Source organism: Falco biarmicus, chromosome Z, assembly GCF_023638135.1.
Source record: "Falco biarmicus isolate bFalBia1 chromosome Z, bFalBia1.pri, whole genome shotgun sequence".
NCBI lineage: Eukaryota > Metazoa > Chordata > Aves > Falconiformes > Falconidae > Falco > Falco biarmicus.
This window is the reverse complement of record NC_079311.1, coordinates 71689231-71977588: the sequence shown is the minus strand read 5'-3', so window position 1 is coordinate 71977588 and position 288358 is coordinate 71689231. Positions and strand designations below refer to the sequence as shown.

The window sequence follows — 288358 nt, the reverse complement described above, 5'->3', positions numbered from 1 at the left end:
TTACACTCTCAGAGGAGAATGATCACAACATCAAAATACTGCAACTCAGACAGTATCGAACCTGTTTGTATGTGTTAAAAATGCTCCTCTTGGACTCAAAAGCATGGCTTGGATTTGCATCATTCTGCTGTGTCTACACTGACTTGAAATCTGTTCTTATGATAGAATTCATCTCAATCATCAGGAAGACCAGTGTAGCCACCTGCCCTGAGTTAAGGATTTTAAATCAATTCTAAACTTTTTTGTTTGCAGAGCATTGCTGAGGTGGCTGCATCTTATTTTTCTAAGTAAAAGCAGCCCAACTCCATGATACTATTATTTGCTGCTGATGCAGTTCTTGAGATGTGGAAGGGTCTTCACTGCATGCCTGGAAACTAAGAATGCCAATATTGTTGTAATAATTAAATTTTCTTACACCAGGAGCCAAAATCAGCCAGCACATAAAGTGTTTTAAAACAAGGAACCTTTTCTGAAAAGCCTGGATGACAGAAGGAAGCTTTCTATGCTTTTCAAGATTGACTTCACAGAAACCTGCTCTAGTCTAGTTAGAGAATAAGAGACAGAGATTTACATCCCTCTGCCCACTTATCGCTGGGACATGTTTTTCTTCTCTCAGAGCTCTTTGGTGACCTGTGGAAATTCACGGCTGGGGAAGAATGTCTGAGCTGCATTTTGCAGAACAGAGCTTCTGCTCATAGCAGCACAACACCAGGTTGTTTTGCATTCAGTAAAATAGAAATGACAGCTCACTGCTATGAAAACAAAACAACAAAAACAAGGCTATGCTCTTAAGATATTTTGTAAGAGGCATGTGCCTCAGAGCACAAGAAATAAGCTCATACATCTTTGTTCATCACAACCCAGTGACGAAAAGGCCTTTTGCTGCAGAAGGTAGAACACTGGGGAGTTTTCTCCTTCAACTGGGAGGGAAACTGAACTCCTTTGCTGGCAGTTCAATGTTAAGAACTCAACTTTGGGAGGCTGAAAAAGTATAGTCTTTCATCTGGGCTTTCTTCAGGTATGGGCTACGAACCAATATATTGTTACCTGGAGAACTGCTGTGAGAGAGAGAGACTGCTGTTTCATGGGCTCTTTATCTTCAGAGTAATTTATGGGGAGAGGACTACTGTCTTGTTATTTGTTAAAGAAATAAGCAACCAATTCGAGAATCTATTCATTTTTTTCCAATAGTAAAATTACTTTGAAGTAAGTCCAAAATAACAGAAACGACAGTCCATAGCCTGAGTTGTATGGTATCGCCCATCCTCAGAGCACAAGCTTACCTGGAAGACCTTCTGCTTGCAGCCCTTCGTCCTGGCAGAAGGTCCTGAAGTTGTTGTGATCATCAGCTGCTGCATAAGCAAAACTTTCCAATTTAGTCTGGAGCTAATGAAAGACAGGTTGTGGGGCTTCTTGATGCAACAGAACCCTTCACTACTTGGAAGAAACAGCTCTGCTTCCCTCCCACTTGAGAAAAACATCAATCACTTTTATTTGGTGCAACGTACAATAACTAAGGTATTGCTTTCCTGACTGCTTAACAGCAAATTTTAATACGGGGCTCACCTGGGGTATATTGGAGGATTTCTCTTGGATGGAGAGGAATGTGATGCTTTTGAAGGGACACCAATGCGATCTACATGCTTATGAAAGACAGATGTCAGCATAACAGATTGATTTGGGTTTCTTTCTTCCATGCATTTTGGTTCTGCAGTGCTTAGAAATGGCAAGAAAGAGCCTACGTGTCAGGCTGTGCTGCTTCCACTCCTGACCAGACTCACTGGTCTTTATATAAAGCTTGTTAGACACGAGTTATTAAATGCCGCGTTTCCATGCAGACATTTTCAGATACAGGCCGAGTTATTGCTGATCATGGCAATGACATTTAATGTTCAGTGTGGGGAAGGTGAGAAATGTTTACTTTCTGCTTCCCAGGAGCACTAGCAGATGAGGAAATAGCTGCTACAAGGAAGATCACTTTGTATTTTGAGCCTGTTCTTCCTGTGTTGGAACAGCATTTCTGTACGTGGTGTGCAACGCAGACAAACCTGTGAACAAAAGCATCAAACAGGTAACTTCCGAACTTTGTAAGAGGCACATGCAGGGCTGTTGCCAAATTTCTGGCAAAAGTCCAGAGGGAGGTAGGGAAGAATATGACTGTTACATGAACAAATGCAATATAAGGTTTATCAGAATTGCTTGTTTGCTCTTTTTTCCTCTGATAAATTGCATTTTACTGGTTTTTGATCTCCTACTTCTGCTCCTTTTTAATTTCCTGCCCTCAGAACTTAGTCTTGGTGGTATCATTATGGGTCCAGAGAATCACAGGCCGCAAAACATCATCAGATACCTGGACAACTACCACGTGGAAGTCACATTTGTGTAAGAACCTGATGAAGAAAGAAAACCGCTGTTTTCTTCGCTGGCAGAAGAAGGGAGAGGCATTTTGTGAGTCAGGGTCAAGAATTAATAAGGACAGTAGCAGAGGGGAGAATTACAGAGGAAACCCGAGGAAGCCTGTCAAAGGAGTATCAGGCTGCAGGTGAAGGGGAGAACATACCTGCTGGTCAAACTAAAGGGCGAGAGGAAATGCACAGGTGGTGGAAGCAGGGACAGGTACCCCGGGAAGAGTATAGGGACACTGCCCAGTTGTGCTGGGATGGGGTCACTCAAGCCACAGCGCAGCTGGAGCTGAACTTGGCAAGGGAGGCACAGAATAGTTCAGAAAGGCTTCTGCAGGCACATCAGCCAGAGAAGGAACATCAAAGAAGTTGTACCCCCCCGATGAACACAACTGGCAAACTGGTAACGATGATGATGACAAGGCTGAGGAACTCAAAAACTTCTTTCACTCACACTTCACTGGCAGTCTCTCTTCCCACGCGTCTCAAGTAGATGGACCTCAAGGCAGGGAGTGGGGGAGCAAAGTCCCTCCCACTGTAAGAGAAAAACAGGTTCAAGACCCCCCTGAAGAACCTGAAAATACAGAGGTTTATGGGATCTGACAAGATGCATCCCAGAGTCCTGAGGGAATGGGCTGATGGGGTTGCCAAGCTGCTTTCCATGGTATTTGAAAGGTCCTGGCAGTCAGGTGAAGTCCCCGGAGACTGGCAAAAGGGCAGCATTGCACCCATTTTTACCAAGGGTAGACGGGAGGGCCCTGGGGATCTACTGACCTGCCAGCCTCCCCTCTGTGCCTGAGAAGGTCGTGGAACAGACTCTTCTAGAAGCTCGCTAAGACCTGTGGAGGGCAGGGAGGTGATTCAAGACAGCCAGCATGGCTTCACCAAGGGCAGGCCCTGCCTGACCAACCCGGTGGCCTTCTACGACGGAGCGACTACATCAGCCGGCAAGAGAAGAGCTCGGATGTCATCTGCTGGACTTCCGTAAGGCCTTTGACAAGGTCCCCAACAATATCCTTCTCTCTGAACTGCAGAGACGGCTTTGGTGGGTGGACTGTTTGGAAGATAAAGAATTGGCTGGATGTTGCATCCAGGAAGTAGCGGTCAATGGCTCCCTGGATGGAGATCAGTGACGAGTGGTGTCCCTCAGGGGTCTCTACTGGGAGCAGTGCTGTTTAGTATCTTCCTCGGTGTCACAGACGGGGGGATCAAGTGCACACTCAGCAGGTTTTCAGACGACACCAAGCTGAGCGGTGCAGCTGACACGCCTGAGGGACAGGATGCCATCCAGGGGGACAGGCTTGAGAAATGGGCCCATGGGAACCTCATGAGGTTCAACAAGGCCAAGTGCAAGGTCCCGCACCTGGGCTGGGACAACCCTGGCCATCAGTACAGGCTGGGGCAGCCCTGTAGGGAAGGATTGGGGGTTACTAGTGGGTGAAAAGCTGGACGTGGCCCAGCAACGCCCACTCGCAGCCCAGAAAGCCGACCGTACCCTGGGCTGCACCAAAGGCAGCGTGGCCAGCAGGGCGAGGGAGGTGACTGTGCCCCTCTGCTCCGCTCTGGTGGGACCCCACAGGGGTACTGCATCCAGCTCTGCAGCCCTCAGCGCAGGGAAGACACGGACCTGTTGGAGTGGGTCCACAGGAGGGACACAAAGATGACCAGAGGGCTGGAGCACCTCTCCCGTGAGGACAGGCTGAGAGTTGGGGTCGTTCAGCCTGGCGAAAAGAAGGCTCTGGGGAGACCTTACTGCAGCCTTTCAGTTCTTAAAGGGGGCTTATGAGAAAGCTGGGGACAGACTTTTTAGTAGGGCCTGTAGCGACAGGACGAGGAGTAATGGTTTGAAACTAAACCAGGGTAGATTCAGAGGAGATGTAAAGAAGACATTTGTTTTTACCACGAGGGTGGTGAAAAACAGTGGGACAGGTTGCCCAGAGAGATGGTGGATGCTCCATCCCTGGAAACACTGAAGGACAGGCTGTAGGGGGCTTTGAGCAACCTGATTTGGCTGAAGATGTCCCTGCTGATTGGTGTGTGTGTGTGTGTGTGTGTGTGTGTGTGTTGGACTAGCTGGCCCTCACAGGTCCCTTCCAACCCAAACCATTCCATGATTCTGTTCTATGATCTGCAGAGTTAAGAGTCCATTACCAAAAAAAAAAAAAAAAAGGATGGCAAATATGACGAAGCAGACTCCAAAACATAATTAGCATATAGAAAGCAAGCTGAATGAAGAAGGAAAATGGTATTTACCAACTTATTTCTTTTCCAAAGTATTGTCTTCTGTAGTTTGGTGCTTGTGAAGAATCTTAAGCTTTCAAATTTGAACAGGAGCATTAGCTTCTATTTCAACTCTGCAAGAGAGACTTTGATCCTGAAAAGTACGAAAATAGTAAGGTAGCTAAATTGTAAAAAAGTGGAATTTGTAGATACATACACAGCTGCATTTTGACTAGAAATCTTTACTGAGACATTACAGAAAAAACACATTTTAATTTGTTTCTAAAAGGATGGAAGATTTTAGGTCTGAATTTAATAGTGTTTTACTTGTTTGATCCTCATAGCTTCCATGACAGCAGACACCTCCCGGAGTTATTTCTTAATTTGTATTTCAAAGTTTTATTTAGAGATCAGCGGAGTAAAAGGTCTTCCTCTCAGAAAAAACATACTGAAAAGTTCCACCTGTGGCCCTAAAAAGAAAAGAATCATAGATGAAGAGAAAGTGCAAGGAAACGTCCATCTGTGGAAGCAGCAGGCTTGAGAAGAGAGTTCTCGATGATCTTATTCCCATGTATCGGAGTGGATTTTCTTACTGCTTGGGCTCCGCAGGTGCAGCTCTGCCCAGGCACCTGCTTCCGTCGTCTCCAGCAAAGTGCCAGTTTGGCTCCGACCTTGTGTCTGGGAGGGCTTTGAACTGCCTCTCTGCCCTTCAGTCATTTGCGATGCTTTGGATCAGAAGGCAGTTAAAGAAAGGATTTCCTTCACACTGTTAAAATGGAATGAACTGCTCATCTCCGTTTTCAGTTCCTTTAGCGCCGTGAGATACACTGCTTGAAGAAAGTGGATGAGCCATCTTACTCCTGCAACCCTTCCGTAAGGAATGATCCTTCTTTCATTCATATCTGAGAGCGCTGCACCACATCTCAGCATTAAGGGATACGTGATGAAAGACTGTAATGGTCCTTCAAACGTCTTCAACACCTTTTTAATAAACAGCATTCTTCCACCTCGCTCTGCATTTCCTCCCCCACAACATTTTCATCTTCAGACATCTACTGTCCAGATCTGAATCCTCTAGTTTTCTTTACAAACAAGTAAGGCCCCCTAGGCAAACAGGTACACTGTCTTGGTAACCTGTATAACTCAACTGCTAGCAAACTACCATGTTTGTTATCTCCAGTCTTGCCTGGAGAGTGTCTTTTCAAAGGATTAATGTGTTTGTGCATCGCAGCATGTCCATTAGCCCCGACTGTGATTCTGTAACTATCACCCAAAACAAAGGCTGGAGAAAGACAGTTCGAGACTGTGTGAAGGCAGTTTCATGCTTTGGACTGGCCCTCTGAAGGTTTGCCATTTTCATTTGGAGATGATCACTCCCAGTACCAAGTTTTGCACTCTGGCCATTACTGTGGGACAAGCTGAAGCAGGTTTTGGGGACTGCTAAACATACACCACTGGTTTTGATATCTCAGCCCACAGAAACTGTCAGTATTATCCTGATATATGTGTATATGTTTCTTTGAACAATGCCTCTTGATGTTTGTCATGATGCTGCTTCACTTGGAAACATACCCTTTTTTCTTTTTTTTTAATATTACAGTATTGGGTGACAGTAATTAACCACTGGAAATTAACACACTTTTGACTTCCATGAAAATTTCAGATTTCTTCACTACAAAAATAAAAATTACTGCTGTTTGGAGTCACCACACCTGCATCTCTTCAGGCTACCATAACTAACTGGTGACTAGTAAACATATGGGAAATTTTTCTACAAACATGTGGGGGCTGCCAGAACAGCTCTAACAGAACAGCACTATATAGATGAACGTGGTATTTTTCCTTACCTCAGTAAATACGTATCCTTAGTGTCTTATACCAGTGTCTGATTTTGCTAACAAAAGTCTGTGTTCCGTTTATTGCTGCCTGACTATTTGTACTTCTTTCTATCAATCACTCAAACTCTTCTAAGATTTCTCTGAACTATTGTACAAGTAAGGTGGGTTTAAAATACCAGGGTAATTTGTGTGGACACACTTGTGCAGTCATAGCGCTACACAGCAGCAACAGCACTCCATGCGTAAATCACTTTACAGCAGAAACTAATAAACTCAGTTTTGTTAGATCAGTTTATTGCAACTGTTAAGTTACAAAAATAACTTCATCCATAATGACGTTAAATACTAAATACAAAAGGTAAACCAGTTGTGCAGAGCTGTTAAAATAGAACTTTTTACATATGTATGTTTTTAGGTAAAGTAGCTGACCCAGTTGTTCTTGTTTAGGAGTGCTGGTCTACATTTACAACTGTATTTAGTTCTTGTTGACCTGAAGACATATGGAATGCAAACTACATGTTAAGGAATTGCATTTCGTCTAGGCAAGACCGAAAACAGTAAGAATTTCTGTGCTGCTTAAGAAGAACACCAATGCAAGCCTCAATCCATTTTAAGTACAACAATTATTAATGAAACCAAACACCAGTAACTGGAAGTGCACAGCAGCTGAGAATTTTTTTTCACTTCTCTTCCACATCTGCTACCATAGCCTCGACTGCATTCCAGTCCAGTTTGCTGAGGATACTTCCCGTGCTTTCAGAAACACCATCAGTGTCCACAATGCCGAGAGGAGAGAAACTCACAGGATGCAGTGCAGACGCCTACTGGAGGAAAAGAAGATGAGCTGAGTCACTGCATGTCATTCGTGAACAAGACCTCTGTGTAGGTATCACCCCACTGCTTTGAAACCTCTCCTAATCAAGTTATGTATCTGATTATTCTGCAATAAATGCAATTTATTTTCCTGTTTATGCACGCCCATTAGTGTCTGCTGCCTAGGCAGACAACACACCTACGGAGCTGTTACAAAGAACACTGATTTTCAAGGCTCAGAAGAATGACTTTGCTTTTAAAGAAAAAATGTGTTTCTGTTGAATCACCACCATTTATGTGCCTCTGCATCTATCCCACCCACACATTTTGAATAGAAAACCACATTTCAACTAATGCAGAAGAAAACAAAGTGTTAAATGGCAGGCATCAAACCATTCCTAAAATAAGCACACATTCTACCTGAAACAAGGAGTCATGAGTATCCTGAAGTATTCTTTGGATGTCATCAGGCACCGTCCAAGGACTTACTACGTCTCGATCACTCTCTTGATCAACACCTTCCGTCTGAACTGCAGCAGCAACATATGCAGGCTTTTGTTTTGACATTCTGCTGACTCTGTGCTCAGCAGCTGAGGAGAAAACAAGCCAACAACAGCACTGTAACATTTCTTGTCATTTTCTTCTGAATGTCTTGAAACTTCAGCAAGAACAGAAACTCCAAGTTCTAAGAACTGAAGCTATGTGTAAACCCATACAGAACTAGCATGTCCTGTCATCTTGAAATGCTGTGGAGTTATGGTGAGAAAATGCTGCCGGTCCTTCCAGCCTCATGCTCTGACCTGTCTTGCCAGGGCAGAACACAAAGTGGAACAGGACTACACACGGTGCCTACAGCATCCAGGTCCTGTAGTGCAGTTTCCAAAAAGGGACATTACTACTTTATTTGATAGAGGGATAAAACTATATAAATCCTGTATTTGTGGCTTTTAGAAGACATGGAACTTTAGTGAAATTCTTAGCAGTGATGGGATATACTGGAGAAACACATATGAGACAGTGACATGAAATCAGAGAAAGATCATCTTTTATTAGTTTAAAAAGAGAATGTATTTGGACAGGAGAATGACTTTCCACACATACAGAGGTGAGTGAGCAATTCAGGAAAAATGCCTATCTGCTTACTGTTGCTTCTCTCCCTTTCCCGCATTGCCAACTCCAATGAATTGACATTTGACTAGCCAAACAGAATCTCTTATTGTCCCACTAGTATAATTCTGCTGTAAGGGGGAATGGAATCAACCCACAGTATTTCTTAAGTTTCAGATTGATTCTCTCCTTAATCCTTTTCTGTCTGATCAGAAATTCTGCTCTCGTAATCAAGTCCCGCATCTGTTAAAGGATCTGACTAGGAAGAAACATTTATGTGAGGAAACTTTTGTGGATCCACACCTACACGGACAGGCATAGGAAATAAAGATCACTAGAATCTGGTTTTGTTTTTTTTAAAAAAAACTTCACTCATAAGTTTTTCCACTCTAACTTTATCACAAAATACTATCTTAAACAGATAACGTACAAAGGCATAACAAAGATAATTCCTACATTAAAGAGCTCAGAAAGTAAGCACAGAAAGATAAGGGAGAGGCACAACATTTGTGTACTGTACTGCTAACTAACTTGCTCTCTGTGGGTTTCAGCTGAAAAAGAGACTCAAGTCTTCTGTCCCTCCTGACTTCATAAGCCTGAAATTAGCATATTTGCTTCAGTAATCTCGGAACTGCCATCAGGCTAAAACCACTCTGGAGGTAAACAGAAGTACCCACTGAAAACATTTTGCCAGTTTCTAACGCAAAGGATTTTTATGTGGGGGAAAAAGGATTATTTTTATTATTCTAAACTAATGCTGTATCTCAGGCCTGTGTTCCATAAATTCTATCCAGGATGTATTCTGAAACATGTTCTCTGTGTCTTAGTTTTCCCGTGTATTATGTAGCTGAACAGCACTATGTCATTGCTGTTTGTCACTTACACTGTCTAGAATTAACAGGACAGTTTGCAGCATTTCTCATTCTTCCTCTGGAAGTACTTTTCTGCGGGAGCACAGAGGCATTTCCTGGGAAGACAAAGAAAGCACTTCCTCTGTTAGGTGCAATAGATCAAAACTGCTCAAAAGTCACTTTAAAATTTTAATCTATGAACTAGCTTCCTGGATTACACAGTACTCTTGCTATGGCAACTTGAGCTACTTTGGATTTAGAAAGCGATGGTAAGGAAAGGCAATTCTCATCACTTAACAGGCCAACGACAGCACCAGTCCTTGCAAAAGCCTCAGGACAGGAAACCTCCAGGATTATAAATTTGCCTTTCTATAGAGGTATTGAAGTTCCTCCCTCCCAAAATCTGGCAGTAACATGAAGATCATCTTCAGTGTGTGCTTTCATTCAGAAAGTTCTGCTCTTACCCCTGGACTGTGTTGAACCAAGAGCTGGCATGAGATGGTGTACTTTTTGACTGAAGCTGGGTTTGGCAGCAATTCTGCTCCTTTCTGACAGACTGGGACTGTCTGGATGACCTCTACAAGAAAAACCAGTAACAAAACCCAAATAGTTATCACTGTCTTACCACATACATTCCTCCACACAACTTGGATCTAACAGAGCTTATTTCAGACAGGGCAAAAAGGTCACAGAAGTTACCATCAGCCCACTTAGCTAAGGATCAATATCACACGTTGCTTGTGGGGTCAGTAAGCCTCACCAGAACCAGAACTGCTGGCAATCAGTGAAGACATAGTAATTTGGCTTTACAAAGAGCCAGTTTAGGTGCAAGAAAACTTAATGCTTAAAAGTTACTGCCAATCTTAAAGTGGCTTCCTGCATGATATTCCTTAGTGTTTCTGATTCTGGCAGGGCTGATATACTTAAACTGCCCTTGGACACGACCAGCAGGCTCTGTACAGCACTGACCACATTCAGTTTAATGCTCTATCCTGGAACTTTGTCTATCAAAAAGAGATGCAGAAATATTTAAGTCTGGAAGTTACAAGACTAAGTACACAGTTCCTCTTATTATTCTGGAGAACATAAAACTGTATGTAGAAGAAGAAAATGTATACTGCAATATTCACCTGGATTACATATACACACACGTGACGTTAATGCCATCAAGTAGAATAAATTTACTATTTATAACAATCAAATATCACCATCTCCTCAAAGGGCAATAAGCACCAAAGTGCAAAAGAAAGAACAAGTAAAATCCTAGGTCATGAAATAAATTAGAAAGGAAGAAAGTAAATCTAGAGTTTGCTGAACTCTTACTAGTCTATATGTGTGCACAGGAGTGGTTCTATTTGCTTCTTGCTTGTTACTAGATGCTCTTAGGATCATTAACTATGTTTCTGGCTATAGTCCAGTGGAATTGCTGTTGAGTGAAATGGGTTAGGACATTGATTACATTGATTACAGAGTTGACTTATTCTGTGCTCTGAAAAGCATTTTTAGGGATCCCTCCAAGATCTGCGCTAATGGTTATAAGAAGAGTGGTGCAAAAACTTAAGACTCCTCTGATCTAGACAAAGTGTACCTGCCAGATTCTGCCAGAACATAAAGCTTCTCTCAAGCTAATCCTATACTAACTAGCTAGAAATTGCAGACAAATTTCAAGTGTGGTAAAGACACCGATACATCACAGCAGGTGCAACGCTTAAAGCTGTTACCTTTTAGCAGATGCTATACACCTGCTGTACTCTTGAGGTGATCTTGTCCTGGACAATGGTCTACACTCATTTGCAGGTAACACCATTGCTTCAGATAACATTTCATTCATCAGAGAAAGTGCCTGGGATATTCTCACACTGTGATGTTCAGAAAACAGGGCTCTATGGAGAAATAAGATTACATATTAACTCAAGCTATCACTCATCTAATTGCAACTAGTTTGTGAGTCTTGTAAGGCTACACGGTAATCAGAAAAGAAGAATGTATTTTTACAACTTCAGAGAAGATATACTAACCCTTTTAAGATCATTAGCAAAAAGCTAAAACATTTATTAACAATGGATTTGCCAGAATAAATGATTCAATGTTGGGGTGTGTGTGAAAGATACTTGGAAAGTGAAAAATACAGTCAGAGGATGAAACATGTTCACAGTTTTCCTAAATGGTAAAGCAAACTTGATTTATTTATGCTTTTGGTTGAAATGCCATTCATATCTGAAGTTTCATAGACAAAATAGTTAAAAATACCTCTTCCTTCAGACTAGAAGATCAACATGTAAGAATACCACAAGTTACATTTACAGCAACTTACTTGTCTTTTTCTTCTTTCTTCTTCTGGAATAATTTAATGTCCTTTGAGGTAGGACTATGATGCTGTGCAAGAAAGCATAATAATCATTAACTTATTCTGTATTGTGGTTTCATTCCAATCTCTTGCTCTCAAAATGTAGACCTATTTGACTTGAAAGTTACTGTTTAAGACACTCTCCAGAATGAAAAGCAGTATGAAAGCTTATGTCCCCACCAGGAAACTCGGGTAATATTGGCTCTATAAACTGCCAGTCTCTCAAAATAAGTGAAAGTTTGCAGTCACACTTCCCATAGCTCATATGATTAAAATACTAACATTCCTATGGAGATGTCTTCACTGTCAAGCTCAAAGTCTCAGATGGCCTCATCTTCAGTTTCCTAAAAATCAGTGACATTGCTAACAGTAACTAACCTAAAAAAACATGGCAAGGTTGCACTTTGACCTGTGTTTGCGAGAGTGCAATTTGAGTTTTTTTAATGCTTTCTTCTAAAAATAAACCCACCAAAAGCTGAGATTCCTTCCATCTAATGAGTCCAGTAGAAAAACCTGTAACAAAAGCATCTAGTAGATATTCATGGGTTGGAAACACAGGAGAGGGAGAAAAGCAGGACCCGTTTTTTGTGAATCACTTCTCGCTACACATGTACAAGAGAGCAGCCAGGTTCAACTCTGGCTGTTTAAAACCAGGGGAAATAAATGTATTTCATAGATGAGATCTGTTACCCCAAAAGTGATTACAACTGAATTATCTAGTAACTGGAAACTTCTCTGTATCACATGTTTGCTGCTTGGGAGCAAAAGCAGTAGAGCTTCAGCATGGAAGAATTTACAGCACACCCTGCATTCAACTGGTGAGTAAAAAGTATAGGGATATATTTGCTATTGCTAGGTCTCATCTTCTGTAACCCTGGAGCTTCCCCTGACTCAGCAGTGTCTTTCCAGGTTCCAAAGGTATCCAGGTGACAAATGGACACTTTAAGACTTCATACTGACTACGAACTTATTTCTGAACTAATCTTGTACCTTTTTCCCTCCCTTCAGTTATTTCCAGCACAGTGCAGATCAGAAGAGATGTATCAGGCCATAAATGTGTTTTCACTAATTAAACTTAAAATTAAAAAAAATTTTGGTAGGGAAGACACTGTTTGCTGAGCCTGTATTGAAACCCGCTTTCAACAAAAAAATAAATCAGGTACTTGAGATATATGCCATATTCTAACATCTCTGCTGACCCTCTTTAATTGCATACATTTCTTTGTGTGTGAATGACAAGGATGGGTCCTCTTGGGTTCGTAAAGGATGCTGGCATCTGAACTCTGCTTTTTAAATTCAGTGGGTGTTTTTGGAAGGTGTGGGGGAAGATGGAAAAAGATGTGAACACATCTTCACAACTCCTGTAGTTACCACTCCCTGACAAAATATAGCTCTTATCAGTGAATGCTACAGTTATGTCCATTACAGTCACGGGGCTGCAATTCCCGAATCTAGAGCTGGGGGACAGGTTGCAACTGCCACGGGCAGGCAGTTGTCGTTACTGCAGCCTGTGAAGAACACTGGAGTATTCGCTTACTGATCACTTCTGACAGAACTATGGCCAGCTCCAATGAAATAAAGTTATACAAATAAAGAACCCATTAAATAGGAAAAAAATCACCAACAGCCTTTATATTATCTAACCTGAACAATCAACACTCGTACAATACATAACAGTTACTCTTCAAGATACCCATTATTCTTACCACGTTCTTTCTTAGATTGAATGGATTACGCTCCTTCTGTCGCTGTTCATCTCGTTTCTTCACATATTCTCTCATTCTTTCCTTTTGCTTTTTTTTCATCCAGGCTTGTATCTCCTTCTTCTCCTTCTCTGTTCTTTGAGAATGTCCAGCAGGAAAATCATGAACCCTGAGAGCAGATGTAAATGGGAAATAATCTAGCATATCCTTTAAATTGCAAAGAATTGCAACTACACAATACAGTAAAAATACAGCAATCTCTTTAAATTATGAGCCAGCTGAAAGCCTAAGTAACAAACAACAGGAACTTTCTTTTCTGCAAAATTTTGCTTCATAAAATCCTGGCACAAAAGTAATTTCCAAGATGTCTCCTAATTTTTTTCTTATATTTATCAACTACATTCAGGTAATAGGACCAAAGCTTTGAATGTGGACTACCTGTTATTGACTTCATAAGAAAACCACCACAGAAAAAAGTGCAAGTCATTTTGCTTTGATCTTTCATTTTTAAGTATGTATGGTTTAAGTATGTAAAAAGAAAAAAAGACTGATGAGATGCTATTATCCCTTTTGTTCCCTCCCCTCAACCTACGAGTTCCATCACAAGTCTGTCTATACAAAGTAATTTTAAAAACTCTAACAGAGCATACTAACAACAGAAAAACACAGTCAATAAGAAATGCTAACGTAACTTTACCCTCAGAGTTTTTCAGAAATATCTGCAGTAGTCTTTAACATAAGCAGCAGGGTAACAGGTATTTTCTTCACTGTCAAATTAAAACCACTGACCAAAAAATTAAATACGGTATTTTCCAAGAGAAGTGTTTCAATTTCAAATGCCTGATTTTTTGCAGACCTTTTTGAAACTTCTCTCATTTTCAAGACTGGCTGGCTCTAGTAATTCCAGAATCATCAGATATGATCATAGCAAAATGAGATAATCATAGTAGCTGCAGTTCAACTGAAAGCTTATCTATTGAAGCACTGAAAGTCCTCAAGGGATCAGAAGAACTCTGACATATTTGAATATGATTTACTTTATGGCAAAGGGAATTGTCATTATCAGAAGTATTTACAGTCACATGTGAAAACAAGGAAGTGAAATTAAGTTGTCTTTAGGTTTTTGGTCAGGCTTGATTAAACACTACTTGAATGCATTTCTGAAATTTTCAGTAATTATGAAAACATTCATATAATTGCACAACAGCTAGCAACATCTATATGTTGACATACCCATTATTAACGTGTTTGGAATTCTCGAAGGATCAGAAAGATGTTGTGATCTGTGCACCAATTTAGGTTTAAAGTTCTTAAGCTCCTTTCAAAATTCAAATACATGTTAGAACAAGTAGACCAGAGCACAACACTCTACTCTACTTGAATGAATCACTAAACCATCCTGAAACACATTATCTTAAGCTGGTGTGAACTGTTGCACCAACAGAACAGATTGTTTGGCATCCTGAACAGCTGTATTTTTGCCTTGTAAGCAAGCGGTATCACAAACAGGCATAGAAAACACCTGTCATTTCAACCTATCTCATCAAAGAGCACAGCTGATTTTATAAATAACAGTCAGGAAGGTACAGAAATCTCCAGCAGGGAGGAGAACATGACAAGCTGGAGTATGGGGCTGGAAGCTTCTGATGCTGCTTTGCCACTGATGGGAAATTTCTATTCTGCCTTTCAGAACCACTTTAGAATGCTCCAGTCCCCTTGGCTGAATTGAATCTGCTGTACATATAGAGTTCTGCTCCAGTCTATACCTGGTAGGACACGCAAGCAGGAAGGAAAGAATTTCAAAACCAAAATAATAAAAAACAATTAGCACATTTGACAATAATGGCCAGTAAAACAGTGGCTATTAAACAGTTCTAATACTAGTCACACTGACATAAACTCAAATCACATGCTTGCTTCCATTTTTACAGTGTGTGAGCTATGAGAGTAACAACCAGAGTTAAAATGATTTAGCTAATGCATAATAAAAAACAGGCAGAGATTTTCTTATCCTGTATTTTTGGAAAGCCCAGCTCTGACGGAGACATGTCACCTTCTACTACAAGATCCCTAATGATGTCAGTAACACCACTCAGACCAGTAATTTGCAGGGGATCTTCTAAAAAGCTTGAAGTTAGGCAGAGGTAAAAACAAGTCACTAATTTAAAGCAGAACATGCCTGCGAGAACAACAAGCTAAAATCCTTCCTTTCATGCTTAAAATGAGAATATTCAGGTTGTTTTACCAGAAGCCTTTGGACTGAATTTTCCACCCCCTACATCTCACTGTGTTAGTGCACACAAGCAATACCCAGACAGCGTGTGTACATGCACCACTGTCTTTAAAGTTACCATCCATCACCTTAGCTTCAGTGTCGCCATGTACACTTCAGCCAGCTTTACAGTCTCCCAGTGTGGATGGGACAGCACGAGCGAGACCTGACTAACATCAGGGGTACTGCAGCAGAGGGCTTCGAATAAACCATCCAGAAACATGGCCCCATGCAGAGCTGAACTGCCTGAGCTCCACCGGGGTGCATGAACATGGCTGGTCCAGAGGAGGCTGAGCCTGGCAGCCCAGAAGGCCAAAGCACCCACACGGCAAACCCTGTACTGCCACCCATGCTGAGGTAAGACTGTGGGATGCTCCCGTTTTTGGGAGTCCCAACTCTCAATGACCTTCTGAGCAAGAACCAGCGTTAGTGAGAGAATATTTTTACTTAAATTCTGCCCTCAATAAAAAACCCCAAGGCTCATTTAGTTTATAATTAAAAGCTAGTTTCTTCAAGTTACTCTTTTGAGTAAAAATCACCACCTACTGAAGTTTATTGCCTCATACCCATCCTCAAGGTTATGTAATTGTTCCCTATCTACTTCAGTCACAACGAGCAGCTTCACTTAAAATGCTTTAAAAATAAATGGAACCATTCAGTTTACTGCTATGCTTCAAGAAAAACTGTAACAGTGGGCAACTGAGCAGAATGACCAGGAAGAAAGGGAAGCCAGCTACTGTTTTCTACTGCACAACTGGATCCAGAAGACTAATGGCAGTTAACAGTAAAAAATCTGTATGTCAGAGCACTTTATTTAATGCATAAGATCATTCCAGTTTTGAAAGCTTCAGTCCGTTGCTTTACACTGGTCATACGGTAACACTTCAAGAACTCTTCTCTAGTTAATAGCTGACCTTAGTAGACAATTGCTAGCAGCAGTTACATGTACTTGTTCGAAAATACAGTGTTTTGCAAATCGGAGAAATAATAAATGCACACAGACAATAGCAACACCTACATTAACAGCTATTACTTGGAACTAAAAAGCAACTTTGAATGCTTCTGCAGCTTTTGCATAAAGTAACTAATAGGCACTATCAAAGTCAGCGTTAAATGTCTGAAATTCTATTAAGAAGGCTTTCCTTCAGTTTCCAAATGAATGCCTACATTTTTATGTAAGTGATAGTTCCACCTTGACAGTGCCCTTTTTAGTAGGACTTAAACAAATTTTCAACAAAACAGATGTCAAAAATACATACCTATCACTTAGGTCTCTGCATATGTGAAAGCCTGAAACAGAAACAGCCCTTGTTAATAAAAGCCTTGCACTCGCACACAAACTAATATTACATACATTGAACACCCTGTGGGATGAAATGCAGAAATATATTAACCTGAATACACTGACACTAAAAATAAATGAATATTGTACTTAATGACATGGGTTGGATTAACTGGGATCTCAACTCTCTAGAACACAGGAGGATGACAGAGATGGTAAGATAGCTTTGGGAGGAAGCTATGAGTGTACTGTGGCCCTCCACATACTTTTACTCATGTGCAATTAACTAAATAATTACAAATCAGCAAAGTGATGGGTTTCAGAAATAAACCCAAGGTTACTAATTTTCTTTCAGTAATAGTGAATTTGAGTACAATATAATGTACTTGTAAAAGAGTACAAGTATAATGCACACTGCTGAACTGTTTTCAGGGCTTTGTGATACTGTTCTGTCACGTAATGTATAAACTCATTATCAATGCACATCCATGAAGCCATTCTAAATAATGCAATCTAGAAAGACTGACAACTGACATGAGCTCACTGGCATTATGTAACATTCTGTATAACAGCAATGAGAAAGTATTACACCAGGAAGAAAAGGTTTACTTATTTTTAAAAGGAGAAAAAGAGTAAAATAAGTAATAAAGATTATACTAGAAGATGACTTTATGCCACTGGGAAAGTCAGAAGCAGAGGCTGCAGAGGCAAGGGAGTGTACTTCCAACGCAGAACAACCGGGTACAGGATACTCCAAGTTTAAGCCCTCCTTGTCATCACCTGCAGTATCTTCAAAAATCATGCCCCTTAAATAATGTTCTGATTCCATGAAAAAATAATAAGTATAGTAATTAGTGTAGGCCAATGAAAAAAAACCCAGAATGCAAAAACTATCACTCATACATATTTATTAGTGGCATATTTAGTTTATCTGTCAAACAACAACCTGAACTTAGATCAGTTGTGCCTACCTATGAAAGAGCACCCACCAAAAGCTGTGATGTATGTACTGGTCCTGTACATGTGAACAAAGACCAAATTATGAGTTGCTCTGTGTGAGGCTAATGGACATCTTAAATATTGTCTTACGTATAAATACAGATATAGTAATCATTTTGTTCTACCACTTGGCTTTGTATTTCATAAGCAGATTAGACTATGTTTTGGTATGAATGTAAAGGGGACCTTAAGCACGTACCCCTAGCATGCTCCTTCTTGGTACAGTATGGTAACTATAAGTAAAGAGGTACTATCTAGTCAATTGTTATATAAACAATAAACTACTCAATACATCAGCTCTAGCAAATAGTTAAGCTGATGCAAGCTTTTATTAAAAACGGCAGATATTACAACTAAATAGCCACCAAAGATGCATGAAAAAAGTTTCTTTATATACACAGAGAAAAACATTTGTTTATATATACAGAGAAAACCTGAGGACAAACTTCATATCCTTTCACATCAGCAAGCAAAGCACTCATAAGCAACATGTTTAGATTTTATGATACAATAGAAATACAGACTATCATCTTTAAAATCTTATACTGAAGTCCTGCATTCTGGTTCTGGAAAACATCAAAATATACAGGTATTTTCAAATGCATTTTCCTTGAAGCAGGACCTGTTAATATTCATATTTTCTACCTTTGATTTTATTTCTCTCTCTCTCTCTCTCTCATATTTTTGATTTTTTGTTCAGATTTCAGTAACAACTTTTGGGATTGTATTAAACTTCAACAGTCATTAAAAGTTAGTCAAATTTAATACTCAACTGCAAGTTTACTATCCTTCTGTTAACTGAACACATACCATCATCAATGACTCTAGCATCTTCAGAGAATGAAGGACGAGCACCAAGGTCTGAATTGGCAGCCATTTCAAAATCTTCTATTATTTTCACTAGCTATAAATGAAACCCAAAAACTAAATAACCATACATTCTTCAAGGCATCTCTGAGACTTGGACTGCAGTTATTAACGCAAAGTTTGCTATAAATATATTTTTTCCTCAGAATCTTACAAACATTTTAATGAGGTATACTGATTCAAAACCAAATAAAATAGTTCAGGAATCAAAGCAGCTTAAGTAGATTGATTTCATCTAAAGAGTTCAATCTTGTGGGCCCTTACGCTGAGAAAATACATATGAACTGTATTATTCTTGTGAACAGTTTTACTTCTATTGATCACGTTATTTTTACTTTTAGAGCAGCTGAATTTTCCACTACCTCTTATCTAAAAACCACAGAAAGATAAATATTTCCATGTTCTTCATAGGTCAGGAGTTTCCTGAAGTTCAAAACTAGAAAATGAAAACTAAAGCTGACTAACCTAGACAGAGACATTTCACTGAACATTATCTTTACAAAGAACAGGCCTCAAAACTGATTTCTAGTACCTAAGGAATTGTTATAAAAGGAATGACCAACCAGTGTGCACTGGGTAAAATAGAAATCAGGTGTTTATCTTCAGGATTTGGCCAGATATCCAGAAGTTTTAGAACCCAAATGCAGCAAAATGCCGCAAAGAGTATGCGAAGATTTTTTTTTCTCACTACAGGCTTTTAAAAATCTGGCTAGATAATCACCTTGATGAAGGATGTAAGGGATTAAATAATCCACCATACTTTAGTAACTGTGTGTAGGGGACACAACGAGGTCCTTACATTTCTGTGAATATATGGAAGGACAGGCAATGGACACTATTATTTTGAACCATTATACAAAAAGTAGATGCTGTGGAATTAATACAGTGTTACTGAATTCATTCTGTATTTAGCCAGGTCTACAGGAATTGGAAACTGACTTAGTTTTCTTGATGTGTGAAGAAGAATTTTTTCTTATCAGCTAGGTAAAATCAGAACTACTAGCTCATTTTTAGATCAGTCACTTTCAGTTTACTCTAAACTTAATAAAAAAGTCAAAGTAATGTGAAGAAATAATTGCCAGCATTCCCCATTTCACATACACCTGAAGTCAGCCACACCTGAAAATCTAGGCAACCTAAACCACATACAATATTAAGAGGTCAGTCTGTTAAATAATTGTAACTTTTTATTGTTATTTCTGTCATGACCTATAAAATAGTAATTCCTGAATTATATCAGGTGTAAGATCACCTGAATGCGCTATGTCCAAAATGCATTTATTTCCCTTTTATAGTTAGATTTATAAAGATGTTAAATGCAAGTATTTTATGAAATAAATAGAAACAAGTTCCAGAAAGTCTCATAATACTGTGCAGAGGCACAACTGCAGAAATCTTTGCCAATAAGGTATCCTGCTCAGCCTGAACTTTTGTGCTATTCCATTTTCCCAGTTACAGAGAGATTAAATATATTCTGCCCATTCACTAAGAACATCACCGTTCTGACCAGCATGTGGTCCACCATAAATAACTGTCAGCCAACAGATGCAGCATTAGATGTGAAAGAATCGTATCTTATTCCTGATCTCTCCCAACACATACTAAGCAATTTGAAAATCATCACTCCAAAATTTAAATTGTCCTTAGCTAAATGAAGTTACAGAACGAACTGTTTAGGACACAACAGTTAGCAGCAAGAACTCACCAGTTTGGTATTTCTGAAATCCTCCTCCATATTTTCTGTTATGTTCTGTAGTGTCTGTAATTGCATATCTATTTCCTGCTGCTTTGTGGAAAAGTATTCTTTGCCAATTATTTTGGATGGAAGCCCTGAAGAAGGAAAAGTTCCGTCATCTTCATGTAACATGTTCCAAGTTAAACTGTCTGCAGCAGAATTTGACTTCTTATCTTCCTTTTGCACTTGGCTTGATATATTTTTCAGATGATCATCTTGAAATAAAAAAAAAAAAAAAGTGCACTAACGTCACTGAAAAAACTGCAAACATTTAAGTAATGCAATTCATTAGGCATAGCTGTGCTATACCTGATAGTATGTTTTAGGAAGCAGGAATCATCACAGAAATCAAATGTATAAACATTTTGATGTGTAAGACTAAAATAGCAGGAGGCGAGCTGGGAAAAGGCTGCAAGTTTACTGTGGAAAAGAGTACTACAACAGAAGTCCATAGCTTTTTTTCTGACGTAAAAATGAAATGGTTTACCTTTCTTCCAAAGTGCCTCGGGTGGAACTGCATTATTAACAGAAGCTGCCGTGTGATCAAGTTTTGCAGTAGATGGAATTTCAAAGTTAGCATTTTGCTGTGCAGTAGCTGTCTCTTCTGCAGACTCAGGTATCATGGGCAAATTGTTAAGGATGTCACTGTCTTCAATGTCAATCACACTGACATACTTATGTTCACTCTAAACAAGAAAAAGACTATGATCAATTATAAAGCATTTGCATACATTGTTTATAGTACATGGTTAACTATTTCCTGTATTTACCTCTTACCACTTTGCATTGAAAGACTTTTTGTTTTGGAGACAAAATAACTACAATCTTCCCTAGGGTGTTACACAACTGTCCCATCCAGATATAAAAAACACAAATTAATGAGGTAAGACAAACAGCACACTTAAAATGTCTTTTAACCATATGTACATTGGATCACTAACCAAATCAGGTGCATCTGACAGAAAGCATGACAAAGGTCTCTCATTCACTTGAGTGGGGAATCTCAGGTTTAAATACATGTCTGGTGGTAGTATCTCAAATGCACTAGATGATTCTGTGAGAAAAGAGTAATAGTATTATATTTACAGTAAAAGCCAGGAAACATCAGACAAAACTGTCTGGAAACAGGTCTACATTCTCTAAATGATAAGGAAAGCTCTGATCAGCACTTCTTTTAAAAACTATAGACAATGTACCTTAATAGTTTTCTTCAATGTTTGCTTCTAACAATAAAGTACTAAATTATTTTTCATTTTGGTGACAAATTAGCAGAAAAATACTCAAAAGATTAAAATTAAAGCAACAAGCTGCAGTCTAAAGTGCTATTTATTTCCAGTTTGCTCCTGAATAGGTTGAAAAAAAATAACCTGCATCTTTACTTGATCCAAATAAATGACACTACTTAGCTAGACAGACCTCTCTAAGAAACTATCTGCAAGAAGTCATGTGATGCAGTAAAATAATCTTCCAAATGGAACAACACTGCTGAATTTTAAAAGAAAGGAAAAATTAGTATCCTCACTTGGTACCGCAGGGAAAATACTTAGCTACTGAATTCTTCTATGTAGTACAGTTTATCAAGGACTTATAAAATGGGGAGAAAACCCACATCAAAACAAATCTTCTTTAGCTCAAAATCAGTAACCTTCTATTCTTCGTGCTACAAACTGACCCAAAGGATGACTGATGGGAAGTAAAATTCCTACTTGAGACTGGAACACTGTTACTTGGCATATAGCTATTATGTAACTTAGCAGATGTGAAGATCAACTGTATAATCAGTTGAGTTACTACAGCTCCATTTCATGTGGAGCTGTGATCTATCTTAACATCCTACTGGTCAATCCATTTGGTGTACAGAACAGCAACTCCCCAAGAGAAAGTGGCACTAAAATCAAGCTAAAATTCACAAAGGTACCACATCATTCAGGAATACAAGAAGATAGTTACGCTACACCATGAAATATTCCAGCCAAACTTTTCATAAACAATATTACGATTATTTCACATTTGGTCTCCAGAAGTCGGACAAATTAGCATCTTCTTATCTACATCCTGCATTAAGTGACTTTGTGTACAAAATCCATGTTAACATTGTAGTATTTTTATAGACTTCCCAAACAACAAATGAAGTAGCGAAAGACTGAAGCCACACCTGACACAGGAACAGAGTTGACTGATTCATTTTTTTGGACTTCAGAAACCTCACTGCAAGCACTGATTCCAACATCCCGATATGATTTGAGCACTTGATAGGAAAAAAAACAAAACCAAAATGCATGAATTTTAAGGAAAGTAAAGACACGGATGGCATTATCTGAATGTGCGTTTCTGATTTCTCAGCTCACAATCAAAGCAAAGTTGGGGGGAAGAGGCAGGGAAACAGTTTCAGTCACATGTAAAACACTGTCTAAAATGCATTTAGATAAAGTCAAGCTAGTTAAAAGGAGCTTTTAGAAAAAGTCACAGCAGAAGTACTTACAGAAAGCATGTAGAAACTCTTACATAATTGCACCAGTAGGATTTTTATTTATAATTATTTCAACTAATACTTTGTAATTTATATTCCAGTATCTTGTGGTTTAATACTTTTTGAAACAAAATGTTACAGCATGAAAAACTCTTTTTCCATTTAAAAATTTACTCTACTTTGGAAGCTGGCCAAATATCACAATTAACAAGATTCAATACTAGAAACAGTTGGTTACTGTAGCACACAGGTAGCACTTACCTGGGTGAGTATTTGTACTTGCATCCTGCGTTTCTGCTGGTTTTTTTCCTGTAGCAGCCATGTAATGTAGATCTGCTGAAGTAGTAATTGCTTCTCCCACTGTGTCTAAAGTATGATAATACATTAAAAAAATGCAAGAATTAGAAACCTATGAAAGCCATGATATTAACTCAAAACTAAGGGCTCCAACAGATTCTTCTTTGCATTTCTCAAAATAATTTTAACCTTTCTCTAAGCATACTTCATGAATGAAGTCTGTATTCCTGCCTTATGAATATGCTACTGTATTGAAACTTACAAGGGTACACTGAACTAAAATCAAGGCTCAGTTTGGACATGTAATTTTAAAATTAAGTATTCTAGTATGCTGTACAGTAACAGTTTGTTTCATATTTTAAAAGGGAACAAATATTTATGATGTGTATACCTTTATTCATGTTTCTACAGAGCTCTGCAAGACACTATTTCTCTAAGGCCAAATTTCAGATAATGGATTGCATTTTTTCCTCTGATAGGACTAAATATTGTGCTGAATTAATGTACTAGAAAGAAACAAATCTTTCTACAGCCATGCCTTCAGTTTGAAAGCTAGAATTATTGTAAACAGTTTCTTTTAAAAAAGCATTAAATTTAATGTAATAGAATATCCAGGCAAATAATACTGGAAAAATATCTTTTAAAAACAAATAAATTGATTTAGAATTTGAAAGCATTCTTCTGATGAATCACATGAACAGAAATCACCAAGAACCATAGTTACTGAAATTCATTCAACGTACTGTTATTATTTCATGAAGTCCACTGTTCATAAACATAAACACAAGATTATCACTTATTTCTAAGAAAATTCAAAATACTTCTAAAATTTTCAGGAGAATTATTGAGTTTACAAATAATTGATATGTGATCTTACATTTGCCTGCATCTCTCCCCACACCAATCTCCTAAAAACTGACCATACCCAAGAAAGACTAAATATCTGTTGTACCTCCTGAAAGGTTTTCCTGATTCTCTGGGGAAAGATCCCGTAAGACATTATGCTGTAAAGCCCACAGACATTTGAGTTTTTAATATCTTGATGACTACAGAGGGGTTTTTTCCATTTGAAATCTAACAGACTTCCGTTCCTTGATTTATTTTATTTAGGCACTTAAAGCATTAAGAAGATTTGTACTTGCCCACTGAAATGAAAAAACCATCTTGAAGGTATGATGCAGATTTTTCTTGTTGATCCTAACATAAGGAGAAAAAGAACTATCTTAAAAAATAGTTCCAATGCCAATTAAAGGTTTTCTTGATGCTGTTAACTTTTCAACATACCTCTTTTGAGTAATGAGTTGGGAAAAAAATCACTGTAATGTACTTCTCTTACCCCCTTTCTTAATTCTTCCGATCCATCCCAACTTAATGCAATAACTATGTAAACATTCTTTCCCATATGTACCTTGGGGTGACCTGCAGTAACACAAATTCCTGATTCTTCTTCGAGTATCTCTGCCATACTATAGTTAACATCTCCCAGGTCTGGTGAGGCTCTCCAGCTGTTGTGCTAGGGAGGCAAGTCTCAAAGAAGGTATGGTATGGACCAGAAATAGAGCCTGCTGCGCTGGGTATTGTTCTAGCTTTAAATCTGGTAGTGTTCTAGCCTGAAATTTGGTACTTGCAAAGATAACCCCCAAATATGTTAAAAGATATCAAAAAGGCCCAGGCAAACAAACAGAAGTGCATAAATCAAAACCCAGCCTGACAAAGACTTCGTCTTTCCAGTTTCCTGGCGGAGCCAGAACTCAAGACCTCATACTCCCCATCCTCACAGTTACACTGTCATAATCTAGCCTCATGTGAAGACAGTAATGCCTGGGTCATTTGCCCTAGTATTACTGCTAGACTAAACCTAATTGTTTTTTTAAAAGCTATTAGCATTTGTGTATAAATTTACCTTAATGTACATACAGACAAATACTCTATCAAAACAGACAAGTTCATGTCCCAAGAAAATCAAAAGCAACCTTTGAATACTTCATAAAATTTACAGTAAATCCAAGTATATGAATGAAAGATGGATACCGTTTCTGGCCTAGAGCCTGGGAGAGATTTACATGATTGTTTTGGTTGACAGTTGCCCAATTCCTTCTTTCTTCTTAATATTTGAATAGAAAAAAGCAAAGAAAAAAATATTTTTCTATACCCCAGTCCCTGATTCAGCAACCATCACTGTATCACTGCTACTGATGATGGAGTCATCTGGGCAGAAGGACACACTTGGTTTCTGCTTTTCATCTTTGTCTTTCATTTGGTTCTTACCACGCCTTTTTTGTCTGTCAACATATTAATTACAAATCAAAAGCAAGAACTGCACTCAAATAATAAAAATACCTATGATTGTTTTCTAAGGAATATTACTATTAAGAAATAGAGACTGAAATGAAAGTGGGAAAGACAAACACAACTGTTGCATACAGACCAATTCAAAGCACTATTTTCGCCTACCAGAACTGTACACAAAATTGTTGTAGGAACCCATAAATATACTTAAGAATCACACCAAAATCTGTTAATCGTCTAATAATCTATTTACATCAAATAATATAAACTGTGTAACATGTCATAGCTGTATTTTGTGCATAATAACATAATCATTACTACATAAAATGCCTGTAGGGAATCTACAAGAAATACACCAGGAAGAAACAAGCCTGTTATCACTGAAACTTCCCAATTAACTATTTTAGTAAAAAAGTTGCAAATTTTCTTTAGTATCTGATAAATTGTATCCTACATAATTATATAAATTATATTACAAATTCTCATAGATTGTAAGACAACAATTGTCGCTTCAAGCATTTCAGCTGGTAATATCAACAGAGGTATTCTAAACTCCAGCTGCAGTTACTTATGTATCAATTTAAGATCCTAGAGTCTGTGTTTCCAGCTGCTGGACTTAAAAGCGTCATAATCAGAAGCGAGTGTTCTGTTCTAGATTCAATGACACCATTAACTCTTCCACAGAAAACACAGATCTGTGAAAAGTCAGGAATCTACTGGCATTACATGAGGACTGAACAGAGATACGCATGCAGCTTAAACAATTTTAACTGCTTGTGCAATCAATTAACAAAGAATAAACAAATTTTGAAAGTAATGAATAACATACCTAGCAAAACAAAATAAAATATTGTTTCAGCAGGAATTTTGCTAATCACTGTCTGGATTCAGAAACAAAGCCTGTATCTTGAATTACATTGGAAGAGTGTAACCCTTTCCTTCTTGAAGATTACTACCAATGGAGATGATATGTAATGAAGACAGTAGCCTATCAAGATTTTATTGTGTAAGCAGCAAAGCATTTCACAGACAGTATATATCGAACAGCCAGATTTAAACCACAGATAGAAGTATGAAAAATATTTCCCCTTTGAATCTTATCAGCCTGGTAACAGCAACAACGCCTTCATGCCCTAACACCATGCTCCTCCTGCTCTACCTTTACTAATATATGTTAATTTATTCTCCTCCAAGAGAATTAAATCTAATTCCACTTTATTTGAAGCTGCTATGGAAACTTTATTTGAAGCTGCTATGGAAACTTTATTTGAAGCTGCTATGGAAACTCCCACTGATTTCAAAGCTAGAAGTTACAGGTTACCAGTAAGTCCTTCAAAATGAAGACCCACTTTAAAAGTTTGGCTTGCCTTTTTCTATGATTCTGCACATCTCTTAGTTCAAACGGTTCAACATCAATTTTTAGTAACTGGATAGGTTCACTTTGGTCTTGTCCAAAGGAAGTACTGGGCACAGTATGACGCTGGTGGCGCTGCTCAAATGCAATGAGATCTTCAAGTGGAATGAATTTTGGTGCCTGAAAATGTTCAGAGAGAGAAAAAAGCAAAAATGAAACATTGATACAGGAAACAGAGAGAGGAAGCCCAGTCAGACTCAATGAAAAGAGCAGGTCCAGGTTGGATCTCAATTATACAAACACAACTCCTGTAGCAATATGTAGACAAAGTGAAAATGTAGAAAAGATAAATTAACAGCATCAGACCAGAATCTCAGCTAATGTGCACGTGTAAACTATTTCTGAAAGCAAACTAAAAGATATGAATTTTCTCCACACTGTACTTCATTAATATTTGCATTTTTAATGTATGTAGCTCGGGATGAAGGTAGGAACCATGCAATGTACACAAGGGCTGAAAAAGCACCTTTCAGGAAAAAACGTTCCTATTCAACTGGAAAGAGCAAGCGTATGAGTCTATGAGAACAACATTTTTCAAAACAATGTGCTCTCAACGTCTAGAAACTAATATTTTCTAACCAAGTCTTTTAGCATTCCTTTTCTGCCCCTACAAAAGAGGAGGCAGAACTTGCCAGACACAGTAAGTATTTACATATATAAATACAGGATTAATGTCACTATGCAGTTCACCAAATACTGAGCCATAGCATGAGTTTAAACTCTGCCCTGACCTCCACCCGTTAACAGTAAAGTAGTGACCATGTATCCACCAACCAACTGGCAACTGTCTGGCCAAGAGCAAAACCAGAAGTTTTGATAAAACAGGCAATTTAATAATAAACATTCTTTGTATTTCTGTAACAAATTCTATTTAAATTTCTGTAAAAACAGAACTATTTTTTTGCTATATAAATATATTATATATATAATAATAAATATATAGAACTATTTTTTGCTATGTAAATATAATCCAGAGGGAATTCCTTACATTCTTTATTAATGGACTGAATGTTGATGAACTATGGAATGTGAAATCAATCTAACGTTGTTAAGAACATTGCCAAGCTTACAGCCTACCTCATACTGGCATGCCAGTAAGAAGGTACCTTAGTTCCTGATCGCTTCTGGTAGCTGTACTGAACACTTCCAAATTCCATAGTCTGGAAACATTAATTTACTTTCGATGAGTAAGAAAACATGAAAGTTAAAAAAAAATGGTATTATAAAATCCAGTACCTTCTTTTTTTGAGGTAAATTAGCATGGAGTAGTGATAATCCTGTGTGCTGTAGTGCTTCTCTGCAGTCAGTCTCCTTTGTTGCAGGTTTAACAGGTATTAAAGTAGTAGCGGTTGGCTGACTTACAACTGGTGGACGTCTAGGTACTGGATCAACTTGCAAGTGCAACAGTGGAATACCAGCCAGGTTCTGAGTGATCAGTGCTTTCTTCATATTCCTATTTGCAGAGAATTGCTGCTGAGGTGAAACTTCTTGCTGTCCTTCATACCAACTTAGATTAAGGTGTTTGGGAGGTCCCTTATGTACCGTTTCTGCCCATCTTCTCTCTTCCTCATGCATCTGCCTTTGGATCTCAGGGTCGTGCCTACTCATGTTGACGTCTTCTTTTGCCTTACTCTTCCTTCGTATGTCTGATAACTGATGGTTCCATATGGAATCTGATGAACTCCAAGCTACTCGTGGTACTGGGGGCAGTCTAGCAAAAGCTGATGACATTTCCATTGGATGCAAAAATGCCGGTTTGAAATGATAACCTGATTCAAGCTTAAGCAAAGGAAATCCATTTGAGTAATTCAAGTTTCTTCCAATAGGGATAAGCTTTGGTGTTTCCTGGATGTCTGCAGAAGGAGCTATGAGATAAAGTGGTTTAGCAGGTACTGAAGAACGCAAATCTTCGCTGTGGCTTTCTAGCAGGCTTGAAGAAACATTCACATCCAGATGGTTCTAAATCAGAAAAGCAAACAACACAGCATTTACAAGCACCTTGAAACAGTAACCATGCACTAAATATGCATGCAAATGGCATAAATATTCCTTCTCTATAGCAATCACAAAAAAATATCTCCTAATCGTTGTGGTGCACTTCTCCCCGTTCTCTGGACTGTTTTATGACACCAGCAGCTGCCAACTAGGCCTTGGTGACTTGAGTAATGAGTCAGGCAGTTAAGCACCTCTTGACTGTACCAGTAACTCTTTTACTTGGTTAAAGCAGAGAATGGCACTGTCCATACTGCAACTTTGCTGCTTGGATGAAGCAGGGAACAGGAATGGAGACAGTTCCTGACAACCCTGGAAAACTCCTGCCCAGGTCGTAGCCTGCGTGGTAACCTGAGCCAAACAATACCATTGTTCTTGGAATTTTGAAGAATTACCAACTCAGGCTGTGGCCAGGATGGAAATTTACTGATGACTAAAGCCAATCATCTCACAGTTTTATAAAGAGCAGTCCTAAAGGAGACCCCTTTGAGCTCTCCTGGACTGCAGCAGGCTGTGACCAGCATCTCCCTCTGAGTGGGACACAACTCACAGGTTGGAAACCACTGAGTCTGAGGCACTAGGGGGCCTGTGGCAGAAAGCCTGCTCCTCCAGACTCAACCCTTCACCTGCTGAGGAATGCAAAAGGCATTAGAGGTGAGTATTTCACTGAACTTGAGGTGAACTTTTAACAGGTACACCTTTGTTATAATACGCATTGCAAGCTTGAAGTAGTAAGGTTATTTTTGAAATTTAAAACAAATTTTAGTCATTAGCTTTGATGTTAAAATCCTACAGATAATGTTGAATTGTGAACAAATTCTCTTTCTCTACCCTTTAGATACAAAGTGTTGTCCAAGTCTGACACCAACGTTGGGCCTAGCTGCACCTGAAGTCTATGGGAGTTCAAAAAGCAAGGTGGTCTATTCTGACCCTGGTGACTCAACAGCAGAATTCCCTTCCTCTTTGTATTTCTCTAGATCTAATCTGTTGTTAGGGTTTGAGACTAGGAATAGATCCAGCCACACCTAAACTCTGCGACCTTTTAGAAAGCAACAGTGTCTACTCTGAACCTTGTGGCTCAGCACAAGGGTGTCTCTGATTCTTCACCCCACTTTCTCTCTCTCTCCCATTAAATATAAACCACTGACCAAGTCTGAGACTACGACTGGATCTAGCTGCACCTAAACTCTGTTAGAGCTTACAAAGCAGGAGATTCCACTTTAAACCTTGTGATTCAATGGAAGGATCTCCTTTACCTTCCTACACCTCTGATCTTTATAAACTATTTCCAACTCGATTGTGTCTTGATTTCAATTCAGTCTGTCTCTGTGCAGTTACTCTAAGCAATAAGTAACAGAGTGAACCTTGCTGTCAAATCTTTTGCAGTTGCATTTCCTAAATTTCATATTAAACCTATTTCACTCAAACTCTTCGGTGTTAATTCTTTATGTGGCCTGACCTAAACCACCCTTTTGTGACACTACCCTAACAAGACAGAAAACATATCAGATACACAGAGCAGTCTTCATGAATGACACTTTGATATACCTACTTTTATATGGTCATTGTCGCTTTCATCTCTTAAACTATTCCTTGGTTGAAAATCAGAATTCTTTTCACCAGGTTTTTCTTTGTCTTCTTGAGCAGGCAGCTGTGTTTTCAGAAAGCCATTACCTTTGGTAGCATGTGCAGGCTGGCTTCCTTCCAGGTGAACAGATTGTTGCTGTTGCAAAATTTGTTGCACATTTGGCAGGTTGGCAAAGGATGACTGCACTATTTGCATTAAACTCATGAAGTTGATTTGCTGTAGCTGGATATACACACACAAAGTTTACACTGTAAATAACTTTAACAGGAATCTTAGCAAAAATTCTACATCTAGGCTATCTTGTAACTGTTCACTATCCTGTTAATACAGCTGAATAAACAAATCCCAAACTTCAAATAATGATTCTTGCGTATGATTATTTATTGTACTGGACTTTCTTTTAAGATACCTTACATACTTGCCACATACCTTAAATACTTGTTAAAACAAGACAAATTCCTTCACTTTTTTTGTGAAGTCTGAGTAAATGTAAGGTAACATAAAATTGTCTCTATGTACTAATGAAAAATAAATCCTAGTACAGCTGCAAAGTTATCACAGCTTCAGAATTTTTCCTGATGTAAACTATTAGAGCACAGTAAGTTATATAAACTAAAACTTTCATTATTACCTTGCTTGCTTTGGGTCTAATGCAAGAGTTAAGTCAAAAGTAAGTTTTCTGTGTTTACATGGAACTGGAAACCTCAAAAACCCCCACACAGAGAATACCTTTAAACAGTCATTATCTCTACTTTTTAAGTAACACTGAACTGTGAACACTATTCTCAATAATGAGAAGCTCTCACCTGAACTAACTTAAACATTTCATCTTGGAGCATCTGCCTCACAGTTCCTGATGTGTTTAGCTTCTCTTCTGTAGGCACTTCTTCCTTGACTTCTTGTTCCTTTGAACAAATGGAAGTATTGGAGGCAGCACTTGACACAACAGTCTGAGAAGGCTGACGATCACTTAGAGAGATCTCTCTATTACTTAAGAAGGAAAAGAACAAAATTATCAAAAACATTAACAGTTCACCTATATGAGGCTGTCTTAAATCAATCCACAAAGTTTTAAAGATATCTCCATTTTTCTAAAGCGTAATTGATTTGTAGGAATGATTTAATAATTAACACTGAACAATCTTCACTAGACAGCATGTATGATTAACTTTTTCCTAACGCTTCCTAATATACTGAAAGAAAAACAGTAGTAAAGGCACAAGTTTTATCTGAATTTTTAATCACAAGGGTATCTGAAATGGTGTCTTCACTACAGACACAGGCAGAGAACACAGATTTGACAGAAAGAGACTATGGTTAGTCATAAAACCAAACAAGTGATGGAAAATGGAGAAAGGCATTATTAGCTGAAATAAAAGAGATGGCAGATTTACATTCAGTTAAATAATTAAATGTACCTTTAAACATTTGGAATTAAAAACAACCATAAAATTTCAGATCAGAAAACAATCAAAATTAAAATAACATGTACCAGATAGCACAATATATCTTTTAGTAGGTAAAGACTACTAAGGAGATGAAGTGCTTAAATGATGAAGAGAGAGTTAGGATTTACACTAAGTTATAAAGACACTGAAGACCTTTACCTACACAGAAGAAAAGCATCACTTCTCTTGAAATCTGGTAGCTCTGAATTAACATGTTTGATTCATGTGATATTCTGGACAACATTCAAGAGTATAAGATCCTCAATGATTACAGTCCAAAAAGGTTTCAGGAAAGGCTACTTAGTACTACAGTTTGCAGGTAAAATATACCATACCTGCAAACATTTTGTAATCAAATCTACAGATCGTGTTACTTCAGACTGAAAATTTAATAGGGATAGTCCATTTTATTATATGAAATGTTATAGCTTTATCTCACCTGGGAACTTCTGCATCTTGATCTAAAGAGAATGAGTGAGAAATGGTGCTAGGAACCACCTCAGCCATGCTATAGAGAAAAAATGAGTCTTGTAAATACTACAATGATTTGTTATACTGTTTATTTTCATTTTACACACACACACACACACACACACAAATATATATACAACCTCCTGAAATAGTATTTTTATTAGTATGAGATAAAATACCTGAAAGCCACCTGATCACAGCTATACTGATCTGCATGGCTTCAATTACTGCATTACACTGCAATCTGAGCTGGCAAATATTGACATTCATGCTTTGTTTCCCTAGCAATCAGAAACTGACTCAAACAAAAACAATGAAAAGGTTCTAGGATTCAACACCAACAGCAGGCAACAAAGAGGCTAATCTGAGTTCACAAAAGAAGAGAAAATCCAATTTAAGCAATACTGTTAATACCATTACAATCTGCCTTCCTAAAAAGGAAGAGACAGCATCATAAGAAACCCTTGAGGGGCACTTCATGTGCAGTTATTTTAGCTTCTTTTGCAACAAAATCCATCATTATAAAATAGCAGAGGATTCTATGTCTTTCTGAAATCAAGCCATTTAGAAGTTTTTCACAAATATAATATATATATACACAGGAATATGTATTTATATGCCATCACAATTAATACGTTTTACTAAATATTAAAGACATTCAGACACAGCATTTCAGAGGAAAAGGTTTCATTACCACTAATTTGGTGGATTCAAGAAGAAATCTAACTGAAATAATAAAACCAGATTGCTATTTTTCTGACATTAAAACAAACGAAAAAATCTCAGAAGATTCTTCATAGTAAACATAATGAACCCCGTGTTTACAGAACATTTTCTTCACTGGAAAAACTTCAAAGAAAAACTGACCAGTAATCTATTCAAACAGATGATGTGACAATCAGGTTTATGGACTGTTTCTAAAATTTTACATTCATTGTATTATAAACACTTAAGTATTTTAAAACATAAGATTTTAAAAAGATCAGAATCAAGTACATTTCTTAACTTGTGTAAAAGCTCCTGAAAGAGGGACAAAGGAAGGTGTAACAAGGTTATCTGTTTTTATCTCACCTTCTGATCCCTAGATATCAACCTCTCTTTCTCGTACGTTGTGTAACAAAAAAATGATTAAAATTTCCTAGAATAACAGCTCTCCACTCATATTTAGCCTGAAGATGCTGCTCCTATTTCAGGTCTGGAGAAGGTACTGTGTACCTGAAAGCTTTTCCAGTTATTCTCTATCCTTGTTTCCAATATAAAATATGTCTTCCACAAACCATGCCTTTTTTACCTGATCATTACTAAAATAACCCACTCATCCACCCAGCATTTTGTTTGTGAAATGCCTGTACACATGAAATAGAAAATGACTGAAATTTTATTTCAAACTATGAAGTCCTTATAAACAACAGCAAGAACCTATTGAGATTCCACTGGATATCATAATTAACAAAACTACTTTAGATTTTTAAGCAGTGCTAAAAGAGAAATTAAAACAACAAAAAAGTCTCTCACACATTCTGTTCAGACTTTCCTTCCTTCGTTTTTTCTATCTTTTGATCTTCCTGAGGACTATCTACATCCGAAATGGAGAGCTGCTGGAATATAAAAAGATGCATCTGAACTTGTAAATTTTTGTACCCTCCTTCTGCTTCAATAAAGTATTATTAGCTGAAGGCAAACACAGTTTTGATTAATCAGCCACTTGAAAAAATCTGTCTCAAAACCAACCAACATTACATTGGAGGACAGGTACAGCTCTTAAGGAGATGACCAAATGATTCACCTGAGTATCCTCTGTTCAAAGTAATTATTTTAAGTTTTTGTTTTAAAATTCATATCCATATATATTACCCTGACACTCTGCCAATCTTGCACCTTCTAAATAAAGATGAAAACGTGGAACACAAACTAACTACAAAGAAAGAAACTGAAACAAATGCAGGGTTTCACACATGCCATAGATTCACTATAGTAAAACGTACTGTAGAACTGAAGACCACAAGACATTTTCTACTCCCATTAACAGCACTGAATCTAGAGCACTGCAGGCAAGCAAACGAATGGCGTTGCAATTCACATTTAAGCACAACAGCCCTTACCCAGTTGTAAAGAAAGGAGACTTATGACCAAAGACGATGCATGAAAAAAACAAGGCTTGTTTTCAGACAGGAGCAAAATAAACATGTTTATACATTTAATTTAAAAACAAGCAAGCATGCAAACAAGTGGGAGCGTCTTTACTTAATCACCCTGTGACAACTTCAGAGACAGCACACTTTAAAGAAAAAAAAAAAGGCTATTAATACAGCTTTCTAGTATAACAAAATACCCCTTAAAATATGGTCTATTAACCAGAAGACTCCCTGGGGTTTGTTGTTTGTTTGGGTTTTTTTAATTTACATGCTTTCATTTATGTGTGCACATATCATGTAATGGTTTGTGTTGGAATGCAGCGTCATACACCATATAGATCTAATGTGATTTTTATATATATGATTTTATACACAGACATGCACACATTTAGTTTTATAAACAATTAATCAGTTTTCAAAAGTGCTCACAGCAGATCTCACTCTACCGCTGATGAATTACTTGTGAACTTGCTTGTCAATTTAAGCAGGGAAAAAAATTCACCACTCCTAAACACTTTAGGCCATCAATTTCTCAAGCATATTGAGGAATTCAGTATATTTTTAAAAGAGTAGTCATAATAATTTGATGCTTCTATGCAAGATGGTAACTTGCCTTTCCTCTTTGATGCTCTATAGGTTTGATTTTCACAGAGCTATTGGAGCTCTTCGGAGTTTCATATGGCTCCTCAAAAAACTCTACAAAGTAAACACAATTACTGTAAATCAGGAAACTACATGGCATACAGCATCATTATGTGATTTCTGTCAACTGGTCATGTTAGTCCATTTTTTTGCCTGATGAGGAGAAAGGGCTTGAAAGATGTCTCAGCAAACAGTCTGTTATTACAAGGGATGATGCAAGCACAGAAAGAATAAATAAATAAATAAATAGATGCATGAAAAATTTAATCTGTACATACTCAGGTCTTGAAATTTTCAAATCAAATTTTACATTTTTGGAATGAAAGTAAATGACAGAAGAAATATGGTAATATACATTGTCTTATCTCTATAGCAAAAAGAAATTATTTAAGTAAAAAAGTTACCAGAAAGTCTTCAGAAAGCAATCATATGAAATTTATAATATAAAATGGATACAATAATTTCAACAGAACAATGAAAACTTATTTCCATTTTCTGATTAAATAAACAGAGTGGCATACAATCCTATACATGCAAAACACTTACTGTTTTATATGTTAGACCATAGTAAAAGGATATACCATAAAAACAAACCTCCTTCTGATGTTACATCTAACACCTTCGGAACAAATGGTCTCTCTTCATTAAGAACTTCAGTCACATGAGGTACAGAATAACTCCCACGATTTACTTCCTTCTTGCCAAAATATTTTGACTTTGTAGACATCCTGGTAATTGAAATTACAAAACGTAACTAACACAGAAATAATATAAGTATCTGACTCGGTTTAAGTAAACTGTTCATCTCAAATTGCAAGCTAGTGCATAATTGTAAAATAAATACTGCTGTGATATAATCAATGTTCATATAAATTTTCTCTCACAATTTCACTTAAACCAAGATTAATATTATTTTTTGGTATAGCTGTGACATATTAGTGACATTAATGGTACAGTCCTTCAAATAGGCTGTGTCCAGGAAAATGGAACCAACACATGTATCTAACAAAACCAGAAGGCGTAAACTGCACCATGACTTCAAAATCATCTGGTTAAGATTACATTTATGTCCCTCACAGAAACTTCTGCCACTGAAAAAAACCATAATCTCGTCAGAGAAGACACAGAATACTAATACCAAAGATCTTTCATTTCTTTAGTGCAGCAGCAGATGAAGAGAAATATCAGAATTAACTTCAGGTTAAGTAATCTCCATCTTCAGAACTGTGTAAGATACTAACAAATAAAATATTTACTGCCTTTTCCATCTATTTTTCTGACATGCAGATTATATGAACATAGCTAGATTACAGATCCAGGGAAAAATAAACTAATGTTGTGAACTCTCAACACAAAGAAAATGACACTAAAGAGAGTGGAAGTTACCTGAATTCTTTGAGACAATCATGATATCAATTATATCCAAACTCTAGATTCCACTTCCACATCACTAAGTTTATAAACAACCATGTACAATTCACTTCACATGCTACAGCTACATTGTCTTCTACCCAGTGATATGTCTGCTGATGGAGAACATTTGATATGCTTCATGCAGCTGTAAACAGTATGCACAAGTTTGATTTTGCACTCAAAATTAAACACATACATAACACAGAGTAACAGAACACTTCAAACTGACATGCTGCTTACCTAAGGGATTATGACCAACTAGATTTCTTAGGTTAAAAAAAAAAAAAAAAAAAATTACCCCAAACCAGTTTCACAAAGATCATCATAGGCTTGTACACTCTGGACATCAGGAGGAAGACTGGCCACTGTGGAAGAGCCTTCATCCATACTACTGTCTTTCTCTGTCCTAGACTGGGCTTCTGACAGAGATGCAAGTTCTTTCAGATATTGATTATCCGGACTCTATTAATAATAATGATAATAATAATGATAATGAAAAATCACTAGTTAAAAAAGATACCTGTTTAAAAAAAAACCCAATGATTTAATCTAGTATTTTTATGGTTAACTTCATATTCTTTGTTATAGAGCTGAAAAATTCTGTATTTACAGTTGCCTGTGGAATCTGAGTTTTCCCTTTTTGTATTAAGTGAAGCAAATGTCCTCTGAATTATCCAAAGGAAACATAAGACAGATTTGTCAACATCAATTGAGCATCAACTGTCAAAGACACTATGTGACAATATAGTCTATACAAAGATACACAGTAAGATCTGGCCTTAATCATACATAAAACAAACCTCTGAAATTATCACTGAAGACAGTATGAGAGGTAAAAGCCATACATAATCATGCAGTTAGATGGATGTACAAAATTTGGGCAGTAAGTTGAAAGTAAAATACAGGTGGGACTTGTCAGGAATCAGAAAATACAAACCAAAGCCAAGACAACATCTGTTTTGATCTGGGAGAAAATCTCAAAGAAAACCCACAACACCCTCCCCTGAGAGCCTTTCATGTAGACTTAATTGTCTTTTTTTAGTGATCCAGCTGTCCCTAAATATAAAACAAAGCAATATTAATCAGGTTCTTCTGGCAAATCTCTTTTTATATTAGCATACTCTCTAACTCTGTGTAATAGTGCTAGATAGAAATTCAAAATTCACTTTTCATCAATCGTTAACCAGTTAAACACTCCAGTCAGACTATGTATGCACTGTCCTGAAAGACCAATGAATCCAATTCAAGTCTCCCCAGAGAAACTATTTCTTTTTGTCTTGTTTTTCCATACTCTATCTCCACTACTAGGTTTCTTCAAAGATGATGTCTAAAACTAGACACAGCATACAAACTTGTAGGAATTTTCTCAAGTAATGTGGCATTAGGACTTCCAAAGTGAACTTTCATGTCCAATCAAAGTTTTCCTACAGACAGAATTCCAGTACTCCTGGAATGCTTCTCTTTTCCAAGCAATCCTTAAAGAAAAGACTAGTAATCAGTATTCCAGGTTTTACTGAGAACAGCACTATGAGGTAAAAGACATGATTTTCTTTACTGGCATAATTAACTCATACAATTCATTGACACCCCCATCCTCTTTCTTACCTTACATTTTATGCTCTGTGCTTGAGATTCGTCTCTGTATAACTGTTCTAACAGCCACAAAGAAGTAAGGACAGCAGCTGATGAGGTTTTCACATGTATCACTGGAAAAATCTCTTCTAAGGAATCTTGTTCATTGGAACCAAAAAGCTGTCTTTTATCAGACCATCTGATCATCCACTCAAGCAATTTTGCAATATTGCTCAACTTACCTATCAATTCTATAGCTAATTCTTCTCCCAGTGCAATACCAACTGTATCAACAGGTTTGTAAATGTATTTAGAAGTTGCCTGAGTTTGCAGGCTAGAAAAAGTATGGTTAGGAAAGGTCTGGCTTGCTGGTGCAACAGTGACTCCTTGATTGTCACTCTGAGTTCTGTAAATTGACTTGTGTTTTAAACCAAATAATCCTTCATTAAGTCCTTTGATTAGGTCACACATAGAAGGTTTTGTTGTCTGCACAATGGCTGGATTTTCCAAAATATTTTGGTTTTCATTATTGACAGACACTGTTTCAGGATCACAAGATGCCAGGGTGACAGTATAGCAAGACCCTGCTCTAAACACACTTTGGCTTCTAGTTTTGCCTTGTCGACGCTTTAGTGTTGTATGAACATCAAAAAAGAGAGAGTTTAATTCATGCTCTCGAAGAAGTCCAGAATAGCTAGTAAGAAATGGAATTCCAAGGTCACTGTACTTTATCAAGTCTCTCTCAAGAATATAACTCAAAAAGAGCTCTAAAAAAATAACGTATTCATCATCATCACGTTCAAATTCCCACGCACCAACAACAGGCAAATTACATGGATTATGCATCTCTTTTCCAAATACTTTGTCTTTATGTTTTGTTTTCCAGTTAAGAGCTTTTATCTTGTGTGTGGTATTTTTGCTGCCTATTTCCCCTTGTCTTTGATGTTCATTATCCCTGGAAGACAACAAACGTAAGTACAGTTAACACCAAAATCCATTTAAAGAACAATTACATGAAAAAATTATAAATGCAACATGGTGAGAGGACAAGGGGTAATGGTTTTAAACTGAATGAGGGTAGATTTAGATTACAGATTAGGAGGAAAGTCTTTACTGTGAGGGTGGTGAGGCACTGGCACAGGTTGCCCAGAGAAGCTGTGGATGCCCCATCCCTGGCAGTGTCCAAGGCCAGGCTGGATGGGGCTTTGAGCAACCTGGGCTGGTGGAAGGTGTCCCTGCCTGTGGCAGGGGTTTGGAACTGTATCACCTTTAAGGTTCCTTCCAACCCAAATCATTCTATGACTCTTTATCTATTGTTAAAAATGGGAAACTAACAAACCCCTAAGTTACATCAATACAATGTTAACGTGACAAATTAATCAAATGCAAAATCCATAGTTTTTACATAGACAGCAACTCAGAAGTATCCTATATGAATGTGGTCATAACTGATTATTTACACTTCAATAACATATTAGTCACATAATAACTGATGAAACATTGGTATTTGGTATTTCTAAGATTTGATAAATTTGTAATTCCTCATTTGATAAATGTAATTCCTCCTCATTTGACAACTATCCTGTTTGGTGAAAAGATCACTTGAACATTAGCAGACAACTTTTTTCTTTTTCTTTTTTTCATGGAAAGCTTTTTCCTGTATTTTTTTCATACCTCTGCAGTGAAGGTGTTTGACCTCTTGTTTCTTCAAACAAAGCATCAGAAAGTGTATCTGCTGTGTCAGCGTCACTATATACCTGTGGATTCCCAAGATCAGTAAGTGTGCTTCTGCTTAGACTAGTGCCTAATGAGAATCTGTCATAACAGTGTTCCTCATCATCTGCTGTTCCCTCTTCTGCTGCCTCCCAAATATTAATTTCTATAGGGCCTATGTTCCTTATTACACGTCTCAAGGCCTTCATTCTCACTTTTTCAGCAGCCTCTATAACAACAGACATCATTTCTTCACCTTCAGGACCTATCAAAAGAAACCCAAGAGATTTTAAATGCGAACTTCTCAGTTTTCAACTATTCTCTCAAATTGAGACATGAATAAACTTCGAATCATCCTAAAATATAGCCATTTAGAAATACAGAGAGAAACTGCGATAAAGAAACACCACCAACCTGGAAGTCATGATACTCTGTTACTGGTATAAATGTATCAGAAAGAAAATACAAAATTTGCCACAAAACTCTGTCAAAAGTTATTTAACTGAAACCTATACTAATCGCTTTACATGCAGTATGAAAGATGGCATTGTCACAAGTTAGCACGTTGGGTAAAAACAAAGTTCATTTAATATTTCCTGAAGAAGGATGCACATTACCTTTAATAATACTGTGTCTGAGTCGCTGCTGAAGTCCATGATATTTATCTCTTAGCGGAACTCTTACATCTTCAGGATTAGGAAATGCTTTTACAAAAATCTCTGCCACCTGCACAAAATAAAGTTATCTTTTCAAGTAGCTAACATGCATGTAACACGTATACTTTCCAACAGAACTTGCACCACCAGAAAGTCTGCCTAGTAGGGTTTACAAGGAGAAGAAGTATTTGTGATTATCTCTATTGGTTTTTGTTCTAGTTTTAATGCCTTTTACCTTTTTCATTGGTGGTAATTCTCCAAGCAGACTCAAAATTACATCTTGAACTAATTCTTCAACATTCATGAACCTGCAGAAAGGAAGCATTCGACAAGCCCACTCCACTGCCTGCAGACAATGCTCAACTGCAGAGGCATCATGTTCATTCTTCTTCAGATCCTAAAAAAACCACTTTGCTATAGAAACATTAATCGATATGAACGATATATTTCAGCCAAATTATTCACACATTGCAAATTGTAATGATGCTTCCCTAGTAACAAAAAGTAAGTATCTCTTAACTGCCAAACAGAGAAGTATACGATGCCAGGAGACAGATCAGGGTTGTGATGGACCGTAACTTATAACAACAACAACAACATTAAAAAAAAAAAGACCAGCTCAGGAAATAATTCCATTAACACTCTGCTGAAGAGTCTGTTTGCAGTCATTTAGAGTAAAACTTAAAAGATTTCACTAACTGGCTGTAACTAGGTGAAGCAAATTAATTTTGCTGTGACTTAAGGTGATCAAAAAGTCTTTCTTGGGAACAAGACATTTAAGCCAGCCTAGAGGCTTTTAGGATGGACCAGAGCATTTTGAAACAGTCAATGGTTTCTATCTCATTTGTCACTGTCACACAAAGCACAGAAAAATCAAAACATTCTACTATTTTAAACAGAGCCATCCTGTTTATTTGAAGCTTGGTATTTCTGGTGAAGAGGAATTTTGGACTTGTTTTTAAAAGGAAGCAACCTTTGCTAAGGACAGGTGAATTGCTAGGATAGATAGGACAAAAATTAACATCTGTATTGTTACAGAATGCATGACAAGTAACATACTATTAGTTTCTTTTTCTTCCTTGCCCTCTGACATCAATTGATGAGGATTTAAGTAGAACACTATGATTAGATTTTAGTTATTTTTCATTATTCTTTCTTAAAAACATGTGTATTTAATGCACACACACAAAAATATATTTGGTGCACTAAATATACATTGCTCAGGTAACACCTATATTATCTTTATCTGATTGGAAAAAAAAAAAAAGTAAATACTTAGGTAGACAACAAGTGTAGAAACTATTGCTCTTCTGGCAGTATCTCTTCAATTATCTCAGTTAAATACCAAGCAAAAGCTCAACAGAAATACTATTAGCAAGATGTAGTTCACATGGACAGCCCTATTCTGTAGCATCCGGTACTTACTGCACATTATAGCACTGTGCTGATTTTGTCCTATTAAGCAAGTAACAGTTCTCACAGCAATACACAGCAGGCCTTTAGAATTCTTCTTATAGCTTTATGCAGTTAAAATGTATCTTTACTGTATCAGTAATATAATTACCTTATGACTAATATTTTCCCTTGCAGTTTGGTACCGCCTACAGTTGTCAGATAATCTTTCACGAACATGAAACATCCAACATAATGCGCATAGCTCTCTGAACCAACCTACAACACAAACATGCAACATGGAGAGATTCTATTTAATATAAATTAAATAGAATGCCTTGAGATTTTTAGCTAGAAAAAATGAAGTAACATTATGGTAACAGTGGTTAAAGGAAAAAATTACTCATTCTTGAGTTTTCAACAGTGTTCTGCAGCTAGAGCTCTTTTAGTCCCACTTAGTGTTTACATTCTTTAACATCTGACAAGTCCGTAACACACACAACAACCCAGCACAGCAACTTTCAGATTAAGAGTTTCGGTCGTGGAAAAGGTGGAAAGGGGACGTGTTTATGCACACACAGCAGTATACTATTTCAAGCTAATAAGAGTTTCTTTGTATCTGTGGATTCTCATATGTGTTCTTTTCTCCAGCTCTACATTTTTGTATTTTATTTCATACAGACCTAAAATTTTACAGGTAATATCATCAAACTGACAGTTTCCAGAAGATGTAGATCCACAGAAAACAGTGCGGAAACTGGAGTAACGAAGCAAATTCTCTGGGAATGGACTCAGTGAAGGAAGAGATCCTTTCATTCGAATCTACAGATAATAAAGAGATAAAAAATCAAAATGGAAATAAAAATCAGTTAAAAGTTTCATATGTATCACTACTAAATGTACAGCCTCACAGTTATTACCAGAATACTGCCAAGATCAGCAAAATTCTCTTAAGCTTGCTTTCCATTTTCTTCAAATCAGTGTTCTGAAAATTCATGAAAAGGAGTATGTTTGATAAGCTAAAAATGCTTTTGTTTACATGGTACTTATGATACTCATGATTACCATGAAATACAAGAGCAACAAAATATAGGAACAAGTAAGATCCCAATTAAGAAACCAGTTTAATCCAACATAGTCCAGGCAGCTGTCAACCAAGGCAGACTATTTTTCTTCCCTGTTTCAGTTGGTATTATCACCTCCCATGCCAGCATTAAGCATGTGACCATGCAATGAGCAAAGAGAAGGCAGTATCTGTCAGTCAGACCAGTCCCTGATCTGGACCACTGCATGACTGCTGGTGCAGGGGGGTTGAAGGAAGGCACCATCACCCCCCCCCCCTTCTGTAGCAAGTCAACCTTCTTTAAGTGGCTGTGTAACAATGACCTAAAAAAAGCCTAAGTTTACATAAAATATATTAATTACTATATTCATAGCTTGGTTCTGTGCAAACAAAATGCATGAGTAGAACGAGATCTTGAAAGTCCTGTGCTCTGTGCACTAAGATGACCACTTTACCTGAAGTGAGCATCACATTCTGGGTTACATGTTCAACCCAAAGTGATCTGGAACACAGTTCTGGTTAACAGCTATAGCTCCCATTCGAAACCAGCTTGTTTCTTTCAAGTGGAGAAAGAAATGAGTTTGTATGTTATTAAGCGGGGACAGAAAGACACATGGAAGAAGACACTTTATGAAGTGGAACCCTATGTCTTTTAAGTTTCGGTTTCTAAAAAGAACAGAACACACAGTGTAAACCTAGAAGATGACATTTAAAAAACCGGACATCAAAGTCCAGATGAAAGTAAATGCTTCTGCAATGCAACTGTGACTTTGTCAGTAACACTTACAACTGGTAATCAAGTTACAAAAAAAATAAGTTAAATGCTTACTTTTTGCATAACTTTTCTTGCCCTCTTCAGTTGTGCAATATACCACTGTGCTGCAGGGCAGGAAAAACGAGCAGCCCGGAAGAGCAAAATAATTCGCTGAAGAACTCCTGACACTTTCTGACGACTTTCTCTCTCAATTTTTAAAAGAATGTCGTTGCAGTCTTCCTGAAAAATGCAAATTCCAAGACAAAAAGAAGTCCCAAAATTACAAAGGACATATAAAATAAGGAATCTAACCTAAATGTTGTTTCTGCTCCTAAGAATAATTCCCTTCTTCTTTAGAGCTTAGATCCTTTATAGAAAAAACAGAGGCACACATACTTTCTTATCATAATGATGCTACTTAAGTAGAGCTTACGAACTTAAGAATGGACATGGAAAAAACAGACAGAAAAGTGAGCTGAAATGAAACCAGAGTAAAGATCATCATTATTTCATAAATACATTCAAACAAGGATCCAAGAAACTTCCATCATGCACACTTACTTCACTGAGGTAAGCTGGCTGAGGACAGTATAATGGTGGTGCTGGAAGATAAAGCCCATCTGGAACTAAACCATACAATTTTCTACTAAGATCCTTGGCAGAATACATCAAAAGCTGAAATGGTTCTGAGAGAATATCAGTATCTGTCATAACAGCTGCTTTCAGTAGCTCCTGTATTGAACTATAAAGAACATGTGCATCTTCCTCTTCAATGGGATCTATATAATATTAAACAGAAACCAATAAAACAATTGACTCAATACAAGGCCTTTGTTCTGAAATTATGAGACTCCGCTCTCAGAATTTGCATTAGTCTATTGCAATCTACACAATCTGTACCTGCTTTAAGAATTCTCTCATTGCAAAATAGTATTAAGTATCATTAAGGGGAAAGCTATTGCCTTTCTAGATTGAGAACTGAACTTTTCAGCCATGCATTTGCTTGGCATAACATTCTGGCAAATCATTCTCATAAGGCAGGTATAATCTAGTTATACTGTTGATAATGACTATAAAAACTGTTCTATAAGTGAGCATGATGATCAAGGAAAATGTATTTGTTTGAGCTCTTTTACATATTATTGCATTTTTTCCTCAAGTCCTAGAAGTAGCAGGGCCTTTAACATACATGAGTTGGTTCCTGAAATTCACATAGTATTGTACTGATCTACTTCCATTTCTATTCCTCCTGCTTGCCTTGAAATATGTGTGCCAGATCTTTACACTACGTATCACCCTTACAGATTGTTATACGCAGCATATATATGTGTGTATGTCTGTTTGAAATAAAATCCTTGTAAATGAGTACAAAAGAGCAATTTACACAATGTTTGGGATATGGCTTAGATAAAAGATTAATTAACATCCACCTACTGACAGAAACCTGAAATGTGGTTTCTAAACACATAAAAAGAGGCTGAGGCACAGAGACAGTGCCAGTAAACTTTCTGTAAAATGTAAACAAGGACAGGATCTAGCCAACTGGGGGAACTTCAACAGTGAAGTATTTAGTTATGAAATAAAGCGCCTGTATAAGCACATACAAAGGAGCACAGAGGCAAAAGCAGGTGGGGGAACCTGAGTAATACCTAGAAAGTGCATTTAAAGGTAGCTTAAAACCAGACGAAAGATGAAATCGCCACTTGACAGGAGGGAGAATCAAGCTTCAGCAGCCACACTCCTCGGGCTGAGTGAGTTAACATTCAGGCTCTCTCTCGCGAGTCCGAGAGACTTGGATCATGTCCATAAATGGGTCATCTCCACAGGCCCAGAGATATGCAACAGCAAATTATGTACTCAGAGAAATGAACGCCCTTGTCCAGGCTTTTCCCAGGAGAGCCATTAGCCCCAGTGTCCACATCGAAACCCATCAAGATGAGCCAATGGGAGCAGCTCTCCAGTACTTTTTGGCTTGATATGGGTTACTGTCAAGAAGGATAGGACATACTGTAAGATGCAGAGGAAAAGCTTTCTGGGATTGCGCGAGGCTCATTACATCATCTTTCAGAAAGAAACCAAAGGTATGGCATGGAGCCGTGGCAGCCTCACCTTCATCAGGCCCTGTCAGTATGTTTATTTTCCTGGGTGAGGGACTCTGTATTGCGTGTGCCTGTACCAGCAAGTGGAGGAGGACCACAGGCTAGAAAGCCTGTGTGTCTGGGGTGCCAGCAACTGCAGAGACTGAAGTTCAGTCAAATCAAGTGCCAGCAACTGGAGTGGAACAATGGGTTAAGAAATGCCCATGTATCCACAGTGCCAGCAACCAGAGGAAGTGAGGGAGGCTACGTATGTGAACATGTGAGTGCTAGCAAGTATCAAGTCAGGCAAGTGCCCTGGGAGCTAGGGGTCTGTGCACCTCTCGCTTGAAAGGGTGAAACCACTGGAGCTGAAAGTGGCTGGAGGGACGAGTGAAGATGTGGCACACTGCTGGAGAGACAACTGTATCTCTCTAAGGGCAAGACAAGGTGATCTGGATACTGTAGGGACCAAGAGAGTCATGACCACCTGCAAGAAAGACAGTGTACACACCGGTATGTGTGTCTCTAAGGTTAAGGGCACCTGGAAAGGCTGAGAATCCCAGACCAGCCAGCTACTGGATAAACTGTATTTTTAAGGCCAGCTACTGCGAGATGCATAGGCAGTGCGTGCATAGGGGGAAGAGGGTATCTATGAGTGGGTTTCTACCAGAAAAGGGAGTTGGGCTGGGGCTTCGGGGACTCATATATGTAGATGCCAGCAACCTGGGAGACTCAATTACTGGGGCTAAGCCCAGCTACTGAAGGTATCTACATTTTACATATATGCATCTATATGCAGACCTTCATCCTGACCAGCAAAAGAGGGAAACGGGATGGGATTGCTGGTGCTGTTTGTGTGAGTGCTGAGTATATGCATAGGTGTTGATCGGTCTGGCCAACTGTACACAGGTGTTGTGTATGGGTGTTTGTGTATGTGGCTATATATTCTCAAGCCTTGCTCGCTGTTGGAACTAGGAGCATGGAGCTGTCAGGCTATGAGAAAACACTCCCTCCCCCTTAACAGAAAGGAAACGCAAAAATTAAACACCATCATGTAACAAATGTTAAGTATGATGATACTGTCCATACTGTTAACACATTCGCATTTGCTTCAGGATATTTTTGTTTTGTTTTGCTTGAATGAAGCTTCAGTTTTCTTCCAAACTGAAATTATTATCAAATATCATCAACTAAGATTTTGGCTGATACGCATGAAGACAACAAGACTGATAATACAGTCCATTTTTAGAATGATCAAAGCCAAAGCCAAACCCCTATAAAATTAAAGTATTTGAATACAATATAACAGTAATGCACATGCTGGAGAAGATGAAGTAATTGTTTCTTTTTAAATACATAACAGTGTGTAACACAGAATATGCAGTAAAATAACAGAAAAATAAGCATAATTATTTATAATTTTATGTACCTGTAAACTGCTTGTATTTATTACATCCTGATGTTTCAGAAGTAACTGGCTGTCCTAACAAAGACTGTAACTTTTCAGGAAAAGTCTGCATTGGTGATAAGTTTAATGGCAAGTGACACTCTGTGTTTTTCAGTCTGAAAGAGTAATAAGAAACTGTTCATTAATAACAAAGTAAAACCCACAGATAATCTATTGAAGCTCTGTTAAATGAATATCTAAACCAAAATAATTAATCTAAGCATGTTAGGTCCTACATCTACTAGGAGGCTGGGAATACAAATTTTTGAGGCTAAGGATATGCCTTCTTATAATGAACTTCATGCAAATAACATCAGTAATAAAATACAGTATACTAATTCCAAGCTCAAATTTACCTTGACAATTCATCAGAATTCTGACAATACATCTGGTAGGCCATACCAATTGAAACAGACAGTTTCCAGTTCCCAAGTCTGCGTGTTAACCACACAGCCTCTGGAATGAGTCCACCAATAAAGAACAAATCAAGAGCATATCCAGCTGTCCACACAGATGAAAGGTTCTGGTCCCGGACAGCTCTGGCAACCAAACAGTGTTGCAGTGGAATAATACGAGCAGATAAGCCTGTGACAAAAAAACCAAATTTAAATAAATATGCATGCTATCAGATTAATAATCTAGAACTCACACATTCACACTGCTTTTGGATTAATTTCAGTGTACAACTGCTCTTTATTAGAGGCACACTATGGGGTTTAACTGCAGCAGACAGATGCAGCTCGTGCTATGATACCACAGTAACGTCAGAGTAGACTATTTTTCTGCTTAATGATGTGTGACATGCAAGCATGGGCAAAATGTGGGTTATTTGTACTTTAAAGATTTAATCACTCTCATGGAACGTTTGCAAGTATGCGACATATGCTTAGGATATTGTAGAGGATACACCTGAGATAAATGGGTATTCTTAAGAGTTTTCCTAGGGTACCCATGGTGTGTTGTACTCACTGTGTACTCACTTCTCCAAGAAAGAATACGTTACTTTAAGGGAGTGTATCAAGACAAATTGAAGATATGTTTAGTATCTTCTTGTTTCTTAGGGTTTAGATTTGTTTTCCAAGGTTTTACTTCCTGGTTTTCATGGAGAGGTGCTGATCAACATTACCTCTAAGGACTTAATTGCTTCTCTTGCAGTTTCTGTTTACTGTTGACGCAACAGCATTCTTTACGGAAATAATCGCAGTAATCCAGTTTGTGTGATGCAACTTTTCCTAGACTGTCTCACCACGTGCATGGGTATTTGACTAATGCAAGTATTAAAATAAAGGTCTTATTTTTGCTAGTTTTATCCAAAAAATTGTCCAATTAAAACATCCAAAAGACTGTAAAAAAGAAGTATGTACCAGTGCATGTTATAGCACAGAAACACTAAAAATAGTCAATGCATCCATCATACAATCAACACAGAACCCTCTGGGTTGTGAGGGACCTTAAAGATCACCTGGTTCCAACCCCCCCGGCACGGGCAGGGACACCTTCCACCAGACTAGGGCTGCTCAAAGCCCCATCCAGCCTGGCCTTGGACACTGCCAGGGATGGGGCATCCACAGCTTCTCTGGGCAGTCTGTGCCAGTGTCTCACCACCCTCCTCCTCATCTCTCATGATGCCTGGAAAGATACTCTGGAATATCACTTTCAAATCAACTCCTAAATAATCTCCTGTCACAAATTATTTTGTTACTCCCCTAACACTAAGTCTCTTAATTTCCTCCTAATCTGTAATCTAAATCTACCCTCATTCAGTTTAATACCATTACCCCTTGTCCTCTCACTATAGGCCCTATTAAAAAGTCAGTCCACATCTTTCTTACAAGCCCCTTTAGGTACTAGAAGGCTGCTAGAAGGTCTTCCTGGAGCCTTCTCTTCTCCAGGCTGAACAACCTCAACTCTCTCAGCCGTCTTCACAGGATGGGTGCTCCAGCCCCCTGATAGTCTTTGTGGCCCTCCTCTGGACCTGCTCTAACAGGTCCATGTCCTTTTCATGCTGGGGGCTCCAGAGCTGAACACAGTACTCCAGGGGGGTCTCACCAGAGGGCAGCACGGGGGCACAATCGCCTCCCTCATCCTGCTGGCCATGCTTCTTTTGATGCAGCCCAGGATGCAGTTGGCTTTCTGGGCTGTAAGCACATGTTGTCAGCCCACATGGAGCTTTTTTGTCTAGCAGCACCCTCAAGTCCTTCTCCTCAGGGCTGCTCTCAATCCATTCCCTGTCCAGCCTGTATTTGTGCTTGGGACTGCCCTGACCCAGATGCGGGACCTTGCTCTTGGCCTACTTCAACTTCATGAAACTCACACAGGCCCACCTCCCAAGCCTGTCAAGCTCCCTCTGGATTGCATCCCTTCCCTCTAGCGTGTCGACCACGCCACACAGCTTGGTGTCATTAAACTTGCCGAGGGTGGACTCAGTCCCACTGTCCGTGTTGCCAACAGAGATGGTGAACAGCACCAGTCCCAGTATGGACCCCTGAGGAATGCCAGTCATCACCCGTCTCCACTTGGCATTGAGCTGTCAACCACGAAACTTTCTTGAGTGCGACCACCCAGCCAATTCCTTACCCACCCATCAAATCCACGTCTCTCCAGTTTAGAGACAAGGATGTTGTGCAGGACAGTGTCAAAAGATTCGCACAAGTCCAAGCAGATGACATTACTCGCTGTTCCCTCATCCATCAACACTGTATCCCCATCACAGAAGACCACCGAACTTCTCAGGCACAACTTTACCTTAGTGAAGACATGTTGGCTGTCACCAATCACCTCCTTATTTTCCATGTCTCTTAACATAGTGTCCAGGAGGATCTGCCCCATGATCTTGTCAGGCACTAAGGCAAGACTGACAGGCCTGTAGTTTCCTAGGTCTTCCTTATTCCCCTTTTAAAATACAGTGGTTATGTTTCCCCTTTTCCAGTCCACGGTAACTTCACCAGACTGTCATGACTTTTCAAATATAATGGATAGCAGCTTAACCACTTCATCTGCCAGTTCCCTCAGAACCCACAGATGCATCTCAACAGGTCCCATGGACGTGTGCACCTTCACATTCCTTAGATGGTCTCGAACCTGATCTTCTCCTATAGCTGGCAGCTCTTCATCCTCCCAGTCCCTGCCTTTGCCTTCTGCAACTTGGGTGGTGTGGCTGGAGCACTTGCGAGTAAAGACCAAGGCACAAAAGTCACAGAGTACCTAAGCTTTCTGCATGTCCCAGGTAACCAGCTCTCCTGTTTCCTTCCAAAGAGGACCCATGTTTTTCGTATTCTTCCTTTTATTCTGTCAGGGCTTTAGCTTTCCTAACCTGATCTCTGGCTGCTTGGACAGTTTCTCTGTATTCTTCCCAGGCTACCTGGCCTTGTTTCCACGCTCTGTAGGGCTTCCTTTTTGTGTCTTGTCCAGGAGTTCCTTCTTCATACACGCAGGCCTCCTGGTGGTTTTGCCCAACTTCATCTTTGTTGGGACACACGACTGTTGAGCTTGGAGGGAGTGATCCTTGGATATTAACCAGCTTTCTTGGGCGCCTCTTTCCTCTAGGGCTCTATCCCATGGTTGCTCTACCAAGCAGATCCCTCAAGAAGAAAAAGTCTGCTCTCCTGAAGTCCAGGGTAATGGTCTTGCTGTACACCCTCCTTGCTGTCCTAAGAATTTTGAACTCCATTTCATGGTCACTACAGCCAAGGTTGCCCTTGAGCTTCACATTCCCCACCAACCCCTCCTTGTTAATGAGAACAAGGTCCAGCACAGCACCTCTCTTCATTGGCTCCTCTATCACTCTGAAAAGGAAGTTATCAGTGCATTCCAAGAACTTCCTGGATTGCCTATGCCCTGTTGTGTCGCCCCTCCAACAAATGTCAGGGTGAATGAAGTCCCCCATGACAGCCAGGGCTTGTGAATGTGAGGTGGCTCCTATTTGCCTACAGAAGGCTTTATCTGCTTGGTCTTCCCAGTCAGGTGGCCTGCAGCAGAATCCCACTATAATGGCACCTGTCCCTGCTGTCCCTTTAATCCTGATGCATCCCACCATGTCTCCATGATGCCAGCTAGATTATAGCTTTGCAGGCATGCACACATCTAACTCTTGCTTCTTTCCCATGCTACCTGTACTTGCATAGAGGCATTTAAGCCAGGCCCCTCAATCAATCTGGCTTACTGGCTGAAGCAGCTGGAATTCCCTTGTACTGCTTTTCAGGTGCTTTCCCACTGCTCTGCCATTCCTTTCTGGGCTATGGGCACCTCTTGCTGGCACTGACACCATACTGGCAGGAGTGGGATACATTGAGGTTCCTCTCCCCTGACCACTTTACTTTAAAAGCCCTTTTCACCAGCTTGGCCAGCCTTTGATCACAGACGCTCTTCCCCTCCTCTATCAGATGAGCCTCATCAGCCGCCAGCAGAGTTTCACAAAGTGAGTCCCATGGTCTAAGTAGCCCAACTCGTGGCTGTGGCAGCAGTCCCACAACCTTGATTTGTCAGATTCAGCTGGTCCTTTCTAACCCTTTTCCTTTGACTGGGAGGACTGATAAAAAACAATCCGTGCTCCAGAGTCTCTTACTGCTGCTCCCAGGGCTCTTTAATCCTTCTTGATGTCCCTCAGACTGCTTCTGGCTGTATCGCTGGTGCCCACGTGAAACAACAGCAGCAGATAATAGTCAGTGGACTGTACGAGGCTTGGTAGTCTCTTGATAACATCCCTGATATGAGCCCCTGGTAAGGAGCACACCCTTTAGAGGGAGCATCATGATGATAAATAGGTGCCTCCGTACCTCTCAGAAGTCAGTCACCTACTGCTATCACCCATTGCTTTTTCTTAGTTGCACTGGTTGTTATATGACAGACATATTGGGCTGCCTTACTGAGTTTCAGCATTAATCCTGATGTGCAAGGTTTCTCCTCTTCAGTTGGCAGAGCACCAAAATTGTTCTCCAAGGGCACTTCAGGCTTCAGACATAACCTCTTCCCTCCTGCAGGTCCCTGCTGTTACAACCTTCCATTATGCATTATTGGTACCCCTATCTTTCTGTGTGCACCAGTGGGAGTTTTTGGCGGTCTGGCCAGGGCCTGTGGGTCCACTGCAGACTGTGCTTGAACCAGCTATTCAACTCCTCCTTAGCCTCCCTGACGCCATATAGCCTTCTCACCGTCTCCTGCAGCTCAGCCACCTGCAACTGAAGGTCCTCTACTAGGCAGATCTTTTGCAGGCAGGTCTGCTGCCTGTCCCTGCCCCAAGAGAAAGGTCCAGGCACTTCCTGCAGCCTAAGGTCTGCACTGCGACCTCACCCTTCAGCAGCCCAGCATAGATAGTGCAGACCCCCACAGCCAGGGATGCAGTCTTGGTGCTCAGACCAGTGCCCACGATTCTGCCATGAGGGTCAGGTAGGATGAGCGTCCTTGACCTGTACAATAGACACAGCAGTGCCCAGCTCCTGGGTTACATGGACTTCAGGTCTCTCCACTCAGCCAGTGGAACACCCCTCCTTCAAGGTAGCACATTTCTGCACAACCTGCTGCACCACACCATTTGCCCACTCTGTCTGCTGGCACTCCTGGTCACCAGCGCTCCCCAGGGCTGCCCTTTGTGGACATGGGGGTGGTGGTCACCGTTACCCCTGGCCCTGCCCAGGCTTCATTAGCTGCTCTTGTGCAAACTGCTGGCTCCTGGTGGATGCCCTGGGGTCTCCCCGGCTCACAAAGCCCTCCCTGCATGCTGTGGTCCCTGCTCCACTGTGGAACGTGCCTGCAGTGGAGCTAATGGCCTCGGCGAGTATTCAAATGCACTGCAGAAAATATCATCAATCACAACGTGTTGATACTGTAGAGAAATATCTGGCATCATCATATCAACTTACTAGTAAAGTACTTGTAATACATCCAAGTAAATCTTCATTCCTGTGGACATTAAATCACGTTGGAGAATCAATTCTGAAACCAAAAATTTCCTAACAAGGGAACTCCTTAAATAGAATCTCTTGCAGAAGATACATAAACCACCCACTGCAATAAATAATACTCAGAAAAATGCTGAAAAGCATTAAAATAACAAGTACTACTTGGGTTCAACAAAAAACCAACTTGACATTCCTGCTTGTTCTGATGGTACAGTCTCTGAAGCATTTTGGCTTCCAAGAGCTCGACTGTCAGCTAAGCAAAAAATGCTTTTCTCTGACTTTTGCGTTTGGTCACACCATATCCAGATCCACCTCAATTACTTGTTAAGCACTGCTCTTCTCTCACTTTTGGGAGGATCACAAGTCTGTCAGAGCTACATCTTTAGGCAAAAGTAGTGCAAGAACCATGAAATTATAATGTTGCTTAATTCAGGTGAAAAAAATACAGCACCCTTCTACCTGAATATCAGATTTATATCACTAAACTCAAAGTGTGGTAAAAATTAAAAAAAATTCCAGGGGAAAAAAAGACGTATTGGAAGGCAGTCCTGAAGGGCAAAGGAGTCCAAGAAAGTCGGCCATTCTTCAAGAAGGAAATACTAAAGGTGCAGGAGCAGGCTCTCCCCACATGCCAAAAGACAAGCTGGCAGGGAAGACCAGCCTGGCTGTACAGAGAGCTTTGGCTCGAAGGCTGGAAAAAAAGGAGAGTTTCTGGCCTTTGGAAGAAGGGGCAGGCAACTATCAAGGACTAGAAGGATGTCGTGAGGTTATGCAGGGAGAAAATTAAAAGGGCCTAAGCCCAACTAGAACTTAATCTGGCTACTGTCATAGAAGACAACTAAAAAACCCCATGTTTCTATAAATACACTAACAACAAAGGGAGGGTGAAGGAGAATCTCCATCCTTTATTGGATGTAGGGAGAAACATCGCAACCAAGGATGAGGGGAAAAGGCTGAGGTACTTAATGCCTTCTTTCCCTCGGTCTTTAACAGTAAGGCCGGTTGTACTCAGAGTACCCAGCCATCTGAGCTGGATGACAGGGAGCAGAATTAAGCCCCCATAATCCAAGGGGAAATGGTCAGCCACCTGCTACACCACTTAGACACACACAGCTCTCTGGGGCTGGGTGGCATCCAGCCAATGGTACTGAAGCAGCTGGTGGAAGCGCTCACCAAGCCACTTCCCATCATTTATCAGCAGTCCTTGCTAACCGGGGAGGTGCCAGTGCAGGTGAGCAAACGTGACACCCACCTACAAGACCAGTTGGAAGGAGGATCTGGGGAACGACAGACATGTCAGCCTGACCTCAGTGCCAACAAAATATCTGGAAAAATGGAGTTACTGTATCTTTATAGTTAATGATGCTGAAACCATAGATCAGTAAGTTAAAGCATAACAGACAGCACTCATACGTAAAAAACAGTAAAAGTCAAGTACAGTCAATTAAACTGCTTTTAGAGACAATACCTTGTTTAATGTGAAGTGGATGCAGAACGTCAACATTATGTGGGGGAAAGATATACAACACCCGATTTGTGAAATAAGCGGCCATGAATCGTGCCATGGATCGAATCACAGCCATAGCAGTTTCAGTATGAACATCTGTGACCATCCATAGTTCATGCTGAAAATACTTGGTATCTAAAAAAAACCCAACAGGTATCAGATTAAAACATATGAGGAAGATTATTTAAATACGTATGCTATAATTGTTTAATCACAGCGTATGAAACATTTTTCAAAACAAGCAAACTATGGTATTACTTAATCTCTTGACAGACTTTCAGAACCTACAGAGCTTAATCTTTTACACTAAGTACAAAGTATATTAAAACACTTTTATATTAGGTTTTTAATGACTGCAGACAGACCTCTAGTATCAAAATTTAGATCAGCATCAAGCCAGGAAAAATATTTAAATTTGGAAATTTAGATTTCACACTGACTTAGTAGGAAAAAAAAAAGTTACAAGCACCTGCAAAAATTACCACTGTCAATTTAGGACTGGTGAAGAATCTAAAATTCACTATTTTATAAGAAAATGTTAAACCAATTTAAAACAAAATCACACGATTTCCCCCTTGTTCTTCTTCTCCACAGACTTTCATTAATCAAATTTCAATCAAGAACATTTAACAGCCCATGCTTTCACTATTAATTATACAATGAAAGCTGTCTAAATACTTACTCCAATAAGTAAAGTTGAAAGAACATCTGAGGATCAGAAAAAGCCACTGAAAACAGATTTCAGTCCAGTGTAAAGAGAAAAGCATCCTGTCAAGTGTGTGTGTGATGGCACAGGAATTAAGATACTAGGTTATTAAAACAGTTTAAGTGTACCTTATCACACTTCTATGCAATATAAACATACCAGAAAATTTTTCCATCTGACTCACTGAGAGCTGTGATCGCCGCAGAATCTCTCCTACCAGATGATCACAGAGTCCCTGAGCCTCACACAAGTTATATTGATACAGATGGCAAAATAATATTGCAAGGTAGTATCTACTCTGAAGAAAACATATTCTTTTTCCTCCTGCATTAAAAGAGAAAAGAAGTCCAGCTGGAAAAGAAACAGTAAGCACAAACCAGACATGCAGGTCTGAAAGTACTACTTCCTCCATCTCAAGAAACTTATCTATGTACACACATACTCTGAGAAGGAGCAGAAATCAGGAGCAGCTATTTTAGGACATATAATCCTCCTACAGCCCCTAATTTACTAGTGAATTAATACTCGTCACAGAAGTTTTCCTTCTAGACATATGTCAATAGCGTATAACTGTTAAGACACGAAGACAGGACAGCTGAAGGGAGCCTAGCCTTCCAAGAAGAGATGTCTAAATCACAATGACGTTCCAACCAAGCTTCCAATATCCTGTATTCTTTATACATGAGATATTCCTCATCATCTACTTAGACTTGCGCGAATCTTTTGACACTGTCCTGCACAACATCCCTGTCTCTAAACTGGAGAGACGTGGATTTGATGGGTGGGTAAGGAATTGGCTGGGTGGTCGCACTCAAGAGAGTTTCGTGGTTGACAGCTCAATGCCAAGTGGAGACAGGTGATGACTGGCATTCCTCAGGGGTCCATACTGGGACTGGTGCTGTTCACCATCTCTGTTGGCAACACGGACAGTGGGACTGAGTTCACCCTCGGCAAGTTTGATGACACCAAGCTGTGTGGCGTGGTCGACACGCTAGAGGGAAGGGATGCAATCCAGAGGGAGCTTGACAGGCTTGGGAGGTGGGCCTGTGTGAGTTTCATGAAGTTGAAGTAGGCCAAGAGCAAGGTCCCGCATCTGGGTCAGGGCAGTCCCAAGCACAAATACAGGCTGGACAGGGAATGGATTGAGAGCAGCCCTGAGGAGAAGGACTTGAGGGTGCTGCTAGACAAAAAAGCTCCATGTGGGCTGACAACATGTGCTTACAGCCCAGAAAGCCAACTGCATCCTGGGCTGCATCAAAAGAAGCATGGCCAGCAGGATGAGGGAGGCGATTGTGCCCCCGTGCTGCCCTCTGGTGAGACCCCCCTGGAGTACTGTGTTCAGCTCTGGAGCCCCCAGCATGAAAAGGACATGGACCTGTTAGAGCAGGTCCAGAGGAGGGCCACAAAGACTATCAGGGGGCTGGAGCACCCATCCTGTGAAGACGGCTGAGAGAGTTGAGGTTGTTCAGCCTGGAGAAGAGAAGGCTCCAGGAAGACCTTCTAGCAGCCTTCTAGTACCTAAAGGGGCTTGTAAGAAAGATGTGGACTGACTTTTTAATAGGGCCTATAGTGAGAGGACAAGGGGTAATGGTATTAAACTGAATGAGGGTAGATTTAGATTACAGATTAGGAGGAAAGTCTTTACTGTGAGGGTGGTGAGGCACTGGAACAGGTTGCCCAGAGCAGCTGTGGATGCCCCATCCCTGGCAGTGTCCAAGGCCAGGCTGGATGGGGCTTTGAGCAGCCCTAGTCTGGTGGAAGGTGTCCCTGCCTGTGCCGGGGGGGTTGGAACCAGGTGATCTTTAAGGTCTCTTCCAAATCAAACCATTATATGAGTCTACGGTAGTAACCAGCAAAATATTTTCTCATGATGCCTGGAAAGATACTCTGGAATATCTCTTTCAAATCAACTCCTAAATAAACTCCTGCCACAAATTATTTTGTTACTCCCCTAACACTAAGTCTCTTAATTTTATAGCTAGTAAAAGAATAGGGGTTTGGTCATCTATTTTTCACTGTCTCTTTCTTGCTAGGTAATACACCTAGAGCTTTTCTGTACCAAGTACTTCATAATCGCAACGAAACACGTATTGAAATAGAAATGCACAGAATTTTCTCAGGGAGCAACATACTAAGTTTTGACCTAGCTTTATTCAAGTCCCAGCTCACTTTCAAATATGCATCCTTTATGCATCTTACCTCCTTTTTCTGAAGAGCGAACAGAGCAACAAGTAACTACATCAAGCAATTACCCAACTTACCCCCTCCACCCCCAAAAAGAGGTTTCTATCCCTTACCTTTTGCCTTTATTTCACAGAGAGATCTTTTCCAAATGTCCACAGACTCTCTGTATGAGCCTAAAAGGAACTTCTCCTCACCTGTAAAAGTCACATATGTTAACAAATTAAAAGTTCTACATAGTTTTGTATATGCAAACACACACAGAATTACTTTAGTATTACAGATATATGAAAAGCAGAGTAATACACCCATCTCCAGCAAATTTCTGTTCTCAGAGCCAACTCTAAAGATCTGAGCATCTGAGAGAAGATGACTTTGAATACCCCTGCCTTTTTTAATTGCTAGATTATTAAATGAAAAAATTGGTTCAGCTTACCATATTGTTTTAGATGACACAAAGTTATAAATGTTAATTATAATTGGAAAATTCAGTATTCAAACCCCACAATGATTTATTAATTTATTAACGGGGAAAAGCATTTTCTTTTAACTGTTTTCATATTTCCTAAGATGTGGAAGACGTTTTTTCATTGTAAAAAGTAGTTATCAGATTATTTAGCAAGTTATATATTCTCTTCCAGTGTAAAAGCACTTTCAAACAACAGGTCTGCGGACCACTACACATTTAACATCCTTAAATGTCACCTCTCCATCACTATTCCCATTGTGATTTTTAATCCATTTTTCACTTCTTAAATGCTTTGACAGGAAGATGAAAGAGCACAGGTCCTGGGCAATGAAGGAGGAAAAATTATAAAATAAAAATAGCGATACCACAGAAGAAAAGACATGGTCAAATCTGCCACTCAATCCTGCTTATCAGCAGCTAGCCAGTTCAGGTATTGGCTTGGCCCATAAGCATATATGTTACTCTGGTTTATCCATAAACTGTGCCATATCTGATTTGTAAATTGCATGTAAATAAAAAACATAAAGAATGGATGGAACGCAAGGGTGGGAAGCTGCATGTATTTTTAGGATGAAGAAGACACAAAGGAGCTATGTATTGTATGGAGTGATGTAGGAAGAGAAGCTGGAAGTATCATTTAAGGAAGAGAGATCAAAAATATGGAGAGGAAACAGATTTGTGGCGGGAGACATAAAGGGGAACCTGGGCTTATTAGTATGGAAGGTGAAACAACAACAGACTGTTGGACAGTAATGTGTAGGAAATTACACTACAACCATATACTGTTTGCAAAATAAGTATGCTATAAATCTATTAGGTTACACTAGATTGGATGCTTAGTTGCAGCTGACTACATTCATGTATATGACATGCTCATGCCCACAGTGATCACATGGAGTGAACTCTTACAACAGTAAGAGACACACTGTGATGCCTATCTACTTCAGAGGAAATACACAGTACAAATGAGTACTAATTCAGATCCTGCACTCAGATTCTCTAGGACGTGATTCAAAGCAAACTGATATCAATAGTCTTTTTTTTATTTAGCTCAACAAACTCTGAAGATTGTAATACAATCTACAGATATATTGGGACATGAAGTATTTATGAAAGTTCTGATCAAAAATTGTGTGAAAAGTCCCATTGTTAACTTTTTAAAAATCTGGTGGTCAGTTACAGATTGTCATTAAATTGGACCTAATTTTCCTAGTATTCAGTTAATCATGCAACAACCTAACATTTGTAGTTCTTTCCAAAGTACCAACCAGATACAGAATTAATCTTCAGATGTTGTTCTAAGGTCACTCCTGATGACTGGAGGGTTGCTTGTATATGACTTAAAAGTGATGAGACAACAGAGTCTTCTTCTTCATTCCTGTTCACTTTTCTGTTCAGCTGCACCTGATACCAAACCACCTTCTTATACAACAATCGCCATAGTACAATCAGCCTGTAGGTCAAGAAGCGTATTAAGAAAATCATCAAAATTAACTAAGTTACTTACATTGATGGCTTATTTTCTTAAATTTTACATTATGTATATGAAACCTAAAGTATATTTTATGTCACCAACTACTTTCTTGCCTTCAATGAAGGGAAAAAACCAAAACACTTTTTGCCTTTGTTTTTGGTATTTGACCAATATACATCGATTCTTCTGAATCTGCATAAACACAGCTACCTACTTCAAGTACCCAAATGCACCCAAAATGAATCCTTTGCTGTGTAAACAATGGGGAAATGAAACAGCCTAGATAAACCTCAAAACAGGCATCAGTGTCTCCACAAACAAGACTGATTAAAAATACAATGAAAGTGCAACACAGAAAAGCAAAGACAGGGAAACAGAAGACTGCAGAACATGTTTTTAGGGCTGCAAGTCCCCTGCTGCCCAGCACAGAATTATTAGATGTACCACCTCAGATACATACTAAGCTTGCCGATACAAGCCAATATACACTGCCAGTGGTTTGAAAAAGCTTGCACAGAACTGCAACATATCTGCATCTTCTCTAGCACAAATGCTTCAATTAATATACAGAGTCAGTCATATTCACAGTACTCAGTACCTGGAGCACAATTAATCAAAATCATGGATTATCATCTCAGAAACAACGGAAATTTACCTATCAAATTTGCAGTGAACACAGAATCGTATTGAAGAAATGTTTTACTGCAGTAAGATTAAACTTGTGAGTTATAATACTGTTTTGCTTCTGAATCTCTGGAAAGGAACGGCTTACTCATATGATTAACACACTTAGATTCGAGTTCTGCAGTAGAGAAATACCCCAGTGATAATAATATACTTTTGCCACAGTTAAGATAGCACACTTCAGTTTAAGCTTCTTTCAAGTTTACAGGTATATCTTCAAAGAAGAAATAGCTCTGATAGTTTAGTACATTTCCACAGACCGAGGTTTTTCTTATTGCTCCAGGACACTATATCCATAAACTAGTGCGAACTTGTCTGACTACATTGACATTGTACATATTTTGCATATGAGCAGCCTCTTGGCTCCACAGAGTTTGGAACTTCTGCACAGGAAGGAGCATAACAGGCAAGATGCAGTAAAAGCTTCTTAAGCTGCAATACCTGGATTAGTGCTGCACGACAAAACTGAACTCTGTTCAACAATAGGTCTGCTCCCTAATCTGCATGTTTTAATAGGTTATCATGTTTCTCCATGGAGCATGACATGGAAAAGAGGCAAAAAGATGCAATTACTGTGTAACTGAACAAAATTGTTGTTCCAACATACAAAATCACACAATCATTTAGGTTGGAAAGTACCTTTGAGATCATCAAGTCCAATCATTAACCTCACACTGCCAAATCCACCCCTGAACCATGTCCCTAAGCACCACATCTACACATCTTTTCAATACCTCCAGGAACAATGACTTAACCACTTCCCTGAGCAGCCTGTTCCAGTGCTTGACAACACCTTCCATGAAGAAATTTTTCCTAATATCCAACCTAAACCTCCCTGGGCGCAACCTCAGGCTGTTTCCTCTTGTTCTGTCACTAGTTGAATGGGAGAAGACTGACACCCATCTGGCTACAATTGACTTTCAGGTAGCTGTAGAAGACAATTAAAGTCTCCCCTGAACCTCCTTTTCTCCAGACTAGACAACCCCGGTTCCCCCAGCCGCTCATTAGACTTGTGCTCCAGAGCTGTCACCAGCGCCGCTGCCAGTCTCTGGACACACTCCAGCCCCCAACGTCTTTCCTGCAGTGAGGGGCCCAACACTGAACACAGGATTTGAGGTGGGCCCTCACCAGTGCCCAGTACTGGGGGACAATCACTTCCCTTGTCCCGCTGGCCACACACTTTTGGATACCAGCCAGGATGCTGCTAGCCTCCTTGGCCACACAGGGGGCTCATGCCCAGCCGGCTGCCGACCAGCCCCCCCAGGCCCTTTCCCCCCAGGCAGTTCCCAGCCCCCTGCCCCCAGCCCGCAGCGCTGCAGGGGCTGGTGTGACCCACGGGCAGGACCCGGCACTGAGCCTGATTGAACCTCACACAACTGGCCTGGGCCCACCGACCCAGCCTGCCCAGACCCCCTGCAGAGCCTCCTGCCCTCCCGCAGATCAATGCTCCCCTGCAACTTGGTGTCGCCCACAAACTTACTGATGGGGCACTTGATCCCCTCATCCACATCATTCATAAAGATATTAAACAGAACTGGCCGCAAAAATGAGCCCTGGGGAGCACCACTTGTAACAGGCCACCAAGTGCACTTAACTCCATTCACTATCGCTCTTTGGGCTCTGCCGTCCAGCCAGTCTTTTATGCGAAGCATAAACCTGTCCAAGCCATAAGCAGCCAGTTTCTCCAGGAAAATGCTGCAGGAAACGTTAAGAATGGTTTTACTAAATTCTAGGTAGACAACATCCACAGCCTTTCCCTCATCCACCAAGCACTTAACCGTGTCATAGAAGATGAGTTTGTCAAGCAGGATCTGACTTTGGTAAGCCCATGCTGACTGGGTCCGATTGCCTAGTTGTCCTGTATATGTATTTTTTTTTTCCCATGCAAAGATCATTCATACCTTTTTTCTGTTTTTGCATCATGGTTTACTGCTTGAGGAGGCTCTCTAAGCAGGGATTTCAGTGAGCTGAATTGCTGAGTAGTACTCTCATCAAGAACCAGGAAAATAGGCATAGTGAGGGAATCAAGTTTAACAAGACCATCACCATTAGGAGATGCAAAAAAATTCTCATACTGTAGTATGCACAGGCTGCTTAGAGTGTGAGAAACCATCTTCAAGAGACAGAAGCATGCCAAAAGGTTTTCTGAGAACAATTGATCTTGTTGCTGTATAAGCATCAGTTTTAAAGTTTGTAATGTCAGCTTTGCCACATGCCCAGTCAGACTGGCTCTTGAATGCCAGTTCAAGACAGTTAAGCACTGCTGAAAATATTTCAGGACACAATGCATCCAGTGAGTATTCTTCACACACTTGTTTAAAGATAGACCCTGGTTTAGCAAGGAACATTTCACAAACTGAATAATGTTGAAAAAATGGATAATGCAATTCACTGTGTAATTCAGCAATGTATCTTTCTCTTCTGTATTTTTTGAAATCCCTATCTGCCATGCAGCAAAGAGGTTTTTCTGTATGGAATATAGTTCCAGGGATAATACATCTTTCTCTTCAGTACTGTCTTTTGCATGGACAGTATCAAACATTGACGCAAATTCCAAGTGGCCTTGACCAGCTTTACCAACAAGTGAATGGATTCTTTGGCTACAGAAGCTGGCAGGGCTACTGCAAAACTGCTTTTCATCATCTGATTCTTCTTCATAATCCTAAATCAGAAAAAAACAATTAACAGTTTAATTCAAGTCTGTTGAAAGAAAGCATAGTCTGCAAGGAATCATCATTTAGTCAGTCTCACAAATGAAATCTTTATGTTTAACTTGCTTAATTTCTAGTAAGTTTAATACACAGCAGTTTCATCTAGATCTTGAACAAAATGTGGCTATTTGGAATTTTTATGCAGACAGAAATTTAATTACCTAAGAACAACAAAAAAAATTACACTGTAAACACAGCGGTATTCTTTATACTACAAAGTAAAACCCTATCCTCTATGAAGCCCAGAGTGTGAGGAAGAGTTTTTGCCAGATACCTGCAAGATATAAAAGCTATTCAATAAAACCTCAAAAACCTCGAAGAACAAATCAAAAACCAAAAGCATGAAATAAAGCTGGGAAATGCTGCACAGTAACTTTGACCACAGAGCCATTCTTCCAAATGAGGTGTACAAATCTTGGACATGATGGAAGAATACTCTAAAATTGAGGATAAATATTTTATTTACTAAGGATATTACTGTACTTATTGATATACTTTAAAGCCCTAGTATATTTAGTACTGTAATGTTATGTTTTATTATACAGTGAAGCTAAAGTATTAAACTACAATAAACTGATGTATATGCAGACTAGTATGTATTTTTCGAAGTTATTGCAGTGCTGAAAAATAAAAATAAAAAATCAAGCATCGGTTGATAAAAACAACAGCATTCCTCATATCTATGAAGAAAACCAGAATTTAACCCATATTGAATTACTTTAAATATATATGTAGTAAGAGCAAATATACCTATATTATCTTAAAAAAATTCTTTACATTTAGAATAACTTAAAATTAAATAATATGCATAATTGGAAGTGGAAAAAAGCTATTAAGTACCAGTAAATCCATGTTTTTCTCACTCATTTCTGTTGTGTTTTCTTCCAGGAATTTCGGAATGGTGGAAAAGATGGAACTTTGGTTTTGTGCATCTTTTAGAAGACTAGCTTTTAAAGACAACAGTGATCGTAAACACAGAGGTCTCCTTTTAGGCTAAAAGAAATAACAATCACATTACCTGTCTTTAGCAAGACTGAACCAGACACTTTCTACACAAAATAAGGAAACTGGTCTCTTCTGTAAAAAGCTTCAGTTAAAATTCTCAGACAGAAAGGGAGAACAAGTCAGCACGCATATGTTGCACTGAAACAAACTATCATTTGATCATGCTTCAAAAATGCAGAATTTTCTCAGCACTAAATTTCATTTTGCTTCACTCTGTAAGAATCTGCTTTCTTGATCCCTGAAATGATCCTACAAGTTTGCCAGTATGCAAGGCTTTCTTGCACTCTTACTAGTAACGGATCTCTTTAAATTCTCAAATCCTTGGCGACTCTTCCTGTTTATGCATGACTACCGTAACACACTTCTCCAAAAATCCAAAACCAAACTGAATCGGAAGAGAAGTTGTATTTCATCAGCAAACAGAAAACTTCTGAACTTAATATCTATTATATCTTATTTGGTTGGATATAGTTACAGGACCTCTTCTTTCAATGGTTTCCCTTCTCCCAGACTTTGCTAAGTTTAGAAGTGACAGAAAAATAAGCAAAAACGCTTTAAGCAAGCTTTAATTGACAACCTCAATTAAGGACCTAGAGATGCATGGAGACATGCACACAGCACCACTGCGATTGTTGCTGACTGCTCTAAAACACCACAGCAGCCCAAGATGAAGAGCTTTTACAGAATCTTTTCTGCATCATTCTGAAAAGATTAGCTAGTCAGAGTAGCATAATACCTGTCAGTGCTCTGAACCAACTCTATTGAAACAGAAATCCCAATTTCTTTTACAGTTCCAGAAAGAATGTATCATGACAATTAAGACTTTACTAAATTTTACTGAAATGTCACCCAGTTATCAAAGGTACAGAATTTCAGAGAAAACTGTATTCATTGTTTTCCAGATCCACTGTATTCTCAAAACAACCTTATAATTCAAAGGAATTATACAAATACCACAATGAACTACACTGAGTTCAAAACATTTCAAAAATTACATGTTTTTATACACGAAGTCTTTCACTTAAGGCCTACAAAATAATTCATAACCCTACCTTGAAGTTCAGCAAATTCTGACGGATATTTTCAAGGCGCTGGGTTGAGTCAAGCAAAAGGGATCTTATAAATCCTGATGATGAAAAGTTGTTAGGTAATCTAAGCACTGTTATCATGTATCCATCAGAGACGACAAGGTACGGTAATCTTGAATGTGAAGCAACAGAGAATCTCTGTCTTGTAAGGTCACTTTCAGAAGCTGAAGAACCAAGAGACTGACTAGAGTCCTGACAAACAGAGTGCTGCTGTCTAAAATAAAGATACATCCAAAGATAAGAAACAACCATCATATGTAACAATCATGAAGAGAATAGAGAGGAAATAATTTATGAACATTTAATACCACTCACACTACTGTACCAATAGGTCCATTCAGAATTCTACAGAAGTGCCTGTATTTTTGCAGGATGAGCAGTCTGGGCAACACTATTTACACTCATAAGATGCCAGCATTTTGCTTCAATTGCAACTTTTTTAATTCAAAGAAAAAAACAGCTTTCAGTATTATTTCATTAATAAATATTAAATGTACCTTTTCACAATTTAACTCTAAGTGTACCACACATGCTTATCTAGCTCTTACTGTGTATGACAAGTGTTTGAAGATGAAATTCTAGAGTAGCTTCTAATAAAGTCATGTATGAAAACAAAAAAATCCCTCAAGATCTGAATCTTATTAGTTCAGACATTCAACAGAAATATTTTTATATCAACACACAAGTCTTCTCTTCAAAAAAAGAGTTCTTAAAGTCTTTTCTCATAAAGAAATCACTCCTTATGGAGCTCCAGAAAGCAGTGTTGTGCATTTATTCTAATGTTAGCCCCACAATACTTTTAAATAATGTGTAAAATTCATGTGGGTTTTTTTGATTTCTTACTAGCCCAAAAGTTAGTAATTATCTGAAAAAGAAGTAGCTGCATACATTTATTAAATAATCACAATTAAGGTATTTTAATATATTTTAGTGTTTGATTTTTCAACCAGACTTTGTAAGGAGGTATTATAATGCTTTGAATGTTTTAATGAGGTGTTATATTAACACACTATCCAACTGTAGTCACTCGAAATTAACATGTATACTTAAAAAAATACTAAAGTTTAGATTCTGTATTATTTTCTCTAGTTATTCAGACTGTGTTACTCCTTGTAACTTTCAATTAATGCTAAAAAAATGTTGATCAGAGATCCTTCTATTCCTGCATGCGCTCAGCAGGGTAATTTCAAATCTAGATCTGAAGTACCCCCCAAACAAATACTTTAAAAAGCTAACTAGCTTCTGTCTGTGCAACTATGTTATTTACAAGATCTGATATGGAAATGTGACATAAGAGTTCTATAGGTAAAATTCAACAGGGAGCAGAGTAATATCGCTTAATACTACCAGGTTAAAATAACCTGCACTCTCAGCACTTCTGTAAGTTTAATTTCTTCTTAAATCATGAAAACATGCTATTTTTAATTGCTACTAAATTAAATTTTTTAAAAAAATCACTTAATGTATTCTTATATTGTCACACTGCCAACTTTTATCACGAGAAACCAATTAAAAGAAACACAATTACGAATGACAACCAGACACATGAAAAACAACAGAGTGCATTTGAAAGATTAATTTTATGTAAAATTGTAAAAAAAATATTAGAAAATAAGATATGATCATATTACAAAGAACGTATAAACATTTTCAAACCCCTTTACCTGTATGTTATTAGTGGATGAAATGGAATAAACTCTGCTGGTCCAAATTCTACAGAGCAGCCAGAAGTAATCAAGGTCAGCAATTCACCCGTACATGTCAACAAAATCAAAGATCCACGTTTTAACATACAAGCCAAGAAAAGGCTATCCGGAGTCCAACTCATATCGCCAACCCAGTAAGATCTAAATTGGGCAGGAAAAATATTTTTCTGTCAAATTCCTCTATGAACAGGTCAGAATAGCTAAAAACAAACAAAGATCAACCTTCCACCTGTCCCCCAACAAAAAACCAAAAAATCCACAACAGCAGCAGAAACATCAATTACTGACCTGATAAACTTGGATGGGACCATGCTATTCTTGCTACTACAACCTTTAAGGCTACCCGAAACAGTTACAAAATTCAACGTGTTTAAAAACAAAATCTGAGTTGCCTAGAAAGAAAAAGTAAATGCAAAGAAAATATAAGTTTGTATCAGAATGTCATTATTGTAAAAACCAATTTCTATTAGCGAATTACACATTATATTTGACATACTGGAAACATTATTGTACATTAAAGTGACATTACTATTTAGAAAATTGATTGATTTCTGTATCTATTTCTACATTTGAAAAATAATTCTATATTATTACATAATATATAATTCAATATTCTGTTTAATGTAACTTTTTCTAAAACCCTCAAAATAATATAAGATCACTCTTCTCCAGTCTCGTTGGTGGGTAACAACTGGAGCTTTGAAGGACTGTATCATCCCATCCTGGTACTCATTTCCTGTCATCATTAGCACTAAAAACTGCATCAAGATTTGGCCTCGATTTGTTAGGAGTAACATTATGAAGCTGGAACTTAACCTCCAATACAGGTCAGGTTGAGGACTGATGGAGAATTATCCAGATTCTTTGCAGACACAATGCAGTAACGGGAATTAATTTATTATTGTATCTTGGAGATTAGAAATGACAGAGGAGCTTACATGGATTTCTTAACTAAACAACAGTATTCAAAAAATTACAAGTTGTGGCAGTGTTTTTTAGCTATGGATATCAACATGAAAATAATCACATGTACCAACAAGAAAGTTGAAAAATCACTCCTAAAAATGTGTCATTAAATCCTTGTTACCACTTCATTTAAACTGAACTATTAGCATAAATCACGTACTATCATTCATACCTTTGGATCCATTTGATTAACAGCTACTGCAAGCAGAAGTCCATCTCTTGCAAATGCACACAGCAAAGCTCCTCTTGACTTTACAGACACACAATGAGGAACTAAATTAACAAGAGAACAAGTCTGCTGTACCCAATGGATTTGGTATGGCAAAGAACTGAGCACCAGAAAGAGAGACAAGAAAAACACAAGGTTACCCAGTTATGCTGAATGGGATGATTCATCTACAGTAAAGAACCATGCAAGATAAGAATATATAAAGCATGAACAATAAAAAATAATAATCTATTTTTCTTCAAAAACTACAAAAAATTTATATTTACACGAGTTTAGAAATTATATCTGAGCACTGAGAACTATTTTTATGGGACAGGAACTTGGGCTACATGTATAGAACATACAAATAAATATAGATGCATTCCATACAATTAAGGCACTTGCACTTTAGCCAGGAAAAGCTTCCTCAGTATAATGTCATCCAACACAGCGATGCTCAAAATTTGAAAATGAAAATCAACAGTACACAGCTCTGAAAAATGAAGTTGTGGATGCTCTATCATGTAAGTGTCCAAGGTCAGGTTGGATTTGGCTTCCAGGAACCCAATCTAGTGAAAATTGTTCCTCCCCATGGCAAGGGGATTGGACTAGATGATCTTTAAAAGGTCCCTTCCAACCCAAACCATTCTATGATCCCCAAAAGATTCAAAACATGAGAAAAACCACATGAAAGATTCCATTTAGAAGCATGCCACCTACACAACAAAAAACCCAACCCATTAACATGAAAAAATGAATTAAACAATAGTAAACAATGAAACTCAGCAGCAGTTGGCATAAAGAAATCATGAGTTACATGGCTGAGAAATATGGTTACAATTTCAAGATGCAAGTACTATGGTGTATATATACGCACATCTACACTGGGAATGTTATGTTCTGTTTCACTTGCGTCACAGAAAGGCACTACTGTGCTACTGACAAACTGAGCAAAGAGTGACGCTGCTTAGTAGGGCAAAGAGGACGCTACTACTAAGTCAGTATCAAAAGGGCATCATGTAACAAAAGCAGTTGTACCACAGCAAGCATAAATTTTAGCAAGTAACTCAAGTTATTTCCACGGAAGACATATTCATTTAAACTCACAAATATGTGTATCTCACTTAGGAAGAGGAATGGACTACACAGATACTCAGGATGATTATTCAATTGTGTTTTTAAGTGGTTGTATCAGTGTAACTATTTCAGTAAATGGTCCCAACCCAGATAAAGAAACACACACAACACACTCTTGCACATTCTAGGCGTAAAGAGATGAAAAGGGGAGTAGAAAACATAAAATATACAAATACGCATAATATAAAAGAAAAAGTGGTAATCAGGACATTTATGACTGTACAGTATGCAGTAGTAATGTAAGAAAAAGAAAGAAACTCTATTAGCATGATACAAAAAACTCCCTGACACTATCACTGTGTGTATGTACATGGGTTTGCATACACATGAGTGTTAAACACACTAATTAGGTCTAAGTTAATATTCAAGTATGGAATATATAGATGAACGTTATTACATTAACCACATTTAAATACTTGAAAATTACCACGTATGCTAATATATGAGCCACGTATGCTAATATATGAGCCACGTATGCTAATATATGAGCCACGTATGCATGTATGTGGCATACCATGAACACACATATGCAAACATATGTAGATGTTTGTAACCATAGATTTAACTGGATATCAATGCAGATATGTTCAATTCTAATTCTGAATCCCTGTTCTGCAGCGCTTCATAATGAATTTTTCCTCAACTAATGTGACTTCATATTTTTGAACTTACCTAACATATTTAAAGCTATTTTCATGCCATCGAAGAATCAAAAATGTGAGGACCAAACATTCTCCAGAGTAAAACACAAAAGAGCACAAACAGCAATCACCCAGTATCTGTGGAAAAAAAAACAAACCACAACCAAAAACAGAACAAACCCCAAAACCTGGTTAGACACAATTTTCTCTTTAATTATTTATATATTTAGATCAGTAGCTATCACAATTCAGATTAAATAAAGTAATGGTGTAATTCAGAATTTAAAGGCTGAAAAGGGTATTACTGGACGAGAAAAACTTCGATCTGATTCAGTATGGCTATTCTCATACTGTCACTAATCTAATACAAACTGAACTACTAAGCCTACAAATATCACCGAGAAGCAGCCACTGCTCCCAAACTTCACTGTAGCCTGTGGGGCTTTAACTTACTTAAGAGGCTAAATGGTTGCTTTAGGGCTTTTTTTTTTTTACCTCATTTTGTATGAAAGCAGCATGGACTCCAATTTCTTTTTCTTCAGTAGAAGGCAACAAGACTGATTCATCAGGCAAAACTTGAGTCCAACGCCCAGCAGAAGAATTTTTATATGAGGATGCGTCTTCATGCTCTGTGCTTTCCCACAAAAAGACACATGCTGTAGGAGTTGTTAATAGTGCCTTTCTGCCATCTCCAGATACGTACAAGTACAATCTCATTAAACACTCTAGGGAAAAAAAAACCAACACACACAACAATGCACCAGACAGTCTGCGCTCCTCTGTTACATTTAGATGTTAAAAACCATAGAGGAAGGAAATTTCTTCTCCATCAGAAAAAATTCAAGCTGTCACCTTAACTATTTCTCATTTCCAGCATCATCTCTGATAGGAGACCTTAGGCAGCAGTAATGTCTGATGGGACACACATTTTTATGCATTTTATGACTTATCTTTCCCACAGGACTCAAGCATCAAGAGTTGTTTCCCTGAGATCATCTTTCTTGGAATTCAACTTTGACAAAAACTACTACTAAATGCCTAAGTGCTCTACTGTTATCTTCAGCTCCTAAATGTGCTGATCTTCCCTGAAATGAAAGAATTGCTCGTATAATACTTCAGTTTACAACTTGGTATCAGTGAGGTTACATTCAATATGTGACAACATTTGATAAAGTTTGCAAATACTTGCCTTTACGTTCCCTTGTTAGCATTTGTCATAAAAACCTACCTACAGAATAAACTTCAAATTACACATATAGAGTTTATATCAAAGGTACATCTAAGGTATTGATAACCTAGTAAGGAAATTTTTTCTACAGTTAAAAATTAACCATTAAAATATAAAATACTTACTGTATTTAAAAATTGATTACTATTTAAAGATCACCAAATGCAAAAAACTGTACCGTTCAAGTGACAGAGGACATCTGTCAAAGCCCAGCTAGTACACAAACTATATGAATGCAAACCAATGTGAGAATATAGCTTTAAACTTGTGCAAGAACACTTAGCAAATGGAAAGCCACTTTTGCTCTATCTCATTTTTCAAAGGACTAATTGAAAAAAACTTACCTTGTGCTGCTGCAACTACCTTCTTAGACTCTTCGATTGCTGGCACAATTTTCAAGCAGTCCTGATCTTTATTCCACAGAAACAGCTCTCCTGTTGTAAGCATTCCTGCCAACCAAGCACCTGTGTGCATTGGGGGACAGATGTTTTGAAGGTTATTATTGTGAAGTACCTAAAATTACTTCCCTTACATCACAGCCACAATTGTAAAGCTGATAGTGAGCTGACAGGTCCTTTAGACAGTCTACCTTTCTAAAGTGTTACAACTACAAATAAAAACACATAAATTGATAAAACACAAGATATTATACTTAACAATTTCTTGATGTTGTTAAAACAACTACATTTTTCAACAATGACTGCAGCCGAGGAATCTTCTTCCTTGTCTTCCCAGATGCCAGGTTAATTTCATTTATACGTTTATCATCTAGAAGAAAAACAGCCTCTTTTTCCTGTTGAGGAAATGAAAAACACATTGCATTTTTTTAAATGTTACTTTCTATGTAAGTTTGCAAAATAATGCAGAGGTAAAAAACATCAGGGAAAAATAATTAATGAAAAAACAACCTGCAATTATTATTAACTTCATTATTTGGTATGTTTCCAATACAATACAGCATAATATCTAGCATCAGCCTACACTGATGATTACTTTGGTTCACAGGTATCAAACTGATTTTACAATCACTATTAAAAAGTTCTTCAAAGTATATCTCAACTGACTACCTACCAAATGACAACACAGCAACAGATTAGACATGGGTTATCTCATGTTGTAGGGTTTAATTTAGTAAGATTTTTGCCAGTGACTTCAGCAGAAGGAAATGGCTTTAAATGGTTACCTACTACGTAAAGTCAAACCACATATTGGCAAAAAACCTGTTTCATTTTATCAAAAAAGCTTAAGAAAGCATGTGTTTCAACAGATGCAGGGAAAACCGGGAAAAAATTTTTGTTCACTGTTTCCAACAATGTACTGTAAAAAAAAGTTATGAAGAACTAGAACCATCAAAACAATGATTTCATATAAGGGGGGGAAGAAACATGACACAAGACTCTCCATTGTTTATCTGAGAGGTTTTGAACCTCCAGCCTCAACTCAGTAAGATACAAACCCAAGCCATTTATACCTCGATATTTGTTAAGTACATTCAAAATCACTTTTTTTTTTACCCTCCCTTCTTGTAAAAAGAAACATGAAGTATTATATTATTTAAAAAACTACTCTTTTCAGAATTTTGTTTAAATATAAGTGCGTTACATTCACCTGTCCAATCCATGAGATGCGAGGCCATGGCTTGCTTTGCTTGATACACGTAGAGATGAGGACATCCAACTTAACCTCCATTCTTAATAAACCTCTAGGTAACCATTATAAAGAAAAGCAAATGGTGGCTTTTTTTCACATATGTGTGGAGAATCTGAAGAAACTAAAAAAAAAGACAAGAAACCTTTATTATTTGGGGGGTGGAAGCTGATGGGGAAACTAGACACAAACTCCCAACTACAGCAGCTTCCTGCTGAACACAAACAGAGCTGACGCTGACCTGTATTTCCAAACTAAAGCAGCTACTTTCGTTCACGTAGCTCACGGGCTATTTGCTGTTCCGCCATGCATATCACCTGCTTGTTCCTGGAGTTGAGGAGGAGCCACAACACAAAGCACCTCGCTAAAAGCTCTAACAAGAACGCAGAAAGCGAGGAAAACCTCCTGCAGCCGCCTATGCGCCAGAGACCAGGAACCCGGGCAAACCACCCGCTGCGCAGGCTGGTCGGGCGGGCCGCCGGCGCTCCGGGCCCGGGCCCAGTGCGGGGGAGGGGTAGAGGGGGTTCCCCGCCTGGAGCCGCCGTGAGCGCGGGACGAGGCGCTGCGCTCCACCGCGGGGCTCAGCGCCGGCCGCCGGGCTGCGGCCTCACGGCTCGGGGTCTGCCCAGGGCGCAGCACGGCGCCCGACGGGCAGCCGAGCACGGGCAAGCCGCCTGCCGCTGCGCGGGGCGCACCCCCGTCCCCGCTCCGGCCGCCACCCGCGAAGGTCCCACCGCCGATACTGCCTGCGTCAGGGCAGAGGCAGCCCCTCAGGCCGTCTCCGGCCCGCAGGACACAGACAAAGGCAGACAGCTACACCCAGACCGACGCTCACCACAACCGGCAGTCAGGGCGCTGACGGGCCTCCGCGCCGCCCCGCTCCCACCGGCGCCGCCCCGCGCGCGCTCAGCCCGGGGCTACCCCGCCGCCCCCTGCCGCCGGCCCGGCGGGGCGCGGGCAGCGCAGTGCGCAGGCGCGGCGGCGAGCCCCGCCCCACAGCGTGCGTCAGCCCCGCGACCGCCGGGGCGTGGCTCTGGGGGGCGCTCCGCACGGCGGGAGCGGGCGCGGGAGCGTGGGCCCCGGTGTCCCCGCCGGGCCCCGCGTGCGGCTGGGGCCCCGCCTGCGAGCTGCCGGGCAGGCGGGCACGGAGACGTGCCGAGCGCCTCCCGCCGTGGGGGGGCCGGGCACCACGCGTGGCCCCCGGCGACAGCACGGTTGCGCATGGGAGAATTTGCCATCAGAGACGGAGGGGCTGCGCGACCGCAGGGGACACGGCTATAGGAAGCCAGCGCGTCCTATCAAATACAGGAATTTAGGTGAAATACAAGAAGTAGGGGGTGCAGATAGTCCTTGTTTTGTCACTTGGATGAAATGCTGTTGATTCGCTTATTGTTCCCTCAAACTGGCTCATGTTCCTCAACCACTTCAGAGTAAGTCCCTTTCTACCTTCCTTTAACTACATTCTTGATTGAGAGGGAGTAACACTGGCTCAGAAAGAAAAAAAAACCCAAAACACAAAACCAACAAACCGGCAAGTCATCATCCAATTGCTGATAATCCTATTAATGAGAAGTGGCTCACTTTCATGTTGGACAGTTACTTTACTTGTCACCGTTTGTTTCTGCTGCTGCCTTAATCCACCCATTCCTCTCCTCTGATCTCACGTTTCACATCCCTCCAAATTTAAATCGGGAAACAGAACCTACGCCTTCTCCATCCAAGAGCAGAGCAAGTGCTGCGAGAAGAAAAGGCAACGTCTACACCCAAGTTTCCTGCGTATCAGCAGACCGTGGCTTTCCGCCAAGTGCTGTGCGGGTCGGTTTCCACATGCAGGGACAGACAGTGCGCTGCCTGCAGAGCTGCTGAAGCTGTGCCAAGCCGGGACCCGGGAAATGCAGCAGCTGTCCCCATCGGGACAAGTAAGACTTCTGACTCCATCCCTACACGACCACCAGGGAACCCCAACGACCCAAAGATTCAAGTGCAACGGGGGTGGAGTTATTAAAGTCACCTCTGGGAATATTGTAAATAAGTATGAGGAAATAATGAATATATATGTGGCTGATGCAACCTTGACGGTTTAAGTAGACAATGATGCTTGAACTCGTTTGGCTTTAGCCTCTGGCTAGAGTCATGTGCCCAGCGCTGCGGTTTTTGCTCTTTGACTTTCCGTCACAATAGATTTCTGAACCTGCTTTTCGTGAGTCAGGTATTTATAACACCTGCCATCACCTGAAAGGGTTAAGGCCCAAGAACAAAGAAAATGTCTTAAAGAACCATACCTGAACAAAACACACTGTGAGTTAAAGAGGTAAAAGATAAAGTTACAAGAGAATGGCAACTGTGGAAGACCCCACCGCCACCCAGAGACCACCAGGAAAGACAATTATCCATGCGGAACAGACACTTGCATATGTTAATGAGTTCCAGGAAATCTCACGTAAATATATGTAACTTCATGGTATATAGCCTCTGAAAGTTTTGTAGTGGAAAAGCCCCAGTGCAACGCCAGCGCTGCTAATAAGAGTACCTGCTTAGCAGCATTGTTAAAGTGCTGTTGAGTCACATTTCTGTTTCACATCTGGAAAATATCAAAGATAACTCTTTATACACTTTGAAATCCTCTTACTTTGAAAAACCGGTAATATTGCCAGTCATTCTATTGACAGGGTGGGGGGAGAAAAAAAGATGAGCTTAAACTCAAGTCTGTGACTTGTGCCTGTTCCAAATTCTTCAGTCATTCCTCCAGCTTTGAAAATGGAAATCTACTTACCTAGATCACAGAGTATGTCTCAACACAACATACTTCTGTAGAAATGGTAACATTTAGAAATAAAAGCTAATACATCAGGCAAGACTTGGGACACTACTTGTATGGTGTATGAAGAGAACTGTACTAACAAGACCAGGGTAAATATACATGGCATCCGTGTTGTGCAACATAGCTATCAGCACAAAACAACTTGTAATCTCTAAAGCTAGTATACTTTATACGGTGATTTAAAGAATCACTTCACCAATATACGAGCAAGCAGAGGTGATCTTTATTTGGCAGCGCTGGGTGCATGGAGGATCGCTCCACCTAAGTCATGCACACCGAGGGCACCTTTTAGCCTCCTCTTTATACAAGTCACTCATGTCTATTCATTAACTTTCCAATAAATCATTTACATATTCATTACAATTCCAGGAACATATCCGTTGCCTGGACAATTAGCACATTCCCTATGTTACCCATTCAAGGATTTAGTACATCCTCAAGTTAACCATAAGGGTCTCTTTAGACAAACATGACCACATTGTTCTTTAAATAAATCGTATATGGCCCATTTTTCAATGGAAAAGATGCAAATCTTTTTCTCAGGACATACAGTAATTCTTCTATTTAAATAAATCTGTGAGGAAGTATCAACACTGACAAGAGAAAAGCCAGTATTAAGATTTCAGCTCTATTTTGATCTAACAAGAGGTAAGAAAAAAAGATATTTATTTTACTTTATGTATTACTTCACTGGATGCATTCTCCCGCTTAAAATCACCAGAATGTACCTGGCAGTTCACAGGGAAAGAAATTTAATGACTGCGCTTTAAACAAAACTTTAGAGCACAGTAATTGGCTCTGGTAGTAAAGGCTCTATGTAGAAAACTTGCATGTAAATGTCTTAATCCACACTTATTTTCTTCTGTCTTTTGAACACCTGTGATGTGTATGAACTACTCATTCTCCTTGGAAAAAAACCCCTGAAACATCTATCTACTCTGTAGGCCTAAGATATTTGCTTCTTTCCCTCACTAAAAATCTCTCCAAATGCTTTGATCATTTACTTGCACGAAGAAGTTATTTAAGAAAGACTAAAGACCAGCATGAACTGGTAATTTCTTGTGCACATTATATAGACTTTATGTTGCACATAATGCATAGCAGTAAAACAGAGACAAAACAAATTTCCTTGTAGGATGAGATTTAAAAAATCTTAAGCAGCATGCATACAGGATGATGCATAGGCTTTGGTCCTTTTAAGGAATAGACACAATTTGGTGCTTGTGTGCGTGTAATGAAAGTATAGACGAAAGTCACTTTCTGACATCTTTATTTGTTTTTAAATTGTACAAAATTTTTTTAAAATAGAATAGGGAATAAAAATTGATGGTATTTCATTTGCAATACAAATTAGATTTCTAGTTTCTGCATTTTCATCCCAAACATTCTATACCAGGCTGTGTTTAAAGTGACAGTGATGTGACAGTCATGAAATAATGATTATCTGCTACCGAAAGACCTGGCAACAATTCACGCAGAGTTGTAACTGCATCAATGCTTCCCCATATGACCACATTATCACCTGACGCCATACAGATATGCTTTTATCATCACCTTGCCTTCTTCAGTTGTCATTCCTCGTTTTGATACTTGGAAAACTACTATCAAGTAGATTTTACATCCTACTTTTCCCCCATTACTTAATTAAAAAAAATATATATATTTTCCAAATATTTTTAATCCTCAAGGGAAAGATCACAATGTATTTCATTTCAACAGAGTGAAAAAAAACTTTCTATCTGTAGTATTTAAAGAAATTCTATTAATCACATTTACCTTCTACAATTTGTAGATAGCTTTAGAATAACACAAATACAGGCCACACAATTTCTAACTACAGCACAAGATAAAACTTTCCCTGTATTTCTTTCTGAGGATCTGAACTTCTATTTCATAGCACATTTTATCTGACCTAATGATTCTGTTATTGGTGAAGCCGTTCTAATTTAGCCTGCAGTGACTTAAAATTCCCAACAGCAGTCTGCACCATTAGCGTCGGGCTCATAGACTGAAGTTCAACCAGGTAGCAACTAATGGCATCCAAGCAAACATTTGTGAATCGTTGCCTGTAAAGAAAACAGAATAATAACAAGTTCTGTTTTGTTTCTGTGTATTTGAATTAATCTGAAATAGAAAGCAAGCATTCTTTGTGTTTTAAAAGAATAACGTATCAGCAAGACATGTCAGCTACTTTTAAGTATTTACTTACTTATTAGAAAGATTGATTTTTGAAATCTAATGTTTGTGACTAAGGCCTAATAGGAAAACAAATTAATAATTACTATTTATCTGATATTTAAAACAAACAATAAAACATTATATAGTTAATAGCAATGTGGAATATTTAAATATGTAGATATCAATTTAGATACTAATACAATCAATGTTTAAGTTATTAATTTAGATAGATATTTAAATATCTAAAATAGTATCAAATCACAATGATTTAGGTATTAATATGTAAGTACATATTAAAATTAGATAACATTTGCTATAGTTCTAGTTAAGATTATTTAATTCAGCCAACTGCAAATGAACAAAGAAATGAGAAAAGATAGATGTAAACTCTGTATGCGAAAAGGGGATATTTACACGTATTATTTTCAAGAGAACCTGAAAAATTTATGGTGAGAAGAGTTATTAAGGCTTTGCCTAGTTCTGCTTGTTGTTTCTGAGAAAAGACTGTTCTGACTGAAGTTTACAGAGTCTATTCACAAAAGCTGCCAAAGCTAGAGATCCCATAATATGCAGGCAACTTGAACAAGTACATCGCTATTAGCTAGAATCTTTTCCCTAAACTCTTTCCTGTTGCAGACTAAGCTGAATTTTAGTCTTGGAGTAATTCATCACTAACCTCTTAAAAACAGTTTGGGAAGATCTATCCTCACGTTTAGTCTTGTCTTTTCCAGAATACCAAGAACTCAGTGCTTCTAGCCTTTCTCCATTAAACAATACACCATTTAACCCACAAAATGCCTGATTCTCATTTTTCTCCACTTTTCCCAGATTGCCTCAAATTTGTCTGTACTACTCCTTAAAGTATGCTGCCAAAATTTAAATAATAATCCTCTCAGTTTCTCCTGAATCTTCAGGAGAAATTATCTTTACTTAAGTAGTTTATGGGGAGGACCCCACAAGCTTCTACCAACTGGTTTTGAATGAGGAGTCTCATCATCACTGCTAGTAAAGAAATACTAAATTCACACAAAAGAAAAGCAAAGCCTTGAGGATTGCTGAATTGCAGTGCTTTAGGACATTTTATATCTTTTCACTATTTATTAGGACATAGTTGCCTTTCTTACCTCCAAAGTACTTTGCTTGGATCATGTACATATCCTGATAATAATACATAAATGGCCTCTAAAAGGTGTAAAGGCTTTTTCATTCTATTCCAATATGGGTCCTAAAAAAAAATAATTCCAAAGTATATTAAGGAGACAAATATTAAGGAGACATGAAAAATAAAAAGTATGTGTGTGTATACGCACACAAGTTGCCAGCTTTGGTCATTATTTATTCATTGTAACAAAAACTTAAATAAATGAGAATTCTATTTTAATCTGTACTGAGTCTGTATTTAAGTAGCATTTTGACTTTTAAGTGCTAAAACATGCATTAATTTAACTGTTTTCCATTACCTAACAACCTGTAAAGTAATAGATTTTAGTTCTGAACCCCTTACACTGTAAGGAATCTGGGTAAAAAGAAACAAGTCAATTCTCTTTGTTTTAATTCTGTTTAAGTCTGTTGTATAAACCAAAAGTTAAAAACAAGTCTTCTTATTCTTTATGCCTACTGTATCAATAGATTAGACAAGATGCAGTGAAGTAACAAATACTAATCATTAACAGGAAACAAAATTAATGTATTCGAGAGATGCTGTTCCTTCTGCAACATAGCAATTCTAATCCTATTTAATCCTAAATAAGTTTTAGATGAAGTAAAAGGATTAACAATTTTCCTCATGTTTCCCCCAGGGGAAAAAACCCACAGCATTAAGAGCCTTTAAGTAGAAAAAGAGAACAAAAACTATGAAGTTGATATTTTGATATATCGCACCTTACATGATGTTTCCCACTAAAGACAGACCTTGACAGTAGTTGGAAACAAAGTTTTTATTTTGTTTTTATTTTCCTTACCCGTGCTTTAAACAAGTGGTCATAGACTTCAAGCAGCCTTGGCAATGGCACTCCAATTTCTTGCATGGTATGTGTTACAAAACCTACATACCAGTTCAAAGTGCAGACATGTTGCTCTAGAACCTGCACTAAAAAATCTGGAGGACAAAAATAATGGGATGTTTAGATTCCAAATTGTTAATGGAAGTCTAACAAAGAAAGGCATTTAAAAGTGATTATTTACTCCAATGTTAGTTTTCCATCTTCCACACAGTGAGTACCTTTCTTCTGTGAAGCACATCTAACAGTTTCCCCAGTCTGCACTGTGGGAAGGTTACGTAAAATGTAACTACTTCCAAAGATGGTATTAAGCTACTAACAATGCATGACTGATTACTTACACTGAGTACTTTATTACAGTTCTGCCACAGAACTATGCTGTTAAGAAAAAGTTCATTAACTTCTGTTTCAGCACAAAAGTACACACTAGTATTTCATTTGCTAGAATAGCCAGCAACTATTCTGCATCTTTTATCATGTTTAAATGTCAGTGACAATAAGCAATGTATTGTTCAGCACTAAATGTTCTTTTACAATATTTCAGTATTGTTAAAAGATCATTTAGTGCTGAACAATGTATTTTCCACGTTTTTATGTAATACCACGTTGTCAAAACATGTGAGCATCTCAAAGAGGCTCCAAAAATTATCTAGAGGTCTCCTGAATGATGTTGTTAAGAGTTTGCCCCTGATGACAGTAGCAGATACTTCAAAAGACAGCAGATAAACGTGGTTGCTTAATTTTTTTTAATGTATAAATACACATTTTTTTATTTTGATAAAAACTTCATTACTTTCCAAAATGGGATCTGCACAGCTATCCAAAGATAACTGTTGCTGCCTTCTAAGCTTTATTTACTTCCCAATCAGCGTGAAAAACTGTAAACGGGTTAAATCCCTAGCAAAATTCTAAGAAAAACTGTACTTGTAAAAACTGTAATGGTTTCATAATCGTAACAGTTATACTGTGTTTATAAAGCTAAATGCCAATAGGAATTCTATTTCTACTTTTTGTGTAACTACCTCCCCTCAATCCCTTGTCAAAGTTACTGTAATAATAAGCAACTATCACAAAGCTTTTGTTCCTCATTTCTTGGACAAAACTGAAAAGCACTACTGAGCTACCCTCAAGATCAACTCCACCACTACTGACTGTCGAAATTATTTGTGACTGTTTTTGCTGTAGCTGAAGCAACAGATTACTACAGTAATTATGTATCACAAAATTATCATTATTTTTTCCTTTTGGTTTTTTCTTTTTGGAAGATATTTCTTAGGTTAAAACTTTTTAAGAGGCTAAAAGAAATCTAAGACCCATTTGTATACACAGGCTAAACAACTTGCCTAAAGGAAAGTAACGGGGTGTGCCAGCATATATCTTCCCAAGCAATACCATCTTCAGACTAAGCGCTTGCATTCTGTCAGCAGGGCTCAGAGACACAGTATTGCTCAACTCTGAAAGTGAAAAGAAATCATTTAGCGGTGACTCCAGAAAAAAAGTTGGACATTTACATACAACGACACTGAGGTACTTAAATTTACTTCAAATTTACCAACATCAAAATCTTAAGCTATTGTCAATGCAAAATCAGCACATGGAAGTTAAAATACCACTTTCTCTGGTGTGTGTACACATATATTCACACATCATTTTATGTTTCCTTGAAGTTCCATGCAAATCTACAAAAAAACACTGAAAAAAAGCCCAACCACAAAAACACAAACTCAAAACCCCACCACCAAACACAAGATATCCATAAAAAACCCCTACTACTACACATAGCTTTTCCCTCAAATTACTGGCAATGTTGTTTTGCACAATGGTGTCCTCAAGCACAAAACCCATGAAAAAGAAAAAAACAAATGGGAAGAGAGAGAGAATTACCAACTCAGGGTAAAGAGTGAGGCAGATTATCACAGCTGAGCGGCTAGGCTTGCTGTTCTGTGCCTACTGCTCTGCTTCTCTCAAAGTGGATAAAACCCTGACACTTCCACTCCTGTCGACATTATAAAAATGCAGGACTCTGACGTTTGCTTAATCTTTGTTATTATAAGTTTAACAATTTTATTATAATTTCCTAATAGTGAAACCTTCAGACAAAATTTTGCAGATATTTCACAGTGTCCATATAAGATGGCATCTAAGAACAAGAAGGGATGAAATGACTTCTTAAACGTTATTGGGAATGTGATTATTGAAGCCATACATGCAATATATTCCAAGGTATATGTAAAAATATTACTTTTTGTCCTTTAGGCATACAAGCCTAGCATTAATGAATTACTAGTTAGCTCTGCTTACCAAATACATTACAGAATAGTCCAGCAAAGATGCATCTCAGTTGGACGGCATATCAGTAGAAGCACACAGTCAGTCCTAAAACCTATTTTCCTGTAGTTCTAGCTTGTACCACTCCTAGTCCATTAAGACCTACCTTTCTCAATGATTTCTTGCCAGAGAGTCTGCACCAAGATAGGATCAGAGTGACCCGCACAATGTATAATTGCAAGCTTACACTCCGCAAGCCTAAAAGGGTCAGCAAATTCTCCATACAGCTGGAAGAAAAATTACCAGGCTTTACATTTCACACAAATAAATAAACAAAAAGGAAATTTTTATAATCAGCTTTTCTTTATTTTGTATGGTAGATTTTGGATTAGTAAATTACTCTTTTTACCACCTTTAGTTTTACTTATTAAATACAATCCTCAATTTTATATAAAATTATAATTAATACCGTTAATTTTCTAACCATTGTCCCAAGAAATGAAGCAATCTAAGAGGCTTAATAAAGAAGACAAACACATGGAAGAAATTAAGAGTTCTACAGACTGAAGGAATATTGAAAGTACAGAGAAGGACAGTCTAGGATAACAGACATTCTCAGACCAGGAATGCCAAACTGTCTCTCTATTACCTTCCCTAGTCAGCGTAGGGTTAGTCTTTGCAAAACTTTTTTCCCCAAAAATGTGATAAATTGACCTTTAATACATAGAGATTTTATTCACCTTGGTTATATCCATCAGCTCAGCATCAAGCTGGGAGATTGCATCTTGTGCTGAAGAATGATGGGAATACTGCTGTTGTAAAGTTTCTTGTATTTGAAGCTGTATCCTTGCAACCTTGTTTAAGAATAATAAAAGTATTTCAAGATTGGATTAATTTAATCAAAGCTTAAAATACACACAGAGTTAACTTCTTTAAATGTCAAAATGTTACTGCCTTACACCTCAAGAGTCTCCTATGAACTACATTACCATGCCACATTGGGAAAAAAGCACAGAAAACTGTTTCTAAATAACTGGTAATAGAATTATCATGTGCCAATGAGACAAAGTGAAATAATACATTTAGAGTGTAGCTTAGATTAATGTTTTTTCTTACTTCCATCTTCTCTTCTAGTTCATGTAGGAATTCACCATCTGCAGCTATAGAGGATACGGCAGTGGAACTTTTGGCACTCAAAATGGCACGTGCAATGTATTCAAGACGCTGCTGAAGAGAAATTTCTGTGCTGCAAAACAAATATTCAAAATAAAATGAGTACCTACTATAATTATTTGAGGGTTAATTATATTCTAACTAGACTCTGAGAATTACTAAGTGACTTCTGATTTTACTACATTGTGCAGGACATTATCGAACCATAAAACCCCATCTCTGTTGCAGGATCAGTTCAAGGGTACTTCTCATTCCACTCTCAATTACCCTATCTCATTATAAAATTCTGTAAAAAAAATGACTGCTTGATATGTGGTACTTATAACAGGATATACACTGCAAGCTACTGTATAATATATAAAATAAACATAAAATTTCTTTCCACTAACATCCTGAATTAAAAGCTAATATATTCCAATCATTTAAAAATCTTTTAGCAAACATCCTTGGGCATTGGCCTTTTCTTAAAATACCTACACATAAGGTCTTGATTTTAGTTTGGTTTTTCCCCAATTTTCTTGATACATGCAACAGATCACACATGATCCATACCTATGCAGGTCAGCCAACTTAGCCAAGATTCTGGCAGCGTTACTAAAATTTCTGTTCTTTTCAAAGTATCTCCACAGTAAATCCATATAACGGACTTTATTTTGGTCAATCTTGGTCATCCGCACAAGGTAGGGTTCCAAAAAGGGGGCAGTAACCTGCAGAAGTCATAAAGATAACATTTATATTCTTGCTTTCTTCTCTTTTTTAAAGCATCAGCATTATTCGAATTAACTTTTCCAGTTCAGTGGAATTCTCCAACAAATTACTCTGTTGTACAGTGATAAGCTCACCTGTAACAGTTTGTCTGCCAAGTCCACTTGTATCAACCAGTTATATAGTGCAATACTGAAGAGTTCATCTGTTGAACGCTGAGCCAGCTTCAGCATTTGTTCAAACTAAGGGAAGAGAAGGCCAAAGCTCTTACTCCAGAAGCAGTTACCTTACATCAAGCACTGAATACATGTGACAATACTTAGGTTCACGTTATTTGCATGTCATCGTTTCTATGAACACTTTGTACATAAAGAAGCCAAGTGACTTTCATATACTTTGCTAAACAATTCCATAATAATTTTTTAAAAATAATAAATTCTACACCACTTCAAATCACACTGATTTCTGGAGTGCAGTCATGATTTTTTTGTGAGTTTCTTACATGGTGCCCTGCTTCTTCATTGCTCAGCATGTTGGGGTCAGATGACAACACTGGAGGACCTGGCTTTTTGGGTACACTGGGAGACTGAGGAGCAGCTTTACTTTGATTCACCAACTCTTGAAGGGTGTCAGTGATACACTTGTAGCTGTTCAATCTGTAAATGGAGCAAATGGAAATAAGTCTTACAATTTTCATTGCAACCATCTATGAAATACTGTACTCTTCTCAAACGTTGTTATTGTGTGCCTTTGTAAACACAATTGCTAAAATTTTAAAAAGGTCACAGATTATTGTCAGCTAGTTGCTACAATCTTGATTGCTCTCCATCACCGTTCTCACAAATACTTCTGTAACTTTCAGATCCCAGTGTTTTCTGCAACTATCAGTTTACGCTCTGTTCCAGATTAAGTTGATGCCATATTAACGACAACCAAGGAGAGCATGCTGAACAAAAACATCTGTATTGTGTCCCCTATTATAAAATACTTGTCATTACCCTGCATACCTTCCTCAAAATTTAGTCACTTGAAATAAAGTACCCCATATAATGGTCATAAATTATCCTGAAAACTTGCCTCTCTTGAAAAGCTTGCAGTCCAACAACATCCTCTTCTGGTTCTCCATTTTTATAGAAATGAAGGCCAAGGCCTTGTGGATCTTTCTTCTCAGCAGCTGTGAGAGAGAGTTCTACCACTCCCTCATAGAAACGCACTAGAAAAAAACCCAATAGATAGATGTTCATTGTTGTATTAAATCTATAACAGAACGGTAAAGTGACATCAACATTTCCCATTTTATCAAGCAAGAAAAAATAAACCCTATTCACTCTGGTCTTGATCGTATAAAGGTTTCCGTCTAACCCGTGGGGATTATATGCAAGTTTGAAGTTACATGTTTGTACAGAGGCTGAAAATCTTGACTATTACAACAGTTGTATCTACCTTTAAGTTATATACTAGCTTCTGTTGCACAAAACCGGATTCAGAACTATGTTTCAAACAACGTATTTGGTATACAGGTATACAACCTTTCCTGCAACAGTATAGTTATTTACCCTCTGCCTACACACAGCCCAACAATTTTCCTGAAAGCATTTTTAACATGTATATGAAACAAATGGGCACTGCAACGTGAAACAAGTGGATAGGAATATTTTACTATAGAAATAGGGTTTTTTTTGATTGGTTGGTGAAATCTAGAAAGGCTTTAAACAAGAATGAGTTGATATACATTAATTGTAAGAGTTACTAAGAAACCACATATGGTGAAACACTACAAAATTAGTTGAAAGTGAGTAAACAAAACAAAAAAAAGAAGATGGCACAGAAGGATGCTAGAGAAATAATTTACGAGAACACGATCAGTGATTGCCTCTTACCTTGCCTATATTGCGCACAAACATTAGCAAGGTCTACTTGATTGCTGATCTTCTGGTACTCTTTCAGCGACTCTCTTAGCATCTTCTCTTTTTCTTGTTTGCTTTGAGCCTGCCGAGACCGCTGAAGCAGTTCATTTGCCTAAAGACAAATGATGGGAAAATGGAAATACTTCACATGAACACATCACATCACAAACAGTTTATGGATATTGTTAATGAGTTACTCCAAATTTCTAAACTGACACAGTAGAAACATCATCCTCTGAAAAAGTTTCTCAACACTTGGTAACACAAAGTTTCCAGCAGAAAGATCGCATACGAACAGTAGCAAGAAGGGCTTAAGACTTTAACAACCAGCTAGTTCCCCATCCTCCCCTCACCAGTTACTTTTTTTTAAAGCTATCTGAAGAGCTTCACAGACTGAAGTTCTTAAAACACAATTATGTTTCCACAAGTTCCATGAAACTAGGCAACAGACAGAAAACAAGACTATGCCGAGGAAGAACATGTTTTATCAACATCAAGATTACAGTTTTATTGGACATCACATTGGAGGTAGAGATCCTATGAACATTACAAATAACTGCAAATGCTTCAAACCAGAGCTCACATAATCTTCAGCATTAATCAACTACAAGATAACAAATATGTTCGCAACCTGCCTTTGTTAGTTCCTGAGCTCCTGAAAACTACTTGAGCATAATGACTCATACGCTGCCCAACTTATCTCCTCATTTGAACATGCTCTGATGTTGCGTTTTGGTGCTGTAGAGTCTGGCAGCGAGCTTACCTTGGAACACACAGCATCATCAGTGCTATAAAGAAGAGGACAGATATCTTGCAAATGGGCAATGATGCCATCCACAGCAGCATTATCTCTGATGTAACAGTTAATGAGAGAAGCAATAAGTGCTCCAGTCAGCTCTCTGTCTCTAATGACCAAGTCTTTAAAAGCAGTAATCTTTAGCTGTTCTTGAAGTTCCTGAAAATAGACAGAATTTAAGTGGTTCGCCAAAGCTTTTACTTTATCCTGCTTAGAAATGTCACAATGCTACAGCAGCAAAATTAACTGTTTTCAGCAAATAAAAATATACAGAACTCCAATGACTAAAGTGCACAGTACAGAAATACGTTATTTAAAATAAACATTATATAGCAAAATGGAAATAATAAAGAAAGGCCTATCAATGAAGGCACTAGACCCTTGGGTGCCAAACGACAGTGAGAACTTAGCAGACTGCTGCTGCCATCTTTACCATGGTCACTTTTGTTTCAGATTGCTGTAAATGAGAATGGAATTAGCAGTTCCCCTTCACAGGACACTGTCAGAATGCACACCCTATAAAATGACTATGTTAGTTTTTAGTAAGGGGAACTATCTGAGTACTGTCACAGATGAAAAAAATTACAGATGCATAAAAAGGAGGAATTTTAAAAGTTTGATGTCTGCACTCTTATGTTTTTTATATTAAATTACATTGAATGTTATTGATTTTAAAAAAATTAGGAATATTTGCTTACATAGTTGCCAGTATAGTCTATGTAGTGTCTATGAATGATCACTAACAGCATGAAAATACTATTAATAAAAACTCTGAAACTACTGAAGACAGAGGAAAAGGTTCTGTTTGTTAAAAAGTTCCTTAACTTCTTATCCAACACAAGAGAAAAGCTGCCTGTGTTAGAAATCATGCTAACTCTCCAAAGCAATGGTGTGAAGAGCTCCAGCTTCTGTGCATTTGTAAAGTTTAAAAAATTGTTCTTATTATCAACAAAGAACACGATTTGCCAAACCATCTATTTTCCTATGAAGTACTAGGACAGAATGCCTAGTATTCAAATCAATAGCTTCTTCAAGGGCTAGATGCAAATTCAACATTAGTAAAGGGTACACAGCAGTAGGATCCATACTTCCGTAAGTTTCCTTCTTTACAAACAGAGGCTGAAAGAACTGGAATCATTTAGCCGGGAGAACACAAGCCTCAGCAGGGAGCAGTGTGTGGGATCTTACTAATATTTATGGGCAGGTGTAAACAAGGCAGAGCCAGACTATTCTCAGTGGTGCCTAGTAATGGGACACAATGCAATGGCCAAAAGGTGAAGCAAAGGAAATTACACCTAAACATAAGAATAATTCTATTATTCTAAAGGTGGTTGAACAATGAAATGGGTTGTCCAGAGAGGCTGTGGAGTCTCCACTTTTGGAGATATTAAAAATCTTACTGGACATGGCCCTGTGCTGGCCACTCTAGCTGACCCTACTTTGAGCAGGGTGGGAGCAGATAATCTCTAAAGGTCCTTTCCAGCCTCAGCTGTTCTGTGATACATTCTGGACTCTTTAATTTACAAAAACGTGCAGGGGTTTGCAATTCTACAACCCTACTGCTCTCCACTTAAACATTTAACACCACCAAGGCAAGGTTTGAGTTCCTCTTGGCTGGACAACAACCGTCTATTCTTTTCAGCACAATTTGCAGAATGTGTTTAAAGTGACAACACAGTACTTTATAAAACAAGACTCATTATTGTCAATAAAAGTAAAATAAAATCTATTGTTAGTGACACTTCCAAACTGCTAAAATTAGTTGATGAAGTCAATACTACTTCTTACTTTCTTAAAAATAAATACTTGCAACCTGAATAAAAAACCATGTGTGGTTTAAAATTCATTATATGTTTCTTGCTGAATTAAAGTAATACTCCTTTAGGAATATTTAGGTAGCAAAAGAAATTCAGATGTTAAATACAAACAAAATTAAGATCGTATGATTCAGATCGTACCTTCTGAAGCTCGCCTACAACAACACTGAATTGGTGCTCACACAGCAACTTCCATAGAGCCAATGCCTGGCAAGTTTTGTGAACAAGTTGCTGGATGCCTTGAAGTGAGGTTTTCTCAGTTAGCTGTGCCTCAGCTGTTAATGCAAAAATACTGACAATAAGTAACTGTTCTATGTGTTTCAAATTAGCATGTAAGTTTTTGAGGTGTTAAAATAACAATCTCCTTAAATATCTTTTTTTTTTCCCTCTTCCATTCTTGATTAATGCTGTCTAGATCTCTTTGGAGAAAAGTGCCATGTTAACATTTCCCCCAAAACAAATACCATCTGTTAACATTTATTTCAAACTGTGCAAAAGGGAGCAGTACTTTCTGAAAAAGAAGTATAGCTTCATCTGAGTGCACTGGATTTACCTATCAGTCTTAAAATTTTTGCTTATTTTTTGTAAACAGTTACTATAAATGTATTTATGATGAACATAAAAGAAGTACAATTAAAACCATACATATTCACTTTGTTTGACTGCCTGTATTTGCTTTTAGAAAGAACAATTGTAGTTACAGCTTCAGTCAACACTATCTAAACTATCTTTAAAGGAGCAACTACTCTGAAAACTATAACATTTAAATCTGGTAAGATGTATTATATTCACTGAAAGAATAATATGGACTTACTTATTGCATGGGTGAAAGATAACTAACAATTTATGCCTTTACTTTTGAGTGCTTACAGTTCAGAAATGAAGCAGCAATTACATTGGGTCATTCAGCAATACAAAAGGTTTATGGGTTTTGAAATGCATGCAAAAACAATTATTAAATGTCTATCAAATTCTACATAATGACTTTAAAAAAATATTTACATTCACACTATTTAAACTGAGCACTACAGAAATTAACTAGAAATTAAAACCCAGGATCACATACCATAGTCAATTCTGTATACACATCAGCAACATTTCCCAACTGGCCTGCAAATGCTGGACAAGAGCTACACTATAGGAGGACATGAATTCAAATGGGCTGTGTGTCAGGCCTCTATCTCTAAACAAAGTTTTTAGACATTTCAGTGACTGTAACTTTGGGAACTTGCGTTACAGTATTTCTTCTTGACAGGACAACACACTCACTTGTCTTGCAAATGAGTTGCTTAAAAACTGTTATCTTAAAAACATAAACAGATGTGCAGCTACAAAGTATCGTAATGAGGAGATGAAACAATCTTATGAAATATGGAGAACATCAGGAAGAAAAAAAAAAAGAAAAAAAAATTGACACATGTATGCAAAGAAACCTCTGGTTCAAGATTATCTGAATGGGGAAAATAGGATAAAGAGGACCCGTATCTACACATAACTGAAATTTCACTCTTTGTATGAGAGAATTTAAAAGTGCATGAAGGTTCAAACACTTTTATTTTAACTTAATAAATTGAGACATACAACTTGTGTTTTGCAGTGGTTCAGTACTACTAGATGTTACCATTCTGAAACCCAGATTCTCTTCACAGAGAGAGATTCACCTTTGTGGATCGCTCTGATTAGTTGCAATACTAAAGCTTTCAATTTCCATTAAAGGTAACATGCAGCATGTAGCAAATGAAGTCTCTTGCCAGTCAGCCTAAAGGCTGGAATGTTTCTCTACCTAGATCTAAATTTTCATTCTGGGTATATATTTCATATCTAGTACAGTTGTATGTAAATGATTTTTCACATCAACATCACTGCAGAGGCACTGCTCCTGATGGAACAGTACAATATGGTATGGAAGCAAAAGCAAGGTGCTAGCAAAGCTATTTTCCAAACTACAGTGCTGCTTGTGAAGAACTTACTACGAAGTATGGCATGTTGATTAACGTCAAATCTGTATGGAAAAAGGGCATTTTTATTCAGCAGTTTTAACAAGAAAAGCGAGAAAGGCAACATCCAAATGCACCATTCCCTGATACTTCCAGTTCAGAAGTAATTACATACCATGATATTTCCTCTGGAGTTCTTGCTGGACTTGCTGAGAACTTCCACCATCAGGCCGCATGAAACCCAGTAGCCGCTGTTGCAGATTGGCTGGTGTGCTGAAACTGCAATTCCAAAACAAAGAGAAATGCTAATGATTACAAATACTGTACCTTTTGAAGATTAAATATAACATAACCCCCAATTGCTGAAGATGGAGACCATACATAAACTTCAACTCAACACAGATACACATGGTATAGTTTTTCAAAAGCTGGACCTTAAATGCTACTAGTAAATTTAACAGAATTAATACTACCTTGGGTTTCCGAGGGCTCCTGCTGTAGCAAATTGTGAATTTCTATACAGAAATTCTTGTAAACCTTTTAGTTCTTGTAGGACACATTCCAGCACATGGGATGCAACGCTGCTTTCTAACTGAAAAAGAAAGCACACTTCTTTACAGAAAGCTTAGTTTCCAAAACTTTACATTTTTAAGCTCATGCCACTAAAAAGACAAAGACAAAGAGGGTACAACAAACAAATAGCGTAACAGTAATGCTATCACTAGAACACAACATTTTTATACCACAGTCATTGAGGGAGGGGGCACACATGTGAAGAGGCAGTAGTCTTCTGAAGATACATGGTACTCAAGACGCTACTTTCTTTGTCCCGCTGATAACCACATCAGCTCTGTTTTACTATTACCAACTCTGAACTAACACAATGACCGATATGGCTAAGGCACAGAATAAAACCGCCAGAGTCTTCCAGAGTCTCCCAGTAACCTTACAACTGGAGGAAGAAAGCTCATGTAGCAGTTAATTTGCATTGCTGAAATGACTCAGTTCAGGATTATAACATCCATAGTAAGAAAAGATTTTATCTTCATCATGGACAAAAAGTGAAACACCAAGATGTTAGTCAGGAAGATGCTGGAATTCTTTTTGTGTTCTTACATAACTGCAATCTTTATCCTAACTCACTAAAGCATTTAATTTTTAGGCTTTGTCTGGAGGGGGTATGGAGAAATAAAGGAAGTACAATCACTAAACATGGCCATTGCCAATTAACTGGCCATTGCCAATTAACAGCAGAGATCAAGTTTCAGTTATGCTTCTTAGAAAGTAACATTCAAAATAGTAGCTTAGAAAGATTTTAAACCTACAATGACTCTTCAGTTAAAAGTGCAGCACTTAAGAAAACATTCAAATTACAATGATGGTTATTTTCCTTAACAGTTTGTAATTGGGAACAGAACTACGACAGGGCTTAAAATATATACCATAAGGAACTTTTAAAAATACAAAATAATCTTTCACATACTGCAACAACTTCTCGATTGCCACTTTTGAAAACTCTCTCCACAACTATACTGCCATCCCAAATATTTCTGCAACACAAAAGAGTACTGTGTTAAAAGCCAAGTAATTTAAACAAGCATTTTGCAAGTCTTCTATGTATAATTTCTTAAGACAGACATGGTAATGCTTTTTACTTCAAGGTCTAAAATAAGGATTTAATTTGGATGAAAATTAAAATTCAAAAAAGTTACCCTTATACATTTCTGAATGGTACAGATATAATTAATTAACAAAATTTCAAATTTAAAAAAACTTCAAGTTAAGTTTGACACTCTCAAATACTTTAAATATAAGCCAGTATTATTCTCTGGAAATACAGTTTAGGCAAACAAGTACCATAACAAAAATTTATTTCCTAACCAGCAAGCAGACACATAACCAACATATAAAGAGCTCTGTTCTTGCTTTGGGCGTTTAGTAACACAGGATTCAACATTCAAGTAACAGAATTCTCTTTACTCTTGCTTCATTGCTCTGAGTATTCGGTTTAAAGTTTCTTAACAGAAAAGACATCAAGCCAGGACTTTCATCCTGTAAGTCTTTCTGCATTACTGTTTCATCCTTTAATAGGAGTTTGAAATACACAGCTCACAAATTTGAGAAATAAAACCACAGTTTTCAGAGTTGAGTATATATACTTGATTGCTTAGACACTGATCTCACAACTTTCCTGTCCCAGCCATTCACTGAAAGTATTATTATTAATAGACTTGTAAAGAGAACATATTAATGGTTACTTCATAAACACAGTATAAAAGTGCACCTTACTAATTCCAAATTTAAATGCTATTAAGATACAATTTGCCACCCACAAGCATCAGGGAAAGAAAAACTATGAAAAAACGAGTGACAGAATCTTTTTAAACAAACACCTCACCCTATAATCCGACCAAAGTATATGCAGATGCCATTGTGTCTTCCAGAAAATACTATCTCAGGACCCATCATTCCACTAATGGATGTACCAGGGTGGGACGTGGAATTCCCAGAAGGAAGTATGGGAGGTAACATACTAGGATGTTGTAAACCTAGGGTAAAATTAGGTAAATATTACTCATTTGAATGCAAATAAAAAAGCCTACTTGGAAAAAAATTCTCCATTTCTCCAACAAAGGAAAAGGCGGCAATACCTTGCCCAGGTGTTATTAAAAAGCTAACATTAGGATATGGACTATCAACTGTCAAGGAGGTACCTAAAGGGAAAAGAAATAAAGATAAGTTTGTTAAAAACAAAAGCCCCAAACCAAATTATAATCCATAAAATTGATGTGTGAAAGTAGCAAAGTTTTTAGATCAAGTACTTTAAAGTTAAAACCATTCCAACAGCTTTTATATATCATTAAATACCAAACTGCACTCATTTCTTATCAACTCAACACTCTAAGTGAACGAAATGGATACCCATCTTTCAAAACTGGTTATTAAAAATTTTTTTCCCCAGCATACACATGTTATTTATTGCACACCACCTGTTCCCTGCATTCAATATAATACTGTCCATATACTTTTTCTTTTTCTTCACCTTCTGACTGCTCCCGTTCCTGACACAGACCTGCTTTCAAATCACTCACAGTCATTTACATCTTTTCAAAGTATATTAATTTTACCTTCAAAGCACTAAACTGAAGCAGCTGGTATTAACTCTTGATTTTTACATAAGGCAGTTGGACAAACACTACAGCAACGCTGTTAACTTGAAACATTCAGTCTGAGACTATCCACAGCCTCAGATACAGCTGTGAATACCCAACCCTTCCACAAATTAATACCCAAGACCCCAAAACACGAGGAATGTGTGTGGTCATCTGCAAAGATCTCCATGTACCATCAGCATGTAGGATGATGTATCACAGAAAGGGCAAGAAAACTGGGACTTTAAAAATGTGGCTTTTATCAAAGAATCAGTCCTTGCCTTATTCACTACAGTTCTCTCAGTTGGACAAGAGAAAATAGCACAAAGGACAACAAATTCCTTCACTCAACAGTACCAACGCACTGTATTGGCAAGCAAAGCACAAACTTGCAGAGGAATAGCATGTGAATGCCAGACTAGACTTCTAACAGAGAGAAAAAAGGGAACCAAGGTAATGGTCCCTGGCCTTGTAATGCTAACACTTTCACATGCGAAATTTCAAGGTGTTCTAATCAATTTCTGTCAGCACTGTCTGACCCACCACATGGGACATCCACAGTATCAGCATCTTCATTTCACATGAGAGTTCTCTACCCTTTGTGCAAATGGAGTAATAGCAGAAGAATCTTCCACCTGAACATGTCACTGAAGCAAAATTGAAACACATGCTTTGATACTAGGTTTCAGTGATTCACAGAGGCATATGTGACAGCAAATGATAATAATATCCACACATTCAGACTTGGGAAAAATACTTTTGCTTCTAAAAAGAGTCATTTCACTGATTACAAAGCTTCCTGTCCTCTCTCCCACACCTTACTTTAATTCTCAGTCTGATCCTAGCATTTGTCTTCCCCATAGCTGCTGTCCTCTTCAGCTCAGACTTAATTTTACATTCTTATGCCTTGCCTCAGCTCCTGCCCACATTGCTTTCCAAGGCTGCTGGTGTGGAACAATCGCAATGTCACTGATGCATTAAAAACCACTCTTCTTCAGTGTTTTAACATGAGTTAAGAATTCTGAGAAAGAGGGTTGACCGATTTTCCAAAAGTTCATCCCAGTTCAGCATGCCTTTCTCCACTACTTATGAATTTGGATCTATGTCAAAAACAGTACTGAAATGGAATTTCTTTGCATCCCAGGTAAGGGAAGTTTCTCCCCAAGTCTGATGTGTAAAATTGAATGCCACATGCCAGATTAACCAACTTTTTTTTTTTTTTTTTTTTAAATAATTAAATAATTCAGAGTTCCATATTCATCATCACGAATTTCTTTTTAAAAAACCCTTAAGATCTGGAATTGAGTAACACATGTTAAAGGACAATTTCCTGAGGCAACTGTAGTTGTGAGTGAACCTGAGTAACACAGAGAGGCCTCTACTCCGATAAGCATCAAGTTCTGAGAAACAGTAGGCACTGTTCTCATTTGCAGGTGGCACTGATGAGCTAAGCAGAAACCAAGTGTGGAAGCAAGAGCTTTTACAGGGAGAAATCATTCCAAACAATAAACCCTTTTCTTGTTCAGAATTTTTTTTTTCTTTTCATAAGCAGCATCTGCAGAGGCACTACAATGACACTCTAAGAAGATACTCTGCTATAGCCACACAACAACTAACTCATCTTTGTAAAGTCTGAACTATAGTATTGGTAAGTTGTTCCCTGGCTGCTCATGTGGCTTTGGCAGCAACAAATGTATACCTTCTCCACATCATCTTAATAGACTATATGCAACACCCAGATCACATTACCCTCTCAATAAATCAAAAAATCACTCGAGAAATGGAAGAAACTCTGTAATAAATTAGCCAGTGAGTGGAAAATCAAGGACCATTTCTGACAGTAAGAACACCAGTACTTGTGGGAAGACAAAATACAACATATTAAAGGAAAAAAACCCAACAACTGACAACTTGTCCAAAACCATTAAATGCTTGCTACTTACTGGGAGAAACAGGAGAACCCAAAACAGGTCCAATGTTGCTTGGAAGAGGCAGAGCAGACGGAAATCTCATTTGTGCTTCTCCACCATACCTAAAATTTACAAAGACAAAAAGACACTTCATAGATAGTCCATTTAATTTTCATGTCTTTTGGAATTAACAGCAATTTCAGGGTTCTTTTAAAATGGTGAATAAAAACCCTCACATAACTTGTCAGAAATACTTGTGACTGATCAGCATTTTTCACAGAAGGGAAGAAAACTAATGGAATACGTGTCATATGAAAAGCATAAACATATGTAATTGTAAAGATAAGTTAGATGAACAAGTTGGTTTTTTTTTGGTGTTTTGAGCTCTACAGTGATATGATGTGATCAGGCTTTAAGGAGAAATTTACGAAATCTCAAAATCAGGTTTACACTTTAGTGTCTTTTTTAAGGTTTGCTTCTATAGGAAAGTGGAAAGAAGGACACAACTGAGATGACCCACACTTGTTCTTCTATTGTCCACAAGTAATTTCTCTCCATCTCTCGTTTGTAGTGCTACATGAGCACATTGCTACATCTTCCCTTGCAAACACCCTTCCCTCAAGAGTTATCCACCAGAGTTGTCATCCACATTTTCTCTGATCTTGTAATGCGGTTGTTTAACAAAGAGTTAACTACTCACAGCCTTCTGAGAATAGCTGACTGGATCTAACACCTGCACTAGTTTTGGAAACTGACAAGCAAGCTTTTGGGAACGTAACACTTGAACTCTAATGCAAACATAAAAATCTGCCCATTCTAGCATCACTCACAACAGCTGTATCTTACCAAAACCTTTTTTTCCTCCAGGCTGCATGCCCTGTGAGGACAGCCAAGAGACCCACAATAAACCAATTTGTTTCAGGCAGCTGATTAAAATATACATATATGCACCATACCAAAGATATGTAGTACTTAAAATACACAGATGACGAATTAATCCTCCAGCAGAGCAGAAGCCCGTACTTCCTCACTCAATTTGTAGTGGAATAAATTACAACAACAACCACCACCCAACGCCCCCCCAAAAAACCAAAACCAAACCAAACCATCAACATCTGTGACTAAAAGCCATCAGCTAAACAGCATAAACCCATTTGAATATCAATTTCCTTGGCACAATGGTGAACAGTATAAATAACTGCAATATGTTCAGAAAAAAAAAAAAACTCGAAACAAAACAAAAATAAACCCAAAATGCCCACAAAAGTTAAAAAGATTGTGTATTCTTTTTCCAGCTGTCTGAGCTAGTATAAAGATATTACTACACACCACACTTTAATGAGCTGGGATACTGTGAAATACAGATAAGTGCATTTCAAGCAGATTAAACTACATTTTCAATAGCCTCCTTTACATGTAAAGTACAAATATCCAACAGGGGAACTATCAACCAGCACAGGAAGCTTCCTTTGTTGATTAGCCCTAAATTAATGCAAAAGCATATTCTACCAGGTTTAACAGCCTATGCTCATTTTAAAACAATGCTCACTCAGGAAGTAGGTTGAAAAGCCTCTAAAATTATTTATTGGCTGTAGTGATCCTGAACATAATATTCAGAACAACTTACAGATTTGAAACATACCTGAAGAACGCTCGAGTAGCCCAGGCAGATACTTCTCTATCACACGCAGCATTAGAACAGGCCAAGATAAGGCAAGTGGCACAGGCCTGATCCTCCTAGAGCATATTTTGTGATTAGTGTGGCAGCTTACATCAAATCGGTAAGAAAAATATAGAAGTTATAATGCTCAGTAACAAAACAGTAAGTACTTTCTGCACCATTTCGTTCAAGAATGCAAGGAAATTGGCTTTTCCCAATTATAGACAGGAAGTGAATCACAGTGAGGTATCCCACTATAGCAGGCAAGCCTGTTATATACAGTTTTTGTAAACTCAATGCAATTACTGGTAGGAAGAAAATCTCCATGTCTGTCAGCTAAGTATGACTAAGATTCATACAATTTCTACAGAAACATAAAGATTGAAGAAAAATAATCATCATGTTTTGCATATTCTAATGGCATGTTAAAATACCACTATGTCCTATCAAAGCCCAAGAGAACAGATTACAGTGAACATTCACTACAGCTACTAATCAGTAGTCAAATTAAAATGGCAATCTACAATAGCTTCCTTCCTGCTTGTTTGTTATTTACCTTAAACAAAAAAATTGACCAATTACAGACATTTTTACTGGCATTCAAAATGTAAAATCCTCTTGTAGTGGCAAGTATTTTTTAAGAAATTTCTTTCCCTGCTCTAGATGAACTCCTTTTCTAAACCAAGAACTTCATTATACTTCTACATACAAGCATAAGAATTTCAGGATAAGTGAATTAAACTTCAGTTTTTAGATATCATAATGTAAGAAATTATTTCTTATACAATCTTGTTTTATGTCAATAATACAGGAGGAACAGCTAACACTTAACTACGGGTTTACAGCAACAACAAAAAGATGCTAAAGAAAGCAATTAGATTTACATAAATATTGTAAATCTTCAGTTTTTCACAACCTGTGAAAAGTTCTTACCTGATGCAACTTGAAAAATCTTTCAATCTCTTCTCCATCTCCACCTACATTGCTAACAAGCAGATGCCGCAGCTGATCAACAGGTCTGAGTTTATGAAACATAAAGCTCCCCTAAAAGTAATTCAAAGTAAATTAGAATAAAAGTGTCTTTACTTTGGCCATCACAACACCCCCTCCCCACAATGCTTATCTTTAGCATTCTAAATTTTTCTCCATGGCACTACTGGATCAAAGTACAATGTGAATGGTGCATAAAGGCCACTTCCCATTCACATGGAGAAAATACTCTAGAAAGCCTAGGAAAGGCAGGAAAAATACTGCAGTGGCTATAAACTCTCCATAAACTAAGTTAATTTTGCTGTTCTCAGCCTAACACGAAAAATACAATACCAACATATAGCAAGTATATAAAAAACAGAATTATTTATTTATCTTACAAATCCTCAAAACTGCCTGGAAAAAAAACTTTCAGAATCAAGGGCATGGTAAGACTTTACACTCTATCGTCTAGCCTGCATCCATACTAACTAATGGAGAGGGTCCGATTAGTGCCTTTACCAAAACAGCTGCCATTAAACAAATGCAGGCTGAATGTAGAGGTTGCAAAACATTAATGATTAAATTAGTTTTTTAATTGGCTATTGGTTAAGGTATTAAGTGCCCTAAAATATTGCTAAATGTAATCCAAAAAGAAATAGGGAAGTTAATATCTTTCTTCTTTTTGTGGATTTTGTTTATTAAAAACCTTTCAAAAAACTGTTTTGGGATGACAAAGAAGAAATTATTTATTCAAATTTAAATTGCCAACAGTATTTATAGAATAATCAGGGTTGGAAGGGACCTCTGGAGATCATCTAGTCCAATCCCCAGCTAAAGCAGGTTCACCTAGAGCAGGCCGTACAGACTCACAACCAGGCAGGTTTTGAAAGTCTCCAGAGAGGTGGACTCCATGACCTCTCTGGGCAGCCTGTTCCAATGCCCTTACAACCTCAAGGTAAAGAAGTTCTTCCTCTTCTTACTCACACTGTATTTTCTGGGCAGCCAATGTCTGTTTCATATAATCATGAGTATAACCAAGGTTAAAATAACTTCTCACATCATTTGTCTCTACAAGGGTCTCTGAAGACCAAAAAAACCTATTAATATACTGTACAAGACAAGCTGGCCCAATAGCTTTGAGTAAATTTAAAATACCTACATATGGTTTCAGCAATCATATTCATTATTCCTTTTTATGTTCACAATATAATCCTTAAAACATATCCAAAACGAATAAACATTTACAGGTTTAGATCAGTCTTCCAACTCTTCTGATTTCCTATATTAAGAGAAGCAATACTCACCTGGGCTGAAAGCAGAACAAACTTCTTAGGTGGCAGCATGTGTTGCTGCACAACAACAGGTGAATCAGTTACTGGAATAGTATCTTTGTTTAACGGTGTTACTATCTTCTGAACTTTAAATTCATCAATAGCAGAAAGAGCCCAGGAATGTCCATCAACACGGGTGGTCATCTGAGCAACAGGACAGATATTATCCAAAGTTTCATTACAGACATGGATTTTGTACATCCATGGTGATATTATACTATTCACCATTTCATATTACACAGAATAGAATCTATTCTTGACACCAGAAAACTCAATAAGCAAGCTCTTGTCTTGTCTAACAGAAGGTTACCACCAAATTTAGTTGTATATATACCACTGCTTCTGGGAGATGGGATAACATATTGCTTCTGTTGGGGGACAGGGATAGTGTTTTGTATTTAAATGTAAAACAACTTGCTAAGTGGGATCCTTTAATGCTGCTACAATATAAACAACAATCTGCTATCCGTATCAGAACTAAGTACCAAAGCAGCTGTCAAGAATTTAAATTATTTCTTAAAGAACCAAAAAAACGCTGCAACTGAATCATAAAGGTTTACAAGACTTCCACAGCTGGCAGCAGTACTTCAAATATAACTCAAGAAGAAACAAATGATAGTGAAGACATTCCAGAAAACTATGTATATATGCTAACAAGGAAGAACTGCTGCTCAAGAAAGTTGCAGTTTTGTTAGGGAAACCTAGCTTCCTATTACTGTCAAATGCCTTGGAAAAAAAAAAAGAGGTTAGCACTTGGATACTTATGTGTAAATTTTTGCACTTAAGGGAAAGGATGTGGAATAATTATAAAGCTCCTTTGTGGGTTATTAAAACAGCAAATAAATCAAAACCTGACTTGGAAACTTATAACTTAAATAGCCTCTCCATTCACTCCAACTCTACCACTGCTCCTCCAATAATACTACTTTTGATATAGCACTCCTCTACTTCAGTAGAATACTTCGGACTTCCTTCAGAGGTGGAATACATGAAATTGTCTCCCCGAACTGACACATAAGGCAACTCCAAACCCCTCTTAAAAACTCACTTAGAAACAATTAGGAAAAAGAAAATGAGAAAAAGTGAAATAATGAAGAGAGTATATTCATGCCTGAAATTTAATGAAGACATGGCATATCAGTTTACAGAAACCCAGAGTCTCTAGTGCCTATATTTTAAACAATCTTTGCCAAATTTTATCCTCAGACGCCACCACTGTTGACTGTGGACCATGTCTTTCTGTGCTTGTGCACAATATGCAGAATGCTATAGACAACAGTATTTTCAAATATGTTAATTAGAAGTCAAATCCCAGAAGTCCAGGCAATTGCTTTTGATACACAGGTTGCAGCAAGCTAGAAAGTATGGCTGAACAAGGAATTCCTAATAGATCAATTCACAGTCATTGACAAAACTGCCTAGTATTTTTTTTCTTTGAAGCACATTGATCAGTAGCTTTGTAAGCATTTCCAAACTCCACGTGGAAGTTTTCTGTGAACTACTTGTTTCTTGCAGATAATACTACTGAAGTATCTGTTACCAGAAAGGAGGAAGTAATATCTAGATTCCATCAAAACTGTGTAAAAGTTAGCTTTAGTACCTGTGTTTCCATCATTGGCTTTTGAAAAGGGAAAGAATCGTGATTGATACACCACAGGATGTCATTATCTTCATTTTCTGAAGCTGTCATCAGCAGAACACCTAGCAAGAATAGTAATATTAAGTTTGCATTAGAAGCGATAATCATGCATTAGATACAAATTCACTAATTAATTCCTTATTTAGTAAAAATTAATCTTTCCTTATTTAGTAAAAATTAATCTTTACAGTTCAAACAGCAAATACTATTTCCTGAGTCTTTATGTCATAGGGTTCTTCAGGTTACTTCTAACGCCATTTGCCATCCACTCCAAAAAGTACAAACATAAAAAAGCCTAAAATGGAGAGAACATGCCTCAGCAATGAGATGTTTAAACAGATGATGGATGAAAAAAGATCCAGAAATTACTTCAAGGACAAAAATCAGTATGCATGACTAAAAGGGTCAGCAACACAGAGATATTTGCCCCTGTACTTCTGCAGCACTTTTAAAAATTAATCTTACAGTCAGAAGTGGCATAAAGCTGGAACCATCTGGCAGCTGTTTGGTATCTTACATGTTATCAGTAGGCAAATAAAAGTAAAAAACCCCAGTCAGTCCACACTAAACTGAGAAGCACTAAATATTTAATAACCCTGTTATATCCCCTGCTTTCAAGAACTAAGCCCACATGACTAGAGCCATGTAGGTGAATTTGAACACATTACATCTATTTCATGGGGAGATCTGAAGAAAAAGTGATCAACACATGAACAGAGGTGTCTGCCTGAACACTACACCTTGCAGAACAACTGATTTCTGAAAAATATCACAACTTTCCACTTCCAAAACCTTTCCCATTAAGATACAGAAGCCATGCTTAGTTCTCAGTTATTCCCACCGCTTCAATGTAAAAACAACGTGATGGTGACTGTCACAAAGAGAAAAGAAAAAAATCAGTCTCATCTGAGCGATGTTCTGCTGCTTACCTTTACTATAAAGAGCTCTATGAACCTTTGCAGGCTTCTCCACATTAGAAAAAGCTGAAAATCCAGGTGGCAAACGGACATGAACCAAGGTTAACATGGAGGGACGAGCTGCTGGGTGCTTAAATTGCGAAGTACTGAAATATAGTCGGACACCTGCACAAAAGATAAAAAAGGCCAAATTTTGCTAAACACTGCAGATGCCATTTATCAGTTTAAATGCCTGGGGAATTAGCACTGCTTTCTTACCTGCATGTGTGATGGCTAGTAGTTGACAGTCTATAGATTCAGAATTTTCAATCACTGCTATCTGAACAATAGGCTTAAACACAGAACGATCTATTGTTCTAAAAAAACAAAACAAAAAACCACACACACTCTCAACCCAAGGAAATGAGCAAACAAACAACAATCTTCAAAAACATAACGTGAAAATACTGGTCTTAAAGGAAGCCCCTTACATTATTATTGTTATAAATATACCTGGCAATGCTCCCAGCAGCAGAAACTATAGCATTTTGCGACAGAGAAGTAACTCTGGTCATCCCTTGTCCATCTTGTCCCAGATCATAAACCTGCAATTCAATAATACAGCTTAGTGATTTAAACTTAAATTAATTAATACAGTCTCACCTATCAAGCAGCTACTCAAAACTATTTTTATTTCAACCTCACGTTTCCAGATAATTGAGGAGAGGATCAAAAGGCTACTCTTTCCTCAGAAGAAAGTATTTAGGTCTTCAGCAAACTTTGTTACAAAAAGATGAACTGGAATAATATCCTGATATATCTATGGAGAATGCCCAAGTACTCAAAAAAAACTTAAAAAGTTATATACACATTAGTAACATGGCCAATGGTCATTAGAAGAAATCACATACTTGCAGCACTCCTTTTTCTGAGCGGGTGTATAAGATATTTCGAGAGTTGTCAACGGCGATTTGAACTAACGGATCTGGGGAGGGGGCAAAAAAGGGGAGAATCAGGAAATCAACAATGGATTTTGTGAAAACAAGTTGAAAAGAGAATATTTATAAAACATTTAATTGTAAGCTAACAAAAGCTGCAGAAGTCTCACACAGTACAACTACCGGAATTGATTTAAAATGGCAATCAATTTCATACAATTATTACTTTAAAAAAAAAAAAAAAAAAAAAAAAGCAAATCATCGTGTAATTATTCCAAATTTTTCACTAAACAGTGGAACAGTGTAAAATTGTTTACTTAAAGATTCCACTGTGTGCAGTGCTCCCACTAAGGACATACTCATTTCATACTACAGAACACTAACTTTAGTCATAAATGCCAAACTTTCCAGGCTTTTGGTATCTATATCCTGAACCAGACACACAAGCAAGTGACCTGGTTTTTATAATCATCAACCACGCCAAGTTTCACTGACAAGTAACTAAATGCTCTGAATGAAGACACTATTCACTTTGACTTCTTGGTAGTATTAATTTAAAAGTTTTCATGAAATTATTGCGTAGGTCTTTAACATCAGTACTTACCATCCTCTGAGAACGTGAACTGTAGCAATGAAGGAATAAGGAAAGACAGTGCACTCTTTGAATGATTAATTTTTCTGCAGCGCTGGCTAAACCAGCCTGCTTCAGCCTACAATATAAAAGAAATACAGCTTTGAAACAATGAAACAAAACCAAAACTAAACTAGGAGTTGTATTAAAAAAAACCATCATTAACAGGATTTTAGGACAGGCGTAAAAACAGGACAAGCATAAAAACAAATAAAAATCGATATACATACCATGGATTTAATTGAAAAGTATGTATTAATCATTTGAAACTAACAGGTGATCATTAAAAAGGAAATTTTACATAAAAAAGGTGCAGGATGTCACAATTTTAGTTTTATTTTTGAAGTTGTCCAAATCTGCATTGCCGTTCCTCATATTATTACTGCATCTTCAAAGAAAACGCATCTACACTAACATGTCAGAGCTGTTATACAATCAAGCCATGCAACATAATTATGGCAGAAAAAACCAGAGCAATACCTGACATGTTTTAGAACCCTCAGTCCTGAGATCCCACAACCATAAAACAATGAAAAATGCCGGTGTGTAAAACTTATAGTCACCTGATATGCTACTTCATATAAGCATCCATCTCTTCCAGCCAAAAAGATACGCCCGTTATCAGTGGATGTTATTGCCAGAACGTAAGTGTTGTCAGTAGGGAGCGAATACAGAGGATCTGGTAGCAGCTGCATTCCGCTAGACATACTGTCATTAAGTGATCCAGTACCTTGGATAAATAAATAAATAAATAAATAAATAGTCTTTAGTTTTTAAGTGGTTCCAATAAATAGTACAGGCACAAGCTGAGCAGCATTTCAGAAAACAGGAAAAATTACACATTTCATAGTTACTAGTCACATTCTGGAATAGCTATTCTCCAAAATAAACACACAGTAACAAATCTTCTGTTTTAAAAAAAATTAATTCTCTATATAAGTTTCTCAGCCTACATATCGCTGTCTCCTCTAAATGACAAGAGAACTAAACCACTGATTTATATTTTTCTTCTTTCACATATAGTACAGAAAGAGAGCAAAAAATTGTAATCCTCTCACTTTCTCCAAACAATTCTGTATTTTCTCTGTTAATATGTATGACATGAAAAAATGGTATCAGGTTCTCAATTTCTGTGGTTGTAATACAAATGCCCATCAGGTTAATGAACTGTATGCGCCACTTCCAAGATTCATGTCCATCTCTTCTCTCCCTCTCCAACATCCAGTTTAATTAACAGGAACACCTATTTCAAAAGGTCTTTTTATGTTAAACAGATGAGTAACACAACTCAATGCTCCTATGGGAGTCCCAGATATAGCAAATAAAACCTGTTTCCCTGTCTGTAACGATTTCAAAATTAGCAAAGTGCTTAGCACACGGTCTTGATTTATTTTTTTTTTAATATAATTTTTAATGGCTACAAATAAAACAGCTACATGTATTTGTTACTGCACAACTGAGAATCAGGCGAGAAGAATTACCTGTTTGCATATTAGAACAACTGAGCCCTAAAATCACAATATCCACCGGGGTAGCCATAACAAGTAAGTGCCGTACATGAGGCTGGAAGATACCTAAATAAAGGGAGAATATATAAAAATTTAGTTTGCAGCCAGCCTCTCAGATCAAAATGATGTATCCAATGCATCCACTGAAAAAACACATTGACTGATTAGATTAAATAGCTATATTTAAGACCTAACGATTTGTGAAACTCTAGAATTAGAAAGGACTATCAGTCACCAATTCAGCTTCTGGTTCGTGAAATACAGTATGTTTAAAATGACATTTTTCTTATAAATGTGGTTCTCTTAAATTCAACCCTATTTAAGCCTATTCAACACTGACTTCAATGTTATCTAAGCAGCAGCTACCAGAAGAACTGGGAAAGCTAGAAACCAGGACCTCGTGGAAATTATAACTTGAACGCATAAATTTATAATCAGTACAGATGTTAAGAGTACGATATGGCAAAAAAATGCAAGTTTATCAGTGTAAATTATTATTAAACCATACTGGGGGTTTTTTGGCTTGAAATTAATTTTACAGTGTTTCTGAAAACGAAACAAACAATGTATCTTGTGTATACATATGTAGACACAAACCACAAATTTTCACATATGCATATATAAAAAAAACATATATAGAAGGTTCAGTAACTGCCTCATTTTAGACACTTTCATATTCCTTACCTTCCTTTGGCTTTACAAGGCCCACTGCAAGAATAGTTTCACTAAGGCCATCAAAATAAGCTAGATCTCCCCTGTGAACAAACAAAAACCAAACCAAAACCTGCATAAAACTTGTCATGTAATATCACGTAACAACAAAGTAAAAATCAGATTCTGTATATTTAAAAATTATTAATGCTTATTTTAACACTCTGAAGCCATCTACATCTTTTGCTTTGGGTGAAAGCAGGTCCAGCAGAAAGGAATGACAGAGAAGTTTCAAGGCAAAACTATACAGGCAATCATTTGAGCTGTTTGGAGCTGCTGTAGCCGAGTTTCAAACCTGAAACCCAGGTGAAGTATTTTGTATTTCTGTATTTTGTTTATTCATAAAGTCTGCTCTGAATTACACAATGCAGCATCTGCAATGCTGATTAACATCAAGAGGGAGGATATCACATGATTATTTTTTCCCATTAAAACAATCTAAAGCAAGAATTCCCAACCACCTCCACAGCACCTTACGATTAACATCATGCAGTTGTTTTATTTGGGAATGTATTTAATGCACACACAATGTAAGTGTACGGGTAGGAGCTATGTAAGCCACATCTGAACTTTAATCTTTTTAGGAAATGCAACAATATGTATAAAGCAATTCTTACTATATAGGCAAATAAAGAAGCAAACCTGCAAATTATAAATGTGTCACCGCTATTTGAAAATAAATAAGCTAGGCAGGAAAGCTTAAACCACAACACTTCAAAGTACTAATGTTGTATTACTTAGCATTGCGGGAATGAGCAACCACTGTATATGCATCAGCATACCTACTAACTCTTAAAATAATCCTTAAATACTTACCATTCAAAAATTTTAGTAAAAGCTAAAATGAATCAAAAGTTAAAACCAAATAGCACACCTCTGTGCTACCAGTAAACAAACTCCCAGTACTGCAATCACTTAATTATGATATAGTACCAATAAATATTGTCAGGAACATGTTCTCTACATACCCATCTTCATAGTTCCACATAAAAATGTCACTGTCGATGGTCAGCCAAGCTCTGCTGATTTCTGGAAATACTCCCATCATACAATTGCACTGCATATCTGAAGCACTGCTGATGTAAGGACTAAATGCATTTCAGCTAGCAAAGGCAACATACCCTTTGGAGCATTTAAAAAAACCCACAACAATATTGCTTTATATACAATAGTACACAAACTTTTAAAGTTCTTCATACAGAAACTACTTCCACCAGCAACTCTACACAAATGGACCTTTTTACTACCTGAAGTGTTATGAAGTGAACGGAAGTACTGGGACTCTGACAGAAAGATCGGGGAAGAAGATTATAGAAGAAAGAAGTTAATTTCTAATACTATTACTTGCATAACCTAACATAATTTTTCATAAGGATACGTCCAAACTGCTCCACTAGCTCTGGGGGAAGTGGGACTCTGCGGACTGAGCTGATTTCTGGAAGATTAGGTATTGACAGTAAACCTGGTCCTTGCAAAGGATAATCCATATCTGACATACCAGAAACAGTAGGACTACCTGCAGGCAAAAACAAGAAAGATTAGACTTCTTACAACAATGAGAAGGGTATAAAAAAGGTTTATATTGTCTTTCTCTATCTTTACCTGACTGTTTCCTAATCTGTTAAATCTAAATCAGAATAACTGCATTTCCCATTTTACTTTAGATGAATAATACAGGCCTTCAGACTAACAGAAAGTTTTGGAACTGCAGAGACTCTATAAGCATATAGCTACCACTACTCACAAGATGTGTGAACTAAGGTTTCTGTAGGAACAGGACCAGTCTCAAACCAGGCATGAGCAAACAGATATGCAAACAAACTCTTAGAGTAACTCATCTGGACCCCAGCCTACTCTACACCTCATTTTTTCTGTGATACTTTCCAGCCCTATTTTTCTGACCAGATGTTAAATATACCACATAAACAAGCCAGGAGCATATTCCTTCACATAGTGTCAGGATTTAACCCCAGCTGATAACTAAGGACCACACAGCCGCTCACTCACCACCACCCCAGACCCAGAGGGACAGGAAGGAAGGTAAAACTCAAGGGCTGAGATAAGAACAAATGAATAACTGAAATAAAAGAATAACAACAACAACTACTACAGTTCTAATGAAAAGGAGGGAGAAGGGGAGAGGAACAAAATCCAAAGGAAAGGGAGAAAAGGAAGTAAGTGATGCACAATACAACTGCTCACCATCCGCTCACAGATGCCCAGCCAGTCCCTAAGACAACAATGAGCAAGCTGCGGCCAGCTCTCCCCTGTTTATATACTCAGTATGACACTCTATGGTATGGAATAACTATCTGGCTACTTTAGGTCAGCTGCCCTGGCTGTGTCCCCTCCCAATTTACTTATCTCCTCAAACCCTCTTGCTGACAGAGCGTGAGAAACTTCAGCAAAAACTAAAACCATCAGTGTATTATCAATGTTGTTCCCACACCAAATCCAAACAACAGAACTGACCCATCTACTAAGAAAATTTACTCTATCCCAGCTGAAACCAGGACACTTAGAAAAGCTGATCTTTACTGCCAGCACCAAGTTAAAATACCCATATAGAACCATTCTTTTATGCAAGGTATGAGGCTGCTAGGGCAGTAACACCTTGGCCATGCACATAGTAGAATAACAGAAAACAGATAGCCTTTACTTCAATCCTGACATGCCCTGGGTATATATTAACTAGGTCACCTACAGCTCCAGAGTGCCTTCTCACAGACCACTGTGCCAGATAATTGGCACTAATGCAGTAGGAAATGCTGTCTTGATGTTTTAAGGAGAAAAAAACAAATGTTTGAGAACAGGTATACCTTACATCTTAACTATATCTGAAATACATGACATACAGTTATGCATAAATGAAAGCCACTCCAACAGATTCTCAGGCTGCTTATAAGTTAGGGATGGTACTGGGCACTTAAGTGACCCTAAGAGCATTTCTGCAAGAGACTTCCTAACAGAAAACGACCCATTTTTTTCACTTTTTGGAAGGAGATGGACCAGTTAATCCAGCAGTGCTCCCTCTATTGCCAGAAAAATGATTTACTATGAAAAAAACGAGGGAAAAACCAAAGTGTAAATATCTATATTGAAAAAACAATAAAGAATTTGAAAAACAGAGGACATGAGTTAAATCCCTACAGTTAGTGAAGCATGGCCTTGGGAGAAGGAATAGATACCATAAACATGTCAAGCTCTGGCACAACATAAGCTCCAGGAGAACCAAACGGTTAATGAGACTAAATAGAAAATTACTGGAACTATGTGTGAACTATCCTAACTAAAATTCTAATTAGCATATTAAAAGATCCACCCTCAGCAGAGAGCCTCCAACTAACAACCCCCCCTCCCCACAGAACAATCGCGGTGAAAAAAACCCACACACTGTCTTTAAATGGAGACTAATGAGAACCAGTGAGAATTCAGTATGACTAAACTAGTTGTAAACAACTGTTCAAAGTGCATAAAAACTTTTAGCACGTGTTAAGAGGTGTGCTGGCTTTGTGGATTTACCACCTAACAGCCGTCTCTGCGCAGACACGCAATAACCAAACAGCTCGACTCTATGCGGATCGGCTCTTGCCCACCGGCTGAAGAACCCAGATTTGGGGTAACACTACACGGAGATCCCACACCCGCCGCTTTCACCCACCGCACACTGCGTGCGCTACACGCCCCCCAAGCCTGAGAAACCGTCAGTCAGCCCTGCCACCGCCCCCGCGAAGGCAAGGGCAGCAGGCGCTGTCCCCGCTGTCCCCGGGGGCTTCTCGGGGCGGCAGCCAAGGGGCGGGGGTCGTGCCCGGCGGGCAGCCCGCCGAAAGGCCCCATACGCGGTGCCTGGCCGGCCCAGGCCACCCTGCAGAACGTCGCAGACACCGGGGCAACTGAAACGACAAAGGACCGGAGACAGTGAGCCACCGAGTGCTCCTCACCAGGCGCCGGCACCGCCAGCAGCTCGGACAGGTCCGGGTAGCAGCGATCGTCCTGGATCTGCCGGTCGATGATGCGGCCCGCGACCTCCAGCGCCTCCTGCGCGATGGGCGCCGCGGCGCTCATGGAGGCGGGCATGGCGAAGGCGATGGCGGCGGCGGGACCCGGGACCCGGGCCGGCGGGCGGCTCCGCGCTTAGCAACAGGGCACGAGCTCACCACCCGCCGCCTCGCCACCCGCCAAATCCCGGCAGGCTTTGCGCACGTGACGCAGTTCCGCGCCGACCACGGCGGGAAGTGGGCGGGGGCAGCCCTCGCGCCCGCTCGGCCTGTGGGAGGGGCGGGCCCCGGCGGCCGGCGGTGCCTCACCGAGGAGCCCTGAGGCGCGGTGGTCCGCCGTGCAATCCCTGTGGGCTCCGCGCGGGCCTGGCATTGTGACGGCCCACAAAGCGTGGAACACAAAGCTGCTCCCGAGGGGAGCAGCGGGAGGCAGTTCCACTCAGTGGGGTGTGGCCCTGGGCAGCTCCCTGCCTGCTCCGGTGTTCCGCGGGCACTGTGGCTCTTGGGCGGGCTCCCCCGTGACGGCCCAGTACAATGATATTTCATACTACAAGCGTGATGGGGTATTGTGGCAAGACTTGATACATCAGAGTTACTCAAGCCTACACAGATTTTGCATATACTAACATAAACCAAAACCTGAGGTGACTTCCCTTCAAAGGAACGTGGAGCTAAGGTGTGTAAGTTGTCTTTGCACTGCTCTGACCTGGTGTGTCTGGTATTTTTCTAGAATTTGGAATGACACATCAATGTGACTGTAGTAGATTGTTAATTTACCAAGCCTGGGCCTCTAAAGTGGTGTCTGCCTTGGACAGCATGGGAATTCCCAAACTGTTGTAGGAGGTCCAGGGGCTGCGTGAAATTCAGATTTCAGGGAATGGGTCTTGTTTGTAAATTCTGTTTGTGCCCTGGCTGCACTGACCTTCTGCTCCTGGATCAGTCAAGTGCCTATTCTGGAAAGCTTCATCTATTGGAGAGGCACCTGGCATAAGAGAGGAAATTTGCCCTGGCTCTGCTTTCCAAATGGGCAACATGAAGTTAAGCCCCAAACACCACAGGGTTTACATGGTAAACCAGGAAATTCTCCCTGTACCTTCTCAAGGTTTAGAAGCTGGTGTCCAGTCACCAGTGGGGTTCCCTGGGGCTCAATTTTAGGGCCGCTACTCTTGACATTTTTATGAATTATCTGGGTGAAATGGCATAGTGAAAGTAGTTAATTTCAAAGGGAATAGCACAGCAAAGGTAGTTAGTTAAACTTCAGGAAGTAACCAATCTTGTTGGGGTAGGGGTGAGGGGGCATGACTTCAGGTCAGGTAACTTCCATTAAGATATAAACGATTGAGAGACCTTGCAACTGGATGTGCATCCGGGTATGAAAACATAGAAGCAAGACCAGCACAAACTGACCTATGTGATTGACACAACAAAAGGTGGTAAGTACACTCGAAGGAAGACTACTGACTTCATCATGAAGACCCTCATACGCGACCCCCAAGGAGGAGAACATGTAAATGATTTCTCACTATCCTATCCCCACTTGCTCTTGGAAATCTTATGCATATGGTAATCATCATGTATAAAGTACAAAATTGTAACTGAGAAGGTGTGCAAGTTAGGAGGAGTGATCCCCCTTACACCCGGTGCCATAATAAACATACTTGCTTTATGACTCCTTGTGAGTTGCAGAATTTATTTCCGTGTGTTATGGATGCAGGAATCAAATGTGCCTTCAGTAATTTTGCTGATGATTCTAAACTGGGAGGAGCTGTGGACTCCCTGGAGGGTGTGCAGGCATTACAGATATGGATAGATCAGGGAGCTGGACATTCACCAACCGTATGAAATTTAACAAGAGCAAGCGCCAGATTCTCCAGCTGGGAGAGGGAAATCCTGGTTATGCATACAGCTTGGGGGACGAGAAGCTGGAGAGCAGACCCGTGGAAAGGGATCTGGGGTCTGGGCTGATGGCACTCTGCGCTGCACTGGTGTGGCCCCACGGCAAGCGCTGCGTGCGGTTTGGGCGCCCCGGTGTCCGAAGGACATGGAGCTGCTCGGGTGTGCCCAGAGGAGGGTGAACCGAGATGGCAAAACGCCTCCCGGGCAAAAGGCATCGGAGGAGCGGCTGAGGGCACCCGGCTGGGTCAGCGGGGAGAAGGCTGAGGGGGGCCTCATGGCAGCTGCGCCTCCCCAGGGCCGGCGGCGGAGGGGGAGCCGGGATCCCTCTCTGGCGGCAGCAGCCGGCACCCGGGGGTTCAGACTGCACGTTAGGAAAAGGGTCTTCACTGGCAGGTGGCCGCCCGCCGGGGAAAGTGGTCGCGGCACCAGGCCTGTCAGAGCTCAAGGAGCGCCCGCGCAGCGCTCGGTCACACGGCTTAGCTTCAGGCGCTCCTGCGAGGAGCGGGGGCTTGGACTTGATGATCCCGATGGGACCCTTCCAACTGGAGATACTGCGTGACTCTGTGAAGATTTAGCCGAGGCCTTCCAGCAGCGGCGGCAGACCGCACGCCGCGGCCGCGCGGAGCCTGGGGACGCGCCACGCAGCCGCAGCGGGCCGGAGGGCAGTGCTGGCGGCTGGGCCTCCCCCTGCGCCTTGGCCGCGCCCCGCCGCTTCCTGCCGGCGCCTGTTGTGGTTCCGGGGCAGCCGCAGCATGGAGCCGGCGGCGGAGGGCGGTGAGCGGCGGGGTACGGCGGACCCGTCCCAGCACCTCCCGCACCCCCGGCTGACTCCTTGGTTTTCTTTCCCCTCTCCTTGTAGATGCTGAGATGGTGGGGGGAACCGACCCGGAGCTGGCGGCCACCATGGGCTTCTCCGGCTTCGGTGCGTTGCGGCGCGGCCCGGGGGGTGCGACGCAGCCGGCTGAGCGGCGCGGGGGGCGGTTGCTGGGGGCTGGCGGCCCTCGGTGGGGAGCCCCGGGAGGGAGGCTGGCTGTTGGAGCTGGGAACGGAGCGGTCGCACCTGTCGGCCCCCTGGCCTGCAAGCGGCCGCAGTGCCTGTGGCCGGGGCGGATCTGCATTAGTCTCCTTTTTCTCCATTTTCAGGGAAGAAAGCCCGGACTTTCGATCTGGAAGCCATGTTTGAGCAAACGAGAAGAACTGCCGTGGAGAGGAGCAGGAAGGTCTTGGGTAAGAAATGCAAGCGTTGTCATCTAGGGCATTTTAAAACGTGATTTGTTTTTCTGTCTTTGGGTGACGTTTAAAGTGTCTCAGACTAGTTGTCTAGAGAACAAAAACCGAATGCAGTCCTAAACAGTTTGAGACTTGATAAATAGTAGATTATTGATTTATGTATGTTGTTTGAATGTGTAAGAGCAGTGTGCATGTGCAGGGCTTCTGTTGTGAGGCATACGGGGTCGTGGGTGAGTTTTCAGTATGATGGTTTGAGAGCGGGACGTGGAGGGAGCAGTATCTTTTGCTGCCAGTATCCAAGCAAACATTATTCCCAGATGAGGTCCTTGGGAGACACTCATGTATGTTCAGGAAATACCTTTGCCCACCCAAATATCCATGCTTTCTCTCTCCTTTTGAACAGTTTGTGAAGAATGGGTTTTGTTTTTGTTTTTTTTCATGTGGTGTCATCATGGTAGAGCAGCTTCTATTCTACTAGATTACACTTAAACTGCAACACCTTAGAGAGCAAATAATGAAGTTAGTAGACTTGAAGTGCCTTAGCATGAAGAAAGGAATTCTATGTGAAAGAATGAGATAATTACAATGTTGGTTGTTTTTATTATTTTGATTCTATATAGAACCGCAAGAACAGATCTCTGTGGAGGCTCATGGACTTTGTGGACACTATGAAATTCTAATATACAAAGGATTCCAAAAGTTGATATGGAGCATTTTTTTTGTTGTCTGAATCTAAACACAGCACTATGTTTCCATGTTGGAAACCTTTACATGTTTGATACTGGTTCAGATTGAGCTGTCATTCCCTATGAGATCATTTGCTTACACCGTGTTTTAGTTTAGGAGGGAAATCCAGTAAGCGATTACAAAAACACTGATAGTTTTAAGTTGATACATCTTGAACTGTATCTTGAACGTGTCCCCTCCCTTGCCCCGCCCTTCCCACTTCCCCTGTGCTCCATGCCCCTCCAGCCCCCCCAAGGTTTCTAGACTTACCCATAGAGGAAACACAACACATTTTGTTGTTTCTAAGGCTTATAGTTTTAACAAAAATGACAAAGCTTTCAACATACTTCAGCTGCTTAACTTACAAGCAAGTATTGATGTTCATAATACAGTAATAAAAGAGGTGGATGTTTTACAGCTTTTTGTGGGGGAGTAATGTTTGTCTTCGGGCTTCTTAATACACACTGCTGACTTTCAGCTTTTTGGAGTATCTATGATAACTTTTGAAAATGTCTTTGCCACTACCCAAAGTAGATAAAAACAATGGAGATCAAAATACATTTCCCGTATCTTTCTTCAGAGGAAAATGTTTCCTAGCTTTACTGCAAAGCATGTTTTTCTTTTAGTTTAGCTAACAAACAGTGAACAAAAAAAGGAAGTAATGTCTTGTGTAGAGAGAAAGTAACTTGTCTGCTTAATTGAAGTTATTCAAGTACTTCTAGAAATACAGTAGCTGTATCTGTTAACCTGTCATAATCTCACTATTCTTATTTGAAATGGAAAGTTCTGTTTACTTTAATTTTGTTGCAGTGTTCCACAGGGATTCTTTTTCAGTAAGTGAAGTGGGAATAAACTTAATATAAACAACTTTTTGTATTTATTTTCCATATATCATATTTAGAGTTCAGTTATTTACACCTGTGTATACTTATGTACAAATTTAGTTCCCTGCACTATGAGAACTTTCAGGAACGCTCTGAAATGATCATACTGAAGTACCAGCATCCTTATATGATCAAATTATCTTTGACATTGTGTACAAATTAACAACTAGAATGTGTATGCATTGTCCTGGTGACGTTTTGTTTTTCAGAGTGATCATTGCAATAGCAGTGGAAATTTAGTTTGTATGGAAAAGTGATTTATTTTCAAGTGAAATCCTTTATTTGCTGTTACCTTTTCAAATATTTCATATAGATCCGAAAATGAAGAAAATTGTTTTACTGTCCTCAGCAATGCTGTAATTTTATTATTTTCTAAATTTCTTTATTATTTGTTATTTCTGTGATCTCTGTATTCAGAGGCTCGTGCCAAAGAGAAGGAAGACCAGGCTGAAAAAGAGTTTAGAAGTCCATACACTGATTCATCAGCTTCAGTATCTAGTGCAACAGGAGCTGGGTCCACATTAACCGAAAGGTACTTAGATGTGGTGGGAGATTCCAAGTAACAGCTTTCTTATCTGAAGAGGGTTTTTTTGGTTGGTTTTTTATTTTTTTAAGACCATGAGTGTCACTTAACTTGTGTGAACATGTCTGTGTTGTCCAAAGTATTTAAGTGGAAATACTGATTATCTTTTTATCTGTGCTTTCTGAAATATGTGCCAATATTTATAAATATAGACATTATATATATTTAATAGCTAATTTTGCAGTCTCCTCCCTATCCTGTTCGGTGTACTTTAAAAAAAAAAACAACCCAAATTATTTGTGGATTTTTTGGAAAATATTAGGGCAAAGGTAATGACTACAGGTGCTTACTTAACGAGCAGATATTGTACAGGTGGGAACATACAATATACTTGTTTGCGCCTGCTGAAAACAAAAGCAAAGTAGGTGGAGAGCCTCTGTGGGTACATTGTGTAAAACAGTGGTGGGATTGAGGGAGTATTTTGTTTTGACTTCAGTATGAAACTTACTTTCAAATTTACCAGCCTTTTTTTGTTATTGACAAACAATAAGTGCTACTGCTTGGACAGCTTGAATTCTGAAATGCTGGGGTATCAAAAGTAGCTGAAGGTAATGGGGGCCACGCAACTGTGTTGCATGGCAGGAAGTGCACTGTTAACTTTTAAGTTTTTGTACCTATGGAAGTCTAATAACCCATAGAAGACTAGTAGACCTATATATATGTATCTTATGGGCTGATAAGTGTCTATATGTGTTAGGTTATAATAGACTTGTGTTGCAAAATCTACTTTTCACCTGTTGCTCTATGGAAAAGTCAAATGACCTGTGCACTGTCACTAAAGTAACCAATCACACAATATACTACCCTATAGATCCTATGTTATGTCTTGTGCATAAGGGAAGAATAGTCTGTGCTCCTATTTGCTTTTGATGATCATAGATATCTATCTGGTGAAATAATGATGGATCACAAAAATTCAAATGTAGTGGGATTGTGTACTGTATATGGATGACTTCAATATAAGGAATCAAAACAAATGGTGAGGTGGAGAGTAGTCAGCTGATAAAGAGCCTTGCCCTAATCATTGCATTTCACTAATGAACTTGCAGAAGAGAACTCTGGTGACTTTGGATAAAGGAAGATAACAAATACCTTTCAGTATTCTGAGTTATTAGGCAGGCTGTGGCAACTCACCAGAGCTCTGCTGATACTAAGTTTTCTTGGTTTTTCTTTTTTGTTTTTACCAAGAACTGAGAAGGGAGGGCATGACATGAAAAGTTCTCTGGGAAGTTTTAAGTTTCCTTGTAAAATGTGATATATAGCTTAGCACTTACTGCTAAAAACAGGAAGCTAGTGAAGGAGACATGCCATTGTGACTCAGAGCAGCAGTCCTACAACAGAGAATTTAAGTCTGAAATATAGGACTCTCAGTAGCTCTTTTTATAAGGTGGATTTTAGTTACTATAAACTGATCTAATATATGTAGCTTGTTCTGTTCTCTGAGAATGACAGCAGTTTCTTGAATATTGCCTCTCTAAAATTCCAAGTATTTTCAGTTAGAACCTTCTAGTTAGAACAGCTACTGATTCTTTCTGCTTTTGAGCTGCTTTGCTGTAGATAAATGTTTACAGTAGTTACAGTATTTATGTATATAATAATAATAATAATAATAATGCTTTGTGAAATGAAAGCATCCACTAGTATATAAGAAAGGAAAACCTGAGAAAAACAGAATGGGTGATATGAGGAGAGTAAACACAAGGAGCAGATTTGCTCACATACTTGCACAACTCTCAGACTGTTTTTTGTTATTTCCCCTGTCTGTGTGCCATCCGTGCTATAACGCAGCTTGCTTTTTTTCCCCTCTTATGGCTTGTTTCACTTACTGCGGAGGTAATGAGGGAGAGCAAAAACCAGTTTCTTACACTTCTCTAAATCCTGGAAAGAGGCTGATGAACTGATTCATTCTTTATGGCCTCTGGTAGAGTAAGACTGTAAGGCTGAAAGTTGAAGGAAAAACCACTTGTTTTGTCTTTCTGTCAGCACCACTCCTGGTTGCTGTCAGAAAGGCAGATGGTTTTTTTGGTTTGGCTGCACTGGGATGTTCTAACATTTGTCTTTCTTTCAGTCAGGGTAGACAATACTAGTAGCTGGAGCACTTGGCTGTCCCTGCCAAGCTTGGAGTTTGGTGAAGAATAGCACGGCAATTCTGGCCATTTCATTTGCAGAGTGATTACACTGCCTCTCAGAATACTGAAATGCTTGATTTGATTGATTTATCCTTCCTAGCAAATGAGGGGGGTTGATAAGGATAGCAATTTGGAAGGAAGCTAGGTATTGTTCTTGGGCATCTGTAGAAAGATCTGAAAATCTGGGACTCCAGGCCTCCTTGAATCATTATGTTGTATACATTTTCTCACTGGCAGCTACAGTGTATATTTGGTTCCATTCCAAAACTAATTAAGTAGTTCAGCTTTTAGGGAAACGATAGTCTGGGAATGCATATTAGCTCTTGAAACACAACTCTTCTGCACATAGTATTGTAAGGTTAGTTCTGTGGATACCTAGCCTGAAGAACTTTGAAGGTCCCAACCCCTTCCTCACATGCTGTAAAAGCTTCCTTTTGATAAAAGAGTACTGATTGCCCCTTTGCTTTAGAGTAAGAGAGGCTCTTTTCATGTGAGTTAGATTTGTTAGATAATCATATCCCGATCTAGGTCTTTAAAATGTCTGTCATCATGTAGAACAGTTTTTTTGTAGAGGTAACATCTTTTATTAGGGCAATAAATATAGCTGGAAAAGTTAGACAAGCTTTCATGCATGCAAACCCTTCTCACTGCTGTAACATCTAAGGACTTAATTGGTGTTGCCATTAGATCGTTTTGATTTCTTTCTAAAATAGAATTTCCGTTGCTTACGTAATACAAATATTTACTGTGTAACCTACTGCCTGCTTGGTGTACAGCTGATTTGGGGGGCAGAGTGGGGCTGTATTCTCCGTCACAGTTACGTAGTTTAGAACATATGCGCTTGGTCCTTTATCATGTTCTTAAACTTGTGTGTTTTCCTTACAGATTTTAAGTGATAACCTAAACTTTAAAATAAAAACCAGTATCTCTGTAGTCTTCTTATTTTTCCTGTGTTAAAACTACATTTTGCGGTCTGCTCACTCAAAACCTCACATGCATGCTCTTAAAATTTAAGCTCTCAAACCACGTTTCACAATTTGAGCTTTTCTCCCTGAATTTGAAGGAGCATCTGTTTCCGGTTGCAAGGTATCACAGTAATGATACACTGTATCTAGTCAAAAGGCAAAGTTTTCTGCTTATGGCTTTTAGACCTTCTGCCAGTTAGAATACTGCCTACTTGATAATTAGCAGCAGAGGGAACACATTTATTTTGAATAAACTGAACATGGACTAAATAGCTCTACTTACTTATCAGAAATTTTCCAATGCCAAAAATGTGTTCACGCGACTGATTTGGGCAAAAGTGCTGTGCTTTCTGTCTCTAGTTGTGAGCCTGCATGGTTACTGTTTTGAGTTCCACCCAGCCAACAGAGGTGCAGAGTATCTGCACAAACTGCGACTTGAAGCAGAACCTTGAAAATGCTCTGTAACAATGTATTCTGTTGTCTTCTAAGCAATATCAAACTCCATACTAGTGAGGTGGTACTGTTGTCTTTGCAATCTAAATTTTCCTGTTTTATTTTGTCCAGTTTTTTTAACTGTCACTATGGTATTCCTGTTTTTTAAAGATTTGTTTATGCTTTCAAGATGACAGTGGGCCTATGCTCTATTAATATAAGGTAGTTTACATTTTGCTGCTAATTTCAATGTTCACAAATCTACAACAGTGCTCAGTATCTTTTATCTGAAAATTCCTATGAAAGTGCTGATGTTCTTGAAATAGTAATTTTTCAAATCTTACCATGCAGAGGGACGGCCTGTAATGAAAGTGAAGATAGCTCAGATGAAGGGTTAATTGGGCCTTCCATGCAATCCCAGACTTCTCAAGGTCCAGCTGAGGATCCTGATGATGATGATGAAGATGATGATGAATTCATTGGGCCACCACTTCCGCCTGGGTTCAAGGATAGTGATGATGATACTGATGATGATACGGAAGAGGATGATAATGTAAGTCTTTTGTTCCTCTTTAGTGTTTTAATGTTTGGAGTAAACTATAATTTGTAAGTGTGCTCTTTCTTTTATGATTTAAATTGCAGGTGAAGTATGACTGTTGTTTGAAACGCAGGTTTTTTTCTGTTTTTTCGCCTCTAATGATTATTCAACAAATTCAAATAATTGTTTTAATTTAAAAATATCAGTGTTTTTAAAAAATGTATGCATGTGAATCTCAAGGGAAATTAATCATCAATTAGTATATATAGTTTACTTGGTTTTTGTTTTCACACTATAAAAGACCTATATAAATAAATATTTTATATAAATGTTTTATATGGTTTGTATCCCAATGATGTGTAGATTTTTTTTTTACAATAAAGATGAGATGGAGGTGGGCTTGAATCCAGGGAGAACAGTTGTACCAAAACCGAGAAAATGGACTGTGGTGAGAGCTTTTTTTTTCTTTTTTTTGTTTTTTTTGTTTTGGTTTTTTTCTAAATCTAAAAAGTGCCAGGCCAGTTTGTCAGAGTGAGTATAGGTTGTCTTTTCTATCTATGTTAAAAGCAAGAAAAACCCTAGCAGCTTAACTTGGGTTTTACAGATACTCAGTCAGCAAATCTGTTCGTTTGGTTGAAAGTTTAACAGTTTGATGTTCATTCTGCAAAATTCCCTGGACTGAATATTTTGTGGCAGTGGATTTTGTATGATGGTTTCCTTGTTGTTTTGTAGCAACAATGATAGAGGTCCTGTAAGTACAGCCTTACCTTATGCTGTTTTGAACCATTTGGTAGCAGAAAAAAACCTGTGTCCTGTTATGCAAATATAAACCTAATCCTAAGAAACAAATTCCCAGGGGTCTCAAGGGTTTCTTTTAAATTCTTCTTCAGTTTTAGCTAGGTGTTCATTTGTTGTTTTCCTATAAAATGTCTTGCTTTTCATCTTGTGACCTTTAAAACATGAGTTTAGACTACTCAAAATAAGGAAGAGGAATTTCTTAAGCAATAATATAACTGATTTTTAGAGTGAGCCTAATCTTGTGTGATTATGATTTGTTTGTTTGGGTTTTTTTGTTTTTTGGTGTGGTTTTTTTCAGGAGATAAGTGTTGGGAAATTTTGCTGCCTTAGGGTTTTTTATGACTTCATCTGATCTGCTTGATTCACTGTTGCCTGTGGATTTCTTTAATTGTCAAATTGTACATTTTGGCTCTGTGTCTCCAGTGATCTCACGTGTATCCCACACGTAAGAGGGGACACTAGCCCTTCTGTCTTAGGGATATAAATAGTGATAAATCTCAAACTTTGAGAATGTTGTGAACCTTATAGTTAACTTATGACTTATTATTGATCTGTGTCAGGAATTCTCTTACCTTTTAGCTGTTATGCACTGTGGAGTGAGTCCATATTCCTGAGGTCATAGACTGAGCAGGTTTCAGTTGCTGTGGATCATGTCATATTGAAGTCACTGCTGCTTTTTGGCCAGTTTTTGTCTGTTCACCTGTCTCAGGTCTGCTTGTTTGTACATCTCCGACTCATAGTGAAATCTTAAAATACAGTGCTTTGTCAAGAAATTCTATCAAACATGAATCTCTCCAACAGATAATCAGAATAATCCTGTCTTGAACAGTAGTTCGGTATATTGATGCTGAAGGGAATGTTTGATCTTGTTCAAACATTTATTTTGTCTATAAATTTCAACCTATTTCGGTATCATCCAGAGTGTTGGTGTGTACACAGTTTGTGGTGAACCTGGATGCCTGTCCTTCTGGAAAAAACACAATATATTATACAAAGAACAACTTCTGAAAGTACCTATTAATAACTCCTAACTGTGCATGTATGTAATAGGAAATGGTAAACCTCAAAAAATGTATGCTTGTTCTGCACAGGTGTGTTTTTCTTTCTTTGGGGTCTCATCAGAATGCCCTTCTAAATCACAGCTCTACCTAGCGGTCCACATTTCTCTTCCCAGAAAAAGCCCAATCTTTTGCTCTGCTGTCAGCACTCCTGAGGCTTGTAACATAGCTTGTAACTATGGCACTGAATAATTGAAGCCACACGGAGAGAAACAACCAGGCTTGGGAATCAAGTCCTGCCAGGTATTTTTCATCTTTGGGAGAGTAAAAGTTCTCAAAGATACTCTTAAGGATTTCAGTGTATGTAACACTAAAATAAAACAGTGTAAACTTGAAATCATGTTATATCCTGGCAACTACATCCAAGGTTAAGCGTCATGTCTGCTAATATTTCATAGAAGTGTTGTGCAAATCTTTGCATCAGAAAGTTGTAGCTATTCATCCTCATATTTCCTACACAGACTTTATTTTTCTTTGCTTTGCTGCTACATTATGTCCTTATTTTCCTAAAAAATGTAGGTTTGAAAACACCAGAATTACAGGCAGCAGTTATCTTGGGGGTAAGAAAGAAAAAGTCACATTTCTGTGGAATGCCTTCCTGTCAGGGTCTTAAGGAATTAAAATTCCTAAACTGAGTATTTCCAGATTGTTCTTCCTAATATTTACAAAATTTTGAAGGTGTTGGAAAATCATAGAGAATTTTGCTTATGAACAGCACTTATCAGATTGGCTAAGTAATTGTGGTTCATCTTGTATACCTAATTTTTTTCTTGTAAGTCACACCAGAAATTACTTGGTTTTTCTTTTGCTTGTGAGAATTGATACAGGTAGCTTGTGGTTTAACAGTTTTGTTCTGAGGCTGGATTAAAGTTTGGGAAAATGTTTCACTTGGTTCCGTGCTCTGCTTAGCAAAAAGCATTCTATTTTTAGCATTCTGAAGTAAAGTATATATGTGTACACACTTTTCAAGTAAGTGTGTTGGCAATGGTCTTGCCTACTCACACTGAATTAGCAAAATTAATTGTTTGCATCAAAGTTTCACCACACGGGTCAAGTAAGCTATAATGGTAATACACTAAATAGTCAATTGGTGTCCCTTGACATCTCTTTTGTTTAGTAATTTTATTAGGTTCATGTTAACCAAGAGTCCTATACATACTACTGTTCTAGTATACGGTATAATCCTCTTTTGTGTCAGTGGTGAGTATGGTATGGATTCCTAAATGTAATGATGTTCAAACTATAGATTATTGCTATTGTAACAGACTCCTTCATTTATTTATATTTATGGAATGAAAGAGCTTTTGTAGGAGAAAGTGACCAAATGGCGAACACTCGTTTACATAGCATAGCAGTGTGGGAGAACAGTATTGTTTAATAATTAGGAAATTGCAGGAAGATGTATAACATCTCTTAAGTGGTAAAACTATGTATTTTTGGAGACAATACGTAGGTTTCACAGGACAGGGTAAGGGTTTTAGTCGTAGAACTTATTAAGAGGAGAGGGGGTTATCAGCAACATAATAGAAAATATCTATTTCTTTTTAACCTTTCAGTGCTATAGTGTGCTGTGTACCTATTTTCTATTGTTCTCCATCAAAGATGGCTGCACCTTATTAAGGCTGTGTGCATTGAAAAGTGTAAAATGCAGTCTATTACACATATAAGTTATTTCGAAAAAGCAACTGGATTGTTGCTTCAACTTGATGTCTGTCATGTGACAATGATATACAGATTTTTGGTTTTTTTAAAATTTATATATAATTGCTTGCATGCCTGTCAGTTTTATGGATTCTGAGCACTGAATATGTTTTATTTTCATTATCCCTCCAAAGAGCGGCGGGCATCTTGTTTAGCAAAACTCTTGCTTTAGTTCTGTAAACTTCTCTAGAATGCCAAAGGGAAAACAATGTGCACAAACAGCAGATTTTTACTTCAGCCTGTCTTTCTCAGTAGTCGTGTTGTTAGCTGGTTGACTGTTTTAATTTCTAGCAAGATGGTGGTATTGATTTTTTTTATTTATATGTTTTTGAATAATGATACAACTGGCTCAATGGAGTGGAATTACTGGAAACTGTAGTTAAAAGACCCCAATGAAAAGTTTCAGACAGAAAGGTAACTTGCAGACTGGTGTGATTTAAGTTTGTCTGAACTTAAGACAATAGTTACAAAACAGTCTAGAATAGATTTGGTTGAGAATAAGCAGAGCAGCAGAAATACGAGACTTCTGGGTTTTCAGTCTAAACAGTTAATTTATAACCGGGAAGATTCTGTGTCAGTGTGGATGCCAGAGGCCTTTGGGGTCTAGAGCCTCCTGTTACTGTTGCTCATGAACACAGTTATTTTCTTTCCTGTGAAGGGAATCAGGAAGCAGCTGTGCTTTCCTGATTTCCTGTTGATCGATTGGTGATCACAGTGTGATCCTGTGAGCCCCAAGGAAGGCAGGTGTTGCAATTACAAGAACTCCATGATTCCTTTTTCTTGCTTGTACATCAGGCTGTGGTTGGTACGCATGGGGGCAGAACTGGGAGAGGAGAAACGGAAAGCTCCATTGAAAAATTCTTTTGTTTTGTTTCCAGATGTACTGTGAGAGTGTCTCCCTTCTGTTAGCATATTTTGCTGCTGAAGTAACTCTAAAACACAAACATCTATATTTCTGACCATGAAGGAAATACTTTTTTCTTGGTTATGTATGAGTTGCAGTTCTGTAATCTGAAGTCTTGAGAACTTTGTATAGCAGATGAAATGCATCAAAATGCTGGCTTTGCCATGGTACCTTGCTACAGTCTCTCAAGCCTGACTTTAGATGTGATTTTTAGTATAGGAGCATTGTTTTTCCATCCCTGGTTGTTCAGTTGGTTTTGCTTTCTTGTGAGAGACTGTCATTTGTCACAATTGCTTGCAATGAGGTTAGCATCTTTTGAGTCGAGGATTGCCTAGCTCATATTGGGTCTTTTGCTGATAATTATTTACTGAATAATTGTCAGGTAGAAGGGGTAGCTGTGGTTATTATCTTTGATGGGAATTTTTCATACTTCATTGGCATCTTTACAGGAAATAGAATAACAGCAGTTAGTTGCTGAATGTTTTTAATCAGCACTATTAGTTTACGCATTACATGTTTCTGTAATTTACATTTCCATGTGCTACAAAATGAACATAAATTTTTGACAAGAAACGTAGATATTGCATTACGTAGAATCTGACTTGAGTTACTTTTTTCTCTGAATTTATGTAAGTTCGGTTTATATACTGAAGTCTTTGTAATAGTTGTTGTAAAGCGTTTTTCTGTGTTTAAATTCTGTGGTAATACTGATGGTAGTTACCTTTAAAATATAATAACTTAATTTAGTAAAATTTATGCCAGAAGTGTTGGTTCTTAGCAAGGCACAATATGCTTATAAGTACTTACATAGATACTTTGCAGTGCTTGTTTTGTAGTAGTGTAAGGAATACTGCTGTATTGAGTATATTTTAAGGACAGTACCTACTGTCATTAATTCAGGGTATCAATTCCCTCTGATATTTTCCTGTCATTATAGTTTTCCTTTTTACATGAAAGACTTGCATTAATTTGGGGAGTAAGGAAAATAAGAGTTGTCTATCTGAGTTGTGATCTGTGCTTTTCTGTAGTGCTCTTTGTCCTAATGGTGTAAAAACCTTGTTGGATTTCCAGTGCTGTTTTTTTTCCACAGTTGTAAACTGCGAGGGGGAGTGAGGAGGCAGTGTCTCTTGTAGTCTGAAGCTTTTCAGGTTTGTTTTTTATCCCAAAAAGTACGCCTTTGTGGAAAACTTCAAGAAAATCTTTGTTTCCAAGCAGGGATGTTTTAAAAGAGAAAATGGCTTGTTTTTCAGAAAGCGGATTCTTAACAAGGGCAGTATTTAATGTGGTAAATTTTGAGGTTGGGAGATGCGTAGTCTTTTCCAACTTTTTTGCCTTGGGAGGATGGTCTGGGTGCTTGTGCAACCAAAACAAAATCTGGTTGGAGGGGGACAGGACTCTAGTCAAAGCAGTCATGTCAGAGCTGGTAGGTGGACAGCTTCAAATCTAGGACATAAGCATTTTTCAAGGTAATGGATGACACCTATTAAAATACATTAGTAAGAGTGTATTTATTAATGTTCTTTTCTACATGTCATTAGAAAATGTGCTGAGATCTTTAATATAACTTAATGGAGTCCTAGTGTCTTGTGACACTTTTCCTCACTTGAAGCAACAGGTGTAGGAGTGGTTGTTGGAAGAATTTGCCAGATGCACTTGCAAGGCTTTATCTTCTGTCTGGACCTTAGCTGCAGTTAGTTCTCTACTCTAAAGAAGAATCGTTTCTCCTTGCAGTTCCAAAGGGATACTAATCATGTTGTAATTATGTCCCTGAAACAAGTACAGCCTTGGGCCTCCTCAAGGCTGTACTCAGATTTTGGCATATTTCCAAAATGATAGTGTAGCCATATTCCAAGTTTTAAAATTATTTTGAGACACTTATTAAATTTTTGCAGAAGCTTAACAGGACATACCAGGAACACTCGTTTGCACAGAAAGGAAGGAAGCCATTTCATGATGATATACATGGAGAATTCAAGTAGACTGTAATTGCTTCAATTAGAATTTGGCTATGGTACCAGGCTAAAAATCATGCTGGTGTAAAAATAAATAAATGTTATGGGAATTTGTAGTTGTATTAAGGAGTTACAACATTTTAGGCTAAGGATTGTCTATCCTGGTAACTGCTGAATCTTACTTACCCAGTCATGTTTCATCTTGTCTAAAAAAGAAAAAGTGAAGTAAGCTGAACAAAGCAATTTTTGTGTGTGCAATAGTGACAGAAAAGTATGGGTTTGAGCGTCAGAGGCATTACTTTTGAACTACTTCCGGTCATTGATTGGTTGATGAAAAATAAGTAGCAATTACCATTGCTTTACATTTCCTTTTGTGTTACCTTCCCAAATAATCAGGAGGAAAATACTTTTGTCATATATATGCATAGTATGTTCTTAAGTCATGACAATATTTCTGCTGTAAAAATCAGGAAAATATATCTTGTATTAAACTTGGAACAAGTAATAGAATTTTTGTTAAGGATCATTGATGTTGTTACTGGTGTTGCAAAGACTGAGAAAGATTATCTCAAAAGCAAGTTTGAAAGGATTTTCAAGCTTCGCAAAAATTGAAAGAAAACAAAATCAACTCCTAAATTTTGTATAACGAAGTTCAATGTGAGAGAATCAGTTAGAAGCTGGAAGGGGATGAATACTTAACATAAGAGACTTGAGAGCATCATATGGACAATGTAGAAGAGGAAGCTAACAGGGTAATTCCCTTAGGGAATGTTTGCCTTTCATAAAAAGGCATGGGGAACTTGCTCCTCTCCTCTCCAACCTGATGCTCCAGGGTTTGTGGTTTGCAGTTGCACCCAGAGAAAATGAATGTATTTACACTATCTATTTATCAATCCTGCAGAGCATGGTAAGGCCAAGACTTCTCTGCTATATATCACACCATGCTTTTTTGGTGACATGATATCGTTTTAATTAGTAATATGAGAAGTTTTAGAATGTTCCCTCTACATATGGATACTTAATCCTATGAGTTTGTTTCTAGAAATAATTTGTGAGTGTATCAGTAGGCATATATACGTATGTATATGTAGAAGAACGGCTGCAGAAGCGTGGCCTTAGAATCTCTGAAGATCTGCACAATCCAGGCCTGGTATTAGAATAGGCCTGTAATCAGAATTGTACTGAAGTTGCTGTGCGGAAGTTAACAAGAAAGGTAGCCTTGAGCTATTCTTGAATCCTGAGACCAAGTAATTATGTTGTGCCAACAGGCCGTGGCTGTAACAAGCTACAGCTGCTGGGAAAGCAGGTGCAGGACCAAGAAAGATGGGGACCCGTATGGGAAAATAGGGAGTAGCAAACTACAAGGCTGAAGCACAGCAACTCAATTAGCTACATGGATAGAATGCTTATTTTAGTCATGATAATTAGGGGTGTGAGAACCGCGCGTGTTTAAAGACTACTAACTAATTATATTTCTGCTTTACGAATATGCATGTGTATCAGTTCTATATAAGTAGTGTTAGAAACTAATAAAGTTGAGCAAGATGCATAACTCATATTGAGCGTCTTCTTGACTCCAGTGAACCCTTCTTCCAACATGTATATACATGTTTTACTGCAAGGTACTTACAAATTTGAGAGGTGACTTTAGTAATATTGAATAAAATGTGATATAGAACATACTTATTGTTACTACTGTCCTTTGAAACAAAGATTAGAGATCTTCTTATGTCTTGTTTTTTCTAGTTCCTTTAGAGATGCTTTATCAGGTCAGCCTGATGTGATGGAGCCTGTGGAAAGCTGCTTTAGGAGCTGCAGGTACAGATTCTGTATTTGGAATGAGAACTGCTAAGAGTGATGCAAAGCGATCTTCATCTCTGAGCCAAATACACTGTGGCTGTGGAGCTCCCACGCTTGAATTGTGGGGTCTTCATGCTTGTCTGTCCTGAGACCCCTTGGTTTCTTTAGAGCCAGAAGATCTTATGGAAGCTATGCCCTCTACTGTTCTTAGAGGGAGAGTGGATTTTTGTTGTTTTTCTGCCAGGTATGTCTGAGGCATGGATAACTTTGAGGCTGTACAATTCTGTGACCTAACTCGTAAGAAAAAAAATTCTAACTCTTTCTAAGCACATACTCAATGTGTGTATCTCAGTCACAAGATGGTACTTTCAATACAGTGTTATTTAATAAGAATTTGTAGTAGGAAATGTTAGGAAATACCATGCATGCAATGGTTTATGAACAGGGGTCCTCAAACTGTTTAAACAGGGGCCTGTTTAACAGGGGCGGATGCAGTGGCAGGCAGCCATCTGCGGCTGCTTGGTTTCCCCCCCAACCCCCGGCGGGGGGGTGTCTGTAAATACGGGGTGTGGGATTGAGGACCCTGGGGGGACGTATCTAGCCTGCGGGCCGTAGTTTGAGGACCCCTGGTTTATGAACATCTGATCCTAAATACTACTTTCTTTACTTCCAGTAGAAGTTGGGATCTTTAGAGGTGAAGAGACTGAGATTAATTTGTTCTTTGAGAACCTGAAATGCTTACACAGTCAAAAGAAAGTGGTAACTAGTTACCTTCTTACATGATGCTTTTTTTGGCAATTGCAACACATTTCAAATGGAATTTCATAAGCACAAATAGCATATTGTCTCTATCAGTGTTAGAATACATAAAATATTTCTAGATTTGGAAAGGGAGCTAACAGTGACACGAAAATTATTCAACACTGTTGGTATCAGTATGGAATATATAAATGGAAGACAGCAGGTTTTCTTCGTATCTATCAAGTGAATGTTATCTTTTTCAAAAAGCTGTTTATGCTCTAAACAGAACAATGAGAAAACCAGGTATAGAGAACTGTTGCTTGAATGAAGAGGAAGATAAAGTGGATGATAACAAGTATATGAAATATTTATGGTGGGGATGATAAAATAATTTAAAGGGCTATATTTGAAGGAAGAGTGTAGGTGACATGCAGTTATATTTCCTTTCCAAAACAAGTCTTCACAGGATTTTTGATTAACAAAAGATTTATGTTAAACTGTTGGAACTTCAGGCTGCTCCAATGGTATCCTTGGAGAGCAATTTTGTTGACTTTTGGAATGTCTCCTGTTTGTTTGAAAGATGGCTTTGGATTTTTATGAATGTGAGACTACCACATGTAATGTTTTACAACTGCTGCAATGGTATCTCTTATTTGCAGGTGGGCACTTAGTAGTATATAGGGACTGTATGTACCTGTTGCTAACACTGTCCAGATTGCACAACAATCATAGTGAACTTCCTTCCTTTACTGCTGCTTATCTTTTTTTGGATTTTAATACCAACACAATTATTTTCTTATTAAAATCTTGAATAGTATTTTGCTGAGTTACCTTGTCTGCTATTTATAATTGTTTGTTCTACACATCGTTGTAACTAAGGATTGATAAATGTTCATAGAACCAAATGTTATGGGTGTATGTTACAATTTTTTCCTGAAGTCTTTTCAAAAACCAAAAGGATCACCTTCTCTAAAGGAACTGAAGAATCATAAAGAATCATTCATATGAATTTTTCTTAACCATCCCTTTTCACGTTCCAGTCCTGAGGATATTAAATCTTTAAATCTCCCAGTTGAATTCCAGTGAGCGTACTTGTTGCTTTTTTGTAAACTATTTATTGCTTTATTCTACTAGAGGTATTTTAATTTTGAAAATTACCAATGTTAGATCTGGTTTTTGTAGAAAAACTTTTTGAAATGTCTCAAAGAATACCTACTTAATGAAAGGTAAGATAGAAGGAAAGGTAAGATAGAAGAAAAGTGAAAAAGAAGCCTTTATTAAGATCTTATATCTATTTCTATGAGGACCCTAATGTAGTTTAAAAATTCGGGTGAGTTAGATGTAGTGTTTTGTTTTCAAGTAAAACTTATGTAAAGTAAAAGTTATTTTTGTATCACAAGCATCATGTTGCAAGAATAGCAAAAAGGCAGTAAATAATGTAACCTTTACTTCCCCCCCACCAAATATAATAGTTTAGACAGGCCCTTTTTGCATTAGGAATAAGGAGCTTTCTGTTCAGTTTTCTAAAACAGGGCTTAATGCAAATAGCTAATGAATAGCTGTCTTGTGCAGCTCAGGTTCATTATTTAAGGTTGGAGGATGAGGTTCTTTTCCATGTAAATGCTTGTCTTGACTATAGTGGGATTACAGGCATAGATTTCCAGTTTTGTAAGCAGGTCCGAGTATGCATCATCAGTGTAACTACCAACATTGTATATTTGCTTTTACGCTGTAGATGAGACAGAAGACAGAGACAAAACGTAATTTGCTACTTGGAGAGAGATGATTTGACTTCCATGTTTATTTCCAGGCTTAACGAATTTACTAGTAAGTGTTCAGTAAATCAAATGTTTGATATTCTGCAGCAAAATGTCCTTTCAGGCTGCAAACAGGAGCTCATGGAACTGAGCAGTTTGTGAGGGCAGTGATGGACTCCCAAAATAAACGCTCTGCATTCTGGGCAGCTTGGGACAGCACTGAGCTCTGCACAGGCTAGCCTCCAAGGGAGGTGCTGCAGGGACATGGGCAGGTTGGTTGTTCTCTGCTGTTTTGTCTGCATTGGAGTTTATGCATGGGTTACCTAGCTGACACACAAGTGTGAGTTTGTCCACATGAGGTGCAGCCAGTGTTTAACTTAAAAATATTTCCTTTTTCTTTGATACACCTCAACCCAAATATTGACTGCTAACATCAGTTGGTTTTGTTGGGTTTTTTTCTTTTTTAACTTCGCCAAAATTGCACTAGGGGGCAGTGAAAACATCTTAGATGTACCAGCTTTCCTGGAACTTCTGTTTGGTCTTGCGTATTTTCTGCAGCTCTCTTTAGCAACCAGCTTGGAGCTAGTTTTTAGAGCAAATAGTACTATGTAAAGATTTTGATTGGGTTTACTTAGATGCATGGAATTCATTCCAGTAAGCGCATGTACATTCTCGTGTGGTGAAACACAAGGTCTTAAATAAGGGTTGGACTCAATCACGGTGGCCCTTTTACAGTACAGAGGCCTATAGGTCATCTTTCATATAATAATGGGTGTGAATGCTGAAAATAAATTCTGAAAGATCTATAGAAATTAAAATAGAACTTATTTTTCTATGTATGACTAAAATTTTTGTCATGGAAAAAAGTTTTGAAGAGTTAAAATAATTCAAATCATATCTGGAATGAAAGCAGAAGCTAGAGTTCTCACTAATATGTGAGTTGTTTGCATGGAAATGCTAGAAAGTTTAGCTTGGTTTTTTTAAGTCAAGGATTTCACAAATAATATAGATGATACTTCCCTATCACTTACTGTATGGTATGTGTTTGTAGATTAATTCAGGTGTCAGAAAGAGCTGAGAACCTTTATTAGAGATGCAATGTCCTATGAATTATGCTATTTTTTATATTAGTGGCTGCCTCTTCTAACTTGAGTTAGCTGTTCTGTTCCTATCAGGTGGTATAGCTAAACCATAGGTCTTAATACTTATTTAAAGAGGGAAACAAAGAAAAATTAAAATACTTCTTGGTGTTACAGTTTTGGTTTTTTTTCCCCTCCTGTTAAAAAAATGGGATTGTCAGCTTTGGAACATCAGTTATTAATTGGAGGATGGAGAAGTTACATATATGCATCAGCTTACATCTTTAAAAGGAGTTGGAAATAGACCTGAATTTTTAACAAGAGACTTCCCATGTCAAATTTCTTTTTATTTCAATTTATTAAACAAAGCATGAAAGATCTATTGATTGAGTTAGACCATACACATTCTGCATATTGAAGTACTTCATTCTTTAGACCTTTCCTTGTAATAGAAAGAAAAATCTGTGCTGTCACCAAAATGTAGTCGGTCTCTGTGATAACAAGCACATATGTAATGTCGTGTGTGTGACTTTGTATTGATCACATGTAAAATGCATCAGGCCCACAGACTACATCTTATCTAGTGCTACATTAGAAAACAGAGGAACATGGGCCGGGCAAGGGCACCCTTATTTTCCAAAGTTTAACCAGGTGACTAAGACTTTTTCATCATATTCAGTTTTACCTGTTGTGTCTTGTGAAAAACAATTATAATGCTGATTCTCCAGAGTTTCAGAGCAAGCAAAATCTTGTCACAGGACAAATGCAAGCACAGTAAAAAGGAGTCTGTAGGCAGTACGCTTCTGCTGTGTTCCGTGACTTGTTATTTTCTTATTAGTCAAAGTTAATTAGAAGGACTTAAAGCCTCCTTGACCCCTCAGTGTAGAACTGTGCTGGTTCATGCCTGTTTTGAAATAGCAGAAGTTAAAGTAATAAAAGACTTCAGCTTTCTTGGAAAATGCAGAGGTTGCCGGCTTATTTTGCTGTTAGTCATTGCCTCCAAAGACAGCCGCCAAAAATGGGTGACGTGTTTTCTGGGTGTTATTGAGCCTTCATTGCAGGGTCTACTTGGAAGTCTGCCTTTACTGCAGGTTGAATAAATGTCTTGCTTGCAGATACTGCGGTTGTACTACACATGTGTAGGCAAAGGAAATTTTGTAAAATTGCTGGGTTGACAGGACCGAAAGAGCCAAATTAAGAGTAAAATATCAGATTTCATTCAAAAAATAAACTATAAATGTGATGACTGATGCAGGCAGTTCAGTTGAAAAGGCAAATCATGTCAGCGTTAGTCTTTGAGATGAATTTGTCATATTTTGAAAGGTGTACTTTCATTCTTCATATTTTGAATATTCTAAGTAGAAGGGGAAACCAGTGATTAATTCTTAAACTTTTGAACTACATCTGAATGGCAACAATTATGGCACTTGAAACAATTCTTCAGCCAATTTTTAGACTAGAGTCTTTCAGCATTTTGCTCAAGATACAATGTAATGTAGATCTATATATATATCAAGAACTTGCTAGGCTTCACTTAAAATATAGATGGAGTTGAGAGGAATCATGGCTGTTAGGATAATTACTGTTTCTTTCTCAGGTCAATAGTTTAACAAGTTTTGTGCATCAACTGGATTTATAGAGATTTATCTGCCTTTTCTGTCCAACCTATTACTTAAGATGTCTTGGAACACTGCTTCTCTGCAAAGAAAGCAAACTTAACATACCAGGCTGTAACCACATCTGTAGAGATCAGCTGGCTTTCGGTGCTACCAGATTGATAACCTTTTTCAGTACAAAGAGTCAGTTAATGTTTCTTTGCAAAGAGAATGTCATGACATAATGGCTTTTGTCTTAAATACAAAAATAAACACACTTTTCAGTGATATTCCTTTTTCAAATACATTCATTGTATTATCACCTTTTTCTGCCAAGTATGGAACATACCAGGAATGGAAATTTAGAAGAAAAAATAAGCTTAATCACCCTCAGTGTCTGCAAACTGCACGTACCTATTTCACAAGACCTCTGTGATACAGAATGCCAGATGATTTTAAAGATAACCCTTTCTTATTCTACAGTTTTAAGTCTTGGTCTTTGAGCATTCTGTATCTTAAGATCATCTAAAAAGTACATATGTTTTTAAATCCATTAACTTTTCCTGTGGAAAATACTAAAATTCTGGACAAGATGTAAACTAGTTGCTTTTTTATATCACTTATGTATTCTTTGTATGTTTACTTTTCCTCAGGTTTTCCCTACGTCATTTAGGTGATATATGTTGGTGTGCAGGTGCACGAGGTGAAATGTTGGGTCATGTAGAAGTGTGCAGTAGTTTTGTGACTGATTTCAGTGGATAGAAATGTGTGTATTATCCAAAATTAAATTATAGAAATAATGATGCCAGAGTAAACCTCTCAGTATACCTCAGTAGAAAACAGTGTAAAAATTCTGGCATGGATCTTTTCTGTCAATGATATAGTAACTTGTTTTAATGATTTCATTTGTTTTAGCCTGGAATTTATTACCTTTCTTTTCACAGTCAGAGTTGTTCTGTTCTGTGATTAAATGGTGCCTTACGTGGCCGTTTCTTTGGTGAGGGCAGCCAGTTGTTTTGGGGCTTTTGAGGTTGGTTTTGTTTTTTCTTTGCAACAGACCTGTGGTATGTCATAATCGGTATTTCTTCCTACAGTGCCTTGTAGGTATCAGGCATCCTGGTGGTCTTCTGTGTCCCCCTCGTGTTTGTATCCCTACCTCTGCTGTCATATTTCAGTGCTATCTCTACCATGTCACATTTCTCCTTTTCGAAAAGGAATCTCTGACAAATAGGTTTTTAAAATATCAGATAAATGCTTATATTTTTATTGTTATAGTGCAAGCTTGTAAGTAATAGTAATAAAGTTTCTGCATTTAACAGATACAATTTTAATTAGTACTAGGCTTAGTCCAGTTGCTGTCTATAAAATACTTTTTATAGGGAAGACAATTACAATATATTGAATAGGCAGTGAATTTTTGAGAAAGCTCAATGGTAGTTTTATGTGATTTTCCAAAGTCTTATAGTGCATATAAGAAACTGCAATCAGTGTTTGAATGCAGAATGAACGGTAGTCAACTAATTCACTGCATTTTCAGCAAAAATATTAACTCCCCAGAGTAAGATGAATGTCACTACATCTAAATTAGTTATAACTATACTATTTATAATGCTATTTTAAATTAGCATCTGCCCAAATCATACGATAGTTATGAAAACTAGTTCTGTCCTGTCAAAAAATAATAGTTGTCAGCTGTAGTCTAATTCTGTGTAGTTTAATGCAATTTGCATTAGCTCACCTCTTGGGAGTTGTGTCATACTATACGAAGTAATGGAAGCTGCAACCCTGTCTGATGCTTTTAGGGAGTAACCTCATGATGGACTCTGCGACCAAGTTGAAGTGGGTAGCTCATAGAAATTACCTAACCTCTCTGGCTGATTCAGGAGAAAATTCTGTGTCTGTCTGCATCTTAAAGTACTGTATACAGTTAGATTTGTGATAGCAGACCTTGCATAATACAGATCACACACAACAGTTAAATGATACAGAAGTGAATTAGGCAAGTAAGAATCAATAATATGAAAAAAAAAAATTAACAGTACAGTGAGTCAGTGGGGTAAGAGCAGTGAGTGTGTGGATCTTGTGCTGTTTGTGAGGAAGTGTCAGAAGAAGAGTTGGTATTACTTTTAAGCATTAGTCTGAAACGTATGGAGAGAAAAAATAATGACAACGCAGGACTGCAAAGATTCATGTTTCCTTCTGGTGGTTATGTATGTATCAAACCTACTTGCTTTCTGAGTATAGTAAGGAGGCAACCGCTGGCACTTCCTGTTTGTTCACCTTTTTGGAATAGTAGTTAGTGATACAATTTTTCTTTGGTGCATTTTAAACCTAATGTATATATAAGGAAGAAAGTATCTTTTAAGCTATGTTTTCTCTGATGGTTGCATAACCGTTAGTGCAGTTGGCTCGCTTTCAGAACTGATTTGAGTAGGAGAAGTTGCTAATAACTGATTTTGGTTCAAAGCTGTTTTATGTATTGCAGTTTTTGCAGTTAAATTAAATTGCGAGGGATTGAGGCACAGTTAATCTAAAAGAAAGATTCTTGGTAGTTTTAGGCTTTCTTTGTTAGGATATATGCCTTGCAGGCCAGGAGCCAATATAAAAATCCAAACACCTAAGCGTGCAGAATATTTTTATTTGAAATAAGATGAGTAAATAATATTTAATTTATCATCAATCTGTAACTATGCATCACTCATCAAAGAAAACAACCTAGCTCCGTATTTCTTAGGCATTTTGAAAACACTGTGTGGTAACTGCTGATAATACACTGCCTGACTTAGCTCTGTGCCATTCTTTTTGCTGAAAAGGCATGGAGGAGAAGCTCGGAGGCACACTGACAATAATCTCTCAGCTTGGCACTTTTACAGTGAGAAGGGCTTCCTGTGTAAACGTTAGGCTTAACATATGATACCTTGTTGTAATTACAAGTTCTGAGGAGGTCATCTCACGTCTTTCACTGGGGTAGATAGGTTAAATTGCATGCAGTTCACAATGTGGCTTATGGGTTATTTGAGTTCTTCAAGTTCTTTAAGTGCAAGTTTGTAAACAAGCCTATCACTTGAACAGTAATTGTCACCTCAGAGCAGATATCTAAGCTTTTTAAAAGAAAAATCTAGTCTTAGCCGGAACTCCCCCATTCCCCTATAGTGCAAAATGTTGACAGTGCAATGTGTATCTACCCTGTGCCTCTCAGTATTAATAGATACTTTTAAGGTCTTGATACCCACAGCCAACTGCAAAAATCTATTTATATGCATTTGCTCACTCTTGCTAGTTTGTTGCCTCACCTGTGTTCCACGCTGTGAGGATTTGAGAGTACATAAAGAGCTTATGGTAGGGTTTAATAATTTTTGTACATGTTTGTGTGAAACTGCTGACTGTGTTTTAAGAGGAGGATTCTTTTGCTTTCTCTGTTTTGTTATTTTGGTATTACTCTGAAATTCCAGGGGCAAGTGGTTCACAGGTAGGAGTGGGTTACCATCACTGTCAGGGTTTTCCCATTTTAATAATTGCCCTATACAGTGGGCTCTGAAATAATTGGTTTGTGAAGGGAGACTTCACCTAAATAGAGTATTCTGGGAGGTGTTTCTCCCTGTCTGTAGTGGATTGTCAGGATCTCATGAGAGGAACCTGAAGACAAGAGGATGCCATCATTCTCTATTCAGAGGTCCATTTTTGCTGTCTCAGATTGGATATTACCTGTGGTAGCCAGGTGAAGTGAGAATCCAGAGTGTCTGAATGTATGATACAGAAGTCAAGGTGAAATTAAAAAGCAAACACATAAAGAAAAGTGCCTTCAAGTGATCTGCACTTTGCACTTTATCTGTAAACAGAGTAATGGTGCTGAAATACTAAAGCATATCACTTCAAGGATCATGGACCAAGGTGGATATCAAACACGAGGCCAATGTGAAGAATTCAGGCCTACAGAACAAAATGTGAGTTAAATTCTGCCCAAGCTCAGCAAACTATGCAAAATTAGGAATCCTTGTTTTGGCTTCCGTATTAGTTGTCTGGAAAATGTCCGTGGCAGGGAATTTGAACAAATCTGAGCAAAAATTCTTGGACTGCATTTGATTCAGATTACTTTATGGGTTATACATTCCTTCCCACCACTTCAGCTTTTCCTGTGGAAAGTCAGTAAGTGTTTATAAGCTCTGCTTCTCTCATGCTCATTTTTGGCTTATTTTATACCTTTGTTTCTCTTTTGATAGAGTAGAAAGTTGGACCTATGCATTACAGGGGAAGGTCTGCTGGAGTTTTTTTTTTTAGCTTGCTTATTTATGGAAGCAGTAGTTACAGAATCATGCATTCCCTGGTAACGTCACCAGTCAGTCAACAGGAGATATGAAATACCACAGATCTATTTTCTCAACAATTGCAAGATTTCACTTCTAATATGAGCATATGAGCATTACACAGAAAGCTCTTTTTCTGGTGTGGGCTTTTTTTTGGTTTGTTTGTTTTAAATTTGTTAAATGAGCTTGTAAGTGACTTAGGGTACCTCAAAGTATGACCTATCTGAGGGATGAAATACCTTTCAGGGGGAGAAGCGTGAGAAATGGGCCCATGGGAACCTCATGAGGTTTAACAAGGCCAAGTGCAAGGTCCCGCACCTGGGCTGGGGCAACCCTGGCCATCAGTACAGGCTGGGGGATGAAGGGATTGAGAGCAGCCCTGTAGGGAAGGATTGGGGGTTACTAGTGGGTGAAAAGCTGGACGTGGCCCAGCAATGCCCACTCGCAGCCCAGAAAGCCGACTGTACCCTGGGCTGCACCAAAGGCAGCGTGGCCAGCAGGGCGAGGGAGGTGACTGTGCCCCTCTGCTCCGCTCTGGTGGGACCCCACAGGGGTACTGCATCCAGCTCTGCAGCCCTCAGCGCAGGGAAGACACGGACCTGTTGGAGTGGGTCCACAGGAGGGACACAAAGATGATCAGAGGGCTGGAGCACCTCTCCCGTGAGGACAGGCTGAGAGTTGGGGTCGTTCAGCCTGGAGAAAAGAAGGCTCTGGGGAGACCTTACTGCAGCCTTTCAGTTCATGTAGACACGCAAGCAGTTGTCTTACTGAAAATCATGTAGTAGATAGGCAGTCTGAAATCTGGAGTTCCTTCTATCTATGGACTATGTTTTTCTTTCTTGACTCCAAAAGTAAGTAATCACAGAACGTAATTTGAACATCCAAAATTGTCAAATTTGTACTATGTAAGTGTGTATTAAAAATACATTAACTGTCATGACCAAGTTGAACATGAATGTTGCTGTTAATCCATCTCAGCTAGATTAACAAGGTTACTATGTTCATGAGTAATAGTGCCTTAATTTGAATCATATAATCAGAACTGAAATTTTAGGTTGTAAAAGGAAGACTTTTTTGGTAGTTTAAGTAATCTTTGTATAGTATGGAGTAGATCCTTGTGGAGAAAGTCAGTAAGCCTATAGAATAATTAAGGAAAGATCCTCATAGAATGTATCTAATGTTCTGCATTTTCTAACAGTTACTGAATAACAGAAATATACAAGCTCTTAGCATAATATCAGTAAAAAATCTGTGAAATTAGGCATTTCAGTAAGTATGATGTTCTTCAGTTTTTGTCGTCTTTCTCCATGCACCCAGCTGAAATTTTGTGTATTGTCTAGACAATGGATCTTTATCTTAGCCTGAGTAAAAAAGTGAAAGCCTTGCTTCTGTATGCTTTTATACCTCAGACCCCTTGAGGAATGACTATAATAAGTGTTGGATTTGATGTGGGCATCATTCCACTGCAAAATGTGTTGAGGTCTTTCCTCTGTTCTTGTATAATCCACAGCTGAGCAGTACTGAATAGTAGTTGTTTAATTGCTGTGTAGAAATCAGCAGTACTCTGTTTAGTTGTAATAATTTGGAATTTTCAGACTACATCACAGTTGTAGATGTCAGGTTTTTGATATGGTTTGCTGAAGGGGTCTCAACATTTGTAGATACTATAGTAAGACATACATAATGCATATAAAATAAGCATGTTTTATAATGCTTGGGAACAATTTAAAAATTATGGGGTTTATGATTAAAAGTGAAACCAAGATGTTCATGCTGGCTGTAGTTTTTAACCTAGTGTTTGCTGTTTGCCCTGCACATTTTGAAAATTAATTTGTTGTGTCATTGGGTATTACAACAGTTTTAACAGTATGAGATACATCATCTAGCCATAACACACTACCTTCTTTTGGCGTAAGCTTTAGTTAAAGGAATATACCTGAGTGAAGAGTGGATAAAGGTGTGTTTTTTCCAAGCATGGACCTCATGTGTACAATATAAATGTATCTTTTCCTCTTTCCAGATGCATAGTTAAAGTCACGTTACATAAAATTGTGCTGCTATAAGACAGCTTAAATGTTAATGTTTTGAAGGTAATTTATGGGTGGCATGGGAGAATTAGTAATCGAAACAGTAATAGAATTGGAACCAGCTGTGGGAGCTAGATAGGAAATTGTCCTTCCTTCCTGCAGTAACTTAGACATGCTGTAATTTTTAACCCCCACCTGCCCTACCTTCACCCTGTGGTTGTAGATCATCTTTGCATGACTAGCTGATGAATTCCACCCCCTTCACAGTTTTAATTTCTTATCCTAATTAGACAACTAGAATATTTGTCACTAAGTGGGATGGTATGCGTAACTTTGTGTCTCTCAAGATCCTGGAGTAAACATTTGAGTGAACACCTTTTTACAATCACAGTTGGTGAACTGTTGAAAAGTGTAGTCTGTGGACAACTCTCTCTAGAGATGTGATTGTTTAGTTTTGCTGACTGTAGTGTGTTTGCTAAGAATAACAAGATCCCTTAGGAATTTGAGTAAAACCTTGTAGCAGATTCCTTACAATAAATATTATTTATTCAAATTTTTCAGATGAGGAAACTGGGATATGTGGGAATGAAATAAATTGCACAAAGTCAAAGGTTAAGGCTTGGTCTACACCAATGGTGTATTGCTTTAATTTTGGTCATTAGAACGTGTACAATTTAACAAAGATAGCTCACTAACAAGGTTTCATTCTTATACTGGTATAGAGGTTCTTGTATTGCCTTGATGTTTATCAAATTCTATGCTAACATGATCACTAGTCTTAAAGTGATCATCAGGCTCTTTTGACAAGAGGAAAAATGCATTTTATTTCAGTTGTAGTAATCTTCATGTCTGTTTTAGACATCAATGCCAAATATTGAACCTCTGTTGGTTGCATTGGTTTTTCAAGTTTTGATGAGTCCAAAATTAAGAGTATAGCGTTGCTGATGGACTTAATTCCACTGCTTATGGAACTTGCAGACGAAACAGTAATACCTACTCTGCTGCATATATTGTTTTAATGTATGTCCATAGATGTGTGTGTAACTACAACTGCCTTTTGCCGTGTGCGTGACAAAGGCTAAATAGTATCACTGACCTTTAAACTATGTAAAGGGGAGGCATTTTTTTGCAAAAAATGTTAAACTTTGTACATGTATTGGTTTCTAAATTCTAAAATGCTTCATAAATAATTTTATTTAAGACAGAAGGTAAGTGTGGAGAAGAGTAAAGCTATTTTAATGACCGAAAACCAATGAGAGTGTTGTAATTATCAAAAGGTAGGATACTGCTTCTGGAATTCTTAGTGCAACCTTAGTTTTCATGATTTCTCTTGGAAGAGAGAGCATTCTTCCTGTGTCTCTTTCACACTTCTCTTTTTCCCCTGGAGTTTTGCAAAAGGTGATGATGATGAAGTATCTGTGTAGTTTAGATAAAGGATGTTTTACAGGGAATTTAATATAAATAATTAAGGGAACTGGATAGGAGCTGAAAGTGGTGCATTAATGAAAGTTAGGTTCAGTTTGGTCCTGCACCATGTGTTGTGTTCTTGGATTCATTCATTTGTGTCTTTTAGGCCGTATTCCCTCTGGTAGAAGTTCCACATGGAATCTGTGTGGTACAGAAATTCTTATCAAGCTGGATGTGAAATAGATGGATGCATAAGTGAGGCCTATTTGGGTCTGAACTAAGTATTTGGCACTTAAACTCCAAAGAGTTGAAAGTTCGCAATTATTTTTCCTTTCTGATTTCAGAATTAAGCTATTCTTTGGTTACCTGCCAGGCTGAGCAGAACTTTCAGAGCAAAGGTGTTGCATGTTTCTTTTTTTTTTTCTCATTGTCAGCTAATATGTGGTTGTGTGTGTTATTTTACTGTTCCAGAGTAAATAGAAGTTTTCCTCTACGTTAAAATGAAATACTCTTATTCAGCTCTAAAGAATAACCTTAAAGGATATGCCTGACTGAAAATGTTTGTGATTTTTTTCATTGTAGGTAGTAATTTTGTATATCCTGCTGCTCTAGTAAAACTGTGTCTTGATTGAGTGTGGGTGCTTTTTGGTGGTATGTGGCAGTTGTGCATACTGTTTTAGCACATATGAAGTATTAATATTTATACACATTTGAAACTGAGATGATAAAGATTAAATAGGTAGGTAGTTATGTGAGCAGAATGTAAGATACCTGAAATATCACCAAAACGGTCAGTTTAAGTAAATAGGTGTCTCGGAAACTGCGAAGGAAACATGAATGAGTGCAGGCAATTTTAGATTTAAATCAGTTTTATCAGTGATTACAACTTGCTTTAGAAAAGCCTCAAGAGAATTTCTGTGGTATAAATTGTGAGAACAATTCCCAGGTCATAAATATTAATATGAACTATGACTTCATAAATTAAGGGCTTGTTATAAATTCAGAAATTATCTGAATGAGATTTTAGAATTTAGGTGAAAAATAGTAACCTCCTGAAATCTGTCTAAAACTGTCTCCTGGGAGACAGATCAGATAGGCCTTTTGCTGTACTTTAGCAGTATGATGTTTATATCCAAAAAAGATATTGGGAAACCATGTTGAGACTTCTTATTGCAGTACCTTTTCTAGATTGTTAAGCTATTGGAGTCTTTTCAAAAGGGGGGCATGCTGGTTAAGTGGCTTGAAAGGGAAGAGGTGTAATTCATGTTACCTGTTGTGTCTGGGAACAGTCTCTGAATTACCATTTGACCCATCATCTAATAAAGTATGTTGTATTTGACCTGTAATAACATTACAAATTTATTATTTTTAGGCAGTCATGTGTTGGAATGAAGATTTAATCTAAGGTCTTTTCCCTTGCTGGTTAAACCTGACAAAACACTCTGGTTCAGATCATAAGAAAAAATTTCATGAGGCTGTGAATTAGATGATGTTGAGAGAAGCTAGACACAGTACCGTATCTGTATTGAATAAATAAATTTACTTCTTGTAGGCATTGGAAAGGAAGTTCATCTACTTAAGCACCTCCTTAATTCTTGAATGTACCCTGGAGTAATGTAATTTAGCTCAATAAAGGAAAGAGTAACATCTCCGTAGTCTTCCTGTACTTGAAATCAAGACAAAAGTTCTGTGCTGTTTTGAGTGTTAGCCAAAATAAAGGTAACACTTTTATTGGGATAGATAGTATTTTGTAGGGCCCTTGCAATATTTGTTAATTTTGTATGTTTTCTGCATTTGTCATATTATCAATGTTTTTCCATGAGTAACAGGTATTGTGAGTGTTCCAAAGGAATATCAGCCAAGGTGATTCATATCAGTGTTTGCATGTATCCTCCTGTTTTCCATAATACTTCCCTTTTTCTTTATCTTCTTTTGGCAAAAACTTTAGAACATGCACATGTAGGCCCTGATTCCTCCAACCTAGTGAAGGCATCTAGGTTAGGAGTTTAGTTGCCTAGCACTCCCTGAATAATTCATGAAGAGGAGAGGTCTCCATATGATTTAGTTTTTTCATACACTGATTCTTCTGGAGGTATTTGTCTCTTTTTAAAGGCTGTATAGGAAATCTGAAGTAAGTGTTTTCCATATTTAGATGCATCACATTGAGAAACTCAGATTATATGAATATGGGCCAAACTGAGTTTAATAACATGCAAGTTTGCTTCAGAATACATCTGTCAACTCTAACATCTAAAAGAGAGGAAATTAAAAGTTGTTGAAATGTCCTTTCAAAACTGGATGCTTCCTTCTGCCTGCAAGTTGGTGGATAATGCGCCCCTGTAAGTACAAAAACTTTTCTATTTTTTGTTGCTGTAAAACAGCATCTTACCCATCACCTACATTGTGGTTTTTCATACTCTATCTTTCTGTGCGTGTAGTGTTGTGTAACCTTAGTGTATATCTTAGATACTTATTTTTCAGTGTGAGTTATGGAGGAAAGTAACAAAAAATCATGACTTGGAAAACCTGCCCATTTTACAAGTAATACGGTTTTAATCAGTGCATGAGGAGTAACTTGTGGAACAAAACATGAACATCAGTGTGTGTTTACAAAACAAGTTTAAAAAGGAACAGAAAAAAATCAATTGAAACTCTTATTACTGTCTTGAGCTTTCAGTGCCGTCATGGAAAATTCAGCTGGGTGCCTAACAGCTTAAAACGTTTTTCAAGTTTGAACAGAGGAATGAGGCATGTTTTCTTCCAGATCTGTGAAATACTCCCCTCCCCACACCCTTTTATCTTTCTTCTAGTAGTGTTTTAAATTCAATATTGAAGAATGGAACAAGATTCAGTTATCTCTGTTCATCATCATAGAACAGTCGCTTGATTTCATTTACTTACATGGATGCAACAACTATCAAAACTGGTTGTGAGGTAGGAAGGAAAAATGCATTTTTGTGGCTCTGAACTTAACTGCAATAACATAGAGGTTGTGCCAAGTGTCACCCTATGAAGTCTGATGGACTTCTGCAGCTTCTTTCCCATTGGAAGAGAACCATTCTGGCGATAACTTGAGAGAGACTACTTGGACCTGTAAAACTGAACACATTAGATACAGAAATTGGCAAACAACAACAAGCATGACTTGCTTTTTTATTGTAACTTATAAAATAAAAATAGTTTATAGCCTTCTGCTATTGGTAGTAGCATACTTTTGTGCCTACATACTGCAGCAGCTGGACTGGGTTTCTGTGGTGCTGTTCTAGCTGCACAATTCAGTGCTTTTCTGGGGTATTTTATCTGTCTAAACTGAGGAGCTTGTAGTGGTGTAACTCTGCTTTGGGAATTATTATGTCAGAAATTGCATCTTTTCTGTTGTGATTGTTAATGGCTTGTCTGCTGATTTGTTTTATTATTAAAATCTCCTACAAGCTTTTTCTTTCAATATGTTGCATAATTTACAGCATGGACATTTTTATTAGGATACACTACATTTCTCCTTTTAACTACTGTCACTCCCGAGTACTCTTTTTTTTTTTTTCTTTCTTTTTTTTTTTTTTTTTTTTTTAAACCACGCTTATTACTTTGAACTCTTTGTTGGAGAAGAATGATGCGGAAAATTGTTACTGTCTGGTCTCAAGGAAGATTTTAGCAGTATGTCAGTCTGTGTGCTAATGTCTAAAACAAAAGCCTTTCAAAGGCTCTCAGATTTTCCTGCTCCCCCCAACCTCACCCCCTAACAGTGTGGTGTTTGCTTTTCCATGCAATACAGTGATTTTGGTGGGGAAGAGAGGAGGCTTTAAAAAAATCATAAAAGTAAACATGAACGTGACATATTTAAACAAAATGCTTGAAAATAGAAATTTCTTTTTCCTTAATTTACAGAAGGCCTGGGATTTGAATGATTAAAACATGTTTTTCTGCAGGGAGTCCTTCATTTGAGTGTTTGAATTGCTGAAGTTTTAAGTAGGTGAAGGTAATTCTATCACCATTAGGTGCTAGGGTTTGTTGTCCCCCTCCCACCAGCTATTCCTGACATTCGTTAGGAACCCAGTCATTCCATCTGTCTTCTAGTAAGGCAGCAATAATATGTGTCAGACCACCTCTGTTAAATCTGTTCTGTGAAACCTGCAGTTTCACCAGAAACTGAGAAGTCTCTGTGAAGTGAAGTTCTTGCCACCTTCTCTTCCCTCCTGCCTGTGAACAGACAGAGTCTTCCACGTTGAGTGCATGAAACGAGACCCAAAAGATCAGTGTGTGAGTGTTCATGCTTGCAGCAGAAGACATTTTTTAGTCTTCTAGGACATAAGGTATTTAAAGTAAGAAGCAGCCAAGCCAACTTCAGCCTCTTCTGCTCAAGAGAGGGGAAGTGCTTACCTTTAGTTTAACCACTTGTACTTTTGCATAGTTTTTCTTTGTGCTGTACCATAGCTCTGCTCCCACAAGTGAGAAGTCTCTTCAAGTCTCCAGCAAGTCAGCATTCTGGGAAAGCTCTAAGAACACAGGAGCTATCCAGAAAAGGAAGGTAGCATTTTCTTCCAGGGCAATGAATGAAATCCTCAAGGAAGGCAAGAGCCTCTATACTGGAATCTAGGGACAATTGCAAGCACAGAGGGAAAAAATAGTATTGTTTCCTCTGTTAAATTGTAGTCTTGTGTGGGTGCCCAGGAAAGCTCCCATTTAAGGGCCTGGTGTGTAAAAATAAATGTGAGATCATCAGAATATGTCATTGTGGAACTTTTTCATAATCTTTGCTTTTCTACGTTTCAGTCTGTGAATGGATCTAATGGTCATTCTGAAATGACTTCTGGGTGGTCAGTCTGTTAGAAAGGCTAACAGATGGCAAAGACTGAAGTATTTTTTAGTTGTAAATGCCTCTCTCTGATACTGTTTTGGGGTTTTTTTATTACTTTTATAGGACCTAACATTCTCCCCAAGCCAAATCTTCGGTTTACCAGCCCTTTCTTTTCCCAGCTCTTGTATCTCTCTGTCTTCTGCCAAGTCCCAGTGATGATTATCGCCCATGTTCACAATCCCATGGATACTGAAGGATATTTTACAGAATGTAGAAATCCAGTTTTTTAACCATTTTTCCCTTCTTGGGTCTATTCTTTCACGTGTCTGGTTTGACCTGCATCATTGGTTTGTTTGATTTTATTTATTTATTTTATTTTATTTTTTTTTTTGGTTTTGTCTTTGGTTTTTCTCAAGAGGTCTTGGGAGACTCTGACCTAGCTTCAGCCTTTGGTTTCTAGTGGCATTATTTTCTGAGCATTACTTGAGGGTAAGGAAGCTCCCAAAAGGAACAAGAGAAAACCAAACCCACAGTATTTAGGGGCAGTGGCGCAGTGACTAGAAGAGTGTTGTCAGGCACAGGAACTTAACAGTCAGCTAGGGCTGGAATTCCATGAAAAAACATAACTGCAAACTGCAGATGTGATTTCTGACTTACAGTGTCCCTTTGCAGAAATTAAAAAAGGTAAGACTTTCCATTTTTGAGAAAAACTACAAACTCCTAGTATGCATTATTTCAGATTTAATATATATTAATCTTTGTAAGCCAGAGAGTTGTGAATTTTTGTAAAAATCATAGAAGGTATGTCAACACCAAAACGGTTTTCCTTTGTTTTTGCTGAAAGAGTACTCTAACATACTGTCTTTTCCTCATACAGTTTAAGAAGAAGGGGGGTAGGGGAAAGAAAAACCAACAAAATCCTGTGAAGTTTTAATCTCACATAGTTACAATACAAATTTTCTAGACCAGCATTATTGAAATATTAAAATCAATTTGTGTAAACTTAACAGCTGAAATCCAAGCAACAACCGGGAAGACCTGGAAGTGCTGGTACACTTTGGGCAAACTACCTTTATGGTTTTTCAGACTTACGCTAATATTCCGGTATACATAGGATCCTGTTGTTTAAAGCTGACATAAAATGTATTAACTATATTTTCCTGTGAGAGCACGAAAAAGTATTTTATGGCATTCCTTATTCTTTGGAATGTAATAAAAGTGGTAGTTACATCTGATTTTTCTGTGAGCATATAGGCATCTGTTGTAGCAGGTTAGAGTATTTATAGCATATTCAGTCATTTAGGAAGTTCATGCTTATTCTATTTTAATAACTCACCTTGGGTTTTTTGTAAATGTTTTGCTGATTGGAATATGTTATGCCAAGATCTGTTCCTGGACGTTATCAACTTAATTTTTTGTTTTGAATAGTCTAAACAGTTACTTTAACTGTCAGGCATCCCCTGGACACTGCAGAGTGTAGCACTGCTAGCACTCACCAAATGTCCAGATTTTGGGCTCAGGCTGCTTGATTTATCAGGTGGCAGAATATATTCCTATCTGCTGTTCTCCATTAAAGATAAGTAGCCAAAGCAGTGTTCAACATGAGTGTGCTGTAAGCAAAAATGTTTTCTATGAGTGGTTCACTCTTTCATTGAAGAGGGATTTTAGTATTGTCACCTGGAGGAGCTAGCAATTAAACTCATGTAAGTTTGTTCTAGCACATTTTTTTAATTCTTTTTTTTTTTTTTTTTTTTTTTGTTTAAATTATTGGAAGAACTCTTAAAGTAATTAAGATACTCTTTCAAAATTAAATCCACTGCTGATGCAGTACAGACACACAATACCTACCTTTGTGGTAAGGTACGTGAAATGAGCAACCGTGTAATGCTCCAGTAAGTGGACTGGAATATAAAATAAGCAGCCTTGCAGTGATTAAGGTAACAATGAGCAAAATGCTGTTTCTCCTTACAGCAACAAATTGTTTCTGTGAAAGCTTTTGAAGAAGTAGTATATCTTTTGTTATGGGTGGTGGCAGTATGAATCTTGGAAGATGTCTGTTTCTTTTCATGTCTCTGCTTCTATGGAATGTACTTTGATGGCAAGTACAGGTAGCGGCTGTTGAGTAGTTTTTTGCATCTGGAGAACAGCAAATACCAATTTATAGCACAGGGATTCATGAGACATGGGAAACTTAATTTGTATTAAAGTTATACCTTTGTCCAGATGCTTTATAGCGTCAATTGAACAATAAACTCATTTTCATAATCACAGCTTCAGTTGGCAATTTTGGGTTACACCTGCTTCTCAGCTTGTAAACTACTGAGTCTGTGGGAGTGTCTGTTAATACCATGTGGGCTATAGCTTTGACAATGTCATGTATAGATATTTGTAAACCTTTACTGTTACGGTATGGTGGTTTGACATTGGCTGGCTGCGAGGTGCCCAGCAAGCTGCTCTATCACTTCCTTCCTTGGTAACACAGTGGGAGAGAAAATAAGATGGAAAAACCCCCTCATGGGTCAAGATGAAGGCAGTTTAGTAAAGCAAAAGCAAAGGCTGCAGGAAAACAAAAGATTTATTCTCTACTTCCCATCAGCAGGCAATGTCCAGCCGCTTGCCAGGAAGCAGGGCTTCAGTACATGGTAGTGGTGGCTGCGGAAGACAAACATTATAATAACGAATGCCCCCCCCGCCCGCTTCTCCTCTTTTCTCTTAGCTTTTTATTGCTGAGCAGATGTCATATGGTAGGGAATATCCCTTCAGTCAGTTTGGGTCAGCTGTCCTGGCTGTGTCCTCTCCCAAGATTTTGCCCACCCCCAGCCTACTGGTGAGGGAGCAATGTTGGAAGAGACTTGGATATATGTATTGGATATGTATTAAATCTGAATGTTGGAAGGCCTTGCTGCTGGAGCACTGCTCAGCAGTAGCTGAAACACTGGTGTGTTATCAGCACCTTTCTAGCTGCCAATACAAAGCACAGCACTATGGGGGCTGCTGTGGGGAAAAGTAACTTCATGTCAGCCAGACCCAATACATATATTTTCAGACTTACCATGGACCATAGTCCTATAAATATTTTCTGGCTTAGGTGCATATATGATTTTCATGCTAATACTCAAGCTCCCCTTGAAACACCTGTGGCTATTGAGGGTGTGCATACTGTGTGAATGTGAAAGCACTGGTCATGAGTCTTCTGCTGGCTTATCTCTGTATATACATGTGTGAAAAGGGAAAGAAATGATACGTTTGTTTTGGGAGTTGTTGTTAGCTATTAGTAGAGCTGTTAGTGGCAAGAATTCATTTTAGAGGGGTTTGGTTTGGCTAAATCAAAGGTAATGAAGTTTTTTGAGTTTTATCAGAGAAATAAAGCTGGTAAAACTGCATGATAAAATGAGTATGAAGGAAAATCAGCCTGATGTTATAGGGACTTTTTGTGGCAAGCATGGAAAAAAAGGGAAGGAAATGGCAGAGGTGGATAAGGAAAGAGGTATAACATAAAATATAAAGTGTGCCTAAAAATTATTTTTAAATCATACTTAAGCAACAGAAAATTATAACAAAGATATCAAGCATCAAAAATATAATTATGTCTGTGTTAGGAAACTTCAGGTAGTACTAGACAAATCAGCATTTTGAGGAGAACGATTCGTATGACCTTTGTAGAACCTTGCCGCTGCCTATATATGCTATCTAAGCACATTCCATAAAAAATGGAAGTGCGAAAAGGAAACAAACATCTTCCAAGATTTGTACTGCCATCACCCATAACAAAAGATAGGCTACTTCTGTGAATCAAAGTAAAACTTGAGTACTTCCAATACATTTCTTTCTATGTAAGTTAACTCTTTTCATATTTGTGTTACAAATGTTAGTGTGATGTGGTAGATTTTTTTGGTTTTTAGACCTTTGACCTGTATGTTGTTATCAAATGAAATTCCCTGAATTACATTAACTATGTTATGGCTGCCATTGATGTGGCAGCTGTGAAGACCCATGAAAGCTGGAGATAATGGCACAAGTGGAAGTCAGTCCACAGTCTTAATAAACTACATAGGTAACAGTTCCTGTAGTGAATTTCTGTATTTTTTCATTAATTTTGTTAACTTCATAGGGTCCTTTTATTTGAAAAGACATTGTATAATAACAATGGATTGACTAAATCAGAAATCTAGATTGTCAGATATTGGCGATTGAGAAGCAAAGAAAATTTTGATGTTTGCTAAAGAGGAAAACGAAGAAATCTTTCCCTGTTTGTGTTCTTTGTTAAGGTAGTCTCATAATTTTTTAACAATTATTCCTCATCTTTTTAGGGGTATATCCATGAAAATAAAAATCTGGAATCACTCTTTTTTGTGACTTCCCTGTGCTTTCTCCTTCTTAGGTTACGGCTGGTGTGAGGGAAACCTTTCTTTCTTTAATATATACTGTGGTATTGGGTGCGTGTTTGTTTTGTTTGTTTCTGTCATAGTACTATTTTCTTTCTTTTTTTTTTTTTTTTTTCTAGAACCCTGTAAAGAAAATTCCAGATTCTCATGAAATTACACTCCAACATGGGACAAAAACAGTAAGTGATAATACATTTTCAACACTATTTGTTTTTCTAGAACTGAGCCAGTCTATGAAATAAGTTAACAAATACATACTGTCAACGAAAGTTCATGAAGCTAATTCTTTCTCTTAATGTATTATTTTAGTCTAGCTCTTTTCTTAATTACAATTGAGTGTGTTTTAGGACTGCCTCTTCACTTCCTTGTAATAACCAAAACATGGCTTGGCTCTATTTGACTCAATTGTGGTCTTGTTTTCTTCTTCCTTTTTGTTAAATATACTCTTTGCCATTGTTGGAGGAGATCTTCTAGGTTAGCCCTTTCTAGTCTAGACATAGGTCTAGTTGAGAACTTTATTTGGTCATGGATTTCAAAGAGAATGTTATTGCTGAAACTTCTAAGACTTCTTTGTAGCTGAATACAGGTCTCCTTCATTCTCCTTGAACCTCTAAGTGGCTTTTATATATCATTCTTAATTTCTTGAAACCTTGTTCTTCCTTGTCTTTGTATCTTTTCTAGGTTTCACCTCCCATATTGCTCCTTAACTTTCTTTTAAAGAACCACTGTCCAACTCTGAGCTATCATTTCTTTGTTCTAAATATTTTTATTTTTAAGTAACCTCAACTTCCAACACAAGTTCAACTGCTTCTATGTGCTGCTTGATTGAAGATCTTCTTTTATGGAATTTGTTTTCTGGCCATGAATAACCCTGACTCTCTCCCCAGATCCTTTCCCCCTATTCCTTGGCCATTAAAAAAAATACTGCTGTTGTTTATCCTCTTCAGTTTGGGCCATGACTTAGGCTTCAATGAAAAAATAATAATAGAATGTCTTTTTTTTTAATTTATTTTTTTTATTAATATATCCCTGTCATCTAGTTAATAGAATTCTCTACTCACAGCATTCCTCAGAATTTATTTTTTGGGGTGTGGGGGGGGTGTGGAGTGGGTGGAAAGAAAGGGAAGAAAAATGAAACAAAAAATTATTTGAGAAAAATGCTTCTAATGAGGATTTAAGCAATCTAAGTAAATGTATAATTTTCATTTAGTGGGTTTCTAAGAAAACTCGTGGATTTGTTTTATGTTTATGTAATTAACATAACCATACACTTAATCTAATATTCAATAATATTAAGTAATTATTTTTATTTATAAACTTGTTAAATCACACACATATATAAAAATAAAACATTAAACCAATAATTTGAGTTTTAAAATTTGAATTTTTAATAACTAATTTCTTTATGAGACATTTTAAAGGAATTTTCTGGAGGTTTAGACTTAACAGTAAATATTGAAATTTTTTATAAGTTTTCAGAAATAATTATATTTTTGTGTTTATTCATTAATCTGACATTAAACTTTGTGGTTTGTCTTGAGGTATGAAGAGGTGATAAGGCTTACCCATTTGTTTTATCATAGTGCTAAACATACATAGAGGGAGGAGGAGGAAGAAGCAACAAGTGTGTTATGTGAATATATATATATATATGAAAATATATAGACATGAAAAAGGAAAATATTCTCTTAAGACCTGTAAAAGATGCATTGTATTACACTAGAGTGGATTTTTTGCTCACAGTGCACATAACTTTGCATAGTAATTTGTATGCATACTAGGATTTGCATACTAGTGCACTAATGCAAACCAGTTTTCCATTTTACATGCGACAGTAATTGCTTCTGCAGTATGTTTCTTGAATACATTTCCTAACAAACTTTATGTAAATGTTTTGAGTTATTTTTCTCTGTTAAAGCAGTAAGTCTTTTGATGGCTTCTTAAAGCATAAGCTCGTGTTCTTTCCAGCTAAAAGGGTTTGTAAAGTGGAAGTTGCAGTTTTGGAAGACTTCTGGGGTATTTTGAATGCATGAGAATGCAGCTGTCGTCACCTAGAGAAGAGGTGAATTATTATGTGGGTATATATAGCACAGTTGGATTAGACTGGATGCAGTGAAAGAAATATATAATTGGAAAATACCCAACTATTCTGTAGAAGGACAATCTTTTTGTTTTGTGTTGGAATAATGAACCTACTTAACATGTCATTACACACATAGAAGGATGGGAGCAACTTCATATCTTGATATCAGAGTTTCACCCTGGTGTTTTAAAATAGTCTTCTCATTATGTTCATACAATGTACTGTAGCAGCTAAACTTATGTATCCCATCTGTACCTCTTCAATCTAATGAATGTTGGTTTGATGATGACTGTATTCCTGTGCAGCTGAAAAATCCCAAAAAAGATTTCCCAAACTGGAGACTCTTTCCAGAAACCTGATTAATTTCCTGGTTGCCTTGCTTATACATTGTAATAGGAATTGCTGTTCCCAATGAAACTTCAGGGTTATGTTTCGTTTTTTAATCCTGGCTCTTTAGAAGCATAGGTGGGTATGAGAAACAGTACATAGTCAGGGGTATTCTGAACAGTGTGCTCTCGAATGTCTCATCACAGCTGCTCCTTCCTGTAGTAGTTACTGTAGAACACTTGAGTCTATAAATGAATGGATGATTAATCTGGAGATGCCCATTTTTTCTGCATGTTAGAAATCATGAATTAAATGAATGGCTTTCAGAATTTGCGTTTAAATGGTAAAAGGGGCATTTTTTTGGAAACACATAAGAGGTTGCACTGGTTTCATTTGAAAATCAAGTATGTCACAGTGGCATAATCACTGCGCCAAGTTCCATTCATTCCTAGTAACAGCACAAAGCAGCACATTTAAAATTTGATTCAGGGAAATGAAAAGAAAAATGTTGATTCTTATGAGTAACACTGTAAATTAGATTTTTTTTTGAGGGGTACTGGATTAGGACATCTGATGATCCTTTGCATTCTTTAGAAGAATGACATTTTAGACCTTGTCTAAATGATAGGAATTCTGCAAGTGAAAGCTCTAAATTAGAGCAAAACAATTAGATTAAGGAGGAGTCAGTTGCCTGGTGAACACCACATCATTTCGACAGCATCTTGCTTTTCTTAAAAGTATCCTTTTCAGCCTGTTGGCTGTAGGATGACACTGTATGTTTGAAATACCCGTATGTTGAGTTATCAACATGCGGAGCAGCGTAAGCCTTAAGGAGAGGACAACTGGTAAATCAGAATTTGATTAGATAAGGAATACCTAAATGAACCTTCTCTACATGAAACTAGAAAAAGAAAACTCAAAAGAAGACCATGTTCTTTCATATAAGAAAACCTCATTTTTGGCAAAACGAATTGTTCATCTTAAAGTTTAAGAATAAATTCCATTAATGACTGGTGTTTTTATTGAGAAAAAGGTAGATTATGCTTTCAGCTGGGCATGGGAAAGGGAGTATCTCATGCTAAATTCCATTTTTTAAACTGTTTTGTTTGGGAACTGTTCAACAGTTTACATAAGTTTTAAAAGTCTCCATAACAGTGTATATGCTAAAGCTTTAAAAAAAGTACAGCAGTAGACTGATACATCTTTGAGACAAGTGTTTTTTGGTGGTACTTCTGTGTGTCTACATTAAATCATAGTGAGTGTCGGTACTTTTCGTGTACACAGGTAAAGAAGATACATACAGGTGAGCATAATTATGTGCAAGTTATTGTAATTTTTGTGCATTAAAATCTGGAATTTTTAGTATAGGTTTAGGCATCTGAAAGTAATTGGCTTGTTCCCTCTCCTTCTTTCCCCTGTCCCCCAAGAAATTCAATGTTGATACCCTTTGGCCATGACATTATTCTCAGGTGTTACCTTTCAGTCAGAGATGAAAGCTTTTCTTTTTTATTCTGTGTACAGGTTTTTCATTTGGTTGTTTTTCTCCCCATGATTTTCTGTAAGTTTGAATGTTCTTGGTGGTGGAGTATAAGATTATTTTTTTTTCCTTCAGAATCTTCTGGCTCATCTCTTCAAATCCCTTTCCAGGCACTTTCTAGAACTTTTAAGAAAATTACTATTATTATTATCATCATCACTTTATTTTCATGTGTTGAAGACTGTCTTCCTTGTTGTGAAAGGGTTTCTGAATCTGGTTATCCCGTATATGGGAATGACCTTGTTTTTTGTCTAGTGGTTAAAAGTCATCCTCTCATGAAGCATGAATTTCATATGAGTTTTATCTTCTCGTGAAAACTTGTTCAGTCATTTTTATGTTTCCGGTTGGGTGTATTTTTGAGTAATTCTAAAAACACTCTTGTTTTACTGTTTTTGACATCACTTTTCAACATTATCTCATGTTGATGACTTAATTTTTGAGAGTTAATCCCTTTACTTGATTTACAAATTAATTTAGTACATTGTTTAGCTAACTTTGTATTATTAACACTTGGGAAGAAATCATTTCGAAGGTTAAGTGAAAGGATGTTTAACCCAAGAGATGCTTTCTGTTACTGTCATTTCTTGATATGGTGATTGGAACACTACTGTAATAAAAATATTCAAATAGAGAATTAAAATAAGATTTTCACATAAAATACCATTTTAATCAAACTTTGATTTGAGGATAACAAACGAGAGTAGTGAGCATTAAATGTTCTTTCCTCAAAGAAAGCATTTCTGCATAGCTTTAAGCAGCTAGTTTAGTATATAAAACATAAAGGTTTTGGTAAGGTTTTTTTGAGCTTTAGTTAAAATACTATCTTTTTTCAAACTTGTGGGGTTTTTTTATATTTTTTCTTTTTTTTTTCGAAGAGAGATTTAACTAAACAACGTATATACACACATGAACTTCTTGAATAAACTAATGCAGTCTTAAGCTGATGGATGTTAGATGCCATTTCAGTATCTTGCTAGAAATATTATTTGTGCTTTTGAGAAAAATCTAAGCCACAGTTTTCTTCATAGAAATGAAACATGACCAAATTCTGCAATGAAATGGTTAGAAAGCAAACACTGTAAACTTAACTTTTCTCAGCTCTCTTCAGCAGTCTATTCAATTTCCACTTCCATTTCTCCTACTCTTTCCAAAGTGGTCAGGTATTATACAATATAGTGAAAATTAAAAAACAAAATAGCACTGATGTATTTTAGGAAGAAACTAGTGCACTGAATTCCTTTTTTTTTTTTTTTTTTTTATTATCTTTAGTTCTTCAGGTGTCACCAAAATATGAAATACTACTAAAGGCGGAAAAAAAAATCTTGTATCATCTTAAATTTTCTTTTTTTTCTTTTTTTTTTTTCCCTCTGTATAGGTTTCTGCTTTGGGGCTGGATCCTTCTGGTGCCCGTTTGATAACTGGTGGATATGACTATGATGTTAAATTTTGGGATTTTGCTGGAATGGATGCCTCTCTCCAAGCTTTTCGATCGCTCCAGCCTTGTGAATGGTAGGCATGAGGGCTGCCTTTTTCACCTGACTGTCCTGTGTTACAGTCCTGGTAGAATGCACGGAAAAGCCTCGTAAAAGCCTTTTGTATCCATTTGTACTTTTTGTGGTAAATGGAATGTGAACATGTCTGCTTATGTCTTTTCATGCTTTTTCCAATGACTTGCATATTTTCCCCTTTTAGAAAGCTGAAGATTAATTTGCAGATGTAACTGTTAGTAGTATATCAGCAAATGGATTATGAAACTCTCAAAAGAGACAGGCTGACTTTCAAAGTTGTAATTGAAATTAGTAGAATACACTTCTTGTACTCTGCTTATATAAAAGTTAGTGAAGAAGAGAACAAATGTGAAACAGTTGATCCCTTTGTGCAGAGCCTCTGTAGTTGCTGCCAGTATTTCTGAGGGGGGGTTGTTTTCTATTTTTCTTTAAGTCCTCTGTTTCTGGGAGCACTGGACCTTTGATTGCATTGATAATTGAATAGCAACATAGTGTGCGTTAAAAATAAGTGTAAGTCTAGTCTTTTTTTAAAGAAAAAAGCAATATATTTATATATGAATTTTTATATATATATGTAAATTAAAAATTATAGAAAGCAATTTTTAGAGAGTGTTTTCCATACTATTCATACTGTTCACTGGTAATTCAACAAGTTCATTTACTTACTCCAGAGAAGTGGAATACGGAATTCCTTCAAAAGGAGTGCATGTCTCATGCACAGCAAACTTTCAGATAAACACATTCATAAATCAATAACACATCTAGCAAGGTACTTTCTGATATCTAACTAATGTGATGCACTTTATAAGATACTTTGGTATACTTTAAAAAGGGATTGAAATTTATTATGCTCAGTACGTAGTCCTTAGAATGTGTACTTTTAGTCATTATTGTCTGACAAATCTACAACTGAATTTTGGTCAGTTTGGAAGGTTAGAATGTGTATGATTGCAGATGTGCCAAGAGTCTAGATGATGAAAAACAAAAGCAATGAAAAAGCAAAATAGAAAGGGATTCTACTGATCTAAACTGTTAAAATCAGGAAAATGAAAAGTGGGCTTTGATTTGTAATGCAGTTCTAATCTGTTTGACAGACTTACCTCGTTATAATAAACCAATGAATGGCACATTTAATTTGAAAACATGACTTGGCAGATATGCTACTTTGAAGTAAATAGATAGAATTATGCAAATGTGAAGTCACATTCAGACTTTCCTGCCATGAATTTCATTTACCCAATTAGTAGGATACAATTTGTATTTTCCTCTCCTCTGTCATAACTGAACAGTAAGAAAGATCTGACAGTATTTAATGGTATAAGACATAATATAAACCCACAAATACAATGTACATTAACATACCATTTCAAGCAAAACCATTTGCAATATATTTGTAACCTCCTTTTGGCAAAAAATGATGGTAAAATACGAGTTTAATTGTTAACTGGGATAACAAGCATATCATATTATCCCTGATACTGTTCGTATAATGTGTTATAAGTATCTCATAAGTATTTTTATATGAATGTTCTTGGTGGAATGTACATTCTTGTGATTTGAGTATGTTGGAGTCTAAAATACATACAAATAGAAATATAAAATAACATTAAAAATAGTATTGACTGGTGAAAATTTGGGAATTTTACTTCTTGAAAGTCTCATGTACTAGTTTAGGGGTTTAAAAAATATATTATTTAAATACTCCTTCTGTATCTTTTTGTAAACATAAAACTGTAACTATAGCTGTGTCTGGTAAAAAGATCCATAGTCAAGAAAAAGTTATTTCATGCTGACATTGAGGCATGCTAGTGAGCACTATGTGGAATATTTTGTAACTTATTATACCCAGGTGTATATGTATCCTTTTTTTTTGCACAATGGAATATATTGCAAGGACTATTAGCATTCACAGACCTTAATTTCAAAGAATTCTGGGGAGTTCTGGTATGGAAGCTTTAGGTGTTAGCAGAAATCCAGCTCTAGAGCCATAAACTTAATTTCATTTTAAGAGTAAAAAAGCCTGAGAACAATTCCATATCATCCATACTCCATTTTGTAGCATAATACTAGGTTACTCTGTTTGTCCTTGGATGTGGGATGTAAGGGGAGGGGGGAAAAAACCTGACAACAAACTGTCATCTTCAAACTGCACCTTAGTGTTTAAGGAGAAGGCGATGGTAAGGTGCATTTGTGTCACGTGTGTAGAAATGGCGTGTCATGATTCTACCCATGTATGTAGCTTTTTTCTGCAGGTCCTGGCAAGAAAGTACAATGAACATTTGGCAGCTTTAAACAAAAATTACTTGGATTAATGCTATTAAAGAGAGCTGGTTTTCTGTTTCCTAAGACTTGTGCTTTAATATTAATAAGAACCAAAAATGCCTTCTTCAAGAACTGCCCCTGCAGAGCCTCACTTTTGGTCGCACTCCAATAAAAATCCGAGAAGCTGTAACTTCTGGGGCTTGGAGCTTATAGAACCAATTTTTGGGCATGATTTTAAAAGTCATACTGCACAATCGCTAAGTTTGTTGGTTCCCCCCACCCCTTCATTTAACAGAAAGGTTGCAGAAATATCTCAGACAAATTTTTCCGCATGACTGATTTGATGAATTATTAGTTCTGTTCCCATTGTGTTAGGTGCTGTAAAATCAGGTGCTCTTCCATGTTAGAAGAACTTTGAATCTAAGATGAATAAAAAGTTTGTTCAAACATACTGATATAAAACTACAAAGAAGCAGTGAGATGATACTGGTCAAATTATGAACAGTGACATCTTAACAGTGTTAATGTCTGTAGTTTTAATTTTGGTACTTCAGTGCTTGAAAAAGTTATCTCTGAAGACTCTGTGGGTCTTCACATACTGTGGATTCTGTCAGAAATCAGATTTTAGTTCTGGGCAATCTCTGATTATATCTAGTGGCCAAGTCCTCTGGATGCATAAGGCATGCATCAAGGAAAAATACTTAAACATGGGTTTTTTGGTTCTTACATTTGAACAATGAAAAGTGCAAAACATGATTCTGTGCTTTGGAGTTCTGTTAGGTATTTTCCTTTGAGAATTTCAGCATTAGAGTGTAAGATATGTTCATTAGCTAAGTACTTGATTCTGCATGCAGTACTCAAGTGGGGCTCAGGAATATGTTGAGCTTTGTGCAAATTGTGATACAGCAGGAGCACTCAGAAGTACAACTGGGGAAGATTTTTTTTAAAGGTATGCTTGTTAGTCAAAAGCTGAATCAAATGGCTTCTTTAGTCTAGGTTTATCAACTGTCTGCAGAGAATATTCTGGACTTAACTGCTTCTCCTGTGGTTTTTTTTTAAATTTTTTCAGTGTTTCCTGTGAGCTTAATGTGACTGGCCTTTCCTGCTTCTAAGCAAGCATTCATTTTTGCTCTGGAAGGTCAGGATGCTTTTTCAGACGTTGCCTGTGATCTGTTTTGGAAATTCCCGGATTTAGAGTGTCTCCTTTCTAGTAAAAATCAGAGTTTATAATACTTCAGCCAATTTGGCTGCTGGTTTGTGTTACATAATAGGGTGCTTGGAGCAGTTTTTGCCTTTTGAATCATCACGTAAACAGCTTTGCCAAACTTTTTTTGAATGAGAAACTTATGCTTAGTTTACATTACTATGATCAATGCAGAACTTCTAAAATACATATTACAATGTTCTCTGTGTTTTGTGTAGTAACTCACCGTTTTAAGGACAGTTTTAACAGATTATAGTTACTGCTGAGTCAGTGAAGAAGTCACTGTCATGTAAGTTAGCAATTTAACGTTACACATCTTACAAGTTGCATAGTCAGTTTTGTTGATCATTTGAGTGTTCATTTTACTGATCTGATATCATGTTAAAAGTAGTTTCCTTGAAGCTACTAGGATTTGAACATACATAGTTATGTTCTTCACCAAAATTAACATACTCCTTTGAGGGCAATTTGGATGTCATGGGAACCCGAATCTAGCTGGCAGATGTCTTCCAGCCCTTAATTTGGGGTTAAGTTAGCTACAGAGCTGAAGCATTAATATTAAGTAATGTTACCGTGCACATTCTGTTAGTGAGCCAAGATATAAATTCTGGCAGGTGGGGAGTGCATAGACTGCTTGCATTCTTTGCCATCCGTGCAATGGAGTATAGCCAGGTAGGGGATCCAAAGGGATATCTGCTTCAGGTACAGCAACTACAGCGAACTTTGTTCATCGAGCAGAATGCTGAGAGAAGATGCTGAAGCTGGAAATGGAATTCTCACCCATCAGTCATCTTCCCACTTTCAGTTAATAATTTTTTGTCATCTTGGTATTATTCCATGATTCCATAGAAGACATACCTTTACAGCAAAAGAGCAATCATCAAAGACATAGTTGACTAGACAGATTGTTATCTACTGTTATGTTTCCAGGGTTGATGGTGTATTCAATTTTCAGATTCTGATGAAACTGTAGCCCTGAACATAGAAAAAGAATTAAGAATGCAGACATATGACTGATTTTCTGGTGTACAATGTACAGTGGAGTTTTATGTAGGACTACAGCATCTTTTTGTAGTAATTTATAGATTACTGTAAATTTGCATGTTTTTGAGAAGATGAAAAAGAATTTTCAGCCCTGAGGAGCTGAATCTGACACACAGTTTTTAACTTGGCTTTATAAAAGCATTCTTAAAGTTAAATATGTTGGCCAGAAATGACATTTTGGTGCCAACTTTGTAAATAATATTGCTCCATGTGCTGTTTGATTGAAGAAAAAAAATGTGACATGCACACACATACAGGAATAAAAAGCTTTAATCCATTAATATCAGATTATCTTTTTCCCCACCTTTTTGATATAGGAATATATATAGGTTTATGTCTGCAATATGTTTTCTCACCATTGACACTTTTGTTTTAGTGTAGGCTTACAGGAACTGAAGTTAATTGAAACGTATTTTTTCTTTTTCTTACTTTTTTCTTTTTAGTCACCAAATCAAATCTTTACAGTATAGCAGCACGGGAGATGTCATTCTTGTTGTCTCTGGTAACTCTCAGGCAAAAGTTCTTGACAGAGATGGATTCCCAGTAATGGAATGCATAAAAGGAGACCAATACATTGTGGATATGACAAACACAAAGGTAAATTCAGAAATTAATTGAATGCCAGAAGACTGACAATAGAGCACAAGGCTGATGGGGAGCGGCTGGGGGAACTGGGGGGGGTCAGCCTGGAGAGGAGGCGGCTCGGGGGCACCTTGTGGCTCCCTGCAGCTGCCTGACAGGAGGGTGTGGGCAGGGGGGTCGGTCTCTTCTCCCAGGTGACAAGTGACAGGGCAAGAGGAAATGGCCTCAAGTTGCATCAGGGGACATTAAGATCAGATATTAGGAAAAGTTTCTTCACTGAAAAGGGTTGTCAAGCACTGGAACAGGCTGCCCAGGGATGTGGTAGAATCACCATCCCTGTGTTCAAAAACTGTGTATATGTGGTGCTTGGAGGCATGGTTTAGTGGTGGACTTGGTAGTCCTGGGTTAATGGTTGGACTTGATGTAAAGGCTTTTTCCAACCTAAATGATTCTGTGATTCTATGAATATAGAGTATTTTTGATCTTAATGAGAAGCCTCATAAAATTCAGTAAGGGAAAGTGCGAAGTGCTGTCTCTGGGATGTGATAGTCCCATTTATTACATGCTAGAAGTTGTGGGACCTTCATCCATGGATGGCCATAGATTTCATTCAAGGCCAGCTAGACAAAGCCATGGCTGACCTGATCTGGTGTTGGCTATAGTCTGCCTTTAAGTGGGAGGGTGACCTAGGTAAACTCAGAGTTCTCTTCCAGCTATCATTTCTATGGTGCTACAACAAATCCATCTATTTAAAAGCATATCTTTTAAAAATTGTCAGCTTCTCCCATACCCTTGTCCATCTAACAAAAAAATACTAGAAACTATTGATCTGGTCTATTATCTTGCTTTCTTCTACCCTCCATTTGTTTGCTGATACAATTTACCTCTTTTAGTGTAGTGCTTTGAACTTGTTACTGTTACACTCACGGCATGGAAGTAAGGCTAATAAGCAACTTGCAGATTTTTAATGGTAGTTAAAAATGCAAATGGGAAGGGCCGGTTCATAGTTTTGAAGTGTTTCAACAACTGTTGATTGGGTCCATATTTTGACAAGCTATGAGACAAGGATTCTGTTTACACAGATAATTTAAATTAAAATCAGTTTTTTTAAAATAGCTTAAGCCTAAAAAGTAATGATGATCTACTGCTCAAACTGATGATAAAATTGATTTATTTGTTCATGGTGAAGTGTATTGCCAAATAACTATGATAAATGCTGTTTTGCCTAAAGTTGTCAGATGACTATTTCTTCTGGCTAGTGATATGTATATAAAACCATCAAATAGTAACATCTGCTTTAGTTCTTGTTTACTTCAAAGTGATTCAGATTTTCTTTCTCTCCTGAACTTCTAGAATTCCAGTGTATTGTGGTCCAGCAGTCAAAATGCTGAAGTGTTTGTTGTTTTGTCCCATGAACTTTTCAGTATTGCTCACTGTATTTGTGCTTAAAGCAAACTGAAGTAATTCTACCGTTGCAGGAATAGTTTCCAAATTTCTCTTTGAATATAGTTAATGAGCATGTGCCTATACTTCAATGAAGTAAACCCAACTGGACAAAGACGTTTTATATTCATAGTCACCGTAGTGGCAATAGCTTACTTTGGATAAAATCCTTACCTTATTTTTTTTCCATCCTAAAGAAACAGGGCTGGCTACTCAGTTTGCAACTTCCAATCTTTTATGAGAAACTCAGTTTATTAAGTGGTTAAATCCATCTTGACTCTCAAATTCTGTTTCCTCAGTTTTCTTCAACATGGTCTTTGGCTGGTGTAGTTTGGCATTGAGTATATTTATTGTGTTACCCTGATAATTCTTGTTATTTCTGTTATTTCATGTAGCTTGGAACAATTTGCATGACACCATGTTGATGCCTCTTGTTTCAACCTTTCTCTGCATTACAGCTCTACAAAGAGGTTAAGTGGAAGTATGATTCCGTGCCATTTTCTGAAAGAAAAATGAAAAAAAGAATGGCAGGGGTTTATAATTTGAAAATGAAAACAAGCAAGGATTAAATGCATTTATAGTACATAAAATCTTTTATATCATTGTGATGTCAGTCAGCCGTTGCTGTGGTCAGAAGGGTCTGATTTGGCTTTCAGCTTTTATGTGATTTCACTGGAAGGTTTTGGAATAAAATTCATAAAATGTTGTAAGACCTTTGTGTTTGTTTTCTTAGGGTCATACAGCAATGCTCAATTCAGGCTGCTGGCATCCAAAAATAAAAGAAGAATTTTTGACGTGTTCTAATGATGGGTAAGTATTGAGCTCTATCTTTGTCAGGGCTTTTTGAAAGGCTTGTTTGTTTTGTGTTTCAGTATTGTGCCCTAATTTGCTTTAAATATCATCCTTTTAAATCTTGAGCAAGCGCTCAGGACAGTGTCAGGCAAAAATGCTGTTTCATCTCTAGATAATTAATGTATAATTTAGTTTTGTAATTTAAAATTTTAATGATATTTCGTGGAAATTATTGGTTAAATATGTTTTTACAAAGATTCTTTGACAAAATTTTACTTTGCCCGTTATATCTTCGAAGTAGAATAATTGCTGTGGAAAGACTCAAATGTAGCTGAGTTCACGGGGAAGATAGGGTATTTCAACTGGAAGCTTCAAGTTTTATGTTAAGTGTAATTGAATACTGATGGATATTGTTTGACAAGTGTCAAAGATTGTTAGAAAAGATTTTGTAGCTTCAGTCTTGATCTTTGTGGTTGCAGATGAACTGCAAAATGTCACTGTGGCAATTGCATGAATTACTAAAGTTAGTGCAGATGTCAGTAGCGAGATCACGAATGATTTCTGAATTATGTTTTAAATACACAATCTCCCTTACTCCAGGGTAACAGTGAGCAGGAAGACTAAATTGCCCCACTAATGTATCTGAAGTGTGGTCTGTGGTAAACGGAAGACTCCAATTATTGAATCACTTTAAAAGTGTGTGTGTGTGTTCCCTAAAGGAACTGACTTACTGGTTAACAAACAGGTACATGGAAAACAATTATTTTAATAGGAAAGATCACAATTTCTGATAAGACTGTAGCAGAAGAAAAAAACCCTTAAAATACTACAGTGTGCTTTATGGAGCAGTTCAGCTGCAAAAATGTGTGCAAGAAGCCAGCTATATATATTTTCCAGCTTGTAGGCACAATGGTTTTATATCCATAGTAGAAATATTTTTTAAATGGTAGAAAAGATGCTTTAAAAAAATTGTTGCTTTTTTGAATGTAGTTAAACATTAGTACAGCTTCTTGGTTAGGTTCAATAGTTTGTAGATAGTGAAAAACAAATCAAGGTATTACAAATCATGAAGATTGTCTAATTATGTGCTAAGAAAGTGTGTGTGTGTGTGTATATATATATATACACACACCAAATATTTGGGATATATATATATATACACCAAATATGGATTGAGTTGATCGATCCTTGATGCTTGTGTTGCTGTGAGCTGAAATGGTCAAGTAAGTGAAATCCAGATAAACACTACTATAAATGGCTACATAATTGCATTTTCAAGGACTATGTGGCTGACATTACAGGAAAATTTCATTTTCTTTCATGCTAGTGACAGGTCTTTCCAGGATTTGGACACATTGTGTCAAAAGAAACAATTTGGGTTGCTTAATTTGCAAACAGATCTAAAATGATAATGACAATATTCCCTCTGTGAAATTTAGTAACAGAAACCATAAAGTCTCCAAAGTTTAATCCGTAATTCATCTTAAGACTGGAGCTGTAAACTCAAATAGAATAGAATATTTCAGCTGGAAGGGACGCACAGCGGTCACCTAGTCCAGCCGCCTGACACCGCTTCAGGGCTGACCAAGGGTTAAAGCTCGTTACTAAGGGCATTGGCCAAATGCCTCTGAAGCACTGACAGGCCTGGGGCATCGCCCACCGCCCCAGGAAGCCTGTTGCAGTGTCTGACCACCCTCTCGGTGAAGAAGTGCTTCCTGACGTCCAGTCTGAGCCTCCCCTGGCGCAGCTTTGAACCCTTCCCGCGTGTCCGTCAGCGGATCCCAGGCAAAGGGATCAGCACCTCCCTCCCCACGCCCCCTCCCCAGGAAGCTGCAGAGAGCAGCGAGGTCGCCCCTCAGCCCCCTTTGCTCCAAACCAGACGAGCCCAGAGCCTCAGCCGCCCCGCGCAGGCCATGCCTTCCCGCCCTCCCACCAGCGCTGTTGCCCTCCTCTGGGCGCCTTCGAGGACCTTCACACCCTTCTGAAATGGCGGGGCCCAGCACCGCGCACAGCACCCGGGGTGAGGCCGCACCGGCGCTGGATGCGGTGGGACGTCGCCCCTTCTGAGCGGCGGGGTGGGCTGCCTTTGGTGCCCCCGGGATGCGGTTTGTCCCTCGGCTGCCCGGGCACTGCTGGCTCATATCGAGCCTGCTGAACTAAGTAGGAATCTGAGTAGGAAAGGTCATCTGATTATGCTAGTGTCTAATGAGCTCAGTAAACTTAATACAAAGAGATAAATAGAAGTGGTGTTTTCATTAGTTATGTTGTGTAAAGGTTTGTTAGTGGGTAGCACATCTCTGAAAATGTATGTTTCAGTAGTAAATGATAGCAGTTGTTGGTATTGTGCAATATTGGGTGAAATTTCTGACTTCTTTTTGGGGGTGTGTCTTGCTATTGTTTTTATAATGTTGAAGAATACTCAAGTGGAAATGTGGCTTTAAATAATGGAAAGTGCTGTCTAGTGATTTTTTTGAATGAGAGAAAATAACTGCCATAACATCCTCTATTACGGTAATTTCAGAGAGTATTTTGCCTTAACTGATTTGTGGTTAAAGGACACAGGTTTTTTTGAATTTCAAGCAAAAGCTATTTACAAATTCTGTTTTTACCAAGCATTCCAGAAACTAGGAATTTTGTATTTTGTTCTGATTATTTTACATCTTGCATTGAATGAGTTTATGAATGTGAATACACGTTAAAACTGTCTATCTATCTGCCTGACCCTTATGTGATGAAGAACTGTATTTCATTGATTTGTAAAGCTGGCTTTTTTTGAGTCTGTAGATTTGCACTTAAATACCTGCAGAAATATGAATCCATTGAAGAGTTTATGTGAAAACTTGGTTTATGTTGCATGCAAAGCAAACAAAACAACTATAACAGAAATTGAACTCTGAAGATGGTGGCCTTATCAGGTCAGACCAAAAGACTGGCAGTTTTTCGTCTAGAAAGAGGAGGTCTAAATGGGGTATAAACATATAATCAAAAGGTTTCAAAATGATCAGGACAGGAGATGAGCTGAATGTAGAATGAACGCTGTTTGCTAAACCCTGTTATACTAAGAGGCATTTGTTGAAAGTGGCTGAAGTTAAGTTTAAAACTAGTAAAAGAAAATACTTCTTTCTGGGTAGTATCCAAATATGTTCTGGGATGTGTTGTCACAGGAGGTTGTAGAGGCAGATTTAAAAAGTGATGACAAAAATTAATGTGTTGTGTTATTATTGCTGTGATCAAAGACTGATTACAGGGCTAAATGAATCTATGGTCAGACTTAGTAGCCTGTTTCTTATATTTTTATATGTTCTTCAGTAACAATTATTAATCTTGTGATATAATGCTTTTGCAGTGGTTTTATATTTAGAGTTGGTGTAGTTTTCATGTGACTAGGTTAACTGCTGGTAAAGTCTTTCTCAAAGAAGATGTAAGAGGAGATTGCAACTTCAGGTTGATATGTTGAAAGCAGGAGTTTTCATGATGCATAATGAGGTTAGAAAGCAAAATTTGCACGTAGACTTGTGGAGTTAAACACATTTAAAATATATTTTAAATCAATGCTTTTAAAATATTTAAAATACATATTTCTTTTTCTTTTCATGCTAATCTGCTGTAACTCAAATTCATCCTTGGGGATGGTCATTATGAGCACCTGACAGTTTCTTCTGATACCAAATAATTAAGCCTGTAGTAGTATCCTGAACTGAAAAGTAATTAAAATGAAGGCTCTTAATATTACTATTGTAAAAGAAGTATTTTGAGAGGTGGTCTGTTTATTGTGATTTATTCATGGCATTCAAATTTGCTCGACATTTTAAAAAATGATAATCCTCTAAGTAGGTTTGGACTATAATGTATTCTAATCTGTGGTTATTAGGCTAGTTGTAAATTTACTACTTCAGACTGCAGATATATGGGTTACCAGCAGGGAGTCTCAGCGTGTTTTGTATGACTGGTCAAGGACACAATCTTGAACTTGGAAAAGACTACATAGGAAGAAGACACAGTTCCATCTAACTCCTATACGAGACAAACAGAAGTTGGTTAGCTTACACACCGTAATGAGCCAGACTTCAGAGCCAGCAGTTACAGAATAAGTCTGAAAACTCCTCTTGTTAACTTGTCTTAAGTACATGTCCGCTTATGTGACTGTTAGTGAATGCATACAGCTTACAGTAGTTTACTTCTTTTTGTTTTCATTGAAAATATTCCAGATGATAGGTTGTTAAGACACGTAATACCATATTGTTTCTTCTTTTATCTTATAGTAAGTTTAAAAAAACCCTTTAAAAAGAATAGCTTTATTATTATTCAGTTAGAGATGAATAATAATTCTGTTGTGCTTTTACAGATTGTTCAAGCTTTATTAGCTTTTAATTGCAGAAGGAAGTAAGAAATTTGTCAGTTCTGTAAGTAATCTGGTGATTCACCTTAAGAGAATGGATGAATAACACTAACCTAGAGATTTAGCTAAGGAGTTTTTTACTTGAATGCATTTTTTCAAGTAAGTTAAATCTTGTGCATATATTCGTAACTATGAAATGTTGATTTTAGCTTTCCAGCATTTCAAGTGATTAGAATAAAATTGTATCAGAAGAAAAGATAGACATAAAAACTTCAGTTGTCTTCTCTATGGAACTGCAGTAATTCTGTCTTTAAAAGTTTGCCTTACAGATATGATTATTTCAATTTTTGCTAGTTTGGCTGTTGTTAATTCATACCTACCTTTCACTGTGTTTAAAGCATACATACAAAGCTGTTTACAGTATTGGTATTAATGATACAAACTTTCTTCATGCTCAGGCTGTCTTTTAATTTATGGCAGTTCATTTATGTTACCTAGAACTTTAAATACCCCACAGCTATTCCTGAAAGATCAGTCTCTTTTAATTGCATGTACTGGGTGCCATTCTAGATAATTCTTAGATACAATGTGATCAACAACATCTCTGTGCTTTTTGTAATGCCTTTACCACATTTTTCAGGCTTTTTTGGAACATATGCTTAAGGCAAGGATCTGTCAATATGTCAGCAGTGTGTTTAGCATGTCTGCAGAACTGCAGTGAAGTTTATAGTAACAGAAATACCAACATTAATGCATTGCCTAAAAGGGAAAGAAAATTTTGAAAATGAGAAAGACTTTAAAAATTATTCTGCTCTCTGGAAATATACCTAACAGTGAACTAAAAAAAATACCCAGTGTTCTAAGAGATAACTAACTCCTTGTTTATATCATTCCAAAATATCAGTTGACTTCTATGTTAAAACAAAGGAGGAAGAGGAAACGGATAATATTGTTTTCATTATTTGGATGTTTTCTTATCACAAATGTGATAGGTAGTGCTTTATGAATAAGCAAGAGACCTCAAGGATATTAAATGTTCCAGCAACAGGTGTTCTATTTCCCTACTGTCATATATTTTTACCTCCTAGGAGTAGAATTGCAGCCAAACTTGAAATTTAGCAGTCCTGAACTTTATGATTTGTTGTTGCAGCTAGGGCTGTGGTTGATTAACAGCAGGTTAGCCGTAGAAAATTCTTCTCACAAGTCTTCCCTCTCTCACTTTCTATTAAGTTATGTTCATACTCTTTAAAAAGGTATCATAGAGAATATTGACTGCCATCACCAAGTGATATCTCTAGGAAGTTCTTCAGGGATAAATTGTGCTTCATCTTAGATCTATCTACATTTAAAAAGGTGGAGTTATTTCAGCAAAGTAGCTTCAAATCTTCAGAAATAAAACTGAGCATTTAAGGTACAATTTAATCCTTAGACTTTTGTCAGATGCATTGTTTAAATATGAAGCTACTCTGCTCCATGGTATAGGGTGTTAAACGGCTTTTTAAAATCATATACTGCTGCTTAGTAAATGTTCTCTGTGTCTTAATGAAAAAGAAGACAGATTTCTGCCACTTGTGTGAATTAGAGTGATGACCATAGAGTGTTCAGAAAGGAAAAGTGAATACATTCTTAAAATCCTACTTTTCAAGTTTAAAACTATTAACTCTTTTGCAATGGTAGCTTAACTACCTTTTTTAATGGAACAGTTGACAGTAAGCCTAATTACATTTCCAATTATGGTTTGTAATTTCAAGCTTGCAGAATATAATTTGTGAAGGACAAGTGCTATGGATAGTTCTGTGTAACTTCCATCTGAAGTTTACAAGCAGTGCTGTTTAGAAGTTTTTTCTCTTTGGGACACCTAGACACTACTTGTGGTGGGTTTTGAAATGATACATCTTAGTGAACAGTGCTGTTTCACGATCACTTTTATCTCTGGTGCCTTTCACTTTTCATATATTAACCAATTCCATTCTACTAACCAGGTTCACATCTAGAATAGCTGCTGTCCTGTCTCCCTCCCATTAGCTGCCTTGTTTCTAGGTCTATGTATGTGTCAGCTGTCAGTATAGGACTTCTCCTTCATGACCAGTGGTTTCTGGCAAGTGTTCCTTTAGGCCCAGAACTGCATAAAGGCTTGATAGCTTGACAGAAAAGGGATTTGAGCAAGATCTGGACTTTGCTCAAGATGACCAGCCGTCAGTTTTCCTGCCTATAGATCAATCAATTGCTTTTCCTTCCACAATGGCATTCTGCTTGTCTGGCAAGCTCCTTCAGCGAAAATTATTCTGTTTTCATTCAGTTGATGAGGTCTGTGCAGCATAAGTTTTAGAGCCAAGTCACCTACTACAGTTCACATACTTGCTCCTTATAAATATATTTTCCCCCTGCCATGGTAGTATGTTCTAAGGAGAGCATAATATTAGTATCTTCAGCCTGCTTGACCATGCACTGTGAAGGACAGCTCTGCTAGCTGTGCAACGGGGATTACTTGGCATTTCTCCTGGATTTATAGAATCTAATCTTTAGATTACATACTGTCTGCTCACTCTAGGTTGATAGCCTCTTAGCCTAAGATAATTAGGCTTTAAGTGAATGCAACCCTGGAGTTTGTCTGAACTCTGTTGAGGCCTGGAATAGCTTGGTTGACAGCTTAAGAACTGAACCTATAATTTTACTTTTTTTGAATGTTTTAAGTGTCAGTGATGCTGTGCATATGAAGACATAGATGAGAGCAGAATCTGGACTTGTGCAGTTCAGTGTTAAGTGTAGTTGTATTGTCTTGCTGTTACACAGAATTTGTAGATTTTGTGAATAATGTATTTGAATAAATATGACAATTAAATTTGTTATATATACTGACATTTTTTAAAAGCACCAAACAAACTACAATACTGAAGAAAGTTTTTGGATAAATATTATTAGTCTTAAAGCCTTCAGTGTGTTAAACATTTTATGTGTAATAAATACAGTTAACACTGATCAGTCTGCAGCTTAGAAGACTGCTGACAGCATTAAGATAGCAATGCCAAGGCTACTACTAAGATGTTTGTATAATCGTTCATTAGAACCTAAGCTTCAACAATACATTTGTCTTCACAAATTTGAAGACTAGTTTGCAAATTATACTTGAAAATAATTACTAATATTTTACCTTCATCTAGGGTAACATTTAAAAATCTTTGTTTAATTGCAAAGTCTTAGGCTTGTGCTTTTGTGCAGTTTCCAGATTTGGTTCTTAAAACAAGATGCATGCTTTGGAGTATAGAACCTGCATTGGGGTCCAAAGCTATTACTCCCCGAAGAGGTCTCCCTGAATTAAATCTAGTTGCATCATACAGCTTTATAGGGTAGGGAATGCAGGTAATACAGAGTGAAACAACTGAATTTGCCAGCGGTATAGTATTGCTTGGAATTCAGTTCTAGGAAAAAAAGGGATTCTTGCCAAGTAGTTTCAAGCACGTAGGTATGTAGGTGTATGTACAGATGCATATTTACTTCATTCCGTATGAAGATGAAATTCTGAAGTTTGAAAATTGTTTCTTCAGGATTTTTATGAGACAGTTTTCCTCCAAGACAGTATGGCAGTTTATGCAAAATTTCAGAGTTAATTTAGAACATAAAAGAATACAATTCTGTTCAGTGATGTATTTTTAGTCATACCAAGGTGAAGTTGTTTTTTATTATGGCAAGAAACTTGAAAATTCTTTTTTTTGCCAGATGAAAATATACATTAAATTTTTTTTTGTTTATTTGGCAAGCACAGGATTTAAATATTCACAGTACTCCAGTGCTTTCTGGACAGTTTCCTTTTAGAACTCTGCAGTGAGCAGAGCAAGAAGGGGCAGCCTTTTCAAAGGAAGTTTGCCTTCGCTAGTCAGTCACAATGTTCTTACCTTAGCTTGGGAAGGTGGTAGTTTCAATGCATATATTTGCTTCTCTCGTCCCAGAACACTTAGTGTTTCACTTCTCACCTGTATTGTGTACAACTTGTGTTATATGGATAAGCTGTCCTTGGGACTTGTTCCCTAACCCCTTTCTGTCAAAATGAGACAGACTGGAAAAACTGTTTAATTGTTACATCTTTCTTGGTCTTGGCTCACTTTGACTGAGATGGGTTAGAGTACTTCTGAGCAGCCCCGTTAGCAGATCTGAGGGGTAAGTAACTTCTGGCAGGATAGAAGTGATGGGAGAGTGGAAGTTTTAACATTTCCATCAGCTCAGCTTGGTATCAGATAGGGAAGAAGACTAAAACTGTTAGGAAACTTCCCATTGTTCAGGGTTGTACCCACATTGTTGAGGAGACACTTCCATTGTGTCCATGTAGAACATAACTTTGTTCTACAAGTATCTCTCACTCTGGCAATTTCCTCTCCTGTCTTCTCCCATGAAGAATTGATTACGTCTTTTATTATGAGGAAGAGATTTCATTTTCATGTAAGTATTCACTGGTTATTTTAGCCTATAACTCAATTTAAAGGACCATTTTCTCATAAGATACGCATCTAATGTAAGTGACCAGAATTCTCCAGTTATTCTAATAATAATGGGAAGTACAATAGTACTTAGTAAACTAAACTCAAATGTTTTTGTTTGATAATGAGAAAGTAAAGTAGGGTAGACAATTTATTTTGGCACATTTGCTTATGAAGATAAAATATGTATTCTGTCTAAGAAAATAAAAATAAATTGCTATGATTAATGTTCAGATCTGATTCTGTATTAAAGTTGTGCAGTAATGACTGATGATAGTTATTACCGTATAGATCAAAATTCTGGGAAAATATTTTGCTATGATTTTTTTGACATTTGCAATTACAGGTAATTTCATTGTTTGTAATGAAATTTAAAATTGTTCCTCTTATCAGGGTACTCGTGTTATATAAATATATGTTATAGTTAAAATCCCAGTGATAAATTACTTGTTTAGCGCCTAAGACATGTATGTTTAGTGGCTTTTGTTTTTCATGAAATGAATTGGAATAGCCTGAAGTTACATTTCTCAGCTGGGAATCTTTTCGAAGTTATATGGTTTCACTGGATGATGGTTGCTCTGGAAGTTCTTTCAGTTCAGAAAATTCTGTTTAATACTGATAAATCCCATTTTGCAAGTGGGATAGAATATCATGGAAATGCTCTATGGGTTTTTGTGAAAGAAGCTTCTCTCTCTTTATTAATCAAACATTTTATACATTTTTATATAGTATCCATTAGTACATTATAAGCAGTAAATTACAACCTAAAATATATTGAGATTTTTTCTGTTACTTCAATTGAGTTTTGTTTGTGACTTTTAAAGGATTTATCTATAAATACATGTGAGATGTTTGCTGTATATCAGTTGGACTGGCTAATAGGAAGAGATCTTCAAACTGGTTATCTGCAGTAATCAAAACAACATGTTTCTAATATATTTTCATAAGATTGGACTATTGCCTCAACTTATATTTTTATAAATTATTTTAATTAAAGCATATTTTATCAGAGAAATTATGAATCTATTTCTGGTAAAACCTGAACGCTACATATTAGTCATTGATAGTGAAAGCAGATTGGTTGGTGAACTGGGTGAAGACAACAGTATTGTGAGGTCGTACATGGAGAAGAGTATTTTCAAAATTAGACCCGTTTCCTGGAAGTTATGTAGGGTTAATTGTATATAAGCTTTTAGTATGAAGCTATGGAAGAGGAGATATGTATCTCTTAAAAATCCATACACACAGAAATCAACTTTTACTAATGATATTTGTAAAGGATAGGATGTTAATGTTTTGTTTCAGCAGTTACCATTGAGTCTGCAGTTGAGTTGTGTCTAGTTCCAATGACAGCAGGCTAAAAAGGATGTTGAAAGAGTGAAAAGGAAAACATCTGAGAAGAATCCTGAAACTTCACTTAACAGAGACCTCGAGGAGCTGAAAATGCTTCAGTTAATTGAATAGGAGATTAAGAGACTTGGCCGTAGAAAGGAAGTAACTGAAACAGACATAAATGTCTGACAGATGAAATTTCTTTGAATTGTTAGACATAACTAGATCCAGTCATCGGAAGCTAGCGAGGTTTGAATAGGTGAGATACAGTTTTTGTCAACAGAGGGGTTATGTGACTGTGGAAGGAAGTAGCGCAGTAAATTCTTCCAACATTTTAGCCTTCACATAGGAATTGGCAGATGAAATTTCTCTTTTAATCATCAAACAAACCAGTGAGCTCCAAAAGCGCCAGGTAATAAGTCTGAGATTAGAATGGCATATGGATTTCTTGGTGACAAAAACTGATCAACTCGTAAATGTGTCATAGTTGTGGGTAAAGGTTTGGGGCTTGAGCGGTGAATGTCTTGTTTCTCAACTTTTTGAGGCTAGGAAGAAGTCAATACATAGTCCTTCTGAGGCTAGCAGAACCGTCCATGTGGAACTTCTAGTGGGAAATGGATCTAATTTTTTTCTGTTAGCATGTTAATTAGATACTTTTTTCTTTAGTTGCATGTTATGTCTTCAGAATCAATCAGCCTTCACAGTGTTATCAACCAATTCCTCACTGAGTCTTTACCTGATCTTTTCCCCCGCCACACTCCCTTTCTGTCTCTGAATCATTCCCCAGTAGATTGTTTTACAGCCCCTTTATGGCAATAATTTTAAATTTAAAGCTAATTTTATCATTCAAGTATTTGCTAATAAAGCTTTATATTAAATGTATTTCTCTTGAGAGCAATTAGTTTGGTTTTGGAAATGTTTCATCTCTTTGTTGAAATGTTTCCAGACCTATGATTTGTGAAATCTGTTTGCTAGGACAGAAAACATGTGATCAATATTCAAGACTTTAGTTCATTAGTGGTGGTGGAAACTTCTGGTCAGCTAATCTCTACAATTAAGATCTACATTCATTGGTGTCTGTATGATTTAGAACCTGCTGGCAAACATTTCAGTCTCCTGAGACTTAACTATTGGTGAGATAAGATTCAGATCTTTCATCATCACACAATTACTAGACCATATGCATGCCTACCTTCAAAATAAATAATTCACCTATACCTTTTTGTAGCTTCCTTCTGTTGTGTGATTCGCAGTGAGTTAAATGGATAGCAGAATAACAAGGACTGAAGAGTTTCAGAGAAGAAAAAATGTCTTCCCGTTTTTTGGTAGTACACACTTAATCTTTAAAAATTAATTATACTATCAGCATGTTTATTTTAAGTCCTAGCAAATAGTTGAACTTCAAACTGAATTGGTTTGAGTTAAAATCTGGTGTTAGAGCTTTTTCAGGGGGTGATTGTTTTTATAAAAAAAGACTTATTTTTTCATTCCAATCAGAATAATTCTGAAAAATAGACTTAATTACTTGCCTGGAAGTTTATATTTCATCCCAATGTGTGCCTGTCTGCAGCATGAACTGCTTTTCCTTTGGAACTTTTTTCTTAATTTTTTAAGGACACTGAATATAGTGCTAATATAAAAATACTTTTTTTGTAGTGGGTTTTTTTGGACTATCAAAATTGCCATTGAAATACAATGTGGAATACATGTTTCCAGTTTTTTCATGCAGAGAGACAACCTCAGAGAAACAGAGCGGATACATCCAGTCCATGGCAAGGATTTGTTTGCTCTGGAAACTTTACCATAGTAAACAGAGAATGTCTGATATATTTTACTTAGCTCATGTTCATTTACATGAAGTTTAGCCATGAAGTAGCAACTCCCTCACTGACTCTAAAATGGCTATTTTTTAAATCCAGGGCCCATGCTTAGAAGGATATAGATGACATTAATAGTTTCCTGAGCACTGTACATGAAAAGTTACAATGTTCTTCTTTAGTTTCACAGGTTCTGATGTTTTGGGGAACATCCATGCAGTTTTAAAGTAGCTGTTCCACATGCAAAGTCTCTTTTTTTTGCCCTCTGCTGAAGTTGAGCACCATTGTAACAGAATTGGTGGAATGAGTGATGTGAACATTACCCATCTGCTTTGGTAGAAAGTTAGTGGCTTGGTTTAAAGAACATCCTCATCAGGTTACATTCAAATTAGTGATTTAGCAATGAAGCAGCTGGATGATAACACCTTTGACAATGCCAAGTAGATTTTTAAGGTTTCCAAAACCATTAGAGATGTGGTAGATATGCCCATTTTGTTTGGAAATGCATTTAATTATATGGAATATAACTTAAAAAGTGTTCCATGTATATTCAGTACTGTAGTATAGGAAGACTATGGTAGTGAGCCTTAGAATTTTTATTTCTTGTAATGACTGTTTGTGAATTGGAAGTTAAATAAGGCACTCACAAACTGTTGCAGAAAATATTATCTAGAATAAAGTATAAAATGTATGCGACTAATGCTACATTCATAAATTCAAAAGCAGGAGGGAAGTTAGAGGTACATAAAGTAACTAATTTTTTTTGCTTCAAAGAAACCAGATGTTTGTGTGCATGTACGCAAGTAAGCACATAGAATAAGGAACTGATAGTTTGATACCTGGTCCTGAGATAAAATATATTTTAAATTTTTTTTTTTATTATTTCCTCTATCAGTTACAGAGATTTTAGCTCTATATCTCAATTTTCACCTGTGTAAAATATAATACTTTTGCTTCCACACAAACCGGTTTAACCAGTATTTTATATACTCTGTGTACTATAGAGTTATTGCTTCAATACCTACATTGAAATACCAGGCAGATTATCTAAAAATTTGTTCTCAAGAGTTGCATGAAGTAAAAATGAAGCAGAATTGCATTTATGAAAATCAAATTATGCAGGAGGATTTGTGTATCTACCTTACTTGTCCTCACATAATTCATATTTTATTTCTTATTTCAACCATAGTAATTCAGCTGTTTCAAATAATGAGGCTTAGGAATTACATGTCAATTATAGGTGACTTTTCTTTCTCCTGTCTCTGGAACAGCATGAGTTCCCATCCTTTGGCATAGGAGCATGGTATCTTGCAGAAGAGGGAGCACTGGGGTTGTACAGGGGTAAAGTTCTGTTGCTTTTGTGAAAGTCTCCCCTAATTAGTCAAAATTACGTGTCTTTGGAAAAATCACCTCTGGGGACTTGTTCTTTATATGAGTGCTTTCATCAAGAAATTGCTGCTGTCTCGCTTGTGTACGTAATTTGCACTGCACTGGCATAGCAGTTTGCTTTTCATCTTGACATGTGTAAAGGTGTGAAGTCTACTCCAGATATGTGAGGATGACTTTTCCTGGACTAACTTACCTATTTATAAATGTATATGCAGTGCAGAGCTGATTAAGAGAGCACAGCAAATGAGCAGGCCTGGTTGAGAGGAGTTTGAGTGATGACTGTGCTAACCCTTGCTGAAAGCTGTATGTTTACAAAAGGGTTAGTAAAGCTATTTTTGTCTTTATAAACTATGTATGTTTATATTAATATTTTTCTGAAGTTTTTCTTGATTAAAATGTTAGCTGCTCCAATAAAAAAATACAGACAGTTGTAAGAGATTGCACTTGGAGGGTTTTATAACTGGTATTTTTACTGCGTAACTTCATTTTTAAAGGGTTTGTACACTTTCAGGTAGATTATATTAAGAACTAAAAATTTAAAACAGAAGAAAAACTTGGTGCAATGCAAGGAAAATGGGGGACCAAAGCATGCTAAATTGTGCCAGTTATTTTTCCTCATTTATTTAAGCAAGTCTTGCTATTATATTACACGTGGCTCTCTGGAAGTGAGTATGGCATGCGCTTTGTCCCTAGACTCTAAGGAATGGTTTTAATTTTAAAATCCAGATGTATTTATGCACATAGACAGGAACAAAACTCTACTGTCCACATAGCATGGTTGAAGTGAAATTGATTAATAAGTGTTTTTTACACTGCACCTCATATAAACAAAAACTTTTTCTGAAGACTCGGTGTTCAGTTAAGCATTGTGCTTTGATCTTCCAATTTTGTTTTGGGGTTCTGCACGTATATGGAGTCTCATATATTGATTCCAAGACTAGATCAGTTTGTTTTTCTGAAATAACTTCAGAATTTAATGTCATCTACAGCTTCCAAGTTTATTCCATATGGAATAGGGGAGGCTCATTCTGTTTGTCAGTGTAAGACAGAGAAACTCGCACAGGAGAATCTGAGTTATACACCCAGTGGTGATGGATCAAGAATTAAGAATTTTAGTTCCTTCACAGTCATTTGAACTACACATATATGCACATGTATCTGGTCTGTGTATAAATGCAGTGATTTTAGTAAGCATGTGAAGTTGTTCATGGTGTTTATGTGCAAACAGTAGATGTGACATGAAAATGTACTTTTTATTTTTCTCCATTTGGAAATGGAAGTGTTCTTGTAAATTTAGTTTACAACTTAAATTGATTTCACCAAAGCCTGAAAGTGTCTGTTAAACTTACAGTTCTCACATGGACTTCTCTGCAGCTACTGTACATACTTTCAAACAAGGTGGTTCAGCTTTTTCAGTGGTAGGAACTGGATGGTAACTTAGGAATGCCTATCATGGGCTGTGTAAAATCAGCAGTAGCTTTTGGATTTAAACGGCTGGTTGTAGCTATGTGCAAGAGGAGGTTTTAACATCTCATGCACTTCTAAAATCTCTATTACCTTTCCACAAAATTGAGGGTGCCAGGAGTGATGAAATTTGGTGGTCCCAGTCTGAATTTGGCCCTTTACACTTCTGACCCATTTACATCTGTTTATTGATGGCTCTCTTGCTTCAAGAGAAAACACATTTGGATTTTAAATGTAAAAGTATACAAAAATTAAAAACTATTTCAGAAATTACTTATTTTTATAAGAGCTTCCTCAGTGCCTTTTGTTCTGTTTGGAAGGAACTAAACATACAAAGTGTCCTGAACATGCTTTTCACTGAGAGCTTCCAGTTGAGTAGAAGCTGGCAAATGCTGCTATTTCAAGAAGGGTAAAAAGGAAGACCCTGGTAATTACAGGCCTGTCAGTCTCACTTCAGTGCCTGGTAAAAATATGGGGAAGGTTATTTTGGGTGTTACTTGAGAGACAACACAGTCATTGGTCATAACCAGCACGGGTTCATGAGAGGGAAGTCCTGTTTGTTTCCTTTTATGACAAGGCTGACCAAGAAAAGCCAGTAAATGTGGAGGGTTTTTTATTTTTATCAAAGCTTTTGATACTTCCTTTCACAGCAACCTTCTGGACAAAATGCCCAGCACACAGCTAGGCAAGTCCATAATGTGTTGGGTGAGCCATTGGCTGGTGGGTTGGGCTCTAAGAGTTACAATAAATGGGTTACATCAGGCCGGTGGCCAGTCATCAGTGGGGTTCCCTGGAGATCATTTTTAGGGCCAGCGCTCTTTAACATTTTTATAAGTGATCTTGATGCAGGAATCAAATGTGCCTTAAGTAATTTTGCCAATGATTCTAAACTGGGAGGAGATGTGGACTCCTTGGAGGGTGTGCAGGCATTACAGATATGGATAGATCAGGGAGCTGGACATTCACCAACCAGCTTTATGCTGGTTATATATGAAATTTAACAAGAGCAAGCACCAGATTCTCCAGCTGGGAGAGGGAAATCCTGGTTATGCATACAGCTTGGGGGATGAGAAGCTGGAGAGCAGACCCGTGGAAAGGGATCTGGGGTCTGGGCTGATGGCACTCTGCGCTGCACTGGTGTGGCCCCACGGCAAGCGCTGCGTGCGGTTTGGGCGCCCCGGTGTCCGAAGGACATGGAGCTGCTCGGGTGTGCCCAGAGGAGGGTGAACCGAGATGGCAAAACGCCTCCCGGGCAAAAGGCATCGGAGGAGCGGCTGAGGGCAGCCGGCTGGGTCAGCGGGGAGAAGGCTGAGGGGGGCCTCATGGCAGCTGCGCCTCCCCAGGGCCGGCGGCGGAGGGGGAGCCGGGATCCCTCTCTGGCGGCAGCGGCCGGCACCCGGGGGTTCAGACTGCACGTTAGGAAAAGGGTCTTCACTGGCAGGTGGCCGCCCGCCGGGGAAAGTGGTCGCGGCAGCAGGCCTGTCAGAGCTCAAGGAGCGCCCGCGCAGCGCTCGGTCACACGGCTTAGCTTCAGGCGCTCCTGCGAGGAGCGGGGGCTTGGACTTGATGATCCTGTTTCCAACTGGAAATATTCTGTGATTCTGATGAAACAAAAATTATTAATTTTGCTGATTCCCCAGGTAAAAAAGGAAGGCTAGAGCTGGGCATTTAAACACATTTAAAGAGTAGCAGCATTATTGAGGAGACATCCGTGAGTTCTAGCTGGAAAAGAGTTGAGAATTTCCCTACTAATTGATTGACCTGTGTAGGAGCGCTTTCAGCTGTGAGTTAAACCTTGATTACTGTGGAGTATCTGAATAGGTGTGGGAATAGGTGCTTGTGAACTACTTGTGAATGCAGAAGGGAGTGGAGAAGTAAGACGTGCTGTTTACAACATGTAGGAGCAATGGACGTGAGTTGCCCCCATTTGAGCTTCTGCAGTTTTGCCAGTATCCATCTCCCAGTAGCTCATGAAGTCAGTGATATTGATGCTATTTGTCTTTATTGTGATTTTGGACTTAGTTCTAGTTTTACTAGCTTTTGAGCAGTTTTATGTTGGTTCATAGAATTTTACCTGTAAGTAGTGTGTGTCTCTGCCAAGAATACTCATATGCTCAAAATGCATTTTAAAGCACCCTTTCAAGTTATCTGGAGTAACAGAATAATTTGTTGAAGAGGATACCTGAAGGTCATCTTTTTCGATTGCCTGCTTAGTGCAAGGCTGACTTAGATCAGGTTGCTCAAGTAACAGCAGGCTGTGCAGTGAACTAAAAGGTGGATTTCTGAGCAGACTGAAATTCCAGGGCTTAAAGACCAGAGCACTACAAAGTAATGTGCTCAGACTGGAGATGCTTGATTTTTTTATTGCATTGGTTTATGAAACAAGTCACTTCTCTGGTCTTTTTTATTTCAAAGGAAAAACAGATTGTTAAAAATATTTCCTTAGTTGTTTGTGTCCTGCCTTTACTGTATTTAAATCTACAAATTTTTCAACTCCAGGAAAACAATATTTTCCCGTGTGGAGAACATAACCGATAAGGGAGCATAAATCCCTTAGTTTTCATATTCAGAAATAGTGGAATTGAATACTACTTTGTCCACTAACCTTTTGCTTTAGACTTTTAACCTTAGACAAAAGTCAGAGAGGAATATAGGAGCTTCTTCAGTAGCAGCAATATTATGATGTGAGCAGACCATAGTGACAAGTATGTAAAAAAATTATTCTCTGCGTGGTTATCTAGACAGATACAGGACTGCGTCAGGACTCTTTGGAGACCTCAGGCTAAGAACTGTATTTGTTCTTTCCAAAACATGCTTCCTCTGTGAAGTTTTGGGGGAGAAGTGTCTTACACTTTGATGTGTATTCCAGAAAATACGATAAATACATACATTTGTATGTACTTACACTTCATGCGCTGCAGTTTAGCTTGGTATTTATAAGCCTTTCATAAGTTTTTTTAATGGAGATTGTACTACAACATAACAAATTTTGTTTCTTAATTCAGAAATGCAAAGTAAAGCTCACTTTTAAAAATTTCTGTAAACCAAAGTGCGTAGTTAAAATGTACAGCTGAATCAAACTTTGAATTATTTAGAATAAATTTTAAAATCAAAATACGTTTAAGATTTACAATTTTCTCTCTTATGTTACTTATGTGTGTTAGATTGTTTTTGATAGCTAATGGAACTGCAGAAAAATAGCTGTAAGTGAGATTTGAGAAGGCAGCAAAAATGGTTAAAACTAATTGTCATGCATATAGGATCAGCTGAGGTGTTGCTTCACAGAACTTTTAATTGCTTGACTACAGTTTAATTCCAGTTGATTTTTCACTGGTTTAATGGAAAGTTCTGCTGAGTGTTAGTTCCAATCTAAGTTATTTATTGGAGCGTAGAAGAATCTGAGATCCAAATGAGCCTTAACTATTTTATACCCATGACTAATAAGCTTTTTAGAAAGGATCCTGTTTTCTTAGTGATTTACTCTTCCTGCTTTTGCAGTATCATGCAAGGCTGCTTTTGAGTTATTTCAGTTCATGCAGGTGACAGTAACTTGAACTGTTGAGATGTCCTTTACCAGAAGTCTTCCCCTTTGATCTTAATCAGATGTACCCCACAGGGAGGTTGATTACATCCCACTCTTATCTTTACTAAGTTGGAGGTGAGGTCTCAGTTGGTTGCCTTCCCACACCACTTGGAAAATGACACAAAATTGCACCTCCTTTTATTGTCACAGCTTTCAGAAGTAAATCACATAAATATTTGTAATTGACTTAATGTTCTGTATAGAAATAATAATATTAAAGTTAGATGTGCTGGAATAGTATATGAAGGACTTCTTGTGTGCAAAGTGCTACATAGTCTCAGGAAAATACCACTGATTGTTTTTTTTTAAATAGCACACATTGACATAGACTTCAAACTGTTACTAATTCAAAAGCATATTGACTTTTCACAGAACTCAATATGCTTCATTAAAGGTGACAGTTCTCGAACCTACTCTATAAATGGTTTTCAAAAGACTTGCTTTAGATACTTTGCTGATTTGAACTGGAGAAATAATTTGCTTTGCAGACATCCATGACTGCCAACATAATGACTGATGCAAAGAAAAACAACCTCTTTCTTCAGTCAGATTTGTATATGAAGACTTCATCCACAAGAAACAAAGCAAATTAGCTGTCAGTGCCACTGAAAAAGCAATTCAAAACTACTGTGCTTTATTTTCTCTTAATGCAGTTTCATTGCCCAAATGCTTATTACTAATGCAGTCAAATATATTCAGTAGTTGAGAGAAATATAGAAGGAAATACTTTAATATTTAAGGGAATACTGAGGGAGAAAGGCCTGTCGGGATTTGGGCACGGTGCACATGTGTTTTGCCTATGGAAAAAAGGTTTGGGTTTTTTTCCATAGGCCTACATTGGCCTGTGGAAGAGGTTTTGTCAGATAGACTGAATCCATTGTAACTACTTTGACTTAAACGTCAGAAGTTCTTCAGGGAAGAAACCATTGCAACCACACGTTTAAAACACCTGAATTATTTTTTATTAACCTATGAGGCCTGAAACTGCCCTTTTCAGTACAGTATATGCGTTTAATTTGAGGACTATTCTGTTAGTCTGAAGAGGCCTTTTTCTGTATCACTCTTTTGGGCATCTAAACAGTGTTCTGGGCTATGTTTGTGGGTTTTTGTTGTTATTTTGTGGGGATTTTTTAATGCCTCTGTGATTTGCCTTCCCATTTATTTTCTGTAGAATTTTAATGTATTTATGATAGTGCTCAGTGCAGTACATTTTCCTCTCAATAATATCTGAAGCTTTACTTAACATTATTTTCTTTGTATGTAATTTATTCTTGTGCATCGGTTCTTGAGGCTGTTTGGTTTGGTGGGAGGGTTTTGTTTGCCCCCCCCCGCCCCCTTCCCTCCACCTCTCTTACTCTTTCTGGTTGTATGGACTCACTTTTTTTAGATTTATTCTGTTTTTCTGTGTTCTGAGCAGCACTGAATGTAACATGTATGTGGAATCTTACTCCTCCTTCCTTAGAAGTATGCACTTTTACTAGCATAATAATTGTGTGCCTGCATACCCTTCATTACTGCTTTCTGTCCAGCAGTTAGCTTTTTCGGTCTTCCGTAATTAATATGTTTTTCACTTCCACATTCCTTCTTGTATGTTCATTCCAATAATACTACCTTTCCTATCTCTTCTTCTGAGGTTGTAAGATTCCTCCCACAAAGCCTTCTGCTTTACTTATGTTCAGACGATTTAGTTTTGATGTGAGGAAAATTCTGAGCATTAGTAACTACACTGGAACTTTCCAATAACTGTTAATGGAAAAGACATATACCAATGTTGTTGGTTTGGGGTTTTGTAGCAAAATTTTCTGTCATTTACTTTACTTTTGTTGTTCTACCTTTCTGTATATGACTTATATTTTCATATGTTATACTGTCTTCCACGATAATGATTACATTCCAAGTAGATTGCTGGTATCCTCATTCATTAGTAAACATGATCTATTATATGTAGTGTGTTTTTTAGCTGGTTTTAATTATGTAAGAACACTTGATTTACAGATAATTAATTATTTCAAGACCTATACATTTAGCAAAACAAATTATATATAAAAACCCAAATGTATTCTTTAGATATGATAAGAGCAAGTGTAGTTTTAAGTTCGAGGGTCTTTTTGAAAATCTGAAGAAGGCATACATAAAAATCTTACTAAAAAGACAAAAATGTCCTGTAAAACTTTTAGGTCTCAGGTGAAACGCTGGTTTGAATTAAAGCATTCAGAATCTTTGAAGTTAAAGACTGGAGAAAGTAAGGTATTTATCTGAATCTTGCATTGGGCAGTATAGTTCGGTGGGAATTCACAAGAGGAAAAAAATTCTAGAGCAGAATCTTGGAATTTCTTTTATGATCCATTTTGAAATCTTCCCATTTGTGTGTCTGGATGCTCTTTCTTGTGCTTTGAGTTAACAGCTGTTGTTGATAGTTGATAAATGTCAACTTTTACAATCTATGATTATTTTTTTTCCTGTGTTCTATTTTGTCATTTATCCTCTGCCAGTGTGATGTGCAGAATATGTCTGCTATAATCTTTGACTTTGAGAATGATGGGATTTTCAAGTTTGTCATTTTGATCAGCTGATTTGGAAGTACTTTGGGGGAATTTTTCAGATTTTGAAAGAATTAACAATGCACTGAAAAAAACCTTGTGCAAAATTCCACAGAATACTTTTTTCCCATCACTTTGTACAGGCCCTTAGAACGGAATAGCTGAAATAGATTGTGTAAGTCATGTGCAAGATCATGTACGAGATCTGCTTATTTAAAAGAATTATTGAAGAAACAGCCTTTTCACATTAGGTTGCTTTTTATATTAGTTGTGTTTCCATCTCTGCTTATATTCTCCATGAGTACTCTTGCTGTAATGCAGAAACTGAAGCAAGGAAAAGATGCATAGATGATCCCCTTGTTCATCACTGCATGGTCAAGGGCCTAACTAATTGTACATATTGAAGAGATTATTTTTTACTATTGATAACGTTGAGGAAGGAAGGGTCTGGATGGCTGGATGTCTTAAGCAAATATTTCTAAATCTGGGTTCTGCTTGGATGGTATGTGTCAGTACTGAATTGGTAAGGTTTGTAGTATGTTGATTAGCAGCTTATTTCTAGAAAGTTTGTTGCTACTTTCAAGTTCTTAATCCTTTTGAAGAGTGCCTTTGTGTATGGTTAGCCTGATCAGTAGTTTAATCTGAGTAAACAAAAATTACTCAGTCTGGAAAGCCTTGTGAGCTTTGCATTTCAGTACAAATAGACTTCTTATGCCATGAATAAGAAGTTTTGTTGTCAAGTATGCTAATGTAATGTAAAGACAAGTCTTTACAACTGTCATTTTAACCTGAAAGGCGTTATATAGACATATTGGTGGGTGACTTTTTATGTCTGAATGCATCTGTTTGGCCAGTTCCTCAGCCAGAAGTGATTGTATGTCATAACTTGCTAGCATTTGCTGCTGCTGCTGCTGTGTTTCTGTCATGAACATGCTACAAAGCTTACTTGAAAGCAGTCATGCCAAATCTGGCATGACATTATCGCTGTTATATTTTGTTCCTTGCTTTTATTCTTCTTACTCAGTCAGTCTCTTTCCATCTGTATCTTTTCCCTGACCTCCATTAAGAGTTCTGGTTCCTTAACCCAGTTAATACTCCTTCTTAGTTCTTTTCTGTCTTCTTTTCTAATTTAGTTTTTCTCCATGTTGTGGATATTGGCCAGCAGCAGGATTTTTACTTAGTAATTCAGAAAGTGTCCATGCTCTGTCAGACATGCTTATGTGTCATTTCAGTTTTGAGTTGGTTGCTCTTTTAATACATTTGGACTGGATAACAGGTGTAGTTCCGTGCCCGAATCTATTCCGTGCTCCCTTCCCCCCAGTAATTATAACTCAGCTGTAATTACCCAAATGGTGGTAATTTCTTCTATTGAAAAATGGCTATCAATTTCATTTGGAAATGTGGAAAAATACTGTTGCAGAGTTGCTTCAACCCATTTGCTTCATACCACATAAAAATGAATTTTGATGTTTTTGTTTCTTACTCTGGTAAAATGTTTTATCTGTTAAAGTTTTTGTTAGTTTTTTACATTTAGGGATTATTTAAGTAACAAAGAAGCTGAAGAATTGTGAATTACTAACTTGTATCTATTTTTGGCATTCCTTCCATAGTTATAATTTTACTTATGTTGGACGTGTCTTTTTATGTATTCTGGTTTAAATTATTTTAACTCTGTTCAGATGCTGGGAGTAGGTAGCTTATTTAGAAGTTTTTCTGCCAAACAAATATGGAAAGTTGCTCTGCATTTCTCCATCTGTTTGTGTGTACAATTTTTTTCAGTATCTGGCAGGTGATTCAACCTTCATTTGGACCCATGTGCTCAAAAGAAGAAGCCTATAACTTCTGCTGGAAGGGGGCAAAGAGAATATAGTAATGAAAGTTTTGTTGCTGACATAGTCTTGTACCCCCATATGCACGGAGTGCATCTCTAAGAGAACTTTTCGGCTTTTTCTTATGAATCCTCTTTACATATTCTGCTTTAGATAATTTTTGTCCATATTATACAAGCATCTTAATTTCATTCCTGTGTAGGTATGGTTGTTTAATCTCATAAAAAAGGATGAAAAAATCTTACTTTAAGTTCGGTTGATTTTTTTATAAAGAGGCTTAATTTAATGCTTTTAAAAATGTGTTTTCTATTGCTGATAAGATGACTTGGAATTCTGTGCTCTGACAATAAATTCCATTGCAGCAGTATTTTTACAATTTTAAAGTATGTTACAGCTTTCCAAGGTAGCCTTTTTGGGCAACCTTATATTAGAAAGGTAGGCATTATATAATGTATTACAAAGATAAGCTTTATAGTAGAATTACTAGATATTAAGCCTGGTCTGTACTTTTGGCATTAATTTATGCTGTTGCTTTTTTGTGTTTTAAGTGTGATAAGAATAGACTTAATTATTAAGAGTAGACTTAATGTATTTATTCTATATTGAATGCCAGTAACATTCAGTATTGTGCAAGAGAGTTTTACAGCCAAGTAGAAACAGGAGATGGGACAGGCAGAGGAGCTTAGTGGAATCTGACAGGTCAGGTTTTTAATGTTTGGATTTTTTCACTCCTTGAATTTCAGCAGGTTGTATTAGAATAGTATCAGAATGGACAGTGGCTTGCTGAATCAAGACTTTGAGAAATTTTCTGTGCTTGCAGACTGGGAAATGCAGCTACATAAATACCTCTAATAATTTGTGTAATACAGCAGCATTATCAATAGTAAATTTTATTTAAAATTTTGACTTAGCAATAACATCATAAGGACATTGGAAAAAAGGGGAGAAAAAAAGAAAAAACATTTGTGGTGGAAAAAACCCAAAAACGCCCCCCACCCCCCAGTCGCAGTAATTAAATTAGTTGTTTGTTATGCGTCATTTAACTTCAGTGGTCAGGAAAATATCCACATTACCTTTCCAAAAGAACATTCCCATCCTTTTCTAAGTTGCTTTGAATTGCTCTTGGCAAATATAAGTACTTTACAAAATCTGTTTTGCAGATGTGCAATTCACCATTTAAGAAGTTTAAATTTAAACTTTTGTATGTGGAGCCTTTTTTGTGGAAGTTTTCTTTGAAAATAAATTTATGAAAGAGAAGTTAAAAATATTTATGTGGCTGTGTGTATCATTCAGTACATTAAAATCTGATGTGATGAAAGAATGACATTGTATGTTGTAGGGACAGTTTAAAAAAAATCCCTATGTGTTGTTCTTACTAAACAAACTTTAAGCATAGTTTCTTTTCAGGTGGAGAAGTGCTGCATTCAGGAAATGTTTTCCTTTTGTTTTCAGTGGAGTTCAAAAATATCTTGGTTATACCTATCAACAGATAATTACTAGTATTATATTTCTGCTAAATGCTGCAGCATAATGTGTAAAACAGTGTTATTCATTCACCCCACAATTAGTTAGGCCTACGGAGATACTCTTAGTCAGAGGCTTTTTTGACAAAAATGAATCTTCTGGAATTGATCTGATTGATCCAGGGGTTAATTTTTTTGTTTCAACACGAACAACACTAGATTGGACCCAGAGTAGGTTAGGAATTGAAAATGGGACTTGTGTAATGCAGTTTCAATTATTTTTTTGTAATGTCTGAGGAGGAGGAAGAATCATTAAATGGTACAAAATTCTCTGTAGAAAACCGGAAGCATAATTCCAAATTATGCTCTCAGAGTTCATTGTGATATTGTACATTGAGTGTCAGTAGCAGAAGCGGAGAGAAAATACAAAAGCAGCCTTAGTTAGCATTTGTTTGCCATATTGCCAGTTTAAAGATATATTCCCTGTTGGTAGAATGTTTGGGTTTTGTGCTTCCTTTCTTGTTTACCCCTTTCCTTCTGACTAGAATGTGAGGAGTTAAAAAAAAAAAATTATATATATGTGTATATATATATATATATAAAAGTTTTAGGTGTTGTGAGGGAAAGTGCCTGGAAAAAGGCCTCAATTAAGTTTTGAGTGTAAACAGCAAAGACAATGGGTGGAGGGTGTGTGTGTGTGTGGGAAGCATCGAAGTGCCTGCTGGAAGAAAAGACAAGATGTTTGTGTGGTTATTGATGGAGCATGGAGTGCAGAAGGGGAATGTCAGAACAAATTAGTCTGTGTCATACTCGGTGTGATGAAGGCCCTTAGGACAGGGTAGTGAAAGTATCTGTCTGAGGTCCTTCAGTGAAGGTACAGAGCACACATAGTTTCTAGATGACTCCTAGTGTTTTGCTTGGTGGTGATTCAGTCAGAAACCACGGGCCGACTGATTCATGTGGTAAACTGAAATTTTGTCCATGGTATTATGAGATGTGTTTGCAATATGGTGTCCATTTTTTAATGAAAAATTGAAATGTCCCCATAAAGAATAAAAATATTTAAAAGATCTGAGGTGAAAGAAGAGATTCAAGACCTCAGTCATAGCTTAAGACTTAAGGGCTGTCTGGGGATGATTAGTCAGATGGTAAGTAATATATAGACGATTTCTTATAAAATATTTAGTAGAAAAGTTTTTCAGTTAGATCCAATAGAGCAAGACAACAGCAAACATACATTTAGTTTAGGACATTAAGAAAACATTGAGGGGATGTTAAGCACACAGTATAGGTTATGTGGGCATTTTTATCAGGGCTTGTAATTCATGTGAGGGAGTGTGGCCAACTGCAGCAGAAGCAGCAGCTCAAGAAACTTGGATTTTTCACCTGGCCTGCTAAAACTAGAGTTGATTTAGGGCTTTTTATTTAAAAAAAATGTTACTTCCTTCTCTGCAGTTGAAAGGTAAAATGAATAAGAAGGTTTGAACATGCTCTATAGTGTTGTGAAGTAATAGAGGTTTTGACAGGATATTGAGCCCTAAGAAGAGGTGACTGAAGACTTCAAAAAAGTTTTTTATGTGCCAGCAGAAATGAAGAATTAGGGTGATGAAGGATTCTCAGAGATTGTTTTTGGAATTGCAGCTGAGATGCTTGAGGCATCTTAGATAAAAAGGCAAACAGGGGGGACACAGGCTTTAAACTTCCATGCACTTAGCCATGTTACTAAGTACACCGTCTGAGAAGTGTGTATGCCAAGGCAGTCACGGGAAACTTGCGCTGTAGGAGAGGAAGCAGGAGACGGCTGTCGCAAAAGGAGGAAGAGAAGCTGGAGGCACAGTTGATTCAAATAAGAATCTGGAAGGATTTAATATTATGGGGGGAAAGGACTGAAAAACCCCCTCAAAATTTGACTAAATATCAGAATGGGAGCAAGTGTCAATATGTCTGTAGAAAGGTAGGAGACTGAGATGGTTATAGACAGCGTATGGACAGGAAAAGGGGAATCTCTGAGTCACATAATGGTTAAGGATGGAAGTAACCTCTGAAGATCGTCTAATCCAACCATCCTGTTCAAAGAAGGATCACCTAGGCACCTAGCACATGGCCATTTCCAGACAGGTTTTGAGTAACTGAGAAGGGCAACTCCATAACCTCACTGGGCAACCTGTTCCATAAAGCAGCATGGTTTTATTTACGTGACTGTAGAAAATGCATCATAATCTAATGTTTCATTTAAAATGAGAAAAGAACCAAAACCCCCAACAAAAACCCAAACCAGCCATCAGAACACCTGAATGTTTTATGCTAGAGCTTGAAATAGAGCAGTGAAGTGATGTGATGCCTTACAGATCAGAGATGTGAAGATTTTTAAAAATGAGACTGATTTTTTTTTTTACTTTATTTTGGACAGCTGGTGATTCATTCAGTTACTGATTTTGCATTACTATCATTAAATGTCTGATTAAATAACTCCTATGAGCTATTTCCAGCTCATTTTCTTGTGTGTTTTATCTTAGAATTATATATGTATGTCAGCTCTGTAGCCTGTCTGGTCTTGTAGCTCTGATGGAAGTTCCTAATGTTGTGCTCTGGTGTCTTGTCTTGTTCTGGAAAAATGGCAGCCGTTGTAAAAGAGGTATTTGCTTTGCTAGAGGCTAGTGAATTACATGCTGTTGGATCATAGGCAATGTTTGTATAGTCTAAACAAATGAGGTTGTCTTGAGAACTTAGCGGTTTTTTTCTTTCCAAATTAATGATCATCCTTCCTTTGCCAAATCCTGAAACTCTTTTCTGCATTAGATGCCAAAAGAGTTTTGAATTTTATCTGGAAAGTACTCAACATATTAAATGGACAGAAAACATTTGTATCTAAGACAGTTTAAAGAGTCCACCTGTATCTCAGTGTTTTAGTTCTCTCTCATTTGGATGTTTTTGTGTCTCTAAGAAACACTGAAGAGCCAGGCAGATATTTTTTTTCCATTAAAAAGAAAAAAGGAGGAATTTATTTTGCTAATAATGTGGGAAAAACTCAACTTGAAAAAACAGTATTACATAAGTGAGCTTTTGTGAAGGAACACTTTTACAACAGAACTCCTAAGACCTTCAGGATTACTGAAAGAGAGGTACAATAATGCAATTAATTCTTCAGACTTTATTTTAAAAAGGCACTTCAAAGAATAATTAGCTAGTCTGCAATACTGCCAGTTAAGAGCAGGTTTGTCTGTTGTGATGTCAGAACAATTAAGACAGTCTGCTGTGTTAATGAATTTTTATAAATGTTCATGCCTGTTTCCTGAAGTATTCATTCTTGTAAAGGATGGAATACTTTCATCTTCCTGATTTCCAGTGACAGTGGAGACTATGGAGTACCTGCATATTAACCTTCGGTTGTTTGTCTAGTTGTAAATAATTTTAGGTATTTACGCAAGAGCTTGGGAAGAACAGATTTTATTATTTTTTTAATTTATTTTTTTAACCTTCACACATATACTAGTGAATATGATGAGTCTTACTTGGAAAGTTACCATGTTAGTTTCATGACTGCCATTCGATACCTTAAAGGCTGTTTTGCCTTTACAACTTCATTTGAACAATATTATGTGCCATTTGTGCTGAAAAAGGTGTTTGAATGTGTCATAAGAAAAATTGTTTTACATGTATTAACTTTATCTAAAACAACTCTTTATTTAAACTTTTTTCCAGAACTGTGAGGACATGGGATGTTAACAATGAAAAAAAGCACAAAAACGTATTTAAACCACGATCAGTTCAAGGTAAACGGGTGATCCCTACAACTTGCACATACAGCAGAGATGGTAAACTTATTGCAGCTGGCTGTCAAGATGGCTCCATCCAGATCTGGGATAGGAATATGAGTGTAAGTCAAGTATCTGATAACAATATATGCTTCTAATAGATCAAGCGCTGAATGCTGAAGCTGATAAAATCAGTTTGTTATTTCTATACTTATATTTTACACACACCCCCACACCCCCTCCGCGCAAACTAAATAACTCATAGGCAAAATTTAATATTTTTTTCTGCCTCTCTACAACTGATCATTCAGCGTGCTGCTAATTCAGTTCAAAACACTGAGGAAATTCTTAGATGTTGTTGTTTGGGTTTTTTTTAAAAAAAAGTTGGCCACATACCTGTATTTAGAATATTGTTCATTTAGGATGTGGTGCTTGTGAAAAAATTTGTAATTGCTGGTTGGTTCTTATGTAATTAAAAAATGTATGCTTCCATATTTCATTTGACATATTGAATACATTAAGCAGTAAGTCATGAAACTTCATACTGAAATCAGTTATCCATCCAGATAATAAGCAGAGGAGAGCATCCAAGTGGGTGAGGATAAGTGTAATGCTACACATTAAATGCCAAATGATGTTACATTGTCCAACGTGAAAACTAATACTGAGGCAGATTTGAAAAAATTATCTAAATGCAGTGTGGTCAGAAAGAGGCAGAATGGGAACTATTTCAAATTTTTTGAAATTATGGAATATACTCTTAATTTCTTTTGTTCATGTTGAACCTAAAAGTGAATTTCAACTAGTTATGATCCTGACAAAGAATATGTGCAATTCTTGCTACTACTTTATAATTTGAAGTTTACAGCAATCAGGGCTCCCTATTGCTTAGTGTAGTATATTTTACAAAAGAGTCCAATGCCAAGAGTTTGCAATGTTGAGTGCAAATTCACCAGGCAAAGCTTTACTGCTTTTAAAATTAATCATCCTAATAATCATACGTATTTTCTTTATGCCCATCTTACACAAAGAATTGATGTCCAATCCTTTTCACTTCAGTGCTTCAATGGGATAAGTACTTATGGCGTGCATAGGAGAAGATGAGGTTAGGGTCAATTCTTTTGGAAACTAAAGTGAGATTACAGAGGAAATGGGAGGGGTGTGGGGCAGGGCGGAAGGGTCCTTTGAGTCAAGCTGACATCATAAATCTTTGAAAGCTGTACAATTCCAATAGGATAGCTTTGGGGAAATAATACTGAACTAATACAAGTTACGTTAGTCTGTTCAACCTCATCAAAACATTTGATTTTAAAAAGAAAAACAGGCAATTTAGGGAACTTTTCATGAAGATTGAATAAAATTTTATTGCTGGAGGCAAGAGGAAATCTATAGATATAAAAGGAGAAGAAAGCCTGTTGATCATATTGAAAGTACAGCCTGTATTTTGGGATTGTCATCTATTTTTATTTCTGTTTTTATTTCCACTATAAACTCAGTAAAACTTCCTAATGGCATGAAGCATGAGAATTCATCCGAAGTGTAAACTTATTCTAACAGAATAATAAATTTTTCAGAGGCTGGCTTTCATCACCTGTGTATGTTGTTTATTTTAACATATACAGTATTGAAATATTAAGCTTTCTGGTGTAGTTTCAACAATAGTGCTCTTGGTAGTCTGCTTTTTCATGTGCTTTTCCTTTTGAAGTTTTGTATGTCTATAAGATGACATATTGCAATGCTGATTGAATGCAGTTTAAGGCGATTATGAGTAATTTAAAGATATGTCCTGTGCATCTTACGCAGTTTCCAACTCATGACCCCTGTATAACAACACAAGACTAAAGTGATTTCCTGGTGGAAATGAAGTTGGTAGTGTCCTTGAATTTGCAATTTTAAAGCCTGAAGAATTTTTGTCTTTGCTTTTGTTGGTGTCATTAAGAAATACACATGATTTTTGTGTAAAGGAGCAGTGCAAATCGTTTTTAGTGGCATTTTTATTTAAAACTGCTGCTACCCTTAGGCAATCTCTGTGTATAGTTAAAACCAGGCATTTCAAAAGGTATCTTGATGAAATAATTTAAAAAAGAAAAAGCCTTCATCTTGCATTTGGAGGTTGAGGAGGGATAAGAACAAAAAATTAAAAAAGGAACATGTGTTCAAAGTAGGATTTAGAAAGGGGAGGGTGGGCTTGACACGTGCATGGGAATCATGAAGGCATATACTGGCCTGACAGGATGCAGAGATGCTTGCCAAGGTGAACAAAAAAATGCTAAGTCATGACAAAGCAGTGCAGTTCTGGGGATATGATCTGTAGGTGACACAGGAAGATGGGTAAAGCTGTGGAGAATCAAGATGTGAGGGTAAAGCTGCCTAAAGAAATATACAGTAGTTATATTAACTTCCGATTTGTGAACAAGAAATTTTTTAATTCCCATCCAGCAAGTATTATTTGACTTCGTTGAAACAAGCATAGATCTATATACACAGGTTTTGCTGTACTACAGTACACCTCTGTTTCAAGTCAAAATAAAGAGAGCATTTGTGGTTAACTGTAGAAGGCCGTATTGCATCTGTAACAAAAATCACTACTGCTAGAAAGCAGAAAATGTTGCTGTAATTTCTTATGCTTGATCAGTTAGGAATGATTCTGGCATCATTATTTTACACAATGAATTTGGCACATATGCAGCAGGAAGGAGGACTGATTCAGGAAGGTGTTTGAAGTTAACTGTAACTTAGTTGACTGCCAGAGCTGATCCAATAAGGGCCTGTTTTGACTGTGTGAATTCGTATTTGCATTTAAGCAATAATATAAATGACATTTCAACCCTGTTGAATGCCTGTACTGCTGTTCCTGCATGTGATGGTAACGGCACAAAGCCAGTGGCTCACACTACGTACTACTGTAGTCCCTGTTATCCGGGTGTCTGTGAAGGCTTTTAGACACATTTATGTTTGACAGTAAAAATCCCTGTCAAACCCATCCCACTTCACAGAGGGGGAAGTTTCTCTTTGCTTCAGTGGTAATGTAAAGCCCCTGCTATCCTGCAGGAGAAGGGTTATGAACACAGCAGTACCAAGTGCAGAAGTGGGTACCGCGATAGGAAAGAGGGTCTGGTAATGCCCTTTCCTAGAGCAAAAGGGGCACTTGCCAGACAGAGGCTGCCATGCAGGTAGGAAGCCACTCTTTGGGGGTTCACTAAGACTGTACCACTTCACAAGGTGGCAGAAGCTCCCTGACGAAGCTCCCATGTCCCTATAGCCACAGTTTCTTACTGCTGATTATAGTTTTATTATTCTCTGCTCCATATGACTTGCTAACTTTACACCTGGCATAAGTATGATTCTTACAGTGTCTGTCAAAGGACAAACAAGTTGAAAATCAACTTGTGTGGTGATGTCCCGATCACCACTGTGGTGTCACTTGTTTGCTGCCTGTTAGTGTAGGACTTGGTCCACAATGGTGTGACTTAATAATTCTTTGAGAATTTTTTTTTATTCAAAGGGAAACAAGATATTTTCTATGCCATGTTTTGTCACTGCTGCTGAAGTCAAGGTAGTAGTTTGTAGTAAGTTAGCGTTGAGTTAGTTGTTTTCTCCAAGCCACTTAGAGCCACCTCAGTACCTGCTTTTTTTTTCAGTTTCTGTTGTGCCTAGGGAGTGATTCTGGTGTGTGATCAGTTCCCTTCTTTAGTTCTGACTAGTAATGCACACCATGAGTGTTTCATTCAGTTTTCTGCCTCCACTGTTTTTTTGGTGCAGTTCCAGATCTCCCAGCTGTATGTAGTGAGAGGAAAAACACTTCTGTAACTTTTGGATTAAGACTTTCTTTTGTCTTCATGACGCTGAGACTCTAATGTGCTAATGCTGAAATTAGCCAAATGCATTCTGCCTTTGCCTTGCCTTCCTCCAGACTTCCTCAGCACAATTGTGATCCATTAAAATCACCTGCCTCAGAGGATTTTTTTTGTTTTGTCAAAAATCTGTGTTATTTTCTCACGTATGTTATTTTGTCAGTGCATGGTTTTTCTTTAAGGTTCACATACATGTGCATTTACAGTGAACATTAGCAGAACAATCTGTCAGCGTGTTTCAAATATCAGGAACACTGTCAGCTTGGCTTCAAAGGACATAAAAAATAACTTCCTTCAAACTTCCAATGAATAGTGGAAACACTAGCGTGAAATAGTTGATCATTACATAGCATATTAAAACTCTCTCAATTTAAATGTTCTTAGATGTGTTTAAGTGTCTGGCAAATATGGAGAGTTGGAGAACATTAGTGCTCAAAATAAGACAAGACCTTGAAAACTATTGATGCACAGGACACTGCAGTAAACCCACTGGATTTACTTGCAGTTCAAAAAGGTTAAAATTCCTCGTCTTGCCTGTGATTGCCCATTCATAGTTTTTGCAAGACCAATAGTAATACATATTGCTAAACAAGCTGATCTGTGGAGCTAGTTTTTAGTATGAAGAATGAAGTGTGTCTTGCCATCAGTAAACCTCTGTCCTGCCCAGTTTTCATGTGTAGAAATGGGAGTATCTCATTCATAGAGATATGGAAAGACTGAAGTAATTTTTGTAAAGACTGTTGGTACACTTGATGTGTAGGTTAAATATGTATTGTGAGTTAAAATTGACAGAAATCTTTTAATGGACAAAAAAAGCTCCCCTCATTTTTCACACTAAACAGGAAAAGATCAAGATGTTTTCCATTGATTACAAATGGGATTTATTAAGGTGAAAAAGCTAAACTTCTTAGCCATTCTAGTCTTTCAAACCACCTGGTGAGGCTATCTGTTATGTGGTTGGTTTTTTTTTTTTTCTCCAGCTTTTCCTGGGTGCATTCAGGCCAGGACTGCATCAACATCATTTCTGCATGTGGCAACCTGAATATTTTTTTTTTTTCACACTTCTTTTCACATATTTTATGCTATATCATTGCAGCTGAAGTCCAAATATTTTGATAAGGATGTTGGGGAGGCAGAGCTTGTAAGGAGTGGTGATGTCTTTTCAACACCTTTAAGAAAACAGCTTGTACCCTCAAAATCTTGTCTGTGGTTGTTGTTTTTTTTAATGTGTGTTTTGTTTTGTTTTTTGGGGTTTTTTGTAGCTAAATCTTGTATTTAAATTGGGTCTATTTATAAACCTGGAGTAATTTTTATAAGCTTTTACCTAACTAATGCCTGAATTGTAAGTAGCAAAGAATTAGCTTTGGTAGATATATCTGTAATAACTGTATCTTTTTACGTAGTATAAATATGAGAAGGGAAGATGCAATGATTTATGGTTCTTAATTTAATTCGCATTAAACACAAGTTGATTCAGTGCTCAGGGAAGATTTTTAAAAGCTAGCAATTAACTTCCATTTTTTTACTTTCTTGGTTCATAAAAGACCTAGTGGTATGCTTAACTCCATTTTTCAGCGATTTCCTGCTCAAAGGTTAGCATCTTGTACAGTGTTTCTGAACTACTTATTAAAGCTTTGCTAGTGTTTTCTTTTTTCCTTGTCTTAAAACCTTAGCTGGATTGTAAATTGCTAGAATAATTTATCTATTTAGATCAGTTTTAAATTACTTAGCTAAAGCTCAAAGTGATTTTACAGAACTTAAAATGCACAGTAATAATGACATCCAACACTATATTAATATACTGCCCACATGTATATCCCCAGAAGTGGTGTGATGAAGCGGTAATCCCAGTAACCTGTTTTCCACATGCCCTTAAGCCACCCTGGCTTCAAAATATAAGGGGAGGAAAAGTGGGATGTCGCAATATGCACTGAAATTAAGCAGATCTAAGCTCTGTACATTTTAATTAGAAATACTCATGTTAAAAGTATTTTCCAAATAATTGCATGATTTATAGATGTAAGATGTATACATTTCTATATAAATATAATGTAATACATTTCTATATTTAGTGATTGTTTACTTTGAGAGGGTTTTTGTAAGCTTTAGTTTTGTGGCATACAGTATGAAGTTTTCAGGTAGGGTTTTCAGAGATGAAAAGTTTTACAATAATTGGAGCCATTTTGTATAAATACTGAACAGCTAAGGACAGAGATTTAGATAATGCAAAAAGGTCATGTAAGATACTTTTTTGGGGGGGTCTAAATAGGGTGACTTTTGTTTTGGAATGGGAATCCAAGCTCAGATCTTACTTGGAATTTTTTTTGGTAAACTTTATTTTGCTGTTTTTGATGCTGCCAAGCGAGAGTGATGAGAACTAGTAGTAAGACCTGAGACTTGCTGTAAATATTTTCTCCATTAATTGGAAGGCCTTTTGAGGGGATTTAAACCCATACTTTGGGAAGTTGAGACTGTTGGAGCTTTACAGTTACAGGATGCTTTTTGCATATGCTGACATGCAAAAGACAGCTCTCAGTAATAAATTCTTGAAGTGTATTTATGTCTGCTTAAAGAAAGCTTTACTAGTGTGCGTATGCCTTTGTAGATACAGTACTTACCAGGCAAAGATCATAGTGTGTCTTTGGCCTCTGGTCTACCATGGCATTCCAGGATTATGCTTTTTTCACACCAGCTAGATTTTATTCATTATTTTGGCCGTGGAATATTCACTTGTCTATTTGGATATTTTGTCTTGGTTTTGCTTATATAGAATTTGGGGTTTATACTGATACCTTCACAGCATTAAAATTATTCTGGTGAAATGTCAATATTTAATAGAAACAATTTACAGCAACTATTCTTAAATTTGCTGAGTATCACTATTACAGCTAAACAGCAGGGAAATCTTCCAGTTTCCCCCAAGTATGTAACATGCTTTGTGCTTTGAAGAGGGCAGTCTGGCTACATCTGGACATTTCTTATATAAATACAAGATGAAGGAAATCCAAATATACTATATTCCCCTTTCAAACTTAAGGTAAGTTTTCCATATCCATAATATCCCACCCTTTCATTCCATATGTGTATGTGCCAGACCTCTGCTCCAGAAACTGGAAATCACACACAAGCTTGCCAGCAGCAAATATTAACAGATTCGTATATTATTCCTCTTTGTATATGTCTCGTTTAGCCAGTACATCGCTATCTATACCCTGAAGCTAGCTGCACTAAAGAATCTGACAATCATATGCTAAGATAAAATGTGCCCTGTTGTATTTCTAAGTGCATTTCTCTCTTATGTAATAAACAGTTTATAGTTAAGAACTATCTAGATGTTTGCACTATCTAATATAGTGATGAAAGGCAATTCTAAATCTTGCAGTCTGTCACACCCTGGTGAAAAGAGCATAAAGGATTTTACTTTGCATTCATGTATGGTTAACGAAAAAGGCTTATCCCACAAGGATTATATATCTTTCTGTGATTTACTATTTAGAAAAAGAACAGTAAAGGTTACAGAAATCATTTTAAAATGACAATTTGAGGAGAAAATCATAGGCATTGTAGCAACATGATTGGCTTTATTAATATTGCAGTGTTACAGAAATAGATAAAATGGTGAAAAATACTGAAAGAGAAATAGAAGAGCCTTTTTGAGCTAGCATTGTTACTTTAGAGGAAGTTTTCCTTTTATGCAGAGGCAAAAAGTTAAGAAGTACAGATACTAAGTTTAGTTCTAACAAGAGGTGAGCACCAGAGTGGTCTGACTTATCAGAAGAATAGTTTTTAGATACTGTAGTCTATTCACTGCTCAAGCAAGCTGAACACTTCATTGGTCTAGAGCCTGATAGGTTTTGTAAATTACAGACAGAATTTGTTTTAGTACTTGGTGTGTGTATTGGGAAGCTAACTTTACATCCAGATGCTTCTTACTGTGCACACTGGTATGTCACTATTTCTTGAAGTTAGTGAGGAGAGGAATAGCCAGTTTATACTGTGAATTTTGTAAAACAGTGAAAAGTGTATTTCTGTACAACTCTTGGTCATTAGGCTTGTTTTATTAGAGAAGTCTAAAATGCTCATATTTTTAAATACTTACAAAGGAAAGCTGTTACAGCTTCATCAAGTGGATTTATTTAAGGACAAAAAGGGTAGGAAATAATGACTTCTGATCTGTGGAGCATAGTGAGTGAAGATGAGGTACTTTCTGTCTGCATAGGCTTGCTCTGTCTCTTGTCTTAATTTATGGGCCCTTTGCCCCCTTCCAGCTTCATATTTGCATGTTTCTCTTGCAGACTTCACTTTTCTCACCAATTCATAACTTCTAGAAAGCTTTCTATTTTGGGGTATTCATAAAGAATAATGTGAAGTGAATTTTAGAAAATAGTGTCCCAAGAGCTAGCTGGATTGTTTTTTTAGGTTCAGGTCTTTTTTAATTGAAAAGGAAATTAAAAGTAGGGGGGGTAAATGAAATCATCATTTCAGACAATATAAATCTCAAAAGTAAAAAAAAAAATGATTGGGATTTTTTCGACTTCTGAAATAAATTAAGAAGGGAAATATAAAATATTTCTCATTACTACTGTATGGTAAACTTTGCTTTACTTTTTTATTTTTTCTGTTTTCATTTTAAATATTACCAATTTTCTGACCCTTCCAGAAGTCTAATGTAAAAATGGGTAACAATTCTTTCTGTTGAAGAGTTGTGGGATTTTCATGTATTCTTGTGTCACTGACCACTATCAGGAAGTGGATACTGGCCTAGGAAACCAGTAGTTTAATGTTGTGCAGTGCTTGTGCGTAATCTTTTCCATAATTGTTTAATGTAGAAGAAATAAACTTGCCAGAGAGAAACAGAGAGAGTAGTATTTTAATTTTTTTAGTTCATTTGAATGATTTGTTTTGATATGTGATCAGTTTTATGACATGAAGAAATATACTGATATTTTAATACAAAGGTATTCCCCATGAATCTGTTAGAAATAGAGAAGCTAAAAAAAAAAAATTATAGTGAAGCATAGCTTTTGTGTGTAACATTAGGTTACGTGCATTTGACTCAGAGGAAGCCTGATGAAGAACAAACTATTTCTGCATAAAGAACAATTGTTTCATGACTGTGTCCATTAAATGGTGCAATTCTGTGAGGATGCAGTTCTAGATCTGAAATAGCTGGCCATACTGCACTACAGACTGCCCTCAGTTTCTAAAGAATATCTTGTAAGTTTAGTTAAAGTTAATTATAGAAAGTTTGCATGGCATTTCTAGAAAATTCATTATCAGATTATAAATCAGTTATTTTTGTGTCCATGTTTATCAATGAGAAGATAAACTGCACTACTACACCATCTTTTGGCAGCAGGTACAGAATTAAACTAACCACATGAAATTAAAAGTATAGTTTTTGTAAGACAGCCTTCAGTTAGCAAGTTTCTTTCAACTCTAGATATAAAGCTCATAATTAAAACCTGATTGAATATATGTGAGGATTTCTTTATGAATAAGTAAAACTTCTTCCAGTGCAAAATATTTAAAAGTAAAGAGTTTTTTTCATGATCTCCCTGTTTCCTAAGGTTTGTTTTCAACAGATGTTAGTGCTAAACAGTTAGCAGAGAGAGTGGTGAAATAGGTGAACCATTGTCCAGCTGTGTTTTATTTAATGTATGACTGCAGTGATACTACACAGACTGAAATCAGATACATCCGTGGAACAGCTGCCTTCCTTGAATCAAGTTCTAAATTTCTCATGAGATAGAGAACTAGATTTGGAGTCGGATATGACTACCTATATATTTCACACGTTATGCATAAATGCATATATAGTATGTCTCTATGTGTCTTAAGTATGCCCGCAAACTTATGAAATTCTAGTTTAATTGAATATCTGAATTTTGTGTAATAATTCTAAGATCTAGTAATGTAAACAAGGTAGTCTTGGGTAATTCAATTTATGTAATTTTCTTTCAGGTTAAGCAAATGTGTGGAGTTTTAAGAAAATGCCTTTATGGCATTCACTTTTTACTGTGCTTACATGTCACTTCCAGATTTGGCTTGTGACTGTTTTGTGCTCAAAGCAGTCACCTGTAATCAGCACTAATAATTTTCAGTGTAATGCGTTTTATTGAGGCTGGGATAGGATGGCCACGTTGGAAAGTACTGTGCTATTTTACAAACAGAGTGAAACATTTTGAAAATTTCCAGTTTATTGTATAATCATAGACCACTTTTTTAATGGATGCTAAGAGCTCCTGATGAATGTAGCTGCCGTGATCAGCAGGTACCCTGGTAAGAGCACATAAGTGGCACTGTGTGCTCACTCCCGGACCTGTTTCATTGGCCTCACCAGTATTCAGGTCTGTGGTAGCGTTTGGAGAGCAGCTTGAGTCCCAACACAGAATTGAGGCTGTATGCAGACTTCATCTTGTGGAGGTCACCAGAGTATACTGCTGCAGAGTATACCTTTACAGAGGCTGTTTCACTAGTGCTTGCAAAAGCACAACTAGTACAGGTAGTATGTTCCTGCCCTTGTAATGGGGGCACCAGCTTATATTCAAGACCACCTTCAAGAGCCTGCGTGATTTTTTCAGAAGTAGGGACACCTGTTCTAGTCAGCGGAAAGCATTGCATTGCCAGCCATTGGCTTGTCACTTGTTGCAAATGCCTGGTTGGTTTTGATATTTGATGTGCCAGACTGGGTAGGTGTTGACAGGGTGTAGGAATGGTTTCTGTACTCCAGACAGGTCACTGTGTTTTCTTGACTGTTGCATTGAGGTAGCAGAACAAGGCAGAGCTGTGTGTCTGCATGTATAAAACAAACTTCAGTTTTGATTATTTCCCTTCCAGAAAACAAATGTGGTTATGTCAGAAAATGAATGCTTTAGTGTCAAGTTGTTAAGAGGTTAAATAATAATAAACAATAAACAATAGCAAGGCAGTGTGCAGACTCATTTGCTATTTGTCTCCTTTTTTTTGGTGTAATTTTTAAATGATAGTTTACTGTGTGTCCATATGTGTTAAGGAAAAGGGAGCAGTGGTTTGTTGGTTTGACTTTGTTTTATTTTATGAGGAAAACACAGATGTGCTTGAGGATTAAGTGAATGATCTGTAGTTGCTATTATTGGAAGAATATATATTTAAGTCATTGGTAAAGTACAGCTGTTAAAGATGACAAAATGAGGCAACGGTGGACCCTAAAAGTAAAGAACCATTATCAAGGAAACAAAGAGGGAAAAGACATCAAGGTAATAATGCTGGCAATGGGTTATTGATTGGATTTATTACAGTGTGTTTTATAATATGTGACAGAAAGGAGATGACACATTGTGATACACAAACCAACATTTTTCTTACGGTGAATGGTTAAAAGAGGTTAGGTGTTCCAGGGAAATTGAGGAGTGATGGCATCCAGGTAAGAAAATCAGAAACAGCTTTCATCGTGTTGAATTTAAGTTGCCAGTGGAACATTCACAAAGTGATGTCAAGATGAGCTAAGATGTTGAGCAGACAGAGAATGATGCATCTTTTCTTGGAAGGTAGTTTAATGGCATGAAAAGATGGGTAGTCATGGTTCTGAATAAGGTTCTTAAAACTATATTTTAGAGTGACAAGCTGAGTGACCAAGGGGATTGAGTAATAGTAAATAGCTAGTGAAACGGAGGCAGAGAGTATCACACACTGGAGGAATACTAAAGAAGGGAGCCAGCACGCAGAAGGTTTACTTCTATATCTCCAGTATCTTCAGGAGGTACTGGACCTCATAAAACAATGAAGAAGGGGAGCAGAAAATTGGGACTTTTTTTCCAAGGCTGGTTGGGGTAGTAGTGTTGTTGGATTTGTCAGGGATAAATCTGTTGAGACTCAGGAGGGGATTTAAGTGGGATTGACAAGGAATGAAGATGGAGGAGAAGGATGAAAAGGCCAAAGTGTGAAAAAGAGTAATGGAGAGAGAAAAGAAACCTGGAGCTATCTGGTGAAAACTGGATAATCCAAATGAGATTTTTTGAGATACAACTTTCACAAAGAGCAATCCATGTTATCTCCGTATGCTCTGAAGATACCACTGCTGATGGAGAATAAATACAAAGTTGCCAGGGACGAGTGTGAAATATTGTGCTGAAACAAAACTAGAAGGCTAGGGTGAGAAAATGGAAGGAATTTTTTTGTTGAATGGGGAAGATTTTTGTGCATGCTAGTGGTGAAACAGAATTGTAGTGAGGAGGGGGTGCTACAGATCGTCATAAAAAAGTGGGAAAAGGAAGTGAAAAGACAGTTTTGACGGAACATTAACAGTTGAGGAGAAGGCTAATTGCCAGAAAAAGATTCTGTACTCCTCAGAGACAAATTGGTGTGAAGATTCTGCAGCCTGTTTGAGGGAATCTTGGATATTAATTAGGACATTTTACATTACTATAGCTTTAATAATCAGATTATTATTTATATGAAATGAGACATAAGGGATTAAGTCATCTAAGGATGTTAATTCCAAACAAAGGAATTTTCTCATATTTAAGCAGTAATCTGGTTTTAGTATCTATTAAAAAAGAAAAGTAATTTCAGAAGTGATCCGTGTTTGAAATCTGTTCAGGAATCTCACTGTGGAATAGCCAGCCATATTTTTCTAAAAGATGTTACAAGTTTTTTCAGTCTACCTAATGATTAGGTACTTGACTACTGGTCTGTAGGCTAGCTTGGAAACTTGATACTACAGGGTGTTGTGCAGTGTGGGTGGATAAATGTACAGTGTTTTTTAAAGTGGAAACTTTCATTTTCAAGTCACTTAAATATTAGTGTCAGAAATCATATATAATTATACCAGAGCCTTATCTTGCAGAAACAGTGAAATCTTGGTTTGAAATTTAACTGACTTTACAAAGTATCTTTAATCATGAAAGATCATAAGCATTTTTTTGAGGTTGTAGTTGATGCTACCACAAAACCTGAACTCCAGAGTTATGTAAGACAGTATGTTGTTCTGACCTAAGTGCTGGATGAATTCAAATGCTCTATTTAGCTGTAATTTGTTGTATTTGAACAAAACCACATTTTGGCACAAGAGCTTTTAACAGCTGTATATTGTACACATGGAAACAGTGATTAACACTCTTAATATTTTACTTGTAAAAGCTGTACATTTGCTATCTGTAACTTGGGGTTTACAGATTCTGAAGCTAAGTGGGAACTTACTACTTTTCCCTGTGGAACACTGTGTTCAGTTAGTATAAACTACTTACAGGAAACAATTGTTGAAAATTTTTTTGCGCTTTGCCAGTGTTTTGGTTACAAATATGTAGGGTTTTTTATTTGCTTGCTTATTTAGCTAGCCAGTTGTATTAAAGAACTTTGAGGAAAAAAAGCAACATCAAAGAAGTAATCGTGAAACTGAGATAGGAATATTGCTCGAAGAGAAAGTTTGCTTGAGTTTCCGTTGTTTCCCCTGCCAGCTTCTTACTTTTACATCTTACTCATACATAACTCTGGAGCCTAATCCTGAAGTTGATGAACTCATCAGGTGAAATTCTGAGCTAAAGGTAATTGAAATTGAGGGTATTAGCATCTCTGTGTCTGGAAGATTAATAGCAGCATATCTTTGGTTATTAAAAAAATGCATATCCCCCCCCCCCCAGTCTGCAAGTGCCAGGTGACCTGTAACAGACGTTTTCTTTAACTTCTGAAAGCCAGCTTCTCTGAACAGCTTACTTTGCTGCATGATAATGGCATTTTTTCCTTTCCAGTGCTTTAAAAAAATTTTCAAATATGTTTAGTCCTTGAAAATCAGTGTTAAGTATATTGAGCTAATAGTCTCAGCCAGTTTATGCAACATTGTAAACCACTGAGGCTCTACGTTAAGAATGCTGATATTGTCACCAAAATACTTTGTGGCAAAATACCACTTACCCTTTTAAACTTCAGTTTTCCACCCAAATAAATAAAATCAAATCCTTTTTAAAAATCAAAATTAAAAAGATATTATTTTAATTAATAAGCAGAGAAAATGGAGCACAATGGCTCGCAATACATTTTTGTTGGAAAAATCAAATAATGTATAAGAAATAATAGCTCATTATATGTTACAGGAAGTTCAGTGAAAGTGACTCTTCATTTCTTACAGAAATAGACCCATCTTGTTGGAATATACATGTCCTAGCTCCTTTTTTGAACAAGTAAATTTATTATACAGCCATCTTAGATAACTTACTGCAAACTACACCTTTTTTGGCTCAAGTGTTACTGAACCAGAATTATTAGCTTTATGTGAATTTCTATATATTTTGGTTATATTTCACTATTCACACTGTATCTCTGTAAGATCAATAAAATGGGTCTTAAGCTGAACTTAACTGAAGACTGAAAGGATAAGAGAAATTACATTGAATTATGGTAGGAATAACTTTGCGGTAGTTGCTTTTTAAAGACATATAACTTCTTTATAATTTTTCTGTTTATATTTTTGCTTGTTTATTACCAAGAGGGAAAAGGGTACTTCTAATTGATATGAAGCATCTGATGTTTGCATAGGTGAATTTGAAGCAATCTGTGGACTTTCAGTGGGATTCCAGTATATCTTAACTAAACTTCTAATGAAATTTTTACAGAATAACATTGATCAAATGTCATTCTTTTCTGGAAGGCAAAGGAACCTCCAGCAGCTGGGCAAGTCTAAATGATTATTTGTGAAAAAGTCAAAATTATGGGGTTTTTTTGTTTGTTTGTTTACAGAAGCCATATTTATGATAGTAAAAAGGAAAATCATACTTTTGCTAGGTTAGCACAGTATGGGTTAGAGAAGTTATGAAAAGATACAAAGGAGCATGTCTTTTACATCTTCGTACAGTTTTCTCATGCAGTGTAAAAAATCCCCAAAGGAAGTCAACTGTGAATAGTTTCCAAAAGCTACTTTTATTAGTAATATTTATTGTTTTTGTGGCCAAGATAGATTATTTTTTCAAATGCAAAGTTTGATAGTGCAGCCAAACATTCAGCTGGGGTTTCATTTTCAAACCATTAGGCAAATATTTAGCAATGCTTTTAAGAAGCCATCTTTCTAAAACAGTTTCCTAAAATCTTTCTTGATGAATTAAACAAGAAATTGTTTCTGTTATTGTTCATATTCTTAGAAATTGAATGCTGTAAGTGGTGAATGAAACATGGGCAGATAAGAAAGACTTTCTTACCACTCTACAGCGGCTGAGAGACATCTCTAAGGCAAGCCAGCCTGCTTGCTTCCTATTTTTTTTTGTCTAAAACCATGTAGAGTCCATTGTATCAGGTGCTTGGCCTCATTGCCTTCTGTGTAAATGCTAAGAGATTTTTTTTCAGTTAAGTGCAATTTTATCAATTGCAATTAACGAAATGCTAAATCATTTTTCACCATGAGTGACTGTACTGCTGTATGGCTTCTCTCCTAAGCATGCTATTTTACATAACAGCCCAACTTTTTTGGCTATGCATTTCACACTTGTGTTTTTCTTTTTGTTCATACTTCCATGATAGAATGCATGATTTGTTGCAAGGGGTTGAAGATTTTATAAACTTCAAAAATAGTTACAGAGCTGTTATCTCTCTCCCCCCCCCCTCCTTCTTTTTCTGGTTATATAGGTTTTTCATCTCAATACAGTTGCTCAAGTAAAATTGCAGAGTATTAAAAAGAAAAACCACAACAAAAAAGCGCCAAGTCTCTTATCTGGTCAGTAATTGCAAATAACTAGGAAAACTTCTTTATGAAATGCATGTGAAAGATGATTGGACGGTATTGAACCACTGCTGTGTATGAGAGATAAAAAAATCCCAAAGACTTGCCTCCCTTAGAATATCATACCTCCAACCAGAAAAAGGTCTTAGTGGTCTTAGTTGTAACAGATGAGAATATAATGGGCATGTAGCACAGTTAAATACAATTGCCAATTAGATGTTCTGTTTATAGCAAATAAAGTTAGGTTACTGTATTCATAATTGGTTAATTAGGATTGAGAGAACGGGAAGAGTGTTTAAGGTCTGCTAATGATACATGTAGATGTCACTGAGCTAGAAAATCACAGAGGAGAGCAAATCCTATAACAGTGTAATCATGTAAATACTAAAACCTCAAATTTCACAAGTTAATCTTGTTTTGCATCAGTATGGTCATTACTGAAACAGCATCCAGTTCTGCACGACGGGAAGTGGTATTGAAGAGCTGTCACATAAATTGAAAGCCCAAGGATCATGTTCACAGAGACTTAAGGAAAGCATCTGATACAGTGTACAACTGCCTACTCGGGGAAAAAAACCCTGACAATTCCTGAATTCAGCTGGCATATGTAGAGCTGATAATTTGTAAGTGATATACTAAACCCAGAAAGTACAGTTATATTTCTTTTCTGGATTATAATTGAGAGGGAAGCATATATGCTTCCTTCAGTAGATATGACCAAAAGGGGGCTGGGAAAATAGCCACTTGGAGAGTGTCTGCTGCCCTGAGAACCTGTCTGTCTTGTCAGCTGTGATCACAGCTCCAAGATTGCTGTCTGTCTCTGGTGGGATCACTGGCAACAAAGACACAAACAGCAAGAAGGTTTCTGGTTTGTTTTCTTCTTGCAGCTTTGTAGCTCATGCCTTTGTCACCTTGAGACTGGCCTATGATAATATGTTATATTGGAAGGCTTTTATGTTTGTTAAAAATTATCATTTTTGCAGTTGAATGTCGTCAGTGTCAGCTAAGTTATTTTGCTGAGAGTATCTTAGTTGGGTGAAACCACCAGTTTAAATCTTAAATGGCCGTATATGGCTTGGGACTTGCCCGTCTGGCATCTCTGCCCAGCTAGTCCTGCCTGTCTGCCTCACATTTGAAACAAGCGTAAATCCTGATTTCCAGCTCTCTGAAGGAGTGTTGCAAACATTCCTTGATGTGAAAGCAGGGGAACAGCTGGTAGGTAAGCATGGGAGGCATCTCTAGAGCTGAGCTCCCCTGTTCACAATACACCTTTCTTGTGCTGGAGCAAACTGGAGTAGATTGCACATTGCTAGTGGCACACTCAGTGTTGGATAGAGTTCCTTTTGGTGTAGACACGATTGTGGTCGAATGGTTGACTGTATTCACACTAATAAATGAGCAAAATTTTGTTATGCATCTGCAGTACAGGGAAAGACTGATATAGCAGTCTTTGTGATCTCACTTTCCCCAAGGCCTTCCTTAATTTATTGCCTCTGCTTTTAAAAAGAATCTTGAAGATGTCAGGAACGAGAAGGAAAAAGAATGTCGTGGCTGGGACATTTGTTATTTCGTTAAAAGATGGTTGGGAAGCATTATAACCTTGGGAAAGCGTGGGCTTAACTGTGGAATATGGTATCCTAGAAACAATGTGGAAAGTTCCACAATTTCATTAGTTAAGCTTTTAGTTGTTTTTCTCAGGAAAAGCATCTCAGGTCCAAGGACGTGGCTTGGATTTGTGTGGTGAACAAAAGGACTAGTTCTGTCGTCGTCTTTTCTAAGAACATGTTTTATTTAGGATTCTGGAGAAGGAGAGCGGTTGTATGATGCAGAACTCTAACCATGAGGCTCTGTTGTTGGTCATTCATTTGTGATAAACACTTCATGTGGCCGATGTCATCACTTCCCATATTGGTCCTCTGCAGTCCACCCAGATTTTAAGGATATTCATTACTGATGCTCCAGTCATGTACACTACTTTTTTTTTTTTTTTTTTTGTAACCTCTTCCAAATCTTTTCTCTGGCTTCCTTTTATCCTCTGGTTCTCATCCCCTCTGTGAAGACTGCGGTGATATTGCAAACCTTGACATTTATCTGTTATCCTAGTTTTTTTGCTACATGCAATTGTGTCCTTTCTCACATGTGCTTTGTGTTTTCTGCCTGTCATCTCGTATTGCACACAAGTCAAGTCAGCTGTAACTGCTTAACAAAAATATATGTGCTAATACAAAGTTAGAAAGAAAGTGCTTACATTGCTGGAGTTACTTGCTAGAAAGCCTTCAAACAATTTGCAGAAGATAAGAGTGTGTTACTGCAGAATTTGCTGAAATAACCTTGAAAAAAAATTAAGGACTGATGAACTTGTGAGATTTTTTTTTTATAGTGTATGACTAGTACTCCATAATAGCAGGCACCTCAGAAACAAAAGGAGAGGGTTAATGAGGGAGAAATGTAGATACACTTTGCCCTAATTATTTGTGTATCTTTATCTAGTGTTACAGTGCTCTCTTCCTTCCCCTCCTGAATCAAATGTTTGAATTGTGTACGTTTATTATATTGTTTCATGTCTTTCCAGCAAGAAACATTCTGATAACAATTTTTTTTGCTAATGATTTGTTAGCAAGATTAGACATCTGTTAAAAATGTTCAGAGGCCAGAGGCCAAATACATTATTTTCTTTGAAAACTGCAATGAACATTTGCCGGTGTATGTAAAAACTCCTTGTTCAACCTTCTATCATTTTTAGAGCAACCTTCAATCATTTTAGAATATTTGATTTAGTATTACAATTCAGGGTTATATGCTTTGCTGAATAATATATGGAGGGCAGGCTTGCAGAGCTCAAAGTTAGGAAAACAATCTTTTCACTGGTAAACTGAGCAAATTTATTTTTAAAGACAAACAGAATTCCTGATGCAATCTTCCTGTCTCTTTCAGATGAGTCTTGTCTTACATGAAATCCTAAGGCATTGAAGCTGGATAGGGAGGTTGGGCTAAATTTTTTCTCATGTGTTCTTTTTTTGTGATTGAGGGGCAAATAATGTCTGAGTCTTAGATATCTGTATGTTGCTCCTTTTTTTTTTTTCATGGAACAGTTGAAAAAGGGTAAGAACTGGTTGAAGTATAGGTACTTCATTGAGAAGGCTCCGTAGTGGGTGATGTAATTAAGGTGAACTGTTTAATTCCTGAAAGATACAGTTTAGGTTTGATTAATGGTTTCATAAATTCATGCTAAATCAAATTAGCATATTTGACTATAGGAAAATAAGAAAACTGCTTAAATATTTTGTGATTTACCATCTATCTACATGTACATAGATGTTTGGGGTTTTTATGGGTAAAACACAAAAGAAAAGGCATTGGTTGGACCCCAAATATTTTTATTTATTTTAATGCAAATCAAAACAAAAGGAAGGAATTTCAGATTGATTGAGGATGAAATGAAAGAAAACAAAAAACCACCCTTGCGTTAAGTTGGACATCAAAATAAAAAACCTCTCATTTTAATACATGTATGTCAGTGTGACGTTGCCAGGGGGGCATGGGAGTATTGAGTAGACTAGTGTTGTGGAGCCCAAATGAAGTTTTTCTGATTTATTTGATATGGCTAAATACCACACTGCAATCTTTTAGTAATTTTTGAGGTGTTTTTGCAAGCGTCCATAGTATTTCTTAGGTAGAAAATACATCATGTTACTTGCTTGCTGGTGTTTAACAAATATTAGAGAAAATTTTCTGATAGCCAATTCACATTTTGTCCTTTATATGTTGCCACATAGTTGGAAAATTTTATGTAATAGGATGCATAAAGTATGTTTCTGAACACTTATAAACACCCCCACCACAGACATACATTTGTAAACTTCAGTCTGTTCATAGAGTTTCTTCAGGATACGCACAATAGGCTAGAAGTGGCAGTAATTTCGAAACAAGTACTATGGCTGAATGTAGGCTGTTACATTCTATCCCCCAATACTCCTTTGTTGAAGAGTCATTTGTGGACGGAACAGCTTCTGTGACTCCTCTCAAAACTCGACTAAATCAGCACACCAAAATAAACTTGCAATCGTCATTAATGTCATCACACAAAGATTCTTTAGCTTTTGGACCACATTTAGAACAAATATTTGAAAGGTTAAACAACATTAATTACTTTACTAGCTTGGATCTTTTGCATACAAAATAGCCTATTAAAAGAGTCTTAATAAGGTGCGTAGTCAAAAATTAGAAGATACGGTAACATGAGGACTCCTGTGCAAGCTTAATTCCATCCATATGTTTGCGTTTCAGGATCACATCCTCCTTTTTCATTCTGTAGAACTCTATCTCTTTTAATGTATAGATTGGAGAGTAATCACTAAGCAGCTGCTCAGTGTTTTGTCCTCTTACTGTTGAGGGTGTGATTCCAGATCTGACTTACTGCATGCTGTTCAAACTCTCCTCTGAAAATATATGCTTCTATGTGTATTTTTGCATTTTGTTCATCACTACGGTAAATAAAGGAATTTAAGGCCACTGATTTGTCTTTTCCCCCTCTGTATAAGGAATAGCGTATTTCAATCCTTGTTTTACAGGTGGAAAGCTGAGATACTGTTGCATAGGCAACCTTTACTTTTCGAATGCTTTATTTCACAGCTGTAGGAACTGGTTTTATGTTAGGAAAAGAGGGCAAATGAGAACTGTAATTTCCTAAGTGTTAAAAAGGAGTTAACCAAATTCCTTCATCTCTGTTGCTCTCTTTTTCTCATTTCTTCTGTTTTCCCTTACTGTTTATGAAAGGCATCTTGGTATCTTAGCTGAGAACTTTGGTTTGGTTGGGAAGAAGGAAAGCTTGATTTTACAAACGTGCTAAAATTTAATTTGAGGTTACTTCCTTTTTAATAGAATTCTTAGGGATTTTACTAAATAGCAACTAATAAGAAGTCAGCTCTATACAAGAACAAAACTTTAACCTGAAAGTAATTTCTGCCTCTCTCTAGGATTATTGGCAAAATAGAAATAATTAAAAATAAACAAACCTCCTTCCCCAACTGGAATTTTATTGCAGCTAAATGGAACACAAACCTCAGAATATTTGAACTTTATTGTATTATATAAGCCATGTATTTTGCCAAGGATTAAGTTTGGAAAAAGTAAGTTCTTACAATCCTTCTTTTAAGTCCTTTCCCCAAAGTATGTGTGTTGTATTTTTGTATTTTTTTCTAAGTATAAGCCTGCCTACAGGAGTGTTGAGAACTGTCTTAAAATGTTTTTTTTATCTTAACCAGGTGTAACTACCTTTATTCAGTGTTAGTCAGAGTTTTCCAATAGCGCTGATGATGTGTAAATGCGGACTGTGTAATTAAACCTATGAAAAAGTAAATTTTTTCATTCAAGCTATTATTGTGAAAGCCTATTCTGAAAGATGTATGACATTTTTTAAAAGGCTGTAGAAATATTTAGCGTATGTGCCTGCTAAAAATGCAGGGGGTTCTGTTTAAATTTAGGAATAGCCTCAGAGTACACAAAATGCTATAAAGCAATCTTCATCCCATCTTGAAACAAGAAAATTTTCTGATGTTTTATTTGTTTGACAAACAGGTACACACAAAGTTCCACTGCAGGCAAGCCCATGCTCCAGGCACTGACACTTCATGCTTGACATTTTCTTATGATGGTACTGTCCTTGCCAGCCGGGGAGGTAGGTGACTGAAAGAACCCTTTGATGTGTTCCATGTAAGGCAATTTTAAATTTACTAAGTTAAATGGTTTGGGAAACAAGCCATTTAAATCTTATCATCGTTAAAAGTAATTGGTTTTGATGTTGGTAAGATAGTAAAATCAGATACTAGTGATTTAAACCTGAAATGTTTCACAATTGACATGTTCTATTTTGATACACCATGCCATACTGTGTTCCTGAAAGCACATTTTAGAGCAATTAAGGAAAACTTTGCTGTTTATATTATACAGTTCCTGATCTGTCATCTTTTCTAGCATTAATAATATACCAAAAGGAAATCACTACCTTAAGTAAAAATAAAACAAGACCAGTTTCTTTACTTAGTTCTTTCTGGGAAGATTACTGCCCCTCAGTAACAGTATCTCGGTTCTGGAGTTAGTAATTCTTCAAGCAGCTTTCTTATGCAATGTCTGTTTCTGTTCTAATTGGAATTTTTATCTAACTTACATTACAAACATCAAGAGGTGATGACTGGAAGTGAGTGGCCAAGATGTGCTGGAATGGCAAAAAAATTTGAGATGTCTACACGACAGGAAAAAAACACTTGTGTTTTTAAACTTCAGATAAACTTTTATTAAAAAGTCTTAGATAACAGAACAAGTCTGGAGAAGGCAGATACATTTGAAAACACACTGACTCCAGTATTGAGTGTATGGGATAGGATGATGTCTGCCTGAAACAGCTTTTCTTACAGAGATTTGTCTACCCAATATTTTGCAGGCAGGTGCAAGCACACAATCCAAGCTGTTGGATGGAAACCAGCTGTAACCAGAAGCCTATATGCATAATGTGTATGCATTAGCATGGCCCCAAGGCCAAATAAACAGGCTGAGGGAGAGGAGGTATATGTTAATGTCAGCTAACATTGTGCCTAACATATGTACAGGACATCTGGTCAGTTTAGTAGATAGACAAAATGAGATCATGTATACAAAATACCAGGATAGAGGTATTCATAGATGGCAGAAGCTCTGAAGCAGGGGATATACTTCCAGGCTAAGGGCTGTAGCTTGCAAATGCTTTGTGTCCTCCCCCTGATGAGTAGAATGACACTGGTGGCTTTTACAGCAATACGCAGCTGCTGTTGGATGCTGCCTCTCCAGTTATTTTGTATGTCTTGCTACATTTCTAAGATTCCAAATATTTTGTTCCCCAGATCACATCTTTCAGAGTAAGATGATGGTAGTCTTGTCCTTGACAGCGCTAGGCTTACTAGGGCAAGCTAATGGCACTTGGATTGTTTTTTAATTACTGTTCAGGTTCTGGGGTCCAGAGTTCTATTGGAGAGTTCATTGTACTCATCATGAATGAGCATTAAGGGGTTGAGGTAAAAACTCTTAACCTTGCTGGTCCTTACTGAACCAGACATTTACTGTGTCAGAACCTTCTCCTGCTTGGAAAATAGGTGAACTATCTGTCTTTCTGTTGTGGGCTAAGTGAAATGCCGCATCTGTCTGCCAGTGGTGTTGCCCCTGAAAAACTCACCCAGACATACTTTATAAGATTTAAAGGGAAACCTCCGTGTGCTTTTAAATATCAACAGCAAACAAGGTTAGTACTTACATGAGGAATATTGACTAGTGCTATCTTGAAACCTCCATTTATGTAAATTCTCTTATGTTTCACATTTATGAATATAGATCACAGAAATAACCTTTGCTTATTTTCATTGCGTATGGCACTTGTGGTTGCCTGCTCTTCCTCATCTGTCTCCATATTTTGTGTTGTGTTGTGTTTAACAAACTTTCACTTCTGTTTTATCTATCACACTGTGCTCTAAGCTATATAAAATGTAGATTGATTGTTTGCAGAATGTAAGACTGTACAGAAATTTGGCCCTTTAGTGTGGATAAAAATGCTACCTTTGTCAGTGTATTAAAAGAAAAAAAAAAGCTCTGTGTGTGCTGTGCTAGAGAATAAGGAGGATTCATACCTTATTTTGACTTGTTTGGTTAGTGCTTTAATAGGAGTATTGCTTTGGATCTGTACCAACAAAAGCAGATGTGGATCTAGAATTCATAGATTAACACACCTGCCAAGTGCTGAGGATCAAAGAGCTGATAGTTGTTTGGGGCATGGGGACTTTTCATTGAATGAAAGCCTAATGGATTCTCCTGCATCTGATGTAGGTTCTTTGTTGGATATGAGAGAGATGAGGCAGGGCTCAGCTGTAAGCACAGGGGAAAATGAAAAGTGAAAGACCTTTTTTATGTGAGTTCCCAGTCTTACTCTTCTTGGGTATTAGGTAGTAACTTGACAGAAACTTAAGAAAGTGATATTTTTGCATACTTGTAACCATAAAAGTAACTTTTTCTAAAATACAGTGAAGATAGTATTTGGGGAATGTTTTCTTTGTTTAACAGTGAAGAGGTAAGCATTATGACTGGACTTGGGTTCTGTTACAAAAACCTAAAAAAGCTTTTTTTGACTCTTGGTACGTACAGAATTTATGGAGTTAGGTTTTGCCATAATATGAAGCAATTACTTCATTAATTCCATGGCTCTCATGACAACTAGTAGTTTGATAGTTCATTTATTTTCTGTGGTATGAAGTGTGCAGACTCAGTGTCATTGTAATCAGTAAACTTATATAGAAAAATTAGATAGCTTATGCAGATGTATGCTTTCTTTTGATTTCAAGAGGCTTTTTTTGTGCGTTTTCTACTTTTAGTTGTATTTATCTTCTCACAATGCTCTTGAGGAAAAATAAAACGGTTAATTTTGAATTTGTTTTACAAAGTAGAAACACCTTGTGTACCATTTCCTGTTTACTCAAGGATTATGCAGCAGCATGTATAGTCACTTTCTATTTTGTGTAGAGTAATAATATATTGCTCTTTACGGTAAATATAAACATTAGCATTTCAAAGATCAAGTGGTTTTACATCTCAGGAGCTGAATGCTGATGTTAATTTCAAACAATGCCAAAAAAGCATTAATTAAAGTGAAACATGGTGGGATAACTCTCATGACTGGAGTGCTGCAAGGTCTGGCTACAAACTCTTCAGAAGGGACAGGCAAAAGGAACAAGAGGCAGTGGGGTAGCCCTGTGTGTCGGGGAGTGTTTTTACTGCCTAGAGCTGAATGATGGTGACAGTACGGTTGAGTGTTTATGGGTAAGAATTAAGGGGAAGGCCAAAAAGGCAGATGTTGTGGAGGGTGTCTATTATAGACCACACAACCAGGATGAAGAGACAGACAAAACATTCTACAAGCAGCTGGGAGAAGTCTCAAGATCACTAGCCCATGTCCTCATGGGGGACTTCAACCTATGACGTCTGCTGGAAATACAGCACAGCAGAGACGAAACAGTCTGGAGGATCCTGGAGGGTGTGGAAGAGACCTTCCTGACACAGCTGGTCAGTGAGCCAGCCAGGGGAGATGCCCTGCTGGGTCTGCTGGTTACAAACAGGGAAGGACTGGTGGGTGAAGTGGTGGTCAGAGGATGTCTTGGGCATGGAGATCATGAAATGACAGAACTTTCAGTTCTTTGAGAAGTAAGGAGGGGGTCAGCAGAAGTGCTGCCTTGGACTTCTGGAGGGCCGAAGTCTTTGGCCTGTTTAGGAGGCTGGTTGACAGAGCCCCTTGGGAGACAGTTCTGAAGGGCCAAGGGGTCCAGGAGGGCTGGGCGGTCTTCCAGAAGGAAGTCCTAAAGGCTCAGGAGCAGCCTGTCCCCATGTGCCAAAAGATAAACCAGGAGGAAAGACCAGCCTGGCTGAGCAGAGAGCTTTAGCTGGAACTCAGGGGGAAAAAGCAGAGTTTTCCACCTTTGGAAGAAGGGGCAGGCAACGCCGGAGGGCTATAGCGGTGTCGTGAGGTTATGCAGGGGGAAGGTGGAGAGGAGAAAGCCCAGCTAGAACTCAGGCTGGCCACTGCTGTAAAAGATGACAAAAAAGAGTTTTTATGATTATAGTAGAAACAGAAGGGGGGCCAAGGATAATCTCCATCCTTTATTGGATGCCATAGGGGGAACACTGCCACAAAGGATGAGGAAAAGGCTGAGGTGCTTAATGCTTTTTTGCCTCGGTCTTTTACAGCAAGCCCAGCTTCCCTCTGGGTACTGAGCCCCTGAGCTGGAAGACAGGGTGAGGAGGAGCAGAATGAAGTCCCCACAGTCCAGGAGGAAACGGTCAGTGACCTGCTGCTCCACTGAGACACACCAGTCTGTGGGGCTGGATGGGATCCACCCGAGGGCACTGAGGGAGCTGGTGGGGCCAAGCCACGCTCCATCATATATCAACAGTGCTGGCTAAGTGAGGAGGTCTCAGAAGACTGGAGGTCAGCCAACGTGACACCAGTCTTGTAGGTACAAGAAGGGCAGGAAGGAGGATCCAGGCAGCTACAGGCCTGCCAGCCTGACCTCGGTGCCAGGGAAGGTTATGGAGCACATCATCCTGGCTGCCATCCCGTGGCACATGCAGGACAACCAGGGGATCAGGCCCAGCCAGCATGGGGTTATGAAAGGCGGATGGACCTGATCTCCTTCTACAAGACGATGACCCACCAAGTGGATGAGGGAAAGGCTGTGGATGTTGTCTACCTGGATGTTAGTAAAGCCTTTGACACCATCTCCCACAGCATCCTCCTGGAGACACGGCCTGCTCGTGGCTTGGGTGGGTGTGCTCTGTGCTGGGTTAAGAGCCGGCTGAGTCCAGAGCGTGGTGGGGAATGGAGTTACATCCAGCTGGTGGCCAGGGCCCAGTATTGGGGCCAGTCCTGTTTCATATCTTTACCAACGATCTGGGTGAGGGGACCGAGTGCCCCCTCAGTGAGTTCACAGGTGACCCCCAGCTGGGGGGAGCGTTGATCTGCGGGAGGGCAGGAGGCTCTGCAGGGGGGTCTGGGCAGGCTGGAGCGATGGGCCCAGGCCAGTTGTGTGAGGTTCAACCAGGCTGAGTGCCGGGTCCTGCCCGTGGGTCACACCAGCCCCCGCAGTGCTGCGGGCTGGGGGCAGGGGGCTGGGAACTGCCTGGGGGGAAAGGGCCTGGGGGGGCTGGTCGGCAGCCGGCTGGGCATGAGCCCCCCGTGTGCCCAGGTGGCCAAGGAGGCCAGCAGCATCCTGGCTGGTGCCGGGAACAGCGTGGCCAGCAGGGCCAGGGCAGTGCTGTCCCCCTGCACTGGGCACTGGCGAGGCCGCCCCTCGACTCCTGTGTTCAGGTTGGGCCCCTCACTGCCAGGGGGACGCGGAGGGGCTGCAGCGTGTCCAGAGACGGGCAGGGGGCTGGTGCCGGGGCTGGGGCACAAGGCTGGTGGGGAGCGGCTGGGGGAACTGGGGGGGGTCAGCCTGGAGAGGAGGCGGCTCGGGGGCACCTTGTGGCTCCCTGCAGCTGCCTGACAGGAGGGTGTAGGCAGGGGGGTCGGTCTCTTCTCCCAGGTGACAAGTGACAGGGCAAGAGGAGACGGCCTCAAGTTATGTCAGGGGAGGTTTAGACTAGACATTAGGAAATACTCTGTCATAGAAAGGGGTGGTCAAGCACTGGAACAGGCTGCTCAGGTATGTGGTAGAATCACCATCCCTGGAAGTATTTTAAAAATGTGTAGATGTGGTGCTTAGTGACATGTTTTAGTGATGGACTTGGTAGTCTTGGGTTAACAATTGGACCTAATGATCTCAAAGGTCTTTTCCAAGCTAAATGGTTCTGTGATTAGCTTTAATAGGCATAGTCAACTATGTGTAGCATTGGGAGCTGAAGGGGAGTTCTCAAAGTACCTTTCTTCCAGTATCCTTCACTTCCATATGTTCAAGGAAGGTGATGCCCTTAAATATTTGGCCAGGCTGGTATGGGTGCACGTGGTGATGAGAGCTCTTCCAAGCCTAAGAGTAGAATCCCCAGTTTGTAACTTCCCTCCCAAGGCCTTTGGCTCAGTGTGAGTGTGGTCCCAACCTATGGTGCCTCCAAAGGTCATTCTTTAGCTGTTGCTGCTCCTCTTGCAGATCCACTGCAGAATGCAGAAGCATATAAATTGTTCTCTCAGGTGCCTTTTCTCACAGAAAGTAGTGATGGTAGGTAGTAGAAGCTTCGCAGAAAGTATTAGATTTCATAAACGTATTCTGGTGCTTACTCGTGGTAAGCCTTTTTATACTGTGCCATTGCTATGTTGTATTTTCTTTTTTAAATTCTCAATTCCTATGTTTCTTTGCATTCACTAGCGATCTTTGTGAATTTCTGTGCTTGAGCTTTGCTTTCATGACAGGACTTCCTCTTTAAAATAGGAGCTTCCTGCGGTGTGTTGCTGACTAGGTTTTTTGAGCGTCTGGCAGGACTTCTGCTTCTTTGGGGGCTATTTGCGTCCATGTACTTGTCTATTGAAAAGAAAAAAAATTAGATAAAGTCTTTGTAGTATCAGTGCATTTGCCTTATTTTGAATAAAAACTTTGAAAATGCCTATTCTGGCTCACCAAAGACTTTTTCTAGGACCTAATTGTTACTTCTTGATAAATCCTGTGCTCCAGTATCATTGGCATAATGGTGTCTGACCTGATAGTATCAGACTAGAGCCTGTTCATTGGTATTCTTTTAAAATGGTGAAGAATAGAGTTTGAAATGCTACTAAAAATACTATAAAAGCTTTAAATAATCGTGCCATGCTTTGGAGAAGTCTGCCATCAAGAAAAATACTGAGTGATTTTAGTGGCCTATTTTGAATGCTTCATTCTGAGCTGCACAACTTCTGTTTATATGTTTTTGTTTAACTATTTTTGTCCATGTATGAAGTAATTAAAAATAGATCAGTATTGTTATAGCTTTTGTAAAGAAGCCTCTTAAGCATTGATGGAAGGATGCTACTGGAAAAAATCCCTGATGTTGTGGAAAGTTAATGTGTCTGTTTTCTTAGTGACAGTGGTTTCAACTCCAAACACAGATTAGATTCAGGAACCAATATCATATTTGAAATACAGAAATTTAATTAGAAAAAGTGAATTTGGTCAAAAACTTAAGGATGATAAGTGTTTCACAGTGTTGGAGAAGTCATTCCACTATCATTTCTCCCTTTCCAAATACATAACCATCTATTTCTGCACAATGTAAGACAGTGTTGATTTGAAATCAACCACAACTTTTTGAGTCCTTCTAGAGTATTCTTACTTTTTAAACCACCATATTACATTTTTTTATTGGCAGAAGAGCTATAGCTGAATGTCTGCATCTCCTGCTAAAGCCTGGCAGGACTACAGCTTGAAGATCACGTCAAGGCTCGTTCCACTGGGAACAGAACAGCCTTGGCTGCTAGCCTTAGATATGTCCCTATCTAGGAGATTTGCAGAGTGGCCAAATGGTATCCTTTGCACACATTTATAGAGGGCTGGTGCTTTAGATGCAACATCTCACCGGTAAGTGTTTTTTGTTAGGGTTGGGAGAGAAAAGAGAGGGTTCATATTGCAAGACCAAATGCTTTGAAGTGATTGGGATGGAGTCTACTGGGAAACAATAGGAAAACGGATATTCCCAAAATAGGGACTCAGTATTTTTCTTCCTTGTCACTTTTAGCTTCCCAATGAACAGAAATATACTCTGCTGTAGACATCATTTATCCACTTCTTTAAAATATTTTGTACTACAGAGTTATCCTGGTCTTTAATATAAACATACATGATGTACGAGGCCACACACTACTGCTTTTCCTGTAAAGGGTATTGCTGACCTTGATTTCTTTTGTTACAGCATGTTACTTTTTTTTTTCTTTTAAGCATTTTATTTCCAAGGCCTCCTTTAAGCTCTTGATCTCAAAGGACAGAATACTTCTAGACAGCAAAATTTGCTTCCCTGTAAGGTTTATGCTTTGGAAAGGAAGCAGGTCTGTAGATTACCAGTCGCTTGCCTACTTTTCCTCCTAGGTCAGGAGGATTTTGTAATTTTTTTGTCTGAAATTAATCTCTGGATATATTTAGAGAGAGAATTGTTGTTTAAAAGTCCTTCTTTTCACCCTTGAAAGCACTGAGGAACTAATGTCAAATGCAAGGAGATGTCTAGGTGCCTGAGTGAGGTGCTTCAAAGCTCAAATTCTGTAGTTTGTCTCATGCTGGAAATGCGTATCCCAAGGGATGATCAGCAGAGATGTAGATCTCTCCAGGAATAACTAATGAATCATCCCCCTCCCCTCTCTGCTTCTCACTTTGTTAAAATGTCATAACTTTTCAGAAAGGAATAAACAGCCTGACTTTTACTGGCCTGCAGTCATACCGTGTTTATCAAACACAGACAAGAATTGCTATAAATACCTTGCTGTAACCTTGATTTTGGCTTTTATGGCCAAAGGTGGTGTGGAGGGCTGTGAAATAGTTTTGTTATAGCAAGTGTGGGTTCCGTTGCTTCCCTTCTCCCTCTTCCCCAAGGATTTCTGTCTCATTCCAGGGCCTGTTCTCTGTACTGAGACTACAGTTTGTTGCTGTTTGCCTGCTGAGGAAGGGGGAAAACTTCATGTGCCTTCCATTCTTCCTGATCGTTTTTTTCAGGGCAGGTAGAAATCAGACACATAAAACTTGTATAGTTTTTGATCTAGATCATCCATGGTAACATTTTAATTTCTTAAACATTCAATTTACGCTTAGTAGCAAAGCACGGATGCTCACAAACACAGAATAAATAAGTGTTTGGGGAATCGGATTTTACTGTGCATAACTGTTTTTTGGTAGGAGGGGTTGCCATGATGGAGCTGAGCTATGAAGGAGATGTTTCTGATCTATTGGAACGTGGCATGTGGAACTTGAATCCTTGTACTTTCATAGTTAGTTAGAGCCAAAAAGCTTCCAAACCATCACTGCTTTGAATGCTTCTGCCATATAATTCTGCTCTTTTTGTGTCTGAATTGGAGGATGAAATTTTCTGCGCATGTCTAAATTCTTGAGTTAAATTCATTATTGCTAAATTTTGTCCCTTTTGTGTTATAGGAGATGATACTTTGAAGATATGGGATATTAGACAATTTAAAAAGCCTCTTAATTCAGCAGAAAGACTGCCCAGCTTCTTTCCAATGTAAGTCCTCTTTAAATTTATTCCAGCTATAGAAACAGCAGTAGTTATGCTGAGCGGGAGTCTGCCGAAGTTCTCCTCAGTTCTCACTAGGTCCACTACTGTGCAGAAAGGACTGCGCAGGGAGGACTGTGCAATGACAATTCATGGCTATTTTAGGATTCCTCATTGCTTTAAAAAATGTCATATTTTTTGTGATAATTCATAGCTACCTTTGCTTGGGTTTTATGCATTTTTCAGTCTCATGTGTCTTATGTCCAAGTAGATTAGCAACTTTTCAGGAGGAGGCCAGTTTGTTGCCTTATGTTTTTATAATGAGATATATAAGGAATCCTCATTCTTACTTGGTCTATGATTAATAAAAGCTGTATTGAAAAGTAGATGTAACATGAAGGTGCATGGTATGAATTCAAGTTACGATGTTAGAAGTGCTGATGACTCGTATTTGATATTAAAATAGTGTATTGTACTGAATAGTGCTGGGTATTGTATGTAGTATTTTTATTGATACTACCTGCATTTCTATAGCAGTAGCACAGCCAAATTCAACTTTAAGGACAAAGTAAGGTCTTTGAGCTGTCCATGAGCTGCCTTTCTATCTTGACTGCTATTGGTAGCATAGAGTAAAAGTAAACAAACATTTTTGGCCACTGTGTAAACAAACTGCCTTGTATCATTGAAGAATGTATCATCAGCAAAAAGAGATTTCATGATTGATTTTTTTTTTTTTTTTTTTACTCTAATGTTGATAACCAGATTTGAAAATACTTTTTTTGGTTTGTTTCTCATGTTGAAAAGTTTACAAGGCTTTTGAGTGGAGGAGAATTTAATTGGGAGGAGGATTTTTATTGGATCTGTCAGTTTTGCACATTCTGTGCACAGCTGTAATTACATGTGAACTATCTCTGATAACTGTAGTAACAAATGACAGCTGACACAAGATTTTTTTGTTTGTAAAGCTTTGTCTTGAAAGAATTAACAAATAGAAGGGATTCCTTTTCAGGATGCCATTTATGTGTAAGTTCCTTATACATTAATTATTGATGTACTCAGTGTGATAATTTTTCTTCAACAGGACAGATTGTTGTTTCAGCCCAGATGATAAAATACTCGTAACAGGCACTTCTGTTAAGAAAGGTGGTGGCAGTGGGAAGCTTTTTTTTTTTTATCGGGAGACATTCCAGAAGTTGTATGAGATAGAAGTTACAGATGCGGTATGTATTTTAGTTTTATTTTTTCAGCTATTCAAAACATGAATGAGAACATATTCGTATGCTTTTTTCTCCCTTTTACCGGAAATTACCTACTAACACTACTTTAATATTTGTACCGCATATTTAAGACATAGAGGTAGAGTGGCCTGAATAGGTGCTATTCACCTTTCAATTAAAAAAAATAAAAGAAAGTCTGGGGACAAGGTGTTTTAAGTACTAAGAGATTCATGCTTTGGTATTACCATTGCATTTCTTAGGCATTTCTGTGAACCTTTCTAGATCTGTGAAGTGAGGCACAAGTCCTAAAATTCTTACCCATTACATACACCAATTTCATGATGAAATGCCATATTAGATGACAGAACTCCTACTCGTTCCTGAATGTAGACTTGTGGTTACTATGGTATGTATTTCAATGGACTCTAGCTTGTGTAAATGCAACAATTTCATGGCAAAAGGAAGGCGTCATTAGGAATCCCTCAATCAAAAATGCCATTCTCACCAGCAATATAAAAACCTAAAATTGTGAATCTGTAATACAGAAGAGTTCGTGTATGGATTGAACTGCTTACTTTTTCCCTTCTTCAGAATGAAAAAGCTTAATATCATAGTTGAAAAAAGGTCCTTTCACTCTTGTGGAGTACCCAAGTAAGCTTATAGATTGTAACAAACAGGAGTGGGAGAAAGTCAAACAGAATAGCCATTGCTTAAGCATGGTTATGTATGCTCAGGTCCCGTTAGTTGTTGCAGTCTGTTGGATAGCCATTTTGTTGCTTAGTTTCAGGATACTGTTTTCTCCTTCTGCACTTTTCTTAACCTGGCACAGCAGTCTTTCCTAGCGCAGCAGACCAAAACCCCTTGTGCTAGAGATCATTTGTACAGAATTTATATTTGTATTTACTTTTCTTTTCAAATCCCATTTTGTCTTCTAATTCACCCTAAAGCAAAATCTGCCAATGGATTCATTTGCTATATCCATAATTTCTGTGGCAGCAGTCATGTAAATTAAAAATGCAGAATTCATTTCAAAGCAGAAAGCATGTGTTTTTTCTGGAGGGGGGAAAAAATCCCCTTCTTTTTATTTGAAACATATATTCTAAATACATTTTCTGTGGCCTTAGAAATTTTATTTTGTACGAAAAAGTTTCTCCAGTGATAGCATAGTTCAGATTTAATTTTTTTTTCCTATGTAACATACCAAACCTCAATCTGACTCATAAAGATTACTAGTAGGTTTTTAATTTCTGATGCAAGTATTATACCAAGTATACATAACCTTTTTCTGAGTCAAAGCATGAATGCCTCAGTACCTCCTCTGAAACTTAATGACATAGGAAAGGAATACAGCTACATAAGATAAAGTGTGACTATATAAAATAAAGTGCAGATTGTTGGCAGGAGCTCTTCTATCCTTGGGCTCAGGAAAAAAACAGCTTAGCAATTCCATTCACATTGCATTTGGATTCCTTAGAGCTAAGTGTCTAGATGTGGTCATGAATGCATCCCCATGTAGTGGCGGTGAAGTTAGTGACAGTGTACAGAAACTTCACCTAAGCTTTAAGACTGCAGGAATGAGAAGCTTGTCAATGGTGGATCCTGTATTTCTGTAAGAAATTAAATGGTGATAATTTTTCGCACCACCCTACTTGTTCTGTGTTCAAAGGAAACAAAATTTTCATTTGCTAACTTTGTCTCCTGGGAAAACAGTTATTTAATTCTATGAAATAGAGGGTATATTACATACTGCTGAGGTGGATGATGATACAGGAGAGTCCAGAAAAGATTGTTTTGCTATCAGTTTTTCTGAGAACTGAGAGGTAAATTTCTGTTCTTCTGCTTTAAAATGCAAGACAGACATGGAGCTGAGAACAAACAGTAGGAAATTGTTGGAAAAACAAAATTAGGGGTCAATAAGCGACTTCACTGGGGCCACTCATGTTGTAAAATTTTAAGTATGTGTACAAATCTCAGCAGGTTCAGAACTTTATACTATAAATTTATATAGGTGCTGATATTTATATGATACTTTTTAAGACTGTAGTAAATTACTTTTGTCTGTAGAGTTTTAGTGCTGCTGTTTTTCTTCATTTGTAGTTACAAAATTTACGACTTTCATTCTCCTTCTTTGTATATAATGGATCAAATGAAAATAATGGAAGTATTAGGTGAAGAACTGAGACTTACAAATGCTGATCTTATGACATAATTTTCAGTTAGTCAGCACTAATAATGTCTCTACAATCAGTCTGTCTAGCTTCCAGCTTCAACACTACACATGTTAAAAAAAGTTAAATATATGAACCTGAATCTAAAAGAAGAAAAATTACTCTACGTGGTGTTATAGAATAAAAGCAGTATATATTTTTTCAAGATCTTTATGTTGATTGTATCTTTTGGCTTTTTCATTAGTGTTACTTTCTTGTTCTCAAATTGCAGTATTTGATGAAATATGAATGCGTAAAGGAATGCTGAAAACATGAATTTTCAAGAAGCTGGCTTGTATTTTGTAAGCAGTACATGCTCTTTTTTGGAAAGATCATTTGCCTATAGATCGGTAAATTAATATCTTGTGTGTAGTATGTCAAAGCATTTTTTTCAGCAGTGCAGCAATTACTTTGTATGGACTACTTTGCTAGTTTCCGTTTTTTCATTATACTCCCTCAAAAATTCAGATAGCAGTTAGCGTAGTTAAAGATAAACAAGTAGCGTTCTCTTAAGGCTTCAGTTTGTCTTCTATAACTAAATATCATACTTTACTTTTTACGTGTTTTCTAGTGCTTAAGTATGTAATTTCAATGTTTCTAATTTTGGGGGGTTTGGGCATTGCATAGGTGAAGGTACAGTATGCTATGTGTAACAAAAGCACAAACACACCACTATCTGTCTCTGCAAAGAGCTTGATGTGCTGTTGTTCCTCATGGAAGTAATTTTAGTGATTTCAGTTGTATTTAGTCCAAATTGCTAAAGAAGAAGAGCATCATTAATTTCAAGTGTAAAATGAAAACAATAAAACTTTTTGAGGGCAATTGTATACCGGTTTAGTGGTAGGACATATATAATCATAATAACAGAAAAATCTACTGTCAAGATTTTGACAGTAGATTTGACAAAAATCTACTAATGTGTCACTTTTTTTTTTAATTTCACAAGGATTTTCTTAAAGGAAGTGCTGGTAAGCTTAGAAAATTGAAAAACACTAAAGAGCAGTAAACTTTATCTTAAACCTCCTTGGTAAATAGCCAGTGCAGCTGGCCTGTGAATGAACCTAGTGGGTAATGGGAAAATATTTAATGGGAATGTTTGACCAAAGCTGTGTCTGGCATTCCTTTCCATCATACCACACAAACCTTTTTTCACCTTTTCTTTCAAGTTTTCATGGGAAAACACATTACTGTTTCAGAGCTGCTGGAGTGAGACCTTGTAGTTTTGCTAATAGGCTAACAGTCTGATTAGTTTGTGCTGTTGTGGCTGGATATGGAATATTAATTTGTTTTTCTTTTCATGTATTGGTCTTTTTTTTTGTCACAGTCTGCAGCTAAGCTAGTGACTGTATTGTTGCGTCCACTACTGAATGCCATCCCACCATGCAGGCATTGAGACTTCTGTAGAACTCAGGCTTCTTGGATAAATAGCAATATGTTCTGAAGGAAAAGTAAAGAAATGACAGAAGTAGTACAGACCATGGGCTTCATCTTTGGCCTGTAGCCGTGTGCGGCAGGACGAGGTGTTTACAGGGCAAATACATAACGATGCTTCTCTGACTATCCTGTTCTGCCACTGGTGATCTGTAACTTAGAGAGATCTCGATGCAGACACAGGAATTTCACAATTGATAGCATTCAGTGGATTTTTCTTCCGTGAGTTTGTCAAGGAGTGAAATTGCCCATGTTGCAGGTTACTGGCAGGGTCATTGACTTCAGATTAGATCAAAACTCAGGTGGGAGTTCCTGCCTCTTCCACTCTTATAAGGAAGATGATGCTGGACATGTAGTACTTCAGTTTTGTTCTGGTTCAGTGTGTACAGGTGTGACTGGAAATTATGAGGACTTTGTATTCTGACCATAGTTATGTATGCTAATCTGTACAGAATTCCTCGCTTCTTAACAGGAACTGAACTTTAAAAAATCCTGGTTTGCATGTGCAGCTTTTTCGTAGTTCTCTAGTCTGTTCTATCTTGACAGCATTATCTGTGAGAAGTTGTTTTGCTCTCACCTCAAATATCCACAAGAAAATATTTATATTAAGCTTTCTCAGTTTGAGCATTTGAGGCTTACTTAATCTGAAAGATCTGTAATTGGATGCAGAATGTTTCCTTACTCCATTTAGATGGATGGGGAGACTTAAACAGATGTCAGGAAATAAAATGGCCAGAAGAGGGGTACAATGTGTATGCACAGAAACTTGGAGGACATTCCTCTTTCCTTTCCTCAGGTAGTGTGACAGGAAGGAAGACCTGTAGCTACTTTGTGGTGAGGTCTCACCTTTTGGGATGTCTGTAACTGCACGCTCTTTGTGGAATTGAAGGGAGGTTTCACTGTCAAATGCAAGTCAGGGAGGGTTTATTGTTAATTCTTGGTTTGGTTATGCAAGTACAAGATCTTCATGGGAACCAGTTATAAATACCTAGTGTATGGGAAACAGAGTTGGGTACACAACATTTCTCCCAGTGTCAGTTTAATTTGAAAAAGCTGTGGATAGCCACTTGAATCACTCATATGTCTGTCATTCGTTTGGCTAGTTCAAACAGATGACCCAGTAGTTATCCTTACTACAGACAAGATTGATTTTGGCAGCAGTAGAGCAGTCGTTTTCCCCATACGAAAAGAAGTAGTACACCCTGTTACTGCCAAGCAAGAGTGGGCACTGGAAAAGGAGAAAAAAAAAAAAAAAAAGTTGTACAATTACAGAAATAGCTATTTTTAAATGAAAATGTAAGTAATAACTTGATTTAAAAATAAGCCAAGATGAAGAGGTTGTGTACATTATAAAATGAGATGTGCAGGTTTTTAAAATATCCCACAGGTTTTTGTAGATAAGCAACAATCCAAAATCATAGTGTGATGATTGTTTTGGGAAACCTGTTTCTGTTAGGAGGATTCTTCAGTATTTTCTTAGCTTCTTAAATATAAGCAAAAGTTAAATTATTAAATACTTATGAAAAGTTCCTCTAAGGGATGTTTCAGGAAGGTCTTCTGAGACAAGCTATAAATAAAGCTCCTTTTTAGATTAAAGAGTGAAAAGGAAAGACTGAATAAGGAATATGAAACTTCCAGCATCCTTTATGCACAGTTGATATAAGATTGCAGTATTTCTTCCTTTGACCTCAAACAAAATCATTTACTATTTATAAGATGCAGTAATATAGTAAAGGGCTTTTCCACTGTGGCCCATTTTACTAAGATTTAAAGCTTTTGAATTTAAGAAAAATTAATTCTTTTGACTTCTGGAAGAGATCATCATGCTACTTCTGGGATTTTCCTTTTAAGCCATTTATTTTATTTGAAAGGCAAATCCACCTTTTCCACAATAAGGAGGTAAATATATTTAAGGTCTGGTAAATTTTTGAGCCAATTAAAGTAAAAAAAATAAAATAAAAATCTAGTATAAAAGGTGAATCACAGAAATGTGTTTTCTTTTAGAGTGAGGTAGCTTGTCTATTTTTGCTCTGCTTTCCTGTATGTAAAGATGATGTGCTCCATCCCTTCGTATATCCTGCAGCAGCACATACTTTGTTTTAGGGAAGCTGTCACTAGAGTTTTGAGGTATGAGAGAAAAATAAACTGCAGGTTTCCTCACTGTAATTGGTGTGTGTATGTGAAGGTTGTCTGCCTTAATTTTGTGGTATATTGTCATGAAAGTGTGGCTCTAATTTTAACAGAGCAGGTGCTTGAAAATGCCCTAACTTCCAACTACAAGGAAAACAGGTTGCCACCTTGATCAAGTTACTTTTTCTAGTCATCAGAAAAGGAAAGTGCTGTTCAGTGTCTCAGTTCCCTTCTAAAAGTATATTTTGTAGGTGTACCTTGGAAGGTAAGTGATACAGCATTGCTATCCATATGTTCTATATTGAGATCCTGCTTTAAATTACTGGCCCCTGAAAATGTTTTTAGGATGTTTCTTTTCTTACATAGAAAATTTAAAATTTTATCCATTTCTGGTCCCTTTTATATGGAATGTTTCCACGCATTTTCTAAGTCATGCTTCACAAGGGAAAAACATTATTGTTGTTTCCTCTACTGCTGTATTCTCATGAGTATTTTAAATCTAATGCTAGCAGATCACTGCATTGTAGATATTCCCTAACCTACCACCTTATTTATTGTAGTTGGCTCTTTTCCTTGGAAGAGCTCCAGGGGGAATCTCAAACCTGAAGATGTTTGCAATTGAGGTTTAAAGTAGATTTTTTTAATATAATATCAGTTATTTTTATGGTGTGAGCAGCCTTTTTTTTTTGGATCAGAGCATGTATAGTATCAACATACGTGTGTTAACCATCTTTGTGGTCAAAAGAAGAAACAAGGTGGAAGCAAAGTAGTAGCATTTGTTGTTCAGTTATGCACACATTTGGAAATGGCATAGTTCTATATCTGTGTTGTTGTTTTTTTAAATAAAAATAAAGCAGTTTTTCTAAGAGTTACTCAGTCTTCATTTTTTTCATGGTGCATCCAGGAGGCAGACCAGCCTTTCCCAGATATAGCTTATGTGCCTGCATATGCAGCTTATGCTGCAGCCCAGCACCATGAGATTTTAAGTATATTCTGAGGCATTTTCCTCTCTTCTAATGAGCAGTTTATGCATTTTTGCTGGGATGTATTTCATAAGCAGTTGCCGAAAAGTTTTCAGTCCATGAAGACTGAAGGCAATTTCAAACATGTCCACGAAGACCTGTAAAAAGACTAGATTTGTATCCCCTGGGCAGCAGTCTAAGTACCTGAAGTTTCTAAATGGTTTCACACCTTCTTTTTTAAAATAGAAGAGCTTGAAAGCCACTCACTGCCTTAATATCTTCCCTAATTACAGTACTTGTTAAAAAGCAGCAGTTAGCCAAAGAAGGATGGGCAACAGTCACTGAAAGATTTTGTTGTAGTAGAAAGCTGTCTTTAGCTGTGAGCATCCAAATGTTTTAATGTTTTATTTAAAGACATAGAAATCCTTTGAAGTAGGTGTGTTTTTTTCTGAAATAACTGTATGTTTCCCTTCTCTTCTGGGAAGATCTATCACTGAAGTCAGATGGACTTAACATTGTGCAAGTTGCAGAACTATAGAAGATTAAGCTGGAAGGCATGCTGAGATTTTATCCCTCAGTCCAACACAAGCTTGAAATTGCTTACCCCTCTCAAGTATAAACTGATAAAACTATAGGCTTAGGTTAACACGTAATGTTAATTTGAAGCGTAATCACTGTTTCTTAAAAAAAAAAACCAAACTAATAAGCAGTTAGGTTTCAGAAGTGTTACTTAGTATGTTGTAAGCCCCTCTGTTTTTAGAAGATACTGTACTGCTCAAGCAGTTCTTCACCGTGAATATGTAGGGTTTTACAGGATGAATAAATTAGTTGCATGCACATTTGCACTGATTTTGACACAGTTTTCCCAGCGATGTTGTAATTTGTAAAACTTACAATTAAGATAAATACTCAGTTCCATCAGAAAAGCCCCATTTGGCCACTCTGTGGTGACCTGTCCTTAGAGACCCTGACCGCAGACAGAATGTCGTTTTACATGTTTGCTATCTTCCCTGCTGACATGCCACTTATCTGGCCGTCTGGACAGCCAAGTGCAGCAAATCCAAGCAGCGCTGTTCAAACAGAACACGCTGTCATGACCACTGAAGCAAAGCTTGCATATAGGAAAGAGAGAAGGTTTGTTTTTCTTTTCCTAACAGAAAATATTTTCTTAGAGCACCAGCTCTTGCTGTCACTTTTTTATTGTATAGCTTCAGAACAGATTCTGAAAGAATTATTTATTAGATTGTGGGTTATGGAAGGGGTAAGCAATAAGGGTGAACATAGGCTGTATTTGTTTCTGGTTTATCCCCATTCAGTTTTTAAGTATCTCCAGAGCTATATCTGATCTTTCAAGCCGAGATTCAAAAGATTTGTTGGACAGTTTTAGGAGTTTGTATCTGCTGTATTCTTTCTGCACTAAGAGTATTTAATTTGGCTTCCAGGATCCTTTATCCTTGAAATGGAGAGTTTTATGTTAGTAGCAAAACATGCTGTACTGTAGATCCTCGTTAGTCTTCTGGTTTTCTAACATAGTTATTTTGGCCATTGTAGACTGCAGGGATTCACCTGACCAAATATAGATGTCTACAGCTGATCCAGCCACCCTAGGCTCCTTTTCTAATCAAGAGAGAAAAATAAACACTTCCAGACTGTGATTTTTATCTCATCCTAAAATAGATATCTGAAATAGGTTAGATGAAGGCCACTGTAAAATGCTTATTTCTCTCTGTTAGCTATGAAGGGAGGTGAAAATCTGTAGGCATTTAGAGAGTAGATGTCTAAAAATTAGAGGTGTAGACAAGTTTGGTGAAGTCAGTCCCACCTGACCTCCATTGGTGTTCATTCTCTCCTGGTAAAGCAGGGGGACATTTCATCTCTTGTGCTCTGACCCTGCCAGTAGCAAAGTCGGATACAATGGGTTACGTTTGCGCTCACATCTATTGATTGAAGGATTTATGACTGTAGGCAATTTACAGGAGGATAGCCTGCCACTCTATGAAAGGATTGTCCTAGCTGAGAGTGCAGTCTACCCTCTCTTGCTTGAACCTGATTTCCAAACATGACTGTCAAAACATCAGCAACTTCAGTTTAGGATTACAGAACTTTATCTACATTTTAACAAACTTTTTTTTAAAATTGGTGGAAACATTGTTACATGAAGGAAACATCAAAACCCCATGAATTCTTGCTTCAACAGTTAAGAGATATGTGAAAGCCTAGGATTAGCATGTTTGCTTTCCATTTTCAGTATTTATCTGGAATTAGCAGTATGTTTGTTTGTTTGTTTGTTTTCTAGTGGTAATTTGCAAGGAAATCGCTACTGCTTTTTCCAGTTTACAAATGGGATGTTGGCTGCACACTCACCACAGAGATAGTATGAGTATTAGCTGAATGTCAGCATCATTCAGGAGAGATTTCCACCCTTTCAGCGTTAGGTAGACATGGAAGTAGATAGATACATCTTACCCATTTGCCAGATTGTTTGTCTGTACTTTTGTATAACAATTTTTCTGAATATCCACGGGAGCAGATAGTAATTCGGTGAACTTAGCCTAAAAGTCTGATAGCTGCAGGTAACTGAATAATCAATTCTGCATTTTGGAGCAAATATATAAGCAGGCTGAGAGTTCAGAACTACCAGAGGAGAGTGAAAGGCTGTACCTAAAGTAGAGAAAGAAAAACTGAAAAAGTTTATTCCAACGGTGCATAACTAATATAAGAAGCATGTTTTTCTTCCCTGCAGGGCAGGAGAAGCTTTACTAATGAACTTGAAAAAGCTGATACATGATCATGTATTTCCGATACTTCACATGAAATCTTCATTTTTGAAGACACATGCATGGTATTTAACCTTAAACTTCCCTGTCTTTAGGGAAAAGGGATTGTTTCCAAAGAAAACAATGCCTGATTGAGCAGCAGTAACACTTCCTGAAGGAGGGAAAAGAAATTAAAACATGATTTTATAGTACAGCCCCTGTAACTTACTTTTCATTTTGCAGTAGCAAGGAAAGAATATAGTCCCATTGACCTAAGTGCTGCAGAAGTGTAAGCTGATTCTTATTTATGTCAAAAATATGTAAGTCCTTAGAATTATTTGTAAAATTATGAAACTTGATATCATGCCATTCTTGTGGTGAATTATGACCTCTATATTCCATTAAATCAGTATATGTGTACACACATACAGGTCTGCTTATTAGATGTTTACTAACTTGTCTATCATCTTGGGGTTTGTATACATGCAAAGGTAGTTACATTTTGTTGGTTATTTGTCAAAGTTCTGACTGAAATGCAAAAAAAAAAAAAAGAAATCAATGGTTTTGTACAGCTTCAGCTCACAGACATGTAAAATGTTAGTATAGGAATATGAAAAGGCAGTGATGGAGGGAAGCCTTCATTTTTCCCTAGTGCTCTTGCAGCAGAGTGAAAGAGGACAGAGGTGAATAATACTTTCAAGAGTAAAAGATTTCTGTGCCACAAATAATTCTGATCTTTTCTTGCTGACCTTGTAAAATGCCCTCTCTGCATTGTTTTCTCCTGTCAGTGTGTGACCCAAGTGCTCTGGACAGTTTCAGTTGAGGTAATTAGGTTTTGCTTGCTGAGAAATCTGCTTCAGTTATTCTTCAGTTTGCCTGTTAAACATAGGGGTATATTTCTAGGCCAGAATAAATTCCCTCTCTGTGTTACAGAAAATCAAGTTTCAGGCTTCAGTTTCTCATTTAGAGGCACTGCTGTTAAATGCCATCAAAACACTGTTATGTACATAGTACCAGCAAAGTCATGTGTGTAGTTGCCTGGTGACCTAACCCAGATGGAGAATAACCTCACAGAAAAATTGGTGTAGTTTACTGTTTACCTGAAGCAGCAGCTCTGCTAACATGATACAAAGGGAAGCACACAGATGAGAACAGGCTGTTAGGGGTGAGACTATTTATGAACCACCCCAGAGCTGCACATGAGCTGGGACTGCATGTTTCAGAAGAAATGCAGGTGGAATAGCACACAAGGGAATAGCAATATCATCACTTTCGCCTGCCACCTTTCTACATATTTATGAGTTTTGTGGTTTAAGATTACCACATATTGTTAAGCTTTTAAGTTATTATAGGTTAAAATTTCTAAACCTGAAATTTATTTTGGAAGAACTGGGAGTCTGAAGTGAGTATAGTGCTTATTTAAAAATAAAAATTATGTATTTTTTGTGTAACTCATTTTCTATTTAAAACAATAGTATAGCAACTTTAGAAACCTTTATGGCTAGTTTTAAGAAAAATCAGTAATATGTTCTCATTTTATTAGGCAGTTGTTTAAGAAGACAAATATTTTCATCCAGACTGCAAAAAAAGTTGTCTTTAAAATTGTGTAGGTAATTTTTAATTGACTTTAAGTCAGTATTACAAGACAATCTGTTACCTGAAAATAATTACAAAGGCCTGCTGTCAATAACATCGACTGAATCTGTTCTAACCTCTTTCACAGTGAAAATAAAGAAGGTAAATTTGGAGTGTTTCTGTTAACATTTTTAATACTTTCCCTGCCTAACTACAAAAATATTTTCAGTCTTTTCCCAGTGTTTCCTAATGCAGGCTACTGTGTTTGTATATGCAATAGACATTGCCAAAGGCTTTTCAGATTGATTTCATTTGAAGAACTTAACGCTTTTGCAACGGCTAAAGTACCAAACAGCTTTTAAATCATTACTAATAATTGTCTTTTGTAAGTGCAGTGTTTTCAGATCTCACAGTAGCAAAGCTGACCACATCAGTTTCATGGATAAAATTATTTTCAGGGTTTTTATGACAGGCTTCCGGGACTTCATGCTCCAAAGATACACCGTCCAAAACATCCAGCCGTTACTTTGAAATATTTTTTTCAAATATTCAAGATGTTTGTTTATGTGATGATACATTCTGCATTTTATGATTCTTGTTTGTGATAATAAGATGTTATTTTCTGTTTGCAAAGCTGAGATGTGACCTGGAAATTTTTGGATTTCAGAATCAACATAAATTTGTCTTGTTTCAGCTTTAAATGTTACAAGAAACAGGTTAAGTCTGTATTGAATGTTTGAATCTAGAATTAGTTAATGGAAGGTTTTTGTTACTGTTCTGGTGTTCCTATTTGCTGAGTCTTGAAGCTGTCATCCACAGGATTTCCTTACAACCAGAACATAGGTTGGTCAAGTCTTTTGTGCTAGGCTTCCATAAAGCTGTGTTAGGCAATTTAGTTTCCTGCTCTTTTGCTGCTTTTACCAGGCATGAAACCACCTGGGTAAGTGGAGTGAGACCTTGCAGCTTGCTTTTAACTGCTGAGGTTACTGCTTCCAGCCTGAGCTCCTGTCTCAGGGGCAATTAGGACTGAAGTACCACCTTGCTTGTGTTGGGTTTCATTGTAGAGCACAACCTTAAAATAAAACAAGTTATTCTTAAAAAATGATTGTGGAATGGCAAATCCCCTTTCCAGCTCAGATAAACAAAGTTGGCAGCAAGTGGCCCAGGGGCATTTGCATCAAGCAAAAGTGTTTCGCGCAAATCAAGGGAGGAAGTTATTCTCCTCTACATAACCCTGGTGAGACACGTATGTAGTGCTGGGTCCAGTTCTGATCTCCCAGTACAAGAGAGAGAAAAACATACTAGAGTAAGTGCAGTGAAGGACTGCAAAGGTGATTAAAGGCTTAGAGTATCAGGTGCAGGAGGAAAGGCCGAGAGAGCTAGGATTGCTCAGCCTGGAGAAGAGGAGACACATGGGGGATGGATTGGTATGTGTAAATTCTTGAAGGGGGACAGGAGGGTGAAGCAGCTAAAGCAAAGCTTGGTGGTGCCCAGTGACAGGACAAGAGGGAATAGGCACAAACCTAATTACAGTCAATTCCACTTAAACCCCAAACCATTTTCTTATGTTTGTGGGATGTGTTTTGGATTGGTTTTGTTTGGGTTTTTTTGTTGTTGTTGTTTATGGGTTTTTTTGGGGGGGTTCATTTTTTTTTTATTATTTTATTTTGGGGATGGTCATATATTGAAACAGGTTGCCCAGGGAGGCTGTAGATTTCTCCATCCTTGGAAATACTCAAAACCAAACTGGACAATGTCCTCAGCTACCTGAGTGGTTGACCATACTCAGAGCAGGGGGTTTGAATTAGATGGTCTTCAGAGCTTTCTTCCACCTGCAGCCTACCTGTGCATAGGTAGGCCAAGCCAAGAAAACCCTGCTTTTCCTGCTATTAACACACTTTTTTGCCTGCAGAGCTGGGATGTAGGACCTTCTGTTAGCTGGAATTTGATGTTTAGCATTTCCAGTGATAAAAGTGTCTACCTGTGTAGATTATTCTAAGTGTAAACAGTAGGGAACTTAGAGGCACTGAAGGATAAATACTCGTTAAGAATTAAATATTTTTGTATGATAAAGATTTTCCTTTTCCTCTCTCTGTTAATCTTAAGACCAGGTCTACAATAGTCCCTTTGTTGTATAGTTGTTTAACATTTTTACTTCTTTAAGACTATATGATTGGGGAAAATTATTTGGACTTAGTTCAAGAATTCGGTATTTTGGTCTTTTTACAGTATTGTCCATTTCTAAAATAATCTGAAAATTGCATAAGTAGCTTTTATTATTCCTTATAAAGTAGGTTTATATGCTAGTGGATTAATAAAATTGCTTGCATGTTCAGAGCTTATATTTGTTTAGTTTCTAACAAATTCTGTTTCTGGGGATGTTTTATGGTTTCGGAAGATTTAGAGGGCTGTGTTTAATGGCAGTTTCTTTTGCCTGCTCTGGAGCCTGTGCCATGGTGGTTTTAAGTGTGCTCTGTGTGTTTGACAAGTTAGAAACTTAGCAATCCCCATCAGTGCTGAGACACACTGTCTCAGGCTTTGTTTTTGTTGGCTCGTATCCAGTACCATGCTATAAAACACATTTACTTGACAGTAGAAAGTGGAGAACCACGTTAACTACAAAGTTTAAAAAGGCTGGCTAAACACATGCAATAAATACTAATAAAAGAAAAGGCCACCCACCTTTGACCTTCATATTAGCTTTGTGTGTTTTACAGTTACTGTAGCATTTTGAGCATTACATAATCGTATATAACAATCTTTTTATTTAAATCAAAAACATCATTAACAACCCTGTGTGGGTTATTCTGGTTGGTTGTGGCAGGGATCGTGGACACAAGGCATTATCAGAATTCTAGGTTGTACTTGAGTTACCTTTACAAAGGCTGTTGTCCTTCGGTTGTCTCATGGTAAGCATGCTGGGTTTATTTGTGCCTGAAAGTAGATGGGAAGGTATAATGTCTGTATTTCCATGTAGAAGGAGGATGTTTTACAGAAGAACCTTCTAAAGAATGGTCAGTTGATTCATGTAAACACCTCACTCAATTTTTCTTGAACAAGAACACAGAGCAGAAAGAGAGTCATCCATCATCTTGTAGTAAAATGAAGTTCTGATTCATGATGGCTGAATGGGCTTCAGAATTTTTTCAATACTTTTTTTATGTTGTGTGCCTCATTCAGAAAACAGGGGTTTGGACCAAACCAGAAATAGTACGGACTGTGAAATGGGAAGTGATTCAGGAGTCACTAGAGCTAATACATAACCATTCTCTTCCAGATTAGATGGTTCTCATCTCCCAGGCTATAGGGCTATATTACATCTCTAATTATATTCTAGCTTTGCTGTATTTCTATTTTTAAGACATTAGTGGTTCCCATTTTGCAAATTTCATATGCTGTATTATGTTAACAAAAAAAATAAAGGTACCTATATGGATACTTCAATGATAGATGAATGATAGTGGTTGAATATTGAGCAATCAATTCACTTTGAGAGGAGTCTATTCCTGGCTTTTGAGAAAGAAGTAGTAGTAAGCTTGGGGCGGGGGAGGGCTAGAAAAATTAGCATTGTTCAGTGAAATACTGATGGAATGATGCATCCTGCTAACTCTGGATACATTTGTTACCTAGGTGACACAAACACTGTTAAAACCTGTCTTCAGTCTCAAACAGTATCCCATTAAAGAATTACTCTCTCTAAAAAATAGGCACTTTTCCCTCCCCAGTTAGTCAGATAACACAAACCCAAAACCTGTATAGTTTAAGATGAGTTGTCCTTCGTGGCAGATTGTGCCGCTGTGGCCGTCGGGAGTCAGAAGCTTGAGGCTTACAGTTTCTGTGTTGGCCTGCTGAATCAGACTGGAAACAGTCATCACATGGAGGTTCTAAGTCACACGGAGAACCACACTGCGTGTGTGTAAAAGAACAGTACTCTTAATGTCTGAAAATGAGCTTCCCTACTGACCAGTCGTGTGACAGAGCTGTGAGACATTGTCTTCAAATACCAAGTTCTTCTGTGTGTTGTGGGCAAAAAAGAACCAAGAGTGAAAATCCACCACTCTTCCCTTTCTGCAGTCAGCAAGTGAAAGGTCAACACTGTGTGAGAAGGGAAAACCGGATAAAGTGAAGAACAGGGTGGAAGAATTAAGAATTAAAAATAAAAATGCAAAAGTCATGAAGGCCCACATTGCTACATCTGAAGCATTTAATTGTTCTCCTTCAAATCCCTCTTTAACTTCCCATTTCCATAATGCCCATGAAGACCTTGGCACAGTTAGCTTGTGGAAACCACTGGTAACCACACTGCCAGCAATTTGTAATTCCTTTCCTGCCTACATCCGTGTGTTGTCACTCCTTTTATATTGTATTCTGCAGTGAAGAGGAACTTATATTTATTCACATACACACATACTCGTTTGTGTGCTTAAGCTTGTTCCTGCTGCAGTGTGACTCCGATCCACCATTTGGCAACACAAATATCAGTTCTAAGATCTAGATGAGTAAGCAACTAACTATCAATATGTTGCTTTATTTCAGAGTGTTGTGCGTTGCCTTTGGCATCCCAAGCTGAACCAGATCATGGTTGGTACAGGAAATGGTTTGGCCAAAGTCTACTATGATCCTGTCAAAAGTCAGAGGTACGTAATCATGATTAATGATTTAAGAACGTTTTTTTTCCCCTCAAATTCAGTCTGATTCTGTGGTTCTATGATTATGCTAAGAAATGAGAAAACTGCTTTAGAAATATTTGTTTTGCAGAGTTTTACTTATTTAATAACAGTAGAAAAGAAAAAGCAGCAACTTCGTTTCTGAAAAGCAGTGCATTTTCCTTTGGGCTTTTCACGGTGCAGTATGTTGACTGTTCTACCTGAACTTACAAACACTGTCATTTTTTCATTGCATGAAGTCTGCAGTAAGAATAGCCAACTTTTCATCAGGTTTCTTGGAGGCTGCTGATGTGGTGCTATTGAAAGGATATTTATTGTATTTAGTAATTTTTTTTATGTCTGTCTTTTTTTTTACCGCCCTGAAGTAGAAATCTTGTTCACAAGCATTAAACTGCAGCATCTGCATAGTAATACTGGAAGACCCAATCTGAGAGGGTGCAGACCAAGGAAGTACATTCCCATCTTTCTGCTAGTCTTCTCCCCCATCCCCACCTATCATGTGCGGATTTTGCCTGTACATCTAATGGAAAGATGGTAGTGATCCAGAAGGTGACTTGTCCGCATGGAATGAAAGAAGAGGACTTAACTAGTCTATAAACACTTCTTTTCCAATTAATTTGCTTTTACCATCTGGGTTGGCTGGAGAACTGGGGCATACTTACTTCCTGTCAGCAGGGGAGATATGTATACTTTTATCTATACTGAGTGGTATGAATAAGGTGTTCTTCCCCTATATGGGCTCATCTTTGTTTAACTGGCATCCAAACCCACTGTGTTACAGTTCAGTTTTTGGATACTTACTGTGACCTGGACACTTGGATGTGAAGATAAAACCTGGTTTACAAGATAATCACAAATAAGTTTTATTTTTCTGGTCTTTGTCAATTTAGAGAACAAGAAAGATGGTCATCATTGTTTGGACCCCTCTCCAGAGGACAGCCTGACTCTCCTAGGCACAGACTGCAAGAGCCCTATAGCAGTCTTGCTGCAGCCAGGCTTATGCCGTCTCCCCGCTGCAGTGTTACAGACACCTCTGGTTAGATCACCTCTGCTGCTTAGGGAGAGTGCTAGAAGCAAATCATTGCCCATGTTTGGAGAGGAGCACTTTCAGTGTGCGCACCACAAGTACCGTGGACAAATGAAGTGTGAAAGGAGTCTTTCACCTGTATTTCTGCATGTCATATAAACTGCTCTGGAACTAGAAACACTAATCTCTACCCTCATTCACATGTGCGTCGACAGGCAAAGATACACACGTTCATGAATATTTAAAGTGCTGTATAATTTTGTTGAGACTGTTTTGAATAAAAACTGGTTTCTGCTTGTTATAAACAGACCAACTGAACTGCTGTGTGTTTCTTCCTAGGGGAGCAAAATTATGCGTGGTCAAAACAAAACGAAAAGAGCGACAAGCAGAAACCCTTACACAGGATTACATTATAACACGTAAGGAATTTAAACATATCTTTATACCAGCATCCTTAGCTCTTTCTCAGGTTTGAAATTACAGATCATTTAGCTTTTTCCCCTCTATTTTTGGGGTTTTTTTTTCCCCTCTAAAAAGTCGCAGCCTTTCATTAAATATTGATCATTGGTGTAAGATGTTAGTGCTTCATACAGTTTTTTCATAGTCTTGCACAACCAGAAAGTCATATACTCTGTATGCTGTGTGAAGTTCTTAATAATGGTTGGTTTCTAATTTCTGATGCGCCTAAAAGCCTGAAACAGCTGCCTTGGAAAACAGGAGAAGGAAGAAGGAAATAGAAGTTTTAAATCCTGATAATTTGGCCAGATTGTCTCAGTTATGGGTATTATTCCAACATTTATTAATCTCATAATTTAAGAAAGAACATGATTGTAACTTCATGCGCAGAAATGTTACGTTTTGGATCATTGAGGGGATTACACGCCTTGCTGTTTCAGATCCAAAGATGCATCTAGGGTTTTGTCATGCTCGTGGAGTATTAGAAAGCTGTAGAAACATCGAAAGTTCAGAAGAGAGCAACTGATTGGTCGTAATGCTAATGTTAAGAACTGGATGACAGGGGAATAAATTAAATACGCATAAACTGTGCAAACAGTATTTCAGATGAAAGGCTCCTGCCTCAAGGAACCCTGGAAATCTGGCTGCTTTCATCTTTGACAAATTCAGCAGAAAGAAGCTCTCTAAAATACATCTCAGTAAACCACTGTGTGGATACAGAAGAACTGGGGGACTGCTTCTGCCAGCTTCTCCATTGCAAGGAAGAATCTTTCTAATTAAAACCTTAAATAGAAAATGGAATTTTAAAGATTTCTTTTTCTCCAAACTGTGACCCTTCAGCCCACGCACTTCCAATGTTCCGTGAACCACGACAGCGCAGCACCAGGAAACAGCTGGAGAAGGACAGGCTGGACCCCATGAAGTCTCACAAACCTGAACCTCCAGTAGCAGGGCCAGGTAATCTAGCAATAATCATTTCAGAATGTCATATGCTAAAGGGGCCGCCATTCTTGGGTTCTATAGTTCAGATTTGCATTCAAACTTCTTTGGGTGGCAGCTTATGGGCAGTGTCCAGTGTTGTAAGACATGGGTGTTTGATTGGAGTGCCTGCCTGGAATAAATTAATAATCACAGTTACTTTAAGTTATATAATCAGTAAAACACTTAAGTGAATGCCGCTCTAAATTAGACTCTTCCTATAGTATTAACTTCTTTGTATCAGGTCACCACTGCAGACACAATGCAATTTTTCTCTTGTTTATTTCTTACATATTTTTCTCTAAATTTTTTTTTTTTTTTTTTTTTTTTTTTTTTGCTAAAGGTCGTGGTGGGCGTGTTGGAACTCATGGAGGTACCTTGTCATCATATATAGTCAAGAATATTGCACTGGATAAGACAGATGATAGCAACCCTCGAGAGGCTATTTTACGTCACGCAAAGGAAGCGGAGGAGAATCCATACTGGGTTGCTCCAGCCTATGCTAAGTAAGGAAACAATTAAAAATACAAGTAATATTTTTGGAGGCCAGTGGGAGTTTGGTAAAAACAGAAGACACGCATTCTTAATGGTATACTTTTCATTTTCTGGGTTGCTGCCACAAATAAGTGAACCAAGAATATACAATACTCTTTTTATGAAGATAACAGTTTCCAGGAGGTTAAATTGTTGAAATTTGACATTTCCAATTTTAAAATAGACCTGTCAGTACTAGAAAATTATTTTAAAACTTTCTAAGTTGCTTAGAGTTTAAAATCTTCTCCATATCAATGTCTGAAATGGCAATATACTTTTTAATAAGGTACTCTTCCATTGACAGACTGAGATGGTAAGTTTTCCAATATGCCCTCTAATTCTGACTGATTCTTAGGTTAAACCTTCAAGATATTTACTTGGTGTTATGACAGCGTATTTTAGATGATTTCCCAAATGTCGTAAGTTTTTATTTGAACTTTTCCTACACAAAGATTGGAGTACCTGCTTGAATTAACTTGGCGTTAAAGGTGTAGCAATATCAAAAATAGCACTAATAAAATCTGGTGCTAAAAATTCAAACTAAGGAAGTAAGTGTGCAGTTGTTGTTACATAAATTAAAGAGCCTCTTCAAGATTATGGTAGTAAAATCTTGGTAATCCCACAGATGGTAACTTAATCAGTTTAGATTGCATGTGTGTGTGTGGTATTTGTGTGCATGTGTTACAATGAAAATTGTGCAATATTATTCTAGCATGGTTTCTACCAAAGATATTTTTTCTAAAAATAAGTACAATTTAAACCATTAAATAAATACATTCAGAGTATTACTAAAATAAATACTAAATAAATGCATTTCATACTAATGAACAGAAACTACCACTTCAAAAGTTACTAAAATTTTCATTTTGTTATCTTCATTAGTGTTCTTATATCACACTATGATCTATCTAGTATAAGTACCATTTTCAACATGCATAAAGAAAAGATTTTGAAGAGATGAAATAGTCTGCACAGAACAGCCAGTAATGAACTATTTTTTCATGTTTACAGCCAAGTGTTTTATCTCCTAGGCTGTACATTTGTTAGTACTTTACTGACTGTACTTCTTTATTAGTGCTTAGCTCTTCAGTGAAACAATCGCCACTTCTTTCCAGAAAAACAAAATATATTGAGAATCATAGCTGTTTCTAGTGTTGACACTTCTTTTCTGACTTGACCCATGTGTTCACAAAGGTAACTGAATGGCTGTTCCAAAGCACCTTGGGAATGTCAATGACCCAACCTGCCTTTGGGTGGGTAGTTAAAAGTATGGCATTTGATGTTGTACATCAAACCAATGCATTATACAGTATCACCCTTGGTACCAAAGAAAGAATATTTGAAAGCCTGATTCTGTAGCAGTTGTTGTAATGAATATGCTAAATACTGATTTTAAATGTTTGAGAGTTAATGTTTGCTAGAGATTAACTTTGCCAGAAGTTAACTTTGAATGTGTAGGCACCTGCAGTTCCGTATCTCAGATAAAACCATTCTCAAAAGTAAATACAATCACACATTCCTTCAGGTAGGTAGATACCTCCATATATTTTTGGCTTTGTAACTTCATTGATTGTATATTAAGTTTCATCCCTGACACCTGCAATGTAGTAGACATGAAAGTTTTAAAACATAGCTGTATTACAGAAGGCTTACTGTATCAGGTGGGCAGATCTCATTACAGTTTCTTGTTAAAGATGTAGCTGCAGGCGAAGAAGAGAGCTGGCTGAGAAGTGGGGAGGATGCAAGTCCAGACTGCTATTAACTTACACAACAGATGGTGATACGTATATGGGGGAATTGGATTGCAGCCAACAGCATGCTGCCTTGATGGTTTTGTCAGCTGATAAATCTCATGCCAGTGAAACTGCCGTTATCCTTGCTTTAAAATCTTGACTTGCACTCTATACAAAAAGCATTTTAAAAATTACAATTATTATTAGGTAAGACACTGAAATGCAAAACTTTATTACCGTGTTATTTTCTTAATTTTCAGAAATAGAGTTCTATATTAACAGCTGCAGACCAGTGGCAGTCACAGGTTTCATTAGCTGCTTGCCTGCACACACAGATAATGTAGAAAGCTGTGTTACTTATATCTGACTTTACAGGGCATGTATGCTTACCCTGTATATAAAGCATCTTACAAATATTCTTACTGATGCATATTTAATAAAATAGACAAATTACAAGTCATTGTTAAAAATTATCATGTAATACTGGATTGTAAGTATGTCCCTGGTGGCCCTGTTAAAATCAGGGGTTTGTAATAGCACGCAGTATACAAACCTAGGGAAACTGGCTGCTTTAGCTATGGCATAAGATACACTGTAAAGTTAGGAAAGGTGATATTCTGATACGTGCTTAAAATTGCATACTGTCTTGAGACCTAAAAAACATACATCCAATACATTTCATTTTTTTGAAGTGTTTATTCTTTTTACTACTTTGTTTCTCTGGTTTCGTTTTCTCCACATTTCTTGTAGTAAATTTTCACTTAAGTATAGTATAAAACTATCCACTTGATACATCCTTGTTTGACAAGGCTTTTGGTTTTGTGTTGTCTAGCAGATGGTTATTCACTTAGAGTTTTTCATTCTCCTTCGTAAGAAAATGTCACAGGAAACTAGTTTTTTTAATTTTCTTCAGTGAGTTATTAAAGAAATTTAGACTGAGAAGGCTAAGAAACACTGGTGTTTTGGTTGATCAGAGTTTTCATAACTCGGATTGTGATGACTGAGTTAGAGTTTGTTTGGTCCTGTTTCATGCTGATTAGGTCATTCTAGATCAGATAACTGATTTCATGCTTTTTAAATTGTATTTTAACTTCATTAATTCTTATAAGAAATACCTGCAACATGACTTCTGCTGTTAGTCTGTACATTGTATGTGAGAACATTTTCTTTTTGTTGGAGTTAGAGGTACCTAATTTATTCTTGAACCCAAACAGTAATTTGAAAAAAAATTTCAAGTTTGTTATCATTAGCCTGGCCTTTCTGTTCCTCCTAAAAATTGAGCCAGAAAAGGAGGGGGACATATATAAGAAGGAAAAAGATGGGTGAAAAAACAGATGCCGCTGAAAAGCATACTGGGGATGACAAGTGGTACATGCTGAATCAGGAGATGACATATCACAGAAGCCCAATGTGAATAAAGTGTCAAAAAAGATGTGATCAACACAGCAGAAAAGTCATAATGGATGGGGATAAAGAAAAGATCTTCAGATTTTTCAGGAAAAAGCTTGTTAGAGACCTTGGCAAGAGCCATTCCAGTAGAGTGAAAGGAAAAGGAAGGACTTGAAGATTTCAAGTAAAGAACTACAGGAAAGGAACTTTAGGCATCAGTTGTAAATGTTTGAAAATTACATTCTTTTTGAGCTGTTTGTTTTAACACAGCTGTACAGAGGTACTATAACGTCTTGAGACGTCCTTCTGAAGGATCAGCAGGAATTACTAAACATCATAGCTGAGGGCCTAATTGGGCCCAGATGTAGCTCCCTTCTGTACCGTGGAGAAGGTGAGGGTGACATTTCCCTCCCCACCAAGGGAGACCAGAGTTCTTAGAAAATACCTTTCAGTTCAGTGGTGTTGCCCCTGTTTTGCTGCCTTTGTCATGGTGTGTCACAGGCAAAAGGGAATGTCTTGCCGCAGCAACCTCTAGCTGTGCTGTGTTCACTGAACTTTTTCTCGATGGCAGCACCAGTGTCTGAGGTGTTACTCATGGGGTGCCTTGGGTATATTTAGTTGAAGAGACAAGAGTGAACAGAATGTTTTGTAACAGTGATTTTGTTGGCACTTGTTGGTATACTTAAGCTAAATCTTTTTTGGAAATCGGTAATTTTGAGGTGGAAGCCCCTGAGATTCAGAGAAGGGTCAGGATGGCTGGTGGAGTAAGGAATACAAAGGGGCCTGATGCTGGAAACCTTCACTTTTCAGTCTGAAAGTAGCCTTTATGACATTATTCTGGTTTCTAAGCATGCTTGAAAGTTGTCTTTTTTTTTTTTTTGTTATTTTGTTTCAGTGCAATATAAACACAAATTTCAAAAGTTACTGCAACATGAGTCACATGCTGTGATATGCAGTTCTCATCTGCAGCTGGTTTAGCTGTAGCAGTATTTTTTTTAGCTGCTAGTCTATGAACTTCAGATGTCAATGAGCTGCCTTTATTGGATCCCTGAAAGGTAACTAAGAAAAGCAACCCATAGCAGGAGAGATTATGGTCACTCTAAAGCAGTCTGTATGGTCCCTGGAAATTTTTTTAGGGGTCTGCATATCTGAATACGTTGAAAACCACTGGAGCAGGGAAGCACGCAGTATGAATAAATCATGTTTGTTTTCTCATCTTTGTTTGCAGCCTGTTACTGTAACCCACAACAGGAATGCATTTGTTGGGTGTGTGAGATACTGGTTTCAGCGGACAGTCATGTGGAAACACATGGAGCATAGAATAATTTAGGTAGGAAGGGACCTCTGGAGGTCATCTAGTCCAACCTCCTGCTTAAATCATGTTCACTTAGATCAGGTTGCTCAGGTCCAATCAAGTTCAGGTTGCCCAGCCAAGTTTGCATGTCCTCAAGGATGACAATTCCACAACACCTCTCTGGGCAGCCTGTTCCAGCAGTCTGGTTGGCAGGCATAGTATGTCCTTGCTAAATCCATGTTGGCTGTTCCCTGTCACCTTGTCCCTCATGTGCCTGGAAATGCCTACTGTGGGGATTTGTTCTGTAGCCTTCCCAGGGGCTGAGATTAGGTGGACCATGCTGTAGTTCCTCAAATCTTCCTTTTGCCCTTTGTAAAGAAGATGATGTTTGCCTTTTCTAATCATTGAGAACCTCTGCCAGTCACCATGACCTCTCAAAGATGGTAGAGTGCCCTTGCAATGACATTGGCCAGCTCCCTCAGCACCTTTGGATTCATCCCATCTGATCTTATGGGTTTGCGTATATCCAATAGGCTACGTAGTCCCTGTCTCTGGTGATATATCACTGCCTCCCCAAGACTGCTGGTAGTGTAGAGATCCTCAGAGAACTGAGGGCAGACCTTCTCAGGGAAGACAGAGCCAAAAAAAGCACCAAGTATCTTGACGTTTTCCATATCCGACATTAATGGGTTACCTGCCACATTGGGCACATATTCCTTAGCATTCTTTTGGCTGTCAGTGTAGCTGTAGAAGCCCTTAGCGTTACCTTTCACATTTCTTTCCAGTTCCAACTCCAGCTGAGCTTTGACTTTCGTAACTCCATTCCTGTATGTTCATGTAATGCTTCTGTTCCCCTTGGCTAAGACTGTCCCAGCTTCCTCTGTCTCTGTGCTTCCTTTTTGGGGTTCGGGTTTTACCTCAGTCAGGAGGTCCCTGTACAGCCATCCTAGGCTTCTGCCAGACTTCACTTTCTGTGCACGGGATGGAATGTGCTTTGAGGAGGTTGTCCTCAAAGATCAACCGTCTGTCCTGGGCCCCTTTGGCCACCATGACAGACTCCCATGGAGACTCTCCCAAACAAACTGAAATCAACCCTCGAAGTCAAGGATGATAAAATTGACAAAGCTGATAGAGAAAAGAACACAGATTTCCATATGTATTATTTAGCCTTCAGAAATAAAAACAAAGTAGTAAACCTGTTTTGATTATTTTTGCATAAATATTCATTATGCAGCAAACTCCTACTACAAGCAGCCTCTAGTACAGTTACTAAGCAGAACAATTTGTATTTAAATGATCACTGCTAATAATGCTATGAAAAAACGTTTTCTATGCTTATGCCTTTAAAGTGATCAGGCATATGACTCACCCACCCTAGGTGCCCCAGTTTCTGCTGTGTCGCTTGTAGAGGTGAAACAGTTTACATTTCATCCAAGCTGAGGCTACTGTCATTTTGCGGTAATTTAAAAAAACTACATAGCATATCAGGGCACTGCTAGATTATGCTACAGTTTCTTTTTCTTCTCCCCCGACCCCCAGCTTTACTGGACTCAATAGCATACTTAATAATAGCTGTGGTCTGCAGCTTTTCTCTGTGCCACTCCTATCCTGGAAAATACTGAGTTTCTGCTAGCTGTTTCACAGATTAAGGCATTCTTCTTGGTTGGAAGTTCCTAACCAAAACTATGATAGTTGCAGGTTACAGGATCAGAAGTGATAGGTTTACTCTTGGTTAGTTGTGCTTTACTAATGAGCATCTTAATACTGACCTGATGTGATCCTGTATGGCATTTACATACCTTTCGTTTATTGTGATAAAAGATACATTGTTAAAATGAGCTAAATAAACTTCCATCAATGTGTTTTGAAAAAGGAGAATATTCCATACATCCCACCTCTTCAGCAGCTAACAAAATCCAGTATTTTGGCCAATAAAGCCTTCATCCCTGGTGTCTGGCTTTGGATTGAATGTTGATTCTTTTATTTATTTATTTATTTTTGAATTCTTCTTTAGTGGTTGGTTAAGTAGAGTTTGTGTAACTATTTTTTGATGAAATTTTTAAGTTGAAATTTTTTTCTTAACCTTGGTTCCACTTTCCATGGAGAGCAAAATGACTCCTCTGACTTCAGTAGTGAAAGTCCTTGTCTGGGTACAAGGTCTGCTTAGGTGTAATGAGATGTATAGCCTGTACTCAGGGACCATGTACCAATAGAGCAGGACCGTCTGGGGAACACCTTAGTATACGCCTTACTTCCATGGCATATTTTGAGGATGGAGGAGAAGGCAGGCTGACAGAAAGATTCTGCCTATAAGGGACGTTGTCATTGACTAGTTTTGGTGACTTTAATCTGTTTTGTGCCACATATTTAACAAATGGAGAATCCTGCTGTTTTATAGCTGATGGCACGCCATTACTCTTCAAAGTCCGTGACAGCACTGAATTGTGCCTATTGTGTTAAGTAGGGCAGATGTAATTTTGTTAAGGTGTTTGCATTTTGTAGAGTCTGCCAAATAACAGTTGTTACAATAATAGTGCTTCATGTCCATAGCCTGCCACATTAATGATATGATGACTGCCTTGGTTGTGTTGTACTTTGTCACATCAGTTGTGATGAGAAGTCAAGCACAGCCAGCGTCAGAAGTCTAGTAAGTTCAGCTCTGCAGTGGTTGTGCTGAGAATCAGGTTGGAAAAGGGAACTATGCAGTGATTATAGTGTAAAGCAGGGGAACTGAATATCCAAACAGTTTATTGAAATGCTACTTGATGCTATGTTCATTTAAAAAGTAATCAATAATTATTTTTATAAAGTTTAAGTGTTATTTAAAATACAAGTAAACAGTGGAGGAATAGATAACCATCAAGCTTGACTGAGGATACACTGTATTCCCATATGAAGATCATTATGGTTTTTATGTTACGGTAGTGCTGGCTAAAGTCTCTGAAGGAGAAGCTGTTTTTTTCATGCATAGGCTAAGTCAGAAACCTGGCTTAGCTATTCTGTTTTCACTTACTGGCTGCTTTCATACCATAGTGTGTCAAAATGGAGGTTTCTTTTTTTTAAAATAATGGAATGAGAAGACCTGTGGCTCCATTTTTCTAGCATTGTATTATATTGATTTGTTCCTCTCTTCTGTCTTAATTTTATTCATGGAATACACAGATAATGATTGCAAGCTGATGAGGAAATATTACTTGCAAAAGATATGTATTTATCATTGGACTTTGCCTAAGAGCTGCAAGTTGCTTCAGCTCTTGCAAGGTTAGTTAGTAGATTTATGTTAAAAATGAAAAACAGGCAAGTCTGGAATGCTCTTTTTTTAAGTATAGAAAGGATGTACTTTGTTTCCATTGCATGTCTAATATAATTTCTGATAAAGAATTGTACTCTGACCATTATTTTGATCTTTTTAAATGTTTTCTAGAACGCAACCAAAAACAGTTTTCGCAGAAGTGGAACCGGAAGATGATGAAACAGACAAGCCAGAGTGGAAAAAACGTAAAATTTGAAAAAATTTGTTTTAAGAAAAATTTTAGAGCATTTGAAACAAAGTGCAGCATTTATTTCTTTATTTCGGGTGGTGAATCAAATTTTGAAAGCAAAAATTATTTCAGTTCACAAAACTTGCTGCAGTGTGAAAAGAGATTGTTGTATTACACTGGATCGTAATCAGACATCAGAATTTTGTAGGAAGGAATGACTTGGGCAAAGCACTCTTTATGTCAGTATTTAGCTTTGTGATTTAAGTGAAAAATATCTCTTTATAAATAGAACTCTAGTGAATTCATTACATTGCTTTATGTTTTTTTAATTACTGCCACTTTTTCAAATGCTGTGTCATTACAGTGTTCAATGATTTTAAGTATACAAATAAAATAGTACAGTTTCTCAGAGTGCTTTTTTTTTTCCTGGTTATTTTGTAACAAATTGCTCCCTTCGTTACAAGTGTAACAAAGTTCACACTTCTATTTAGATGAATTAATGTGGAATAATCCAGCTTAGTTAATTTGTGTGTTCACACAAGTTCTAATTTAGTTCCTACTTCTGTGTGAATTTTAAAAAACATATTTTCTGTCCTTATTGGAACGATAGATTTCCTTTTAAGTATGTGTAGTATTTCACAGTATTATTTTATACAACTTTCAGTTTTCAGTAATGTGAAATTGGAATGGACAATTGCTTTTCTTGGTTTAATAATAATATCATCTGTATTGCCTAGTTGGTGCAGAATTTTATTCAGGCTTCCTATCCTGATTAGTTTGTATTGTTAAGTGTTAGGATAGAACAAAGCTGTGTATTTATTACTAGTTCTTTGTATCTACTCACTTTTTTGTATGCCTGAATTATGTATATCCTACCTCACACTCTGAAGACTAATACTAACCTTTTAGAAAGTGGTTTCTTAAATTGAGAGGTTTTGTTGTTTAACACAAAATTGCAATTCTGGATGTCATAAAGTGAAGGACAAATCTAAAATTAATGTCCTTTAGAGAAGGAGAAAGGAACCAAAGTTAGTTTTAGGCATTTATATTGTGATTATAATTATAAATAATATGCTAAGTATTGTGATTATAATAAAATACAATATAGCAAGCACTCTGCATTTCCGCTAAGACTAGAGAGTGATAAACATCATAAACAATCAAGCTTTCTTAATTATGAATGGATTCTGAAGGCATATTTTAAGGCTATATTTAGCAAAGCACTTAGGCACCTTCCTAACCTCAAGTGTGTGGTCCTGATAGCAGAGCTTAGATATTTTTTTAAGCGTTTTTCTGCATCACTATTTCGTTTTATGATTTCCCTTTCCAAGCTTATCTACCTTTTTCAGTTACCATTTTTATATACTTTAGGCAAAATCAAGCCTGACTTCGAAAGGTGTAATGGGCATTGGCATAATATTCCCATGATAAAAGATTTCCACTGCTTTCACTCAGTTTAGTCCTTTGATAAGAGTGGAACCTCACTAAATAATCCAAAATTTGTCTTTGCCCCTTGCAAACATATTTTAGTATATACCTACATAGAATAGCAAATCCATGCTTAATTTACAATTGTAGCTAAAATAAGTGGAATGAAGTATTCAATAGCTAGGTGGATGGTAAATGGTGGAGAAAAAGAAGCACTAGATGAAGAGCAGCAGTTGGTAACAAGACCTGCTAAAAGCCTCTCTGAGCGATGCCTCCCTCAGCAAATAAACATTAAATGGCATTGATTCATTAAGGTTATTTTTTGTCTTTTTTTTGTCCAAATAATGACTGCAAAATAAAGTATTTTCAAATAAATTTCTATAAAATCTTGAATACCATTTTAAAAAGATTATGATGTCCTTGGTTTTAGGCTGAATATTAACAGTTTATAATTTCTAATTAATTTTCTTTAAGCTTTAGGAGAGCTTCTCCTTTTATATTATTTATTCATATCAGCTAGACCTTCTTTCCCAGTTCTTACAGAACCCATTCTTCTAAGTGAACTGCACACAAGGTCTGTTACAATTTCTCTAAGAGTTCATCATTGTTACTTAGTGATTAATTGTCTTGAAGACAATGACTGTTTCAGCAGCCTAGAATTCAAAACAGTACATATTGAAAAGATTTTAAACTAACTTAAATTGTACATATACTTTCTCATGGATGAGTTTGTTTGCATTAGTCCTTACACTGGATTTTCAGGTATGTTCACCAACAACACAAATCATACCACATTTTTAAAAGCAGTTTTTAATTAGAACAGCTCAATGGTAAGGGTTAATCCGGTCAGGAAAGACATATGAACTTGTCTCCAATAAAAACATACAAACATACTCCATGGCTTGACCATGCTTTGGACAGCAAACTCTGGCCCAGCCCTTTGAATTGTCCACAGAAAAATCTTAACATTATCAAATACTTGTTATGAAAGATGGAACTCTACATGCAAACTGGAATTTAGAAATTACACTTTTTGTTAATTTCTTATGAACCTAATTTTCTTTTAAACTTCAGGAAGGACCTAGGTTTTAGTAATTGCCAAGTTGTAATCTTGGTCCTCCATGTGTCAATGTTTAGTGTTAATGTGGCCAGAGTCCAGATGGGCTTTTGTTTCATATTTCTGAAACTAGGTGGGCTACTTCTGTTTGCTTACTTCCTTCTTTCAGAGGTGCTACAAGCATCACTAGCATTTTGGCATGCACAATGGCTCCATGGTGCTTTGTCCAAACCTGGATTTTTCTCTCCATGTTCTGTGCAGCTTTTAGATCTTTATTTATGGCAATTTATGGTCTTTTGTCCTTTGTGCTAATGATGAGTTAAGACCAGCTGTCAAGTACTACATGCCTACCCATAGGACCAAAGCCTTTCCTGCCAGGGCGTTGCAGCTCACCAGCTAGTGGTCAGCCTTGTTTTGCATTCCTTGTTTGTGTTGCTGCCATTGGTACAGAGGTCTTAATTTGACTCTCTAGTCCTCTTGTCCTATCCTCATTATTCCTTTGTTCTATCTGGTTTCTTAAGTCTTCTGCAACAGGTGAGAGGATTGCTGGGGCTGTCTTTAAGTCCTGGCGCTATTCCTCTGGCTGTTTGCAACTACTTTATGATTAAGCTCCTCTCTGGTCTACTTCCTATGACCTATAATTTACTGAAAATACTTCTGCCTCTGTTTTTTGTGATTGATAGCAAGAATTCTGAATCTGTGCCCAGAAGCCCCCAGTCTTTGGCTTCTTGCTTATAATTATATGCCTAGTTTGATGTTCTTTGTCACGTCTGCATTTTCTCTGTTGAGTTGTAGAAAAATATGTATTACAGGAAGAGAAACCATGAATTCAGAAGCCTCTACTGTTCAGTCTCTGCTGGACCCTGAGGAGTGTTTTGCAGTGCATGGCATTGCTGAGCCAAAGTGCCATCTTCTTGGTTAGATCTTTATCTTTCGTTTCTTTGACCTCTGATGCCTTTGGGGGTGTCCAGCTGTCCAGCTTGAGACGTTTGTAGTTTACATGCTCTTTTAATACTGAATCATTGGAATTTTGATGTGGCCTGTTAGTCACAATAGTTTTGCAAAATCCCTCTTCTATTTCCTTGTCATGTTAAATGCCTGTATGGCCTCCTATCCTGGCTCTCAGCAATGGGAAGTTACTGAAGGCTCTACAGTTACTTTCGTTAAAAATCAGCAGGCTTTAACAATCATCTGACTTCTTAGGCTAGGATTTTGTGACGTTCTGTACCCTGTTGTTGATCCCTGAGCTCTTCTCATCTGCTGATCTGTTTCTTGAGTACATGTGAATGAAGAGTTGGATAGTTGGCTAGCAGACATGTCCTTGTGTTTGCCTGTCATTGAAGCATAGACTCATCTAATTGCATCATTTAAAAATCTGCTAGGATTTTTGGCTAATCCCATTTAAACACAATTTGGTATACAATATGCTCTTCATCCATCCTCTGGGACTCCAGCATCTAATTGCTTCATGCAGTCTGGATAGCTCTGAAACACAAGATATTTCTCTGTCTGTAGCGCATCATTCTCATTGAAATTTTTTTTGGTTTTCAAAGCTTCCCATCCTACATGCAAGGGTATTGGAGCATGCTGACAGTCTCCGACTTTGGCAGCAGTGTCTTACACTCAGATCAGATTGTGGGAATCTCCATAACCTATGTGTTGCTTGAGTGCTTTGGCAATAGTTTGTGATTTTTTTTTTTTAATGGCTGATGATCAGACAGTATGTTCATCTTGTACTCTGAGAGATAACTCAAAAGAAGGCAGATCCAGAAATCATAGCCAGTAAGTCTCTCTTTCTTTTTTATAACCTTAGCTATCACGCAGGGCTGTTGTATGTCAGGGCTAGTACTCAAGATTTTTCTTACTCCTTCAAAGAAGTATTCCTGTGGGCTCTGGCCTTCTTCCTTGCTGTATCATGAAATAGTAGACGCAACAGATGAATACCTGCAGCAGATAAACTGGGTTAGATAGGTCCTTGAGAAGGTATGTCATACATCCTTGACTCAAGTTACAAGTATACCTGAACCAGGTCTGGCATGTATATTGGATCAGCTCTTTAAACACTCCCATGGCAGACACTGCACAATCTCCCTAAACAATTTGTTCCAATGCTTCATTCCTCTTAGCAGTAGAAAATTTTTTGTAATCTTTAAGAAAAACATTCTTGCACCAATGTAAGCCCACTATTTCCTATCCTGTTCCCAGAAACCTTGCAAGTCAAGTTATGACATTCCCCTTTGCAGCAGCAGTTTATTATGTTTGAATTTTATTATCTCAGTCTCCTCTTATTCTTTCAGTTTTATGGTGTATGTTTTCTGGTATATCATTTATTTGCTTTTCTCTGCCTTGTTCTGATAGTCCACACTTCTTTAAGTATACTGCCCGCAATGTATTCAGTGTTTCAGATGAAGCTACATTTTTAGTGCTGATAAGTAAACAGGGAAAATATTTGCATGTCTCAGTAATCACTTTTTTCTGCGCAGTCTGGCATTACAGGTTTGTGTTCAGGTCCTAATCCCCCTCACACACAATCCAGAACATCCACTGCAAAGCTGCTGCCCAGCCAATTTACTGTCCTGTGGTTATGTGTTATTAAGTATTGGATTTTGTCCATTGTACTGAGTTTCATTGCGTCTTCTCAAAATGTATCAACATTTTGTTCAGATTATTTTGAATTTTTTCTTGGCCCCAAAGTGCCTGCAGCTTTTTACAGCTTCTAGTTGTCAGCAGATGTAAAGAATGTATTCTTCGTTCATTCAGCTAAGCCGCTATTGAGGTTCATGGTTAGTGGCAAATCCGTCAGGTTTCCCATATGTATGGGAGGGGAATGTTTCATACAGTATTAACTTTCTTAAGGCTTCATAAGTTTCTGGTTAATATACTCAGAAATTTTCGGAAAAACAGTTGTCTTTTCCTAGAAATTGCTGGATTCCCTTGATGTCCTTTGATTTCAGGATTTTTTTAAATGGCTCTCTCCCTTTGTGTCCAGCAGGAATTCTTCTGACATTAATAGTGTTAGATGTGGGTAGACCTCAAGACCTCCTTGTGTTCAGCATTTCAATACTCCACATTCTAAACATATTTCCAGCTTGTCCCAGTTAGAAGTTTTGATCCTGGATTGTCACTTTAATTTGCTCTCTACAAAAAATGTTATCTGGTATAATCTGTGAATTAGCAGTAGGGCTAGAGCACACCTATAGGTGAACAAATGGTCTGGTCTGTGCTAGGGTTGAATTACTACGTTCACACCTGCCAAGAGCTGTGGTAGTGCAGTGAGGTCTGTGGTTGCCTTGCTTGTGGTGACTGTGTTGCCTACACATTGACTTCCTGAAACTCCAAGCATGATGAAAGCAGAGATATTTCTTGTTCCACAGCTTTCCTGTTCGCCATCTGCTCTTCCACTGGCCTGGGGAACATTTTACTGAAAGTCAGGATCTTTAGGCATTTTTCTAGCCCATTACTAATGCTTGTCAAGATCACTGGGACTACACTGCAACTGTTTTGAGAACATAGGAGTGTACGTGACACTTAGCTTGCAGGTGTTAGGTGACAGTGTGCAGGTTTCCATAGTGCTCAAATGCTAAGGAACTTTGAGCTTGTTGGAGATCTTCTCTGAAAGTATCTGTCTTCAGGCACTGCCTGTGCTTTTGCATGCCACTTACCACGCAGTCAGTATCTCTGTTTCTCACATCCTCAGGGGCACTGTTATCACTAGACTGGAAATTATCTCTTGCTGTTTCTCCTTGATTTCTGCCAAGTATGCACCTGACTGTGAAACCTGTGCTTCTGCTCCATACCTGTCCTGTGTTACCTGGCTTGACTCTGTGGATCTGTTGTGCAGCCCAGGAGGCCCTTTAATACCGCGTTGCCATGGTTAGCAATAGCCAAGGTGCTGTATTAAGCTGAGAGGCCACAGGACTTGCCTAGGTTTGGACCTGCCTTGGGCTGCCTGGAGCTTTGAGCTTCTTGAGCTGCTGACAGCCAGGTGACCACTGCTTCAGTCATTTAAGGCTTTGCTTAGCTTTGTACCACGATGAGGAAACTCATCGTTCGTGGCTTTGTAACTGGTAAGTAGTAATTCCATGTGGTGGTTCTGTGTTGAATGAACTCTTGATGACCCTAGAACTCAAATGCGGCGTAGAGGCAGGGTGTGATAGCGGAGGCTTTCAGGGTGTGGGCACAGGGCTGTTTCAGCAGCCATGGGACTAATAGGAACTCTCCAGTGGTAATTACTAGTCATTCAGAGAACACAAGTTTGGGAGCTGGATAAGCTGTGTTTAGGGATAGCAAAGAGGAAAAACAAGTATCTAACAAATACAAAGCAGCCCATATATAGTAAATCTGACCATAACATGGAACTACGGAGCACCGAAGAAAGAGCAAGGGATTAGTATGTCTTGCAAATGATATAAAAATAACCTCATGCAGATTCTAGAGTGAGGAGGAAGAACCCCACCCCATCAACATCTGTCTCCTGGCAAAGAGCTAGAGATGCTAACAACTTGTCACAACACCCGTCTCCCCCGTTGCCCCTCAGACAAGCCATCAGCTGAAGACCCAGGTACCTACTAGGGATTGTGTGTGTGACAGTTTTAACTGTATTGTTGCGCAGACTTCGTCTGTAGTAGCAGTAGTATTTATTGTTGGTAGTGTTGTATATACGCATGATTCTTCATCCCACATAAACTGCACAAGTGCTGCCGTTCTATGACAGTTAGGGATTACCCTTTTCCTGTATTATTCACTTCCCTTCTCACTTGGCAGCATCTCTCTAGTGCAGTGAAACCTAAGTTTGCAATGGTTACGCAAGCAAAGGACTGTCAAACTTAGGAGTCTGCGTATGAATCTAATAAAAGACATCATTTAGCAAGTAAACCTCATTTCTGGTCAGCATGATGTTTTAGCAAGTAAACCTCAGATCTGGTCAGCGTGATGTGTGGCATCAGCAAGGGGGCCACTCTGTGATGAAGTTGTCGTATAGTTTGCTGTTGGATCTTCATTTTAAATTACCTGACTAAGCAGAGGCAAACATCAGGAATATTCCAAATACACAGGGCAGCATCTTCAAAATAGCCTTTGTAAGTAATAGTATCAACATTTGTAAGGGTTTTTTTATGGCTTTTTCCACTAAGATCTCCGTGATGATTCAAAGAATAGTTTCAATGTATCTTGATATGTGTTTTAAGTGGTGGAATTAATAGTGGAAGCATACATTTATTGTAACAGTTTTGGGATGATATGGCGTTTCCCATTTGTTACAGTACTACCACTATAATTACAAAGTACCTATAGCTATGTACCGTAGGTTGCTAGTACATTGCAGAACTGGGGTAAACTGTGTTGTTATTGTAATGATTCAGACAAATTTAATTTAATCCTTAAAAGCACAATGTAGCAATCAAAGGGAAACCAGAAGCAATCCAGACCAAGAAACTAAGGCCCGGTGATACAGGAATTTTCACCTGAAGATGTTATACGAACATGAGCTCTTGAAGAAGATGATGAAACAAGTCATGGTAAATAATAGGGCACGGAGATGAGTAGGAGGTGATTGGTGGGATGCTGTAAGGATAGGAAGCTTATGTCCGGTTTTATGTAACATCATTTTAAACTATCCCCTTCGAGGTCATTAAACAGAATGTTAACGAAATTAACAGATGATGCAGATGAATACTGCAAACACCATTGAAAAAAGAGAAGCAGGAAATAACGAGGAGCCACCCTGACAAATGCAACATAATACATCTGGAAAACAATAATTCAAAATGCAGATTATTTTTTCCTCTGTGGTGGGATGACTGTCAGCTACACTGGAGCTGGTGGATGGCAGTTTGTGTTTCCTCTGACAAGGCAGACAAAAAAAAACGCACATGGAGCGTTTGCCAAAAGGATTGCTCTCGACTTGAGCAGCTTGAGTGACACCCAGACTGGGAATGTAGCATGTTCTGTCTCTCAGCCACTGAGGAGTACAGAAGTGGTTGGGATGGCTCTCATCTGAAAATCAGCTTGGTAGGTACAGGGTGGAGTGGTCTCCTTTTGGGAACACCATATGTGTACTACAAGTCAAAAGTGTTCTTTTATATTTGCAGTCTTGCATATTCAGCTATCTCTCCAAGAGACAAACTCTTGTCTCCTGGCAGCTTTAAAAATCTTTCTCTCTCCTCCTTGTAACTGCAGTTCTTTGCATCCTTAAAATCCTAGAGTTTTCAAGGGAAGTTGCAGGAGGATAGGAGACTTCTTACAGTGCTCTTTCTACTTTGGAAATTTTCACATTTCAGGAAGCAGTTCTGCTGATCTCTTCCCAGTCATGCTGTTATCCGTACAGATGTACTTCAAGTGCTCGGTTCTGGTGTTTTTCATGAGTATTGGAATTGTTGGTACAGACATTTTTCCCTTGTAAAAACAACCTTTTAACAGTCTGGTATTTGATGTGTCCTGTCCCCTCCCTGTAAACAGTATACAGAGATGTCAAGAAAATATGATAATGAAAAAAATAAGCCTAATATTGGGCTTGCTAGCCCGTTATAAATTGTCCTTATGTAGTAAGGTGGAAAATACTTCCTGGTTTGTTAATTTACTAAAGAGCCCATGCTTAACTTCCAGATCCATGTCCTTGTAAAATTTAGTGATTGGACAATGCCAGGCACAGGAGGCTCCTGATTCACAGGAGGCTTTCCCTCATCCTGCAGTGACACCACTACAGGTGACTGCCACAAGGCAGATTATCCTTGAATGCTAAGGACTGTGCCCCTCCCCATGGCAGGGGCGTTGGACCAAACCGTTCTATGATTCTGTGATTGCACAGAAGATTATTCTGGAAGGAGGTTCTGTGTAACACTGACAAAAAATACATGGCAAACCCTGATGGTTCAAACTGTAATCTTGCAGATTAATAGGTCACGTGCTGGAGTAACTGAGATCAGCTTTGTCTTTAATGTGACATATGTGTACATATATTGATCCTTTTATTGATGTGGACATGCTATGTAGGGAGTGATGCTCAAGAAGTAAGATGCTATGTATCTCAATGGTGCATTAATTGTGTGGATGAGCAGTTATCTTGGAGGGTATTTACCTTAATTAAGGCATTATCTGGGGTGAAATGTGGAGGATCAGAGAAACTGAAGTTGGCCATGTAATCAATGAGAGGCATAGCCAATGAAGGAACAAGTGGAAGAATCTGCAGTAAGTATTTAATCTGAGACACATGAGTCTCCCTCACCCCAGCTGGGGTACTCTTAGGCAAAACATTGATATTAACCCTTTGCAGAATGGAACAATGTACTGGAGTAGCCCACGGAGCCACAAAACAGAAAAATAAAAATAAACAAACAAAAGTAGTTAAGACTGACATAGTGTTGAAAATTTATGTTCTTGGTGAGACTTTTCCCCAGGGCTGAGGCACCCATTTTTAGTTATCCTCAGGTCTGAAGTTTAGGCTTGTGTGATCCTATGGCACTGATGCTGTTTTAGGAAACCTTTGCAGGGTTTCTGGAGTGAGACTGGCAGATGGGCACCCCAGGCCACTTGTGAGATGAAGATCATGCACACCCATGCATCACAGCCCATGGTCATAAAAAATTAATGAGTCAACTTTCGAAAGTTCCATAATGTTTTCCAAAAACATTGTAAAATCATCCTGTAATGCAATAAAGATTCCAGGAGAAGGTTTCAGTGGAGATGACAGCTGTCACATTGCCAAATGCAGTGAGAGATTTTGCTGTTCACAAGGTTGAGGCTCTATAAAATGTCCATTTGTAGGATTATTTTGTTAATTTTTACCAGCTTTTAATTCATGTTTACTCTAAAAAAAATAAAAGGGAAGCTTTAGTTCTGGATATAAGAGAAGTATCACAGTGGTATATATTTTACTTTTAACCACTTGTTTTACTGTCCATCATAGTGTCCTACTCCAGCATACAACAGAGTTTTAACAGTTCTGTAGGAGAACTTGTTAAATGTTCTTCTTTTTCTTTGAGGGGAAAAAAAAGTAACTTGGCAGCAAGTTCTAGAGAGTATCCCTGCTCCCCACCTTTGCTTTTTGCTGTGCTACAAGAATCCTTGTTCAAGTGATTCTGTTAGGTGTTTCTCAAACTTGCTACCAGGGGTGGTATCATCTGCTCTAAATGGGAAAAACAACTATTACTGCCAGATAGAAGAAACAGAAATACAAGATGAGGAGAGTTAAGTCAGATTAGTGGCAGATCTAGGAATATAGTCCAGCTATTTCAGCATCCCTTTGGTGCTATTTGCCAGCATCTCTCTGCTGCAGGGGAATCTGTAAGACACCTTTTCCAGCCAGGGAAATGCTCCTGTCGTGTGGCTGTAATCTAACTTGTGGGACGGTGCCTGCAACTGGATTATGAACAGCGCTGTGGAACTGCATCAGCAGCAGTTTGGTTGTCACGGAAAGCTGTTGTGGGCATATCACTGGAAATTCAGGTTGAAACGGCTCATTTGGAAACGCACCCTGATTGACAACATTGCTTAATTCTGCTTTGTGCTCGCCTGCCTTCGCTCAGCTCCTTAACTCTCTCCTCCTGGTGTGCCATTCTCTGTGCATGGCTGAGGAACTTTCTGCTTCCTTCAGGGAGCGAAGGTGCTGCGCTGGCTTTCTGTAACTCAGGCTCAGCGTTGATGATGTTTATTACTTAATCATGCTGCACTGCCTGGGAGCCAGCTTGTTTTTTATTTAAAAATTACTGGAAGCTCAAACATAAGTCCTGCTGCCTGCAGGAATGAATGCAGGGGCTGCAATCTGGCAGTGCTGGGCAGAACTAAACCTTGCTATTTTGCTTACACTGTTTATAAATGTCTAGACAAACAGACAGGACTCCAGCCGGACAGCTAGACTGTCTTCCTGGTCCCAAGGCGCAATCAACATTCCTGCTTGATTTGTTGAGCGTTCCTGTGTGGTTGGACTTTGGTTTCAATTTTAATCTGTTGATTAAATGTGATTTTTTTGCAGGGAGTTTTACAGTCAGTTCTTACGACATGAAGAATTTTTATTGTTAATTACCATGGTATCATTAGGTAGGTGTAGACTACAGTAGATGCTTGGAGGAGAAAGCTGTGCACAACTTGTTGCCCTTTGCAGCAGAAACATTCAGCTCCCAACATTAACATGATTTGTTTGACTCCTACCAACACCACAATCAAAAATACTGTGCCAGTGGCACGGAGCAAAACTGAGCTCAAGACCCAGCATCTCTGCTAATGGAAATGAATGCTAAAGAGCTGCTGTTACTTAAACCAGCAGAGGATGTTGCCTTGGGTTTAGCATGTTTGTTTTTCCAGAAATTGTCAGAAAGACACTAGTTTTGTTTTAACTAGACAGAAAGCCAGACCAGAGTTCTGTCTGCAGATTGCAGTGCTGCAAAGTGGAAGAAGTGAGTCTGCGCCAGTGCAGTATGAGCATATCTCAGAGGTGAGCTAGTGGATTACACAAGGGACAGGGACCAGGTGCCAGTTCTCCTGGCTGGAGAACAGCTCTGGGCAGCAGCAAGGGAGAATGTGCTGAGGGAGAAAGTCAAATGTCCAGTACGGTGTTGGGGGGATTAGCAGAACTGTGGTTTTGGGGATCTAATACGAGTCTCTTTTTTACATGTAATCTTCTGTATGCTCCTTAATAAAGTCCCTTGATACAAGCACTGTAGGTAATCTTGTATCTTTCTGTAATTGTGAAGAAGTCTGTCAACCTCTTTTCAGTAAGTTTCTACAGGCACAGGAACTTCTTTTTCTAACAGCAATTAGCAATTAGAACTCTGAGATTTAGTGTGTTAATTCATTTAGATAAAGCCACCATAGAAATACGCAGGTTTTTAAAGCTACGATTCTCATTGCTGGAGCATAGTTATGTAAAAATATCAGACAAAAAGCTGAAGAAAGGTAAATTCATCAAACAGGACCATTGGATTGGCTTTGCATGTGGTGCCATCTGCAAAGCTTGCATGTGCGGTGTGCGTAATGTGCAGCATATCTGCAAGATGTGCACAGTGCCTGGGCGCAGATGTCACGTGGAATTCCTGCAGTGAAAGCTGTGCTTTCTCACTTCTTTTTCAAAAGTGGAACATCCATCTGAGGACTTCCCAACACCACTGCTAGCACATCTAAGCTACCACATTTAATTTGTATTTGGAGTTTGTACCTATGAATGGCACCAAGTAAGAGTGTGTCTGCTGTTAATCGATGGTAGGGAACAGGGTTTGCAGATGCTGCTGTCATACGTGTAGCAAAAAGAAGTCCTTGCCCAAAAATATTTCTGGTTTAAAAAGTATTTTCATAGATACTTTGTAAAACTACAAGAAACAGCTACTTTTAGCAATCCAGGTGCCTTTACTTGAGCATGTGGGTGTCTGGTGCTTGAATTAAGGCTTGTATCACCTTGATGTTTTCTTAGGGCTGTTCTCATCGTCAGTCATAAAACCCAGAAGTCCTGTGCCATAAGCAGCATTACAACTGTGATGGCCAGCTAACGATGTGTCAAGGCAATCAGGAGCAGCAGAAGTCTTGAACATATTTTGAAGAGACGGTTTGCTTAAGGGAAAATGACACCTTGAAAATTCTGTAAGGAAATAATTTTGAACCAGGAAAATAAAATAACCTTGGAAAAAGCATCTGGATATTAGACAGTTACTCAGAGCTCGTAATACACTGTGGTACTGTATGTAGCTCGCTCAGTAGCTAAAATTAGGTGATTATGTAAGGAGACCACAGCGTACATCTGAATAGCTACTGTATTGGGTTAATGATGTCACTCATCGTTATTGAGTCTTTAGCTATTCTATGGCTGGGCCAGGGGGCAGCGTGAATTCAGGAGTCATGAAATCATAGCCAAGTTAAACTTCAGTGAAGTAAACACAACAGAGCTTTTACAAGGGAAAGCAAAACAACTCTCAACAAAAGGTCTCCCGTCATGACTCCCAGGTGACATTGCCGCCAGCTGTTATTCCTTGCAAACCTTCAGGAAAGCAAGTTTATAGCTTTTAACAGAAATGGTGCAATGAAGCTATCAGTTTGCAATTGGTTTGGAGAGATCAAATGGCCTGTTGATTGTAACGTTTTGATGGTTGGCTGTGAAACTGGTTCTGTTTGCATCGAGGTCCTATCACTAAGATAATTTATGAGCTCTGTACTGTACACACTGTTGATATGTATAAATAAATACGTGTATGCCAAAGGTAAAGTAAGGATTAAATTTTATCCACACATAGTAATACGCCTTAATTTTCACATCAGATACAACCCAAATCAAACATTCTATCATATTTTTCGTAACAGTTTATTTGCTCACCTATGTTATGTGTTGTAGCTTTTTCACACATGTCAGTGGTATATATGCCATATATTTCTCCACCTACTTGCCAAGCCTTTTTTTGAATAGTTGCCAATTTTATGTTGGAGAAGACTGGGGAGGACCATCAAATAAAGGCATGGATGCAAAGACAGCTAGGTGAGTTTCCTCAAATATTGTATGGCTAAGCAACTCTGAGCCATGTCAGCAGTTACTCAGTGTCACGGCTCTGGTGCCTTCATTGGGAACATCCTGTTTAGATGAGCTTTGGGGCTGCCCTCTAAAGTTTCTCTGTGTGTTTTCTCTTCCAGTGACCTCAAGTGCTAGTATCACAGGCTCTGGCAGACAAAGCTTCTACAACAAAGAAACCTGGAAGTAAATGAAAGCCTGTTTATTTCTCAAAAGGTGCCCAGACTTGTGGAGTCACAGGGCTTTAAAATGCCAGAAGTAATTGCTTTGGGGCTAACTCGGTGATCAGTGATGAGGGTCCACCCTGGGAGCAGGGCGCTGGTGGCTGCTGCATTTGCAGCCCTGGCAGTGCACATGGGGGCATGCTGGCCATGGCAGAGCTCTGCTCTTCCAGAGCAGAAAGCAAAGGTTGCATTTGAAAACTTGCTCTTTTCCTAGATATGTACTCTCTTCTTTGAAGCAACCATTCCCCTGACAGTGGTCCCCTGGGCCCCCACACTCTCTTTTCACTCCTTTTTTAATCCAGAAAGCTGTCTGCTTTGAGAATGTTTCCCTGGGATTGCACCATACCCATTTGTTTGCAATGAATGAGAAGCATTTTTCATTTTCTCTGAATTATTGTTGCCAGATACCATGTGTACACATTACAGGCCATCTTGGAGAGGGAGCTGGCCAGTCTGCAAAGCTGATGCGCACAGCTTCAGCAACTGAAATGGGCTCCTCTCAGCCAGACCCCTGCTGAGGTCAGGAAACACACATTTATTACTCTCTGTAAGATTTTTAAAAGAGGGTTTTCTTCAGCTGGATTGAAATAGTAATATTGCAGCCCAGCCTCCCAGCTCCAAGCACCTTTCTGCCTTCTCGTTGTGCTCTCATCTGTCCTGTTTGCTGAGCAGTTCTGGCAATTCTCGCCAGCCCAGGCAGCCTGGGACAAGATACAGTGTTTTAGGGAACAGTTAGAAAGCATGTGCATGATGAGATTAAAACTGTGTGACTTAATGCAGTATTAGGACTCTTTCTTCAAGGGATTTTGCTCTTCTCAAACTGATGATGTGAAAGTTGTTGCTGTCTTCTGTTGTCTTCGGCAGGATGGCTCTCTAGTGGTTAGCTATCAGAAAGGAGTGGCTTTTTTCTGCTTTGTGTTTTTTTGTCTCACCATGTCCCAGAAAGTGTCAGTATGTATTGCCCTGATTAGCATCCCACCAGCTGGCTGACCACACGGCTTGTCAGGATGGACACAACCTACATGCCGACCAGGATTGGAAGTGGAGTGCCAGGAGCAGGTAGCTAAGAATTTCTTTCAAAACCTGGTGGGATATTTCCTCTCTGCAATGCCAGAGTGCTTTGTTTCAGCTTTGTGGTATAGCCTGACATGCTGTGTGAGATCCGCAGCAGAGGTGAGCTGAGCTCCCTTTACCACTTGGCATAGGAAGCATTGGCTGAATGGATGAGCTATCACAAAAGGTTTCCATTCTGCTGAGCTGACTTCTTCTGGTGGAGAAACGAACTGCTGAGTCTGAAAAAGCATAGAAAAAACAGTCAACCTTTCTTAGAGTATTTGTACGTGGAAACACATAAAAATCCAAGAAGCAGATTATTTACTTGGTTCTTCTTGCTAAACAGTTGTCTGTATGAGTCCCTGTAGGTCCAAATGAGGCTAGTGGCCACTAAAGTGGCATCTCTTCCCCCTGATCTTTATGTGCTATTCCTTGGATGAGGCTCTAAGGATGTGCTTTAGCTTGGTCAGCCCTTAGCTGGTTGGGCAGTTGGACGAGGCGGTCCCTTCCCACTGAAATAATCCAGTCTGTCCTCTTCTGAGACTTCGTATGGACATGGACGGCTCCACAGTGTCAGTAAATCCTGCGCACCATGGAGGCCACTACCCACTTACATGCCATCAGCTTGCAGTGTGCCACTGGTAGTAGACTCCTGTTGGATGTGAATGTGGGCAAATTTTTGTATTTCCCCACTGCATTGGCCATGTTGCCTATGGTCACAGTATCTGTGAGGTGCATCGGGGGGGTGGCAGAGGCTGGGCATGCAGAGCAGCAGCAGCAGCCTGGTGCTGTGCACCACCGTGTATGTGGCTTCTGCATTTGTGTTACTGAGCGGAGCAGGAAAGGGATTTTCCCTGGGGCTCCCTGAAGAAAGGCAAAATCCGTTCACACTGAGTTTTCACTGCTGCTTACGGCTCTTGGATGGGAATGGATGTAAAGATCAAGACATCAGCTTGGCCATTTCTAATGTGTGAGAAATAGCTGAGCCAAAGCACCAAAAGTGAAAAAGAGGCCCCGTTTTAAAAATACACTATTTTTGGGGGGGAAAAAAAACCACCAGCTATAAATGTCATCAGCAGGCTAGAGAAAAAGCAATAGTACCAAATGATGAGTGGGACTAGGGGGGATGTGTGTTACAGAAAGCAGGTCTCTCATAAGGAACAACACTTGACAGTTTGAGAAGAGCTGACAATAAAACACATGATTAAATGAGCACCAGAGAGCAGACTCAGCCATAAAACCATACATTTATTGGCTGTCCTAGCTAAGCCATAGCAGTATTTATTGAGTTATAACACTGGAAGAGGTGAATAAACGTGGCTGAGACCACGCGGGCTCAGAGGGATTACCTTTGTTTTTAAGAGAGGCTTTATCATATTTGCTCAAAAATCTTCACACAGTGTGATTTTAAAGTACACTTCTGAGTCTATAGTTAGTGTCAAAGAAGATAAAGAGATTTATGGTTTATCATGAGATGGGTAAATTAAACCAATACATGACAGTTTTAATGAACTTTCTTGTCCTAAATGAAATAGCACCGTTGTGGCCCCTGATCCTGGGCACTCCTTTTTTCCATTTATCTTTCAGATGGTGGGAATGGGGAAACAACTTTTGGCCATGCATTTTTTACCTTGTGCAAAAAAGCACGTCATGTGGGGAAATGTCATGTCACCGATGTCACGTAGGAAAAATCTCTGAGAGATTTGTTTACATTAAATATGGCCAGTATCACATCTATTCTAGAAGAACAGACAAAGATTTAAAGGGATTTAAAACCACCTCCCCAGATCAGTTAGCCAAAGGGATATCATGACACAGAGGTGCTTCATACATACTAGTGCATAATACAGACTTACTCAGAGTCAAATATAAACTACTGTTTTATTTGCATTGTCCTAAAATAGTCTGATATTACCGACACTAAGAAATCAGCTTGAGGTCTTACCAAACCTTTCTTAATAGATAAATGGAACAAATTCCAAGGTTTTGGAGAACTTTTTTTAAGCATTTCAGATTTTGTCCCACCAGCTGTCAGAATCAGAAAGGGAGGTTTCCATACTCGTTGCAAAAATGCCTGACTTGCTTATCACTGACTTGCTCTGGGTCTTCAGATGAGATTCCCACTTGCAGCTGAAATAAAACCATATATCCTTGGTAAGAAAGGATTTGCTGATAGCAGAATTTGACCTCCTAGATAAACACCAGAAAAAAACTGCTGCAAGGCTTTCTTCAGCGCCTCCCAAACATCTACCTCTTAGGTGGTCTTCAAGTCTTCATCGTAGTAGGCACCCGGTCCATGTGAGAGCCACAGAAACTTCCTCTATTGGATGCATTTTTGCACTTACCCACTTGTTTCCAGGCCTGACAGAAACTCTTTTCCACTGATCATCACAGCTTGGGGTGAAGGGTGGCCTATGCCATATTTCAGGTTCTCCCTGAACCCCTTTTTTGCAGCAGCACTTGGTCACTGTTGCTTGTCCTTGGGCTACTGCCAAATCCCTTCCTCCAGCAATTAGTTTTCAGGAAGGGCAGGCTATTTGTCTACGATCCTTTTTGATTTAAGGCAGCCCTCTGGGTAGCTCCCAGAAGACAAGACCCCTTTAATTAACTTTTTGTGATCTGTTCCTGAATCAGATGGGTGTCTCAGACCTGGAGACTTGGTGTCTCCATACACTGAGAGCTCTGGGAGGTGGTGTCTGTCAGTACCACACAGTGGTCTAGCCCTGGGGCAATGCCTTCTGGCTCTACAGTGACTGCACATAATGGTTTCACTTCAGCAAATGAAAGTCTTTTTTTTCTTTTTTTTTTCTTTTTGGCTGCCACATGATACCTTGTAGGGACCAACACAATTGGAGTTAGTCAAGTTCATACCTGATATTTGACAAGAAGTTTGGTGTTAATTGAAGGGAATTCACAAAAGGATGCAACGTGCTGCTTTGGAGGTCGTGCCTCTGATGAGTTCCCCATCCAGCACCTGAAAGGAATTATTGGAAACAGAATGGAGAACAGAACTGAAAATATCCATGTGCTTCTGTGGGAATCCAACATTTGCTTCCATCCAGCATCCTGATGGGAGCATCTTCCCCTCAGGAGGCAACATGGTTTGATTGAAAGAGAGAGAGAAGACACAGATGGTGAGAGATATGAGGGCTCCTCGGATCAGACAGACCTATGTGGACTGAACGTTCATCAGGACACAGGAATGAGGGGGCAATCAACGAAAAGGAGGGTTAGTGCCAGCAGAAAAGAGCTTGCTTGCATCGCACAGAATTAAATTGCCCCAGAGTGCAAGGGAGCATGGAAGAATAAATTCGTGGAGAAGGCTGTTGGATGTCTTCCCAAGGAGACAGACCTACCAAGGGCTGTTGGACACCAAAAAAACATCTGGCTCAGAAAGTTCCTGAACGGCAAATTGTTGGAGCTGGGGTGGGGTTTGCAGGGAAAATGCCACCCCCAATTTGTCTTTTTATTCTGCTCTTTCCTTTCCCAGCTGAGGGCCACTGGCAGAGACAAGGTACTGAGAGGTCTTCATCCCTGCCCTGGCAGTGCAGCCACTCTCACCCCCAGAGGACCTGCCTAGTCCTTCAGGAAAGGAGCCTGTATCTTCCAAAATTCAGTTATCCAAAGCTGATCTCTAAGCTTTTTAAAGGGATTTTTTCACCTCCAGATTAAAACTGCTGTTAAAAATAATACGAAATGCTAACAAGTAGTGCTTGTTGACTCCTGTTTGTATCTCAGAGGGAAATTATTTTAACCTGAAATAAGGGAATATTTGGACATGTTTATAGTGTCTGTGATGCCAGAGATTAATGTGGGAGTGATGAGACAGTCAAGGAAGAGAAAGCTGTGGGAGAGCAGCAACAGAGAGGGAGAAAAGAAGGGGGATTAGCAACATGGTAACAGCTACAACAGTAGATTGTTCTTGAAGCTCTGGAAATCCCAGGACACATGAAATAAATAAGAGAAACTTGAAAAAGCAACAGAAAGACTAGGGAGATTGTACAAGGATCCAGTCTTGTATTTGTATGTGAATATTGCCAAGAAAATCAACAGCTTTGATCTACTTACTTACATTCCTATGAAACCAGAGTAACTCCACGACAGTCAGTGGAGCAGCTCTGGTGAGGATTGGTGGCTTTAGAACTGCTAGGGCCACATGGGGATAAGCTGTACAACTCTGGGTCAGGGACTGATACCTGTATCTTCCCTGGGGTGACAGAGAAGGAAGCGTTCCTCATCCAGTGTGCTGGCAGATGGGCCACCAAAGGCCTGGGGCAGCTGCAGGAAACCTGCCACGGTGCCCAGGGCTGGGGTTGCTGTCAAAGAGCTAGAGAAGGTGCCCACAACAGTTCAGCCTGGTGGGTAACTGCAGCAGCCCCTCGCAGCCTTCTAAGGCCCGTCACATCCTTTTTCAATTTCTTCAGCTGCAAAGCAGAAAGGTTTCCACACTGGTGAGTGACCCTTCTGGGGAAAAGTGAACAAAATGCTTCAGTTTTGAAGTCAAGAAGCCAACAGAGAGTGAGGACGTCTCAGCACTGACCTTGAGTACACGCTTGGTGCTTGCCCAAGGAAACTTCCTGGCATCAGGCAGAGCTGAGCACCGTTTCTCTTGCTGGTAGCTGCTGTGGCTTGTCAAAAAGCCACTGGGATTAATACTGCTAGAATATATGGTTTGTTTAGCTATTTTTATTGACCTGTGAATATACCTACTGTATAATTTATTGTAACGTTAGTAGTTCAGTCCTGTGATGTTTGCTATAGAAAATCCACCCTTCAAGCCAGTGAGAAATTTTGCTAGGGTGAGGAGTGCAGGACTGGACTCTGCTTCGCCTTTTTTTCTTTTCCATTGCTACACAATTAACCTTTTCATTAGAAGAGCCCTGTTCCAAATAAGCAAACTTCTCAAAGTGTATTACTGAGCCATTTCAAGCTGTCTCTTGCTTTGGAACAAAACATCTTTGTTCCAGCCATGCATGACATTTGAAGACCTATTTATACAATGTGTCAGCTCCATTTGTTTTCTTCATCCTGATATTTTCCTCTGTATTTTTGGTTAGCCATCCAGATTGCAAGGAGCGAGGCTGCTGCTGGTTTCCTCCTGCGCTGTGCCAGACTGAGGCACTGGCTGCCCTTGGCCTTGCTCCCCTTCTGCGGGCAGAGGTGAAACAACCCAAAATCAAACACAGTTCTGCCTACTGCATCACAGCACCACCAGACAGCTGTGGGCTGGAGCACAGAGAGAGCTTGCAGAAGGACGTGGTATTATTACAGTTTCTCTCTTGATGCCCTTTGGGTGACACTGCCTGTGGGATGTACACAGCTGCCATCCCCTCTGCTGAAAAGGACTCTCTGAGGGCCAGATTTCCAAGCTGAGTCACTAGATATGTCCTCCTGCAAAATATCTGCTTTTTCTTTAGATGTTCATAATTTGTCCCAAGTCTCTAATCAGCCCTTCTGGTCTGACAGCACAATGCTAACTGATGCAATAAAACCTAATGCAAGATTTATTTTTAAAAAAAAAAAAAAAAAAAAAATCCTTATCAAGATATTCAGTAATAAAACTTAACATCGTCTTGGTTTTAGTATTAAGTGTAAATAGTTACGCAGTTTGGTCCATTATCTCTCGAGAAATAATTTATTTAACTTGGGACACATCTTCTCCTTCCAGAAGGCACCCATAGTTGCCCCGTCCCTGCTACTCAGGCAGCGAATAATGTCTGTCCCAGCGCTGGCACTACTTAGTGACAAGTGAAAGTTTAAGTCTTTTTTTGAAATACTCTACACAACCTGCCAGCTGAAGGTTTCAAGCTGCTTTAACAACTGCAGGATGCCAGGAACATACTGCAAGCCTTATTTTAACCAGAAAATGAGGCTAAAGGTGCCAGCCCAGCAGCAGTGAGCCTGGCATTGCAACGGCAAACCCCCATCTGCTCTCTCCAGCATTAACCTCATCAGGAAGGTTGGGGAAGGAGGGTGAAACAGCTCCAAGCAAGCAAATGTGCTACTGCCTGGCCCACTCAAAGCTTTTGATATGGCCAAGCAAGACTTGAGCATTGGCATTGTGCTTCCCCATCCATGTAAGAAAAGACAGAAGGTTTGGGCTATATGATCAGAGATTAACCTTCAGAGCACCCCACAGTCATGTTCTATGTCAGCACTCCCTCCAGCTCTCAGAAAAGCACATGGCCTCCACTGAACATGAAGCTGCAGTCATGTTCATGCCAGATGATGTGTGCCATACTCAACCAGCCTGCAATCAGCTGCCTTTGTGCATGGTGGATGGCCTTCTGCTGCAAGCAATGGAGGCGGTGGCATGTGAGGAGGAATGCCTTCAATATTGTGCGCTTCAAAAGCAGTGCTTGAGAGCTTTGCTTTGTGTTCCAGTGACTGGGCTAAAGCTGCGTGCATGGCCTCTCTCGGCACAAATGAAACCAAGGCATCCATATGCTGTACATTAAGAGAAAGGGTGTTTGATCTCCTGCTCACTGGCTCACTGCTCAGAGGCTCCCACTTCCTCTCTGTAGCAGTTTCGAGGAGTACAGTCTGCTGTCAAAACCTGTGAGTCTGCATGCGTTTATTGGCTCTGTGATGGGAACTGCAGCACTTAATGCAAAACAGTTGACAAAATGTTGCTGGCCACAGCCACAAAACCTGCCCTCATCTTTTCCGTGATGGTGGCAGGAAAGATTGTATCAAGTTGTGTTTTCCTATTTAAAGATGAAGAGGAAAGGACTGCCAAAGTGGATGGAATTTACTACAACTGAGGTAACGCCTGGGTTAGCAAAGCAAAATGCAAATCTCCTCGTGCAGGAATGGTGGCTGTGCACAGCCAAGGCCACCACGAAGCCACTGCAGCTCTGCATGGGCAAGAGACAGCTTGGGTAACACCAGGCTTCAAGCCTGCCACTGGGTTGATTACTGCGTTGCTGCCTACCGTGCTTTTCCAAGTCATTTAATGCAGTGGCCCATTAATGTTAGGTTCTCCTAAGAAGCTACAGGCATCTCTGGTCCTCGTTAAAGATGCTGGTGAGATAGGGGATGACAGCTCCACTTTGTAGAGGACTTGCTGGCTCTTCAGCATCATGCCATGCAGGTTGGAAACCGGGCAGTACTGTAACTTGTACCACTTGAAGTGGTACAATGGGGAAGAAGCACCAGCAACAACCAGGCAACAATAGAAATGAGTTTTATTTTGTAAAAAGTTATAAAATGAATATTGTACAAAAATAAAGTCTGTAGAGAACTTTGGTTGATTAACACAAATGACTGAGACATAAATCGCAGGTGAAGTAAAAAACTCCAGAGAAGCACACTCCTGTCTAAAAAAAAATTAAAAAATCACAAACTTTACCCTTTTGAATTTTGAACGTAGTGATTTGCTTTGGTTGTGGCCCCTTCAAGCTGCACAGAAAATGCTTTGGGGCAAGTTTTCAGCAGCTGGGGTAAGTGAAAGCACACCTCTGAGCGCTGCCACTGATCAATTGCCCAGCAGTGCAGCTGCCCCTCAGCTTAGCAGGTTTCTGCTGCCCAAGTCATGCCAATGCTGGTGGTGGTATCCGCTGTACCACCCCTGCCCAGCACGGAGGGTAAGGCATCCCCATGGCAGTGCAAGAACGAGAGCCCTGCAGGTGGGCTCTGGGGCTGCCCTGTGTCCACCCAGGAAAGCAGTGGAGGTCAGGGCTGAATTATATTTCATACACCTGGTACATATTTCTATGCCTGTTCTGGACCTTTTTTGACCTCTAGACCCTTCTTCTGTGGTGCCCCAAGGGGCCCAGGGCAAAATGAATATGGAGAGCTGTTGCAGCATAAGATAAAAGGTCGGACCAGCATTTTTTGGTTTTCAGTAGGGATTTCTTTTTCTTCCTGTTGTTTTTGTGGGAGTTGATGCTTCACTGGTTGTCAGGTATGTCTAGCGACCTGCCCTGCTGCTCCTTCAGGTAAAAAGTCTCCAGAATGAGAGCCTGCATTAGCAGTCAGGTGTGAATGCTTTTGCTGTACAACCTCCCTCATCCTCATCGAGACTGTTCTGCTGTGTAGGTGCGATCCTGTAATGTTTCAGCAACTTATACAAAGAACTTTGGTTATTTGAACACAATTGCTTACCTGTAGGTTATATTAAATCCAGGGCTAACTAGTAAGAGATACTTAACCTCTTCTATAAGGAAATATGGAAGGAAAAGCTTAAATAAGTATAACAGGAAATTATAAGGCTAAATGTGATTATTTCCCATTTGTCAATGGTTATACGAGGTCAGTTGGCAAAAAGTGATAAAAAAAATTGTGGCTACATTTAAAATATGACTAGAATTGGTTTTTCTAACAGATTGCTAATGCTGAGCCAAGTCCTGCAACCCTCACTCTTCCACAGCCATTGCTGCTCCTGCAAATGTATGACTGCAGTAATTTTCAAGAGCATTACTGAACAGGAGGAAGGGCTGCAGGCTTTGGTACTACATTTTGTGAACATAATCAGGATTTTGTTTCAAAGAGAAAAAGGTAAAGTAAGTGATTTTTTTGCATTCAAGTTAACACTTTCAATCAAATGCATGGACCGTTGTTCCCAACTTCATTGTCTCTCTGTATCTTCCAAGCACCTTCTAGTTTGGCACCTTTGAAAAGAAACTTCAATAAATAAGGAAAGGAGACTCATTACTGAACTGTAATAAATAACAATAACTTAATCTCAATAAATATCTTCTGTATATTTATGTCTCTGGATGGATGCATTGCATCAAGTAGTCTCTGCTCACTCACAATGACCAAATAGAAACATAGTTACGCAAGTGACGTTAATTCTTTGTAAACCAAAAGAAACAGGTTTTATGTAGGCTGGGCTTGTTAGTTCTCTTACTATACTAGGAAGAAGTGCTTAACAACTCAACTTGTTTTCATAGGTAGCAGAAGAACAAAATCCTGCACTCATTTTGAAGAAACATGAGATGGAAATAACCAAACTTAACCAGTAAATGGAACTGTTTAGCTTTGTATTGATACTGGCCCTACAGAACCTGAGCCCGGGCATTTTGATATTTGCCCAATATCCCCTTACTTACAAGTTAATCTTATTATAGCTCAGAAGTTGCCCTAGGTGCTTAGGAATCACCCTTCAATGAGCAATAGCACAAAGTATCTTTCAGTAAAGCTGATGGCACAGAGGATGAGTAAGGTACTCCTAACCTACTTCGCAGCTAAGCTTCGTAGCAGAGATGGTATAACTACAACACAGTGTGGCGTGGCAGAGTTGTGTTTTAAAGTACATTCCTCATGGATCTGAGTCTCACTGATGGTGGACTGTGTTGAACGGGAAACTGCACACGCCATCCAGCTGTTTGCATCTCCACCCAAGCTTTTATTTACTGTCCCGTAGGATGTCAAAAGCCTTCATCCTAAAATGCCACCTCATATCCCCCAGGGGCTCTCAAGACCCCTTATTTTATGTTCTTGGTCCTCTTTTTCCTGCTTTGAGCAGGCGCTTCCCCGGGAACCTTGGTCCCTCTCTTTGCATCATAGCAGGAATGCAAAACTGGTGCTGCCTCTGGCGTGCAGCCGTCAGACGCATCCACACCTTTTTGCGGAATGTTTTTTCAGTATGTGGTAAACCAGGTTATCATCCAAAAAGGACAGGTCATCATCAAAGGCTGTGGGTCTGCAACAAGCTTGCCTCACTTTGTCAGTGACTAGTTTTTTCTTTCGGGTTAAGTTTTTCAAGATCTTGTCATAGGTGGTCTCAGCTGCATCACAAGATCCACTGCAATACCGGAAAATTAGTTCTTCTTTGGTTTCGTATCCCAAATCCAAGTCAGTCACGTTTAAATGTATTTCTGTTAAGACACATCCTCGATTTTTGCCCTTTTGACTCCTCCTTCCCTTTCTGCTGGAATTCTCTATGTTCGTGGCTGCATTTTGCCGGTTTCTCTCCCTCCTAGAAAAAATTGGAGTCTGTTTATCCGGCGACCTCCTCAGTCTTTTAATGGTGGCTTGAATAAAGTCCACTACCTCATCAAACTGACCTGGATAGTCCTCTGGCATATTTGCTGTTTGGGAAAGAGAGAAAAGGCTTTGTCACATGTCAGTTGTCATTAAGTTTGTCCATCCGTGGTTTAAAAACATTAGACATACTGAAGCTGCTCTGCCATCACTTCAGAGCATGCGCCCAGGACCCACAGAAATCAAGGAGAATTTGGAATGGTTTAGATCATCTTGGAAACTCATTTGGGGAAAAATAAATGAGATTATGTATGTATCTCTCTAGGTGATTGCTGATGCTTGGTAGCACTCTAGCACATCTTTCAATGCTGAATGAGCCCTGTCAAAGTCGAGGAAAGGAAAAGCATGTCATGATACAAATATTGGTTAATGGATAGGTGAAGCTACTGTAGAGAGGTTATACAGGCTCTTCCCAGCAAAGCAGCAAAAGGATGAGGTTTTTTTAAAGCAACTTTGTGATTATAATTGTTAATTGTTGTCTTTGCACACCAGCAGCGGTTAGTATTGCCAAAGTCACCTATCAGTAAGGTTTCTGTGTACAACAGAAAGAGAAATTTCCTGGGGTACCAGGCTCAGGTATTATTCCTGGCTGTATGACTGCTTTTTTACTGCTTCTAGGGGATAATTGTTATTGGAGCTTTTGAAAATTTCTCATGGAAGTATTTGTATTACAAGATGCTGATTAGACTGAGTAGAAACAGGACAGGATAGAGGTATGATAATAATTTTCAATAGAAATGTTATTAAAGCATTTTCTTGTTGTGAAGTTAAAATACATATCTAATTTTTCACTTGATATATACTCTACCGTGATAAATTATTCAAATAAATGTTTAATTTATAAAAAATAATGAAATATTTTTTATACTAGCAGAGTGTATAGAGAGTGAGATTGAATGTGTTCCCAAATGTTCTCAGATTTCAGCTTTTCAGCATGATTTGCAAAAAAATCGCATTTTGAAATCTTTAAACTTCCCATGGACTAAATCCCTCAATGTGATCTGCTTTAGTGAATACAAAGATTTAATGGAGGGTCAGGCTGTCAGGAGCCCGTGTGTAGGTGCCCTTACATTGTATTACTAATGATTGTCTCTTAAATATATAAACTATATTGCAGTATTGAGATTTATTTTTTTCACATTTATTGTGCCAAAAATCAAGACTTGTGGACTCGCTTCCTTTGCAGTAAAACCTAAGAGGATGCTTCTTTCCGTACTGAACCCCTAAGTGCCCACCCACACAACAGACCAATGCGAAAAACCTGGCCCTGCATGTACAGGAGCTCTGTCTCCAGAAGGACCCCTACAAAGATCCCAGGAACTGCAGACACTGGGAAAGGCAACACCCAGTGCAGTGCACCTGGCCAGGGGTTGGTACCTCCACTGGGCCATGAAGGCTTTCAGCCAGTCAAGGTGCTGAGACAGAAGCAGCTCCTCCAGCAAAGCTCAGCGCTGCATTTCCTTAATGAGCAGACAGGAAATAATTAACAGACAGGAGCCCTAATGAGAGACCAGGCAGCACACATACCCAGCTCATACGCAGTGGTATGGACCCTGGTTAACAGGAGAGAGGAAGACATGAGGCTGCCTCCCACTGTGTAGCGAAGGTGCGCCTTCATATTCTCAACAAAAGCACCAAGTATAGAGGAGATGAGGGCAGCAGGATCTTAATCCTGTTACTGGAAAAACCTGCTGAAACACAGTGCATCTGCACATAAGGAAGAACATGGACCTCTTGCCAAAGCAGCCACATCCTAGAGGCCCCTGTCCATGACAAAACAGTGATGGATCAGAGGTATATGGTTTTTCACAGACAGCTCCTGCAAAATCATATAGACTGGTGAAAAAGTAATGAAGGCAGGCAACCTTGTACCCTCACACAATGAGGGTGGCACACGGGAAGCAGGATCCTATAAACTGTAGAATTTGGGACTGGAAGAAGTGAATTACACTTTGTTTTACAGATATCCATGCTAAAGGCAAGAATCTTGCAGACCAGTAACTGTCAAAAGACATGAAAGAGGGATGACTATACAGCTATATGGGACCTGAACAAGGCAGGACCCTGCACCAAGCCCCGTATTCCTGTGACACCAATGGCAAGTGCACCCTTCTTGCACTCCTCCGTCATTACCTCTGTAGCAGGTACCAAAATACCCACCATAAGCTATAGCTACTGGAGGCAGGTAGCTTGGATAGATGTTTCTCAGATACACCACCCAGCTCTGCTGCAGGACAGGCTGGCCTGCCTACACCATACAAATGCTGGCTTAGTGAGCAAGGTCCTGGTCAGGGCAACAGGTGGGCTACTTTCCTTAACAGCAAGAAGATACAGACACCTTGCTAGACTCAGTCAAGCAAGATGACCCACATGGAGCTGGCATAGCCCTCACTGTTCAAGTACAAGCTTGGCCCTGCCACAGGCACAGATGGAGAGAGGTTTGGCCCAAGGCACTTGTTGCTGTGGGACTGGGTGGTTTCTAGGTTTCTTGCACAGAAGCTAGGTTTCTTAGATTATAACCCAATAAGGGAAGGATGTGGCTCTGAGGAGATGGCTCTAGCTGTGCCATTCTCCACTCTCACCTTCAAATAACTGCTCTCATACTACTGTGACTACCCCAGCCCACACCTCTGTCACATACTCCTGGCCCACCCCTTGTAGCAACAGTATGACACAATGAGACGTTGGCTATGGAGAGTAAAACACAACTGTCAGGGAAACATACGAGGGTTTACTGAAATTCATGTAATGGTCAACCATCAGGAAGGGGACAGAAGATTGTTACAAGGAAACCCAAACTATATGTGGAGATTCTCGTTTGCAGCCTTCAGCCTCATACTTATCCCAAGCCTGGTATGCTGCCAGTGGGGCAAGAGGAGGAAGTATCCCCCACCTATGAATTGAGAAAAAAACCTGTGGATTACCTGAAAATATAACAGCCCAGCTAGGCACACCATTTTTTTAAATGGCCTGCAATTCAGGTGCAAAAATATCACCTATCCCTGCAACAGTGCTATATGCAGGAGTCTACTTTGGTTAAACATTAATCAGACAGTTGTAGGGTTCAGGCATTGTCCTGCCCAAGCCAATCCAAGCATGCTCTGGAGCAGAGAAAAAGAGGGGGAAAGGCCCATGTTCTGGACTATGCCCCTGCTCAGAGCCCATGCTGACATCTGCCCTGGTTCATGTGCGATGACTGCCCTGGCTGCACCAGGGGAGCTAATGTTGCTGAGAAACTTCTGTGCTGTGAGTGGCCTGTGATATTTAGGGTGGAGGAAACACACCACAGAAGAGCCTTAAGTAACGCAGCAGCACGAGGTGCCTACACTGCAGAAGGTGGAAACGGTAGGGCGAAAAGTAGATCAAGTAATCAAGCATATCCAACTAGAGGAACCCTACCTACACACATGGACTTGCTGCAGCCAGAAAATGGGGTAAATAGCTGCACTACTGATCCCACTAATCTCGCTGGAGCTCTAACACAAACCATGAAGCACTCCAAGCTGTAACTTGGGTTGAGGTGTGCGTAGCCAATAGGTCTAACAGAGCCAGGGTTCCTTGCCCAGTTCATTCTCTATTGCAACATCAGACCACTTGGAAGACTCACTGGGAGGGATGCCAGCACTATGAGTAAGATGAATGCCAATTTTATGTCTCCAGGGTGGACTTCCCCTTCAGCCCAGGTGACTGGAAAATATCCCAAGCAGATATCCAAATCTGCTGAGAGAACTCCAGCAGTGAACCCCCTGTATTTGGAGATTACATCACTGGAGGAGACACAAGACATGTGGGTGGTATTAGGGAACTGGTGGGAACAGTAGGCACAGAGCTGCTCTCAAGAAAATGTGCTGGACCTATTGACCCTAGCTGGTATCTGCTCACCCACAACTGCACACAGTTACACAGTTTTGTGGGTGCACCCCATCGACACAATGGCAACTGCATTACTGGGCTACTCAGTGAGTCCTTACAAGCTGCTGTAAGCCACAATACCCTCTACCTGTGGATCCCCAAACTAGTCATGATCAATGCAACGATGGCATTGATTCTGGCAGCTTCCGACTGGACTGCCAACATACGCCAAGGCTGCTTCCAAAACCTAGCACTGTTTGAGGAACACATCCAGTCCCCACAATCAGCCCGCCTCTGGCTGCTACAGCTCTGAGTTGTTACACCATCCCACAAAGCCAAGTTTCAACACACACTCAGTGGCACAGTCCTGTGCTCTCAGCGCTGCGTCAAGAGCAGCTGGAGCCACTAACCACTGAACATGGAGCCAAGCAACAGGGCTCATACTGATTGTATGTGGCTTGGTGCTAATTTTCTACTGCTTAACGAAGCATAGCCGTCAGCATGACTACAAACAGTGCTAGGAGTGGCTCTCAGGGGTCTGAAGGAAACCTTGGCAGCCAGGAGTGAAGTGAGAGTTGACTTAGCAGCCTATGCCAAGGTGCCAGTCATGACTTAGCTGGGATATTCAGCTGTCCAATAAGTATGGACACAAAACTGGGGATGAAGAGGGTCCTGAGCTCAGCTGTGTAGCCAGGGAACACCACTGGACTCATATCGGCCTCCTTAGCACCAAATGCTGCTTTGTAACTGAAGAAAGGCGCTTGGCTGAGAGGTACTTAGTTAACCCTCTGCCTCCGACACTGTTTAGGAAAGTTTATAGTCTCAGAACGAAGGTTAAAAGCCTGGCAGTTTTGCTTTTCTAATACTGCATGGACCACACTAACCTGATCGTGCAGCAGACAGAGCCTTCCATGGGGATTTCACACCCCTGGGAGAAGCACATATTATCATCCCTTCCTGTAACATACACATGCATTCACACAAACTGTGTGGATTGTATTTACACATACACAGATACAACTTTATCTAATTATACACGCACATATTTTTTCAAAACAAACTCGTTTACTGACAACATTTGCCTTCTGGTGGAAAAGCTGAGAGAACAAACATGACAGATGCCTGTCACACCGCACAAAGTGCCAGCAGAAAATGCTGAGATACTATGGCAATAGAAACAGTTAAGATCTCTGAGCAGTAGTCCTTCCCTCAAGCTCCAGGGTGTGAAGGAATTAGAATTTAAAAATCCAAAGCCATCGAGGATAGGATGGGATGGCATGGGATATGTTGGCATGGGATAAGAGAGATGGGATAGCCCACGACAGCATGTGTTCAGTATAGGTTACCAAAGGTTTGCTCACACATGTGCTGCACCTCAAAGCCGGTGTTTCCCAAGGGAAAGAACAGTATGTCCTGGAAATGTAGAATCCTCCCTCAGGGAACACAGGCTCTCTGTGTATCTTGTTCACAACACGGGAAAAAGGCTAGCAGACCCCATTGGGGCAGTGTGGGGGGCTGAGCCCCACCACTTAGGACTATGGTGCCAAGATTGGCACAAAGTCATGAGGTTTTGTTTGGGTTTTATGTCATATTTCTGGAAGCTGTTTCCTGCCTGTCCATCTCCCTAGGGAAATCCCTTGAAGGCAGTCTGCACGTGGGCACGTGCACACATTTTTGCATCACCTCTGTCTATCGCCACGCCAGCAGGAGTGTGGGGTAGGAAGCAATGCCTGCGGGAGCTGCAGCCAGCACGTGTGTTCTACTCCCACTCATCTCACTGTCCTGCAGCCCCCTTCCACCTCCTTCTTTCAGTGCTGTGCCAAGGACCTAACGATCCAGGCAGGAATGGGCTAAGCCTTTTCCTCTGGTGGCAACCAGAGCGTGAGTCTGCTTTCTAGCACTGGACTGTCAAGAGTAGTGGGTATGGATGGCAGTCCCTGTGCCAGTCCGCCTCTGGGCACCTTCTCTGTCTCCCATGTCCAGCTAAATCAGGGCTCTCAATCTGTCAGGAGTTTCTCTCGTGACCCAAAAATGAATAAGAAAGCAAAGGGAAGAATGAAACGTCACAGTACTGGTACACATGGGAACCTAGGAGTGACCAGGCTGGGGGCAGAGTTGGTGAACACCAAATGTCCAGAACTCCAGGAGCCAAACAAAAAAAAAAAAAAAAAAAAAAAAGAGAAACGAGACTCACTGAAAATACTAATTAAAAAAAAATATAGAAAATTGCATCTTCTGCTTGCTCTTGGCTTGCTTTCTGAACCTTTAAGGTACACTCAGATCATAGTTTTGAGCCAACCTCTTGGGTTAGGAATGTCGCTTTTGAATGCAAACTGAAATTCTCACCTCAGTGCTGTTCTCTGGAAACTGAAGCTTTGACCTGCCTGTCCCTGAGCACAGTCCATGTCCCCTGGGCACTGCAAGAGCTGGCAGCATGTACGGGCACAGGATCCTGCAGCCAAACACCCACTGTGGTCCCCACTGGCCTCTGCAGAAAGCCACCCTGGAGCTCTGCTTTTGGCATACAGGGAAATATGCCTTCCTCCAGGCATCTTCCCCGCTGCAAACCCCCCAGAAACTGCCTTTGCATTTCTAATTAATTAGAGACACTGTGTGCCAGCAGGACCAGGATCTGATGCCTGTGCTTTTTGGAAGAATAAATTATACAGTGTTCAGATGTTCAGATAGACATCTACAAAAAATAGGTCTAAACAAATATCCAAACCGATCTCGTCACATTCTCAAGAAAACAGTCTCCATTAAGGAATTATGGACAATTTATTTCTGCCTGTTCACATGTGACCACAATTACATTTTGTAAAACTAGTCCCTTGATTTCACTAGCAACAGATTTATTTTAAAGCCAAATAGTCCCCCGCAGTGGCAGTAACGCAGCATGGTAGAGCAAGAAACCCTCAGTTCATACCTGACCACAAATTGTTTTCAGTAGGAACAGATGGATCTTCAGCTTTTGAGAAAAAAATCCAGTTACTCATTTTGGTGCCTGGTTATGGATTTAAAAGGCTAGCTACAGTCTCTCCTGACTATGCAGTCTATTATGGCTTACAAGAAAAGCTTAAATTCTATTAATTGCAAAATAATAATTTACGTAAGTGGGTTTTCTTTTTTTTTTGGGGGGGGGTGTTCCTTTTTTTCCTTTTTTTTTTTTTTTTTTAAATCTCATAACACATGATATTTTAAATTATTTGAAACTTCGTATTTTCCATACTGGTCTTGGGAAAATGTAATCACATCAATGCAGTGTTACCATTGCACTTCGCATATCCTGAGTAAAAGTGATGTAACAGAAGTCACATAGGGTATACTCAAAATGATAAAATTTGGTTTTTGTTTTATATTGTACCTTTTATGCATGTGTTTGTGGCAGTGTATAGTTACTACATCAAAACATCAGGCCGAACATTTAGCAGAATTGCCAGGATATTTCACTTAAGCACAGCTGTTGTTCAATTAGAGAAATCCAAACAGCAGCATTCAGACTCTAGTTTAAAGTACAGTTTCAAAGTTCAAGGGGGTTAATCCAGCCCATTATAGTGGTAAATAATATTTAGAAAATTCAGATCCAGATATGTGTGAGGGTCCAACGTCCCTTTTTCAAAAACAGTTCTGGTACTTTAATCTGGGCCCTTCATGATTAAAATATTTTATTTCCTTTCTTTCCTGGTTATTTTTTAAGTTTCCTCCAAAGTTATACTCACAAAAACACACCCTGTCCAAACATAGAATTTCTTCATCTCACACCACAAAGGTGTACTTTAGGAGGCCCTCAGAGTAACCCATTTGCAGAAGCGCAACCTTAGCAAGGTTAAAGTCACCAATCTGATGATCATTCTGCTTTGCAAAGTAAACCAGCATCAACTGTGGTGGGAATAAACTATTTATTTCATTGAAAATGAAGTATTTTTCATGAAAAACAAAGCCTATCATGCAGGCATCAAAGCAAAGAAAGGTGTTAGAAATAGTTATGCTGAAAGGTTTTCAGGATTTAAACAATTAAAGTATCACCTCTCTGAGGTATGACTTCGCTTTTGTGCCTTGCATGAAAATCCATGGGGCTAAGGGTGAAATGGAAACCAGTCAGTTGTGTCCATTAGCAAACAGAGCATCAAACACACCAGGGGCAGCTCAGCTTTAAATGTTTAATACAGTTCTGGTTCACTACCTCACTCCCTGCCTCACCAGCTCCCAGGACATGCTGCACCCTCCTGCCTGACTCAGAGAGCCCTTAGAAAAGGAGCCTCTCATCGGTGTCACTTACCTCTCATCAAGGTAAAGTGCTAAACGACCTGGAGGATGACTCCGGGGCCACTCACACCAGTCAGGTGTGGTAAGGCAGCACTAGAAAAAGACACAGGGTTAACCGACCTGGTGTGCTTGCTCCTGATGGAGCAGCCAAGTTTTGTGCTTGTAGCTTGCTAGCTAACCCTGCCACTTCCCATGTGTTGGTCATAATGACAAATCTGCAGAATATTTTGTACTTTTGCACTGCCAGTCTTGGCACTACCTCCCCTTGCATCCTTTGCCTGCTTTCTCACAGGTATGAAATCCTTCATTCCCACCAGAAGATTGAAAGGGAGAAACAATAGGACCATCGTAATTACTGCCAGCTGGAGGAATTCCCTGAGAGCAGGGGGAAACAGCAAGGTCAGATGAACTGGGTGAAGCAAAGGAAGCCGCCTTGTGAGCTGACCTGTCCAAAGAGTTTCTTGCTTTTCATCCAGTCCAGGTGGGGTTGCTCACGAGATGCTGCCTGACTCTGAGATGGCACCTGGGGTCGGGCCCCTCCCCTGGCCTCTCTGGGGTGGGCAAAGGAGTGTCCCATCTGGTAGTCAAGCAGCAAAGGAGAAGCAGGAGGATGTGGTCTTGCCTGTGATGCAAAGCTTTGGAAAAACAGCTCTGAGGCACTAAGGAGCAGACGGCTTTCCAGCGGTCGCTCTCGAGGTTTTGTGACAGTCCCTGTGGCAGCTGCCAGAAGCCTGCCTCACTAGGACCTTGTTGTATGAGGCCGTGTGGGCACCTGAGCACCCACGGAGCAGTCTCTGCACCTGAAGTTATGGCATAAAGAGTGTAAACAGAGAAAAAGGAAAAAGTGGCAGTGTCCTGTCTGGAGCTAGTGACAGGCAAGGCCTGTTGTCTCCTCAGTAAGTTCTTGTACCCCTCCAAATCTATACCACATTGAGTAAATGTCCAGCTTCCCAGGTAAACCTGTGTTTATGCTTAGTTATTTGGTTCTGTCTCTACCCTGCAAGAGCCTCAAATGAGTATGAATGAGTGGGTCCTGAAACCTGTGACCTCTATTAGCGAGAGAGCATGCAGCCAGCTAACAGGCACGGTACTGAGAGTTTAATGGAGGAAATACTGTCAGTAACAAAAAAGTAATTAAAAAAATTATCTTTAGCATCCCTGGTGCAGAAGTGATCCAGCCCAGCCCTTGCATGACATCAGTAAAACCCCACATCGGTCATCCAGCCCCACTTTAGTGCCAGCTCACTGAACAGCAATGGTATTCCTAAATAAATAACAGCAACTGTTCCCAGGCTGCCTGTGCTCTTACATTGCATCTCCTGTTGGGTTTTAGGAGTGTTCCCAAGGAACAACACAGGCAGCAGGAAGGGACCCTATCCCAGTCTCTTCCCTGGGATTAGTAAAGTGGAGCCATCTGGGCAAAACCACGGCTGATGTCCCTCCTGTGGCAACCTCTGCTGCTATCAGATTTTGATCTGACCTATAAATAATACCTGCTCTTCCCCTGTTGCCTTTCGCTACCTGCATTTCAATGTGTTTACAATAGGAACAATACAAAAAGTTTCAATCTTGCAGTTTGGAAATGTGATTATTATAATAAACAGTCCCTGGCTCTAGAGCAGAGGTGTTGCTACTCCGCTTCAGAAGGTCTTATGTTGGGATGTGTGGATCATGGTCTGCCAGTGCGGCATGTGCTTGGAAAAGCTAGGTCTTTCCCAGCCGTTATACTGGATACACACTTCCCTGTTGGAAACTTCCTGAGTAATGGCTGATTTTGCTGAAGAGGTCTTACACGCTTGGGAAGGGAGCAGAGGTAGTCCAGATGTTTTTATGTAGCTTGTTAGTTAAAGGGGATATGACCAGCTTGCCTCTGAAAATGCGGCCACCCGAGAAGTTCTGGCACACCACTTTTAACACTGCCTGGCCGCGATGCAGGAAAACAAGTATTTTGATTTCAATGTTTGCTTCTTTTGAAGCTTATTCCTGTTCAATAATCATTAAAGCATTAGTACAAGTCCCACTGACTTCAAAGAAATGTATCTGCAGGTTTCACTTTAAGTGTTGTACCAATACATACAGCCTAAATACCTGCTAAGTCTTACAATGTGGCTTTACTCCTTAAAAAGAGTGCTGATATTTGAAATGCCTCACGTAATTGATTTTCTGTCCTTGATCTTCAAACCGGACATACTGTAATGCATATTTTGTGTCTTCATGCTTTGTTTGTACCTGTCTCAAATCTTTTTGATTCCGTTTTTTTTTTCTTCTCTTTGTAATTAGGACTGGATTTCCAAGGATCATTGAAATCTTCCCTTTGATTCACCTTACCAAATACTACTTGATCAGAAATTACAGCTGGTTTTGTCAAAAATGACCATTCTGCAGTGTCAACCACTCTACCAGCACTAATGTGACAGTGGCCTATTACTTGTCATTAACTTACTACCTCACAGGTATGAGAATCCACAAGTGTGGTTACGTGGTGTTTGGCCTAGGTACTACAAATTTTTTTTAAGTTGCAGATGCTTGATAGTGTGTGTGGGGGTTGAAGACTGGATATTTGCACTATATGTTCCATCCCTGATCATCTGCAGTTGTGGGGAATAAGACCTGATGACCCCAATGGCTTCTCTCAGCCTCTGTAACTTTAAATGTTTCAAACCTACTTACAGTCCTAATCAGGAACAGTATAATTTACAAAGACATCACAACTTATGAATCTGAGGATGCTCTTCTAGTGCAGAAATAATGCCTCCCCCATCAATTCATCAATAGTCACTACACAGCTGAATTCTTCAGATTTTCAAGAAGTGGTTTGCAGCTTTTTGTCTGCAGGCCACGAACACAGGGATTTCTAAAATGTATTGAAGAGGCCTATAAATGGTGACCAAAAAAGGCATATTCAGGCACATTATCTAGCAACCCACACCTACAAAACATCTAAAAGGACCCACACTTTCAGTGGCAAATTTCTGAGGTCCCTAAATTGAAAAAGCAGTAGAGAAGTAAAACTTGAAAAAAGGATAACTCTTAAAATGAGAATAAAACCATATTTGCCTGCATTTCACTCCTCCCCTCGAGTCCTAGAATACCCTTCACAGAAATATATTCACTATTTACACCTGAGACTGCTGAGAAATCAGCTTCTAGGGCTACATGCAGCTGGCTTTAACCAGATGGGTCCTGTTCTTTTTTGGTCCACAATTTTGCTCATGAATGGGCAATCTTGAATGCTTGAGATTTCTAAATGCCTAGATAACCTGGGCATGACCATGCAAATGAACTTTACTATATATATGCTGGCCCAGGGACACAGGCATGCTTGGTCCGACACTGGCTGGATGTACCGGCTGTACTGGATACGCACAGATCAAATGACGCAGTGTGGCACCTGCTCAGTGTGGCAGATACCTCTCCAGTGCACTGGATTTACTGTGCATAGGCAGGTTACCTCTGCAGCTTCTGGCCGTCTTAGACTAAAACACGTATGCCACACCATAGGTGTGTTGAGCAGGAAAGCCTGGGCAGAAACATGAGAATTCTGGTTCGTAACACTGAATGTGCCTCATAAATATTGTAGGGAAGGAAATGCACTTGACTGGAAGTTTAATTTAATACTGGTTATGCCTTAGAGAGTCCTACAATATCACTGTTTATTCTAGATACTTTCCATATTAGTTGATAATGTTGCAGCTAAATACAGTAACTTAACATTAAAAACCTCTTAGCAGGCGTATGAAGAATTTTTAACAGAAGTGTAATGAACACATACCACAGTGTGTTACAGCATAACAAACATACTGAAGGAGCTCCAACAATGCATGACCATCCTCAGTAGCCACAGAGTAACTCAGATGTTATGAGACAAAAAACCACTTTTTCCTCCTGTTAGGAGGGAAAAGCTCATGGTGATATTTTTCATTTAATACTACATGCTTACCACTAATTCTTACTAAAGATGCTCATTTGATCAAAAGATTATATATCATATCCTGGACCTTAGGATACTCCAGTCCTCACATACATGTTGATTACGGCCATACAGTGGCAAGCAGTTTTATTCACTGGGAATTGCAAATAAGTCAAACCAAGTGTTTGGCTTCTTTTGCACTGTCATGTTTCCGAAGCTGCTGACTTAGTATTTTGTTTATAATAATTTAGTTTATATTTCTCCTGTTTGCAGTTGCTATTTAAACTTATGGCGTCCTTCCTCCAGCAGACTGAAGCAAGAGGGAAACAAAGAAAGGGTTTTCTAGCCTTACAAACTCTACAGCTACTCTTCTTTGTGTGAAATAAGCTATCCTATGAGCACTGACGTCTAAAACACCTATAAACACTGGATTCATGTCAAATGAACTGCATTTATGGAGGCTACTCTCAGGCCAGCTACCAGTCCACTGAAAAATGCAGAAGCATGCAATTGCCAATACCCTTTGCCATCTCTAATTACTGCCCTGAACAGCAAAGGTCAGCACATTACACCTGATCAGCCCAGAAGGTTAGGACCTTGCCTGTAGGCTGGAAGGAAGGAAGGTTTCCAGCCAATCTGAAAGGAATGGGGTAACATCAGGTGACCTCAGTGCACTTTGCAGACAAATCAGTCCCACCAAATAAGAACACAAAAAGGCGTCAAGGGCCTGGGAAAACAGATCTGTGCTCTAGCAAGGTGTTTGGCCAGTCCCTAGGAGTGGGACATGATCTCACAACCCTACTAACGCCTGCTGCAAGCAGTGCATGGCAGACCTGACCTCTCTGGAGTAAAAGCAATGCACACCTTGGAGCACAATTGCTACTCCCCACTCAGCCTCCACAGGGATTGTTTCAGAGGAGAGCAGTGCACTGCTCTTCGAATGAACACAGCACCCAGTCCTGCTCAGCGCCCACACTGCCCCATGCAGATGAGCCAAAGTGGGTGATGACAGTGCTCCCACCGCTTCATGAGCTGCCTCCTGCAAAGGCCCTAGGCAAAGCAGATGACCAACAGCATCCACAGAGACATTAATACACAGCAAGTCCACCAGCAGATGGGAGGAGGAGCTGTGAGCGTGCCTGCATGCTCATGGCATACTGCACTCTTCTTGAGAGAAAGCCCAAAGAACACAGGGAAGCCCACATGGTGTAGACATGACTCCTCTTGCATAAATCGTTATGTGTCTTTCACGTGTTGAAGGGTGCGTGCCACCAAATGGTAAGCAGAGAGAAACAAGTATGTTAAAGACGCTGATGGTGATGACTTGAACAAAGTGCTGCTGTGGCAGGAAGGCAGCGAAGTGCTGGATAGGATTGGCCTCATGGGCTGTGTTTGCAGGCTGTTCTCCAGACACCACACACCTTTAAATCAACTAAAAGCAGTGTAAAAGTGGATCAAAGTATTTCACTGCTCTCTTACAGCCGCCTTTCTGCAGGTCTCCACTGACTCATCCAACTTGGCAACATAGCAAAGAGTTTCTGACTTTCAGGCATGGGTGATGCGTAAACAGCTGCCATGCAACCACCACAGGAACTCCCTGGGTTTTCCCCAGTTTCTGTCGTGAAGAACAGCACTTCTTACTTTCCCCTCACAGTCAGGCCCATTTATTTGTGATCCGCAGGGTTAAGAGATGGAGACCAAACTACTGGCCCTTTCTCAAATGACTATCCTGGGCAACAACCTGCAACCCAACTCTGCCTGGCAAAGCCTATGTCTGTGTCCTGCAAACAGAGATATCTGGAAGAGGATGTCTATTGATACTACCATAGCTCAAGTAAAACACAGGTAACTTGTTTCTTCCCACTTCTTGTCTACCCAATCCACGGGGGATGGGGGGGCGGGGGGGAAGAGGCAACAATGAGAAATTTCAGACGCCGGGAACAGAGAAGACTGCTGCTGCCGCCTGAGCCCTTGACGTGCTGCAGACAAACCAGCTCACCAGGAACCATATTCCCAGAAGTGAGTTTCAAGATAAAAACAGTTATCATACAAACACTATCACTCTGGAAAGATGGAGTGTTAATGATCTCCAACCCTGCAGCTTCTGCCAGAGCTACAAATTGACTGGCACCACTTTTTCTCTGAGGCTCTTCTTGCCACCAGCAATGCAGCAAGCCTGTGAAAAGGGGACCAGCACAGTGCCTCAAAAGCTGATCTCTGCCTTTTGTGGGACAGTACTTATCCCACCACACAGCTTGCTGTGGAGATCACCACATGTGACAGCCTCCCAGCCCTGGGAGGCTGGAGCCCTGGAAGGAAGAGCTTTTGGCCAACCTCCCTGTGTGGAGGGGCTGAGAGGACATCAGGGGGTGCTGGTCTGCAAGCAGCAGGAGCCTGGGCTGGGACCCACAGAGGTTGCAGCCTAGGCAAGATTCCAGCAGGGGGGTAACATAAGCAAGAAAAAGAAAGAAAGAAGACTAAGTGGAGAAGGAAACAGATGTGTGTGTGGAAAAGGAGACGGGTGTTGGGGAGCGGACGAAAGTGGAGTCACAGCATATGATTCCCCACTCAGTGCCTCCATACTGTGTTAGCCTGGCTGCTCGTGGAGAAACCAGAGCAGGGCTGCCCACGGCTAGAGCTGCAACAGGCACAGGGAAAAGACATGCTCTAGATAAAGAGATAAAAATGAATCCCATTTACTGGATTCTGTCTGCATCCTGCAACGAGCTAAACAGAGGGCAGAGCAAGGGCAAAGGGAGCAACCTCCAAGCTGTGCCTATGCCTTTGCTAAATTAACATCTCCCAAATTCATGTGAGTATTTTGCCACTTCTTAATGAGTCATATTAACTCTCACTTTAAAAATCCACCAGAGTTAGTTTAACACTCGCATAGCACTGTGAAAATCCTGTATCTGCTATTGTAGGAGACCTATTATTAGCAAGGCATTATTATTATCTGTCATCTGGATCGTAAGCTGTCTTACTGTGAGCTGGTTCATGTGGATTGCTCTGCATGAAGCTCCTAACCCTGCCACTGCTACTCTCCTGTAAATTTCCATGCAGACACACTAATTTCAGAATCAGGATCCAAGGAGGATTTAATGAAACC

General features: G+C 38.5%; 4 protein-coding genes across 6 annotated transcripts in view; 1 reads left to right on the top strand and 3 right to left on the bottom strand.

Annotated features, from left to right (window-relative positions):
* Positions 1–6733: 6733 nt before the first annotated feature.
* On the bottom strand, positions 6734–72585 carry CPLANE1 (ciliogenesis and planar polarity effector complex subunit 1). Its single transcript, XM_056324578.1, has 51 exons — positions 72487–72585; positions 71536–71671; positions 71223–71342; positions 70146–70375; positions 69682–69788; positions 67837–67993; positions 66987–67090; positions 66657–66839; positions 64957–65206; positions 63740–63892; positions 62090–62850; positions 59299–59483; positions 57678–57758; positions 55540–55704; positions 54636–54809; positions 47627–47855; positions 47253–47386; positions 44307–44524; positions 43821–43985; positions 42612–42750; positions 42101–42207; positions 40772–40933; positions 40498–40606; positions 39842–40145; positions 38201–39122; positions 36894–37057; positions 35777–35910; positions 35154–35236; positions 33921–34003; positions 32374–32442; positions 31293–31476; positions 30451–30708; positions 28143–28865; positions 26860–27026; positions 25356–25485; positions 24346–24400; positions 23168–23272; positions 22592–22684; positions 21378–21490; positions 20924–21122; positions 20407–20651; positions 18645–18738; positions 16813–16843; positions 15279–15408; positions 13285–13488; positions 11546–11607; positions 10953–11114; positions 9696–9808; positions 9264–9347; positions 7694–7863; positions 6734–7281 (listed from the first exon to the last, which is right to left on the bottom strand). Exons 1-51 carry the CDS (start codon positions 72565–72567, stop codon positions 7141–7143), a joined length of 9372 nt encoding a protein of 3123 aa, XP_056180553.1. The 5' UTR covers positions 72568–72585; the 3' UTR covers positions 6734–7140.
* A 4016-nt stretch (positions 72586–76601) lies between these two features.
* NUP155 (nucleoporin 155) lies at positions 76602–109657 on the bottom strand. 2 transcript variants are annotated; one of them, XM_056324156.1, is made up of 35 exons: positions 109417–109657; positions 106854–106991; positions 106444–106540; positions 105449–105519; positions 104738–104830; positions 103820–103986; positions 103230–103335; positions 102599–102672; positions 102201–102292; positions 101967–102064; positions 101721–101873; positions 100753–100853; positions 99126–99296; positions 97783–97893; positions 96832–96926; positions 95223–95311; positions 92779–92841; positions 92526–92676; positions 91611–91677; positions 90601–90719; positions 90303–90406; positions 88332–88465; positions 86341–86532; positions 85551–85689; positions 84748–84883; positions 84173–84326; positions 83808–83912; positions 83518–83672; positions 82909–83038; positions 82533–82646; positions 81959–82079; positions 80868–80978; positions 79486–79622; positions 78649–78749; positions 76602–77412 (listed from the first exon to the last, which is right to left on the bottom strand). In XM_056324156.1, exons 1-35 carry the CDS (start codon positions 109550–109552, stop codon positions 77271–77273), a joined length of 4167 nt encoding a protein of 1388 aa, XP_056180131.1. In that variant the 5' UTR covers positions 109553–109657; the 3' UTR covers positions 76602–77270. The 2 variants fall into 2 exon arrangements, with proteins under 2 accessions (XP_056180131.1, XP_056180132.1); XM_056324157.1 differs by lacking the exon at positions 92779–92841.
* A 2443-nt stretch (positions 109658–112100) lies between these two features.
* WDR70 (WD repeat domain 70) lies at positions 112101–248398 on the top strand. Its single transcript, XM_056324158.1, has 18 exons — positions 112101–112143; positions 112229–112291; positions 112513–112596; positions 114627–114741; positions 118670–118871; positions 149279–149338; positions 154482–154615; positions 159568–159721; positions 161883–161959; positions 189872–190046; positions 211042–211141; positions 220074–220158; positions 221231–221369; positions 236964–237064; positions 238461–238540; positions 239418–239534; positions 239899–240061; positions 247930–248398. Exons 1-18 carry the CDS (start codon positions 112122–112124, stop codon positions 248012–248014), a joined length of 1956 nt encoding a protein of 651 aa, XP_056180133.1. The 5' UTR covers positions 112101–112121; the 3' UTR covers positions 248015–248398.
* A 22009-nt stretch (positions 248399–270407) lies between these two features.
* GDNF (glial cell derived neurotrophic factor) overlaps positions 270408–288358 on the bottom strand; it is a 20156-nt gene continuing 2205 nt past the window's right edge. For both annotated transcript variants that reach the window (XM_056325644.1, XM_056325643.1), the window contains exon 3: positions 270408–273268. In XM_056325644.1, coding sequence (XP_056181619.1) covers positions 272784–273268 — 485 coding nt within the window. In that variant the 3' untranslated portion in view covers positions 270408–272783. The remainder of the gene's footprint in view (positions 273269–288358) is intronic.

Bases quoted from the DNA above. Each gene is read 5' to 3' on its own strand.
- CPLANE1 (XM_056324578.1), bottom strand. From the start codon at position 72,567: ATGGAGGTTAAGTTGGATGTCCTCATCTCTACGTGTATCAAGCAAAGC. The intron at 54,810-55,539 runs GTATGTTTATAT...GGTTTTTTTTAG, and splicing joins TCAGATGGAAAAATTTTCTG to ATACCAAGTATTTTCAGCAT. The intron at 11,608-13,284 runs GTAAGAATAATG...TTTCTTGCACAG, and splicing joins TCAATCTAAGAAAGAACGTG to CATCATAGTCCTACCTCAAA.
- NUP155 (XM_056324156.1), bottom strand. From the start codon at position 109,552: ATGCCCGCCTCCATGAGCGCCGCGGCGCCCATCGCGCAGGAGGCGCTG. The intron at 83,039-83,517 runs GTATGGATCATG...TTTGTTTTGCAG, and splicing joins AAGTTGGCTGACCTGCATAG to CACAGAAATTTCTCTTCAGC. The intron at 80,979-81,958 runs GTAGGTCTTAAT...TTTCACTTTCAG, and splicing joins GCAAGAAATCATTGAGAAAG to AGTTGAGCAATACTGTGTCT.
- WDR70 (XM_056324158.1), top strand. From the start codon at position 112,122: ATGGAGCCGGCGGCGGAGGGCG. The intron at 112,144-112,228 runs GTGAGCGGCGGG...CTCTCCTTGTAG, and splicing joins GGAGCCGGCGGCGGAGGGCG to ATGCTGAGATGGTGGGGGGA. The intron at 237,065-238,460 runs GTACGTAATCAT...GTTTCTTCCTAG, and splicing joins GATCCTGTCAAAAGTCAGAG to GGGAGCAAAATTATGCGTGG.